This window comes from Lathamus discolor, chromosome 1, assembly GCF_037157495.1.
Source record: "Lathamus discolor isolate bLatDis1 chromosome 1, bLatDis1.hap1, whole genome shotgun sequence".
NCBI classification, from domain to species: Eukaryota; Metazoa; Chordata; class Aves; order Psittaciformes; family Psittacidae; genus Lathamus; species Lathamus discolor.
Genome location: NC_088884.1, coordinates 101,403,815 through 101,622,154, shown reverse-complemented (window position 1 = coordinate 101,622,154; position 218,340 = coordinate 101,403,815). Strand labels below are relative to the sequence as shown.

The following is a 218,340-nucleotide window of genomic DNA, read 5'->3' as shown; positions in this document are numbered from 1 at the left end:
GCTTGCAGAAACAACCACGCCTGCTTCCAGGCCAAAACAGCAAAGCCCTTTAACCAGCTTTCTCACAACTGATTCCCTGTCCTCCCTCCTGCCTCAAGTTAACAGTGTGTTACACTGCTTTTCCCAACCCTACCAAGTCATGGAACAGACAGACAAGAGGCATGCCCTAAAGCCCAGGTTCAGGAAAGCAAAAAACAATCCTGAAGGATGGGAAAGGGGCCTGACTTTTTAAATCGGATTTTTAACTTTCAGATTCCTTTAATCGCTACTTCCAACCAGGCAGTATGAGGGCATCATTTACAGCACTGTTCAGCAGCACAGATGAAGAATGAGAGGTGCCACAGCTACTCGGCTGCACAAGTCTATACTCACTCTCACTATGACCAAGCTGATATGGAAAGCCCTATGGAGGGCAGCAATTACCACAGCTAAATTCCTAAGAGGCAGTGCGGTCAGCCCAAAAGCCAGACCTGATCTGGCTCAGCTCACACCACTGCCTTCAGACAACATCTAGGACATGAGGAAGTTTGGATTACTATTACCTCTGTTCAGTGTATCACTGCTCAGTAGAGAAGTTTTCCTCTTTTCTGCTTGGCTCCAGAAGTAAAAAGGGAGTCTCCAAACATCTCACCTAAAGACAAAAAAGGTCACAGGACCGGATGGAAGAGACACCAAGTCTTTTATCCCTTCTCTATCTATCTGCCTTTTTAAACCACCTCAGTTGAAAAAAACAACCCCGGTGCCACAGCTGAGAAATACATTGGGAGTTTTGGAAGACAGCAGCCAGGACAAGATCAAACACGCATTGCAAGTTTAAAACAACAAAACAAAGCAACTTCAAAAGCTTGTAAGCTGCAAGTTACCACAGCTTTGCTGTGTGACAAGCCAGCATACCCCGCTGCTGTGCCCTCACTAGGCTCATACCAAAGATTTACATTCTCCCTCTGTCAACATTTTGCACAGAAAAATGAGTCTGGCCACACATCCCGGCCACACCATCCTGCCTCCAGAGGGACTCTTCAAGGACACAAATGAGCTGATTGAGCCATGGGCCAACGCGACACAATACACAGCCAGCATAATACCTTGCCATATGAACAAGTCTGAGTAAGGAAACTGCAATCTGTTGCTGTATGTACTGGTGCAACTATTCCGTTACTCCTGAGTCAAGGAGTAAATGGAAGAACGTGATCTTCAGAGAAGTCCAAAAGTCATCCTCAGTGCGTGGGTCACTCAGCCACTATGCCAGGACAAGAACTGCTTAAAAGCTGTATGGCAGAGAGACACTGCCCACATACCGGCAGAATACACCAAATGGAACTCCTCAAAGCTCTGAGGTTTAGTGCTGGAGAGCTGCACTGGCTTGGCGTACCATTCCTCCATCTGGAAGTGATTTGTGCATACTGCAATGGTCTGTGCAGTCTGGGCAAAGGAACAAAATAAGGGTATGGAGCTGAATCTACAGGGGGAAAAAAGCCATCTCAGCCTTAAGGCAGCATTAACCATTAACTGGGTTACTAATCACATTAGTTAGAAAAACTTGCAAGCTAAGTATATTTGCAGTAAATGACTCCAAATCCACAGAGTCCAATTTAAGAAATAAGCGAGCCTGTATAAGCATGTCATATTTTCCTGCATCCTCTCCACTGCCTCCCAGAGGGTCTTAACTTGAGGAAAAGAAAAATAGAAAGATTAATGATAAACTTCATGTAACTTGTTTCTTTCTTTTTAATCGCAAGACACAGATTTAAACACCACAAGATTTCTGGAAGCTTTTTCTAAGACCACAGATAACTCTCTTACTACTCATAGTTCTACAAATTACGAGGCAGTTACTTGAGGATTCTGATACTATGAAGCATCATTAGGATCTTACAATTGACAGCTACAGGGGAGGAAGAAAGGGGAGCTCGAGGAGGAGTTAGACAGACAGACAGACAGACAACAGATAAAACACAAGATGCCCCCAGGATTCACAAGGCCTACAGCCAGAGATTCACTTTTGGTTTTGGCTTGAGCTCGCAGAGTTGCCTATTTAAAGTAAGAAAAGTTCCCCATCCATTTTGGAACCTGTTTGAGGCTGACTACATAAAGCTGCCAACAATTATTTCACATCAAAACAGAACTAGAGCAAAATATCCTCCAACATAGGAATGACTTGGGTCAAAGAGCAAATAACATTTTATTTCATTTACAGTGATATTTTTGAGTAGCAAAGGAATCATGACATATAGGAGCCTGTAATAAAAGTTCATGTGCCTTATCTTTATAAAATAAATGAAATCATACACACAACATAAACGAATGTGTTCTTTGAAGACATTTGAAAAATGTCATGTCTTGGTACCTATTATTTTACTTACTGGTGTCTGTTCCATACCATCTATTCTGCTTTGAAATACAATCTGTCAGCATGATAGCTTTTTTTTTTTTTTCATCCAACAGTGTTTCCCAACCCCAAATAATATTATGTTAAAAGTGCTGATTTTTTATGAATATTTCCAGAAGACTCAGGGGAGACCTTACAGCAGCCTTCCAACACCTAAAGGAGGCCTACAAGAAAGCCAGAGAAGGGCTTTTTACAAGGCCATGTAGTGACAGGACAAGGGAGAATGGCTTTAAACTGACAGAGGGGAGATTTAGATTAGACATTAGGAAGAAATTCTTCACCATGAGTGTGGTGAGGCACTGGCACGGATTGTCCAGAGAAGCTGTGGCTGCCTCATCCCTGGCAGTGTTCAAGACCAGGTTGGATGGGTCTTTGAGCAACCTGGTCTAGTGGAAGGTGACCCTGCCTGTGGCAGGGGGTTGGAACTAGATGAGATTTAAAGTCCCTTTCAACCCAAACCAGTCTGTGATTGTATGATGACACTAAGTTTATAAAATCTCATACTGACAGTTGAGTCACGATCAACCAAATATTCAACTTACAATGCTAGGCATCTTGCAAACAAATGTACCACTACTGCTCTTTACAATGCAGAAAAAGCACCCTATTAGAAAATTAACCTATCCCTCCATCCCCCATTCTTGTGCCCCCACCCATTCCAACCCTTAAGGAGTCTTTTCTTGTAATTTATATTTGGCAACACTTAATGTCTTTATACAGATCAGGACCTTCAACCCCTAGTCAGGCTCTTCATTGATTAAAAGCAGTCACAAAAGTAGGGAGAAGTGACTATAACAAAAATCCATGGATACCATGTACACCTTCTTCTCGTTCAATGCACAAAGCTATAAAAACTGAACATAGTTTTGTGGAATAAGTCCTCTCTTGCCATTTAGCGTGCCTTCTAGCCATCCTGGTTCCCTGGAAAATTGCACTGCAAGAGAAAAGAAAAGAGAAAAGAATGACTGCATCTTTGTATGCTTGAATTGGTACTGCTAGGTTTAGCCCCACCACACCAGGCAAAGCATCCATAAAAACATCCCATCGTCTGCAATGACCAGTTTAAGAATCTGGATAGGGAAGAAGAGGATCATTAACTGAAATACTTGCATAATATAGGAGCTTGAACCATCTTGTGCAAAGCATACACAGTGAAATAGCTTTCAGGTGTAGGAGACTTCGTTAAGGAAACAGTTAATGTAACTTAGGACAGGTTTCTAAAATAGAAAATCTAGGTGTCTTTGGGGAAAAGTTAGAATTCATCTCAAATAGAGGGAAACAATTTCAGTAGCTGGGAGCAAAGCATGACTAGAAACCTGTCTTGAGCAGAGGTGATGAATCTGTAAGCTCAGAGCCACAGAAAAACTGCATAGGGCCTTATGCTGCATGAGAAGTAAGTGTGTAAAGATTGTAGTAACCACACAAGATTATAGGGGAAATAGAAATCAGCCAGATCTTTGTGAAATATCTTCTCTTCAGTGAGTAGAGCTGCTACTGGATGAGACCAATGGACAAACTGTGATCTTTCTTCTGGTTAAAACCTCTCTCTGAAATTAAAATATATAGTGCTATCCACAAGCTACCATGGAAAGCCTTGAACAATACACCTTTTTCCTTATTGCCATCCTAAGTGTTCACCACTCTGATCTCAAAGTTTATGCAAGAGTATCCGTGAATATAAAATGAGAAAAAATCAGCTTCTACTCTAAATGTCCCACAAGTTACCCTGTGAGCAAAAGGACTAATAAAACCTGGCTTCCTATATATACTTTGACCACATTTGTCAGGAAGTTAAAAAGAAGCATAAGCATCATTCCTTTGGAAAACAGACTAAAGAAGTCCTCCAATTCTGCTTTCAAATTTCTTGTAAGAATATGACACAGGTACCTACTTACCTACATAACTGTAAAATCCCACACTTTTAGTGACCCACGATATTCTGTACCATATTAATTTATCCTCACAGAGCTTCTGAGACAGACATTATTTAGGGAAGAGATCAGACAAATGCTGAAACATGCTGCCAGCCATGTCAGTGCTTTATTTAAAACACATTAACACATTGGGGAATGTGATATTTGTAGCCTTCTGCAAATCAGGGAAATAACAGTTAAGAGAAAGCAACATGTTAAGTCTCACTTTCCAAAGCATTGTAAGGCTCTAAATTTGAACACTTAAAACATACTTTCCCCTACATTTTTCCCTCCCGCCCTATTACTGTCAGGCAGCAAAGCTAGAAGCCGTGCTCAGAAACCATGCTTTAAACACCAGCTATACCTGTAAGGAATCCAGAAAACAGAACTGCTTTCAAATGATACTGAGAGTTTAGGTTCAGAACAAAAGTCTGCGCTTATATTTATAATGAATATGTTGAACAGAAAGATTCCAAAGGAAAAATACAGACAGAAAACTACCTTTAGGATCTCTGCGAACACAGTAACTTACATTGCTATTAGTAATTAGCAGGCCCTCCTCTCCCTTTGTCATTTTTATTCCACAATTACAGAGTGCACATGCATTTGAAGCTGCATCGCTGACACCACCACAAACCTCCCTCCAGCAGCTCCACCGCAGCGGCTGTAATTCTACTCTTTCCAGCAAACATGCCAGCAGCTCTAGTGGGCAGCCAAACCTCTCCCTGAAGTCTCCCATGCCTACGGAGCACACCTGTATTACAGGATACTAACTCTAAAAAAATGACAGATTAGGAAGAAAAACAACTAGAAAACCTGGAAGTAGGAAATTTCTACTTGTCCTCTGGAACTCAACCTAAATTCACTTTAGAGAGAGGACACATATTGCTGGCATTTGACTGCTTGTAAATCCAAGGCCTGTTCAAAATGGGGGTAGCCCTCATCAGAGGGGATCACAGTGAAATGTAAATTTACCAAAGATTTACCCAGGGGAGGAAATGCTCCAACTAGGTTGAATCCCTTGGCTCCACACAACAGCTAATTTCAAAAGAAGTATTTTCTAAACAAGTTTGATAACATAATACTGAACTCCACATACTGCAGCATGTTCAGAGACAACACACGAAGCACCTGGACTTAAGTGACAAACACCATTTTTAACCCAGAAGAATAGACATGGGTTGTGTCCCTGAGTTCTGTGCTTAGGAAACCAGATATCATACATATATGTTACGCAGTTCAGGGCCTTGTTATCTGTTAGCAGAAGTTCCTTGAAGACTCTTTGAGACTGAAGGAAGAAGGAGCACTCTGATTACAACCAAGATCGTTAATTCTAGAGATCAGTCCGTCTTTTAAAGAACACACTGAAAAGTAATTCTTAATATTCAGCAGCTGTACCGACTCTTATCCTGGGTAAGACTTTTGCCCCCATTCAAAGCACCTTACACAAGAAGGGTTAAAATACTTATGTATATCACTGACTACTTCTGCAGTCAAATGGTATTAAAGGGGAAGCTGTCCAGCTGCAAAGCTGCTTTAAGCTCCAATGATCCTGTTTTCCTTGCTAATTCATTTCCAAAGTACAGTGTACAATAGCACACATGTATTTGAAATCTAAAACACATTAGCACACAAAAACATTTTTCTATCATGCACAGCTTTTCTTAAGCCCAGGACACAGCCTATTACTAAAAAAACACCCTGCTCTAGAGAAGACTTTCCCTAGTGTCCCCTTTCTGTCATTTCTTCTCAGTCGAGAACGATTACAGCTCTTCACACTTTCTCAGGCCTGCCTCATTTAAAAATACCTTGCTGCAGAAACTAAACATTTGGCTTTAAGACTACAACTCATTATTGGACCAATCATCCCATAGGTCTGAGTCTTCCGTTGGCTAGGGAAACAAAGGGAAAATAAATATTTTCAGCAGGGTTTAATGAGTGTGTAGCAAGACCACAAGAAGACCAACCAAAGAACCACCACTAAGTCATCACCTCTTAGGACAACTAAAACAGCAGCAAAGTTGAACGCCCTGGGTAGGAACCCAGCTTCCTCCATACCTGCTGCAAGGCCATTTCAGCATTCTCACCACAGGGCAGGCAAAGTGCAGAGAAGGAGCAAGTCTGACCATTGGAACAGCAGCAAGTGCTATGGAATAATCACCCCAACTCAAATGGGCAGACAAAAATCAACTGATTTCAACCTGCAATGAGATCTCTAAGTAAAAGCTGTGCTGAGTTTATCTAATCAAGAAACACAGTAAAGCCAGCTTGGCATTTGCAGAAGTTCTTCTTACTTTTGTGTATTCTCCATAGGAAATAGCTTCAATATTGGCAATACTATGATTATCTAACTGCAAATACATAGAATTTGCAAGCAGCAATTTGCAGTGACCCAATGTTATAAGCAGACCTTGCTCTGCTTTGGCAGCTCAAAAGTTTCACGGGTCTTGACTACAAATGTCAGCAAGACTCCACAGTGGCATTAGTTCATTACCTAGGTGTTACTAATTTCAGCAGGACTGAATCAGACACCGATTTCCACACCTTTGTGGAAACTATCTGTTTTGGGAGGACACTGGAACAGGGCAGGAAATCTAATATACTGTACAGTGCCTGGCACAATAGGGCCTTCCTTTCTGATGGAAACTTTGCCAAAAAAAAGTAATGACCCCAAAAGCCTATGTGAAAGAGGATTGCATTTCAAGGGCAATGGAAATCTCACTGCTAAAACCACTACAACAGCAGAATATGCTTCCACAGAACTCAATCATGCTGGCCAATTTCTCACCAGGAAATCAAATTAAAGCAACAAAATGTGCTTGCAAGCCCACTGTGTTTAGAAATCCCTATGGGTTTTTGAAACAAGCCCTATGGGTAAAGCTGACCGCAGAAATACACAACCGTTTAGCATACTTAGGGTTAGAATGGAATCTGAAATTTAAAAACTTGCTGTTTGCCTTAAGGATGTTGTGAGAAGCAGAACTATCTTGTGGACAGGACACAGGGCTAGGAGTCAGGGGGTCGTCTTCCTGATTCTGCTGAAGATTTACTGTGTGACCACAAATAAAACAGTCTGACACACCATGACAAATTAGTGAAGGTAGAATCCAGCTTTCAGATTAAGACCTCCTGATATAGAAATGTCCAGGCTCCTATTACAGCTGGTGCAGATCCAGTCAGTACGATGAATAGAGAGGGCACCCAAAGAATAATTTGGCTCACTATAAAGTAGAGGCAGAGCAGAGGCAGCAGCAGAGCTGCTGTTGAGTTCCCTGCACTATAACTTAGTGACCTGTGTGTAAACATTGAGACTTGGGGTCTTTCTCCTGAGTTGATTCCCATCCCACCTAACAGCCAGACATCTCCAACAGTCTTGCACACGCAGCAGCTACAAGGTAAAACACATCAGTTTAAACATCTTCCATTTTAACATTTCTCTCCCAGAGACCACTGCTTCCTGTTGGCAGGAGCAAAGTCAGACTGGTTAAGCTCAAACTACCTTCAGTGACTTTTCAAAACTTCTAGCAAACTCAGTAGGAATTTGGTAGTGCTCATCTGGTACTTTTTACTGGTAAAGTGGCTGTAACCTTCAGCGGCAGTTTGAGGTAACTACCTCCAAATGGCACAGAGGCACCTGAAAAGGAGAACATCTGTCCACAGCCTGTACACTCAGTTTCTCCAGATGTAAAAATTTAGATAATTAATGCACATGAATGCTTCCAAGTGCTTTGAAATCCACAGGTGAAAGGTGCATGAAGAAGTACTTTTATCCTCATGTTTACTTCAACAAAAGAATTACTTGCACATACGATGCAATACAATATTTGGGGAGTACCAGTTCCCTTTGATGTAAATCCTTTATTTGTCAATACCATAAAGACAGCCAGTCCAGAAGCCACAGCATGACAAGGAGGGATGAGAGTGCCTCACAGTCAAAACAAGGGACATTGCCTAAGGTGGGCACTTTGTGACAGCACAACGACTGTCAGCCCCTCTTTTTGTTGCAAAAAGCACAGCTTTTTGTGTACCTTCCATGTTTGATAGGGATGATGCTGCCATACCTTTCCTGAGGAAAATTATTGTAACAAAACACTTTCTCAGTTTTCCTCATATTTTCTCGACCTTAAAACCTGATTTTAAAAACTGCAAAAAGCCTTGACAAGAGGTATCTTGACAAGTTTTCAGGAAGCCTTCCTGCTAGCAGTACTGCCAAGGAATTTTGTTGTGTAAACACTATTTACCCTATGTAAAACACTTCTTCCTTGTGAAATTCCCATTTACTGAATTCTAAGAAATCTCTTTTAAGATCCAGAGATTTAATAACACTTGGCTCCAGGGCTGGCAAGGTTTCAGTGCCGGGCAGCCTGATTATTCTTTCCATGATTATTGGGAATATCTGCTTCAACAACAACAACAACAAAAATACACAGCCAGCATATGTCTCTCAATCTCAGATCACTCTGCTTCTTCCCATATGTGCCCTTATCCAGCTGCAAACTCTTCAAGCTTTGCCTCTAACCACTTGAATTACATTGTTATGTGCTGTCAATAATATAGCCTGTAGCAACTGGGAAATGAACGTACTGGCACAGCTTAAGGTAAATTGAATTGAAGATTTAGAAATAAAAAAAAACAGTGGATATTGTTCAGATTACATTATTCACTTTCTTACACAATTCAATTAAATAGAAAACTTCGCCTTTTATTTTTTACTTACCAGATGGTACCTTACTGTTTATATTCTAGGATGCTTTATTGGTAAGTCTGTGGGATCTGGAGTAGCACCACATACATGCGATATTGAAAATATCTGAATATGCAAATGTTCAGATTCTACACAGGTCCCTACCAGGTGGTGTAAAGCTTAACTTAAAATATTAGTAAATCTAACCTTGCCAGCTTGAGACACAAAGAAGATTTTTCTTTTCCCCCATTAGAAACAGGAAATGGAGACAGGCGTAAAGGTTAAACTCTTACCTTCTTGCACCAATATTACATTTCACAGCTATGACAGGTGCAAGACTGTACCTTCACTAAATGCCATTATCCTGTCTCAGGCTAGAACAGCCAGAAAGATTCCTCCAGGATAATACCAGGTAAGAGAGAACTGCCGCAAGCAACCTCTATGGACCAAGAGAGATGAAACAGAACAACAGCGAAGGGAAAGGAAAAATGAGAAGGAAACAAAGCAGAAAGACAGAGGGAAGAGAACGTTAAAACCAAACAAACAGTGAGAGGTGAAACAGGAGTAGAGAAGCGAGGCACAGTGGAGAAAGTAGACAGATAAAACCTTCACTAACGGAAGCAGCACTTTCTAGTAGACATTAATTTAACAGTTACTTTAATGGTTGATACTAGCTGTATGTCAACTTGATTGATGCATTGTCACTTTGATAGTTAAGGTTATTGGTGGAGCTGAAGAATTGATGTATTATTACTTTAATTCTTCATTTGGGGACTTTATTAGGGCATATGGGAATTTAAATTGAGTATCTAAAGAACCCAAATTGATTCACTGGAATCTGATCCCAGCACAGACACACAGGTACCTAGCACAAAAAGAAAAGCCTGCGTGAAGGCATTTCAGAGGTTTCAAATACGGAGACTGGTCTGCACGTTCAATGAGAATACCTTTCTATATTGACAGAGCCATTCACGAGCCATGCACCTATTGGGAACCCTCACAGAATGACCATTAAGTTATTATATATGTCTAGCTACCGCCTCATTACTTGCAGGCTCCCCTCCTTCCTTCTGCTAATGCACAGCCTGCCTTAGGCTGAAAGGCCTGCAGGGCAAGGACAATGCCTATAAAATAACCAGGATATAGTGGAATAAATCAAAACAAATGTCTTTAATGAAATAGAATCATAGAATCATAGAATAGTTAGGGTTGGAAAGGACCTCAGGACCATCTAGTTCCAACCCCCCTGCCATGGACAGGGATCTTTCCCACTGGAAATGTGATCTTTCCCACTGGAAATCTGCAATTAGGTTTTCAAAATGCAATCCATGTAACCTTTTCCCAGTCTCCCAACCTTATTTTTATGATGATATGGAAAAAGTCTTACAGATGAAACATTTCTCCAGAGCTGCCAAAGAGTCAAATTCCGTACATGTTCTTGGACAATCCAACTCCCTAGCTGAAAAACTTGATTGAGGCTGTAATGCACCAAAACCACAGTAGCTTTGCTGTAACTTCAAGGGAGTTCTTTGCACAAGGAAAGAATCTTAACACTGCTTTCTCACAAATGCACAACACAGAAGCAACTGCTTCTTGAAAGACTTCCTTGTCCCACGCCAATACAACAGTGCAACCCTTGCCCTTCTGTGCCAGAGATGTCCCTCCTCTATGCATCAAATCTTTTCCTCCATGCACTAGATTTTTTCCCGTACAGTTTTCTGTCTGCTGATCCCCATCACTCATGTTTTAAAAAAATTAAAATAACTGGTGTTAGAGACTTTAAAAAGAGCAGTCATTTAGCTAATTCATCTTTAAAAGGTTTCCCACCTGACTTGATTCAGATGTGATCTGCTTGCAAGGCAGCTGTAATAGAAAACATCAAGTATGATTTTGTAAAGTGGGTGCTAGTAGGGAAGAACCTAGTGCACACCCCAGCCCACCTTACACTGCAAGAAAAATGGAACTGAAGCCTGGACCAGGCTCACTATTTATTTACTTGTTTGGGAGGAGGCAGAGGCCAGGAATGTCCCACGTTCTGTCTGCTTTAAAATAAGCATCACAAAGAAGGGGAAGGAGATGTCCATCTGTGCAATTTTGTTGTTGCTGTTGTACATGCTAAAAATAAAATAAAATAAGAATTCTGCTGAGCTTTCCATTTGTTTCAGCTCATTAAATGAATTAGGAACCTTCTACTGGGGTTGCGGAGGACGGGACGAAAAGATTTTCATTTGTGAGAAACACTGCCCACACACACTTTTGATCCAGTCCTAACAGAGTTAACAGGGTGCATTTTGGGAAATAAAAGACGTATTTAGTTAGCTTTTTAATGCCTGCAGGTTGATGTTTTCCAGCTGGTTTAAACTCCATACTTTTCTCTTTTTCCTGCTGGATGTAAACTGGGATTTTGGAATACTCCTTCCTTTATTGGACATCCAACGAAAGATTCTCACATGTGGTATTTGAATAACTGGGCAGTACATCCCCTAAGTGTGTTCGATTATGCAGAATTAAATACCACTTTCCCTTTGGAAAGCACATATCAGATTTCTGACCTGGTAGTAGCAAGATAAAAAGCTGACAGGGGATGAGAAGAAAACAGACTTGCCAGATTCTTTAGAAGCCAGTATGCTTCTTTCTATACCCCTGCCTCTAGACAGACTGAAAGACTGAATTATTTAGTCTCAGTACTCAAAAGTTTCTTAGGGATATAATTCTCAGATCAGTTTGTATCCCTCAGTCTGCTAAAAATTTGGATGAAGACTTCGCCAAAATTAAGAGTCTTCTGGGTTTTAGTATGAATGCAATTTTTTAGGAAGATCTTGTAACAAACAACAGTCTTACTGTGCTGCTGCTATGAATTAATTTCTGCTTAGAATCATTATTAAATCACATCCAACTAACAAGAATTGCTGAATTTGTCCAGGCCCTGCTGAACCATTCCATACCATCTCCTTCATATAACAGGCATTTCCTTGAGATAGGAATAAACTTCTGCATCTTCAGAGTTTGTATTACAGTAGTCATCACCGTAAGGTTTAAAACCTAAAACTGTTCCTATCAGCTTCAAGTCCCTGTGCAGCTGCTGAAGAGTAGGGCCACGAAAGCTCACTGAGAAGCAACATAGGCTTAAGCACAGGAATCACCTTCTGGATATTCATATGTAACACTACATTTGGGTCCATAGAAATCTTTAAACACAGGCCTTCATTCTGCACCTCGGTGAGTATTCCTTTTTCTACAAGTGCATGTACAAAGGCAACACTTGACTCAAAAAGTAAATACTCCCTTTTCTTCAGTGATCACCTGATTTACCTGGAGCTTTGCTTGCTTTCTTACACAGATTTCTTTTTTTCTTCAAATAAAAGCCCATACGTTATTTTACAATTATAGCAACCCTAACTATTCTATGATTCTACGATTTAAAAAAACACAGTTTCGCAGGCCAAGATGTTTTTCTCTATTGCTGAATAACCTTTTTTGGTACTAAACCACATTTAAAAACTGCTGAAAAATTAGACCAATTGAAAGTGCCTACTCACCAGAAATCAAAGGCATTGCCTCAAAGGGCTAAGTGTATGCTAAGTAGCTTCTGTGTACCAGAAATCTTCTACGTCACCAACTGTGTGCCATCAGCAACTTTGGCAGAATAGCAGTTAGGCTTGTATTTTTATCCAAAAACATTTTAGCAGTTTTGACAATTTGTTTTTCATTGCTGTATATTTACTCAAGCAGTACTTACCATCTTCAAATATTGCTCCTATCTGAAATGATAATTCAGAGCTATGTTCTGCTTCGCATGGATAAACTGCTCTTGCTTTTCGGTGGGCAACACTGAAAAATGGAATTATGAATTACAGTCATTTTTTACTATTATGAAGACACTCAACCATTCTCCCTTCATTCGCATTTGGAGATGACTAAAACTTTAAACACAATTTCACATGCATCATTACAGGCTTATAATTCATACACACAAATGCCAAAGCTGAAGCTTCACAGCTTACTGTTGGCATTTCTGAATAACATACTTCCAACTTTATGCACACTTATTTTTATGATAATTAAACTCAAGCTTCAACTACAGTTAAAATTTTGCCAAGTGCTAATCAGCAATGAAATCAATAGCAGACCAAGCATACTTTACTTAATTTATAGACTAATCATCATCATATCTTCTGAAATGTTTTTTTCATGAATCTTGAAATACAGAATTCACTCTGTTGTTCGAAACCAGGACACAATACAACCTGAAGATGCTGTCTTGCCCTAAACATAGTAAGATTTCTCATATTTTATGCAGTCTCTTAGAGGTGATCTCAGGATGCTCAGCAATAAGCTATCAATATGAATTTGTCCAAAGTACTCATTTCCCCAAGTACCATAAGCAGTGATCTTGGAATATATAAGTATTTTTGATGCATCTTTCTTAATCACGCCTTTGTGAACTGACAGTTTGTTGCTGCCCAACGATGCTTTGTTTAGACACAGCGCCCACACCACTAAATCATCTTTTGTTGAGCCCAGTCAACAGCAAATACATATAAAACATTGGGAAAGATGCTTCCTGACCCAAAGAGCTTGCAGTCAAACAGACAATGCAGTTCTGGTGCAAAATGTGACCAGTAGAGCGAAACAGAATTTTGTCACCAAGCGTTGTAAAGAATTTATGAATATATCCAACTACTTTAATTAGAAAATCAAGTATTACAAAACTTGAAGGAAAAAGCTAAGATGGTGAAGACCTTCAAAGGAAAAAGTGAAAATACTTCAAAACCTGAAAACATGGAATTAAGCAGAAACAAGATGGAAGGAAAGCAGGCCTAAAGAGTGAAAGAAAAGAATGAGACCACAGAAACTAGTAAAGACACAGGAAAGCCTGTCAGAGGCAAGAAGGCTAGGATGAGAAACTTGAATTTGACATGAGTGGCTACAGAGGAGAAATAATCTGTATTTTAGAAGGCACTGTAAGAGAATCACTGCAGCAGAGAAACACTATGAATTGACCATCCAAATTAAAGTCTGCTTGTATTAACCAACAAGCCACTGGCTCAATCTGGGTGTCTTCTACACAGAAGGTGTTCAAAGCAAAAATAAGACAAAGTAGACAGTTATTTTATTCTGCCAAAATTGCTAAGGTTGCATTTTTTTTAAATTTGTGATAATCATTCACATACTGAAGACATGAATTAGTTTTAAAGATACATAAAAAAAAGGCAAATAAATAACCAGCAAAAGTTGAAGTGCACACCATACCTTTCCACTGCTTTGTCACTCCCAGTGGCAGGGTTAGGGAAGAAGAAAGCGGATGGTGGAGTGTTTGTGGCAGCTGGGTTAGCAGACGGAGTATTCATCCATGATACCATCGATGGGCGGCTTTGACCAGGACTAAGAGGAAATATAGTCAAGGCAGAATTAACAAGGTGGATAAAATTTCTTTTCATACCGAAATGTCTGAGTCTTTATAACTAAATAACCAGTTAGATCCTGAAATTCAAACCTAATAATGTTGAGCTGATTTTGCAGACATGCTCATCATAGGATTCTGCCTTTCCTCCTTGGCAGTATTTCTCCTACATGCCCTGCATCCTAAGCTAAGCTGAATTACCTGAGATATATGACATAACCAATAAAAAATAAAATTCCACATTCCTTATCAAACAGAGACAGATACAATGAAACTGCATATAGCAGGCTATTATTTGAGCTGCCACTTTGCCTTCACAAGTTTTGATGAATCTATTTAAAAAGTCTTCTCAGTGCTGTACTAAAGCATGTGTGACTGGAAAGATTTCAAAGGAGGCTGCAGCTATTATGACATTGGGATCACAATGCTGGCTCTGGACTGAGATCTCAGTCACATAACTGTTTAGCTATTGCCTCAGTGACTGCCCTCATGAACACAGTGTTCAAATAGGTATTAAATTAATAACTGAACACATAGTTGACACACGCGGAGAAGAAATAGCAGCCGAAGTTAAAACTTGTATTAGTCATTGAAGAACATACAAAGTCCTTCGCAACATAAAGGATGTTCCTAATTTTACACCTTAAAGAACTAAAGCATTTCAGCACTAGGCTTGTTTTCACTGCAAAGACAAAATAACAAATAATCCAAACATCTAATGTCAGTAGCTCTTTGGAACAAAGAGCTGGACTTCAAGCACTTTCTAAACAGAAACAGAATTAAAATCATTTGTACACAACTTTCACTCAGGAATCGTCACTCAGAAGCACAGCCTTCACAATACAGCATTTATCAATTTGTCTTATTCCAAGATTAAACTCTCAGCATATATCTACAAAGTACCACCAAAATCTAGGAATCTAGTCAAAAAGGTACCTGTGGGAGTGTAACCACACATCTAATCAAGGTGGATTGACCACAAGCAAAGAGGACCATCAACTATCACCCCAGTTATAAGTGTAAATGAAGAAAAGAAAGCAGGGAACCTAGCTTGTATAGCCGATTCTAATCTTCTTGTTGACTAGGATATTTAATTTCTAGAAGAAGGGATCACTATTGTAGATTTGTATAACATAGTTTACAACCAAATTTAACTTCTACAAACTGATTTTCCTAGCCAATCTCTCTCATAGCGTCTGGTTAACTATATAATCGTTAGAATTACTTATTTTGAGTATTAATTTTTAAATTTAGTACATCATAAAATGGTGAATGGCACATTCCTTATTTAACAAGACAATAGTTTTTCCTTTGGATCTGTGTCAGGCAGCATTTGGATGAAAACTGGAATTCACAGTGTATGAAAAAAGCATTTTACAGATAATTCCACTAATAAAAATTAAACTTCAATGTGCTGTAATCATAACCAGAAGGGTTTATCAAAGCATGATCTGCTTTTAAAACTATCAGATTTACCAAGTAAAGGAAGGAATTGTAAGCAGTGAACTGAATGAAAAGCCAGGTTGTGCTGACCGAAAGCATATTTCATGCTTAACTTTGGGAACAAGGCATCTAGTTTTTTTCACCACTTCTGAATCTTCCACTACACAGTTATTTACGCCATCTAATAATTACGTACTCTTGAAGACCAGCATCTACACAATTTGGAGGTTTACTTTTACTTGAATTTGTCCTCTTCCTCCCATTGGTATCTAATCATTGAAGATTCTTCCTCAGGTAAAACAAAAACCTTCAGCTAAAAGTGAGCTCACTCAGAGAAGAAAAACAAAAAGCAAACACCAGCATTTGCATTATTTTCTCTACATACTAAGGATACAAAAATTCTCAATGGTCCTGGAAGTTTACGAGGCTTGCTAGAAAGTAAATTATTTCTCCCTCATTCTGCACATAATGTATATATGCAGAATTAATTTCAAGGTGAACCCAAGACAAAAGGTTTTCAGAAGCAAATTAAAAAAGTATCCCACTTGCAGATACTAAACTATTATAATTAAAGGAATCCTGATATTTAAAGAAAAAAAAAATTTTCTTTGTGCTCTTATTTGTTCAAATCAATTCCAACATTAAGATTGGTTCCAGGCTCACTTCTGAAAGCTGTAAAACTAAAGAAAGAAAATAATATTCCAAGTATAATGCCAGGATAATATTAAAATGTCTCTAATTCAAACTAATCACGATTCAAGGATATTCTACCAAGAGGTCTTCCCTAGTGTATACTTCAGATGTGTGTTGTTTGGTTTTCAACAAGTGAATAAAAATCTTCCATTTATTAAATATTTCATTGAAACATGCATCATATTAATCTATGCAACTTACTTGATTAGCTCCAGAACAACACACACACCACCTGCATGTAAGACACAGGATTTATGATTTCAAACTAATACTCAGAACAGGTAAGATACAAAAAGATACCCTCCAAGCCAGGAAAGCAATGGTCATTAGTAAGAATACTTGGAATAAATATCAGATGTATTCTTGATGAGACTTGTAAAGAGGAGAAAGGAGAAAGAAGGAGAAAGGAGAAGGAAGGAGAAAGGAGAAAGAAGGAGAAAGGAGAAAGGAAAAGGGGAAAAAAAGGGAAAAGGGAAAGGGAAAAGGGAAAAGGAAGGTGTGCAAATAGAGGAGCAGAATATGAAATAAAATGCTCAGATCCATGTCATGGCATGTTTATTTCTCAAGTTACAGACACTCCACAAGAAGGGTAATCTATCAGGAAGTAAGACTACACTGTCCTTTACCAGGCAACATTATATAAAAGCTTGTAAAAAACTGGCAGGTTGTCTATGAATTCTGAGCCACTCCAACAGTTGTAGTGGAAAAACACTCAGAAGTGCAGGCACGTGGAGCCTTGGGCTGTTCCCTCCCCCACTTTTTGAAGAATTCCCTTAATACATCCCAGCTGTAGCGAAAGCACTGCAGCACGACTCCTGAATGCGCCTGTCACCTTCACCTCCTGGTTACTGAGCAAGAGATCAGGCTTTAGGATCCAGCAGGGAGAAAAAAAACAAAACATTTTTCAATAATAATTGTTTCACCATGGTTTTATATATATTATAGCTTTATATATAATATCTATATATTATATATAAATTAATAGCTTTAAGTATTAATCACGTTCTAGAATTTCAGGTTTGTTTTGCTTTTAATTTACTATACTTAGCCATCTCAGGAACCACTTAATTTTATTATGAAAACAGAAGGTTTTACTTCATAAGAAAAATCAGTTCCAATGTTGGGGCGTGTAAGCAACTGCTGGATTTTCTTTTTTTTTCTTGAGAAGATTTTTGTGATAGCAAAGTTCCCTTGCTATAAAGCTTTGCATGCCTTGTTTATCAAGATGATGTTAGAAAGTATTGCATATCTTATCATAATAGCATCTCAATTTTAAGAAGGTATGTTGAAGAAATCCTTTCTCCTAAGGGCTGAAATGAAAGCAATGCATTTCCTGTGGGGAGTAGTAAAAAAATGCCGGACATGACCACCTTTGAGAAAAAAATGCAACTGTCCAGCATAGTAACACTGAGAAAAGGGAGGAGGGGGAAATGGCCTTACTGAAAATAAGCTCAAGATTTTGTACTGATATTCAGAAACAAACTCCTGAAAACAAGATTTTATTAGATGTTTATCTGGCTGGTTCCTAAGGTAACACAGCTAAAGAGCAGCCTCTTATCTTGAGAGCAAGAAAGAGACTCTGTGAAAAGAATCTACACTGCAACTCTTGAGAAAAAAAAGGACTGTTTCATAGATGAGGTTGGCAGCCCCATGGCTGTCGTATCACAGTGTCTGGCTGACAAACCTCAATGAAAGTGCTCTTAAAAGGTTTCATTGTAAAACAACACAATATTTCAAAAGGTGTCAGCTAGTTCTGCTTCGATATGCAACCCAATACTCTCCCCCCCACCAGACACTGACAGTCCTTCACAGCCTGGTGAGGCTGGGGAGCAGAAAAACACACAGAAAAAAAATCTAGAAACTGTCACAGTTGCAGCAAAGCTGGAGACAGAACAGAAGGGCAAGAATTTCCTCATCCCTGTTCTCTCTGAGAAGAAACTCCATCCCCAAAATTTAAAGCATGTAACATGCACATGACATTCCTGAAGCCTCCTTTACACAGGACACATCAGCCAGCACTGAGGTAGGGGGTTTGTTAAACATGGATTGTGAAGTCTCTGTGAAGCAGCTAACACATTAGTGAAATGATCTTTTACTCCAGTCTGGTAAATCTGAAGCTAGCATCTACAGCAGCTGTCCTAAGTTAAAGCATTTTTAAATGATAATTCAGACAAAGCAAAAATGAAGTATGTGTGACTATATGCTTTATAGCATACTGCTATTCCTTTTAGAAAGAAAATGAGGGGGCTGTATTCCCTGGAATCATGTAAAGAAAAGAAAAGAGAAGAAAAAGGACAAGAAACTTTTATCTCATCGCAGTGGTGGTATCCCGATTTCTTCCTGCTCTGAGCACACAAACCGCTTACCCTGTGCTCACACAGCAGTGCTGCTGTCAAGCCCAGCTGCCTGGCCAACTGGAAGACAAGGAGATAGCAAGGTCTATTTTGTATGAACCACATGACTAAGTTACATTATGCCCGTTTCAAAGGAGCTGCAAAATGAGGGCCATTGCTCTGCTTGCATAACAAGGGTACAAAAAGAAGTGCCTGCTCCACCAAACCCACTTTCAAACTGCTGAGTCACTGAAGAGGTGGCAGCTGAAACAAAAACAAGCTGTAAAATAAGCACAGTGACCGAACAGCTGTTAAAGCATCTTCTTTTAATAAAATAAGATGATGACATTAGACATTATAAAAAGTTTCCAAGACACTGAAACTGGAGTCACTCATTTATGTAAAACTGCAAATTCACACCACGCCAGAAAGTACAAAAATAAACTCTTCCAATTTTAAGGAGACTATAGATGCAGTCTACTGATGTAGATATAACAAGGCTGATGGGAATTCATTCAGTAGTCAAACAAAATTAGTAACTAACTTCAAGGTTTCTGTTATATGCAGAACACCACTATTTCTGCCCTCCCTTGCCATGTGATGGCTCTTTTAACATTAGTTTGTTCACTGGGAATTTGAACAGCTTGAGATTTCACAAAGAACAAGTAGCTTCTTCCCAGCCTGGTCACACAAAGACCCTGAAGGCACTCGGGAAGCTGCGCAGCACAGCTCTCATCACTATTTTGAAGGCCTCCGTGGATATGAAAAACCCCAAAATGATGCCCATAGCGTAGCACGTGTACACCATTGAGCTGGGTAAGAGAAGATTTTAGTGTCAGAAGAACCAATAAAGAAGAACTGCAAAATAAATTAAAGAAAGACTAGACTATTTCCTCTGCCACTGGTCCCTTACATATTCTTGAAAAGCCACTTACATTGGTGTTTCTATTTCTCCTCTGGGTAAGTACCTTCAGTATTTCAACTGTCAGTACTCTATCTTACATGATCCTACAACAGCATGCAAGATAGGTTTCAGTTTAAAAACTATGAATCTTACTATTCTGAGCCCATAAATGGAACTGCTCTAACAAACCAAGCACCTCCACTCATATACACGTTCACTGAAGAAGTTTGAGAGACAGGATGCTTTCTGTCCCCTTCAGCTGCAAAATCCCAAAGTCTTAGAGATGGAGAGAGAAAGAGGCAAAGTAAACAGATACTCAGATAGTACCACATTGAAAAAGGCTACCTGACATCCTGCACCATAACTCCAGCCAGAACAACCATCAGAAGTCATCATGGTCCAGCTCCTAGGAAACCCAGAAACCCTACACTCTTGATCCCAAAATTGAACTCTCCAGCTGAGGAACAAGACATTAGTTTTCATGATCTGAATGAAGAAGAGATTATGCATATAATGTAGTGGACTTCCAACCAAACAGGAAGAGACTGACCCAATTCTGAAAAGCCAGTACTGTGAGGGGTAAATCTTAGGCTTATCTGTAGATAAGCCCTAGCACAGGGCATTGTACTGTAAACACAAACGGATTTCATGACAACAATGGGCCAGTTACAGTAACAAATCTTTCCTTATCAGAAAAAAAAACCCTCAGAAAGATTAATTACAACACATTCCGAGTCTAGGGAATACCAAGGGTTCAGCTTTTTTGGTTCATTCTGAGTTCAAGTGAAAACAGACATAAGGCAGTCCACAGTGGTTTAGGACATGACTTGTAACTCACCTTTCAACAAATCAGTCAACTGCGATTCGAGAAACCTACACTAATCCATCGTGGGGAGCTGCCATTATAGCCAACACTCTGGGAAAGGCTGAATAAGACACACCTCATATCAATGAATGGTTCTGGTCCACTGGGAAGTCAGTGATGATCTTGATGAACACCATCATCCTGATTAGTGAAGGTCAAGACAGGTGAAACTAGTCCTTACTCTGAAATTCTGGAATTACTGCAGGTAGCCCGAGAGTTTGTGACAATTCAATATTCCCAAAACCAGAATTAAGCACAACCTCTTTCCCCTCCAAGATAACAGGAAGTAGCTGCCTTATGACCCTTCTGGCAGGATTAGAGGAAATAGGCTCTACAGCTTGTCAAAGCAGCACCTCAGAAAAAGAAAGAACAGTTAGTGATGTGAGCATGCAGACAGGTACAAAACCATGGGAGCAAGAGAGTCCTGTAACTAACCTGGATGTAAAAAGGTAACACTTAAGTTAGAAGAGTCGAAGGAGACGCAGAAATTAGGAGGAAGAGATGGAAACAGGACAAGCCCAAGGCTTACACAGATCAAGAGAGAATCAAAATGCATTGGGAACTGAGTGGGCACAGGCCACACAACCAAAACAGAATGAAGTAATATTTTCTCTGAAGAAAATCTGTTGCAGGACCTGGAACTTCAGATGGATTCAAATACAAGGTCTTAAGGTTTAAGACACTATATGCTTCTACCTCTCAAAGAAGAGACATTAGATACCATAATTACCTTTTTTGCCATAGAGTAGGTTAGTTATAAATATTAAAAAGTCCAAAATTATGCCCAAAAGTAGTAATTCCTAATGCATAATAAAACAGATTTGGGAAAAAAGTATTTTAATATTACCTAAACAATATAAAACAGGGTAAAGTTTGAAAACAATTTTCATATAAGTAACCAAAGCCACAAAGTATATTCTATAATCAAACCACAACAGCCACAAAAATGTTCCCCTTGCCCTTTTTTGATTGAATGATATCACTTCATATTTGATATTCAATCTTTTGCACTACCACCTACTTTGCTACAAAAGGACGTCAATGAAAAAAATCTGTTGTCTTTACAGACTCTGACTTACACTTTATCTGTATTTGTTTAAATATATTTATTAGACACAGATGTATATATCTAGATTGGCTGTCGCTGTACCTGTATAGTGTTTGCATGTGTAAAGCCCTGATATAATAGGGTGAAAGTCAAACCATGTATCACTGGCTTTCAACTGCATGTAAAAGGGAAGATCAAATTGTTCCACAGTTGAGTTGCCCTTTAAAAGCTATCCATAATCCCTTTTAGTACGTTATCTCCAAAACCAAGACCATCACTATTATTAAAAAAGCTTAGGGACTAGCTTAGAAAAGCTAGTCAGCTTCTTAATATCTGAAATCCTGGAAACTGAGCTTTGTACAACACAGGAATAAAAATCGGAGTGATTAAGGTGCATATTTTTCATTGCCGATCAGGAAGGCAGAAAGTAATGTTAGGGTTGCATTCTCCAGCAAAAAGCTATCTAATGTCTTGCAAAAGAGATGTGGCAGATTTATTAACTTTTTGGGCAAACACAATAGGAAAACCAGAAATTGTGTAGGACAGAGAAATTAAGCCAGTTCAAAAATTTCACTACATTACATGCCTCACACCAGCATTCTGTGTGGACAATTCCATGCCATGATGTGATACTACAACGTATTTCACAAACAGTGGCATAACTCTCTGTGTGGCTCAGCTAGGAGCCGGTTACAGGGAACTAATGAAGCTGGTTTACAGCATTCACCAAAAAACTGTTAGAAACAAACACCACCACCCCACAAACCACAAACTGGGGAAGTGAGAAAGAGGATCAAGTAGCAACATCGATACCTTAAGTAAAAATTGCCAGGCAATTTGCACCACCACTATAAAGCTCAAACTGCATTAACTGCATTCTTACTCAAAGGCTGAAGCTTCATCCACTTTTAAAGAAGACACAGCTCTAAGTATTCACACCAGGAGACTACAATGTCTTACACACTATAAACTTACCCTATAGCTTACTGAGCACCCACTTTCCTTTAAAGGCAAATCCTAATTCCCAACCTTTTATTCTTGTTAAGCCCTCTTCTCTCCAACTGCGTTATTTTTTTTCTTCTGCCATAAAATTTAGGAATAAATTCAAATATCTATTATTGCTACTACTATTGGCTACTGGCCACAATACGCTTGTATTTTTGTCCTCACTTCACTCTTGGAACAATTTTCTATGTCAACTTATTTTATTTCCTGTATTTCCAACACAGTGTTTTTCTTTACTCACCCTTCCCCTTTCTACTCTGTGCCTTCACCTCATCTATTGTCAGCATATTCCTGGTTTTTCTGGTGGCACCTTTATGTAAATAGTTTTCCTTATGAACACTGCCAACTGACTGCCTGTTGCGACAGAATCTACAGGGAGCAGCAAGCTGCAGCAGCTTCCAGGACAGAAGAAACAGCATAAATATTACTAGGAAAAATAGAAAGAAGAAGAAAACACAAATTCATTTGCCATGAGAGATTAGCAATAACCCTTCCTCAGACCAACTATGGATTGAAGCAACTCTGAAGGAAGGAGCAAAGAGTGGATTGTGGGATCTAAACTTCCCAGGTAATTGGCAGTTATGGGATAGACAACAATCTGGGGGAAACTGATGGATAAAAGTTGGTTGGAAGTTCACTTGGTTTGGGTTTTTTATTTTAATTCAGGTCAGAATATTATGGACAACTCACAAAATGGATCTATTCACAACATGGCAAATATCACTATATTAGTACATTCTACTTTAGAAACTTTTATAATGCCAAATTCCAGAGACAGGAAATACTGCCTATTGCCCTGTGTCTTAAATAGCAGAAGGATACAGACTGAAAAAGAACTGCTAAAGAATGCCTACACAGACAGTTGCATTTCATCTGGAAGACACTGGTTGCTTTCAGAACACCAGCTATGATGATAACCTGACTCAGAAGGAATGTGCAAAGAGGAGCATTTTGAGAATGTACCACTGGTGAAATTGTACCAACATCAGTCCCAAAACAGACTGAAGCATGCTCTACTTACAGACACAGTAACCACCTGCAGCCCTGTCAGAGCAAAGTGGACTTGGCTAGTGGTTCCAGTGGAACCTGAGGAAGATAGACAGCTGTACATTGTTAATTCTGTAGCTTGAGAGCAAGTGTGTTCAGATGCTTGAAGCAGAGCATAAGAAGAATCTAAATGCTTCGGTTAACATTAAACTGAGATTGCCATTACTGCTCTGCTTTAAAGGGGAAAAAAGCCTATACCAATAGACAGCACTACAAGCAAGGAATTAAAAGCTCACTACTGTAATTATCTATTTGTCTAAGATATGTGCTAAGCATCCTTGGATAGAAGGTATTTTCAAACAGTATATGTTTATGACACTGCTCCATCAAGTAGGAAAGGTAATTTGCCCATCCTGGGCTATTTGGAGCTTGAATCCTGTGTCTACACAAACTACTTTGTTACTTTGTGATTGACAGGGGGAAAAAAAGCGCTCTATGTTCTACTGTAGAGTGTAGGTAAAAATAAAATGTGTTTATTTTTAGTATTTGGCTCTAGATAGAAGTGTGAAGTAAAAATATCTTCAGGAAAGAGGTTGAAAGAAGTTTAGGTGCAAAATAACAACAAACTTGCATCTGCACTGCAAGCCACCCCTTGTTATGGGCAGTAAGAGCTAACCATTGCCCAACTCTCTACTCACCCCCACACCCCCCATACCATACATGACAACACAGGGCATATATCTGATTCACCCAGAGCTTTCAAATAAAATCTAGCATCAGGCAGACACACATAGACATGAAAATCAACAGCTTAGTGGGGCTTCAAAATAGCACATATGTGAAACATCACCTTCCAGTTACACCGTACGCGTAGTACGTCTTTAAATCCTGACATGACAGTTGAACAGTCAGAGCTTTGTAAGACTTCTCAGGTCAGTGATACAGGCCTTGTTCTCTTAGCTTCTTTCACCACTCTGGCCATACAGTCTCCTCCTAATACAAGCTAGCAGGTGAGGATGCTCCTCCCGCCATGCTGGAAGCTATAGCTCCTTTTGTTTTCATAGGTGGGACAAGGAAAAGGCATGCATCACAAAAAAACTCTGCAGGAAACATCACGGTAACAACGGCTATCATTAAGGAAAAAACAAGTTTTTCCTTTCTTGAAAGCAAATAGCACAAAACATATTCTTGCTATCCACCATGTGTTCTTGCTTGAAGCAAACTTCTGATATAAACCAGACTTGAATATCTGATATATCTCGACCCACAATGCAGCATCCCTCCCCCAGGAAAGAATGCAAGCAACTCTTCTATCACAAAAAAGTCACCATCAACTTGTTGACTACATAGCTCCACAGTGATCTATCTCTTACAAGTAACACCCATGTATCACAAACATCAGCAGAATCTTGTGAAACCGGATCCTCTTGGATCTCCATCTCTCCTAGACTCAGTATGGTATTTACTGTAGCTGAGTTAAGACCTGCAATACCATTTTAGAGAGGATACTGAGACTGAGAATTGGTTTTGTTCCAATTTGGCACAAAATGCAAAACATTTTGAAACCCTGTACAAACAAATATCTCTGCTATTAATATAGTGGTTCTGGTTTGGGTTTTGGTTAGGTTTTGGGTTTTTTTTTTTTTGTTTGTTAAGGCAAGGCCCTGTGAAGTCATCAGAACTAGAAGGGAAGAGAGACAGTTTGGGGCGAGAAAGTAGAGAAAAGAAAGCACGTACCGTTCACAGACTACTCTGTCACTGACTAGACTTGTTACAGAGGTAGCTCTTAAGCAAACTTCACAGATAGGTGAAAGAAACTGCTTTTGACAAATCTAGATCACATACCAGGCACCTTTTTTTCCCCCTTCCAAACAGAACTGTTTAAGCACTGTTTCCAACTGAGCACCAAACCTCAAGCCATCGGTTTCCGAAACAGCAGTACAGTACAATTTTTGATGCAAATTAACAAATGAAAAAAAAAAAAAAAAAGCAGCAATGTTCCTTGAAACATTTCATGTTCCTGAACCCCTCTAGATAAAAATCACTTTGTTCTTCCATTCTCTGAAGTGCCATTTTCAATGTTCTGCTAATCCCATGTTGCTTAATTAGCTATGCTTGCCTCTTTCACCAGTTTTAATACCATCTACAGCATGTTTTCCACACATGCCCCTCTGTTCATCAAACACAACTTATTGTTAATCTTACCCACTACTAGAGGACAGTACAAGAGAATAAGGAAAGAGTAACTTTAGTCCTTTACTGAAAAAGTACGTTTAAAATACCTAGAAATCTGGAATTCTTTCAATGCATATGAGAAAATACTGTTCTAGCTAGTAAGTACTCAGCAGTTAATTGTGTGTGCATATAAAATCTAAACCCATCATATGGCTATCTATATACTCATGTGTTACATACACCTACATACACATTTTACGTGCTTGCTTCATCAACAGAACAGACTCCTAAGATTCCCATTATGGAAAATATTTGTAACCAATCTTTTCTCCAGACATGCTCCTTCCATCTTCTTGGCACTAAAGGCTGGAAAACTGTGTCTTGATATGTTAAAGTTTGTATGAATAGCAAACCAGAGAATGCAAGGCAAGTTCAACTTCTGATTCAAAAAACAAGTGATGTCCAATGTTTTGTGTATAAAACCTGAATATGTACTACAGACATAGGTCTAACATTGTAATGTCAATTTTTGATAAAACAAAGTCTGATTCTGTGAAAAACTGAACATCGACTGAACTGAACAGAGTCTACTGAAAGTGACAGACTGCACTTCCATTAGAAAACAGACATTTAATTTGTTAAGAAGAAATTAATAACGATAATGTTCTCAGACAACAGCATCTGAGCACACGCTTATTACAGAGTATTTATCCATGCCCAAAATTTGGCTCTAAGTCTTATCAGCCCTGCATCTAACTGTAGCATAAAATGGTCTTGAAACAAAAGTAGGGTAATACATCACCTAGAGAATACATTACATATTCATTGCCTAAATAAAAAACATGAGATTTTATAACAAGGTTACATTAAAATGCACTAGGTTTCTGTAGAAAAATAACATTGTTTTTTCTTAGACATTCAAGTAGCTTATAAGCTCCAACACAACATATAAACACATACCTTTTTGTAGCAGAAGAAAACAAACACAATTAAATGTAATTTATAAAAATCACTTGCCACCAAGCTGAAAAGGGAATCGTTTCATGTGCACAATCACACTAGTGGAAAAATCATTACTTAATATTGAGGTTACTCACAGATTTGTTATCCAGCCGGCAAGGTCTCCGCTGTCCATAATAAGGTGATTTCCATCCAGGAGGCCGGGTGGACTACTAGAGAAAGCAGGTGTCGGAGACTGGGAAGAAAGAGAATCCATGCTCCCAGTTGGGGTGTCTTCTTTGGGAGAGCTGTGACTGTCAGCTGGAAAAGACAGAAAAGACAGCACAAGTAGAAGGATACTAAAAGAATCTCATGAGCCAAAGAAGCTGCTTTGGTAACAATTTCATGCACTAACTACGAGAAGAAACCGTACTGTCCCACTTTCACAGGATATTCTGGGGAACAAGCAGTTTCTCTGAGCATTTACCCAAAAGGTACCACTGCACAATTTCCCCCATCATTATCACCAGGCTATCTTCTCAACACAGCGTATTCTTGGTCCCCTTTTCAGCATGTGCTTTATGTGGACGAAATGCTAGATTTTGGGGGGCTATTTTTTAATTCAATGAGTCACTTCTGGCAACAGAATAGTTTAGGCCATACACATTTGTGTGTCTCTCTAAAAAGACAATCTATAAAAATAATTTAATACTCATTTTAGCAAATGATTGCCCTCAAGTACCATTAGCTCTATCCTATCAAACATAAAACAATGACATTTAGAAAGGTCAGGATAAGCAGCAGATCTCTAACAAATATGCAATACCCAAGAATGTTACTTTTATTTCTCCCTTTTAATGATGTTACTTTTGAGAGAATTCTGGTCTACTATTTGTTTTCATAGGCTACTCTTAGAATATCACTAAGGGAGCAATAGATTTAGATATGACTACTTAAGAAAACATCAAAGGAACACCATTCCTATCCCATGGACAGCAAGAAAAAGTTACCAAGGTGTCACAGCACTCACTGGAAGCCATGCTGACATGCCTAGCCAAACATCACATTCTTCACTGAATAGCTAAACTTCACCCACATAGCTTTTCCTTTTTAATTTTTTATTTAAACACCACCTGTACATGATATAAGTTCTAGAGGAGGTGTATGAAATGAGGACAACTGCAAACACTAAAGTGTACAGAACAGCTAAGACCACAATCGCAATTACATAAGTAATAAGGGTCATTTCAAGCCACCCTTTACAAGGCCCCTGGCATCTTTTCTTTTCCTCCCTCCTCTGTCCATCCTGCTCCCACTAGCACTCACGAGCATGGCCCACAGCCCTGCTAAATAACCGCATCACGAAAGCCCCTCCAGGGTGGACTAGATCCTATCAACCCTACCATCTTGGTAAAAGAGTTCTGCTCCTTCAGAGCCAAAAACTTTGGGTTAAAAATGAACAACCAAATCCTAACACAGTGTGCAAAAATTTGATCAAAAGCTGTTAAAATATTGTGCTTGCTTGACAAGCTTGTATCTCCTATATACAGTACTAGACAAGACAAAGTCCTGTACAATATTGCTAATTCTAAATGAAATAGCATCTGCAAACAACTGAGCTTAATTCTACTCCACCAAACTAAGCACTACTGTTCTGATGATTTCTTTCATTTTTTTCTTAATTTTTCTTACTTTTTTCTTAATTGATTAAAAATGCAACAGCAATGAAATATGGACAATGAAAAGCCACCTTCACTAGATAAAATCCTTCTCACAACTTGATTACTGACTCAACTAGTTCAATTCCTTCTTTCTGCTTCAAAAGCAGAAAGCTAACAAAGCACTCACCCGCTTCCCCAGCCATCTTGTCCTCACCTGCTCCCATAGAACTCTCAGAGAACAACTTCCCTAGAGAGTAAAATGACATACAACTGGAAAAAAAAAAAAGAAATGATAAAAAGTGATCATCTGGAAATTTCTCCCTAAAGCAGCTGCTAATTTAAGGATCTAAATTAGCCCGTAGTAACAAAGCATGATAAGCTCTGAGGAGGAGAATGTTAACCTGGGAAAGTAAGTCACCTGCACTGTGTCCCAATCCTGCTCACCTTGCACCTCCCTGCTGCACCCAGGCCACGACGCTGCTGCTCACATTTACATGACATGAGAACCGTAGGAGTTCCAGGTAAGAACTAATTAATTACATCTCATTTGCGGACGTATGTGTCACAGTGATAAACATCTTGGAGATTAGACAGTAATACTGCAATTTTACTTTATAAAAAGACTGAATTCCATAAAACTAAATAGAATTGTACAATAAATAGATTTAAGTCCTTTCAATTCATCACAATTTCTTTTCAAAGTAGTAGTGTTAGTGCAATCCAGATTATCAAACTACATACACCCTATTAGAAGGTCACTCAAACATTCACTTAGCGTTACTAAAACAGCAGAAAAAAAAAAAGATTACTCTGTTCTTTAGTATTACGACAATGACCAACTCACTGTATAGAAAGCAGAATATTTTCAGTTGAATCGTTTCTCAGAGCACATAGAAAAAGGAAAAAAAAAAATACTAAAGACTTCAGTCAGGCACAGTAGAGTATATGTAAGAGACTGCAATATACAGGCAATTGCATTGGACATTATCAGAAATGAAGCTGTGTGTTTAATCTTTCCTCAAATTTTACTTCTTCCTTCCCTTCCTTCCTGAGCTGCCATTTTCTCACGGTCAATACTGCCTTGCACTCTCAAGAATAAGACTGGGTTTTGAACACTAAAATCAAATCAGGTATTAAAACAGGAAAACACCTGCTGAATTCTACGGGATTAAGTGAACACCCTCTAAAAACACATTCAAAAGATACTTTAAATTTCTGATGTTTTCAATTAACTGCTTTTGTAAAGTAGAACAATACCTTTATTCAGGAACAGGCAATCCTGTATAAGCACAAAACCAGATGACTAATCGTCATCTAGCTCATTTTCATGATTAAAACCAATATATGCTCAAAACCTAAGTCTTTGAAATATAGTGTTACTGCTGTAATTTCAACAGTATAAAGATTTCAACCTGTATGTTGGTGACAAAAAGTTCTGCTAACTTTAGAAACTATAATTCCTGTACATGGCAGAGCCTGTAGAACTGTATCTAGTTATTTCTCCATAATGCTTAATAACCTGCTTTTCATTAACGCCCGTCTCAAGGGTCAAACTATATCTTCCAAAGAGTCTTTCTCTGAAGACAGCAGCAAATGATAAAGATATCAAGTGGCTACTAATTAACACACTCCCTGATTAACGGATGTACCTTTGCATTGTTAGGCTTTATTTTCAGGCATGACCTATGTAGTATGCATTGCTAATAATTCAAGTATATTTAATACCTGGGTTTTATGCTGCATGAAGGTATGTAAACAATCTCTGTTCTAAGTTTACCACTAAATCTCTTACTATAAGAGATTTTGCACTTTTGGAATCATGCACCTGTTTTATAAACCTGTTACTATTTCCCAGAGTTCTTTCTGAAGAGTCTGATCTGAATTTACTGATATGAGTTCATGACTTTCTGTTGTGGTCCACGAGTGCCATATTGAGCACTGATCCCAGCACTTTCTCCTACTCATCAATCTCCTGTTCGTACATCCAAGCCTGGCACTTTTTTGCCGTGGCTTTAAATTAAGAGTTTATGATGAGCTGATTGCCCACTGCAACTTTCTCACTTAGAGTCACTGATTCTAAGGATATAGTCCTCCATTCTGTAGCTACAGGCTACATTTTAACTCTAAAATCTGTAGATTTATTTCTCCATAAAACCAAGCTTATTTTGTTTGGGTGCAGCTTAGCACATGACCACAACTCCTACATGGCTGCCACTGTCATTATTTACAATTCCTTTTAACTTTCTCCTATATGCAAATATATCATATTTGCCTTTCTAAATACTGCTGCTACATTAGCATTCCTTCAGTTTCTTCAAGCTTCTTTAGCATGCTACAAGATGCTTTAAAAATTAATATTGCCAAGCCATACAAGCCCATGAGCAGAGAAATCTTTCAGGACACATTAGATGGTTTCACATCATTCAAAACATTTAACTTTCAACAGGCCTACCTATGAAGATTTCTGCTTGTTCCTGCTGATTATAAATCCACCATCAATTTTCACAGCTAAATTCTTTCTAAAAATTCTTCACAACTTGTAACATATATTGACAACTAGTTATTTTCTCTCCACCCCCCCACTTCCCCACCCCCCTTTTCCTGTATTTTGCTTTGTGGAGGCAGTGAAGATCCTAAACTACTGGAGATTAAAAGGTGTTTAAAGATTTAACACTGTTTGCTTGCTAAACAGTGTTAAGGACGTTGCTGGAATTGAGTCAGCTTCATGGTTTTCATTTTACCTCAGACTTCAGGGGCTCCCTGATATAGGTAGTCTAATATCTTTCCTGTTTCTCTCACTCCTCTTTACCCCCAGCATTGTTCTCCAGTGAGAGGTTTCCCAGTTCTATGAAAAGACTGACTGCCACATTGGACTGAGAGGTGCTTTCAACAATGAGCTTCGGAAACTTCCTATTCTTCTTCTCTACCACTTGAATTCTAATGAGCTCTTATACTATAAAATAGGGAAGATGTGATTTCTTTTAAAGCTCATTTACAGCATTTTTTTGAGCACACACAGTTTGGTGTTCATAGTGCCTTCATTTTCTCTCCCTAAAAATGTCAATCCCCCTTCTTTTTCTCTCCCATTACAGTCTTAGCTTTGGGTGCCAAATAGTGCCAGAACAGACAAAGGACATGAGGGTTCTTGATATAAAAGCAGTAAGTCTGTATGATGTCTCATGAATGTTTGTCAACACTCCAACCATCAACTTTTCACCTTCTTTTCCTTATGTTGTGGGAAGCCTCTGAGTGCCTTCAGCATTCAGCTTGGCCATCTTTCTAGAGTTGCAACCAAGCTGCTTCTATGATTTATCTCCTCATCCTACGCAAACAGGTGTAAGATCCAATTTTACTCCAAACAGGGTTAAAACTTGTTTCACATTCTCACCACCTTTTGCATACTATTTAAATTTTCTGACTGCTCAGATCCTTTTAAACTGTCATCTAAATTATCTTCTTGTTTCACTGTTCTAATCACAACACTCATCCAAACCTTAGAGCTTTCACTGTGCCTCTGCGACAAATACCCGTGCTTTGCCTTTATGATTGTTCACAGCTCAGAACAGCCCTATCTAGAAAATAAGACAGCTTAGGTTGATGCTAACCATTTACTGGTTCTGTCTAGCTGGTACTACTCGCAATTCAGTTTCTAACCCAGCTATTCTCCCTTCTTCCCTAAATCCCTGCCTTGTATCACCCCTTCTCATAATGAAAAATGCCCACAGGGTAAGAAAGAACATATATAAACTAAGACTTACCTCATCTAGCTTCTTTCTAGCAAATATGTAACCCTCCATTCCTTTTCCCTTTTGTCTGGATGAGCCTCAGATAGTAAAGACTCTCAGACCTTCCATACCAGAAATCTGAACTCAGCTTCCACTTTACTGAGCATGACATGCCTCCCAGTTGCCTTCTTTTCTCCTTTCCCATCTGGTTAGTCTAAGAATATTTTTTGTTGGCATCCAAAGTTGAAAAAAATGAAATACTTTGGCAGAGTCAATAATCAGATCCTAACTTTACTCCAAGAATTCTAAATAAGAAAAAAGCATTTGTAATAAAAACTATGAAAACCAGAGAGCTAACACTATCAGTTTCTTGAGTAACAAAGTTTTCTTCCAACTTCAGCTTATGTAAAGAGCTACATATTTCACTTCTAAATGAAAAATTAATCTTCAAGATAACAATGTCTATAGTTTAAGGGTAGCCAGAAGATAAAAACAGTTTAAAGTGAGTATTTCTGGAGTAAATGAGGAATATATAACAGTTTCTACTGAGATACACAGAACAGACAGAAGAGAACTGCCATATGTTTTAAGTGCCCATCAGATAAACAAATCGCGGCAAAATAAGAAAACAAAAAACATGTCTCATTGCACTTTGACACAATCACACAGGTCTAGCTGTAGACAAGGGGTGATGGGGAGGACTGCTGAGCAGGGTAAATTAGAGATGCTGCAAAATCCCTATTAGCACCTTCAAGTCTGACATTTTCTGCATCACAAGATTGGGAGGCAGCAGCTGCACTGCTGCGCAGCCAGCCATCCTTCCCTTTCAGCATCCCGCTCCGAGATAACATTCATTCACCGTAAGTAGCTACCTTCCCATAATAATACAGAAGTTCAACCAAGTAGAAAGTAGCTTTGCTCTTATGTTAATCTGTGGGTATGTACTATGTTTTAGTTTTAATAGGAATCTCATAGATCGGGAAGAGGAAAGAAATACAAGTATCAAATATCCTCTGCAAGTGAGAACTTAGTTCCATGTGCTAGAGCTTCAGCATATACAGAAAATAGGCATGAAAAACATAAACAAAGATAAGTTGTCTCACGCAGTTAATAAAACCTGAAGTGATCCTGTGATATGAAGTACCAATCACTCTGGAAAGCATTCAGACATTCCTGGAAAGCTAGAGGTAATTCTAGTGGAGAGAGGTTTCTGTGATAGCCAAAGTGACCAGAGGACTCTGCAGTCAAGAACAAAGAACAGCCTTTTCTAGATGCAAGGCTGCATCTTTTGTTCACTGTTTGCAGTACAGATCATCCTGCAGTAATCACATCAAGGACCAGGTGAACTCAGACCTACTTCTAGTTCACCACATTTTTATAGTTTTTTGAATTAATGAAGTCCAGTCATCTGTTTCTAAGTAAATACAGAAACTGTGTACTTTTGTTTATCACACCACTGAAACTCGTCAGCAGAACTGTTTATTACTCACCTTTAGACTACAGAAATCTTGCAATTTAAACATGTAAGATTCCAAACTAAGGCAAAATCACATAAAAACAAGCTAATAATGATCTATTATTTAGTTAAAAATAATCACAGAGAATGCTAAAACTAAACAAGAGAGTTATTGCACTGTTCCCAAATACTGGGCATTTGGAGGTCAGATTCCTGTAAACGCTCAGAAAACCAGCTTTGCATTTCATTGTCAAAAAGTATCCATTATCCTCATTGTGTAGCAAATCCTGTACACTGCAGCACTGCCTTAGTATGCAGATAGTTCTTACTTATATTCAGGCATCATAGTCTTATATACTCTAAAAGTGATAGAGCTTTCATGGAGCAAATGGACAGCAGACAACTCACATACCCATCAGTTTCATGCTGTCTTTCAAAACACATAGAGTAAGAATTAGATCTCTATGCTAGCTATTTTTTTCCTCTCAGACAAAATAATTAACACAACTACTACTGTTGACTACAGCTTTTTCCTAGATAAAGACCAACTTTGATGTATTTTTCAAATGTGTGCATGTACTAGCATGTGTACTTAGGCACAAAGTAGCTTTCCTGTAGAAAGATTGTTTTTCCCGACTCCATAATGATTCAGATACGTCAGGAAAGGGAGGAAGCTGCACCAGACAGAATTTGCCTCAAGACTGGCTGATGCAACTCGAGAACTGTAGCCAGAAAAGTGGGTGTCTAAGTTGGGGCTAGGAAAGGGAAAGAAATGCGCTCATCTGCAAGTTACTTAGGGGCAAGTGGGGCTCTGGGACTATACCTCTGCCCTCCTCCTTTTTCATACTTTTTTATTTCCAAAATACAAATTTCAGTTTTAAACAAACCTCTTTCTAGACATACACTTAACCTGTAACAGCAATTATTTCAATAATTATCTCCCTTACTGCAGGTCCTCTCTCAAAATTCAGGAAAAAAATTGCTTGGATTACTTCTTTATGTGAATAAAATCCCAAAGACATATAAAATTGCAGGCAAGCCTTTTGCTGAGCAAGCTAAATCTAAAACAAGTAAAAAATTCCAATTTATTCCTCAAACTGTGGAAAATCAGTTTGAGACAGAGTCATGAATACAAGGTTGTGACGTTAATTTATATCACATAATTAAATTTTGAAACACAACAGAAATCAGATACAGGCTTGCAGAGGGGTTCCTGTTTTGATTTGTGTATACCATGATAACAGGAACATTATCTAAACTCAAAGGTTACTCAATTTTTCACCAAAGCTTGCTTGGCAGGAAACCACACACAACCTTCAGCCTTACCAGGCTGGCCAGATGCCACACATTAAATTTATGTCTGAAAAATGAAATGATGAACTGAAGCTACTTCCTGAAAACTCTGATATATAATAAACCAAAGCTTTCATAATCTTTGGTAGCACTGAGTGTTTTGGGTTTCCTTAAGTCCAGGCAACATTTACCTATGGTCCAGATCCATACTGAAACCCACTAACACAAACCTCTAGTCTAATCAGTGAAACTGAGAACTGTGGAAAACTAAAGCAGATCAAAAAGGGCTATAATGCTGTAATCAGGGCTAAAAGTTCTCTAATTCAGCAGCACTTCTTAAATGGCATCCAAACCTCCAAAGTCCATGAAAATACTCTTCCACGTTTCCTTTTCTGTTGTGTTGGCAATTCAGCCACTGACCAGCTGGAAAAATGTCTCTGTAAGGGTCCTTTACCTCCAAAAGGTAAGGTGTTAAAAAACTCTTTTCCTGAGCTGTCAAACAGATACAGCATCATGCTGTTGTCTCCTATTCTCTTGCTATATAACTTACTTCACCTGCAATTACTTCCCATGGTTTATTAAAAGAAGTTCCTTGCAAGTAATTCCACAACCCATGATAGTACTTGGATAATGACAACGACTAACTGCTCTCACATTGTGTATGTGACAGATCTCTCACAAGAAAGCCACTCTGAAACATTTTTAGTATTGCTGCTGACACTTGGCTGTGCCTCCTTCCTCATTCTGTTAACTTCTTTTCTTTTGTCGTAATAGTCATTTCAACAGGACGACGCAGGATGCCTATGGCTTATCAAAAAGATGACCGAAAACAAGCTACGCAGCCCTTAAGGAAGTTTTATCAGCTGTTTTAGCTGAACAGCCAAGTAACACATTTATTGAGGAATCTCCCAGCTGATGATTAGGAAGACAGATTTTGCTACCTCCATGTAGTTATTCAATATTTTCTTCCATGCCTACATTGTTCTACCAGTACCCATGGCTCTGATACTCCCACTCTGGGGTTATATGTCTGCAAGTGCAACTTTTTTTTTTTTTTTTTTTTTTTTTTTTTTTTTTTAGTTTATTTTATACATCTGGTATGGAGCTCAGAGTTGGACTCAGCTCTACTGTGGAAGGGAGGCTGTGGAGATGGATCAAGAAGGGTGTGTAGCACATGGGCAGATCCAAGCAGTGTTAATGGCCAGGCAGACAGAAGAAGTGAACACACTCATCATTAGTGAATTTGTACCTGTTACAAAACAACTGAAATCCACTTGCTCAGTGCAATAACCAAACTTGCCAGGCATCAAGCATCTTGCTTGCATATGTCAACTAATATGGCCTCTGAGGCTAATTCCCTTGACCCAGTCAAATAGTCTTTGATGAAACTGCAACCCTAGCCAAGCAGTCCCACCACTATCACCTCTCCATGATATCCCCTGAGTACTTATTCAATCTCCTGCTGGCTCAGCATGTTAGAAGTACAGCTGAGAAGGAAAGAAAGGAATGTAATTCACCTTGCACTAAACACAACTTTCACAAGAAGAAAACAGGCAAAAAAGGGAAAAGAGAAATAGGACAAAGATCTTCAGAAGCTAATGGAAGAACAAGAACATGAGGTTTCTTTTCTGACTGAATATAAACACCAAGAGAGCAGGAGCAAAACAGGAAAAGAAATCATGTATTCTAACTTGCAAATCAGCCTTTTAGAAAGTTCACCACCTCCCCCTCCAAGACCTTCTCTCCTATCCTTATCATCAGTGAAGGGAAGCAAGAGCATCCCATGTGAGGAAACACCTCATTCAGCAAATGCACACTCTCATCTATAAAAAACTGACTGAAGAGCTGAACAGTTTCAAGGATTCATTCTACTTATACTCTCATGTGCTGGGTGAGAGTATTTACTTTCAACCAACAGAGGTTGGCCAGAGCACAGCTGGCATATAGCAAAGATACGTCAGTGACTTCCATGCCTGGGATTAATGACTTTTAGCATGCCAAACTGGCCTTCTTACAGTAATATGTGCCCTTGCATGTCTGTATGCAGAACGTAGAGAATTAAAAAGATGAAGGATTATTACAGGAGATCAGACATTTTTAATAATGTCTGGCCTCAAGGAAAGACTGACCCTATCTCCTGAACTGCCCATTCTTTTTTTAAATTCAGATTTTAGTTTTAGGGCTATTCAAGTTCCCTTTCCCTACAGCTCTGACTCCTGCTGTGTGCACATGTGGATGTGTTTACGCTGAACATTTCTACAGCCTCTGGATTTCATGTACTGAAAGCAGACAAGAACTGATGGTGATAAGACAGTTCTCATACCAACCATGAAGATTTGAAACATATCATTTGAAAATAAGTTAACAGATGTTTACTATATTATTACAGTTAAATGTGATTTCAGGTAACAGTGCAGTAAGTAGGCTGTAAAAAGTAGATTACTCACAGGTGTAACAGTGACCAGAATGTATAGCATATATGCAAAGCATAGCCCAAAATTATTACATAACTCCAAGAACATAAGTACCCTCTATGGACTCAAAGCTTTCCATCCAGAAGTTGATGACCTGATAGGAAACTGGGACTCTACACATACCCACTATTAGCTAAGAAAAAGCTTCACCTTCACTGGCAGTAACTCAGACTTACTTTGTACAGCACTCGTCCTACTCAGGGCCATCAGGTAGAAAGAGCTGTGAGAGATCACAAAGAATTGCACGAACTATTCTCACAGCAAGATTAAATATAAACTATCTTAAATTCTACACGGCAAACAGCAATCATCCTGATCTTCCCCTCACAACTAATATTGGTGCACCTATTTTGTAACAGCATAGCTGTGTGTTCTGCTCAGCTGTTAACAACAGCTTTGTAAGCAAGTGTTGCAAGGCCTTATAGCTTTTTGATATGCCTATGTAGCTGCTTTTCTTTCCATTTCCCCTACTATGTGCCAGGTTATAGAAAAACTTCCAAGCAGCAGATTCAGAAATAGAAAGAGTTCAAGGCCAGGTTTCACACCTGCAACCTTGCAGCTCTGGGCTGTTCCAGCTCTGAAGACCAGTCTCCTTATTATAAATCCAAGGCTTCCTCTAACATCCAGGTTTTATGTTCAGTAATTCTGAATGAAGTTTATGGGTTTTTTACTTATTTGTTTGGGGCGGGAAGGGATGGGAAGAGAAGGGAAAGGGAATACAGCAGCAGCAGAAGGCTATCATAAACATCCCATACGCCTCCTGAGTTCCAGAGGTAGGGGGGTGGGGAACAGGAGACAAACACCTTAAAAACAAAACAAGCCCCCACATGATACTAGTATGCTATGTCAATGTACGTGCCAATGGGAAATATTGACACTTAGGGGGTATTCAGATAGAAAAAGGCATCAGCAACCACTGTGCCTTAAGAAGCATATTTTGGTTTGTTTAGAACAAATCACCATGCAAGACACATTTTTTGATTCCAGGTGTGATTTATGCAACTCATGGTGACTCTCTGTTCATCTTGGATGGACTGTATTATACTGTATTATACGGGACTTTTCTTGCCTCAGTTGCTCTAGTAGCCCTGCAAAATAATTTAATTATCTCTAAGTGTCTGGCACAGGAAAAGATTAAACAAATCAAAAAACTGTCAATTTTGCTCCAAGACAAGGAAAGTATATAAAAAATGAAATAAAATTGGGAGGGAATAAAACTGTTAACTCTGCGTTGCCCTCTAGAAAAAATATAAACAGAGCTCTTTTCTGATATATACTGACTGTCCAAATGGAAAATAAAGACCCAGTGACATTTTTAGAAAAACAGAATAAACAACTCCCCATCCTAGCTAATAGTCTTTTTCTCCTTGCACAGAGCGACAGAGAGAGAATGTAAAGCTGTTTGTACATAGCTAAGACTGCAAGCCACAGGAGTTTCTGTATTGCTCCTTAATTCACTCTCAAATTCATTTGGGGGGGGGGGGGGGGGAAGAAGAGCTATTTCCAGAAAAAAAAATTAAAAAAAAAAAAAAAACAAAAACAGAAAAGAAAAGAAAATAAAAACCAAATGAATCCCATGTCTTCATTTCAAAAGGCAGGAAAACTCTGGAAATGATCCTAATGTAAATCTCAGACAAACTGCATTTTGCTGAAAGAAGAACTTTGGGTTTAGGGCAGGCATGAAAGCAGCTCAGAGTTCCCCATTAAACTGAGTTCTACTTGAGCCACTGAGATGTCAATAAAACTTCAGAGTGAAAATTTAGATACTGGTTTACCACAAAGGAAAGAAGTTGAAAGGCAAACAGACCGTATCATCTGTGACTGAAGTTTGTCTTTCAGGAAATGAAGATCCTTGCAGTAGTAAATAGAATACTTGAATTGTTTGCAAATAGGTTTAATCATCTAATTGCCACATAGAAGGAAAATCTATGCACCATCAGATTTCAGTACAGCTAATTACTAGAAGGCAAAATAAAGATTTTTATCAAACATAGTGTGCGTTCTTCAGCTATTATATCTATCAATATTTATGTCTCTTACAGCCCCTTCATGGGTGGTTGCTGCACACATTTTGTGTGCAGTCAAGAAGCTTCCCGACTGCAAACGTGCTTTTATAAAGAAAAGCTGGCCCGAACCCTGCATTTCCAATTCTAACAGTGATTCTGAAGCCTGTTAACTCCCTGGAGCAGCTGATAGTTAAAGACTTGTTTCCGCTTTTCTAACAATTTCCTGGTTTGCATAACAATCCTAAAAGAAACACGCTCAAGAAGTTTTCCAGCACAGAGAGATTTTTGTCTTCAGTATATGTCTAGTTTCAATGCACAGAATATTTGTATATAATTACAATAATTTTAGAGATACATTTGTCTACAAATATATTTACATATAAATACGTGTCAGCTACTTGGTTTAAAATAAGATTATGATAATTTTGCCATATCCAGGAAATACAAAACACTGGCTTATGCCTGGTGCTTAACTCATGCCATTGTGAATAAAGAGGGGGGAGGGAAAGGGTTTAATGTTTAATTTCCTGTTAAAAACACACACAGGATAAAATCTTCCAAAGAGCAGTTATAAAACATGCATTTGTTAGCCAAGAAACTAGGTAAATATGGAATGAAGCCCAGGCTCACTTTTATTCCTTCCCCCCCCTCCTCCAAAGAACAAAGTAACTGGAGGCCACGGTGCATATTTAGAGGCACTGAGCTCTATTTAGTGACTAGTTAATTAATCAGCCTGCCTGACTTACGCACCCTGTATCCACTGGGGTAGTTCCTCAGATAATGCAATGACGCAGTTGAGCTCATGGTACTGTATTGCCATGTATACTACACACGTGCCAAGCAACCATTGTTCCAACTACTAACTACCTTTCTGACACAACTACCTGGCTAAACACAATTAAAATAAGCATTAGCATGTAGTCAGTACCTACTAACAGCCAGTTTTCTAGCAACAAAAGACTGAGAATACCACTACATTCAGTAGCAGCTGGAGACACTACAAAAATGTGGTGGTTTTTTTTTTGTTTTGTTTTGTTTTTTTTTTTTTTTTTTTACAAGTTACAAGGGGGAAGTACTATTGTCAGATCCCACTGAAACTCAATGCCATCCACCCTGGAACTGTGACTTTACCTGCAGCAATTCAGCCTTCATCACAGTTCTACCATGCACAATGACATATTAGGTTATTCTGCAACCCACCACTAGATCCAGACAAGTACCATATTTCTATATGATATGTAACAGTAACAGCCTTTAACAATCCCATTTCTTCTCTTTGTTAAGATGCCCAAATTAGACAAAAATATGGACTGTGTTTACAAGAAGTTGAACATTTGTAACAGTTTTCAATGGTGATACTGTATTTTGAGATTTTACAATAAAAAAAAATCCATAAAATACTTTCTGTCTATTATGTTAGGGTCAAGGTCAGCTCCTCAGAGCGTACCTTGCAGGATGCAACTGGAGAAGTTGTGGTATTTCTTGTGACCTGCTGGGACTCACATTCCAAATTAGATGGAAACAGCTCTGTGAGTGGCTTCAATTTTGTTTTGTTTTTCAAATGAGGATAAATCTGTTATTGCAGGTATAGCTCACGAGCTTTTGTAGCTTTTGGAAGCATATTATTCAAATTAACACAACTTAAGCTTTTTAAGTAGATGAACCTTAAACACCTTCTAGTCAAGGCATTTAGTTTCATATTTGATGAAAGAAAAGAAAGGCACAGAGATTATGTATCTCCCTGGTGAATTTAATCTGATGGCAGACATGCTGAATTTTTTGCAGACTCTTTGCAAAACTGGCTTTGAGACAGTAAACATTCCTGAGTTTATTTCTAAACCTTACACTTAACAGCTATTGTAGGCATTTCTGCTCTTTTCTTAAATCAACCACTGCTGACCACTGATTTAAAGACAGTTCATCAGTGAATCTCCTGCTACTGCATGAGTTCAAAATCTTGCTGTTTATTTTCACTTGCTGGACTTCGTGCCCTGATCCAATATTTCTTCATGTGAAAAGGCAATTGACTAACAACATTATGAGGGAGGAAAAGGAATAGGGTGGAGAAAATCTGAAACACAAAATGAGCCCTGACTTGCCTTCTCAGTACTCTACGTACCCCCGAGCAGTGAAATTTCAGGAAAACAATTATGTTTCTGGCCAACAGTCAAAATATATAAGATGTTATACACCCTTTGCTTCACTCTATGTTGCTACTGCATGCAAAAGCAAGATATATTTTTTTTTAATTGCTTCTCAACAGTAAGGCAAGTTTACAAGTATTTACTGCTAGTTACATCAAGGTATTAAAGATTCAAGTGAAGTAGTAGTATTCCCTAGTGCAGTGGTGACCTGAGCTTTTAATCCAGATGAATTTGACTGTAGAGTGCATTAGCTCTTCTCATAAAAGATTTGCTTTAATTTTAGCTCTCTCTCCATTTATCTACGGCTGTGTGATCTTCAGTAGAGGTCAAAGAGATTTCCCCAAAGAAACAGGAGCTGCTTCTTTTTTAGAGGGGAAAAGCATATTTAAGACAGTTCGTCCTACTTTAAACATAAGTCACAGGATAGTTCTCTTTATGCTTTCCTTACTCTGTTGTTCTCCTTCCTTCGTTACATGTTCTGGAGCAATTAAACAAGCATGCAAGTGCAGGCACACACATACACAAATGAAACACGAAATGAAAACATCTGTGGAAGATAGGATACACAGCCCATCTAACGCAAAGACTCAAATTATTAGTAACATCTTACCATCATCCAACTCAAGACAGAGATTGTAAACAGCCAGAGGCCTCTTAATACGTTGTCCTTGTCTTCTTGACTGCCTTGGTGGGGCATTTGGAGGAGATACTGACATAGAGATTGGCTCAGGAAAAGTGGCATCAGGCAGGGTTTTGAAAATCTGCAATCAAGAACACAAAAGGTGTTAATTATTTATCGTGAAGAGCAACCTGCGTAATGCAACTGTAAACCATTATCAAACAACATTTGTTTTGGATTTCATTCAAAGCAGGCAGGAGCCAAAAATCCATTCCTTCAAGTTTGGGTGTATGCCGTGGGTTTTTAATGAGTGCTTTTAAAATAAATAAATAAATGCATGAATAAAATATGAAAATAAGCAAAAGCACTGTCTACACATTAACCAAGCTGAAAATCAGTTAATCCAAAGACAAAATATTTTCAGCCACAGTTGCCAGCTAGGATGGAGGGGAAGGGGAAAAGGGGGGATATTAACTTTATAAACCAGTAACTGAATAGATTTATAGCTTTAGCTAGGACCTATCATTTTGCCAGAATACCCATTTTAATTTTCAAATCTTTTGATGTCATTATAATATCAGCCATCTTAATTTAAAACAAAACAAAACCATACTCTTGAAGACAGCAGGAGGAAAATTTTGAGGGGAGGGGTTTTTAGGGAGAGATACCATGGTAACATACCATGCGAGAACTTTTTCAGTTAACTATTACATATTGAGTCACATTTATATTAAATGATATCCACAAATACACATATAAAAAGGATCGCATTTCTTGTCACCATTTTATCTTTTGAGTCATGACCATTAGCATACCACCGCTTCACACAAAATGACACGTCATTTCTTTCTGGATTAACCAGCAAAGCAGATTTGCTCAACCTGATACCATTTTTACTTTGAGTGTCATATGCAGGGTACAGTCTAATGATGCTGATTTACTTCTAAAAAACTATCAGTATGCTAACACAGAATTCAACACAATCCTTTTCCAAGTGATCACAGCAGATCCACATGAACAAGTTAGCTTAGTACGTACTTCAACAAAGACAAACCAGCAGATAAATACAAACAGCAGCTGAACAAGAAAAGCCCTGTGTCTGTACAGCACCTTACAGCAACTCAACACAGTAATATAACAAGATACAATGATACTATTCCTGTGCTCTGCAACTTCACATTGCCATGTCTCTGTATAGGAAATATTATAAAGAGGAGACTCATAATGAATCTTGAAGGAAAAACTTTTTATGAAGTAGAAATTCATGCAGAAAGTATGAAAAAATTGCCACAGATAACACATTTCTGGATTATTACAGCACGTCAGGTGTAGCATGAAACTGCAAGCCAGCCAGGCTACTCTAATAGGTGAGAAAAATGCTATAAGCATCCAGTGGTAAGGCACTCAAGACATCACGTTAGAAGCATAAGAAACTCCATATGCCATCATATCCTGGCCTGTAAACCCTGAATATTAACACATGTAGGAATAAGAGGACCCAAGAACCCATGCATACATTGTTTTATAGCTGCTTAATTATAGTTCTTGTATTGGCAGGTAGAAAACTGTGCTGTTACAAAATTATGAGAAACACCATTTTCCATGAAAACTGTGGAAGAATGATCGTATTTCCCAAAACTGGGCAGCAGTGGGCAGGAAGTCTATATATGGTGTGCAAAGGGAAGTTCCAGTGGAAAGATTATCTTCCTTCCCAATAACTGAATGTTGCTGTGGGGGAGGTTGAACGATGTCATTTGAACTTCCCCATACCAGTGCCGAGAAAACTGGCTCCCACTCCTTCACATGCCTATGAAGGATTATGAGAGAACCAAAATAGTACAAAAAACTCTAAGAACAAAATATTTATAAAGAAGAAAGGAAACAGTCCAACCTGGTTCTCCCCAGTATAGAGAGAGCAGCACTCTCAGACAGTGACAAAGCTCTAATTGTGCTCAGAGTGCTAAAGCCATCTCTTAAAACATGATGTAATATATAATAGTGAAATCTAATATGCACCTCCATGGCACTTGGCTAACAGTACCACACTGCCCCCTTATGTGTAAATGCAAGGCTAGATTGAGCAGTTCTAGGGATAAATATTTGCTTCTGAAAAATTTGAAAGTACCAAAACTTTAAATGCCATATTTTCCATGGACTAAGTGTTGTATTTGGGCTCCTTGGTAAATAACTCTCTGCCAAGAGGTTTCAGCATGTTGTTTACTATGTCACATTCCGCAGCTGTGTTTATTTGTACAGCCTTATCCACGCATCTTCACTGAAATTAATGATGGTAAGAAGAACAAGTATTCCCCAGGAGAACTTCGTAAGCCATGAGCTTCCTTGCATGCATTCAGGTGGCTTGCACAGGTTGCAGTAAAGTTCTTAAGTGTTTTTTTCTTACTAGTATTTCAATATACTCTTCTAAAATATAAGAAACTAAGAGAGCTACAAAAGGAAAACAATCAAGAAAACCACAAAGGCAATCCTTACTCAATGATACCCAGCACCAGACAGGCAACAGAATGATTAATTAGAAACAGGTAGGAATACAAGCCGATTTCTACCTGCAAGTATCTATGATGCAAAAAAGGTGACTGATGGTTTGTTCTGGTTTATGGGGGGGGAAAACCTTATACAAAGAACAGGAGAAATAATAAGCAAGCAGTGGCATCACACTTTAAACAGTGGCAGTCCTGCACATGCTAGCTAACTTCATATAGATACCAGTGGCAGGCAGTCATGAGCGGCTCATACTGCCAGGCCCATCCCCTATTTTACCTGACTCTGCTCCTGACTTCTTGTTATAACAGATTGGTAGAGAAGTTTCCTTTCTGGGATAAGGACAGTAAGTAGTATATTGCTTTCTAGGAAGCACGGGTCACATCGCAAGAGCTCCGGAGTAGCAAAAGGCCATGTGTTCTCCACTGGGACCAAGGCGAGGGTCCACACAAACTCCACCTCACTCCTACAATGCAATGCTACAAGCTGCAGGACTTATTTCCTTGCACTCACATTCAACATCTGTCTCCACAGAGAAGAAAAGGATTCCTGAAAGGCACATTTAGATATGTACTAGAGAACACCAACTCTTGACTATCTACAGAGAAAATTTACCCACGCAGAGCAAACTGAGACTAATTGTCACACTCAGCAATGAAATCACCAAGTATTACAGGTTGCCCTGCAGGATTCTGAGACACACAAAAACAAAGAAAGAGAAACCAGAATCCTCCCAAAAACATACACACAACCACCAGAATGATCATTAGGGTTTACTTTTTTTTTTTTTTTTTTTTACATAAGAAACAGGAAACATCCTGCCTTCATGTGTTGCATGAAAAAGTAGATTTGGATTAATTTTTGCTCTTTCAAGCAGTTCATGTTTATGTTCATCCCTACTTTGGTATTTTTTTTCTTTTCAGTAGGAAAATAAAAGCCAGTAGAGCCCATCCATAACTGGACCTGATTTCAGTTTTCTTTCTAGTGCAAACCAAAGCTACAGCTCATACCACAGTTTTGCAAAGGCGAGCATCTGAAAAGCAAGCAGAAGGTCAACCTCTGCCCTAAGAAGTGCACATACAGCATGCAGCTTCTCTTTTCTGCTTCACTTTCACTTAAACAGAAAAGTACTTTTCATCATGCCTTAATGGATATTTGTCTGCTACACTGACAGAAGCACTGTAACATTTACCTTAGAACACGGGGATGGAGGCATGTTTATTTCAGTTGTGGGGAGAAAAATGTTTTGGGTTTGGTTTCATTCAAATTTGCTTCTAGCCTTATTATTTAAATGCCATTCAAGTACAAATGTTTCACAGCTAATAAAAGATGCTGCTGCAAGAAGCACACTGTGTATGCACAGAAGATGAATTCAAAATCATAACACACACTATGTGAGCACCTGAATTGGTACTAACGTTGTGTTTGACTGACCTGCACAACAGAATGGGACCACACCTAAGTTGCAGAGTATTTTTTTGCACTGCAAGCTGTTGCTATCAGATGCATGGCTAAGCAACCACACATTCACAATCAGATGGAAATCCTCCCATGGAAGAGGAGGAGTGGAACATGCTATTTAACAGAAGATCTCTTTGCTACTCCGAAAAAAAGCCTCCCTTTAAGTAGAAGTCAGATCTACCACTATCACACATCTGGATTGCAGAAGTTACCACAGCTTAGACTAATGCCAATATAAAGATGAGAATGAAGTTTGGTCATTGAATTATCTCATTCAAAAAGCAATAAAAAGGTACTAAACCAACCTGAAAAATCAAATGACTTCACAGTCACATCCACTGTTACACAGTTTTTGAGACTTCAGCTAAACTGTATTAGATTATAAAATACCAGTTCTCTACAAGATAGTTCTCCAAAGCACTGGCATCATGCTATTAACCTATGGGGGCACACATTCAGAATCTAAGTGAAACTATTTACACATATAGCACTCCATTTTATCAAGCAACAAATCCAACTGTTACTCAGTCCCATCCAAGTCAGTCCTGTATTTTAAATAATTGTTTAGGTCTGATGTTCCATGAAAACCAAATTTAAAAGTGCACACTGACTTAAGAGGGCGATCAGTCTTCAAGCCTGCACTGTAAAAGTTACAACAGAAAAGATGAGACTCTTGTCACAAGCCATCTAAAGCCCGGGTATGCTTGACCTATTTCTCTCTATGCAACAGCACAAAATGAATTCCTTACAAGGTTAAACAAACCACAAGCCATCTTGGATGTACACTGCTAATAACAGCTCTGTCTAGAGCAGTGAGCACCATCCCTCCATAAAACCATTCCAGTTCCGAAACCTGTGTCCCACAAAGTCTAGGGAAGCATTTCGTAAGAGTAATGAGCCAAATTCAACATATCATACTGTATTCTACCAGCAGATCCACATGGCAGCAGCCCAAGGAATTTTGCCAGATTCCCTTTAATCTGCAACAACAGTGTTGGACTCTAGATCCTGAGCTCTTACTAGAGCTGATTTTAGAAATTCAAAAAACCCATGGCTGGGAAGATTTAACTTGGCCTATTCCACAAGTTTATGACTAGATGTATAGTTATACATGGAAATGTAGATTAGATTGTGCTGCTACAAGAGAATACTGATCTGTACTTTCTGGGCTCAAGCTGAACTAATTAATGAATTTCAGTATGTTTGCCAGGAATCACTTTAGGAAAAGACCCAGACATCAGGGCATCTCTGTCTGCTTTGTATCACCGGGGTAATTAAAATTTCCACTAAAAATCAGTGGGAGGCAAACAGCAAGGACAGGTTGGGATGAAAAAGAGAAGGAAAAAAAAAAAAAAAACAAAAAAAGGCTTACTAATAGAGCTAATTAGGATAAACTTATAAAAAGTCATTAACAGCTTAAAGCTGTGCCATGATTATGCTGCAAGACAAAACCTCCATTCACTCTCATAACACCTACCACACAGAACATGCATCTATTTCTTTTGAGCACATGAGCAAGAATCAGAGTACCAAAAATAGCTGTCTAATGTAAAAGAGGCTAGATCATGCAAGGTTATTCCAAATTCCTTGAAATTCAGGTAGTGTTATAGCCTCCACTACTACAATATTTTTTAAGAGGACAGTATTTCTCCAGACAAGAACATCAGTACAAGTTTTTATTTGGGTAATTTCCTTTCAATACATACTTGATTTGCAGTTGGTAAATAAAAGAAACACACACGGTCACTTCAACTGATGTTTATTGAACAGTATAAAACATCATCCATCCAGGCCACATATACTGCTCTATCCTTATATATTTTATGGCTATGGTACTCCTTGCATTTTCACGACAACTGGCTATAACATGCTGACCAAAGAATATTTTATAAATTAGTAGCTAATGGGATAGTGCATGAGAAACTTATCATCACCATGGTCTTTTCACAACTTAGCTTCCTTTCAATATAATGCAAACCCAGTTCATGTTAGATCCAGCAACCTGTACAAAACAGAAGAACATGTATTTCCATTAGAGGCAAAAATGCTCAAAACAAAAGAGGCCAACTATGTTTGCTGCCCACAGTGCGCTCTTACCTGCATTATAAGCTGTTTTTCCTCTTAAGATAACGAATGGCACTGGTTGTGCCATTCTTTTTGCCATTTCCTGAAAACATAAAGCACCAATGTCTTTTCTGTCAAGTTATAATTTTACTCTAGATATAAGCATTTCAGGAAATGCAAGGCGAAAATAAACATCTTGAAACACATTGTGGTAGCTCAGCCACTAATTGTAACCACTAGCTACTAATAGTAAACTAGCTGCAATTCATTTTTTAACAGTAAAATCCACACTCAATAAGATGAAGAGTTCTAGATTACTTTTTTTTTTTCCTTTTTTGAAGGGATTGCAGAAGCTAACTAGAGCTATTAAACATTTAATCATAATAGAAATTACAAAAGATAATTTCTGCAGAGCTAGGACAGAAATTTCAGTTCAAAACTGATTTCTGCACCAATTCTAACAATTTTTTAGGAAATTTCTAGTGTACTGAAATCTTTAGGAAATGATCCTATGTTACTGTAGTTTCTTATTTTTTTGCATTTTACTTTACTCTGGAAAAAGTTACATAACCCTGGTTTATTTCTGGTTTTAGTCAACATGATTTCCTCTTCTGTTTCTCAAACATGATTCAATAAATACAAAACATGTAGAATCACAGAACGGTTTGGGTTGAAAGGGACCTTAAAGCTCATCCAGTTCCAACCCCCCTGCCATGGGCAGGGACACCTTCCACTAGCCCAGGTTGCTTCAAAGCCCCATCCTACCTGGCCTTGAACACTGACAGGGATGGGGCAGCCACAGCTTCTCTGGGCAACCTGTGCCAGTGCCTCACCACACACACAGGGAAGAATTTTCTCTCTTTTTTTTTTTTAACATGCACTAGAAATTCTTGACATCTAAACAGAATCTGTACTCAGTGACCAAAATGTAATAACGCTCATTATGTCTAAAAATCATATTAAGTATTTTTGAAAAAGGTTTACAAAATCTTCAGTAAAAACTATTGAAGATTTTGGCAATTAACAAGTTAATTAGAACCCTTAAGCAACTTACCTCCCCAAGATTACCACTGTGTCCACTCCAATAGAGGTGTGCTTGCCTCCATGTAGTTATCTCAACTTTTGCACTTCAGCATTTATACACTGTAAAATCTGATTTGCTGTGCATTGGTTTCCATGAGATTGCACAGGATGCAGATTTTCTGAGGCTTTGGATTTTGCAGCTTGAATTCCGCTACAAACCATAAAATACCTTTATACAACATTCCCAGTCATTATACTGGTGATAGAGGGGATCAGATCAAGAGCTGAAAGACACCTGAAGCTAAGTCTCTAGAGGGCCACCAACCAGATAGCATCAATAATGCTCTTGATGGTGCCGGGCACACACTATTTAGTTAGAGTGCAACAGAGGATGCAGCCTGAAAAATAAACGGGTGTAAGTCAAAACCAGAAACAGGAAACATCCTTGGCTGTGAGCCAAACCACAAAGCTCTATAAATAAGCAAAAAATTAAATAAGTAAACCAATCCATCCATCCAAGGCAGCCTTTTTTTCATTGCAAAGATACCATTTGCTGAGACCATATGCCTAGCAGCCTGACTACCCATAGCCAAATGAAACACTGCTTTCAGGGATTTCTGGATACTGTGGATCTCAACTTCATACTTACACTGGAATATCTTCTACTTGCTCTTCTTAATACAAAAGGAACTAGAGCTCTGGAAAAACTGCCAATTACTAAGAATTTTCAGACAAACCTGATGTATCTGTAGACCCTAAAAGTCACTCATTTGTCCTCACTACCTCAAACCACGTAGTTCATGTTTGAGATTTAAAGAAGAAACTAAACATAGTCTGTAAAACATGACACTACAGTCTGGAAGACAGCTGTGAAAGGATGAAAGAAAAGAAATCATACCAAGGTCAAAACTGTGTGTCTTTTGATCGCTTGTGAATTATGAGTTTGTTGACTCAGCTTTTCTAAAAGTAGCACTCCTGATACAAAGACTGCAGCTTCTACTGGATCACATCTCGCTCCACCTTTTAACAATTCATGAGAAGAACGCTCCTAATAGCAGCCTGTTCACTGCTATCAATGAATCCATTCTATCCATTGAAGGAAACGAGAGAGTTAACCATATACCAGGCTTGCAATACCTACACATTTGTCCACTGCACCAGCAGAAACAGCAGATTCACCTTCTCTTCTGTGCTCACCTACTGCAACTCACACCAAGGACAGTATTTTAGAAAGGCTGTCTTTCCCTATTACGGCTACATATAATAGCTTTGTGTACCTTGTTTAGTCACTGGAAATACTTTAAAAAATAGCCTTCAAATTAAGAGAAATACTCTATCTAATTAGCTAGCTTTCTAAAATATGACATTCTCCTTCTGCATTATTTTGCATTTAGTAACTAGGAGTATGTTTGCATGTACTTTTTTCTTGAAAAGAGCATGCGAAGTCCTGAGAAGATAAAAGGCGGCACTTACAAACCTAAGTCAGGAGCCAGCAAAAGCAACAACCATGGCCAAACACACTACAGGTAAGTATGATCTACCATTCATTTTCAAAAAATATATATATATAAGCATTTATACACACAAATACAAATAAGTATGTTACACCTAGTTTTCTACAGAAATTATTAACAGAAATACAGTTATCTATTAAACTGTCACAAGACAGGTCAGTTTTACTCTACTGATGTGTTGCTGCAGTAGTAATCCTGCTCAGTATGAGAGGAACTGCAGGTTCAGACCCCTAGTGTGTGCGCTTAGCTGAGGAGCCACTGGCACGACGCTACCATATCCAGGCTTATGACTGGACAGCTCTAAGTCAGAATCCCACCCAGATGTAGCGATATTTTTTGGGGGACCTGAAGAAATCCATCCGCAGGTCCTGAAGGTGCTAAGCCACTGTCCATCACATTTGAAAAATCATGGCAGTCAGATGAAGTTCCTGATGACCGGAGAAAGGGTAATATAACTCCAATTTTCAAGAAGGGGAAAATGGATGACCCGGGGAATTACAGACCAGTCAGTCTCACCTCTGTGCCTGGCAAAATCTTGGAGCACATTCTCCTGGAAGGCATGCTAAGGCACATGAAAAACAACAAGGTGCTTGGTGACAGCCAGCATGGCTTCACTAAGGGGAAATCCTGCCTGACCAATTTGGTGGCCTTCTATGATGGGGCTACGGAACTGACGGACAAGGGTAGAGCAGTTGATGTCATCTACCTGGACTTGTGCAAAGCGTTCGACACTGTCCCACACAACATCCTTCTCTCTAAATTGGAGAGACATCAATTTGATAGGTGGACCACTCGGATAAAGAACTGGCTGGATGGCCACATGCAAAGAGTTCTGGTCAATGGCTCAGTGTCCAGTCGGAGACTAGTAACGAGTGGTGTCCCTCAGGGACCGGTGTTAGGACCTGTCTTGTTCAACATCTATGTCAGTGGCAGGGACAGTGGGATTGAGTGCATCCTCCGCAAGTTTGCCAATGACACCAAGATGTGTGGTTCGGTTGATACGCTAGAGGGAAGGAATGCCATCCAGAGGGACCTTGACACGCTTGTGAGGTGGACTGATGCCAACCTTATGAAGTTTAACCATGACAAGTACAAGGTCCTACACCTGCATCGGAGCAATCCCAGGCACAGCTACAGGTTGGACAGAGAAGAGATTCAGAGCAGCCCTGCAGAGAAGGACTTAGGGGTGCTGGTCAATGAGAAACTGAACATGAGCTGGCTTCAGTGTGCGCTCGCAGCCCAGAAAGCCAACTGTATCCTGGGCTGCATCAAAAGGAGCATGACCAGCAGGTTGAAGAAGGTGATCCTGCCCCTCTACTCTGCTCTTGTGAGACCTCACCTGGAGTATTGTGTGCAGTTCTGGTGTCCTCAACATAAAAAGGACATGGAACTGCTGGAACAAGTCCAGAGGAGGGCCACGAGGATGATCAAGGGACTGGAGCACCTCCCATATGAAGACAGGCTGAGGAAGTTGGGGCTGTTCAGCCTGGAGAAGAGAAGGCTGCGTGGAGACCTCATAGCAGACTTCCAGTATCTGAAGGGGGCTGTAGGGATGCTGGGGAGGGACTCTTCATTAGGGACTGTAGTGGTAGGAACAAGGGGTAATCGGTTATAACTTAAGCAGGAGAAGTTTAGATTGGATATAAGGAGAAAGTTCTTTACTGTTAGGGTGGTGAGGCACTGGAATGGGTTGCCCATGGAAGTTGTAAATGCTCCATCCCTGGTGGTGTTCAAGGCCAAGTTGGACAAAGCCTTGGGTGCGATGGTTTAGTGTGAGGTGTCCCTGCCCATGTCAGGGGGGTTGGTACTAGATGATCTTAGGGTTGGAAAGGACCTTAACTATTCTATGATTCTACTGAGAATATACCCCTACATTTCACCCCCATCACACTGTCATTGTACAGAGCATCAGAATGAAATGCTAAGATCTTTCCAAATGACACTGTTACAACTGTAGACATCCACAAAGCCTCATCAGTGTTTTCTTCTCCACAGATTTCCCTGTTGCCATTACAAGGATTTATATCATTATTGCCTTGCATAATATTTTCTGCTCTTTGTTTAAATACATTTTTTATCTTCCATTATGACTGCAGGGTCTTTAGAGGCACTCTCTGCAATGAAGTGTAAATGGCATGCACAAAAAAATTTGGAAATAAAGCATTATCAGCTGACCGACACATTTTGTTTATTCAAAAATCTGCTAAATGGTTTTAAATGCACCAACCCTCCTGGTGAGGCAAAGCTGACTAGAATTCTGAAGAGTATGTACTAAAACAGAAGCATATATTGCACTATTATGCATCAGCAATGATCTGTCAGGATGTCATTCATGTCAGTTTGGCCAGTATAAAGAAAACTTGTAAATACAATACTTCACTTACCACTGAATGTTACAATAAAACATAATTCTTATATTCTTCTGCATAAGAATTTACTTTTTAAACCCTTCAGTGGTGCAGCAGCCTTTCTCCTGTCCATGCCCCCTGCAGCATTTCACAGACTATTTCCTTTGACTAACAAAATTTTATTTAACAATGTCCATTTCAGCACTCTGCATAAGCACTTCTCCCCTGCCACCTCCTCCACACCTGCAAGCACAGCACCCTGACCATCAAAACTGAAGCAAATATTAGTCAAGTGAATTCCACTTCCTTATGATCATTTCTGTACTTAGGAACACTGCCTACAGCCAGTGGAAGATGAGATCTCTATCACTTGGAAATTTCATATAAAGTTGTGGGAAGTTGCCCAAAATTAACTGGAAGTAATGTAGGCAAGTCAAGAAGGCAGAAGGCTGTGTCATATTATTTGTACGTGCCATGTAACTGTAATCACAGCATCTCAGTTGACTGCTTCTATCCCCAAGAACATGACTTTTGATTTTCTTTTTTTAATCTAATATGGTTACTCACAGTACATATTTTGTTTCTTTTGGAGGAGTCTCACAGCATACCAATCCAGGTATTGATCCAGACTCAGTTCCTTTTAATGCCATCAACTGCAGTCACAAACGTGAGTGGAGATTTGATATACAGGCTTTTTATGCATAAATTACATTAAAATTTCAAAAACTGTAGTCTTTTAAACAAACAAACAAAATATTTGCAGTCAATTTACTGCACTGTGTGTGTGCGTCTCACATGGACGGGCTTTCTGCTATCCACAGGGCAGAGAAATGGTTTAAAGAGTTTGCACACACTACAGTGAAACGCAAGAATTGCTATGACTTCTACCAAAACCATGATGAATGTCTTTGTTGTGCCTGCTGCCCTTTCTGTGTTAGACTCAGCCTCTCATTAAGGCATGTAATTAGAATTAAGATCAGGAATAGTTTCAATGACACTACTAATTAGTTACATGCTTGAAGTTAAGCACATGCTGAATACCTTCCTGAACTGAAGCCTGTGTGTTTCTTCACAAGCTCTGCCCTAACGGAGATACCTTAATGCAATTTTTATCCCCTCCATGTCAAACACTTGTTAACTTGAGAAACATTCAGCTTGGAGAGGTTTTAAATTGCTACACCACAGCAAACCACCACAATTACAATGCATTGTTTCTTGGTCCTCTGCTGCAGCCAAAGGCAAAGCAGCATGAAAGCTGAAACAAGCACTCTTTAGTATTTTTTATATGTCCCTTTACCAAGGCTTCAGTAGATCTGCTGTGTTATCAAAAAGAGACTTAATATAGATGATGGCAGTGCCACTGTACCCTAAAGCATTTACCTGCAACAAAACTCATTTAAACATGCAGTGATTTCTAAGTGGAGACATGTACCACACCTGGTCGTGCTACTTCCTATTTTGACAAACAACTGATTTCACCTGATTCCATTTCTTTTGTCTCACAAATATTGCATGTACTATGCAGTACAATACTTTTTAAGAATAAAGATTTTCCATGTATTACTATATGATGTTGGCCGAAGAGTGCAGTAGCATTAAATTCTTCTCTTCCTTTTAGTTACATTAAAAAAAAAGAAAAATCATGTAAGTACCTAAAGTAAGAAAAATTAAAACAGATTTGATAAAAAAAACTTTTCTCCATAAAACTGTTTTGCACAAAACAAACTTAAAACAAAGACATATTTTGTCTAAAGTATGCAAAATTGCTGCCCTTTTTTTAAAAGGTTAATACCAAACACAAGTGAAAACAGTATCTGCCACATATAGGAACTACTGAGATTTTCAGAATGAATGTCTTTGAGATAATTTTGCGCATAGGTTGTCTGAATTCTAGAAAGGTTTCTTTTACCATGCCTATCCCTTTCAGCAGACTCTCTGGCTTCCCAGACTCCATAAGGGACTTCTGTCTAGCCCCTCCTTTTTCGTCTAATTTTCTTTCACTGTAATTTTAATCTTCTTTCTGTTTTTGCAATCTTGCTATTTGTACTCACTAGTCTTTCCTCCCCCATATGCTAGTTTAAATATTCCAGTCCCACTGAGATTTTTATTCCAACCTCCTCCCTCATCTTCTTTCATTTCTTAGACTTCTTTTTTTATCCTGGTGGGGTTTTTTTTCCCCCTCTTAAAATAATGTTCAGGGAATTGAGAAACCAAAATGGCTCACATTACCACTGAGGCATCTCTAAATGGCAAATAAATGAGTCCTTTGAATAGTGACATTCATTCCAGTGAGATGCCAAAACATTATAACAAATAGCAAGATGAACAAGTGCATGCTTTTCATGCTGCTGTGGAGTGGACTGCCCTTCTTCCACACCACAAGCCAGAAAGAAAAACCAGAAAAGATGAGATGCCCAAGATATCCAGTTTGTGAAACTCTTGGGATGAAAAATTCATTTATATCCCTGAAACTAATTTGGGGGAGGAGGATAAGAGAAAGCAAAACTTTTTTTTTGGGTGCAAGTTGACTACCACTTTTCATCAGAGGATTACCTAATGGCCAAGTAAATATTGTTCGAGGCATTGTACAAGCACAGCTGTAGCCAGCCTCTGAGTTTGTTGCCTCAAAGAAAGGAACACCAAAGAAAGATGCAGTTTCAAAGCAAAATCAAAACAATGAGGACACACGGATATGAGTTTCTTGATGCTTTTTTAGGGAAGAATATAGGACACTAAAATCAAGCGAGAAAAGACAGATATAGCAAGGGAGAAGGGGACAAGACAGCCAAGACCTTAAAGACCTGCAAAGCAAAGGGAAACGAGTGCTGGTGCACGCAGCCCAGTCAGCACAAAACATGGCAATTCCAGGCAAAACTAGAGAGTCTATTTAACATCAAACCTCAACATGCTCCTATTTTGCTCAGCATATCTGGCTGGCCTTTCTCTATAGCCATATGACAGAAGCAAGCAAGACAATTCACAGGTCCCATTTTCCTCTGGACTGACCTGCCTTCCACAGGATGTATGTCTGAGGGTCCTGGTAAAATATTGTCTCAGCTTTGGCCTAGTTTTTGGTTTTTTTTTCTTTCAAAGTAGAGATCTGCTTCTATAGCTCATCTTCTTACTGCACACAGAAATACTCTGCCTGGAAGAAACTTATCTGTAACTGACAAAACCAAAAGCTAAACAATTGTTTCTCTAATGCTCTTCTATCCCCCTTCTAGTCTTAATCACTGCACAATTCTAATGTGATTCTTAGCAACACATCAAGCTACACAGTCTAGTTCCAGCATTCAAGTCTCAGCATTGCTCTCATTTTGCAAAACATGCCTTCCTCAGCTTGGTTCATGTTTTGCAAGTAAGTATACAGCCTGTGAACAAGTTGAAAGTGGTACTGACTGGTTTCTAGCTAGCAGGAAGTAAATGCATATATCAACAAAGCTTAAAAAATAAAAGCCCAAAACAAACAGCTTATGCACTAAGTATGATATTCTTATCTCAGGGCAAGTCCCCATATCCAGGTTTCCACATACATATTTCATAGATATTCTCTAATTAGGACCCAGCAGAATGGTGACAACAGAATTAACTGCACCAGGATTTCAAAGCTAGTAACCCAGTTAATTACATTTCCTCCTAAAAAATGAATTGTGGATCTCCTTCAGTAAAGCTATCCACACAATACATAATAAATGTTGATGCAGTTTAAAAATATTTGAGGCTTTGTAACAATTTTTTACCATTTTGCCAGGCTAGTTACTGTATTTAAACTAGAAACATTGATGGCTATTGCTTCTACAGTTTGGACATTTGTCAGTCATTTCATTTGCTAGACAGGAAAAGAAGTGCCTTTCTGTAGTCTGCCAGAGCCATAAATCACATATGCATGAAGTGGGAAGTTTTGCTTCAAGTTTGTGTCAGTGTACCTCCATCTTGATTACATCATTTTTCAACAGTTCCAAACTCTGCCTCTATTAGCAGAAGCTGCTAAAAATTAGCTCTGGCAGAGTAGTGGCTAAATGAAATATTTGAAAGTATTTCAAGCCACAGCTGGTGACTTCTCCTAGAACTTCAACAAGGCTATCCATAAAAATACCTAATGCAAGACTATTAGAAAGTCCAAAATGCACAGAAATTCAAAACAATATAAAATGGAATATTATACTGATAATAAGCCTGCTTGCCACTGAAGTAGGTCCTTGGTCTACCCTAAATGAAGAAGGATCACTTGTAAAAGCAACATAAGTCAATGATAAGATTTTGTAATGCCTTAACACATACCTCTCCATTGCCTTTGCTATAAATACAAGAGGTCACACTTGGGGCCTCTGTGCATCTTGGAAAGCAGCTCTAGCGTGGGAGAGGTTGCTACAAGAAGACCACTGATGGCAAGTTCACTGTTAAAAATGACAGTGAAATGACACAAATCACTTAAAAAAAATTATAGCCTTCTAGTTCTAAAGAAGGTATAAAACCAAGGAATTATGGAAAACGATGCTTCTCTACATTTTCAGAGGATCAAGAAAGGCCACCACAAATATTTCAAACGTGAAATTCATGTCCAGCTTTTAAAGTCATGTGACTGAGCTGGTGTAAGAGTAAATGATGTTAATATGTGGTAATATAGTGATTTAAGTAAGCATTACTCAACCTCAACATCCATATGTTATTAAAACGCCCCAGTTCTGCTATCTCTCTCACTCTCTCCCATCACTTTCTTATATTTGTGTGGTCCTGCAATAGCTTCAAAATCATGAGCTTAGTGCAAGATTTACCTTCATTTATAAGGTCCAAAATGAATAGCATGGCTAACAGCTCTTAGAACACTTATTGCTCGGAACTTGATCCACATCTGCAGCAAAGTGTTTTTCCAACAGAACAATACCCTATCTGCCCAATGTGTGCGTGAGGGCAGCATTACACCTTGAGTCAACTAAGCACCCCACCATGTGGATACAGCTCTGCCAATAGAAGCTTTACTCAGACTGTATCATACAGGGAGGTAGAGTAATTACATTGTCAGAAAAACTTGAGACAGATATTATTTAGAGTAGATAAGGCTTGATTTATATTGCTAATTTCAACACTGTTAACCTTTAAAAGAAATAACTATTTCAACGCTCAGAGTGCTTAAGAAAAAAGACAGGAAAAAGCACATCCTGGAATTTAACCAACATGCTTTTTTTGACAATGAGAGTGAGGAAGATGCTGCCCATTCTCCCAGTACAAGAAAGGTACCTCAAACATCCAGTTCCAGAAGTCAGCTTAGATACAAGGGACTCCCAAAGGAGTAGCTAAACAAAGAAACCAGTAAAGGACTTCTTTCTTGTTATTACTATTTTTTATTTAATCCCAGATTACATACAGTGACATTCTGGACAGTACCTTGTCTATGTAAGGCACCTTAGTAACTGGCAGCTGGCACAGCAGCAACAACAACCTCTATTTTCAGTATTACCTAAATTGCAAAGGCTTAAAATAACTCACATTCAGCTGAAAACAAAGGAAATGTTAATACCTGGCTCTCTCATAATGCTTTTTACCCATAAAATTCAGAGTAAATACTTCTTTTTAGTCTGTCAACTTGGAGAAAAATAAAGACATAAAACAATTAATTCTACCCCTGGTCAAAGTACTCAACAGAAGACCTAAAACCTGAGCCTGGGCTTTCTCTTTTCCAGTCTTGTATCACTTTTGCTCAGAAAAAAACACATGCAAATATCATAACAAAAATCTGTTTGCATGCTATATACACAGAAGCACCACTATTGCCAAGAAATAACGATTCTGAAATGTCAGTTTACCCATGTACACGGATACTTAGAGTATAAATAACAAAAGCATAGAATGTATAAAGGGTATTCTTTAGAATTACTGTATTGATAACTTCATACTTAACTCCACATTAGCAATTAAGCCTAGCAGATCATTTTAGACAATGCTCAGAAACAAGAGATTTGTCCAAGCTTACCTTCTCATGATTTTCTATCAGGATTTCAACGACAATATTCTGAAACTTCAGGTCCATGATGGCTGCTACAGTTTCTTCCTGTGGCCTCATTAAGGTTGGTCCAAATACTACTCCTAGATTTGCCACTGTCATTAGATTTCTCTTGGCATGCTTTGAAACACTTTTTGAAAAGAATTGAAGGAAAAAACAGGAAATAGGTTATGAAAAATTTCCATCACTGTTGGAAACTGCAGTCTACAAATGAAAACATTACATTTCCTTAATCTATGTTTCAGAAGTTTGTTTTCTGCAAAGTTTCTTCAAATAAAGTTTACCAAATACTGCAAAACAGAAAAGCCATTCTTCCACTGGCAATTTAAAAACAAAAGCAGTCTCTTGCTGAAATTAAATATATAAAATGCACTTAGCCTTGGACCAGGGCGAGTGTGAAACCAACTTAAATTTGCTAACAGATCTCCACTATTCACTTTGCCAGAATTTGCGAAAGTATAATGTTCCCTTTCTCACTTCAATCAAACCCTCAACTGCTGGCAGGACTGCTAAAGTAAATACTTATATGGCTTCATTAACGGATTAAATTTCTGCCTTTCCCGCCAAAACATACACAGCATGAGTCAAACGTCTTGTCTGCTTTTGCACGTTTAGTTCTTGGTATTGTGTATGACAGCATCAAGATGGGCTCCAGCTCCAGCCATACTCAAACAAGGCCCTTTGTAGTTAAACAAAGGTAAAGACAAAAATTCTGACAAGGTAGGAGAGCAGTTCATAACACTTACTTTGCTAAATGTTTCACCAAAATTTCCAGCATCTCTTTGTTCTTTTCTGGGAGCTTATGGACCAAGAAGTGAATAGCATTAACTCGAGATTCAGGACTCCCACTTTCTATGGGACATAGAAATAAATAACTCAAAAAATAGAAATACAATAAAATGCACAGAAACACAAAGCTTCTTCCACCCCTGCATGGAAAAATACTGTGCACACCTTGCTTCACCATTTATTTATCTCCAAACATAGCAATACTGAACATATGTGCTTTGTTTTCACAAGTTATCTTGTTCTAGAATTATCAACTTTGTTGCTTATTTTGTGAACTCATCTTTCAATCCACCTGCAAAAGGATGCTTTTGTTCATCTATTTTTAAAAATAGCTGTAGTTATTGTTTTGCTGCATTGGACTCATCTGCTTACAAATATACTGCAAGGTGAGGAGTGATGTTACTGGGTGCCACCCGCTGAAACTGTACTACTTTACATTTTATCATCATTAACTGATTATCCTCATCATTAGAATGCAGTTTTGTTGGTACTGCGCAGCTAATGATACACAGTTTCCAATGCAAGGTAGCACAAATGCAATAAGACAACGCATGCAGAAGGTTCATATGCTCAGAACGGAAAATCTAATGATCTCTGAAGACACAGAGGAACAATCACACAAAAACCCTACTGACAGACACTACTATGATAAAAGACCCTGAGTAACTACAGCATCCCTCTCTAGCACAGTACAGAAATAAAGCAAAAATAAGCAAGGAGCTATTTTTGTGTGTTGCATGTTGAAGAACTTTGACCCTACAGGTTTCACTAGCACAGATGAAAACAGGCATCTGTAACACATTAAAATTATCCCTCTTACTATTTCTCAAAGTTGTATTAAATCGCAAAATGGTATCTCAGTAGTGCTTACAATGAGAAGAGTGGAAATATTTTTCTTGTATATAATACTACTTAGTACAAGGTACCTAAAGAGAAAAATTAACAGCCTACTCTGAATGCAACAAGTTTCAACACCAGGACCACTCATCAGATCCCATTTTATTCTAAGGCAACTTTGCTTGTTTAATTTATTTCATATAAAATACCACCATATTTCTTCAATGCACATTGCTACTTTTTTTCCTTTCCCCTTTGCATATTACTACAGATTTTAGGGTTGTTTTTTAATTCTTTTGCAGCGAACACCCCTGCACAGATTGCAAGAAAATAGACTACCAAAATGCAAAACGTTTAGCTTCTATTCAGCTAATCAAAATTCAGACAGCCAGAAAAACATAAGACTTCTTTAAAGGAAGGCTATTTTGCACAGATACAAAATCACAAACTCTAATTAAAGAATGGCTAAGCAACTTAATCACAAGATACAGTCAAGACTTAAATAGTTTCAATCCACACTAATACATATCAAGAAAATAGAAAGGAAAACCTTTTAATTTTGGCTTTTTTTTTTCCTCCTAATAGTTTCAGAGAAAAGGATATTCCTTACAATTCCCAGTGTTGTTGTTTTTTTATAGCCAGCATAGGAAACAACACTGACTGCCTATTTTTAAGTATACCGTAACTCAGATCCGCAATGTTGATTAAGTTTCCCTCCCTACTACATGGAATCAACCCCTCTATAAAACTGTTTACTACTTATGAACCCTGTACTATTTAAAACATGTAACTTAAACCGAGTTCCTTTATTGAAAAAGACTGGAAAATAGAGAAAAAAATAAAATGAGAAACTGCTCGCAAAACTTTGTAGGTCAAGAAATTATTTTAACACTTTCCAATACAAACGGGCATACTCACTGTCTAGGTAAGTATGTTGAATTTTGTTTAAGCACTTGGTCTTTCAGATGTGCTTTGGCAACGAAATTCATGGGCTAATTTTCATTTTGAATTAAAGACCACAAGTGAACACATTCTGCAGTCGTGGAAAGCTGTAACAGCAATCTGAAGAAGATACAGTAATTGTCTCAAAGTTTATTTTAATTTTGCTTACCACAGTTTGCCAGAAGTGCCACAGGCTGGAATGAAAATCACCTAATATCTGTTTGATACTTTACCAAAATTTTTCGTGCACAGTTTCCCTCTATCCTCTTCCAAAAAAATTCCATGTACATTAGGTACCATACAACTGAACTACAAATGCTGTTGTGTCTTCTCCAAGTCTGTATTTGAACTGCCAGAGCGCAATCTGGCCTGCTCTTGCCTTTCTTCTACTAATGTATGAGGAACATTCAAGCCAGCCTGGATACAGAGCTAACAAGGCACTGAAAATAAGGGTCAGGCAGTTGTGCTTTAAGGACCCAAGTGAGCCTGAATTAGTGCATTTTCCTTCACTAAGCTTTATACACTGTATAAATGAAAGCAAAAAAATATCACAATCTAAGTAGATGCTTATCATTACATAATTAAGGTAATAAGAATGAATGTTGACAATGTGAATCCAAAAGTTTCCCATAAAAGTCAAAATTGCACTATGTTAAGTCTGTCACAACCTTGTCTGTCAATAGATACGTCATATACGATACATGCTAGAACTAGGTTAAAACCTACGTATTTTTAAAACATTTATTATTCCTTATTCCTATGTTTTTATTGGGTTGAAGAATTTTTCTGAAATTGCATTTGCAGTGCACTCCTAAGGCCACAACAGTACTGTAAGAAAAGCTTTCTATAACTACAGTAATGTATTTACTGGCAGGAACGATGAATTCTCCATGCAACTCGTATGTCATCAGTGGCTCTGGAAGGCTTCTGTAAAACAAGGATGACATAATAAATTTAGCTGTATTCTGTTCCATCTGTATTTACCCTAAGCAGGAAACCTTTTTAACATTCAGTATAATCCTCGTACTGGAGGCAACCACTGTTACAGTGGCCTTTCAATGCAGTGATTTCCAGTGCAAATGTAAAACTTGGTATTACCAGAAAAACAAGACAAACTACATTCATTCATCTTCATCTGTGAGCTGAACTGGTGCCTCCAGTCTATCATGAGGCACCTTTCCAAACTACGACACTGACACTGTTTGTCGGATGAAGATTGTACACATACACTGTGTAATTAATTCTTCATTAATGTTTTTAAAATACAGAAATACTTTCCTACTTTTTTATTTATTCCATAATAAGAGACTCCATAAGAGAGACTCAGGTCCTCTGAAACCCAAACCATTCTATCTTGATAACAGTTCTTTGGCATTCTTTAATAATGGTTGCAGTAATACCATATTCAATAAAACCAGCAGATTAAAAATACTGTATTGGTATTACACTATGAGAGAGATACAGAAGTTCTGCAATCTATGTTCTTAGGCAATTTAGTAAAATATCTTGATCAGAAATCAGCCAAGTCATTTGAACAGAGAACACATTTAAAATTCTCACTTTCGACATTCAAATATTATCAGTATTGCACCTAGAATATCAGAACAAAACCTAGAAGGAAGAGAAAAAAATTATGACCTTTCCCCTTTTCATTCTACTACATCAGAACACAAAAAAGCAAAAACTCTTAACTGTCTTAGCCAACTGTCGGTAACACTCTCAGCAAGTTTACTAACAATTCAGCTTTTTGAACCATCAGTGAAATTCTTACATACCCAACACAAAAACGTTTTGGAGCTTGTCTCACAGAACACAAATATTAGGGTAGCTAAATTATTTTGCTTCCCTCAAGACAAATCACAAACGTTACCTGCTCAAAATGAACCTCTATTGCAAAATATAGGAAAAAATGTAAGTAATGTAGCTTAACACACTGTATAGGAGAATTAGATTATTATTCATAATCTAAAACATAAATAAATCAATGGGACAGGCTTACCGCAGATACTGCTTCATAGCACTAGTAATTGTCTTCACTTCCCAATCTATAGAGTTTTCCAGGTCAACTTCATTGCAGGTTTTTGCATCTAGAAAATAATCAGAATGAGAAGAAACACGTGAAAAAACAGATTTCTAAATAAGTATGCCCTACATGAACAGCAACAAAGTGAATTTGATCATTATATATTTGCTCACATGAATGCAGAAGTAGTACGTCCTTCTTACTGTTAGTTAATAAGAAGACAATATCGGAACCTCTTTATGAATTCTGTGTCTATGTTTTGTTTGAAAAAATATTTACTGCTGATTTATTTTAGTGAAGAATTAAAAATCACTTTCATGTAAAGAGATCTCTACAGCAACTGGTATTTTCACACCTTTAATTAAACAAAGATGCACACAAACACAGAAGGATGTACAAAAACAGTTCAGAAAACAGACCCATTAGGAGACTTTTTACCAGGTTAGTTGAAAGAGTCTTACAACAAAACAGATCAAACTGAACAGTCATATGTCTGAATCAGGTGAAAGACTTTTTGACAGAATACAGAAAACCACACAGCACACTGGAATGTTTTGCAATCAAAAAAAATCCTTTTGGCCTCAAAACAGGAGGTAATAGCTAGTTGACATAGGATCACATGTAGCCAAACTAGCCCAATGTATTTGGTAACTTCAAGTGTCTGAGCTTCTGTTATTACTGCCACATGTTTCCATCAGTCACTACTGTAAACTACAGCAGTAGCTGACACAGATTATGTGTTGACCAGTTCATACAATTCAAAATTCATTTGTTACTTTGCTTTTCAGACAAATGACAGACACATTAAAAAAATCAAATTAGGATCCCTGATTAAAGGTGCAGTCCTTTTACTGGGACCAAATAATTCTGTTCTAAAGGCTGTGCCAAGCAATTATTTCTGTAACTGAATATTCTCCCTCATTATATCAATTATTTAAATCTCATTTTAAAATACAAGTCAGACCACATTTTCTTCCAAATCGTTACTAGCCAACCACCATGCAAAATACTTAGGATTGTCTCAGGAAAGAGTTTATTTTTTCCCTCTGTTTAGCATGCTGGCTGTTTCAGTGTTCAAATTCTCTCTTTTTTAGAATCATAGAATAGTTAGGGTTGGAAAGGACCTCAAGATCATCTAGTTCCAAGCCCCCTGCCATGGTCAGGGATACCTCCCACTAAACCATGCCACCCAAGGCTTCGTCCAACCTGGCCTTGAACACTGCCAGGGATGGAGCATTCACAACTTCCCTGGGCAACCCATTCCAGTGCCTCACCACCCTAACAGGAAAGAATTTCTTCCTTATATCCTATCTTTTTTTTTTTTTTGTGAGAAGAAAGCCTTTCTACTGAATTAATTAATTAAAAAACTGCCATCACATCAGAAACTAGTGACATCTATGAGGATTTGGTTACTAAACCACTATGTTATATCTGTTTAAAATAAAAAAAAAATAAAAAATAAAAAATAAAATCACAGCTTCAAAATCATCAACCTCCTTTACAGCCAAAGTATGCACTCAGTTTTGTGAAATTTGTTGATGAATTTGAGGAAGAAAACAAGCATCTTAATTCAAAAACAAATCTCTTAAAAATAAAAAATAAAAAAATAGAAGGTACTGCTGAAATATTCCATCATCTCTTGGGGAAAACAAAACAAAACTTTGCTTCTGCCACGAACCCCAAACAATTGCTAGTTTGACTGTAGCAACCATTCCAACTTATAGTCTGTTTTTCATTTTTGGTTTACAGTTGTCCTACATCACTCTGTGCCTCACCACCCTATATATCTGACTGTTCCTGCTGCACTTTCCCCTCTGCTTCGAACACCCCAGGCCATTATACGAACTGGAACTTCAACTGGGATTTCAAATATGACAACTAGTTTTCATGCTACTTGTTCACATAGCAGCCACTGTGCGCTGAATGGCAACTTTAAGCTTATAAAAATAACTGTGCACATTTATGGAACAGCTTTTGACAGATCAGCTCTAAATTTTATGCAAATCTTTCTGACAATAAGGGAGCTAGAGTTTATAAAAACAGTCCAGTTCACTAAACTAGGTTAGGAGGAGACTCTCTGCTTTCACACGCAATATGCCCACTGTAGGAGTGTATGCATACTGTCATTTACTGCATATAAAATAATAAAAAATTCAGTATAGTTGTTTTGAAAGCTGCTCGTTCTGAAAATGCAGAAGTACCTGGAAGTTTTCTTCTCCAAAATGTTATGTCTGGCATTTTTCATGCCAGGCAGTATCAGAAATGAAACTCCAACTCCCAAGTCCTTAGCAGTCACTTCACCACAATCAAGGGTCAGTACTTAAGCTCACCTATGTAGTAGTTTGTATGAAATTTACGTAGGCAGCTATGAAAGCTTGTATGAAATAAGCCATATCAGATCTATAATGTAGATCACAGACAAAACATGAATTGGTCCCTGATGCATTTTAAGAACTGAGCCTCCTGATGGCTGACAATTGGCTGTATTGCCTATAACAGATACACACAACATGAAAAGTACTAACAGTATCCCTGTTCACAATGAGATATCAGATTAATTTAACATTTTCCCTTGAAAAGTAATGAGTATTTTCCTTTTCAAATGCCTTACTTGAATTTAGATGAGATTACTGCTGCAAAACAGATCACCATAGCACAATAGCAGTTACAAGTAACTTCAAGGAGTAAGTTAATTGCAAAATAAAGGTGGTTTGGTTTGGTTTTGGTTTATTTTTAAAGAATTGTACAACTTAATTGCTGAGTCATTTTATAGAAGACTAAGTTTTACTACATTTTTGCATTAGAAATTAAAACCTATGCATTCTTAGTATTAGAAAAGTATATATTGGTCTTCTCATACTATTGACTCTCAATGTACTTTCCCACATTTTATAGAAAATGTTCTGAAGGACAAAACTAGATGCTATTATGTCTCTGGTTACCATTTGGAAGATTTTTTTTTTTTTGCACTTTGGGCCTTTCAGACTGTGAACCTCATGGTCAATGACAGGTAGCCTAAAATACTTTGAAACCTTATCAAACATTTTAAAATACAGAAAGCTAATATGAGGGTTTGATGATTCTGAAAAGAGCTTTCATAAAAGGCTATCTAAGAGTATACGCAGAGACAAAGGATTAAAGATTAATCAGTCATTTTAAATTCTCTGTACCTCTGTATCTCAAAAAGAAGCCCTCTTTATTCTACTCTGAGAACAGACAGATAAAGAGCACAGATAGGATCACTTTCAACAAACCAGCAGAAAAAGAGCACCTGCTTGCACCCTAACTTTTTTCTGTTCAATATTTTGCCTCATCTTGATACCACTGTATTCTTCCAACTTCAAATAATATATGAATCTTGGGACTGACAGAAAATGTTTCTAATTTTGAAAAAGATAACTAAAAGCAGATGCTGGAATCCCCAGTAAACTCTTCCAGCTGCTACCGAACCACTGGCAACCTGAGCCTATTTAATTTGGATACCACTAATGGCAACGAGGAAAATTTGCCTGCCAGGCCTGCACGCCCAAGCTAAGCCAGTAAGTACAAAACTGAAAAACATCTTATGGTAACAAATGCATTTAATCGAGGAGCTCTGAGTGATAACTCATCATTCTTCCTATGGTCAATAGTTAAAGATGGTTATTGTTTATAGAAGCTAACTCCAACACAGATAAACAACCATAAGAATCTGTTATAGATCAGTCATTTTTATTAATCCCAGCTTGCATTTCCAGAAAAAGTCATTTGCTACAATACTTTAAAGATATAGGCAGGTTTACGAGCACTAATGGAGAACTTCAGGGTGCTGTTAATATTGATTAAAGTAAGATATCATAAATTAATATTTAGCAAGGTCATTGTGACAGATTGATATGACATGCAGGTCCTCAAGCCTGATGTCTTATAATTTCTGAAGAGACAGCCTGTTTGAAAAAATAAAGGAAGGAAAAGAAAAAGTTTTACAGGTGGCACTGAACTGACAGCAGCATATAATATAAAAGCGCTTTGTCATTCACATAATGTCTGGGGTAATGAAATGAATTCACTTTCTGGCTTCCTCCAGTTTGCAGTGCCAAAGAACACTGTGTTATCAGCACAGATGGAGCATGCATGGTTCTGGAGAAGAGCCTGGTGCAAACTGCAAACAAGCTTCTTTGCATACCAATGAATCCCTGAGAATCAGACCTTTGCTGTCAAGTGACAGGTTTGGAAGCTCTATAAAAATGAACTAATCCCAGTGGTCTTGTCTGACTGCATGTTCTGTCAGTGCTCAGGACAAGAAATTGGGAAACACGACACATCTTGCAGTCATGGCTACAACTTTGGTGAGAGATATCAGGCAGACGAGGGATTTCATCCAGGTGCCAATACTTCTATTTTCTTTCCTCCCTCCCCTGGGGACAGCAGAGTGGCAAGAGAACTACAGTCACTGGGATTAAAGATGCATCAAATTTTCCAGAAAGAAAAGGGAGAAAAAGTTTCTGAGAATAATTTTATGAATCGAAAAATCTAAATGCTAACTAGGTATAAGAGAGTCTAAGATGTTACCCACATATAAGAACTATACTACTAAGTTTATAAAAACAAATCCTTTCTCCATCTGTCTCCCGCCTTGGCACATAGTTATTATTAATACGTGTATCACATTCCTCCTCTTAAACCAAAGAGCTCTTTGCCAGCAGGCTTAAACTAAATGTCTTCTTTTGCTCAGTGATTAGCTAAAGACACACAGGGGCACATACAACTGTACGTCTTAGACGAGGGAGAAGAAAGGTGGCAACTTCAAGCAATGAAGCAATAATCTTCATACTTTCCTGAATTTGGTATTTTGGATTTTCTGATCAGACCTCTCAACTTAGGCTGCTTCAACCCCACTTATCAACCCCACTTATATCAACCTTGCACAAAGCCCATGGTTTGCTGCTACATGTCCCATAGCAGTTCTGTTAGTTTATTCCTACCAACTAATCTTGGTCTTGCTAACCCAGGGGAACTTACAGTGATATGGGGTTTATTTTCATGGACTAAAGCAAACTAGACTTGGCCCACATAAACAACAACTACAGGCAGATGCTTTTAAGACTAAGTATTGACAGTAAAACAACATAAAATACTGAAAAAATAATATTTGTAAAATAGAGGCATACCCATCAACAAACTCAGAAGTCTCTGGACCTTTGAACTCACCCCCACAACTCTGTACAATCCTTGGTCATTTATACCTATTACGCAAAAAGAGAAAAGAAAAAAAAAGACAGAAGATCAAGCAGCCAAATTCAGCATTAGAACATTTCCCCTGGCAACAAATGCCTCAAAGACAGACAGTTGTGAGAACAGCATTATAAATAAAGTATTGCAAGAATCCTTTTGTTCTGTGTTTTTAAAATAAGTTCATGTTGTGATTTGATAAAGGTTTTGTGTACCTCAATTCCACTTCAGAAACTGGGAATAGAAGCAAACAAGGACAAACCATTGCTTAGAAAGAAAAACAAACAGCCAAATACACACAAACAAACAAAAAAGAAAACAGATTTTTTAAATGACATTTTGGATACATCAGCATCTATATTCTAATAACACAAGAACTAAACCAATGACTGCTAAATTCAGATTTCTTTACTAAACTTAATTTTTCCTTCTTCCAAATATGTGGCTAACAAAAAGAGTTTGGATAAAATACAGAAAAACTTGAGCCTATTCTCAGTCCTCAAAACCAATGCTTTTTCAAGTTCATAAATGCTTTTCATTTAAGATACAAGACCTTATTCCAACCCACTGTGGTCCACACATACTAGTTATGTCCAGAAGCACCACAGGTTACTTAAATCAGTACTTCTCGGTGTGCTTAGGATCAGAGATGCCATAAACAGCACAATATCCTCAGTCCTCTACTCTAATTTCATGTGGACTCTGGACCACTTTTCTGTCATTCCTGTGCCCTTTCGTCCCACATATGCAGTCATTTTTCTCTTCTTCCACTGCTTTTGCCTTCCTTTACTACACCCAGTTTTATCCCCAGGTAAGTATAACTATGAATATAAATTAAAGGAAAATGGAAGGGAGAGAAGGAGAAGGCAAGGAAAAGGGCAAAATAAGGTATATGTCTTTGTCTTTCCTGCATTGTTTCAGAACCCATTTAGTGGGAGGTGAAATATTACAATCCTGAAGCCGACACAGACATTTGAGAGGCCCCATAATAAGTAGCCATCTACAAACACCACAATGCTCTACCTCTATATTCATACTGGCTTGGAAGAGTAGGAATGCCACAAAAAACCTGTGCTTCTACTCCAAGGAAATTTTTTCAAATAACAGATTATGTGGTATTCTTATTCAAAATATCCTTCAACAAAGGGAGACTTGTGGAGAGCTCCCAGTTTCGATACCAAACTGTTCCAACCACAGCAGGAAAATTAAAACCAGTCATATGAGAAAAAGTTTCTTCTAAAATAAGTATTAGATGAAGTATGTAAAAATCATTAGCCTTTTAATGAATTACTGTCAGACACAACCATAATACAAAGCAATAATTCTCAATACGGTGGAGGGAATTTTGCATTTTCTACCTCTTATTGCCAAGCCTAGCAACATCTTTTCCTTCTTCTTTCATCCCCTTCTCTTCCTCACATAATCTGCAGATTCCTCCCTGTTAGCACTGCTCCATCCTCAGTCTCAGTGGGAAGCTGACAGGCTATGAGAGCAGCTCTTAATCCTCTTGGTTGCTCAACCTGGGCAAAACTGGCCCTTTTCTTTCCCCAGGCTACAGGCACCACTGTAATGATGCCGAGTCTCAAGGTAGATGCCATGTTCAGAGCTTGCTCAAATTAACAGAAAAAGCCAGATCTCCATTATTTCATCTGTGATCATCAAAAACCACAATTCTAGAGTATGCTTGCAGTTCAGCTGTGCACAAAAGAAACAACCACAAAAAAGCAGCCATGTGGCCACAACACCATTTTTCTCAAAATAGGAGGTTATCAACCCAACCAAGTAAGTTTTCCAATGATCCCCTGACAACAGTGTCATAACGTGCAACAGACCACTTAAAGACTGCCAACACTAAAAAATAAAGCAAACCCAAATACCACCATAGTCCTTGATTCACTCCAAACAAGGATGCAGTAGGAATCTGTCCCGAGAGCAGCAATTATTATTTTACTTCCAATTTCTCAGAGATGTCCAGGAAAATTCTGGTACAAAAGTAACACCAAGCTTTTAAATGCTCTGCCAAAATGCATCACACTTTTTTTTCATACAATATCCTCTACTACTTTTAGTACCAGAGAAGAAGCCTTCTGCATCATATGCAAGAAGCTAAAAAGCTGAAGAAACACTGTCACAGTCAAATACAGCTCAGCTTTTGCTTATCTCAGAAGTTGTTTAGTAACTTTCCCTGCTTCTGACATTAAAACTACTGGGGAACCAAACTGTGCTGACCCCAAACATACATTTATGGGCTTAAAAGTAATTAAAGTCAAACCACAGAAACTACTACTCAATATTAAAACAGACCTGATATGCAAAGGTCTCTGAAATGATGGCAGTATTGAAACCAAAACAATCCTCCAGCCATAATCATGAGTCTGTGATAGCAATTATCAGATAATTGATCAGTTTCAAATTCATCAACCTGAAAAAAGCACAGCTAATTGCTAGCAGACATCAAGAAGTGCAAAGAGGAATTAATATTTCAACACAGTTGTAAATTATACCTTTAAATGTACCTTTAAGTGATGTTTAAAATATACAAACCTGGTTTGAGACAGTACCATTTCTGTTTTAATCTGCACATTTCAGATCTTTAGCACATCCAAGACTGATAATGCCTGGCATTTACAGAACACAATTGACAAGATGACTCATTGCAGGGAAGAGCTTACCACCGACTAAAACGTTTAGGGGTTCAGATGCTGTGTCTGCCGACTCAAGCAGTCACTATTAGCAACATTGAGCAGTAAAGCCCCACGGCATAATTTCCTTCAGATTTACATTATCTCAAGATGTTTGGCTGTCTGATACGGGAATTTGGCATAGGCACACGATTTGTGAAATATGCTTACAAAAATAAGGTACTGTAAATAAAACAGGAGTTTATACTATTGTAAGCAAGGTAGGGAAGTTTACTTTGCGGCTGGCACTGTACATGTGGCTGACACAGGCTAGTAGAATGGCTGCAAATACAACTTTTTATAATCAAAGTGCATAGTACAGAAACAGCTGTACAAGTGACACCCTAAATTCAAGGTACTGCCACTTTTTTTGGTATGTGAAAAGGTTTTCTACTTCCTCCTCACCATCTTTTTGTCTCATGAGCAGAATGGACAGACAGCTCAATACTGCCATCTCTCTCTGCAGCTCAAATTAGCAGCTCTGGTAGTTCTAAAATCAAGACAAACACCTACCACATGCTCACAGAAGGTACAACCAACTCCTTGCACACAAAAACATGCACAGTCTTTACTACCAGAACAAACAGCTCTTTTATGTTTTTATAAACTTTTATCCCATTGCATAAATTAAATACTAAAGAATAAGAATTAAAATAAAATAAAATGAAGAATCACTAAATATTCTCTGAAGAGACAAAACACAGGTGCACATCCAATCAGCATTGTGTTCAGCATGTGAGAGACAGGCTGCCTATCTTGATGCCTCAGCATCTCCTATCAGGTAAAGTATGGCCAATGTCTGATAAGACAATGCTGAATCAGAAGCTTACATGCATCTTAATCAAGACACTGCCTCCAATTCTTCTATTCATTCAGAGCAAATAATTTCCTTCTTGGCTTTGTAAAAGGGAACTTAACTGAGAAAAAATGATCCAGCCATTGACAAGTTTATGTTCAGTATCTCTGCTACACTCTTCTCTCTCTGAATACCAGACTTTTTCTGCTATGACATGACAAGACTATTCTCAGTTTCCACCCACACTAGACTGTCCTCTCTTCCTACCCACGCCAACCTCACACCCATTATGATTAAAAGAGATAAAAACATGGCACACAAGCACAGTCTCTGAAGAGGCATCTGTCCTGTTTTCTTCTGCCGAACATAACTTGCTTTGATGTGTTATCATTAAAGTAAAATAATCAAGTAAAAACTGATTTAAGAAGCAGCATAGGTATAAAATCTGCAACCTGAAAGATGGATTTATTTTCTTCATTGTACAATTAGCCAAACCTTTCTGAGGCAAACAACTGAACACCCTCCTAGCCCTCTGTACAGCTCAGCAGATGTCCTGCAGAGCACAGAAACTGATCCTTTAGGAATGCTTCAGTTAGACTCTTGGATGAAGTCAGGATTTTAGTTAGGCTTGTTTACTTAAGAACATTAAAAAAAAAACCCACAGTTGAGGTTAAGTTCAGCATTAGGTAAACAGAAAACCATCAACAACTGCTTGAAATACAATGGATGAATCAATTTCATTGAAACAGAGCTATGTGTATTGCTGAGTTCCTGGAAGGTAGCAGTACCTCACCTGAAGTCATTCTTGAAGCTCTAGGAAAATAAATATTTATTGAATACTGACTTTATTTTTCCAAGTCCTCCCCAAACCAAAACTAATAGAAAAAAAAGTCAATTTCATTTTTAATAATTACCACAAGGCACTATTGACTGTAGGTCTTACAAAGGCTGTGTGCAAGGAATAGTGAAGCTGCAAGGTCTCCAAAAGACAGAAAATACTGCAGCTAACTTTGGTAACTTTAATTCTCTTCCAAACTATGCTTCAGGGCAGATCCCACTACAGGGACGTATGCTTCTAGCCCATGAAAGGTTATCATCTGTTCCAAACAACAGTATTAGGCAAGCTTACACATATATTTTGCACTACCTTACATGCACCTAAATCACAGAATCATATAATGTTTTGGTTTGGAAGGGACCTTAAAGATCATCCAGTTCCAACCCCCTTGCCATGGGCAGAGACACCTTCCACTAGACCAGGTTACTCAAAGGCCCATCCAACCTGGCCTTGAACACTGACGGGGATGTGGCAGCCACAAATCAGACCTAAAGGACAGAGTGGACTTGAACCACCGCTCAGTTTAACCTACCCACCCACAGTGAGAAGAAATCACATATCTAACCCATTTTTCCTAATAGCCATTTCATGAAGAAAGTGTTCACAATTCTTCCACAATCATGTTCTTGTTTCACTTAGTTTCTGCAGATTATCAAAGAAAGAAAAGAGAGTTCTCTTAAAGAGAACTATTTGAACACACCCATAGATAATAAGCCAAAATATAGTAAACTCCACACTGCTTTCAGTAAGCATGACTCATAACGTATTGTAAGGTAGCTGGTCACTGTGCTATAGAACAAAACCAGCCTTTCACTACATGACCACATGCTACCCTTTTCATAAAATCTGCTACATCCACTGCAAAGAGAAGATCCAGTCTATTTCAAAGCAGGATTTTGCAGTGAAGGCAACTTATCTGTAGGATGCCAGCTTTATCTGCATTATTTCCCAGCTGAAATATTCAGATTGTAAATGCCAGTAACTGAAATTTTGAAGTGATGAGACAGGCAAACCCTATTTGAAAAATATTCAAAAGAACAGAATGAACAAAAATAACACCAGCTAGAATATGGTCTAATCTGGAATAACATCTTTAATGCATCACACAGGACTGATACAAAAAAGGCCAAGAGAAAAACGATTTCAGATAGTTCTTGCTGTTTAAATGCTAAGTTCTCAGTATCACAGAGGCTAATCGTTCTTACTAATAATATTGTATAGTAAGTAAATACGTGGAAGATATGACTTTTAAGTAAGATCCTACATTGACAGGAAGTGTGAACAACCCATTCTTCTTTTGATTTATCTTATTTAAGATGGACTGGGATATACAAAAAAGGATACAAATATTTTACCCTGTGCAGTGCTCAAATCTCTAGAAAAAAAAGATATAAATCCTAAAACATCATAAATCTCCCTCCCCTTTGGGAGAAGGGAAGGAAGGTCAACGATTTAGGAGAAAACCAAAATCTACACAGAGCACTTTCAATGTCTCTTTTAGCAAACTAAGAAATACACCATCAATGAGTACCTATTTTCATATCCATCTCTTTTTTTAGAAAAACAACAAATAACAAACAAACAAAAAATCTCAGCTAAGCAAGCAGGTTCTCCACACAATACCATATACAACACAGTGAGCCATAGTGTGGCTGGTCACCTCCCATTTCAGCATGCCTATTGTTTTCTCCTCGCACGGCAGCAATATCAAAAGCTAATCATACCCAGTGGCCAAGTTACGCAGTGTCTCTGACACAGCCTCTCCACAACCATAATCCCAACTACCTCTTGAATACTATCTGCATACTGACCTTTCTGTTCTGTCTCCAATTTTGGAGAAAACAATGAATACATGAAACAGTAAGTCTGATAGCGTCCTTGTGCCTGTTGTGAAATAAATACCACCAGAAGTGCTTCAGTACTTCCTGGTATTCACTTCCCTGCTCAGCTCTTATTCTTCTAAGTGACTAAACAGAAAACCTCCACTCAAAGTCCACGAATGAATTAGTAAATCAGTCTGTTTCAAAAGCAAAACAAAGGTACAGAAATCACCTACAGGACACAGGGATTTTTCTCAGCTGTTTTGCACAAACATTGGCTTCCTTTGTCAAGACAGTGCTATTACCCCTTCAAGCAGCTCTTGAAAACACATTTCTTGAGGGAAAGCCTGAAGAAATTGAAGAAATATTACAAATGACTGGAACTGGACAGAAGCAAACTCCTGTTGTGGTCAGTGTAATATCTACCAAGTTATGTCTTTCCAAGATATCTCCAGGAGACTAGATCACAGAGGGCTTCTTCAAAGAGCAGGCCAGCTGCTCCACCCTCTGCACAAACAGGTTGGATTGATCATTACCTCGTGTTTCAACAGCACTGATGCACTTTTTGATGATGGTGAACCCTATCTTATCCAACTGCGCACCTACAAGGGAAAAAAAAAAAAAAAAGCTTGAAAAGTTGTAAAGCACCAGTAGAATAACTGTCCTTCACTCAAAAATAAGGCTGGACTTAACCGCATAACTAGTGCTTCTCTAGCAAAACTGTAAATATTCTGAAATGGGAATACTTGATCACTTTTTCTGGAGAAAATTCATTCCCCTTTTCTCTTTCACAACTCTGCCTAGCCCAAGAAAAGGCTCAAACTGGTGGTAATGGCTTCACTGAATCTGTTCACAGCAGCACCCTTTGAAGAATGGGATCTCTGATTAGGTACATATGTTGGCAGATGCAAAATGGAATTTAACAGTACTTGCTGCAACATCAACAACATCTGAGAGAGTTAACCAAATGGAACAAGGAAGTACTTATGAAGAAAAAACTTAACTATCAACAGCAGGGCTTTTACCGAGTCCTACCCCAAGCCAAAAAATTCCCACACTAAAGATATGGGACACATGTATATCATTTCACAGCAGCTAATGATCGAACTACACAAAAGCAGATGTATTAACAGGACAACATCTGAGTTCCAGCATTCGTTTGTTGTTCCTATCTTATTCTTCTTCTTTTTCACATCAAAACTTCATTTAAAAGCTTATACTGCAAAACTGCCCTTCCCCCAGACATCTGGCCTTCTTGCTCCTGGGGAACTGGTCTTGCACCACAAAAATAAATATCGTTGGAAAAAACTTTTATTAATAACACCAGGATCCAGCTTCAAGCAATAATTTATAATAATAATAAAAAAAAAAAAGGCATAAATTCCCTGATAATGCAAGAAGGATAACTGTTTTCACACATACACTTTGCTAACAGAAGCAAGCTAGCATCATTTAAAGAAAGCCATCTTCTCTATTCCCATGTTATGGTTTACATTTTAAACACGTGCATTCAGGTTTTTTGCTGACCATTATGTTGTCAGCTGTGATTGCTTTTAAAACCATACTTATGTGTTCTAACAGATGTGTACACACAATCTGGATTAGGAAATGTGATGCATTTACATAAAATTAACTCTTTTTTGAGTCAATTTCCAGGATAAATTAGCAAAATCAACCAGACTGTTTCTGTAGCTTATGTCCACTGCTACAATTCTTATATACGTACTAAACTGAGTTATTGGAAAACTCATTAATTACAAAATCCACAAAGTATATTCAAAATTTGAGATTAAAAATATTTATTTATGTTAGATCCACAGAAAAAACATTTAGCCTTTCTCAACTGTAAAATGTTAACAAAAACCAGCTTTAATAGTAATTCAAATACTTACTTCCCTCTCGTTTTGCATTTGCTCTATTCATATTGATGAACAGCTAACATAAAAAGAGTAAAAAGACAAATTATTTTAAAGAATCTTAAGAAACCAGAAACCATACACCCCCAATCTTAATGCCCAGTCGGCACAAATACAGTTGTTTACAGTTAGAAAGTATCACCTCTAACAACAACAGCTCTAACAGCAGGACCAGAGGTCTGTGCCCCCTCAGAAAGCAGATAATTGCACTTTTTAAAGATGTAAATACAAAAAACAAAGAAAAATCTCAACAAATATAGCCCCTCAGGGAGCAGAACAATCTCAGTTGTTAGCATAGCCACAGAAATCAACTGTGATTTACACGCTCCATGTTCCTATGTTTCTCGGCAGGTTAGTTTACCACAGTTCAAGTTCAGTCAGTTGTGAATTGCTTTGACAAATCCTGGGAATTACATCCCAGCCCAGCATCCCAAAAGCTGTAAGAAGTTTTAAGTTGGCTGAGTGCACCTCAGACAACATCTGATGGTAATAAACAGATCTGCAGATGAAACAAGAATTTTACAACAATAATGTCAATAAAGCCTACTGCTAAAATCCCCAGCAGCCAACTACCAGCGACAAACACATGATATGATCCATTATTTTTGGCCTGCAAGACCAGTATTTATGATTGTAAGATTCATCTGTAGCATGTTTCAATTCTGCCGTTCAGACTAATTTCCTGATGTAAACTAGAAATTACGCAAATTCAAGTAAAACTTCATTCCCATTGACAAGGATTTTTCAGATTCAGCTTAAAAAAAAAAAAATACCATATAACGTATCTCATGCGAGTCTTGCCACTGAAATGTAGCATGTCAGCAGAAGGCTAAGTACAAATGGTTATATTAGACATTCTCTAGAATACCAATAACATCATTGTGATGGGAAACCATTTATAAAATCAATGCTGTCATTACAATGAAAAATTTCTCCTATTAGCATTAGCAGTTACCTACACCAAGCTTTACCAAGTTACTCATCTCTCCTGAATTTCACTTTTATTCTTTCTTCATTGAATCTACCATTTTGCAAACTACATAATCTCAGGTTACTAAAGTATAAATGGGATCAGGAAGCAGGGAGTAAGAGAATTTCTCCATTACACCATAGATAGATATAAAATAAAGACTCTTACAGCTTCTTTTCCATCCAAGGCTTCCATCCACAGCTTTCTGTCTTCCTCAGAAAATGCTTGCATGGTCACAGGAACTCCAGGCCTGCAAATGTACCAACCACACAGAGTAATTGCATTCACCAGTGACTACAAAGTCTACTTCCAACAAGCAAAAACCCATTACCCTAAAAGTCAGCATTGTTTTATTTGCTTTGTTACTGAACAATACTCACCTTTAAAACACAAGGTATAGAACTGATACATACAGTAGGACATAACAGAGGATAGAGAGGAAAAAGGAAAGTGAATGTAATCTGCAAAACTCATTGTTGATAGCTTGTTGACCCCAACACTTGCTGTGAGTTCCTGCATTTTCTGAATTCTAAACAAACTTGCTCTTGCGTTGCTGTTACAGAAAAAAATGGCTTTTGTCAACTTATCCCATGTGCGGTCTTCAGCTTTAGAGCAGTGACAATTATTATAGCTTTTTGGTAAATATCTTTAAAAAATAATCAATTCTTAATGCGGTACTTCGTTACAAAACTCTACTATCATAGCTTCCTAAAAAGCAGGGATGGACAACTGCGGGATGCAGGGATTAGCGAACAGAGATTAACACAAATCTACTTTTGTGTTTATGTAACAGGAAACTAAGAAGAGTGTGTGGTTCAGCATAGTGTACAAAGCAAGGAGAGTTAAAAGCAGAACAAGTTATTTGGGTAATTATTTTTCTGCCAATTAAAAAAATCATTGTACTCAGCCTGCCAATACTTTTGGCAAATTTGTAAATCTCATTATATAGAGATGGATAGAAACAGAGAACTAATTCGTAACATTCTCTCTCTCTCCGCCTCTCTTTTGTATTAAATCTATTTTCAAATACCAAAATAGCTGTAGAGGGAAATGTTATATCTAAAAGCAACAACACAGAAGAAACCAACACAAATCCCACTTTTACTTAAAACTGCAACAGTCTACACACCGTATTTTTATAACTAGAGAAATTTATAGTTGGTTTTCACCTTGCCATAAATTTTATCAAACCACACAACTTAACTGCAGTGTAAAACTCAGCAGGTACAAATACCTCCTGCTCAAAATCTCTTTTTGGATGCCATGTGAGGATGAGGCATATGCACACCCTCTAGGAAACCAACCTAAACTATAACTTCAGAAAATGGCAGCAGCCTAGCAAGTCATTCTCTTTTTATCAGGTAGAGAGAGGAAAATATTAAGCCATGAAAATGGTATCTCTTGCTACTCTCAGTGACAGACACTGAGCTCTTAGAGTGGGTGAGGGAAGCTTTGCCTTCATTTCTACAATTAATAGCCTTTATGACTAGAAGAAGCTAATACTGGCATTAGAAGTAAGAGTAAGCAAAGCAGTTTCTCATGCCATGCAAGCTTTTTCCAATGCAAAGTGGTCTGCTAGCAGTGCAGAGCAGCAATCATCATAAACATGCAAACTTAATCACTCAGTAGGGAAAAAATACCCTAAGTAATTAGCTAAATTAACAAAAAAAAAAAACTCGCATGCTGATTTTGTTTTTTTCTTGTCTGCTTTCTTTTACTAGTTAAAACTAAAATGAAACAAGTTGCTTTTATGAAGGGCAAACTTCCCTTTTTTTCCACCAAATTTGTAACTGTCAAGGTATCAGAGTATCACCTAGAGGCTGCATGAAACATTATTCGTCTTCAACTTAAAGTCAGAAGAGATAAAAAAAACCTTCTCTCCTCCTTGTCCTGTATTGGTAAAATTAAAATCCAAGTATTATTTCAGAAGGATAGTGCTCTTTATCAATAGAATATCTTTTTGCTATCCCAAAAGACATCTGCTGTCTCCTTAAGATTCAAATTTATCTCCATTTATCCTAGTCACCATCAACTAACCGTGATGAAGTACAAAAACCAGAAAAAAATATCTGTCTACAGAGATTTAGCCATGATCCTAGCACTCTCAGACCTTCTAGTCATAAGTATCAGAATTTTTTATTTTTTTTTTTTAAGAGTCTTGGCCTTCTTTTTAAAAGAAAAATCCATAAATTCTCAGCCAGCTCCAAACTATGCTGAAGTCACACACAAGGCTGAATACTGTCTACTGAAAAGGTCTTCCTACAATTTTACAATCTTGCCTCCTTTCACAGCAAAGGAACAAAGAAAACCCCTCAGCCAGCCGTCAATCTGTACATTATTTTTTAACTTGGACAAGCCGAGGGATAAGTATGCCCTGAGCTGATACCAAGGAAACAAGCTAATGGCCTGCAGCACACAGCTAATCTCCATGGGAACATCTCAGTACTACACACATATATTACTAAAAGAAAAATGTCTGATATCAAGGTCACTGTGGACCAGTTTGGTCTATTATAGATGGACAGAAAGATGGATTAGATTTTTCCCACTTTTACCAGAGAAGAGATTGAAAACAAATGTTTTGCAGGATCAAGGAAATGCTGCTCTCCATCCATCTCTTTTCAAACTCCAGATACCCTACTGAACAGAGATGACACACAGAGGGGGTTTGACTGATGTTCTCATGGTACTGTTTTAGCAACTTTACCAGACTTTGGTCAAAATCTGTTATTGACACTGACCAATCCACTGACCCAAGAGGAGCTCATGTCAAAAGTATAAATCTTCACTCCCTTTCTTACTGTTGGGACACAGTATTAGAATAGCTAAGCCACATCCTCCTCAAAACAAAAATGCAATTTCAAACCATGCTGTAGACTTGTGACAAATGCCACCCAAGTCATAAATGAGTATCTTGTCATCTGCCAAGAGAGCTGGAAGTTTCCAGATGCAACAGGAGTTTCATATTCCTTTGCCCATTGCATGTTAGAGAAACAGGCATGCCTTAGGCAGGCCAGTCTGACTGGCCATGCAAGCCAAGCATAGCCTCTGACCTAAGACAGTGCATGTGCATGTATGATCCTTATCACAGACATATTTGCAGACCACCAGCAATCACAGGACAGAGGGGCCTGACAGTATTGGCCGCACTGCATTAAAGTGAAGTGCACTATGAATTCGATTGGAAAAAACCCTAAATCCTACAAAACTTGAAGATCTACTGCATGATAAATTAGAATATAATTTAATGGTACATGTAAGGAGCAAATGTGTTTGTTTAAAATAGCTCAGAAGGGTTGGTTGCAACAACTCAGCCAACAGTCCACTAATTCATATCTAACATCTAATGCTAGATATGATCCTATTCTGCACAGATACAATCTGCATCGAAAGAACATAACTTTACTACAGTTGCATTTATTCACAGTAGCCTATTAAGTTGGATTCTCTCATCTTCATTAATGAAGGAAGACTACAACATTGACAAAACTGTAAGAAATTGTAAGATCCTCTTAGTGAAATAAACGAGCCATTCTTCTCTTTTTAAATAAGGCAACCAAAAAAAAAAAAACAGAAACAAAAAAAAAAAAGCAAAATCCCAATGCTCTTATTTGCAAGTCTGAGAATCCAGCACATAAACCTCCAGCAACATGCCATTTTGGAAAGCAGGCTGGTGATACAATATGGTCATGACTGCATGAATTATTAGTGTGATCAGTCTTCCACTACAGCTATGCATACTCCCATTTAAGCCATGTTTCTTCACTAGGATAGCTGATTTTTCCTATGCCTTTCTTTTATGTGAGTTCATAAAATGTAGACATTTCAGGTTAGACCCTCCCTAATTCTGCTACACACAACTGAGCTAAATCCAGTAAAATCCATGGCAGTGCTTGCCTCCTCCTCTAGCGACTACTTCCCATTGGCAGAGTGGCCCATTTGGCAATGGTCATTGGCAGAATGACCATTGAAAAAATAAGAACAAAGCACAACAGTAATACTACAGTAATGTTAACTACTACTTAGGAAGAGTCCTTTCCAGTGTGTTTCATGAGCTTACCTGTCTGAAGCTTCTAAGTCAAAACAGAATCGCCTGTCTATAGTATCTATATTTCTTTTGGTACAGTAAGTAAGGACAAAGAGTTCCACATCACCCTGTGAAAAGAAAGAGGTTTTTATATGTTTGACCCAGTAATTAAAAGTTTCAGTAAATCAGCTATACGAACCAAGTAAGATAAATTTACACTAAAATAATGGCAAAAGCTATACTGAAAACTGACACTTGCAAAGGAATTTGCTCACAGTTGCCATTCAGGTCTCTGCACAGTAGCATATAAATTCCATGGTCACTTATAGGACATAAATACAAAAATATTGAGCCCGTTTTACCTTGTACTTTACAGCATGACATATTACCACAGTCATTTAAACTAACAAAAATATTTTGCTACAAATATCTTGCATATGTTACAGTACATGCACACAATGAGTCCCATTTTATGGCAAAGAACAATCCTTTACTATCTTTTATCTGGCTTACAGAACCAGCCCTTTCTTCAAGATCAACCAACACTAGAATCATATTTTATCCGTAAGTATTCAGAAATCAAATAAACTCATCTGTGAACACAGCATGAGCTGTACCAGATTTAATCAGGATTCACTGTAGATTTTAATTATTTCTTGTCTTAGTCAACATCTCCAGATACGGGAAGTTGTCACTGAAGGAGTAATCACATTGTGTGGGTTTTAAAAAGGGAGATCTTTTAATACAGCAAAATGGCTTCATAAGCTTTTTAGAATGCCGAATGCTTAGACACATACTATATTAACTAAAATAGCTTATTATAATTAGAGTAAATCAGGATAAAAAAATCACAGAAGTACTGAAATGATTAAGGAAGCCAAATGCCACTAATTTTCAGTATGGCAGATTTTCCATAGCTTTTGAAAGATTCTTCCAAAACCAATATATTTGTAAATATACACAGCCCTCAAAACAATGAAAGACATCTCCCCTCTGCTCAAACTAATAGGATATAATACCCTGATAAAATTCCAACAACATGATTTTCTAACCGAATTTGAAGATAGGGCAGGGTGTACATTAACAGGAATATTGACTCAAGCATTATTTTCCATCTTTGGAGATCTTTTTTTCCTTGCAACAAAATGCATTTCATCCATATTAATGCACTTATTTAATACGTCATCTCTGAAGGTGTCGAGTGCCCTCAATTCCCGATTATTTCAACAGGAATTAAAGCCATTTAAAGATCAACAGTCTTGGGTCTTGAATATTTCAGATGCTATCAAAGATATCTGAAGTTACATTCAGTTGTCAGTACGAATTATATTCCTATTAAAATTCTCAATTCTAGCCCCCCTTCTAGTACTCAAACCTCTGGGAGAAAAAATTGATTGAAGCATGTAAGAAAGAAATTTCTAAGTCTCTTAAAATTTCCTGATTTATAGTTTAACAAGTTTAACGCCTCATGGGTAAACCAGAGCTCAAATGCGGAAACTCTGCATTTTATCTGCACCATGTTCTCTCGTCTTCTAAAAGGAAACAATTGAAAAATCTGCAGAATTCTTATCTATTCATCCATCCATTACTTCAAGTTAATGTCCTTAAATGGCAGACTGAATAGTATGGAGAAAAAAAGGGGTAAGGGAGGGAAAGTACTTGACACATCTTATCTGACACATCCTCTCATCTTGATAAAGGGCAAATATAAGAGTAGACTATAAAAATATACTTACAACTTTTCCTCCTGATCTGTGTTCAAATGGGATCATGGTGAACTTCTTTGTCTCTTTCCTATATGTGCAATAGTGCTTCACCCAACTGGAACCAAATGGAGCAGGCCCTACATAACACAGAAGCATTAAACAGTAGGTACTTTTTCCAGTTCCTGTGCTTTCTTCTCCTGCTTTCCAAAATGATATTTAAAAGTCCCATTTAATTCCTAATGCAGTATTTAAAACAAAGGTATGAATTAAGAACATAATAGAAAACAATACAAATGTTAACCAGTGCTTACTATTCTACAAAATGATACATGTATTTCGCGTTTATGCTTAATGACAAATGGAGCATATATTTGTCTCACTGCTATAGACAAAATAATTTTTCTCTACAAAATAAACATCCCTTGGAAATCTTATTTAGGCAGACCATGGAAACCTAGTTTTATACTTGGTAACTTGAGCTGTAGATTAACACAAGCTCTACATGACCTACTGATGAAGGTCTGATCCTATTTTCTGACACCACAACTCAGTCCAAACTATTCATCAGTGCACACACTACACCCACTTATGAGCCCAGCCCCCTTGATATAGATTTGCATCATAATGTTAACTGTTAAAATTTGTATTCTGATCCTCTGTATCTCCTCACTTCTATTAATTTATTTTTTCTAAAAAGGAAAGTCTGCTAAGGAATCTTCAGCTCTGAAGGACTTCGGAGAGCGTCAGAGAAGCCCTTCTACAAATGGCTCAAGCTAACAGAGGATTTCACTGCTCCTAATATGGACAGTTGGACAGCCTCACTGCCCTGCTCCTCCCCAACTCAGCTTCAGGTATGCCAATCTCTCCCACATCCTTTCAGCTGATTCCAAAGCTCATTATGACCAAGACCAGGGAACTGATCTCACAGAATAATGATTTTTTTCTCTTTTTTTTTTGCTAGCTCTCTTAAAACTTACTTCCGAATGATGTAATATGTAATACCAATGTTACCATCAAGAATGTAGTACAGACTTCAATTTGTGAGCATTTTACAGAAGTCTTTACTTAAACAATAATCAATTAAATATCATAAAAGTAAAATCTCTCATCGGAATAAGCAAACTTTCTGTAAGGGCACAACTGAAATACACAAATTTATGCAAAATGTTTAATTAACAAAAAGGAAAAAAAAACAAAAAACCACAAAAATAAATTACTCTGTGGCCATTCCTTGAGGGCTAAGAGCTCTACCCTTTATTTGGCTTTCTTACTAGAAAGAGGACGATTGACGCAAAGCATTGACAAGATATGATTTGTGTGACATGCACATTCCACAGCAAGATTTTCAACTCTTGCTTCCTAGTATATAGCCTGCTTTATTTGACCCCATGATCACAATTAGGTACTGAAAGCATGCCACTGAATCAAGGAAATGACAGTCAATTTCATCATACTAAGACTAGCCCAATTTTCAGAGGTTAATTTGACAACTCATGTTGTTGACTACAACAAATGTTTGACAGTCCTAGTGGAGGTCATTAGTAAGGGATTAAAAATAAAATTAAATACATCCTTTGGTCAAATAAAACTTCTCTTAATTCCATCACCTTTGCTAAGAACTGACACACAGCATCATGCTCTTTTTATGAGCCACAATAACACTGCCATTAAAGGCTTTGAACATCTATTTAGCTGACTGATAAACTGTAGATTCTTTACGTACTCATGTTACCTGTAGAAATAAGACTTGCCTATATGCACAATATGGGCACTACAGGAATACAAAAATACATCTTACTTTTTTCCTGTACATAGAGATAGCCTTCCATTGTGAAGTGATTTGCTCTCTTATGTTCCTGTGGATTTCTTCTGATCTTGTTCATGAGCTCCTCTACCTCTGACCTTGTTCCTTCAAAACGATTTCGTGTCTAAAACAAAGACAGCAAAAACCCTTTAGGAGAGAGAGTGAAAGAAAGACTTACTCTTCCTGACAGACAAGAGTTATAGTAACTTACTGGGTTTGTGTAGAAAGGTTTTGGTAGCAGGGGGACTACAGAAGGAGGCTTGTGTAAAAAGCGTCCCCTATTCCCAGAAGAGCCAATGCCAGCAAATTCCAAGACTGACCCCATCACTAGCCAAGGCCGAGCCCATCAGCAACAGTGGTTGCTCTCTGTTTTCCTCTGGGATAACAGAGTTAAAGCAGGGGGAATAAAACTGTGCAATTGCAGCCAGACAGGAGAGTGAGAACATGACAGGGAAACAGCTCTGCAGACACCATGGTCAGTGAAGGAGGACAAAGAGGTGCTCCAGGTGCTGTAGCAGAGGTTTCCCTGCAGTCCATGGTGAAGACCATGGTGAGGCAGGCTGTGCCCCTCAGGCCATGGAGGACCCCACACTTGAGCAGGATGCTGGAAGGAAGCTCTGGAGCGGGCTCCTGGCAGGACCTGTAGCCCTGTGGAGAAAGGAGCCAACACTGGATCAGGTTTGCTAGCTGGACTTGTGACCCATGCTGGAGCAGTTTGCTCCTGAAGGACTTCAGCCCATGGAAGAGACCCACACTGGAGCAGGTCATGAACAATCCATGTGAAGAAGAACCCACACTGGAGAAGTTCATGAAGGACTGCCTCCCTTGAGTGGGACCCCATGCTGGAGCAGGGAAAGAATGTGAGGAGTCCCCCCCTGGGCAGGAAGGAGCAGAGAGGACATGTGACAAACTGACTGCAGCACCCATTCCCCATCTACCTGTGCTGATGGAGGGGAGGAGGTAGAGACTCTGGGACTAAAGCCTAGGAAGAAACAAATGGTGGGAGAAAGATGTTTTTAAGATTTGATTTTATTTCTCATTATCATACTCTGATTTGATTGGTAATAAATTAATTATTGCCCCTGCCCAAGGCAGTCTGTTGCCAGAGTAGATTTCTAGACCAACGAGCTGGCCTGCTCTGAAAGAAGTGAAATACTGAGGGCAAAATTACTTTGGATTTGAATATTAAAGTTTCCTTATAAAATATTACTACTAATGTTGGCTTAGTTCATGAGATTCATATTAGTTGTCAGAGAGGAGAGGATTTTCTGTGGTTATTGAGAAAAAAGTGACAGGAAGCTCACCAATGACTACACATTGAGACTATATACATGTCAAAAGTTTTGATCACATACCAGCAGAAGCATAAAAACAAGCGAACAAAAATAAAGTCCAGTTTATTATTATTCCTGAATGTCACTCATCCCAAAGTTTGCAAACAACCACAGGAGAAATACTTACTAGAATATTAGGAAAAACAGAAAGTAATCACACCATCCACAACTTACACAACAGGACTACACAAAATCGCAGAGCGGCTCACACCTGACATAAGAAATTCTTGTTTGGTCTGAAAAGCACTAGCAATTGGCCAGTAAGCAAATACAAACCCCAAAACAATCACAGTAATACCTAGTTTTCTCCCCCATAACTGCTTGCCCAAATTCCATGAATTCAAAACACACATGTAAATTCTGAGCTAGTATTTTCCCCAGTTGATACATGTATTTTGAGGAAAGCACATCGTTCCAAGATGCATGTTGGTGTGTCCTGTTGATTTTTGAGAGCACCTTTACTTTTTCTGAAAATGGATGAGCTTCTTAAAATGCTGCCTCACCCGTTTTATTTTTTAACTCAGGACCAGCATAGAGTTGCATGCACTGACAAATACACCATGAGTATAAACAAGTGTCCATTCTTGTACACAGTTAACACTATGCTCCTGACTAGCCATCTGTACATTCAAATTCCACATTTATGCTTGAGTTTATTCATGGGCACAAACACAGTGTATGCAAGCTGGTCAGAGTAGCCACCCATACCCATATGTTTTATAAAGGAAAGCTGAAGATATTCTTTAGATGATGACTAAGAACAACTTTTGTCGTACCTCCAGGCAAAACCACTGTTGTGAACCCTCCCCATATCCATCATCTCAATTTCAGGTCACATCTGCTTGCAAATTCTGGAGTTAGGCCCTGCACATAAACCCATTACGAAGGCTCCAAGCAATTTTCTAAGCTCTTTTTCATAATTGCCTAGAAGAGCTGCATTAAAAAAAAAAATTATACTCTGCACTCAGGACAAAGGCAAAAAACTTATAGTGACAGAGTGCTCACATTTAAACCTTCCTATATGAGCACTGATCACTAAAGTTAGATGCTTTAAATGATCCTGCCAGGACTTTTGTCTTAGCTGTGCAGTGATCACAAACCTGAGTGTGTGACAGGTACCCTGGGAATGGCAGGATGGAGCACCACAGGTTCCAGAAACCTCAAGAAAATTTCTATCTGCCTTTGTGCTGTGACAAAAGCTGAGCTTAACCAGGGGTTAACCACAGCTGCTGCATCAGCATGGCTACACCTCCTCTTCCCAGGGAAGGCCAGGTTTGCTTGCAGGGCACAAGAGCATGGTCAAGTCTGCAAGGATCCTTGTGCAGGGCTGGGCACAAAAAGAGAGGAGTGAAGGGGAATCCAGCTGAAGATACAAGAGAAAAAGACTGTTGGAAGAATCAGTTTACTAGAGCTTGAGCTACAAGGCTGGGTTTTTTCTTTGTTTTTTAATTCTTTAGTTCGTTTTTTGGTGGGTGGGGGGGGTGTGTGTGGTGTGTGTGAGAAGGCAGGGTCTGGGGCAGGGTGTGGGGAGAAAAACCACAGCATAATTCTCAGAATAAAGACAACCTGAATGAAATGGGTGCAATTACTACAGCTGTACTGGCAACTCTCAAATCGCTTCCATATCCAGTGAGGCTCTGTTTACTGAAACTTGTACCCTTCAACTTCTAACCTGTCAATCCAGTGTCCTGCCAGCAGCTCAGCTGTACCACAGCCAAGCCTTAGTTTTAACTTTGAGGCATTCTGTTCATCTTCAACACAGAGGTGAATGTTTTATGTCCTCTCACGATCTTTTCAGATGCTTCCTTCTGTTCTTCTCTTACCTCAGATAATTGTTAAACTTTGCCTCCTTTCTCTCTACAGCTTTTTGAAATCTTTTCACCTATTCATAAACCTTGAGCTGTAATGCTCCATCTCTTTTGGATTTGATGGAGCACACTATAATGCCATTCAGGCAATTGAAAATGCAGCTGTTGAGATTAGCTTGCCTTGTTATTGCTCATCATTTCTTCAGACCACTTCACTGGCTCTTTTCCATCTCTAATCTGAAATCCAGCTATTCAAAACTGTACCACAGCTTCCCTCTCATGTTTCATTTCTTCTCATCTTTAATCAGATCTCCTCTATTCACTGCAGCTCCATGCTGCTTCTCTATGTTAAGCTAAGCACAAGGGAGAACCAAGCTGGTCCTGAAATTTCTTCCAGAAGCACTAACTTCTATGGAAGTCTGCTTATGAAGTTACCACTACTCAGTTCCCCCACCCAAACCAAACAACAGCTCAAAAGGAAACTTGAGACTAAAACGTATGAGAAAAAAATTAAAGGAATGGTATCATGACACATGAATCATGTCACTATGTAATACAAGAACCATAATCCTCTCTTCCGCCTTTCCACCTTCCCACCTCCTATTGCCTCCTAGTTAAGCCATTTCTAAAAATAGGCTGCAACCTCTGAGAAGCAATTCGAGTGTCTTAATTCCATGTGCCCTTAGAGGTCAACAGAACAGACACACCATCATGAATTCCTCATTCACACTAACATACATGGTTTGTTCCCTACCAACAGGCCTCTGGCACATCCAAGTTCCTCTGAGAGAGTTTTATTCTTCAACAAATCTCAAGAAAGCAAACAGACCATGACTAGTGACTGTCAGCCACATTGCTTCAGCCTGTCTGTCACCTTGCCTCCTGCTCTCCCAGTCCTGAGCATATCATACTGGGCAATTTGGTGGGAGGGTCTGCTAACCAGTGGCGGGCCCTGGTTAGCCTGCTCTTGGATGAACACACTGCTTTGTCAAGTACAATGTGGGTATGAACACAGAGTCGCCCTGCACCCCAAGCCAACAGGGATGTGTAAAGACATTCTTGCCCTAAGGGCTGCTTCTAGACAAACACCTAAAATACTGAGAACCTTGACCTTTCATCACCCATCTGAATTCTCCAGTGTTGTATGTTGTATTTTAACAGACTTAATTCACTGCTAAACTCTTTCATGATAATCCTTGTGTTACGTTTCCGTAAAAACTAGAAAAAGTAGCAGGTGCCTTTTATTTGGTGTTTGGTTTTTAGAGGAGTATTACAAATAACAAAAAACTCACTGGAATTAGCGATCATTTGTTCAGTGATGCGGTTGATTAGCCAGGAGATGGCACTATATACCCGAAGTTCACAGGCAACGCCCTAATCGATGAATGTATTGGCAATTACTGTACGTACAGTAACTGAAGTGTACGATTTTGCTTAAAATATTAGGAAGGCATAGATATCAATCTCAACTTACATTTTGTATATTTATCTGCAGGGCCATTTTGTAATGACTGAAGTCTTTAGCAAGTTCATATCCTTGATGATAGAAAGTGAACAAACCCTGGAAAAATGATAGCACCTGAAATACAAACAAGACTTGTTAGAATTAAAAACTCCATTTACCAGAATACAACTGACACACATAGCCTTTTTTGGCAAGATGAGAGATGACAAAATGATTCTTATAGAGCAAATCTCCACTAATACCTACCATTTATGAGTAACAACTTTGACCCAAATTATCAACTAGGTATATAGAGATGTTTGGATAGTCCTGTCTCTGGAATTTCGTAACTGATCTTGATAAATTTGACTATAAGCAATGTATATTTGCCTATCTCCCAAACTTTCCTATATAATGTTTTCCTGCAGATGCTCAGAGACCAATGATGTCTGGAATAAATATTTGTGCATAAGGGGTAATGATCATTCTGTCATTTAGTCACCTTTTCCCTGGTCAATCCCCTACCTAGCTAAAGACCATGTTGAGATAACTCTCATAAGAGTCATCTGGTTTGTTCAAAGAGAGAACCTTTTCCTCAGTAACTTTACCCATCACTACTTTTTGTATTCAGATGTGACCCTCTGTCAGAATCAGTAAATGATCCACATTACAGTTTCTGACTTCAGTGTTTCAATTTAAAAGAATAAAGGAGTTACACAATATTTGAAACAGGGTGAGGTACACTACTGTCTACCTCTCCTGTTTGGTTAGGTTGTTGGAAAGAAGTGAGTAACACAGGAAAGAACAACTCTTTAATAAAGTGAATAAACCAAAGAATGTATTTAATAAAGTCTGAAGTCATATTAAAAAAAAACAAATAAAAAATCCACATCAATTTAAAATATTATGAAAGAGAAAGAGGATAAGAATTTGGTACTAACTAGTTTCAGTTTATTACCCTAGTGTAAACTTCAAATACAAATTGAGCAACAAAGCTCAGCCCTATCCAGAGGGAGCACTCAGGAAAGGGAGAAACATGTTGCAAACACATAATTTGGCTGTCTCTGAGGAAACTTCAAATGCTTTGAAACACAAGAACTGAAGCCAAAGCTTTGTATTTATTAAAAAAATTCTCAATACTAATATATTTAAAGCAATTTATTCTCACTTTCATGCAGGAATAAACTAAGTTACGTTATATTAATACATTATTAATATATTATTAAAATACACAGGTTATTAACTCCATAATGACCGACTACTTTGATTAGGGTCATTTGGGACTATTTTCATTATTACATTAAAATAACCATATCGAAGTAAGAGGACAGACTTGGTCCAAAACCACAGACTTCAAAATACGAGTGAATGGAGATCACTTCTATAACCTATCCTCCCTTTAATTCACTACTGCTATTCTCTGTTTCACAAAATTTCATTTATACTTCAGATCTAATGCGCGCTTAGAAAACTTTAGAATAAGCTCTTCTCAGAGATTTAAATAAGCCAGCTCAGCACATAGAATCATGAAACAGTTAGTGTTGGAAAGGACCTTAAGATCAGCTAGCTCCAATCCCCTGCCATGGGCAGGGACACCTCACAGCAGACCATGTCACCAAAGGCCAATCACAAAGGTCCAAGCTGGCCTTGAATACTGCCAGGGATGGAGCATTCACAGCTTCCTAGGGCAACCCTTTCCAGGGCCTCACCACTCTCACAGTAAAGAACCTCTTCCTCATATCTAATCTAAACTTCCCCTGTGTAAGTTTGAACCCGTTACCCCTTGTCCTACCACTACAGTCCCTAATGAAGAGTCCCTCCCCCAGCATGGTAGATTTCCACTAAAATCCAGTAGAACCCTTTGATTTCTACACAGATTCAACTGCAATTGAAATCAACCTTATCAGACTACCTGATAATGAGGTTTTTAGCCAGCAGCACACTCTGATATATATCTGCCATTCTCCACTAGCAGGCCTCTAAGTGCAACCTTCATATTGAAGGCAAAATTCCTTACATTAGTCAGGAATAACACTTCAGTGGTTAAAAAAAGACAGAGATGCAAAAAGTCTAACCCTAACATCATCTTTGTGAATCCTCTATTCCATCTCATACCACAAATCATGTTTTTTGCATGTACTGCAGTGCAACATTTCACACATTTTCTGGAAACCAACAGTGTATTCAAATGAACTGTAACTACTGAGGTAAGCTTTGAGATGCCTGGTTAAGCATATCTGTACTAGCAATTTGCACAGATGTAACAAGAGCGCTTTGCATTCTGTTAAGTCACACAAGTGCATGTGTTTTCCCAGAAAACGGAGCTCCTTGGCTTTTGTCCAATTGCATTCCTTCTCCACCCCTTATGAATGACAGGACAGGCTGATTTCATTGATACTTACAGGTTCCACACACTCAAATTTCTTCCGCTCCTGTATCTCTTGCAACTTGCATACATACTCGAGGGATAGCTCATAGAAGTGTTTTCTATTCTGCTCCACTTGGTTATCTGCCTGCACACAGAATACACCTAATGAAGTTTCAAAGACATTTTGCAGACAGCTTCAAAATGACACATGTATAGCATACAAGTGGCAAATGATAAGATAATTTTCTCCAAGCTGGGATTTGTTCCGTTACACCATTCATGTACTCTCAAATGGCAGCAGCCATTTCTTTCTACTAGATAACATATGTTGTTCTGAATCATGAGGCTAATTTTTCAGAAGCATTCCAATAATACCTCTTCAAGCTTCTTTTCTACAAAATCCAAGTCAAATATATTAGAGCAGTTTCTTGTACACTGCTTTAACAGCACTGAAACGGTATCTGCCCAGAGAAAGGGAGCTAGCAGCGTCTTCCGTTAGAAAAGAGGGAAATCATCTTTCCAGTCAAATTGAAGAAGTTACTGTTGAAAACCACATTGCTGGTACTTCAGACTTTACTCTAGAACCCAAATAACTGCTGTAAATAGCAGAATGCTACTGTACCCATCCCACACCTATGTTCACTCTGGCAAGAGAAGTAATAAAAGAAAAAAAAAAAAAAGGCTCATTTGTGGTTAAGATACTTCCCAAGTTTCCACAGAGCACCAAATACTTAAAAATGCAGCCCTGCTAGCTGCAGCTGATTTTTAGCTCAGCTTTGCTGAAATGCCAACACCATACTGGCAGTGAACACTTATACTTCAGCTACCATTCATCTCTACATAAATATTTACCTTTCTAGCATATGTATTATTTTGTGAACTTGTTATTTAAGGTCCATGTGCCTCTTTAGTTATAAAACTTCAAGAACTCAGTAACAGAAAACTTTATTAAAATACATTTAAGAAATGCTACACTTGGATACTCTTAAGTGATTAACATTAAGTCTTTGCCCAAGACTTAGCAAATCTACACTAAATTACAAAGGGCAACAGAGAAAGGGGTAGGTGAAAGGACCAGACTTACTATCACAGATCTCTTAAATACTGAGACTATATCCTTCAGGCAGAACAGCGACTGCTATGCCTTAAGAGGATAAATCAGATTAGCTTTAAGACAGTTTTGCCTTAAGACATTCTTGACTGCTCTGTGCTAGAAGTCTGTCAGCAATTAAAGGGGCATGACAACAAATACCATTAAACAAATAAAGCACTGATATGCACAATAGTAAGAAAAGGTGTTTCAAAGAGCCAGGCTATTTTGATGCATCCTATAAACCACAAAACAGAGGATTTGTTTGAGAAGTTAGGAAAGCTTCTGATGATATACACATGTACTGAAGGATATCACGACACCATAGAAAGACTGTGAAGAGGGTCTACCAGGACACCTGGCTAATTGACAGTAAGAGCTATATACATCAAAGCCCCACGTAAGCCTGTTTCTAGCTGTCGTTTTTTTTGTTGTTGTTGTTTATTGTTTTGGTTGCCCCCTCCAAGAATGCAATACCCAACACAACCATTTTAATTCCTCTTAATTCCCCTGTGTACTGCCGAAGAAATACAGAAATAAGACACACACTGTACCTCAGTGAAATTTCAGGAATATTCCTCCACTAGGACAGTCAAAAGCTACATTAATGTAAGACACGCCACAATATGGCATGTTTTTCACCAAATTCTTGTCAAATTTATACCTGTATCCTTTATTTACTCCAGTCAGGAACTGACAGAACTAGCCACGTACAATACTAAATTAAGAAGCTCCCATGCAATTATATACACCTATTTTCTACGCATGTGCAAGACAGCTTTCCTATTTAGAACTATGACAACATGTTGCAAGTCCTTTTTTTTTTTTTAATTGCTTACACAATTGTACTTCAAAATCAGATGCACAAGGTAAAGAGCCTGACTGAAGAATTTCAGAATTTTGGCTCATGAAACTTTGAAGGACATTTAAAATAAACCTATTTGCTCATTCTAGTCTTCACAAATGCTTTCAAACATCAAAAGTATATTTGACACAGCTTCAAAATGAATCTCGCAAGCATTTTGTGTTTTTCCATTGAGGTTAGGTCTCGTTTCAGATTTGGAAATACGGTTCTTGATATCATCTCAAGTAAAAGATCATAATTAATACTTTTTTATTTTGTCTGCATCAGGTTCTTTAGCAGCTGACCAATTTGATTAAAGTACAGGTCCTGACACATGAGCAATGCCTGTTAACTTCACCAAGGCAACTCAGCTGCCCAAAAGAAACTTCTTTATGCCTATGAAGAAGTACACTGCAAATACCGTATGGAGAAGTAACATTCTAATGAAACTCAAGGACAATCAGAGCTCCTAAGCTACCAGCTAACTTGCCAGCTACATTAACCATTTTTAATGAGAAATGGGATAGATTATTTATGGTGGGTTAGAGGGCAGAGAATAAAGTTCTCTGAGGAAAACATTAAGTGTTTAATGATACAAGGTATTAATAGACAGAGCATTAATAATTCTGACATAATTACATTTCTCTGGGAAAAAACCCTGCTCAGAGCAAGTTTCTGCAAGATTTCTCTGCTGTCTTCTCACATACTACTTTGCTTTTGCTCCTGAAATAAAAGCTATTACAAATAAGGATGATGTATAATAAACCCACAGGGACAGAAAGAATGCCAGGCAAAACAGATCTGGTTTTAAATTGTAAATCGTCAACAAACTTTTTTGTAGCATTGATTGAGAAAAACAGATCTTCAAAACATAAGAAAAAGCACAAAACCAGTTCCTTCCAGAATTCACGTGTTGCTGAACTTTGCAAAAAGCATTAACAGAGGACACTTAGTTAATACATACAATGCAATGCAAATCACATAATATGGTAAAGCCTCATAAGAAATGGAGTTTTTCATAATATACTTGCACTTTACTATTAACTGTATAAAAAAATTAACATGATTTTCAGTGCTTCTTACACATACCAAGTAATGTCCTCGATTCACAAAACAGTAAGGGTAAACCACTAAGTTTACGAAATATCAACCTATGACAAATTTTTCTTTCACCACTACATACGCTGGTTTCATATTTGCATAAAATGTATTTACTTATTCAAAAGCTTTTAGCATGCATGAAAAAAGGCAACAATACCTCTTGTAATTGTAGCTCTTTCTTCTTAGCTGATAAGTTCAAATGCTTTTCTAACAAACTGTAGTTCTTCTCTGTCTCTTTATCAAACTTCTTCTTTTCCTCCTAGACACAGAAACAAAGTAACATTCATTTATACCTAAAAAATGTAAGAAATGCTTTTCTTTTTCAAAAATTCTACTTTATCAGAAACAAAGAGAAACAAACTGACACAGCTCCTAAACGAAAAGTATGTTTCCAACTCACTTCTCAAATTCATTTAAAGCCTAACTTGAAATGAAAATCCCATTGCATCATTACAGTGAAGCTTATCACACACACGCCTACATCTTCTAAGTTATAAAAGCCCCAGAAAACCACCTGCATGATTTACTGCATTTTTTTCAATATTGTTAGGAATCATCCACATCTTGTTTTTCAATATAGGACTTGAAGGGAAATATCAGTTTTACTGAAGAACACCCCCCCCCAAAAAAAAAAAACACCCCCAAAACCCAAAAAACTTTCCAGGGAAAAAGCTCCAACAGTTCCACAATTCAAAACCCAAAGGAAATACAGCTCCATATTCCATAGAATTTCTTGATTTTTAAAGCCATACGAAGATGTCTGTGCTGAATTTCTTCTTCTAGCAGACTGTTAACTGCACCCATGAAGAAAAACAACCAACACACTTTTTAAACTATAGAATAATCTCCATAAAACATAAAATCATGCTAGCAAAAGACAAACTCTCACAGACACATGAGTATCATTTACATGTGCAAACCCATTTTTCCAATCATTAAAAGCAACATACTGGAAGAGGGACAGCCACTAAATGCTTCTAGGAAATCTGAGCTCTTCGATCTACTTTAGGAGGAGAGATTGTAAAAAACCCCTTTCATTTCCTCAGTTCTAGTTTCCTGACTGTGGGGTAAGATAGAAATCAGTATTGATGAAACCAAACAACCAGTTTTGAAGCTATTTTTAATATAAGAAATTGCAGTTGAAAACTACCTATAATGAGTAAAATCAAGTATTTAATTACATATTAAAGAAGTGACAGATTTACTCCTCAGAAAGATACCAGTTCAATTCAAATACTTTCCATCAGCTGTCAATTTGATGTTCCATTTAACCATATTCTACCCACCATGCTAGTTAGACTGACAGATGTACTTTCTCTTATTTTTCTTTAAAACTTTTATTTTTAGTACTACAAGCGATACACATTTTTGTTCTCTGAACAACTGGATGTTGCAGATGGCATTCTACTGGAGAGGATCTAACCTGTTTAGGATGGCTTCTCAGCAAGGGCTTTTGCCAAAAATGATGGAGTTTTCTCCATTCTAAGTCTAAGAGCTTCCTTTAAAAAAGCAGCCACATCATACTTTACCAACCCAGAAACATCAAGATATGCATATGGTTTTAGTGCGATTACAGTTGCCGTATCAGCATATGGGAAATTAGGAAGAATGGGGAGTAGTGATCTGTGCTTATATTAGCAAAATTTCTGTTGATACATCAATCTTTGGGTGCTGCCAGGAAAAGTAAAAACAATAGCTCTATAGACTTCTACATAGGCAAAGCCAAAAACTTTACACATGTAGTTTGGGATTAGATCACAACACTTTTTACTAAGGGGTAATTCAGTAACGGTCTCAGCTTCCAGCACTGAGCAAACTCTTTTTCCTCTTAAGCCTAACTCAAGACCATTTCATCAGCAGGGGATGCAAAATACAGAAAATCTGAGACTGCAGATTCAACTTTAATTTTGTAATGGTAGAGTGTAAATTTTTCCTAATGCAAATACTACAAGTTGTTCCAGATATATTTCACTACTACATGCCATAACCTGGTTTTCAGAGCTAAGCAGTGTTGTATTTCCAGTGTTAGTACTTCAATTATATTCAATAAGCATGCAGTTAAGAATGTTCCAAGAGTTAAATATTTATTTAAAGGATTTTTATTTCAATGTTACATGATTATGCAAGACTGTTCTATTTTAAAGTCACTGAGAATTCTGTCCAAAAAAGAGAAAAATGGCTAAATCTAAAATAGGAGCTTCAACTTCACAAGAACAGCATGCAGGGACATAAGCTAAGAAACATTCACCCAAATAAAACGCGAGATGTAGACTGTGTGAATGTAACTTGTCATGTTGAAAACATCAGGGAGAGAATCCTGACTAGGAGATGAGTGAACATAATGAGGTAATTTAAAGTATTAGGAGTTCTCACTGCAAATCCAGCAATATTCTTTAACACTAAAAGTACTGTTGAAACAATCCATTCATTATAGCTGCTTTTATGACAATAGGTTACATTTAGAATGAATTCTCTCTTCCTTTGGAAGAATCCCTGTATTGCAGACCAAGTTCTTATTGTATGTTGGTTGGGATGTCTGATGTACTTAGGAGTCCATAAAACTACACAAAGCTCATTGGACTATTGAACTGTAATGATTTACAAACAGAGCACTTTCCACTCCTGAACACTGAAATCATATTCAGAACATATTAATCATTCCTGCCCAAGTCAGAATGTACAGTGCTCTTGTAACTGAAACACCATTTTGACTATCAAATATCACTGTTGATGAAGTCATAGAGTTGTAAAATAAAACAACTGCAGAGTGGTAGTTTAACAATGCATGAATTGAGTTTTCCAACAGAAAACTGCATTAAATTTCTTTTCTCTCTCCTGAACCCCCCTCCCCCATTTTTTTTTTTTTTTTTTTAAAGAGGATTTAAATTTCTCCCTGGAAGAAGGAAGGTAGGAAGACATCAAATTTGTCGCTGTTACTTTTATCCAAAGCTAGCCTGTATTTAAGACATTAAGTTTACTTTTGCCCCCTCCCTTTTTTCTTTTTTTTTTTTAATATACACAACATAGAGACTAAATAAAAAAATAAAAAAATTAAAAAATAAAAAAACAAAACCAAAAACAAAACCAGGACACTTTCAACATTCTCCATCCCTAATTTTAACCCACTCATACAGGAGCAACTCGAAGCAATAAAATACGGCAATTTTCACTTTGCAGGCTGCAAAAATATAATTAAAAGAATACAAATGAGCAAGCTCCTTTGGGTAATTAATATTCTTCAGCCTTTGTGCAACTGCAAGATACAAAGCAGAACAGAGTTACCCATGAAGAAGGTACTGCACAGAGTTACCCCTCTACTCTGCTCTTGTGAGACCTCACCTGGAATATTGTGTGCAGTTCTGGTGTCCTCAACATAAAAAGGACATGGAACTGTTGGAACAAGTCCAGAGGAGGGCCACGAGGATGATCAGGGGACTGGAGCACCTCCCATATGAAGACAGGCTGAGGAAGTTGGGGCTGTTCAGCCTGGAAAAGAGAAGGCTGCGTGGGGACCTCATAGCAGCCTTCCAGTACCTGAAGGGGGCCTATAGGGATGCTGGGGAGGGACTCTTCGCCAGGGACTGTAGTGACAGGATAAGGGGTAACAGGTTCAAACTTAAACAGGGGAAGTTTAGATTGGATATAAGGAGGAAATTCTTTCCTGTTAGGGTGGTGAGACACTGGAATGGGTTGCCCAGGGAGGTTGTGAGTGCTCCATCCCTGGCGGTGTTCAAGGCCAGGTTGGATGAAGCCTTGGGTGAGATGGTTTAGTGTGAGATGTCCCTGTCCATGGCAGGGGGGTTGGAACTAGATGATCTTGAGGTCCTTTCCAACCCTAACTATTCTATGATTCTAAGGGGAGCGCTGATAGCAGGATTGCTCCCATTCCAGATACGAAAGATAAGGGGAAATAGGACACATTCTTCTCAAAACATACTTTCCATTTGTTTCTGAAGCAAGTTCTCAAAGTGCATGAGGGGGGGAAGTGTGAATACATGCAATGTAAACAACAGTATCTCTCTGCCAATTACATGTCTTTCCTGCAATGTAATCCAAGCACAGAAGTTAAACAAACAACATAAAGGCAAGGCAGGACAAACCTTTACAGCTCCTAGCTGCTCTTTCCTAAATCTTTCCAAAGGTTTGATCAGAGTTTCAGTAACACTGAGTGCCTAAAGAAAAAAAAAGCATGGGTTAGGTTTCTGTAGCCAGACTGATGAGTCACTTTAGCACCAGCAATAAAAAGAAGGCAGCAAGCAAGCTCTGATGTAAACTAAAGGAGAAGCACACAAATCAGGAGACCTAAGTCCTAACTGGAAAAAAATAAAAAGAAATCGCATCTCTGAGCTCATTCAAGCTTTACAGTTTTCTATCCCTTATTTAAATCCACTCTCAAGAAAATTAACTCCAAAACAAATGCAGAAATTTCAGCCAAACTGCAACTGCTTTACTTGTGCAGTCTCACAGATCAGGTTGACATTCACAATGACCAAACACCAAAATGAGACACAGGACAAACGATTTTCATCTGGGGACATAGCAATTTCTGCAGCAACAAACACCACAAACAACTGCAGAATAGATACAGAGTAGCAAACAATCTTTCAATACACACTTAAAGCCATTAGACATTGATATCTAGGTATTTTAAAATATTTACATTTAAGTATTTTCAGAACACCTTAAATTAATCTAAGTTATAAAATCAAGAGGTGCAAAGTCAAGAAACAGAAAGTTTAGTTGATTGGGTAGGCATCCATTCACCAGTGCACTTACGATAAACAGCCTCAAAGCCATACTAACGAGAAAGAAAAATGACATAATATGCTCCTATAAGTAAAATTTTGTAGCTTATTAGATCTGGCCAGCAAACACGGTCCCTAGATCACATGAAATTTCACTGGAGATGCAGTAGGTTTGGTGCAAACAAGACTTAAAAGTTAAAAAAATGTTTGAAATTTCAGCAGAATTTGTAACTTCTTGAAAGCAACAGCAACACAGAAAAGAGGGCAAGTGTTGGAGGTGTGAAGGAACAGGTGGGATCCTTTTGGTCTCAGTCCTAAGGCAGACCCATACAGTAAATCATGCCCAGGACTGGACTTATACACAGCCATGGGCTTGAGCTGCCAGAAGTCCAGGCAGAGTTCCCTGATACAACAACATCCTAGACACAACAGAAGGCTTTCTCTCTTAATTCCGACACACACAACACACACACCCTCCAAAACACCCCCTTCATATGTGAAAAGTTCCATATAAAACAATACAGGCTTAAACCACCCTTCTGGAATACTTCTGAAAAGCTCTTATCATAAAACACAAGTGGGATGTATTAGAGATCTGGCACAACACAAATCTGAGCAGCACTGCAGGCTCCCACCCATCCCTGGAGCCATGAAGGGATTACAGGGAGAGTCATCCTGCCAGAGTCATCCTGCCAACTCACTGTAACCAGAGCAACCCAGACTTCAAAACACCCACGGCAGCACGCTAACCTATGTGGCTAACTGAAAACCCAAATACCGGGCAAGTCCGCGCTAAACTGCATGTTGCAGTCATCCGTGTAACAGATACTTCCTAACTTCAGAGCACTTGTTCCTGTGGCCCAAACTTTTTCTTTCTACATCCTGATTTTATCAACAAACACTTCAAGAACTCTTCAGTGCACCCTTGGTGGGACCAAAACAAAAACCAGGAAACCTGACAGTTTTGTCTTTCTAAAGGGTACAAGCAGCACCAAGCTAACCACACCACTGGAGAGCATTGTGTTGAGCTGGAGAATGGGAGAAGCACAACAGAGCAACTTCTGCCACATCTCCAGCCCAGCCAAGAGAGATCCTGAAGAGTTCATCCCACAGATGTAGGAATACTTCTGGTGGCTGGAGAGCCATTCATTCCCTGAGCTGCATCCACTCCCACCAGCAGAGAGGCAGGACAGCCAAACACACCAAACAGGAGCTGAGCTGTTCTACGAAGGAGTTAGCCCACCTGGCAATCAGGACACCTATATACTAACTATCTGAGCAGCTCCCAGGAGTCTCCAGGGCAGTTTTTAGGATACTCAGGTTTTTCAAACTTTCTCAGGCTCACAAAACTTTCCTGGAAATTCTTAGGAGCTGAAAGGAAAAAATAATTTGGATTTATAATCCGATCAAACACCAGAAAGTTTCCTGGACATAGCAGAAGTGCCTGAGGACTGACTTCAAGGATTCTCATAAGCCAGACTGAAGAATTGCATGTGGAAATCACAGAATAGTTCTTCTGTGCTGGAAAACTTGAAGAAGTTTAAATTATTTTCTCTATAATGACAAAGTGAGGAAGAAAGCCGTGAGGCCTCTGCAAGAGAGGATGACAGGAGCTGACAGGAGGTAAGAGCACCATGGTTAGTGGAACCATTTAAAAGCATTTAAAGGTAGAAATTGAACACTTAAATGGTCAGAAAGCAAAAAACTAATATCTAACAAGTTGCTTATTTGTTGTTTGAACATTTACAGAAAAAAAGTGAAACACAAGACAGTGAATGTATGCTGACCATGAAGTCTGAGCCAAAGAAAAACACGGCACCTTCATGTAACAGGAAGAAAAAGAAGAAAAGGAAGAAAAAGAAAAAGGGAAAAAAAAGGCTGTGGTTACTAAAACAGCAGGGCTCACTGCAAATCACTTAGTCTGCTAGACTCCTGCGCAGCATTAACCATGGGAACCACTAGAGGAATTTGTTTGTGGCAGAAAATAGTCTTTAAATCAAAATCGGATGTTCCCTCAGTGACTGCCAACAGATTCTACTGTTGCCAGTAACTTCTATCATTAAACAAAAAACCAAGCCTCCCCTTCTTCCAAAAAAAACACACATTTCTCTTTTTGCACAACTTTAAACTTTTGTTAACAGATGCTTCTCCAGCAGAATTTTGCCTGCAATACAGGTATTTATGACTTGTGACCTTTCTGTGTCTGGGTTAAACAACAGGGCTCGAGTGTTTCTTGGTGAAACGGGATTTTGTAGATCTTTGGTCATTCTCATGGAGCTTCATACCAGGCCCAGATATAAAAATGAGAGGAATACTTCCTCCTTACTGAAATGAGCATGTATGTGAGATGGTGTCCATAAACAGAAACTGTCAATCAAGACATGACTGGTGAACTTAACAATGGATTACAGAGCTGCTGTTCTGACTGGCAGAAACAAAAACAAAGTTCATAATTAAACTATGCAGAATACTGGATTAAATAGAGAGGCATTTACACTGCTCTGCAGTACTTAGATTCCAGTGCTTGTCATGAAAAGCTACAAAAAGATGCATACTTATTTATGGGACAAAAATATTACTTACACTGCTGTTCATTGTTAACTTCATTTATAACTTAGGAACTCAAAATGACACTTTTTATCTTTCCCACTAATGTTCAGATAACTAGGAAAAAAAGTAAAATTCTTCCAGTATAAGGAAATAAGCTAAGAATCACTTGAATACATTTGTCATTATCACTTCTGCCTTCCTTAAGAGCTAGGCCCGTGTTAAAATGTAAACTTTCCAAGAAAAGTTACACTAGACACTTAAGTTTAACATTCATTAATATAAAATTACATATTCCTTTCTCTTTCAAGTTCTATCTTGACTCTTAAATTTCATCCTTCTATTCCTCTAATCCTAGCAGATTATGATGATAGGAATATACTATTTAAAGGACACAAAAAAAATTCCTTCGTTTTTTCTACCTCACATCTATCCAAACCTATCTGAAAGGAATAAATACTCCATTTTAAAATCTGGCAGACAAACTACGGCAAGCGTAAGTCATAAATGAATCAATATGAAGAGGCCACGTCTCAGGTAACATTATCTTAACCAGCTTTACAAATGTCAAAGTCTCAGGAATGCTTTAAGAAATGTTTAACCTGATGAGAACACGTGCCTCAGGCAGACAGTCTGAAACCGCATGTGCTACACCCATACAACCATGGAAAGGTCAAAGAACTAACTTAACTTGAACATAAACCTGGCAATAACAGCAAAAAAAATTGTCATTGCTATCATCACCTCAGAAAATCACTGTATCCAACATTTCCAGCATGTTAAAGTAGGCTTTCAGCTTTGTGCACTCCCCCTAATTTCAGATGCCTTTATAAAACTGCACCTGCTCAGGCAGAGAAGTTGTACAGAATGGTGGTAAACCCCAACTTTTCCAGCTTTATATTCTTCAAAAGAAATAAGTAACAGACCCTAGATTAAAGGGGCCCAAACCAACATTTCCTAGAGCAGCCCACAAAGGCACAGGCTAAACCCATTAACAAGCACATTCACAGCTGTTTCCTACTTCATCAGTCAATTCAACAAGACCCAACAAGTACCTTACCAGTCAGTGTCAGTCCACAAAATGACTCCATTTAGTCTGTCACTCCTTCCCTTCTCAGAGAAGGTGGGAGTGTAGGTGCTTAGGGAGAAACTGCTTCCACAAACACCTCCTCCTTAGCACTGTAACCTGACAGACAGCTCCAGCCACTAGCATGGTCCTCATGCTTTCTCATCCTCCTGCAGCAGGCAAGGGCAGTCTTTAAGTTCCTGCTCCTCTCGCAGGTACAACCAGGCTTGTCTTGCAGAGGAGGAAGGCTGCTTGTGTGGGCTGTAAAGGCAGTATCCAACCCACAGGAGCTGTTTAGAAGTTGAGTCCGAGCTCTGTGGCTAAAAAGGCTAGATCAACCTAGGCTAAGCAAAATTTGTTTTGCTTATTAGAGAAACGCAACAGTGGCCCCCCAGCTTTCAGCCTAAAAACGTCCTTAGACCTCAGCCTTTACTGGAAGAGCTGAAAATTACACACTGCTCATCAACAACTCTGGGGGTGAGGTAAATACGTACACTGACTCTGCTCCATTCTGAATCTAAGCGTTCTCCCATAGAAGACAGGTTTACTAAGAAAAGAAAAAAAGAAGCCACAAACATACACCTTGCTACAGCCTGCACAGCAACACTGGAGTGCCAAGTTCCCAATTCTCACCCCAGAAACTGGAATGCAGATGAGATGCCAAACAGAAATGAGGGGTTTAAGTTTCCCAGTGTGCCAGCTGTAAATATATATTTGTAGACAGGGCCAGGATTGTTTGTCCCCTCAATAAATCCTAGAGGGAGGCCACCAGTCAGGAGGGCAGAGCTCATAAAACTGAACAAGTGTCAATGAAACTTGACCTGGAGAGGAAGTTTTGCCCTACTGAGTGCAACTGAGAATGTGGAAAGGAAGACATATCTAGCAGTGATTCAATAGCGAAGTAGTTAACACTGCTGCTAAATAAATTTACTTTCTAGTAAGGAAATTTACCACCTACAGCTGCGTTTCTGCTTCCAGAGGATACAGGTCTTGTGTTTTGCCTGAGAAATTGCAACATTCAGCCTAATAAAGCTGATTCTGATACCTCTAATGTTGGCAGAGAGAGGAGTATATAAAAACTGCTTTTTCATCCTAAAAATTTTCCTGCTTCACATAATGATTTGTTACTGATATTTCTCAAATCATTAAGATCTATGCCTCAAACCCTGTATTACATAACTCTGCAGATACAGTTCCACTACTTGAGGACATCAGAGGTTACTCGTGAAACCTCGATCTCTTCCTTTTCCCATGAGGACAACAGTTACAGGAATGCGCTTCCAGTTAGTTGCACAGCAAACTCTCCTGCCGGAATGCCCTGCAGGCAGAGTGGTGTATCTAACCACTTCTCAACACTGGTTTGATTTAACTGGAGCACTGACTGAAGTCATTGCAACCCACACCCAAAACACCTTTGTTTTCAAACCCAAGTTATCTTCTTGTAAGTGTCTGGATTTTCTCACTGCTCTAGACCTCTTCCTATAGCTATACAATATTAAATAATGAAACACCCTCAGCCATACATTGGGACTACAGACATGGGTGTTACAGACTACTGGATTTTTAGGGGAAGTCTCACTGCACATTAACACTTGGTGCATGTGTGCAGAAGCTATTAAAAAAAGTGATGCCCATTCCTCTGGATTCATCTGCTATGTAGGAAGCTATGCTGTAACAAGAGTCAGGCGGATAGATCAATCTGTCTTGGAGACAACCTATTTAGTACATTACCAAGATGCCAGGAGGCATCAACAAAACAAATTGCCTTCCTCTTAAGTGTTCCAGAAAACTGTCACCAGGGTTTAGTAATACGATGACAACTTCCTCAAATTGTTCCAGGGGAACTTCCTAGACCACTGGTCCACTGCCCCACAAGCCACGCTACAGGCACACCCCTGTCCTCCGTCCACACTTTCCAGCTCTTTTAAAAGCAGCAACCTTGACTTTAAGAGAATATAACAGCAGGAGTCCCGAGTCCCTCACTTCTAGCCAAAGGTCATTTCCCGTTCAGTGGAAGTTTATTACTGGTCTAAATGACAGACAGCTAAAAATGCCTCCTATGACCTAGCTGCTATGCTGTTTGCATTGATTCACTTGCCATCAACCTGTTGGCATCAAAAATTAAATTAGTTTCCTAAGCAAGCAATCCAAATTCTTTCACTTTTTAGAAAAAAGATAATTTAATTAAGACAATGGGGTTTAGTAAAGATTTCTTACTAAAAGCTATTTAATAGTCCTGGCTTTTGAATTAGTTTCTTCTTACAAAATACGTTACACTATAAAGAGAAAAATACAAAGCCATAAACATAACAAACAGGGAAAGAAATAGAGTTTCACAAGCAGCAACAAATCAGCTTTTCCCCATCTGCCACAGGGAAAAGCTGTGAATAACTCCTCCAAAGATGGACCTGCCTTTAGCAAACGGACTATGCAAGAGCAGAACAGTGCAAGAGAACATCGGTCTGGTTGTCAATAAAAGGAAGGAAGCACTTCCAGTCCATGCTTTGAAATCAGTGGTCGTATAATGATACTGACAATGCAAAAAGGCTGCTCAGGAAAGGAAATAGCATAAGCCTGTTTTCTTCATGCATGGCAAAGCTCATTGCTGAGCAAAAAGATGCCACTGAAAGGAAAGGAATCCAACAGTGAACAAGGGGTTCAGTGTTCAGTCAAGAATGAACTGCTCAATTATTGCTGGCGCTGACCGCCACAAGAAACAGTGATGTTATTAACAACCAGCAAAATCCAAACTGGTGACAGTTTTACAATGCAAATTCCAAACATTTCCCATTGATGAAATAACAGAATGAAAATGCTCCAGTGAATTATGTTGATGCATGTGAGACCACAGCATTGTCTGGAAGAGAAAAACTAGTGGTAACAGAACTTTTCATCCATGTTCACTCAGAGGTGGGAGGAATGCACCCAGAAGTGTCTTTGTAGTTTTTCTATTGTATAGAAAACAGCCATCTTTACTTTAGAAATTAACGTGCACAAGTTCATATGTAACTCACAAAACAAGTTCAAAAGTCTGTATATAACATTTAAAAAATTAAACAAACATTCAGTGTCAGGAACCACCACAACATAGAGATGTGCCTTAAGTAGTCATAGTTCCTCGTTAATGTTCCATACTGCGATCATTATATGATTGCCATCTGCCCTTGTGCCACACAGAGTGAAGGCTGGAAAATGAGATACAGCAGCAATTGTTCTCCTTGTTTCTAAAACTGGAAAATGTTTTATTAAATTGGACAATTTCATAAGGAAAAAAGGAATTTAGGTCATGTGATTAAGATAGTCAAATGCTATTTCAGTGCCTCTATTTCTTCACCCGAGAGTTTGAATATGCTGTTGGCAGCCTAATATTTCAGAAGTGCTCAATAATCATGCCTTTTCCAGCATCTCGGCAGATGTATTTGCAGTCTGTGCTGTCAGTGGACTTAAAAGGATCTGAATATAGAGAGTACTATCTAATGCCTTGAACTCTTATTGAATAGACCTTGAACACATCTTGCATCCAAAATTATTGATTTTTTTAACCCTAAATCAGTGAGTAAACTGATTGCTCTTTTGCACAGATTTCTTCAGATTACTGTGAAGATAGATTAAGACTTATGAACCTTTAAATACCCATAGGCAGAGGACCAAAGAAAAGCTTAGAAAAGTCAGTACCACCATCTCCACAGCAGAGGTAACTAGTGTAAGATAATACAAAGAGTCACTGAACAAAATTTAACAGTAAGCTATTCATAAATATTATCTGTTAAATGAGCACTTAACCTGTGAAATAAACACTCATGCACTTAAATACCTCATTGTAAAAGGTAAGCGTAAGTAAGTATAAATAAGCCTATGTACATATTTGCACGGATTATTGAAATTATATCTTTAGCCTTGTGAGTGTATGCCTTTGAACCTTAGCGACTTCTCTGAACTTGGGAAACCACAACTGGGAAACCTCTCCCCTCTTTTTTCTTTTAAGAGGAAGAACAGGAAGAAAGAATAAAATAGTAACTTCACCAATATATTTCTTTAAAAATCCATAGAGAGTTTCTCATGTTCTTGATACATGATGGAAATAATTCTGCTTTACAGAAAGATTCCATTTTGAATTTAATTCTGACAACCTGCTAAACTGACAAGAATGCAAAACGGTTTTTGAGAGTTGAGGACTGCAAAAATACTTACAGTGTAAGAACAGTAGTCTTGATTTTTTGGGAAAAAAAAAAAAAAAAAAGAGGGGAAAGTTCAAAAAAGAACGATGTAGCATCTTCTGAAGGTATCCAAAAGAATAAAACTGTGCCAAAACTGTAGCAGGAAACAGAAGAGACCATATCAAAGTAAGCTAGTGAGTTTATATGGCCTTGGGAAATGACAGGAAATACAGAAAGGTGAATATAATTGTATCTAAAGTCCCTGACAAAGAAAAACATGATGGAGTAGAAAGGAAATACAAAAGTACTTAGATTCAAATTTAGGAAGATTAAGGCAAAAACATGTTTTATTTGGCAAGAGACAAAGAAAACACTAAAGAAAAGGGGTTCTTCATACGTATGTCAGAAAACAGGAAGGAAGCTATAAAACTATTATTTAACTAGAGAGTTAAAACAAACCAACAATTGACTGTAAGACTACAGTAGGTTTTAATAATCTTCATAAAAGAGGAAAAAAAAAGGCAGTTAATTATAGCAAGCCATCTAACAAAATGAGAAAAAAACCTGGATGTTAAGGAGACTAAGGATTTCTTAAGAATCATTAGATGTATTCCTGTATTATACTACTGAAGAATTATTTGCATTCAAATCAGAGGAAGCTTTGCTTCAGAGTAGGTTAGGAACTCAGCAAAGCAAACTAAAGGGAGGGGCAGCAAGGTCTCAGAGCATGGCAGAAGAGCAAACACAGCAGCAACTTAAAAGTGAGAAAGGGAGGAGAAAGCAGGAACTAAGAATGTTACGGACCAGACACAGCAGCACTGATACTCGGAAGTGCCAAACAAACTATGTAGGGTTAAAAGCTACTTTAAATGTGTTAAGAACAGTATCTAGTTTCCTTTTTGGTATCAGCACAGTAGCCGATCACAACGAAGTCTTCGATGCAGACCCATATGACATCCGCAAAAGCGGTAACCTAGTCTTCACAAATAAACCACAGGAAGAATGAGAAAACAGCATTCTGATTGCAAAACTACCCCGAAAAATACCCGTTCAGCTAAGAGGACATTTCAAGCATCATATAGGAAACCGCAGCCATTTCTTGCATGATCCGATTTTTAGCAGTAATTACAGAGTGGCTTACCAATAACTCCACCACACTAACATACATGGTAAGTGGCATAAATCCAAGAGAAAATGTCAGTGCTTTCATAAGCAGGGTTAAAAGTAGTTTCGACATGAAAGAGAGATGGTCTAAAATCAGTGTGATTGAGCAAGGAAAAACACAGATGTAAAGCACCACTTTGAAAGGGTAACAGTGTAAGCACTACCATGAAGAAAAAGCAATCAGCTTTACAACATGACTACTGAAGAGAAGTTCCAAGGTTAACTTGCAGTAAATGAGACTTAAGATGAATATGAGGTTAAAAAAAAAACCAAACACTGCAGCAAAACTGGATAAATCCCTGTTCTTGGAAAATCCCTTTTTTAAGGAATAGGTTAGACCAGCACTTGTCAGTGATCATCTCAGTATACTTGATCCTGTCACATGTCACACCTCTGGCAGGGCTGCAGACAAATGATTGCTGGACATGGCCCACAACTGTGAGAAATGCTCAAAGCTACAATGCCATGAGGGCTGACTGAATTCCCAGTGTGGTTAAGGGAGAGTTTTGTGAGAAACAGGTGAACTCTAGAAGCAGCTCCAGGAGGGGAAGCATGAACAGCCAGCATATCTGGGTGACCGCACCAGTACTGCCAAGCACTGCTGAGATTACTGAGGGAACAGTACAAGCGCTATCAAATTTGATTATGATTTAGCAAGATTGGAATCAATGGGGAAAACTAATTAGGGATAGGGTGGTCATTTGGGAGAAGCCTGGTACAGAGGAAGGGAGGTATGAAGGTGGTAAAAAGGAAGGTGAAGAAGGAGGAAAGGGATAACAACCATAGGCAATCAGTACCTACCAGGTAGCTTTGTGCTGCTCATCACCATAGCTTTAAATGAGGGCAGCCAGAGAAGCCAGTGGTTCTGAGTCTATCACAAGAATCAAACCTGCTTCTGCTATCAGGAGAACTGGGCCTGGGAGGGAGGTTTAGGCTCTCCCCAGTCAGCAGGATAATGGCGAGGCAGTGGGACCAGCATCTTAGCATCGCCACACTGGTGCTTTTATGTCCCCAACCTTTTCCTACTAGCCTTGTGAAATTCCCTTTCACTCCTGCACTTCCACAACACTTTTGTAATGTCAAAGGAGCAGAATGCAAGTCCTACAACTTCATTAATCCTTAACACGTAAAAATAATTTCCAGTATATTTTCAAAGACAAAGTGACCTATTTCCTATCTGCCCTGGGGAATGTCACCAAGCTATGGTGCAATGGAAAAATGTAATCTGTCTTTGTCTTGGCCACTCCATAACAATTTCAGTTAAATGTCTGGATTAATACCATATTCCCTTTTGACAAGCAATAAGCCCTTTGACAGCTGGGACTTAATCTCAGCAGCCTTTGAAGGAGATGGAAGAAACAGTAAAACCATGATGTGCAAGACTCCAACATCTAAGTGAAATTACTAAAATAAAAGTTTTATGGACTCTGGATTCACCACAAACATTACTTTCAATTTTGTTTCATTTACAATATGGTTCTGGAAAAAAACAAACCCAACCTTTTCTCAAATATCTAGAACTTTAAATTGTCATATAGTTATTCACCGATTTCTTTAATTTCACTTTATGTGACTGACACTTATCTGCAATTCTGCACTGAAACTGAAGTGAGCATTCAGAAACCTTCTGGTCATCTTCAAAATAAGGGAAAAAAAATCCCAGTAAAAAGCACTCTTAACAAAGAAGTCTGAATGCTTCAGAAAAAAAAAAAAAAAAAAAAATCCTGCTATATACTTTGCATCTTAATGGAAACTCTTTGGTTCCTTGATCTGATTTCAAACATCTGTGAGTCCAGTATGCCCTAATAATATCCGTGGGAGTATCCCTAGAGCTCATGGCACTCAATGGGTGTTTTATGGCCATTGTTACATTAACTCTCTCTATAAATTATACATAACATTTGCTAGACTACATATGCAATGAAAAGGCCACGCATCTGGTAACTCAGAGAATACACTCTGTTTCTATTTGGAATTAAATAAGTGCCTCACATATTTTATACTCCCTTGATTTAATCAGTCACTGTCTAACAAATACTGCATTTCATCCTTTACTTATTGAGAAATTAATATTAATTAGCTTTTAGTATGATAATGTCTTCCATGTAAGATGATCATCCTAAAAAATAAATACTATTTTGTATCATTCAGTCAGAAAATGGAACAGTTTATTAGACAGACAGCACTGGATTCTGCACTGTCCACTGGGTTGGCAGCTATCACTGCTGAAGATGTATAGGGTCACTGAAACATGCCACATAATTCTGAAGGCCTGAAGCTGACATCTCTCAAAAAACTGAGTATAAAAATAGTATGGAAAAGTACGGAAAACTGACAGGCTACAAAGTATTTTTCATTGTAAGACTTTCCAAAGACTTTCACTAATTAGATGTACACAACTTCATGAAAATAATATACAGCTATGGATGATAGGAAAAAGCAGCATAAAGACTATACTTCAGAATCACAAAAAACAAAAGCAGCATGCAAACATACTGGAGGAGCAAATCCTTACAACTTGGCAAAACAAATCAAGATACCTAAAAATTGCCTGTACTGTGTAAAGAGAATTTTTTGGGAATGTGCAAGTAACCACATAGATCTTAATTCTGACTCAAATGTGGTTCCAGATCAGAACATACCAGGACATAACACAGCACACTTAAGGAACTATGACCCCCGACCACTACTGGACGTGGGACTGCCAGAGAAAGAAGTGTTGGAAAAAAGAATTCTTCACAAGTTCTTTTCTTACTTATCTACATACTCCTACACTGCAGGCACAGCTTCTGGCAGAGATGAGTGCAGAACACAGATTAGTCTCAGCTTCCTCTCAGGGATGCCAAGTGGTCAGTGACTTCCAGGAAGATAAAAATCACATGGCAAATACTGAAGAATGTAACTGCTATCTAGGTATATCTAAAAGCATTTCCTAGAGGGAGGGTCTGACCACACTCAGAAGAAAATTGGGTAGACATCATCTGCTCTATGACTCGTACCTCTAAAAGCTAGGCATGCAACTGGAGAGAAAGACCATGGTACCATCCAGAAAGAAACACCCCATATTCTGGACAACTTAGGAAATCAAGATAACAAGATGTATTGCAGAGCTTTCAGTGCACAGTTTATGTGCAGCTATCACAAGCACGTTAATGAAGAACACACCCTTCTACATAACAGAGTATCTAAGTGTTTGCAGATACAACCCTCCACCAGAAAGTTCACCTACAAAAAATAAAAAAATAAAAAAGGCTTGCAAGTCTGCTACTGCATCCAGCCAACAGACTGCATCCCAAATCCACCTAAGTGTTGAAGCTGCAGCCACACAGATCCTGGATCCAAATTTAGCCAACTTCCGAACCTTGGATGTCCTGTTGCAGTATTAAATCTTTCATCTTGCTTTTTACTATAAATGGTAAACAACCTTATGATGGTTTTTCCCATGCACCCCAGCTATAATTTATCAGGGCACTGCCATTTTGAACCAACTCATTGTTATCTATCCTTACCATAACAGCTTTCTTCTTTAATGGGAACTAGCTGCTGTCTGTAACCCTGGACTACAGAAGCAGGCTGCACAAGAGCTTTCACTGTTAAGTTACTGATATCAACATCTTGGTGGTTAACAAAGCAGTAAGCAACTGTAAAGCTTTCATCATAATTCTTTGCTATGTGTACAGCTTCTTAAAATTCTTCTTGCAACTCACCAAAATTTCTCTTTGTTCCTCCAGATTTTTTAAAAAGTTGGAAAACTCATGTAGTGATGCATCTGTAATATGAAACCAGAAAAACAAAAAGTAAGTTTAATCACACTGCAGGATGGCATGGCAACATATGGCCACTTTTAATCACTTCTTACCTACCTATGTATCTTTCATCATCTGTCTCTGCATCACCAATGAATTCAAATTTAAAGTCTCTCAGAGAATGGGCAAATTTTCTCTGGGCTGCTGAAAGGTCTGCAAGAAAAAAAAAAAAAAAAACAAAACAAGCACAGATTGAGATTGAAGGTTAGGAAATAATTTTAAGAACACTGGAAGATCTCCCAACCCCTAGAATAATCAACATTGACAAGAAACTCTTAACACCAGTTTGCCTAAGGACATCACAAGACAAGCAATATTGTCTAATATTCTTCTGATCTCATCTGGGAATCTGTTCCGTACGTTTCTTTATACAAGGCTGTATAGTAGAAAGCAAGTGTCATCACATGCAGTATTAGACCTATGCTTAAGCTTCTCTATACCACAATTTAGAGCACAGGCGACACAAACAGATTTGTAACTACAGAAGTTTTAAGTCACAACACCACTCAGAATAAGCTAAGCCAGTTGCCTTACTTTGCTAACCTCAATTCACTAGGATATTTACGAGCAAAAGTACACATCTTGGGGTTTTCTATGTATACATATATATATACTATATATACACTAGAATACTATGTATTCTATATATACATATATAGTTCAGCTAGCGAAACATTTATATTTAAACAAAATTTAAAAGAATTGTTGCACTGGAACTAGAAATTCCATGGAGTTAAACTATGCTTGAAGTTAAATTAAATGCACAGCATTTTTTGTATAATAATCATTTTGTAATATTCCTAAAATATTTTCTTCAACCCAATTTTTACTTACTACCATCTGACAACAGTCTTATTACTGTCTGGGTCAGAGGGCGGCACTCTTACATCCCTCAGGAAGTGATCTGACTATTATTACACACAATATCATCATTATAAACTCTTATTAAGATGTCTAAATCTGAAAATAAGCAGTGTGTACACACTTCCCTGTTCTGCTGATACATGCAGGTTGGGAGAGTCACGAGTTCCAGAAGGACAGAATGACCCAGTGGGAAAAAAAATGCATGTCCTGCTAGACTCCTACCCAGTAGTAAAGGTTTTACTCATATTTTTGTTCTTAGCCAAGGTTGAGGATAATTTTAAGTATTTAGTTAAACTATAACCTTTTTCTTACCATACACAGCTCTGAAGGGCTAACAACTCTTAAGAGCGAAGCATTTTGTTCTTTAATATTAACTGGAGCTAAAAGACTACAAACTTGGGCTTTTTTGTTGTTCTTGTTTTGTTTGATGTTGGTGGGGTTTTTTTTGTTTTGTTTTTTTCAAAGAACAACCATGCATCCTACAGATCATGTGTTTCATCATGTGTCATAATCAAGCACAACTTCTACATACAATGCTGCACTGGAAGTTGAGTTCAACCACTTAAAAGGGTAAGTCACAAATACTATATTAAGCAGCAATACACATCCTAAAATGAAAAAATGCTTTCTCTGCTTTGCCGTTCACATATTTCTTTCTTTTCACCCATTTCTCATTAGTCCTTTCCTCTCCTTCTGTGTAAAATGGCGGTGATGCCATGCTGCCAGGTACTTGTCTCCCTTTTGCAACTGCTTCTAAAGTCTGTACATGTACTCTTCAAGACATGAAGCAGCAGAATGCTGCACAAGGTTGAAGGAAGAAGGATGAGAAGGTTGAAGGGAAAGAAAAAAAGTAACAATTGCCATGGAAACATAGGTATTTTAATTCAAATGTCTTGTGGGCTAAATGGCTGTTCATGAAGCAGACAGCAAAAGATACAAGTTTTGCCAGCTGTGAAAGGCTTAAATATGGAAAATAACATGTTCCTTAAATGTTTATCTAATGTTATGCTTACTTGTGAGCCAGGTCACAACACAAGGCTGAAAATTTATGGGAAAATGAGACTGACAGTCTCTCAAAACTTATTTAATTTTCTTGAACCTGATAATCCCCTGCCAAAGCCCTATCACATGAGAGCTAGTCCCATGCTAGAGGAAGGAATTGTTTATTACATTCTCTCCCACATGTAGAGATGAAGTATTCAAATATTGCTGAGCAAGGTACATGTTAACAGAAAGCATGCAGCACCACATACACACACCTTTCCACGCATTTCTCTCCACTGAAATCTGCTAAGAGACTGGAAATTACTGCCCAAAGGCTAATTGAAGTAGGGTTGGAAGCAATGACCTTTTAACACACCAAAGGTAGATTTGAAAAGTTCCTGTACTAAAACCATGAAGACAATTTTTGCAACATCATCCACAAATGATCTCTGAAATGCTGAGGAACTGCTCCAGAAAATTTTGGAAAGCATCAGGGGGCGGGAGGAGGTTGGGGTTTAGGACATGAATGGTCTGATGAACCAAATAAAAACAAATACCTGGACACTGAACCAACACTTAGAAGGTAAGACAACAAAACAGGAAGAACTTTTCTGACAGATTTTAAGAACTTGGCACTTTCAACAAAGGTGAGAAGTCAATGGAGCAATGGAAGCTAATCATATGTTGCAAGATGTAACTGGAAAGAAAGAAACCTGACTGGGGGAAGAATAGCCATTTGGTTCAACAGAGTGCTGCTGAGATCAGAGTCTTAACTGTTGCCAAAATAGATTTTTAATCCTGTTTACTCAGCAGATGTTAACTACAAGATTCATCCTCCAATATTTATGTATCATCCACCAGTCTTGTCTTATTTAGATAAATTTACATTTAAGGTCACACACTGTTTCCATTCCCTATGTCAGAATAGCACCGGTCTAACACAAAACCAGAACCTTGCTCAGCAAAACCAGTGGTGCCCAGCTATTCACAGGAATGGAAGAGCCTCTGGTCTGCCTCCTGCTAAACTAAAAGAGGCTAAACTAAGTATTAAGTATACAATGGAGGAAAATTTTCCCCAAAGGTCAGAGCAGGAATACTGAACTCATTTTGTTATTGCACCAGAAAAATTATGAGGATGATGTCTGCGCTCAAAAAGATAATACAGCCCTGTGCTGGATTTTCTTGCCATCTGACAAACCATGGCCAAACCTGGAACGGTCTGCAGTCAAACTCTGCTGTGGGGAAACAGCGTGAAACTGCTCCAGCCTTTGCCCTGATAAATTCCACATATCCTAGAACACATACACAGACATTCACATAACTTTAAGTATTTATAAAACTCTACAAAAACAAACTAGATGCTGATGTCATCAGAAGTACTATCCTCTGCTACCTACTATGTTACAATTTAAATGCTGAGCATTGTTACTTAAGCTAGAAGTTTCGTAAGTGTTAACTTGGCTTTCTTCCATTCTGTGTCGGAAGAGCTTTATTACAGCAAAATTAGTCAGCTGGCACTGACAGGTACATCCCAATATTGTTCCGCATCAGCATTAGAGCTTGCAACACCAGTATGTGCTATATAACAGACTGTAAACATATATGGATTCCAGCTACATACATTACAGTAAGACAGTACATGAGTACAGTGTGCATCAAACAGCACAACCAGTTACACTGATTATCCAAATAATGTGGCAGCCTACTGAAAAAAAACCACAGTGAGAATTTAGGAGGCCTTAAAATAATTATTTTATTCTCTTTAATCTCCACATTCTACACAGTAACACCAAACAGAAAGGCAAAGGAAACAGTAACGGGGTTGTTGCTTGTTGAAAGCTGCTGCTATAACTTAGAGGGAGGAACAGGGCATTCAAGATCAAAGAACATCGAAGTATCAGCCAAACACTAACATTCTTTCCTGAATAATCCTGGCAAGCCCTTAAGGCAGAGTTATTTCAAAGACTCACTTTCTTAAGACAATAAAAGAAACTGAGCATCTGCTAAATATTTTGACCAAAAAAACTGAAGAGAAAGACAGGCAAATTTCCAAAGAGAGAAGGGAGGGTCATAAGGACACCAGGGCTTTTAGTTTTCTTCTTTGTTACTGTTCATATCAGTAAACTGTACTTTTTATGTTTGAATGTAACTACTTAAAAACCTCACCAGAAGAAACAGGAGCAGCCGCCAGCTCCCCCACTCTGCTCTGAAACACTTGGGTAACAAGGGCTCCTGTCAGTTCATCCTGTGCCAGATGCACAGCTGGTGCCCCACACAAATACCTCTATATTTTTCCATTTGGATTTGGAGGAAAATATTGTTATTCCTTATCTGAGTTTGAGCTGAGCCAACACAACACCATTAGTTGCTAGGTGGTGACCAGCCCTCACAACACCAGACTCCAATTGTTCTCTTCAAGATTAGTACTAACTTCACATTAGCTACGTAAACTAACACTTGCCCACGAAGCCTAGAACGCTTTTGCATGACAGAATTACCTGCTTGTAACAGCTTCTTGCATTACTGCTAATATTTTTCTACAGCAATATACAGATTCCTATACCAAGTCCCACACTTACTGTATTGTGATGACTGTCTAAGAACTGGAAATACATTCAGGGATCAGTGTTGGGACCGGTTTTGTTCAACATCTTTGTCAGTAACATAGACAGTGGGATTGAGTGCGTCCTCCGCAAGTTTGCCAATGACACCAAGATGTGTGGTTCGGTTGATACACTGGAGGGAAGGAATGCCATCCAGAGGGACCCTGACACACTTGTAAGGTGGGCTGATGCCAACCTTATGAAGTTCAACCATGACAAGTGCAAGGTCCTACACCTGGGTCAGAGAAATCCCAGGCACAGCTACAGGTTGGGCAGAGAAGAGATTCAGAGCGGCCCTGCGGAGAAGGACTTGGGGGTGCTGGTCGATGAGAAAATGAACATGAATCAGCAGCATGCGCTCGCAGCCCAGAAAGCCAGCCGTACCCTGGGCTACATCAAAAGACGCGTGACCAGCAGGTTGAAAGAGGTGATCCTGCCCCTCTACTCTGCTCTTGTGAGACCTCGCCTGGAGTATTGTGTGCAGTTCTGGGGTCCTCAACATAAAAAGGACATGGAACTGCTGGAACAAGTCCAGAGGAGGCCACGAGGATGATCAGGGGACTGGAGCACCTCCCGTATGAAGAGAGGCTGAGAAAGTTGGGGCTGTTCAGCCTGGAGAAGAGAAGGCTGCGTGGAGGCCTCATAGCAGCCTTCCAGTATCTGAAGGGGGGCTATAAGGATGCTGGGGAGGGACTCTTCATTAGGGACTGTAGTGATAGGACAAGGGGTAATGGGTTAAAACTTAAACAGGGGAAGTTTAGATTGGATATAAGGAGAAAGTTCTTTACTGTAAGGGTGGTGAGGCACTGGAATGGGTTGCCCAGGGAGGCTGCGAATGCTCCATCCCTCGTGGTGTTCAAGGCCAGGTTGGACAAAACCTTGGGTGGGATGGTTTAGTGTGAGGTGTCCCTGCCCATGGCAGGGAGGTTGAAACTAGATGAACTTTTCCAACCCTAACTATTCTATGATTCTACATTGCTATTCCCTACCCCTAACTACAAATCTTACTGACACTAACAGATACAGAATCACAGAATGGTTTGCATTCAAAAGGACTTTGAGATTGTTTAGTTCCAACCCCCTTCCCCTAGACCAGGTTGCTCAAGGCCCCGTCAAACCTGGCTTTGAACACTGTCAAGGATGAAGTGTTCACAAATTCTCTGGACAACCTATTCCAGTGCCTCACCTTCACAGTAAAGAATTTTCTTGTATCTAGCCTGAACTTCCCCTGTTTAAGTTTGAACCTATCACCCCTTCTCCTATCACTACAGTCCCTGATTAAGAGGCCCTCTCCAGCCTCTTTGTAGGCCCTCTTCATATACCGGAAGGCTGTTATGAGGTTTCCACACAACCTTCTGTTCTCGAGGTTTAACAGCCCCAGTTTTCTCCAACCTGCCTTCATATGGGAACACTCCAGTCACAGGAGCCATCCCACCATGTTTCTTTAATGCTGATAATATATCCCTGTAGATGTGCACACATCTCTAATTTCTCTTGTTTACTCCCCATACTACATTCATTTGTACAGAGGAAAATACACTCAAGGAATGACAGATTTCTAGCAGCTTCATTCAACATTGATTAAAATTGCTCTGGTATCATTCAACAACATTCTCCTCAAAAAGCCAAAAAGGTTAAAACAATACTTAGGTTTTAATACTAAGCTTGTCTTCAAGGATGTTACTACATTAAGGACTAATAAGTAGACTTCTTGATATATTTAACTCACAGCAGGCCAAGATCAGACAAGCCACACAGAGTCATGAAACAGGCAAGGACAAGCTGTGTGAGAGCCAGCCTCTCCCCTCTTCTTCCCAGCCATCAATCTCACTTTCTTGAAGTAATGAAGCAGCTTCAGAGCAAGAGTACCCAAAACAGTCTGTCCAAGAGATGCAGTATGGACTCATATGACACTTCATACAACACACCTATCACCTCAACACATACAAAAGCAATTCCCTGTTTCTCCTGTGTCCCCTTTAGCAAGGTAAACAATGAATCTAATATAATCCATGACACACAGAAAAGGATTTAATTATTACCTTAGTAAGGTGGATAAACAGTATTTATTTATCAACTTTGCAGATGCAAGCCATGTGGCAGATTCTCAAGAGCAGGGACATGTTCCAACTCCCTGAAACCAAAAAACCTTTTACTATTCATTTTTATCTGCTAAGTATATTGGGGGGTGTGGGGTGTGGGGGTGTGGAATAATCATCAGAACAGACAAAAATGACAAATAAAGCTAAAATAGTTATTCATTCCATTCCAAATAGACTTCAAAGACTACAAGGTTTCTGGACTCCTGTTTTGACAACATTAAGTTACCCATAGCAACTCATGAGTTTCTGAAAGCTTAGCAAATTCAGGTATAAGGATTAAAAATACACTCATTACTGACTTGTCAAGTTGCTCAATATCCCCCTTCGCCCCAGCATAACAAAGTGTAAGCATATTTTGATCACCCTATGCCCTTAAAACACGTAAGAAAACTCACCACCTCTTGCCATTTCAGTTAATTCAACTAGCAACACAGCATCCTGCTCCTACAGGCCCAAAAGCACCTTTCCAGCTGCAGCTCAAGAGCATCCAGCAGTTCACAGCTTCACACTCTCCACACTCCTACACTCAGGTCTCAGACAAATCTACACTAATTGTACCAAAGTTATAATGTATTTTACTATTTACTAAAAACCTTCAGAAATTTGGTGTCAACAATATTACTCTATATAGTTTACACATACGTGAAAACGCCAATGAGCGTTTAAATTTTCAACATACAATAAAAAAATAGGAACACCTAGCAAATAGCAGCAGCATTTTAGGAAATGTCTTCTGAATTTTAACATAGGGTTTTGTTTCCAAAACAAAAAAGCTTTGCATTCTTTGCATTTCAGCGTTACATAGAAAAAAGGAAATTGCAAGAATAAAATGAAAACTAAACAACCCTAAGGTAATTTATATGTAAATACAAGGAATGAATAACCACCTTAAGAACCTTAATTTCTAATGGAACTCTTCTTTTTAACTCATCACAGATAGGAATTGATTATGGTCTTCTGTTACACTAGAAGTCCAAATTTTGTCATGACTCTCCCAACTAACGGCAACAGGAAGTGAACATTTACAAGCCAAAAGAGAAAAGCATGTTTTTCTTGCCCAATCTAAGAAGAGAGAAAACTGAATATTGGGGCAGTACATTCTTCAGGACAGTGCCTCTGCTAGGAACTAACTGGGTGCATGCTAGGGTCATTAATTGTGGCATAATTACATGACAAGTAAGAACAGGCTATTTAGCCTGAACAAGCCACATGTAAATGGTACAAAGATATTCTAACCTCCTCCCCGCATCTTAAAAGAGAGAACTACCATATTTTTGCAAGATTTCCATTTCATAGACTTAGAAAGTATTTCATAGAAATACTTCATAGGTTACTTCTGTCATATTTTATGATTTTCCTTCTTTCAAATGCCTAATCCCATAGTCTAAATGCCACTATTTGCCACATCAATCAAACCAGGCAAGTTAAGAAAGCTCCCGAATTTTAACAGAGTACACTTACTTCCATAGATATGCAAAATGTTTTAGATGCGATAACCTCCAACCATTGTTTTCTCTTACAGAAAGCATGCATAAACAACAAACACACATTATATCTACCTTCTCCAGTGAAAACAGACTTCAGTCACGTCCCCACTTTCTACCCTTCAAGTAGAAGGGTACAAACTCCACATTCCCTCACATCAAGAAACAACTACTTAACATGCTCATTGCTATATAAGAAATGTCACAAAGTAGCATCTTATGCGACTATGGGCAAAGTGCCAAAACATGCTGGTATCTCCCCTCAGCTGCACCACACCTCCTTGAACTCAAGTTACTTGCCTTTTTAGCTGGGTTTTTGAAATCAGCAAGGCAACCCTACATGCTGCCAAGGGCATTTCCCTCTTTGCACCACAGACGAAACAGCACATTTAGTTTCTCAGTGGATATTAAGGCTCTCCTAGAGCATCTCTTAGCAAGAAGTGCACCCCTCTGCCAGCTCAGATGATGACTGAAACTTTCAGGTCTGCTCTTCAGAAACACAGTTACAATTCATGACACAAAAACACAAGCTGTATCCCTGACCCTACAACCCCGCCAATAAACTCACTGCTTCAGGGGGAGAAACATTCCTGCAACCACCCAGACCTAAGACCTGTATCCTACAGAGTCTGCTGAAAGATCAGGCAATCATGATGGAAGTGATTGTAGAGTGCACAAAGATAATTTTCTTCAAAGGAATCATAGCCATATTCCTGATCCTTACAATGTCCATGTCTCCAGCAACAAAATGGACCAAAAGTCTACTATAAAAGAGAAGTAGTAAATCAGAAAACAAGGACTAAGAAAACCAAATTTGCAATGCAGAAAACTATGACAGCATCCCATTAAATTCACATGGATCCCAAAGAAAAAACTAGCAGTTCTGCATTTGCTGCAAAGGTTTCACTCCATCATATTTCTCATCAAACAGCAGCAAGAGAGATACCAATGTTCTGCATATAATCTGTTCCCAAAAGAAAACCACAACAATCCAGAAGCAACAGTCTGAATACACAATATCAGAATAGTTGGTATCATCAAATGCCATCAGAGCTTTCACCAGTATAACTTTCTGCAACACCTTTGGCTCTGTAAGTAGCACAGACATGGGGCCTGTTTTCCGTAAGTGACTGAAATAGAAAACATCAAATGAAAATATTCCTTTTTAGAGATCAGGATTTTACTACTATTAATGTAGAAGTATATGGATTCAGAAGGTGAAATTACACTTCTAGTAGTGAATTTTCTAGCAGAAACTTAAAACTGACTTAAGTCTCTCATAAGACAACTCCAATTATTATGTGGAACATATAAATCCAGATGTTGTATCTGTCAATTGACATTCTTATCTAACACCACAGATTTGAAAGCCCTCCTGCATTTATTCATGGTTTCGCTTCTCATATTTATTCTGTAGGATGACTATGCTCCTGTTTCACAAACATTTATATCCTAAATGAAGCTATTGATGTCTCAAGGACAACTTGCAAACAAGCAAGGGTGTTCAGGAGCTAGCAAATCAGATGAACATACTGCTTAAGGATGAAAAACTGTGCTAGATAACTGAAAACATTCTCAACTCTGTAAAACAAATACAACAGTTACAGGAAAAAAAATGTGTTTATTGTACAGATACTTATCCAACACCAGCATTCTGAATGTTGTAATTCTGGAGTATTGTTTTCTTTCCCACACTTATTTCCCAGACAGTAACTGTAATGTTCACATAAAACAGAATATATTGTGTTGAAATATTATTTTGATTGCAACAGAAAAGACCAATTCACTGTTGAGCAGAAGCTCCGTTTTGCTACGATATTCTCCAACTCATGAGTTTTGTGGTGAGTAGCAACTCCACTTGATCAAATCTACACTGAATACGAACAAAGAAGCACTAACCTCTCACATCTCATCTTAAATGAGATTCTCTGAATTCAGAGCAATTTTCAAAGAGGACACGTCTACCTAATCTGTTCAAAATTCACTCAGGTAGTTACATCAACACAGCAGGAGGACCTGAGCCATCACAGGGACACAGAGATTTTCTCCTTCCAAGAAACAGGACTAACTTTGTTACTTGAAGCCTATTGTCTCAGGTAGCACATGTACAACTGCAGTTTCAGAGTTGAAAAAGCTGGAGGGGTAGCACAGCTCAGCCTGGATGGGAATGTCACAGCGAACATGCCAACTTCCAGGTCATTCACATGCTGCCATTCAGCATGAACATCATCTTAGAGTTAACAATAAATAGGTTCAGCAAGACTTTTTTTATTTCCACAGCAGCAAGCAAGGTGGAGCAAAAGAGGAAAAAAAAAAAAGCAAACCTCCTTTCCCCAGTTTGCAGCTAAACTGAACAGGATTTCACACACAATAAAGGCCTTTTTTTCCAGAAAGAGCTCTGCCTGCTCAGTTCCAGCCATCTGCAAGTGTTGGTGCTTTTCATAAGAAGCCAGAAGACAACTCCATAATGGGAAGTGGGCAGCCAAAACACAAGCAGAGCTGGTAGCCACCTCCCTAACAAACGACTAAAGCAAGTATTTTTATCATCTTTAAAAGCACATGCTGTTCAACTGATGGTTTGAAATATTTTATGAAGCTGTATATCAAGTCTGCAGAAACATCAACATTCAACATGAAAAGCTTTGGAAAAAAAATAAAAATAAAAGCATCATTCACAATGTTTTCCCTCTTCAAAATGGCAGATTTCTCAAAACACTGTTGCATGTGTGGAATTACTGCCTGTCTGAACATTCGCGTACATAGACAAAAACCCACACAGAGATCAAACTTTCAAGATACTGTAATTTCTCCACAATAAAACATGTCCAAACATGCACCCAGCACACATAATTAGAATGTTACGTGAAATGGCTACCGAATACTTTGTCATGGTTAAGACCATAAAAGGTTCATAAAATAGTTACATTTTTACCAGTTTGTCTGCCATGAGTCATGAAAATTAAGTTCTTCCAGTAGGCTGAGAAAGACCTTGGCTAGTACAGCTTTGTTTTCCCAAGTGCAACAGGATTCAAGTGGAAGAGGCTGGAGGAAAACACAATGAGAAACTGGACAAATGAGCAACTGAGACTTATAATCCAATAACTAATGGCCAGGTGCCCAGCTTTTGGGCTATTTGTTTATTAAAAGGTGAGAGTAGTAGCGCATTTTTTGGACAATACTTGCCAATTTAGTGCATTTATATACCAAAGAAAACCCTTAAAGGCAAATTCAAAATGCAGAAGGTAGGAATTCTGGCAAGATTTACAGTAAACTCCTTTTATGGAGGTATACTTTTGTTCACCATAGATGAGCCAGTATAAATCTTGAGCATCAAGAAGGATAGAATGACCACCACAAGCCCCTGAAGAGGTAAGAGTTCAAGAACAACTTTGCTGTAGCTAGACAAAAGTGAAATGAATCCAAGTTTTGACAAAGAAAACAGCTGGTAGCAGCTGTGGTGCAGAGAACAGCCAGTACATACATCATATGATTTCCAGAGAAAGTACAGGATAGCAGCGCAGTAGGTAGCTAAACTAAATGCTCAAAATTAAAAAAAAAAAAAAAAAAAAAAAAAAAAAAAAGGGGGGGGTGTTACTATATTTTTCCAAAACTGTTAATGGGGATTTTAGGTGTAAAGCAACACAACAGCTGTGTGTCAAAAGGAATTTTTCTGATAGCTCTATCTGGCCAAATCATATTAAAACTGAAGCTTCTAATTAGGTGAGACCAAAACCATATACATATACCACAGAATATTTCAGTGCCTGTATACTGAATACAGGACTCCTTTAAATAAATAAAAACAGCAGAAAGCACTGAAATACATGAAATGTCAAAGTAAAGGATGAAACTTAGAAATAAACTCACTGCTCTCACCATTACTTTTTTAAAGTTGTTGCTACAGGAAGCTCTGATGCTCCACCATCATTTCACCTGCCAGCTTCTCTGATTATTGCAATTTGTTAGGGCAGAAGAATAAAGTTACTGCTCATGCCATCAATAACTGCCAACAGAGCTTGCCAGGAAACATTTAACTATTCAACTATGTAGTATGTCATATGCCAAAAGAGAAACTACTCATCTCTGGTCTGGATAGTTGTGCAATATTTGAACTCAGTGTGCAAAGAAATCCTGTAATCCTTCTGACAGCTTTGGATTAGAAATTTGAGGCCAATGAATCAATTGAAGGATATTACTATGTATGGAGACACACAAACTTACTAACTGATTAGGAAAACACCTTTGACTTTAAAGTTATTGGCACACAAGCATGTGAAAGCCTCACTGCTCTGGGACTCAGTACATTTCTTCAAACTGAGTTTTCAGTCTGGAGAGCAGTGGCAATTGGTTTCTAAATCAAAGATCACTAAATGATCCCAAAACAATTCAGCAAAAGCAATTTAGGATAGTCAAGAGCAACCGCCATATCCTCATGAGAACCACAAGGCATGAAAGAAACATCTTGCAATCCCACATTGCTATACCAACATGACTTAGAAGCAAGAAGCAAAGCTGTTTTAGTCTGAAATGTGAAAGTTGCATTAGAATTCCATTTTCAAACAAAAGACTTACAGTATACAATACAGTAAGAATCTTTCCTAGATTACTTACATCCTTTATGCTTTCACACAAGAATTAGCTTAAATTTACTATCTCCATTTTAGAGAAAAGTCAAGCTGGTTTTGTTTCCAAACGAGTGGAATGTGTAACTTTTAAAATGAGTAAAAGCAACCGCCTACATAACATTTTTGGTTTTTCCATAACTTGTTTCAGCTACATTACTATGCACTCTGCATTTCTGACACAAGGTGCTCTCATGAGAGAGCAGTTTCTTGCATAAGTCAAGCAATACTACAGAAGTATTCGCAGCCTCCCTTATAAACTACTATGTATTTACTTCACCGACAGTGACTATCCTTACCACTTTGATGATATGAGGGACACTTTATATAATAGACTAGAAGTTCAATACTTGGTTTAGTAGTGTTTGAGATTCACTGACAGAACCTGAGCAAAAAAAGAGCAAGGCAGCATTTCCAAAGAGAAAGCTGCTTTATAAAACTACATTTGTATTTCATAGATTCATAGGATGGCTTGAGTTGGAAGGGACCTTAAAGCTCATCTAGTTCCAGCCCCCCTGCCCTGGGCAGGTACACCTACCACTACACTCCAAGCCCCATCCAACCTGGCTTTGAACATTGCCAGGGATAGGGAAGCCACAGCTTCTCTGGGCAACATGTATTTCGTAAGTTTCTATTACCATTTCTGGTGCTGACACATTACGAAGCTCTGGATAATTTGTTTTTAAACAGGAAGTATTGATTTTTGCTTTGCCTCTCTTCCCTGGACCCACCAACAACAGTTTATATTCAAGTACCATCTCTGCTTATCATCAGCCATAGGATGCAGAATTCTCTTGCTAGCCCAGACATAGTCAGCATACTCAGAGCTTTATCTGTGTGCGTCAGAGCAAGTGAGAAGTAGACAAAAAGGGAGCAGAAAACTAAAGCTGACCCACAATTGGCCACAAATGTTGTCGAATTAAAAATTTAAACATGGGTTCCCTTCTATAAAATGAGAAAAAAAAAAAAGAAATAAATCCATTCTACCAGTCTAATAGCCCAAATGAGGGCCTGCTTGGCCAGTGACAACCTATGTTATATACTCATTCAGGTTGAAAAAGACCTTTAAGGTCATCAAGTTGAACCACTAACCTAACACTGCCAAATCCACCACTAAACCATGTCCCTGAGCAACACATCTAAATGTTTTTTTAAATACCTCCCAGGACGGTGACTCCACTACTTTCTGAATGTTCCAATGGTCCACAACCCGTTTGGTGGAGAAATTTTTCCTATTACCCAACCTAAACCTCCCTTGGCACAACTTGAGGCCATTTCCTCTTGTCCTATTGCTCATTACTTGGGAATTGAGATCAACGCCAATCTCACTGCAACCTCCTTTCAGGTACCTGTGAGAGCCTCTCTTCTCCAGACTAAATAGCTCCGGTTCCCTCAGTCATTCCTCATAAGACTTGAGCTCTATATTCTTCACCAGCTTTGTTGTCCTTCTTTGAACATACTCCAGCACCTTAATGTCTCTCTTGTAGCGAGGGGCCCAAAGCTGAACACTAATTTGAGGTACAGCCTCATCCAGGACAAGTACAGGGGGATGATCATTTCCTTAGTCCTGCTGGCCGCACTAGTTCTCATACAAGCGAGAATACTATTGGCCTTCTTGGCCACCTGGGACCACTGTTATATGTACAATGCCCACAGAAGAATTCTAGATTTCAATGTTGTTTTCTGAAATCACTACAGTACAAATAAGGGGCGTTAAATTATTCACCAATCTGAAGGAAATGCTTTGGCTTCCACTAGTGAACATATGGTATCTGTTGAACACAGGAAGGGAGTTACACGCACATTTACACCTACATACACAGAATTGTTCTACAGAGGGGAAAAAAAAACAACCAAACCAAAACACTGTGTCCTGCACTCCAGCTGTACTGGCTTTATAGCTCAAGCTTTAGCACTCACTGGTACAAACTGTCCTGGCCGATCACAAAACTTCACATGTGCATGCCTTTCAAAACAGATTATTTATTCATACATCAAGCTTGGAAGTAAGCAGAAAACAACAAAGATGATGAAAGAAAGGAAAGTCATTAACTAACAGTCCCTCACACCAAACAAAACAAAAACTTGAAAAACAGCACCAAACCAGAAATATCGTGACAATTGTGAGCTCTGATTGCCTGACTACGCCTAAATTTTATCAGGCTGAAAGAGAAGACAAAGTAGTTGTCCTCTGTCCAAGCTTCTGCCTCGAAAAACACAAAAAAAAAGAGAAAATGTTATCAGTTAAAAATCATTATTTAGCTTACCCAACTGCCACGTGGTTGACCTCAGTTTATGCATTCAGAGTACAAATCAACAACAAAACTACTTGTTTGGCAGATATTTCACTGAAAAGGGCTCTTTTGTGAACTGTCTTAAAAATAATAGAATCATAGAATAGTTAGGGTCAGATAGGACCTTAAGATCACCTAGTTCCAACCCCCCTGCCATGGGCAGGGACACCTCACACTAAACCATGTCATGCAAGACTCCATCCACAGATTTAAACAGTTTTCTGTGGATCCCACTAAAGAGATGGTGCTTAAATACTCTCAAATCTCTGGTATGAGGCAAACGAACAATCTGGAGTGACCAAGCCTCTGTCTTTTGAAATGGAAATGGAGGTCACAAGACCGCTAATACAGAAACCACTGATCTCTGCAAAATAAAAATTCATAGGCTTTTAAGGAGAAATATGTACTCAAGTCTGTTACTAAAAAAGTTTGTGTTTATCACAGGTCTTCAGAAAAATAAACACTTAAGTTTCGAAAGCAAAGACACTGTGAGTCACAGATTCTCATGTCTCTAGAGAAAAAAGGATTAGCATGGTAAATTGATCATATACCAGGAACCTACAACCCACAAATCTAAGTATAACAGCAGTGGGCTCATGGTGTTCTGTGTACAAAACAGCCCAGCAGAAAATGCTAACCTAGTAAAGCCACACTTAAGACAAACTTCAGGACTTGAATCACAACAGCCATGCTGCAACACTCCAGTTACTGCATGCTTCAATAACGGTTTGCAGTCTCTCTATTTTAGGGAGATTTTCTTTTTTTTCCCCCTCTATTTTTAGCACATTCCTTCAAGGAGGAAGAAAATCAGATTAAAATAAACTAGTATGGTAAAAGAAGCCCCATTCTGCTTTTCTAAAGCTCTCCAATTAGCACGAGAGACAAGAATGGTCATAGAGGCAGATCAGGAGATATGTGCCTGAAAGAAGTAAGAAAGACTAGTTAACATTGCTAGAGTTACTTACAAACATCAAAAAGAACCTGATCTTATTGATGGGGGAGGAGGGGAATATTTATTCGTTTTAGTCTTCCCCTTCTCTTTGGCTTTTCCTTTAAATGGTAAGGGAGCAGGGAGGGGAAAACAAAACCCACAAATCCCACACCTGTGTCTTTCCCAATGCAATACCCATTGATTTCTCGTAAGTTTTATATTACATGGATTCCAGCTCTAAAACCAAAACCTTTAACAAATACTTATCAAAGTTCCTTATCAAAACACACAAATTAACTATGAGATGAGTCATTTGAGGAGTGAAGAGCACCATAAAATTTACCTGGGTATTAAAATTAAGCCCAGATTTCAACAGAAGCAGGAGTGGCAGAATTACTGAACAAGATAACATATGTATTTCCCTAAATCAGACCTTTCAGTCTGGCTCCTTCAGTAGCCTGTTCCTTCCCACACCTGAGGGAAGAAGGAAACCTACAACTCAGGCTAACATGAAAGAGGCACAGATTTTCCATATATTCAAAGTCATAAGCTGAAAGCAAGAGAACAAAAACAGATTGACTGCCAGTGCAGTGATTGCTCAGCTAAATCAAGTTACAGGACAGCACGGAGTTTAACTGCAGTGCAGTTATTTTCCCCCTTTTTTAAGTACCTAAGAGAGTATTAGAAAAGGTGCAATACCAGAAAGTTACTTTTCCAATGAGAAAGACATTTCTTGTCCTAGAGAACTGAAATAATGGTATTCTCCTCCTTTCCTCTCTCAGAAGGACAAAACCCAAGAGAAAGCATTGCTAGAACTCCTTGAACAAGTTCTGCAGCTGGAGAACCAGCAACCTAACACCAGGCATAAAACTGCTCCCCCAGGATTTGGTCTCCTGTTTCACCACAACCATGCCCAATCTCAGCAGATAACAGCTATCAAAGTGACAAACTGGGATGTAGAATACAAACTCGGGATTTAATCCCACCCCACCTTTCCAAGTGTCACTGTCACCTAAATGTCTTCATTTTGAATAAACACACACGTATGCACAGCTACATAGACAGTTACTCCTGGTCAAACATCATGTTACACTTTCTTTTTTTGTGTGTTTAAAACACAAAACCAAAATGAAACGTCAAAAAATGAAAAATCCACCAGGAGACTGCAAACATTTCACAGCTGCCATCCTTAACTCAAGAGAACCACCTATTAGCACACCTGAAAAGTCCATTTTTTAACCCTGAAGTACCACTACATCCTTGATCCAGCCACAACTCATGGCAGCCCCTGCACTTCAGCTGAAAAAAACCCATTCCCAAAATTCTGCTAGTATTACTCATAGGCAGCTTCAGACAGCTACCTGGAAGAATCTGTGAAGAACATTTTTTAGCTTCAGGAACAGCTTACTTTTTACTCCAGTGTGTCTGGAGCACCACCTTCATGAAAAAACTTCCAAGCTCTTGGAAGAGCAGCTATACATTGTTCTTCCAGAGCAGTAACAGAGATGCTCTGCCACATCAAGTTCAGTTCTGCAACAACAGCATGCCCAACTACTCAATGAGCATGTATCTAAAAACCAACCATAATTAGCAGAATATTGTGAAGTAGGTAACCCACAACAAGCTTCTGAAAAACTGGCAGCTGTTTTCTGATGAAAGAGAAGTACACTTTCACTTCCCCAAGCATATTTCAGATAATTCACATCTTTTTGCTATCCAAAGTGATACAGCCCAAAGGAAAGGAGTCAGGAATCTCAGTTTTGCAGCTTGTTTGTGCTGCATTGCTGCTTTGTAGTCGTGAGGCTATGCTGTCAATAAAATACCCAATAAAAACCATAAAAGTCAATAAAAAGTGCACAAAAAAAGGAGCTAGCCTCTTTTAATCTACCACAGATAGAAATAATGCAGCAAATATTGGAAATCCTGAAGAGTTCAGTGAATGTGTTAGCCAGTGATGGGTGGAAAAGATGTTTGTTGATTTCTGTAGGAAGCAGGAGCTTCTGACCTAGTCCTAATGCTGTAAATCAGAACAGCTACTGACAAATTGCCGTCCATGAACTGCTGGCAGACTGCAAAGCTAGAAATGATTTGCAGCTGGTCCTCCAAACCACAGCAAACAACCTAATGCACTGTACTGGCAACTATTCTACTATATGGTCACACCATCTAACGCTACATTTTATGTTAGGATGAAAGAGAGACACTCAAAAGTCACGCATGCTCAGCTCCCCTGAAGAAAAAAACCTTGAAATAAAAATTGCAGACAAGGTGGCAGTTCACAACTTCTTGCTTTTTTTTCTCCTCACAAAGAAAAGCTCTTTATGAATGTTGGAGAAGTTCACAACATATGTGAAAGATCCTATGGCAAATTAATACGTTTGCTTTAAAATTCCTTGTTTATCTCATTTTCTAGTCCCAGTTAGCACCAAAACATGATTACTACACTAAAAGTTCCCCAATGAATTTCTTCTTTAATTTGCTAATGTTTTGTTCATGAGCAAGCTTTATATTAAAATATAATGGGGAAGAAAACCCCATTTTAGCACATCAGCTGTGATATTCCAGATTAAATTGGATTCTTAAACAGCATTAGGCTCTACATTCTTTAGTCAAACTCAGACTACCATTTTCTACTCTGCCCATATAAACTGGTGCTTTTCTGTCATTTACAAGAACAAGACGCAATCCACACACACAATCTACCAACGCAACAAAATGAATAGCGCTTGTTCAAGGTCTAGGTTGTTCCCACCAGTTCCACTGCTCTGAGTACGCCCAGTACAAACCACTATCAAGAGTCACAGACCACAGCACCTTGGCTTCTTCATAGATTGTCTATGTACAGCACCTCTGCTTTTTTCCGGACGCTTTGCTGGGGAAAGGTTGCAGCCAGGCAGAAGAGAACCTCTTTGGCCAAGTGCGATAGTAGTCACACAAGGAGCACCTTCTGCACTCTGGGGAGGGAGATGAGAGGTGGATGACACCACTCAGCAGGGCTCAGCAGCACAGGCCAGGCCACTAATGTAGCTGTAGTACTTGCTCTTACTACTACCACGATGATTTAGGGTTACCTGCATTTTTGAAAAAATATACAAAATTGGGGCAGTATTATTTCTCACTGTCCTGCACAGATGAAGGCCTTGCTGGCAGGAAAATCTCTGTCAGGATCAGTTAGAAGCTACACCACAAAGAACATTAAGCTTTTAATGATGATTAGCTTCAGCAACTAAGGCTGCTTTACTTCAGAATTGCGCTTTCAGCCAGGATTCACACTTGATAAAGCTTTAGAGCAGTATGCCTACCCTAGGTTTGTGATTCTCCAACTGCAGTCCACTGGAACTTCAGTGACCTGCGAAACTTTAGGTGAGGTTCACTGTGACTCCATAAAATTATAAGCTTCCCTACATTTCTATCCAAAAGACGAAGGCCCGTGTGAAATTATGAGGGTTGACACCAGCCAAAAAAGAGGGGAGGGAGTAGCCGCATGTGGTACAAACTCCATGGAACAGAGCATGTGCAGCAGACCTTTAAGCACGACTTCATTTTATCTTATGACAGAGGTGTTTTACAATGCCATTTCAAGAACAGGAGAGTCCAACTAAGAAATGCGAAAACCCCTGTTCTACACAGATTCGCTGACTCCTATTTACCTTTGCTCTTACTTGTGTTGACTGACAGCAAGACGAGGAAATAGATAACTGCTGGAGACCAAGTATTGAGGAAATTTGCTGATCAATAATAAAACTCTCCATACCAGTATTACAACTCCAGCTGTCCAGAAACAATAGATCATTTCATTAAGCACTCTAGAGCATGGAGATGAGTTATACTTCATGTCACTATCACAGTATTATACTTTAGTCATAAACACACAGCCCAACAAAGTGCTCGTGGGCTAAGAAACTGAAATTTTTTCATTTTCTTTTGGTTACACTGGAAAGTTCCACCTAAACATCATCCAAACATAAGGAAAACTACTCACATAATACATTTGGAGAGATACTGCATATAAGCATTGCACTGAACAGCATCTTTAACTACATCTGCACCACAGAACATGAAAGAACATGTAGCTCCTCCCCTTCCTCCACCAATTCATTCAGGTGAAAGCAGGCTAGCAGCTCTGAAGAGCAGCACACAGAAGTCCAGCCAGCTCCCTTACTTCCACATTATGAAGTAACATAAAACAGATCTCCCTTTGCAAAGCCAGCTTCCACTTCAGAACCAAACACTGATGACCTGTACTTTCATTAACAGCTGTCTTGTTGATCCTGGAGCATTTGACACATTCGAAAGCCAGAACAAAGTTCAAACCAGGATGATAACCCCTGCACATGTGACTGCTGAGTATTTGAACTGGTGAAAGGCCTATACACAGGAAGAGAACCTCTCTGCCCCAGTTCACCAAGAATTTCCAAGAGTAGAACACAGAATTCACTTTTCAAAATGTACAACTGCAAGAAATACATGCACAAAAGCTGTTACTCTGTCCACAAATCAATATTTCATAAGCTATCTCTAAAAATCTTTGTATCAAGTACTCCCATCCCCACTAGTAATGTTCCAAGATGACATATTCAAAGAGATTCAAAATAAACACAAACATCCATCCCTGGTGGTGTTTTAGGCCAGGCTGGACAGAGCCTTGGGTGACTTGGTTTAGCTCGAGGTGTCCCTGCCCATGGCAGGGGGGTAGGAACTAGATGATCTTGAGGTCCTTTCCAACCCTAACTATTCTATGATTTTTCTTTCTTTAAACACTGAGAACTGAGACACTGGGACATAGAACGGAGAGAGAACCAAGACCCTGTGACATGAAGCATGTACAAGTAGCTTATTTCCAAGAAAGACTACCGGAAACAGTGAGTTGGTAATTTATGGAAAACATCATGTTCAGCAGACACACCTAAAATCCCTTGCCAATGAACAGCACTAACTTTATTTCAGCTAATGCCCTCGTGTGCAAATATAATGCTACAACTAAACATGGGATCAAGAAGCAAACTGCCACCCACAGGAACAGGCCTGCCAAGGAATTGCACCGCACATGGAGGAAGTGACCCACTGGCTGCATTCTTTTAAAAGCACAAGAGCAGACTGATGCAGAGGTACTGCAGGGAAAACTGGATTCAAACATGAAACAAACTTTTAACCTACAGCAGGTTAGACAAGTTATGAAGCCACAGCAAGACATACACAGAGGATGACTCTGATGACATCACAGCGGCTCAGCTGCTGGTAAATACTGCAATGTCAGTGTCCTCTGCACACACTACATGGCTGAGAGCCTCTTGGCTGGCCACAGTTTTGCTACAGCACTGCCATACCTTCTTCCCAAATCAAATCCCATGCTGCATGTCACAAAGGCCTCCTAGCAAACTCCTAGGTGCAAACTACCTGCCTAGTTTCCATACACATCACGGTTTGATAATCCCAAACCCAAAACAACTGGGAATTGAATTAGGAAAGCTGGCTTTGTACACACAAAGCAAAAGAACAGAACTAAAGAGATTTTGGTTTACAATCCAGCCCACATACAGCCTTTTTCAAAGTCACTGACCCACACTGTGCCCCAGCTATTACATGCAAAAGTACCTCAAACTCTAGGTTATCAGCATACTAAAATCTACTACCTAACAACATACTCAGCTATCAAAAGCAGTATGACCAGCAGGTTGAAGGAGGTGATCCTGCCCCTCTACTCTGCTCTCGTGAGACCTCACTTGGAGTATTGTGTGCAGTTCTGGTGTCCTCAGCATAAAAAGGACATGGAACTGTTGGAAGAAGTCCAGAGGAGGCCCACGAGGATGATCAGGGGACTGGAGCACCTCCCATATGAAGATAGGCTGAGAAAGTTGGGGCTGTTTAGCCTGGAGAAGAGAAGGCTGCATGGAGACCTCATAGCAGCCTTCCAGTATCTGAAGGGGGCCTACAGGGATGCTGGGGAAGGACTACAGGGGAAGTTTAGATTAGATATAAAGAAGTTCTTTACTGTAAGGGTGGTAAGGCACTGGAATGTGCTGCCAAAGGAAGTTGTGAATGCTCCATCCCTGGCAGTGTCCAAGGCTGGGCTGGACAGAGCCTTGGGTGACATGGTTTAGAGTGAGGTGTCCCTGCTCAGGGGCAGGGGGGTTAGAATTGGATGATATTAAGGTCCTTTACAACCCTAACTATTCTATGATTCTATTATTCATTTTACTAAGTGTTACTCTCACCAATTCTGCTACAAGTACATTGGTAATGAAATAGCATACACCTATTTCAGTAGATTACACCTATGAATCCTGAATACCTGTTTCTTAAAACAGTGGGTAGAACTTACACAGTTTATATGTTAAACAGAGCGTTAGTTATTCTTCTGGGGAAAAAAACAATACATAAAACTACAATTAAAACTTTTGAAAAAGACATCTATATTATAAAAATTAACATTTTCAGGATCGACAGATCTATCTGTCCAAGCAAATCAGTCCACAGGTACTGGCATAACCCCAATGAGTCCTGGAGGCAGAACTCCAACAAATATTTAAGCAGATCTTCTATTATAAGAAATATATAGCCCCTGTAAATCTTAACCTTGATGACTCAACACAGCAAGATTAAAGACACGGTGGCTTCAACTACATGTTAAGAAAATTAGTATCCTCATCACTGCTCTTCTTTCCATTCATTTTAAGTGTTGAGCAAACCAAACTTACAACATAACTTCATAGTAGGGCAAGTGCCTTCATGTATAATTTTCATTTCCTGGCTGTATTTCACAATGACTTTTAAAGAATTTTGTTAGAGTTTTTTTAATACTACAACAGAACAAAACCAGATGATGCTGCAACTCTATATTCACTTCTGCATAACGTTAGACAAATGCACTAAGCTGTAATTTACAGCAATGGTCTACCATGTAGCAACCACTAACAACTTTGGGGTTTATTATCCAGATCACCAAATTCATATCTGACCTAGATCAAATGCAACTAAGAAGATCCTCCAGCTGCCAAATTCTTCATCATACTATGAAGGCATGCCCATTAACTCACATTCACACTGAGCACATACGTGAGATTAGTAAACCCAATATTTATTACAGACTTTAAAAAGATGGCAATTAAGGGGCTTATGTTAGTACTCAGGACTCTTGAAAGCTGGAAACAGTTTCATTTGCTCATAGCCGCACCTGAAGTTCCTCCAGCATTTTCTGAGTATTAGCCTTTAATTAGAGAAAGAAGTTGTCTGTTTCCACTCCTGCATACCATGCTGTGGCACAAGCTCACAGTATTCACTTTGACAGTTAAATTACATATGGAACTTCTACAAGTGTTGATATCCTCTTCTGCAATACTGATATGATTCAACTAATTGAGGGGAGGGAAATTTCACTAGGCACCAGGCAACACGCTTCGCAGTCCATCTTGCTTGCCTTCTTTATGGTGCACAGATTAGATAGATATGAACTAGCAAACCAGAAGGGATTACAGCACTTTTCAGGATATCCAGCCATCTTTGGGGGGGGGGGGGGGAAGAGGGAAGTGTAGATGACTGTATAAATAATATTCTAACATATCTGTAGCACTAATTATCTCATGGATCATTTCTTCATTTCTGTACCTAGTATTCACACACTAGTAAGAAACAGCCTTTCCCTAACATTACCACAGAAATCAGAGGGAAACAAAAAGACAGCAAAAGGAGGAAGCAAAACAGTTAGCAATTCACTAGGGGGAAGAAAAATAAATCACAGTAACAATTCCTGTGATGCAACTTAACTAATATGCTGTGTTACAGCCAAACAGACCAAATATGAGTAAGATGCAAACATTTTTCCAGTTTATCATCTGTTTATTTGCAACAGCAATGGGGTCGATGACTCAATAAACCAGAACTAACAGGTCTTCAGTGAAGCTTGACTAACCTTCCTATCGGCTGGTCCAAGGGAACCTCTGGGTGCTCATAGCACAGCACTGCCCCAAAGCCATCTAGCAGCCAGGTTTGGATAATAAAGAATAGTGTGTGAGAGCGCCAGGTTATCAGCTGGAAATTGCTTTAGACAGCTGCAAACCTAGCTTTTCTTTGGCATTCTTTGTGCTTTCAAAAGGATTTCAGTCCCAGACATTCAAGTTCTCTTTGTGTCCAAGGCTTGAAAGATGGGGAAAACTGGAAATACCAAACGGAAAAAAGGAAACTACACATAAGTCACAAGCTCACCACTTTTGTGTGCATTTTCTATATTTAAAGTTACATTTGATTGCAGGAATTTTATAACCCATTCTGTGACTCCAAGTAAAACATTAACAGGCAAAGTTGTTTTGCTCAACTTTTGTGATTCCTGCTACCTGCGCAATTGGGTAACTCAGAAAAATGCCACAGACTGTTCCAATCCCTTCTTTCCTTGAATTTTAAACTTTTTGAGCTAGAAAAGATGACAAGACACACAGCCAATCAAATTAAAAAGTGGAAGAAGGACTCATAAAGACAATTAAGCAAATGGCCACATTTGGCTGAATGCAACCACAACTGTGTCCGACTATATCCATTTAGCTTTTTTACCACAGCAATGCACAAAGCTTTTTCTCTGATAGTGGGAAATTAAAATTAACAAAGTCTTAAAACGAGAAAGCAACAAAACACATGCATGCAATGCTCTTTTAAAGTAAAGGAGAAAAGACTCTTAACTCCAGACTGCACCAGGTACTTACCTTCCCAGTGTCTCTTAGGGATTTGTTTACAATATGAATATTTTCCATCTGAATTGCTTTAAAGTGTTTTATTATTTATTAGCAAGCTAAATAGGTTTTCATTTCTTAATCTAAATGAGAAAATTTTGATGTACAGAACACAGGAAGGCAGTAAAGAATTGAAAAATCATTCTTTCTGCCTTTTCTGAAACTTGAAAACCAGCATTTGCACATTGTACACTTCTACAGAAACGATGCCAGTAGGAGTCTCAGGTTGTTAGAGAATTCTTTTATCTAATGCAACAGTTAAATGATCCTGCTCATGTTCTTTGCAGTTCCAACAGGAACATTTCTGAACACTTATGTTTTAGTTGCTATCTTTTTCTAAATTGCTTCCCTTGCCATTAAAGAAAGCAACGGCAGTACCTAATACACTTAGTCTTGCGACTCTCTGATACTCAAAATCAACTTTCTTGCAGTATTTAACAATGTCTGTACATCTATGAATCTCTTATTAATAAGAACACTCTTGTACTCTAATAAATACATATAAGTAACCATTTAGCACAGAATAACTATAATCTTTCATTTTAGCACAGAATGCACAAAGTGCCTACAAAACTTTTCTAGATGTTCTTTATGTAAGGCTCCCTTCACAAAAACAACACAGGCAGCTCAACACAGACACATTCTCTGCTGATTTGGCCACATGACTGTCCAGCCTGTATTTCAGGTATTAGCTGTGTCAGACCTAATTATCAGGGGCAGCTTGACAAGGTCTTTCACATTAATCAAAAAAGGTGCACTTGCCAAAGTCCTGGTGGAGGCCACAGTTTGTAACAAATCTCACCCAGCTCAAATGAGGCTTGTAGTTTTGCTGACAGTTTTTCTCCATCAATTACTCAACATAAATAATTGCTGGCTAGCAAGCCTCTAACAGTACCATCAGGAGCTCAGTGACCCATGATGCTTAAAAAATACTGCCCATCATGTTTATAATCAAATGTATGAGGGTTTCTTTATGCGTGATGACTGTACCAACTGTGAAGGTTTTAGTCTGATAGAGTGCTTCAGTATCCTGCCCTCAACTTTAAATCCTGCAAGTAATAACCCTGTCTAGGAAAGGACAGTGTATCGAAGGTATATGGACTGAATTATAAGTTTCTCTGGTTAGTACATTTTTCATCCCTTTGTTTCCCATCAGTGATGAGGGGTGCATAAATACCAGGATGAAACACACACACACATTTAAAAATACCAGCAGGAGCTCATAGAATCATGTATGAACATTATTCGTATTACCATGGTTTTCAGGCAGAAATATCCACCCAAAGTGATTAAAAGTTCGGGCAATATTTCAAGTGTCTAACATAAGAGCACAAGGAAATAAATCAAGGGCTCGTAGAGGCATATCTGACTAAGCAAGAGTCCACTATAGTGGGTATGATAGATGCTGCAGCCTCATACATGCAAGACAGGGAAGCACAATACCCACTGTCTCCAGAGACCTTACAATAAAAGTTCTGCTACAATTTACGCTTCAACTCCTTTGCTTCAGTGCACAGAAAGGAGAGATTATACAAATAATTGTTTAAATAGAAACACGAGCTACATCTTCCAGAAGAGGCAGACGAGGCAGGGAAACCAAACATCCTTCACTGACACACCAGAGCAAACACTAGGAAGCATGGCTCTGCAGTCGTTAGTCACATAGAGGTCCTGAGACACCCCCACACCCAGGGTCTAACAGCCAACCTGTTTGTGCTAATGACAGGTGACATACTAATAGCATAGTAACACTAAAATTCAAATGTATACAGCATGAAAGCATTTAAACATACATTTAAGCATTATACACACAAGATACTATGTCACTAAGCCAGACAGAAGTCCTGAAAGCCAAGGGGAGGATGAGGAAGGAAATAAAGGTTGAAGAGAAGGAGGAAGGAGTTCCAGTGCCTGCCACTTTGAACCAAAACCTTCAGCACAGGACAAAGTCTTCAATGGACAGGCTCTGGCTCTTAACAAAGTTGTATTAACCGAGGACCAGAGAGTTTGCACTGACAGCAAGAAGTAACATCTAACCCCAGGCACAACACTGCAAAACATCATTAGCTCTTCCTCTAGACACTCCAGCAGAATTTTTCTACCTTCTACTATCATAGTTTTGCAGCTGGCACGTGCAAGGTTCAGAATACAAATGCACATCTAGATGAACACAGACCCTCAATACATCTCAAGTACTTCCTTTTTCAAAGCTGGAAGTGCAACTTGTATTAATATATGCTATTGACCACAAGAATGCTCAGAACAGTACTGCATGCCTGCAGGGTGATGCAAGAGAAGACATGCACTGCGATGTCAAAAAGAGACAGAAGTTTGAAGGGAAAAAAACCTTTGAAGAAAAATAGAAAGAAGGTCAGACTCGCTCCTTTGCAAAGACCTCTCTGTTCCTGTGGCTAAAACCCACAATACAACATTACAGCTTTTCTCAAGCATAGCCCACTATTTCAAAACAAGTGATTTGATCTCATATTTATTTAAAGTACAGGGTTAGTATCACAAGCTGATACCTTCTATTTTGATATCACAGTAACCTTTATCAAAACTAGGGGAAACATACTAAAGACCAGCGTGGGAAAAAAAGTTAGTAAGGTTAAGTGTTGAACAATGTTCACAGTTGCATAGTTTATATAGAACTGAGGGCAGAAAATTACAGTGTAATTACAGTCTGGTAAATTAACAGAGTTTTCCTCACAGAAATTAAGTTCTCTTGGTAAAAGACACTTAAATCCATTATCTACTGCTGTATTTAAAACTTTAAACAAAGTGCCATCAAGACAGATGAGACAATCGTTCACATACACTTAGGAATATAGATACAAAAAGAAAGGAAAAGCACTCATGTTTTCTTTCTCATATAAGGTTAGCAAGAGGAGGGTGGTATCTTCCCCAGCTATCTGTCTCAATTCAGAGACCAAATCCCAAAGTGGCATCTGCAAATTGGAACCTCTGCATAAACAGTCCTCTTGCGTTCTTGGTCTGATGTCAACTCACAGCACAACCATCCTCTTCCCCTTATTAGTAACAGGGATTAAAAAAAGTGCTTTATAAGGCAAGTGTCCTGGGTTCAGCAGTAGCAGTCATTTTTCTCCTTCTTAGTAGCTGGTGCAGGGCTGTGTTTTGACTTTCGGCCTGGGAACAGAGCTGATAACACAAATGTTTTAGTCTGACCAAGGACTTTCTGAGCCTCATGCTCTGCAAGGGAGGAAGGAAAGCCGTGAGGAAGCAGAGACAGGAGACCTGACCCAAACTGACCAAAGAGGTATTCCATACCACAGCACGTCATGTCCAGGATGTAATGGAGAGTTACCCGGAAGGGCTAGGGACTGCAGGGTTGGATGAGGTATCGGTCGGTGCTCGGTTGGGTGGGGCGGGGAGAGTTATCGGTCAGTGGGTGGTGAGGTGCTGTATTCTCTTCCCTTGTTATTTCCCTTATCATTATTATTATTGGTGGTAGCAGTAGTGATTTGTGTTATACCTTTGTTACTAAACTGTTCTTATCTCAACCCGTGGAAGTTGCATTCTTTTCGATTCTCCTCTCCATCCCTCCGGGAGTAGGGGGAGGGCAAGAAGGAGGGGGAGTGAGAGAGCAACTGTGTGATTTATGGCTGACTTTGTTTAAACCACGACAGCAAGTGAGCCTACTAATACCAAATCACCCTAAACATTACCAACTTTGTGAGTGTTAGTAACTTACAATTAAGCACCAGTCAGCAAGCATATGAAAAAGAAAAACTTTTTTTTTTTTTTTTTTTATCAGAATCACTTCTGATTCTCATTTTGTCATTTCTCTCCCATTGCTGTAAACAAAAGCCACACTGGTTTTACATACAATTTATAATCTTCACTCCTGGTTTCCAAAGTTTCATGTTACTCTAATTTAAGATGTTTTTCCATAATTAATCAATGTAAGAAACTGGAACTAAGCAAGTTAGATTTAAATTCTAGTTCAGTGGGAGTCACCTGCTTTGTGTTAGGGCAAGACTTCAGTCAGGATTCACTTGCAGCTTTTTCAGATAATTTTTATTTGTTATTTGTTACCATTGTCAAGATGCAGAAAGAGAAGGATCCAAAATTCAGTCAATTACTTTTAGGCCTGGGTAGCAGCCAGCAAGAATATGCATGGCTTCGTTCAGCGAGGGTTTGCCAAATGATGAGAGATGTTAGCATCAGCAGGAAAAATTTCCTTTCTTGGCTTGTAACTGCTAAAGGCTGCAGTCACCAAATTAGGACTAAGGACGGGTCCAGAAGGAGCAATTTAGGGCTAAATTTAGGACTGGTGTCAGTAGTAACCATCTGTTAGGACAGACACTAAGTTGATAGGATCACTGAGATAGGAAAAGGAGAAAAGTGAGCCAAAACTATCAGTAAGCTGGAAAGGGTGCAGCTGACTATGCCTGCACCCGAGGCATACTGAACAAACTAGGAGCGGGGAGGCAGAACTAAGCTGAGGACCACTGTCAGCACCAGCAGCAGGGTTGGCATGTGCACAGGGTGGGATAGGCACCTGCATCATTTGCCAGAAAGGACCGCGAGGCATAAGGCCAGATTTGCATAAGCCAAAACCAGTGTGCTATGTACAGCATCTGCAGATTATTGTCTGCCTAGATGTAGTACTGGAACTGAGTGCTGGATTTGGGGTACATTTCCAGCCAGCAGAAGCCCTTGTGCACTAAGGTAAGCAAACCCCAGGTCCTTCATATTTCAGACAGTACAAAGATCAAACAGATGCAGTCACTGCCTTGCCAGAATATTTAACATGACTTCATGCTAAAACTGAGCATTTAAAATCGAACATAGTATCTTTGAATCTCCAAGCACCTACACCAAAACAGTTCTGATCACTGCTTAAGGAATTGAACTGGTAGGCTGAAACTGCCATCAATTCACAATACAATCCCAACATCTGCAAGCTGTCTTACCAGACTATTCTAATGTACGGGTAATAAGGTTAAATGTCAGGGCCTCCTAACAACTAACTCTGTCTCCAATAAACACTTGATGTGCAATCTCATCTAATCACCCGGTCTTTCACTTCACCCATCTGTAAACAGAACTAGCAGCCCAACCTACTTTGCAGGAGGATGTTGAAAGGCTGGCATCGAAAAGGCTTTAAGTATGTTGGATCTCTTCCCCGCCCCGCCCCCCCCCGCCCCCCCCCCCAAGTGCTGTATAGGTTAAGAGGTTTGTTTGCTTATTTAAGAGTAATCTAGTGTTTATGCATTCTAAAGTGTACATACTTTACATAAAAATAATGCTACAAATACCAGAAACCATTACCAAGAATTCTCAATGAGTTATGATTTAGCTGATAATAAGTAAGCAACCTCACCTTAAATTTTCCTGTTGACATTTCCTGTACATATCTCCTTAATAAATTCATATCACTAACAGCACGCAGAAGGATATGATGATGATGATGACGATGGCTTGACTTCACGAACAAGGATTTGGGAAGGGCTTTATCCACACTTACTACAAGCATGCTGATCAGCAAAAAGCAGTTCATGGACAAGGTGCTCCACTGCCAGACAGACATGCTTCATTTTTTTTAGAGCAACAACTCTCAATTCTCCCCATCACATTCATTACCCACTTACAACGCTAACTATGGATCTTAACATAATCAAAACCATTCCAAAACACATTAACCAGCTCACAAACATTATCACAACTTCAGAAAACAAGCCAAAATTAGACTGTTTACTGATACCAAGGCATTCTCAACTCCCTTTACTGAACATACAACTAAAATGTTCCCGTGGGCTTTGATCCAGAAAGCATCAGAAGATAATTTGTGAAGTGACTGCCAGAGACCAAACCCAACAACAGGTTTAAGCAAACAAAAATCAGAGGGGAAAAGGAAAACAAATGCTCAAATTCACTCAGTAATGCTCAATACATGAAAGCTACCACAGCAGTATCACAATATTTTACAAAATAGTAGGGGTTTTTTGATTGTAGTTGTGTTTGGAGTTTTTTCCCTGGAAAAGATGAGAGAATTCTTCACCTGAAAAGGCTGAAGAAAACTGCACTAAAGAGCATTATAATGGGTCCTTCTCTGGAACAAAGCAACTGCAAGTAAGCAATTAACTTCAAAAAAAGAAAAACAGAACTGCAAGAAACACCAGCCCTCCTCAGAAGAGAGCTGACATGCTGTGTTTTGCTGACATTACTAATTATTAACATCAGCATATTCCATCTGCTATTTTAGTGAGCTAAGAAAGCCCCGTTTTCCCCTCTAATTGCTCTCCTGTGAGTAAAAATTCAACTGACATTGGCAGCACTGGAAGTTTTGTAAGGGAAGGGTGCAACTAGGAGGCACAGCAGTTAACTCTAGGGAAAAAAAAAAAAAAAAGAAGGAAGAAAAAAAGCCTAGGAACAACAGTCTTATTGGTTTTGTCATTAACCTGCCAGCAGATAACCCTCTCCTCTGTAATACCAGCAGCCTGTAGCAATGCCACCACCAGATAGCATTCATTCTGTTCTTAATCTTCGAGTAAATTGCTCCTACTCAATAAATTACTACTCAGTAGGAAGAGTATTTGCAGATGCATGGAAGCAAAGGAAAAATATTTTTAAGAAAACTAAGCTATATCTTTTTTCCAAAGCCTAGCAAGCTATTAGAGGTACATACTTCAAAGAGGACTTGATTCAGCCTTTATTCACATAGCTCTATCACAAGCATTCTTAGGTGCCCTGAGCATGTCCCCATGCTAGCATGTACTAAAGCCCATGCTATTGGGCCTTTCCTGCTCTTCTTTAATATTCAAACTAGAATGTTCACATAGGCTTGCTCTATAAATTTTCACCAGCACAGGCAGCTAAAGACATCACTTCAGGTGAAGGAGGCAGCCATCTCTGCAGGCTAGGCAAAAACAACCTAAAAAGTCACAGTACTAGGACCTTTCAGAAGGGAGATGGAGAAAAAAGAGACAGCAGTGCAAACCACTGAGCTAAGGTCAACTATTTTCCAAGCAAAATTCCTTCCTAGCATCCCTCAGTGCCTCTGCTTGTCACTCTGGGAATGCCACTCCAACCCACCCACCCAGGCACTCAGAATGAAACTCAGCAGCTGCTCATATCTCTCGCAGCTACTACACTAATAATAGTGCCCAGGAAGCAATGTTTCAATAAGGCCATTCAATAATGTCCTCATGAAACGTGAGATAACCTCCCAAGCACTATTAAAATCAAGGAATTTTCCATATTTAGAAGATAAACTGAAGGAGAGGGTGTCGGGGAGGGGGGGAGGGGAAGGGGATGCAGGGGACTGGGACGGACACACACCAAAACAAACATCTATTAAGAACAGCATCCTTATTCAAAAGGTAAAGATAAATGCTTTTCACAGGATTTACTTTCAAATCTGAGAAATCAAAAGCATACAACCCCTTCTGCCTGCTCACAAGCCTTCAAAATCCTAAATTTTGAAGCAAGCAAATCATAGCTATTATGACAGTCACAGAATAAACATAGAGAAAGCTTTATTTATAAAAGGATTGAAATTGAAACAAATGCTGATAGAATTATTTGAATTTTGTTTGATGCTTTTAGGGCATCAGAGGTTTGAGTTTCAGGGGAGGCTTTGCTTGTTTGTTTTTATTACATGCTGCTTACAAACACTGTCAAGTTCCATTTAAAGGAATTTTTCTCTGTACCAGAGAGAAAAGGGAAGGGAGGAGCTAACATTAATTGCTACCGTGGTCCAGTTGCTTGCTCCATCCAAACAAGACTGCTACTTTTCTTGACTGACATCTGAATTACTAATTTTTAATTTTAAATGGATTGATAGTAACAATGCCAAACTAATTCTCAATAAGGTATCAAAGCCATCTTCCTTATGAACACTTAGAACTACAAACAAAAGGTACAATGAAGAGAGAAAAAAACCTCCTCAATGAAGCAAGCTTTACAATAACTTTACAAATCTGAAGTGGATTTCAGTATGTCCCGGAGCACAACAACAAGGCTGACATACTTAAGCTTTTCCTCACATATGGATACTTTCTATTAAAAAAGTGAGTGACGATATGCTCCAAAACCTTAGAAAAGCCAAACTGCTGACTTGAATTTCCACTTGAATAATCTGCATGGCAAAGGCAGAACAGCTGCTTTCTGAGTTCATAGTGCCATGTCTGCCGTATACTGAGATGTCTAAAACACGACTGCAGGAAAATATGGCACATTCTCCTATCAGATTCTATATTAAGCTAATTCACTGGAAGAGTATTAAAGAAAAGTTTGTAACTACTGCTCAAATCAAGTAACAACTACAGAAAAAGAGCAGTAAGCACAGTTTTGCATAACGCAGAAGGGACCAATATACAGCCCTTCTCTATAACATTTCAGTATTTGTGAAATGCTTTATAGATACATGTCCCAAGTTTGATGTAATAGCCTGAATAATGACATAAAGAAAGGCAAAAAGGTGAAGGGCTTGCCTAAAGTTGTTCACAAAGTCACTTCTCTAGACACAGATTTCTATTGTCCATACCACAAAATTATCCATTTAGATGAAAGGCTAAAACTTCTTTTGGCTTGGGATGAAGGGATGAAGACATGTCAAATTTCCATTAATTTAATTTACTTGTTTGCTGCTTAGTGTCTAGTCAGAGCCTTGTAAATAAAAAGCTCTATTACTACATGTTCTTTTATTTTTCATGTTCTACTACAAACCACTCAAGTGAGTTACCAGAAGAGTAAGTAGTGATCTATAGAATCAGGACATGGAGGGGGAATGCAAACTGTACTGTGCTTGCTTCCAGATAAATTTTTAGTTGCATAAAAGATGAAATTTCACCCCTCTAGTTTCACTAACCTTGCAGAACCATGTCCCCTATAGAAAGATCTTCAGGGCTGACAACAACCTGTAGCAGCAATTAAAAAAAAAAATTGCCCTATATAAAATATATTAGGTTGTACCAAAATACAAGGTATTTTTGTAACTAAACTAGACAAATTCATACCTAAGACACATTTGCAGACACAAAAGTAGTTCATGGAGGCAGGAAAGGAAAAAATGGAAGTAAAATTTCCAGATAAGTGTACACAAAGAATCATTTCTGTTGAGTTTCAAAGCTACATTTTCAAAATAACATTTGCATCTCACACAGTAGCTTGAAGGACCTCTGTTTCTTAAATTCCTTTTGTCCATCACGATTAGTAGGCCAGGAGGGCATTTCCTCCTCTCAGAGGAGGTTACGCTGCTTGAGCCCTACCTAAAGGTAACAGCCACCAGTCCTCAGGTGCTTGGGCACTGCAACAGATGGATGAGTCCTTCCAAGACAGAGAACACATTTCAGCTGTTCAGAAACCATAGTATCCTGTCTTATCTAGATTCACATCTCCTTTGGTTTTGCTCAAGGCCCTCAGCAAAGTTCATCTGAACAAAGGACCAAGTTCCTACACATGAGATTCAAGGCTGTAACACAGACATTTCCTTAGTTCATTATATTAATATGCAAAAGCTTGAGCTGAATATCTGGAACGTAGCTCCATCCCTCCACAAAACATAGCAAAAGAGTGTAGTAAAGTGAAGCAGATGCCAACAATAAACTCTCATGCTTCACCAGCTAGTGTCCTACCCCCCAAAAAGGGCAGCCCTTCCTCTCAGGTGCAACCTACAGAACTCCACACAAAGAACAATAGGGGTGTTGGTAGACACAGATGTGTTTTGTTAAACAAAAAACAACTGGCTGTTGGAGGGATGAGTGTTTGCAGATTGTTCTTAGCATTAGATCCAGGTAGGTTTATTTCTTTCAGAAAAGGTGCTGAATCTGCTGAGACAGAGGAACAGTTAGGCAAAAGGCACAAAAGAAATTTGAAACTGTGTGTTTTGAAATGACTGAAATCATAAAGGAAAATGAGTCACAACAGATGTACAGTAATATTGCCACCAAGCAAGTGGTTTAGAGCAGACTGGAAGAAAGTCAGCTGTGTTCCAGAAAAGCTTTCAGGCTGAAGCACTGAACAGACAGAAGCTTTGGAGAAACAGTTATCCACCTTGTAACTGAGCTTGACAATTGGAACAGGCCTTTTCAACAGAGAGAGCATGCAACCTGATCTTTTAACAGGAAAAAAATTGACAATGTAAACTACACTGTTTTGTTCTCAGAGCTCTGATGTACTTCAGAGGCTAAAACACAGTGTTCACAGTCCACTAATCCACATAAACTACAAAATCAGCCGCATGACGGATTTCTAAGAACAGTGACCTGCTTCCAAAATGAGATTTTGAAAGGGTTTTTTTGTGTCTTGAGAGACCTGGCAGCATGCTCCCTACACCTGTGTATGAGACAGACAGCTTTTTTTGAAGAAGAATTTTCTAAGCAATCATATTTTTGTTTAAATCAGCTACAAGTCTTCTTTATCAAAATTTTTCACCATCGTAAGTACATTCAAATGTTATTTACATTTTTCAAAGCATGCGGCTCTTTCTAATGACTAGGAAAATCACAGATTAAGACAAACAAGCAAAACCAAGGTGTTCTCCATCTGCTTGGGAAGCGGCAGCAAATTTTGAGATTTGACACATTACAACTTCATTCTTCTTAAGTCTGCAACACTGCAAGCGTGCAATACAAACTTCAGACTCTTCACCATGAATTCATTCATCACTTCTAAGTCTACACGCATCAGCCTAATGGAGGAAACGGACAAATTTCATAGCTCAAAACAACTACTCACCAGCAACAAGGTGGCTGAGAACCTACTGGACAGCACACAGGCTACAACGTCCTCCAAGGCCCAGGTCTGACACACACAGTCCAGCTCAGTTTCTACCCTGGGTACTCGATTTTCCTTGCCAAATTAAACAAAGCATTTTTTTTATTCCTCTTCAAGGACAAGCAGTCCCAACCAGCCAGGTATATATACAACAGCTGCAGAGAACTAAGGGAATCTGTAACAACCAGATCTATTAAGAAGCAAAGCCTTCTCTGTGACCTAATGAGCTGGTAACCTCCACCTGCCCAGTCCTCCCAACTAAACAGGCAACAACAGGATATTATTCAAAGGGCAGTAGAGAAACTGTGATCTGGGTAATAATCCTTCAACTTTCCATCTTTTTTTTTTTTTTTTTTGACCCTCCCACTGCTCCTTTCCCACAGAGGACAACCCCAGCATGAATGATTTACAGAAACTTCTGATTTGGCCTTGGCCTGTGATGGCCACATTGCTTGTGAAAGCTGGGATGTTTTCTTTCTATTTTTATCCTGAAAGATGAACACACACACAGAAGGGGAAAGAACAACAAGGGAAGGAAACAAAAACAGAGTAAAAGGCATTCACAAATAACAGGGTGGCTGTGAGAAGCTCCATCCCTAGATGCAGGTAGGTATGGAAAAGTGGCACCCTGACATTGAGACTGTCTGCCAAAAACACCTGTTTAGAAAAAGAATTTGAGGTTAGCATAAACCCAGCCACAGATTTCCCTTTCCAGTACCTTCTTCCCAGTGAGATACCCAAGCATGCATGTTGGATATCAGGGATACACCTATCACAGATGGATAACATAGGGCATTTTAAATTGCAGCCACTGCAACCGCCCTCTCTTCTATCAGCGTTACACCCAGAAGGCACAAGCTCCACAGGAGCTGCTGGGATAACACTCATGCGCCTACCTCAACTCATTGCAAAATGTGATGGCTTACTTTAAACCTGGAAAAGAAGAAGAGTTTTGACTTAGCAACAAGACAGATTTTGGGTGCTGATTAAAGCAGACAACTACAGTGGGTGGCAGCAACTACCAGCAGAGATGTTAAATTCTTTGAACAGCAGTTTCTTAAACTATTCTGCGGATATGTGCCCAAGCTCATTTGATCATATATTATTATACATTCAGTAGATAATCCAGAAGGCATTCAACTGCTTAAAATAACTTAATCTGCCAACTCAATAGCATGAAGACTTTTAAAAGATAATCAAAACACTGAGCATCTTGTAACATCTCAAGAACAACTGTCACAGAACAGCAAACATAGTCTAGAAACTCAGAAAAATGGCATTTGACACATAAGAAAACCCCATCAAATATAAACAAGTCAAAAATTATCTCAAAAGCCACAACCCACACTATCAAAACATGAAACATTTTAGACTGAATTGAGAACTGGTACCAGTGTTCTAAGTTGTGCTTGTTAAAATGTACAGTATTCTTGCAATACAGAGCTGGCAAGCATAGGATAAGGTTAGGGACAGTGCACACCTGCAGTCTTAGCAGTATGCCGATTTTTCTTTATTTAATTTCAAGCAGCTGTTCGCATTTCACAGGCTGTAGGGCAAATCCATCCTTTTTTCCAGCTCCTTAAGATGGATTCAGACTCTGCTCAGATTTACAATATTCTAAAAGGGCTGTCATTAAAAAAAGAAAAATATCAGGAAAAACCTTTCAACCTGCTTTACCAGACAACTTCTCTAAAAACTACAAACCACTCCCACTTATTTCTATCGGTTTTCTCCTGAAGACTGACAATGACGCTAATCACTGATGTCCTCTTTAATGACCACTTGCACCATCTATCTAAAACTGAAATATGATGTATTCCCCCAAGTGATTAAGGCAGAATCATTTCATTCAACAGCCTGTCACATCTCTTAGCACTCAGAAAACCCATGTAAATTCATGAAAATTCTTTTTTTCTGAAGTCACATTTTTTAGCTCACTAGCACAATGTCCTACTTCTACTACAGAAAAAACAACAGTGGAACATCTACAGGACAAAGAAGGTAACGGAGCTAGTTAGTAATCCAAGCTGAAAAGACATGATTCAAGATGACAAACTGGCATCCTCCACAGAATGAGCTTGACACTTTTTATAGCTACTGACACAGTAATGAATGCTCTACTTTGGGTGGAGCCAAACACAATGTTCTGCCCAGTATTTCTTAAACAAAAGCACTTTGCTGAGCCTTTTACAGAAGCAACTTTACCTACAAAAAGAAAAAAAACAAACAAAAAAAAACACAACAAAAAAAAACCCCTACTTAGTTAATTTCACCCTAGCTGTGGCAATTACCTCGAAGGGAAAGGAAAAGCAACATTATATTATTGTAAGCAGTTCTTTCTTCAGGGAAACCTGTATTAGATGGTCCCCAAAGTACCCATCTGCCTTAGTTTTCTAATATTTCCATTTTTGAGCTGAATTCCAATAGAAATGGGGTATTTATTAAAGTTATATACTGCTAATAGCCTCTGGGACACAGGATCTAGAACTGCCCTAGCAGTAATGTTTACCTAAGCGGAGTCTATTTCAAATTTCAATCTCAGAGTATTCAATTAGAGCGCTTTTTTTTTTTCTTGCTTACTGTTATCACACCTAAAGCACACCTTATAACAGAAATAAAGCTCATTTTTGAGGTACTAACTGAAAGCTAAAACAGCCTACTAAAACTCTGCATGTGAAGATTTATTAATTTACAGCTCTCACTGTATTCAAGGTGAATTAAGCAAAGATAGTGTCCTAACTATACACCGTTGGTTTAGTAAACCCTGCACACAAGTTAAACTAAGGCACTCTCACAGTGTGAGAGTTCCCTTCTCCTCCCTCCCCCCCTCCTTCTTAAGTAAGAATGACAGCTTTTACTCTGTCTTCGGTTTCTTTCTAAATCTAGTGAAAATCCATTTCTTTCCTAGAAGTTATTAAAAAGTCCTATATTAACTGTTTTACCTTGCTTCTGTGACATGTACTGGAGTGTCAGTAGAACGTTTTTGTTGCAGCAAATTCCTAAGACTTTAAGAGCTGGCGCATTACATGTTCAGCTAAGTGGTTTCATAAGTGCAGATTATACTAAGGAAAGCTTAAAAAAAAAAAATGGACAATCAGTGTTTAAGATTTTAAAAAAAAGGCACTGTGGCTCAAGTGATTTGAGTGGGTTTTATGCTGTGCTATTATGTGGATTACAGCAGCTTTTACATTTACATAACATCCATACCATGTCAGGCAAAAAACCTATCTAGACCAGTACCTGAGAGCTCAACCACCAACCACCACATGCTAAGAGAACTGGCCAAGAAAGAGACTAAGTGTTTGGCCAACTCAGACATCTGAGTCTTGTGTTTGGATTAGGCTCTTCAGTCAACATCATTAAAAGAAAGACTCAGCCTTATTCTCCTAGGTCAGAGATCGGATTTGGGAATGGCTTTATTCCTGTTGCTGACAAGATTTCCTGTCTGCTTAACTTCTTGATGGCAACTTGTAAATGACCAGTGACTAGTAACACCTCCCCCTTCACAAATGCAGAAATACTCCCTGGAGCTGACCAACATTCTTCAGTAACAATTATCCATAACTCTTCATATTCCAACAAATTCTTTCTACGGATAAAAGAAATATGGTTCTTGTTTTGCATTCTGCCTAGAAGAGTGCAATGAATAACTCGACTGTAAAAAAATATAAAGCAAAAATAGCAATTAAAAATAATCACCAGAAGCCTGAGCACACTCCGCTGCCTGCAGAGCCCAGCACTGAGTCTGTTTTCCTCCTCTGCTGCACCAATGCAATGGCCAAGACCTCATAGAACTGAGCTAACAACTCAAAACCTGGGAGCACAGGAGCTGCTATCCTGCTCTCAGCTGAAACAGAGATAGCAACACCATGAGGGACAGGCCTTCCTCCATTAAAACTATGCAATGGGGCTGCCGGGTAGCAAGTTTCTAAGGGTGCAATTAGAGGAAGGTGGCTACTCTGCATTCTAGCACAAGTGGTAAGAACATTTGAATACTGTGGTGCCCACATGGCAGTATATAGTGTTGACTTAATGAAAGGCTATTTGATGCATTTTAGACAAAAGGCCCATATGGGGCATCCTCTCCTACCAGACTTTGGCTAGGCTTTCCTTAGATGTGCACTGCATACAGATCACCCCTTGAAAGCTTCTTAAGGAACTCAATTCTTCTCTTTCAATGGTTTCTCCATTTCCTATCATCATCAACTCATTACAAAGTCAATACCACCAATCCAAACATAATCCTGCTCTGATCTGAGCCTAAATCCAAATATGGGGAGGGGATCTCTGCTTCCAGGCACACGGAATAGCTATGAACATGCACTCAAGTATACTTTGCCAACCAGCCATGTGATGCCCAGGATCAAAACCAGCACTGACTCTTCCTACTCCACCCTGAGGTCTCATAGGAAGTGGCAGTTCCTGCTATACCTTTATACACAAGTCTTGCCTCCAAATAAATATCCTCAAAAGCCTCAAACAAATCTCACATTCATATCAAGAGACCAAGCGTTGGTACAACATAGGGAGAAGAATTTGAAAGCAAATAGGCAGTGTTTATTCACTGTATTCTTTAGCTTTCAAGAATTTACATCTGAGAGATTTTTTTAAGCGCTCAGAACTAAACCCCTCAAGTTCCTTTCACATTTCAGAATAAGGATTCACCAACCAGGCACCTTTAAATTCAGTTTCTCTCAACAGAAGAACAACTAACTCTAACCAGAAGTTCTTTATAAACTAACTTGATCTTTGCTTGCTTAACTGAACTGGAATCCCCTGAGAAATACTGTATTTCTATTTTAAAAGGTGTATGTGTATTCTGCTTGTATTTACTCATCACTAACAGTGGAAAAAAATTGTCTTTCTGTACTCCTTTTAAACATATTTAACCATCATAAGAAAAGAGATACCTATTGTTTACTCATTCTTCCAGTATTTAGCTTGAACTAGACAACTCAGTGACTCAAACCCTTACACAGGAAACAGACAGCTTTGAGCCAGTCTTGTTTATCTTTCTATCAGATTCTTGAAACAACTGAAACGTAAAAGTGTGAAGATACATTTGAAGTTCGCTTCATACTGGAAACTCAACAATTTAAAAATGGAGAAGACACTTCTTTTTCCCTTTCAAAAGTTAAAAAAAAAAGGGGGGGAGGGCAAAAAAAAAAAAAAAAAGCAGTATAAACCTTGTACTAACAAAAAAAAAATAATTCTTCTGAGTTTCAGGTGGAAAACACACTCCCATACAGCTCAGGAGACAAATGGGAAAGAGCCAACAAGAGGATCCACATCATGTTACTGGTTTGTCCTGCAAGGCACTGACAACTCATATGATTAGAGGGATTGGCAGCAGCCTCTGCTTCCCAGCTCTCAAAATGTAACCTCCTGCAGGCAGCAGCAAAGTCATTTACAAGGCTGTCTGTCAAGCTGGAAGTGGGATCTACTAAATCACATCAGTTATTCACACCTAAAGAATTCTCAGGACATTTGTTTTAAGCTGCTACTTTACAAGTGAATTAAGGAAAGTGCCAATGGAGGGAAATGCACATTCTCTACTGCAGTCCCTTCATTTACCACATATTTAAGAACAACAGGGCACCTGCTACATTCTGTATTTTATAGGCCATTCAGAAAAGCTTGATGGTCACAAATCAATTCAAACTGATGTAAATTTTGTAATTTACCTGGTTCTAGAAACAGAGAAATACTTTAGTTATTATTAAAATAACATTTTTTGTTCAAAATACTACAACAATTTTCAAAAAAAATGGTATTCAACTGTTACCTAAGAGGCAGTCACCTATTTTATTACATTCCTTATTACATTCAGTAGATTTTGGCAAGCCTGTCTTTGTGCAGAAGATGCAGCTTTGACAGAGGTGAGTAGCTAGCTCTGCACGTAGACCACTTCTTTAGTTTGTTTTTTTGGAACAAATATGAATCCCATTTTTTCTTCCTGGGAGTAAATGAATCAGGCTCCGCAAAGAATTTAGATACTGGTGTTTTCAGAAGAAAACACAAGAAGGACCAATAACCTGACCACTGTGGGTTTAATGTGTTTTAACACCTCCTTATGTTCCCTCTGGTTCAATTTGTCTTCTAATGTCTGCTGAACAGCGGCAGTGCTTCACAAGTGGCACAGGAAGACCACCCAGCTTCAAATCTGTTATCCAGGGCACTCTAAAGCTGAAAGACAACTGCAGAATGGAATGTGTAAGGAAGGATCTAACCCTGTTTCCACTTCTCAAACAAATACGCTGAAGCATAGATGTTTGTTAGAATAAGGTACAGCACCTAAACTCAAGAGGAAAATTTCTTACTGTCCTCTCAGAAAGGAAGGAATCGCTTAGACCTGAACACTGGCCAGGATCTCAGATAGCTTCTCTAAGTATTTCTTGTGGGCTAGCCCCAAGAATTTCAATCAAGAACTCTTAAGCCAGGTGGCTGTGCTTGGCATGCTGACTCCCTTGGCTCCACTGCACACAGCTAAGCATGTCGAGCGCTGCACACCAAGCCAAACTCATCAGCACAGGATCACGCTGTGGACAGGAGGCTCAAACGCGCGAGGGTTTCCCTCTTGATCATCGGTTCCACACTTTCAAATTAAGTTCTGCATATGTAACTGAACATGAGAAACCAAGGGTTTGGGCCAGTGGCCAAAATCCTGCCTAGATGCTCAAGGAACAGACTTGAAGAAGCAGAATGATTTTCCTCTACCATTCTTATCCAAGTTTAGGGACACTTCTTACTTTGCACTTCAAGATGATTTATACTGACACTTCCTATCACAGATTTCAAATAATCCTCAAGGAACACAATTTGCAGTAACTGAGTATCACCTGTCCAAAGATTAAGAGTTACAAACAAGTCAAAAGTGATATGGCATTTTCTACCTTTTTTTTTTTTTTACCCTGGCACATCTGAAACAAATCCAGGAAAGAATGCTTCTTTATCGGCACAAAATGAGTTCTCTCAGTTTTTAATACCCTCACCATATCCTGGCAGCTACACCACTCGAACCATTGGCCTAATCCCTCTCAGTTTACTTTCAGGAAAACATCTTAAAAGCATGGCTCCTTGCCTTCAGAAGTTTTCCACGATACCAAAGATGCAATACGCTTTTGAGAACACAGTGCCAGAGAGCTGCACTAGTGTTTTATCTGAGTGATTGGTATAGTTAATCACCCTACTAGTTATTTAGGGGGCTACACTACTAGATCTTCAGTTAAATGGAAGAAATTATATTATCAAAGTACTACATTACGAACATGTGTTAACGCAGTTGTTCAAGGAAAATAACGATTTCCGCATAAATCACAGCATACCTAACCACATATATACCACAGCATACACTCAACAATCAACACGAAAATTAAAAAACACCACCACATTTTAAGAGGCCAAAGAGACAGAACTGGTAACCAGCTCTGTCACCACAGAGCTGCAAGTCTGGTTAATTCCTGAACATACTTGAAATTTTGACAAAAGAGTATTTTCAGCAGCCTCTTCACAGACCACAAATGCCCATACACGTACATCGCCATGTTCAGATATGCAATTCACTGAAGCTCGGCTTGCAAAGCGCCAGTATAACGTGAAGTCGAGCCTTCTTTGCGAATTTAACACTGTAGCTTACTTTGGACTCGGCGCCGCCGAACACATAAGCCAGGCCCGCCCAAGAGACCGGGCAGATGCAACAGGCGCTACAAGAAGTTACCCGGGGCTGCAGCCGGCACTACCGCCGCTATATCCCTTGTCTTCTCTCCACAGCGAAGGGCTGGACAGGACCCACGTCCCCGGAGCGGCTGCTGGGGAACCCAAGGGAACGGCTGCAGACACCCGCTGCAACACTCACCGCAACAAAAGCGAGCGCCGCCGGCTCCAGGCGAAGCCCCAGGACGACGGGCCCCTGCCCGCCCCGCAGCACCCAGCGTCTCCCCCCGCGCCCCCCACTCACTTTTGGTGGCGGCGATCAGGTTTTTCCCGTCCTTGAGCAACTCCTTGATGAATTTATTAGTCTTCTCCAGCTCGGCCTCATGAGCTCTAACCCGCTCCCTAAACCAGGGGCTGTCCAGGTAGCAGTCGCTGAACTCCAGCGGCTGCAGCCCCATGGCTGCGCCGCGCCGGGGCTCGCCTCCCTGCGAACCTCCCCCAGCAGCGACCTCCTCAGCAGCCAAGACACAGGAGACGTCCCCGCGGCGGTGAAGCGCCTGCCGCGGCCACAAAGAGAGCAGCGGCGGCGGCGACTCCCCCCGCGTAGGGCTGGGCACGGGCGAAGGCGAACCGAGCTGCACCGCCCTCTCGCCTGTAAAGGGCGGAGCGGCGCAGCAAGGGAACACCCAGCTCCCGGCAGCTCCACCGGCACCCGCCCGCCCCGAGGTGGCTGTACAAGGCTATGCGGCGGGGGCCTAGTCCCTAGGAGAGCCGCTGTTAGCGCCGCCACACTTAGGCGCTACGGGCGTCCCCGTGTGAGAGGTGCGGCAGGTGCTCCCCCACGAGTCTCCGCGTCCCCCTCGGCGAGGTTCTGCTCGTTCGGCGTTGCTCGGCAGGCCCTGGCCAGGCGCAGTGCCATATGGTTGGGTGGAAAAGCCGCAGCGGCTTGCAGCAGCAGGCCGCGGGTTGCCTGTCCCTATTTGGCAGGGTGGGGAGGCCGCCGGGGTTGAGATGCCGCGGGTGGATGAGTCACCCCACGGAAACGGTGCAGGAAGGGGTAGAGCCCGCCTGCAGCGGAGGGGAGTACTGAGCAGCTTCATTCAGAGCCAGCCGTGGCGGTCTGCTGGTAGAGAAGGTGGCGTTGCTCACTTCTGCTCTAGTGCTTGGCTGGGAAGTACTAAGTAGGTACAACCTTGCCTCTGTATCTTCATTTAAGAAGCTAACACAAACGGTTCTCATGAACAAGTACTGCTGCAAGAGCAAGACTTTCAGAATCAGAACAGTTTGGGCTAGAACACCTTCCACTAGACCAGGCTGCTTAAAGAGAAGACTCTTGCTGAATTGTTCTGGTTAAGAACAGTGGGAAACTCGGAGGGAGGGCCGAGGAAAGCATATAATTATACTTCTGTATATATAAGTATATATATCTTAGCTATAATTTTGTGGGTTTAATAGTAGTGCAATTCTCAGTGATTTGGTAGATAGTGATAGACTTTTGTAGATCATTTGAGCTATATATTTCAGTCATTAATGTATGTCTGGATGTTTCCTTCAGGATTAACTTTATTTCATTTTCTGTGTTTTGGCAAGTTCAATGTTAGTTCCTGCTCCTTTTGAATCAAAAAGCTTTGTGTTAATTTAAATGTATTATTGTTATGCCCATAGTTAAGCCTAGTATGCACTGGCCAGAGAAACAAAATACAGCTATCTTTTCAAGCTATCTTTTAAAAAGCAGTACCTAAAATTTTCAGAAGTTGCTCGACACAAAGATAACTAGCACTGTTACTATCTACTGCCCTCTGTATGACCCCAGGTGCTGACCTGCAGAAGTTATGTTTGAAAATAGGTAGGGATTTTGGGAATCTCACTTAAAGTCACTCCTGTTTGTAGAATCAGTGCATCAGGTAGGATTTAATTTTGCCAACATTTAGGGTTTTTTTTAATAACTATCCACTAGAGAGTCTGCTTCAGAAACCAGACCAAGTGTTACCCACCTGACTGCCGTCACTGAGCTCAAGAACAGGATTTTGTGATCAAAGGCAAAGGTAGTGCTTTCATTGCTCACGTGGATGAGAAAAGTAAGGAAGCACAATTATGTAAAGAAAAGGACAGGCAGAGTGGAGCTGACCTGACATGCATGCCTGTAAGTAATTACTGTTCCTGAAAGTAGTCTTGAATGTGAGTGTGGCCTCTGACCAGCCGCTGCTTACAGGTGCAGATGACTTGTCTGAAATCATGGCAGGCCAGGAGGTGCTGTTGAGAGCAGATCCCAATTGTGCAGCTTTACTGATAGATCATGTTATCTGCTGTGATACTTATGTTCTGATATTATTTAACTGAGAAGCTACTATGCTACTCAAAACGCCTTTCAAAAAGAATTTTTTAAAACCCACCTTAAATAACAAACAATCCTTGTCTCTGTTTGGATTACTGGAGCGGCATTGCAAGAGTAAGTATGCCTTTCATGAATAGTTTGCTTGCTTTGTCCTGTAGTTGTCTTCAGGATTCAGATTGAATAATATTTTTCATGCTTGTTTATGGTTACTGCAATTTCCCTATCATAGTTGCACTGAAGTAAAGTAATTGGGTTGCATGCATTGTGTGGAGTGGCTTACATTCAAATTTAAAAAGAAATAAAATAAAAATTGAATGTTTAGGTTTGCCCTGAGTTTTTTAAATGGAAAAAAAACACCAGGTCTAAAATTTAGATTTGTCCTACCATGAGAGGCCTGTTAAGGAAATTGGCACACCTACTTCTATCGTGTGAAATGAAAATGTATTCCATTCTATCTGCAGCTAAAAGGAGCTATGATAGTCTAACAAGTACACGTGTACACATAACACTTTTCCCAGAATAAAAAGATTTAACTTGTATTTAAATAATAAAGCAAGGAAGCAAATTACTATTATGTTGTTATTCTACACTGTTTATCCAGTACTGGTATTCAGATAACATAGTGGTTGCCTACCACCAAAATTATTAAGTATATCTTTTCCTAAACCTGACCCTGAAATAAATTGTGATTTAAAAAAAAAAATAAATTAAAAACTGGGCAGAAATAACTACCCATTAATTTAAATAGACAAAAATTATGAGCAATAAAAGGAGTTATACTTCACTAATTAAGGCTAGAGGTGTTTTTTTATATCGGCAGTTCAGAAAATTATCTTTTCTGCCTTTCCTTGCTCAAGGTCATCAGATTTTACAGCCTCCTTGTAGCTTCTTTTGTAGACTATGGTAAAGGTTGACTGTGTGAAGCTCTGGCAACAGTCTGTGCATGTATTGTCTATTTATCTTTGCTTTTCCCTCAACATTCATTGCAGGCATGGTTTCAGAAAATGTGAAATGACTCTTCGTGTCATTTTATACAATAGGCACGCACCAGCATAGCACGTGTTTTGCTTCCTTATGTTCTTGTCTGGTCACCTCGACATCCTGATTTTCAGAAAATACTGTTCTGATCCATGGCTGATTGTATGTTATAGAAAGATGGGTTAGGAATTAGTAAATTTAGTTTTATTGACACTTTATTACAGAGCATTGATACCGGCTCCCACCATTTGTAGCAAGCAGCTGTGTTGATTTGCTAGCAACATCATTAGCAACAGCATCTCTCCCAAGGTATGGTAGTTTCTTCTCTTGTCTAAGCACTTTTATCTCCGTGAGGATAGAAGTCCTGTCATAGGTTTGTAGAAGCAAACTCAATAAACCTTCTAACTCCCATCTTGTGTGTGACTTGGCTTGCTTAATGTTAGGGTCTTATGTTCACGTGAGGTACTGCTAAGCTGCATGCTCTTCCTGCTCTCCCACGTCAAGGGTGCAAATAGAAACAAACTAATCTCTGACCACTTATGATGCAGACCAACATTATTTATTTATTCTACTGTAAATCAATTTGATGATTATTATGGCAATCATGTAGATCATTGGGTAAAATAGTCATTCCTTTCTGGTGCTCCTTTACAGCACAAGCTTTACCCAACAAACTGCTATAGTATGCAGCTGTATGCTCTTTCAATGTTACAAAGTTTAGGTTCTGTGACTGTTTTTTGGTGTTGTTTTGTTTTGTTTTTTTTTTTTTCCATGTGAAGCATCTATTTAAAAAGTTGTATGAGATTAACAAATACTCTTGCCAATTCCGAAGATTTTGAACTCACTTTTTACCAATCTTCTCCCACAAATGGGTCAAATTAGCACACCGTACTACTTCATTTATGATTGAAAATAGACACTATAAAGCGTTTAGGCTATCCATCTGGCATTTGCTCTAACAAAAAAAGTATACAGTTGAACAAGTTTGCTGAATCATGGTATTGGAAATAGTGGTTCATTACAGTGTTTGATACACTGCAGCTCACAGTCACAGGTGATAACTGCCTGTATGTTTGGGGTTTTCTCCCTCTCCGTAAGCCATAGGTGCTAATATTTTTCCCCACGCTATCGCCCTTTAGTTGGGCAGCATCGTTAAGCTAAATCCAGGGAATCTCGCTCCCTATCTGTAACCACCGCGAGGTCTCTGGGATACTGGCCGGGCTGCGGGCACACCCCTCAGCGGTCGCCTGCCAACTGCGGTAGCCGCCGGGGCGCATGCGCGATAATCTCTGCCCGGCTCTAAAATGGCGGCGTCGGCGGCGGCCGGGAGTGTGTGGCTGGTGTGTTCGGGAGCCCTGTTCCGTGCCGAGCAGGTGATGGCCCTGGGAGCTCTCGGCGCCCCGGTCTGGCCGCATGGGAAGACCCCCACCCTACCCTGCTGTTTTCCCTGAGCCGTGGCAGGGCGCTGGGGCTCGTCCTGTGAGTGGGGCAGTGTCTGCAGGGAGTGCGGCCTGGCAGGCTTTACCGCGGCCCCCTCGTTCTCCCTGTCCCGGGGCCCCTAAATCTGTACGGCAGGCGAGTTTGCGCTGCAGTCCCTGGTTTTGCATGCCCTTGAGTATGTTACTGGTGCTTGCTTGAGACGTGGCCGATGTCTGTTTGTTTTAAGGAAAATAAAAAGCCTAGTTGTGATGCCGCTGTGTTTCTTGCAGCCTTTCTCCATGTAACAGCTGAAGACGCGCGCAGTCTTCAGCTTTAGGATACATCTGAAAACCCGAAAGGCGATATTAGGCACTCCTATGTAAGTAAACGTTAAAAGTTGTAAAAATGTGCTTATTAATTCTCATAGCTCTTTCATGTTTTCTTAAGGGAAAAAGTAGTCATGTTGCCTTGTGTGAAATAAAATGTGAGCTCATCAGCTCTTTCTCTGGGAGGCTTTGATTTATGAAAACGCTGTTGTTGGAGTTTTGGCCTGCACATTTTGTGGTCGATCATAAAACTGTGTGCATGATGAGTGCATGAACTTCTGGTGTTCGTCCAGTATTTAGTCAGGGATGTGCTAAAATATGTATTATACAAATTAATTTTAAGTGAAGAAGTGCAAGCTTGCCCGGATTACCCTGGTCTAACATAAACATGATGCGTGCTTGACTTTTGAATGGTGGATGCTCATTTTGAAGGTGATGGAATTGTCAGTGGCATAGAGATTACCATGGTTTTGAATGCTTAGTACTTGGTCTAGAGGGAGGGTGATGTCTTTACTAATGTTAGTGAAAATTAAAATGTGTGCAACGTTTTTGGCCTACAGGATACACAACTATTTTTATTTTATTTTATTCTATTTAGGAAGAGCGAGTATTTGCAACTTTCATGATGCCCAACTCTAACTCTAAAATTCACAGAGGTGGTCAGGAAGCTGGCAGGCGGGAGCTGGTTTCCAGGTCTTTGCAGAGTGCTCAGCATTGCTTGGAGGACCAGGATTTTGGGACTGCATATGCTCACTATCTCCTGGTACTAAATCTAGCTCCCGAGTTAAAAACTAGTGTAAAAGTAAGTGTGCTTTGAATTGCTTTAAACACTTTCATTTACTGTATTCCTCTTGAGGCTTTCTGACACCTTTTGTGTTTTTTGATTTGTTGCATGTAACTGATTCTCCTGTTTAGTCTTCAAAATAGAAGTAGAAGGCATTAAAAATATAGTCAATAACTTGTTTAATAGGCTTTGTATGCCTGTGGGAAGGGAAGTGATACAGTTTTACTCTGTGTGTGTCAACTAAGTTTAATAAAAACAAGGCCTTATTAGTATTGGCTTGTAGTATAGTCTGCAGGCTCTTAATATACATATGCTGCTGGGTGGTGATATTTGAGAGCTTATTTCTGCTTCTTCAAGTGAGCCAGCTAATTTGGGATGATAGCAAACAATTCTATGCTGCTGCTTAGGGAAATGAGAGTGTTCAGGTGCATGTCAGGATACCTCTGGATGTTTTCAGGGCTTGGTTCCCTATTTCTGGTAACTACCAACAACTCAATGGTATGTGTTTTATTTTCTAGGAAACATTTCAGTTTACTCTTTTTAAATGGGCAGAAGAGCTAGATTCTCTGGCACGGATTCAAGATCTGTTTAACTGTTATGAGCAAGCACTTGAACTGTACCCAGATGATGAAGTGATATGTAATAGTATGGGAGAACATCTTTTCAGGTTTGTAGTAATGTATATGCAGTTTCTGTAAGGTTCACACTTAATATTGCATATTAACAAGGCCCAATTTAGCGGAGCAGATAAAAAGTGTTTAAAAGAAAATGCAAACATATGCTGTGTAGCGTGTACTGTTGGACTTCAAAACTGTCAGCTTAAAAGAGTAGCCAGTGTTCAAATGCATGTCATAGTCAGAGCATAAATGGGGAAAAAAAATTATCTATCTTTCCTGTTAGATCCCTGAGCACTGCTGCCTGTTAATACTGTTTTTTTAATGCTGGTTCTTCCTGAGGTCACATATAACAGACCCTTGAAATGAAGAAGCTGATCATGTGTATCCTGTGTAGGCTGTTCTTAAATGTTTGGAGCTTATGCTTTTATTTATTAATGTAAAGCATTCTTTTCCTGCTTTCTCTAAACATCCAAAGCATGGTGATTTATTGTTGCTCAGGGTTCCAAAATCTTCTGAGGTTGGAATTTAAGATTGAGATCGTAGGTCATGGATCCAGATAGTTTTAATTAGGTTCTCTTTTTTGTGATTACTTTGTTTTAAGGAACAATTCTCCCAGCATTGTACTAAAACATACATGTTTCTTGTATTTTATAGATTTCTGTTTTGTTCTTTCAGTGCCACCCGATTTGAGACTATCCTATAAGTATTATAAAAACTTGCTTCAGGTTCACAATTCAATTTTAAAAATTGCTACTTAATGCAAGCACTGACAAGTCAGAATTTGCTTGCTTTGAAGTATATCCAGTTAAATAGAATAAAACAGTTTGGGGGTTTGTAGCATTCTCTTGACTTGAAAATCTGTGAGACTGGATTGCAACTTGCTGATGTCTGTTGTTGCAGTAAGTTCTTGTAAAACCTGTTCTAATTTGTTGAAGGATATAGAGGAAGGCTGGTGCACATGATGGTATTTTTGGACTACCTTTGCATTTTAAAGTGATTTGATGTAGAGCTGTAATTCATTCTTTTTCAAAAGTTAGTATCAGTGTTTCTGAAGATAATCTAACTAAAGCAAAATATTTCCATTGTCTTTTAACTGATGTAAGACCTCTTTACAGACCCACAGATATTTACAAATATGTGACAGTTGAATGCATACTTTCTATTTGTCATTTTGACTATTAGAATGGGCTTTCGAGATGAAGCAGCTGGATATTTTCATAAAGCAGTGAAGCTTAATCCAGACTTCGCTGATGCAAAGGAGAATTTTTATCGTGTTGCAAACTGGCTTGTAGAACGCTGGCACTTCATCATGCTCAACGATACCAGGAGGAACCTTACTTACCTAAAAGCAATTGAGAATGCTGTCCACTCAGGGTGCAAATCTGTCCTTGATATTGGAACAGGAACAGGTATTTTGAGGTGTGTCAGAAGTGCATATTTAACATGAACTTAATAGAAGCATATTGTCTCTCAAAATCTGGTTGTTAGTGGGGGGAAAAAAAATACTTTCATGCCTTTTACTGAGACAGAACTTAAAGAAAACAAAGCTTTCAGATGTCAGTCTGGAGGTTAGTGTCTAGCAGTATTTTTTGAACCCCTGTTTTAAAATTGTTGCAGAAGATTTTTTGGCAATAGCTGCTGTATAATTACTGGTGTTGGTTTTGCAGTTGTAATGCTGTGTGTCCTATCTTTAAGTATTGAGTCTGGTATAAAGAGTGAATTTAGCATAGCTGGGGGAGTATCATTATGCTACCTCAATTTATTTATTTTTTTATGATAGCATATCAAGAGGATACTCATTTGTGCAGTATCAGTATTCACACAAGAGATACTAGTTCACTTAATGGTGATTTATAAACTTGAACTGTTTTCTCAGAATGTGAAGCAGATGCAGAAATAGGACTTAATAAAATTCAGTATATTGTCATGCTTTCCCCTCCAGTTTGAATCATTTTAAGTAAAAGCCTGGATTCTTGTTTTTTTTTCAGTATGTTTGCAAAAAAGGCAGGAGCATCCCTTGTCTATGCCTGTGAGTTGTCAAAGACGATGTATGAACTAGCCCGTGATGTGGTGGCAGCAAATAATATGGAAAGAAAGATCAAACTTCTGCATTTGAAGTCACTCGATATAGAAATTCCAAAGCACATACCTGAAAGGTACATTGTAACTTACTATTGTGATTTTTATTTGCTCTTGATTTCAAGAAGATAGAAAATACCCTGTGATCTAAACAAGAAGTAACTTTGCCTATTGCTCATAGTGTGAGAAGCTTCTCTGTATGTTTTAGATTTTTATAGAGCATGATAACATGTTCTTTAGATCATACTAATTTCTGTTGTAGATCAACAGTGTCAGAAATTAAGGAGTTAAATTCTGTGATGTTGGAAGCTTTGGGGCAAATGCATTTGCAATTATATTGCAGCAATAGGAAGAGAAAAATTAGATTAATACATTGTAAAAATAATTTTAACACTCTTTTATACTTAGCAACTTTGGCTTCTGCAGCCCATGAATAGGGTGGAGGTATGTAACGGCCTGCAAAGTAAGACTGTTTCTGGGGCATTCCACATCCTGCAACTCCATCTCAACTTCTGTGTGTGTCAGGGAGATCTGAAGTTGCAGATTGTTTCCCTCTTCTGATCAGGCATTGAGGGAAAACCTCCCCTTTCCAGTATCCCATAAGGAGAGTGCTACTTCAGAGGTGAGGAAGTGCCACATGATGTATGTAGTTTGCATCTGGAAGGCTGGTCATGGCTGGGCTGACTCGAACTGTGAATGTCAGCACCCTACCACATTGCAATTTGTCCTGTGAGAATAGGTTTGTGTTTCTATATACGTATCTGTGCATCTGTCTGCATAGCAGATACCCATGTGCTTTGGAAAACAAAGTAGCTGATTTTTCCAATGTTGAATAGTGTCTTCTAAAGCACAGTAATGCATACTGGGTCAAATGAGCAGCTTGGAATTGCTCTTGGCAAATTAGAATTTGATCAGTGTAACAGCTGTCAGCATACATGATCCAGGCTTTCTATGCTACCCTGCTCCTCGTTGCTCACTGTTCAGTTCAGCAGGAGTTCTTCAGGAGGATCTGTAAATTTCTAGCAGGTAGAGATCTGAGGGTTTTTCGACTTGGTTTGGTACATGTGAAGACTGGTTTATCATTTCAGCTTGCCACCACAAGGTATGCAGATTAAATGAGGGAAGGAAACAATCAATTTTATTTCTAATTGCTAACACAGTGTCTGGTGATGGTACAGGCTCATAATCTGATATGATGAAGCTCCATTGGTTTAGCGTGCTAGTCAAGCCTTGTCTCAATTATGTCAGCTGAAGTAATTGGTTTCTTAGTGTATAGGATGAGTTACTGGATTTCACCTGTCAGGAGTAAATTGTTCAGGAAATGCCTTGCCATGCTACATGTGTTTTAGTTTAAATCCAAAGGGTATAGGACAGTAGCGTCTGGTAGTCTGTGTAATAATTTGTGATTTTAATTACAGTTTGTGTTTGGGGTTTTTTTAAATTCTTTTTTAACATGCATGCTTGGATGTATATTCTTGCACAAGATGTAGACAAAATATGTGTTCTGCAGTATCACTGGCTGTGTGCCCAGGCTGCAACATCTTCCTGTTTTGGCTAGATTCTTCCCACACAATTTATTTAGAAATGTTGAACAAAAACCTGTATGGTAAACCCTTGCACAGTATTTATTCTCTTGTATCAGCATCTTGAGTAACTTCTAACAAATCAAAGCATGTCATTTGTTGGAAGAATTAAGTTGCCTATCTGTATTGAAACTTCAGAACACTGGTAGAAGTTTTGCTCTGAGTTCACGTTGATGCGATAGGGGTTTTTTTCTTTAAAAGAATAATTGTTAACAGGAATGTGTGTTACACAGTGTATTTTGTGGTGCTCTTTTTCTTATCTAGAGTTTCACTGGTTGTCACAGAAACAGTTGATGCTGGTTTATTTGGAGAAGGAATTGTGGAGAGCTTGATACATGCTTGGGAACATTTGCTTTTACAACCAAAGGTGGGTGATGTGGGTATATACATATAAATAGGATTCCTGTTTTGTTTGGTAGATATTAGTGTGTGTGCATGTGCCTGCATTCACAGAAATACATGAATGAGGAACAATTGTCCTGTAAATATTTTATGCATATTGGTATTTTAAAAATGGGTGGTCTGGGTTTGTTCAGTGAATTTGATTTTGATGAACGCAGTGAGGCAACTCCATGCGTTTTACTTCTGTGAGCTTGTCTTCTGGGCAGGCAGGTAGTCGCAGTGCATGTTTCCCTAGTAAAACCTTCTATCATGCAGACATGTGTCACTCCTGATCACTGTTCATTCCTTCCCCATCAGCCCCCATCTTCGCCATCCTCCTGCTAGCAAATAACACCAAAGGGGTTTGTGTGTATTTTAAAGGCACTGTTTTCATGAAATCATGATTACAACCTGGTCATTTTGAGATATCAACTAGTAACCAAAAGTTGTCGGTCTAAGCAGAAAATGGTACATTACAGTAGAATTATTCTCATCGTAACACTAGGGAACAGTCAGTTATAATATACTAAATATACCGTATGTTTATGCTCTTTATTTTTGCTAACTTTGAACTTTTTTTGGAAGACTGAACAATTCTGCTGGGTCTTGGATTTTGCTTTGTGTTTGGCATTTTAACTAGCATATGTTAAGCAACCTCTGTTAGGCCTTACGAAATAGAAGGACTTACCTTTTGTTTTGATGTTGCCTTGATTCCAACTAATTTTTAAGTCTTAGCTGGCTGAAACCTTTCGTGTTCTATCGAACTGCAACTTATGACCTCTAGTGTTAAGTGTAGGAATGACGCATTAAGGAAGGGTCCTCAAATGTTTCAATATATTCTAGCAGGATACTAATTAAAAAACACTTCTAGAATTACACAGAGGAAGTAGAGACTGAAAAGTATCTGATGCATAGATATATTAAAACACCGTATTTAAGAAACTCCTTAAATGGTCAGCTGGAATGACAAAGACCAGAAACTTTACTAGTCACCAATAACTTTCTGATGTTTTAACTGTAATCTTGAATGGCTTATTAATTATTTTTAATTAATTAATTAACCTAGGGTTTGCAGTAATGGTAGAAATTGATCTGTCTCATTGCATGTTGTTGCTTATGTTTCACAGCCTAAAAATCAAGATTTCAGTACTGGAGACTATGGCAGAGTTATTCCTGCAAGTGCTACAATATTTGGGATGGCAGTAGAATGCAAAGAGATACGTAGACATCACAGGTATATTTAAACTCCAGCACAGTTTGAACCCATAATTGTTACCTGGGAAGAAAGACCAGTGGTTTCTATTGAGGATTTTTTGTGTATTGTTCTCTTTATTGTTTGAATGGCTGTTTATCTGTTTCACTAAAAAGATTTCTGTTCTCACACTCCTTCCCCCATCCTAGCCCCCTTGTGGTTCGGACTTTCTGGATACTTAATCAGAAATACTTGATTTTCAGTTATGCCGGCATACATGCTGTTAACGTATACTAAAGACATTTAATTCTTTAAAAATAAAATTACTTCTTAATTTCTGTATTGGAGATTCTTGGATTATCACTTGGCCTTTATCCTCATTTTACTTTCTTTATAATCCTGCTCTATACCTTGCTGCTGGATGTAACCCTTTCAGAAGATGAGGATAGGGTTTTGTAAAGCTAAAGTGTTAACCCCACCTAGCATTATCTTTCTGAATGTGTGCCTTGCCTAATTCTCAGCTAGCATACAGTAGGGTTTCTTTGCCTGGACTGTTCTGACTGTGTATCAGTTATTTTGATAGTAATTTTTATTCTCATCTTCTAACACAGTATCACTGCATGGAGGCAGTCTCTGCCTGAGAGGCTAGCACTTGATGTATTTTGTTCAGGATTTATTGGAGATCAAAGAAAACAGTAACTTTTGCAAGAGCTTCAGAGTACTGAATGGAAAGTAGCCAGGCTGCATCAGTGCTATTTCTAATGCAGTAGATCTGGACAATAGCCAGAAAGAGACTGAAGTTCCCATAGTTGATGAGCATAGAAGAGCCTCCTTTTAGAAGTTAATTATTCATCAGTCGTAAGGTAGGATTTTGCCTTAAAACATGGCATGATTTTTCAGGGTGAAAATTAATGTGCTGTAAAGTTTGGATTGTTGAATTAACAGTCTGTTCTAATAGTATAGCTTAAGGTCAGGTGGCTGGTAGGACTGAAATGATTCCCACAAGTTAATTATATACTATAGGAAGAAAAATGTCACTTAGTTTTTCTGCCTTTATAGTTTTGAGATCCCTTTTTTGCTCCAGTAAGAATGCTTGCCTTAAGTGTATTTTAACAAGTGCTATTAAGCTTTATGGAAAACACGTGGCTATTCTCAGATTTATGCTATACAGATCTCTGCATTATTCAAGTGTGCATGTCTCCACATTTCCTTAAGTGTGTTCATGATCTGCAGCAAAACTTTAGAATTTGGGTGTTGGTTTCTTCTTTGAACAGGATGCCTAGCGAAGCACTGATTCACTTTATTGAGGGAGGGAATCCCCTTTCACTCCAGTTGTTGATAATCTTGCATATTATCTATCTGTGGCTGAAACTATCATCTGTCCTTTTGTTTTAGTAATTTAAAGTTATACTGCATTTCCTGTGTGCTCTTTTTTTTTTTTTTTTTTTAATCCTAGGATATAGTGAAATTCTAGATAAACCATACCAGTTTTCTTGTAATTCTGTGTGCCAACTTTACAGCAAGTTTTGTGCTGGTTTGCTTCTTACTGTGGCTTCATTACCTGATGGTTTAGGGATAACTGTAATGTTTCTTTACTAGAGCTGGTGCTGCTTGTACTCATTGCTTGCATCTCCAAGAATGACTGTAGGGCCCAGCTCTGCTGTGGTGTTGTGTAATTTTTTTACTTCATTTTATTTTAGCTGTAATTTTCCTGGAATCATCCTGAATTTTCCTGAATCTCCTGAAGTCATTGCTCCCTCTTTGAGGCAGTTGTTTCACATCCATGTGAAATGTGTTTACTTTCAGAAGAATAAATCAACTGAAAAACTTGTGAGAAGATCTGAATTCTAGTAAGGATAAGTTTAGACTTCCACTGAAGTTTTAAGATACCAGAGTGTACTATATGTTGGTTTTCAAGTTGGAAATAGGTATCTTTTGAGAGTCGTATGCCACAGTAGAACAAAGTTCTAAGAGATCATAGGTGTGCTACATTAGTGCGTCTACATTTAGTAATTTTGAACAAAAATGCCAGAATATGGGTTCATTTACTAATTCAAGTTACTGTGAGAATTACAGTTTCAGGGTTTTTTAATGTTTAACTTTTAGTCAATTAGGTCCTGGAGAGAGGGGCAATGAAATGGCTCTACTTTTGTGCTGTATGTTGAAGCCAGGAGGGTTCATAAAAATATAATTGCTGACCTTTTCCACAATACAGTTCTTGTGCAGCAGCTGTTCTGTTTGGTTGTATTTCTTCTAAAATAATACATGGATTGAATTTCAAATGAAGGAGAAAAGTCTCATCCTTGTTGTTAGAATATCTAAGTTACTTCACTGAGCAGGTGAGAAGACTCGAATTACCGTATTTTTTAGTATGTTGTGAAGTACTTGCTAATTCATGCTTTCTATATGCCATATATGCTTTAATTGCTAGGGAATTGGCTCCGAAGATGGAACCTGGTATATTTTTGTATTTTAGCTATGCATAATTGACAGAATACATTTGCCTAAGAAGCCAGGATATGATAAGGGGCAACTTACTTGATTCTGCAGTTGGGAGCTTCAAGATGAGCATACCTGAGAACATTATCAGAGAGCCTGCCTGATCATACTTTGTTGTAGGGAGAGCTTTTGCAGGGAGAGAAGGTTCCTGTGAAAGGAATTCAGAATTTGAAGTAGCTCTAGAAATCGAATTTTAACTAGTTGTCATTTCAACTGCTGAGTGATAGATTTCACTGTAAGAATGCAGATGTGCTTGATAGCTGTCATTGAAATGGGAAGCGTGAAGTCCTTCACAGGCAGATACACTTTTTTCAGGATAATCTGAAGTGTGGCTTGTGCAAGACTTGTGTAACTTCCTGACCCATACTTTGAAAATAAGAATATACCTTAAGTCCTCAAACCTAAGAGACTGGCAGTGTATGTAATTGATTTAAAGCAGTTACAGCATTCTTTGAAGTTTTTTGGCTCTTTCTAGAAATGTAACTGATCTTCTGTCTTAGAAGAGAGGATGCATGTATTCTGAGTTGTCAAAGCCTTTTGCCTAGAAATCTATGCTGGGACATTCTTTGCAGCTCTGTAATTATGAGAAATACCTTACTCTGCATAGATTGTGTTTGAAAAATATATAGAAGTAATGCAAAATGAAAGTCAGAGACTCAAAAAATGCATTGTCCTATTGTATATCTGTCTTTGTTCTGACTATTCTGCTCATCTGAAAGAAACACCCTTGTTACCTTTCTAATGCAGCAGCAGAAGAAAAGCTTTATTTGTTCTTATTATCACAGGGTATATTCTCTCTCATTCTCTGTGAAGACCCAGTGAATTGTACTTAAGGAAACAAAAGTCTGTGGCCTTTGACAAAGGACACACAGCACTTTTTTTTCAGTTCCTACTGACAGCATTCAGTTCTGATTCTTGAAAGTGTTGTGCATTTTCTGTGCTGTAAAGCTTTTCTGAACATAATAAAAACCCCACAGAATTGTTTTATTAAATCTTTTATTATCTCTTCTATTCTTACACTCTGTGTTTAGAAATACTTATGAAGCCTGGGAAGATTTTTATTATTTTGTTTTTTAAAGTATTTGAAGTTTTGTTTCTTCCTTTTTTCCCTTTTACACCCAGGGTGGGGATGCAAGAAATTGCTGGTGTGCGCTTGTCAAATTCAGTGCAGTTCTTTAGTCCAACATACGCTTCTGCTGGTTCAGAGGAGACTGTCGAACCTTACACCACTGAGAAGCTCAGTCGTATTCCTGGAGGCTACGTACCTCTGACAGAACCCTGTCAGGTAATGACAGTGGATTTCAACAATCTTCAGGTGATGATTCTTTTTCTATGTCCTTTAAGTAATCTATTTACGAATGACAGACCCATATGTTATGTAGTTTCTGGGTTCAGTTTCAGAACAGTTTGCAAGTGCGAAGTTGGCAGATCTGCAGTGAAATCCTCTGCTGATTTTGGTATTTGTCTGGTCATGTGGTGATGTGAGTCACCAGATGACAGTCTCTGAGGTCTTGAAGGTGGAGTTTTTTGTTTGTTCGTCATCGTTTAGTTCCCTAAACTAGCTCACCCTAGGATCAAACAACTGCCAGCCTTGCTACAGAGAGGGGAAGGAAGGATGCAGTAGACCCATCTTTAATGATTTATGCAGTTGTGAAGCTGACTTAATTTATTCCTCCAGAGTATTCAATAAGCTCTTGAAGACAAAAGTAAGGATGTCATTTACATCTGGCATAAAAATGTTTGCAAGTGTGGATGGATAAAGGTACAAGAGAGGGGAGATGAAGAAATTATCCTGTTCAGCCAGCTTGATTCTGCCTTTCAGCTCCTTTGACATCTTACAGTATTTCTGTAATATCGCATTTTAAAATATGGTGGCATTATTTTGTGTATTTTTCACAAAATATGTTTGTATGGGTGTATTGAACAGGCCTGAACTGTAAGGCAGGTACCTCAGCCACTTTCAGCTGAGCATGCTAAAAATATGGTACATTGATCTGTGGTGTGTTTCTTTCTCATTGACCTGTGGTGAGGAGTTAGCATTGAGTCAGAGCTTAAAATAGATTCTGTTATATAAATGAAATTATTCTTGGCTTCTGCTTGGCCAGGAATTGCAGTCTTTCTGAATCAATAGCTTTTCCTAGTTGGCTTGTCTGACATTCTGAGATTAAAAATGAAATAAGACAAGGCTCTTCAGTACACTACTGGGAGCAATATCTCTGTGACCTAATGTTGCTTCTGCTTCTAGCATCAATAAGAAACTGTTACTGTTATATGAGATGCCTACTCTTAAGCATCTGCAGGCTGGCAGACAACTAAAGGTAATTTTAAGGAGTAAAGAACGGTGTTACTTTTCAAACCATCTTTCAGAAATGCTCCTTTGAAGTTTCAGTTAGACTAATGGAGTGTTCCTGTCATGAAATTGCAAGATACCAGTAAAGGGAAGAAATGCAGTTAATTTATTTGGAATCATTGGTTACTGTTTGTAGTGACTTTTTCAGTGAGCAAATACGGCAGTTTGAAACACAGGTAAGTTACTTTCAACCTGGGGATGTTTGATCTTTTTAGTTTTGTCATGGCTACACCTGGATTTTCAGTTGGTGCACATAAAAAATAGAAAACTTGTGCTGTTATTAGAATAATAATAATAAAAAAAACCCCAACAACCTGCTGTATTTACAAAAAGTAATAGAATTACCTACTAAAGATTGAAATTGAGATCAGAAATCACTTAGTACTAGGAAGGTAGTTTCAAATACCCTTTTTCTATGCTTGTATTTCAAAGAATTAGAGGGATGTGGCATTTATTCTGCTTGTACTAACTATCCAGACCTAAATTGACAAAACTGAAAAGAAGACTTAAAATACAGTACAATGGTATCTCTCAAACCAAGTTGTTGGAGGCTTCAGAGGCATTAACATAGATCAAAGAAACAATAAGTTGAAATTCAAAAGGCAGCCTGAGTTATGCTGAGTACTTTATTAGTGCTATTATTAGCAGCAGCAGCTCGGTTTCTCCCAGGCAGGGGAATGAGATGTGGCTGTAATTACAGACACTCACACCTAGTCAGGTACTACCTGTGTGCGTGTTTGCTGGCAGCAGATTGGTGCTGCTGGGAGTGGAAGTGAGTGTTTACCTCAGCAGCTGGTAATTAAAGCTCAGTCTCACTTTCAGGCCCTAAAGAAACCGTGCTCTTGCCAAGAATTACAGATACTGGCTGTTTCTGATTTTCATGAGAAGTTACTGTGTGGAGTATTTGAGAAACTGTGGTTCAAGACATAGGAAATTTGGTAATTGCTTTTTTCCTGTAATTTTTCCTTCTGTTTGTAGTACCATTAATTTTTTTATTTTTTTTTAATACAAACTATCTTTTTCTATATTCAGAAGGCATATGTGGCATAGCATCATTATGGGGTTTTTACTGCCTGTTCCTGCATCATAGCTTTATTTTCTTTTGCTGTCTCTTAAACTACACCCGACAAATTGGCATCATGATGTGCTAGAGCTGTTTGAGTCTGTAATTGTCATAAATAGTAGAAAAACTTTTATGTGGTGGACAAATGTGAGGAGTCAAAATGAGATAAGCAGCATGGTAGAGAGGAGGAAAGCTGAAATAACTGCACTCAAGTGGGCTTTTTAAGTCTCGTGTATGACTTAATGGGATAGGGATATAGCACTACAGTTACTAGGACAGGTGGATGAGAACCTTGCACCTACTGCTTTTGAGGAATAATCAAGAAGAGTATTTTTTGATATCAAATACACTTCTAAACAGCTATAACTCCCCAGAAACTGAGAAACAGATGCATGTTTGTGCTTGTGCTGTCTTGCTTCAAGAGGCTTACTACCAGTAAAGCTTCAACTTACTATTCCACCTCTCCAGATGAAGATGTACAGGAAAAAATGACAGAAGGAAAGCACTTTTATTGAAGAACTTTCTTGCTATGAACTTTATTAGCATTCAGTAATTTTAACATGTGCATTGTTCAGCTATTTGTCAATTGTGAGAAGAGTGGTAGCCCAACTCTTGGAGAACACAGAATGTGAATAAAGGGCAGGGGAGATAAAAACTGCATCATGTGAGAGCTACTCATGTTCTTAGATTGGAACTTCTCTTTTGTCCTGTGTATTTTAGGATTGAAACTTAGAGAGGACATAAGCAGATCAGAAAGCTGATGAATGTTTAGGAAAGGCTGTTACGAAGCAGAAGGTTGTGACTCAGAGAATCTTTGGTCCCTTGTGCATGACCTCCTGTTCATTAGTTTATGCCAAAACCATCTGAGACATTAAAGCTGGGCCTTTTGTGTGGTTCATGGTGGTAGCAGAAGACAATTACTGAGGAGCATAAATTTTACCTGGAAGAAGACATAATTCCTGGTACGTATTCAAAACTTTTTTAGGAGCACTGGAGAGCTGATAACCTGATCCCGCTGGGGAAGATCGTGGCTCTTCCCAGTAGTGAAATTGTACGTGCCCGAGCTTCTCCATAAAGCCTGTAGGCCCTGATAGAGCAAATACCCTCAGACTCAGTGTTTTTATAATGATTTTGCTGAGCCTCTGTTCGAGTGAATTCAGTGCTTGTTCTTACATTATTTCTAGAACTGACTGAACACAGGTTCTAAGTGAAGCATGTGCCTAAGCATTGGCACATTGAATCCAGCCCAAAAGACTGGCTCTAGTTTTATTACTTCTCATAAGGCAAGCCTTGCCAGGCTGAAGCCTTTCTTGCAGTTTTCAGTGTTTTTAAATACATACGTTCTTGGATGTAGGCATGTTTGCTTTAATAGCTGATGGATGTGGGTTAGTCATGTGGGTAATTGCACTTGTGTTTGGGAAGAGAGTTCCTATACTATTGACTAATGATAATAATTGGTATTGTAGTGGCTTGTTAACAACATTTTTCTTAGGTGCCCTCATGGATTGGTGTAGAAACTTACATGATCCAGTGTAAGAAAAGACTCTCTTCTGTTTACAGAAAGAAACTGACGCTTTTTCTCTCTTTCCGCTTTGGTCAGGAGCTGAAAAGCCTTGCGGCTAGAAAGCCCTGGAAGCTCAGCCTGCCAGTCACTAAAGGAGGAATACTAGATGCTGTTGTGGTGTGGTTTGTGCTACAGCTTGATGATGAGCATGCTCTATCTACAAGTCCCAGTGAGGAAACTTGCTGGGAGCAGGCAGTCTATCCTGTGCAAGGCCTCCCTGGTATGTCCACTGTTGTGGTACATTAACTTGGTTTCATTTTGGTTTTGAGATAGTTACCTCAGAGGTTAGGTAGTGGCAGCAAATAGGTTTTGGAGAAGTTCAAGAGCAAGTAGCTGTGAGGTGGTTCCTTATCATGTTTGTGGGCTGTAATGCACAGTCCCTGCATCAGGGCTTATTTGCTTCACAGCAGAGCCCCACAAATAAGGGGCCTGCTTAAGATCTATGAGAGAGGTTTTCATTAAGTTGTTTTCATTTCTATACTAAATGAAATGCATTGTGGAGTAACTCCAAAAAGTGGGGCTACTGACTGTCTCTACTTGGGAAGATGTGAAAGGGAGGTGAGGTAGGAATTGCTCCCTGCTCCTGCCCTTCCAAGCCAAGCCAATGTGATACAGGAAGTATTAAAATGTAAATGTTTAGTTTCTTTCATTTTAAAGCAGAAGGAATTTATTTCCCAGTTCTTGTTCCACTCTGCTGTTGATAGAACACTTGAAGTAGTACCTGTTTGTCATAGAAAGGCTTATTTTGAGAGTAAATGGATTTTTGCCTAGTGTGGGACAGTTTAAGGCAAATTTTAACACACAGTTGCATATCTTGGCTTGTAGGCTACAGACTAGAAAAGTTCTTTCATACACACTGGTAATATCTAATCAATGAATGAGGGAATACTCTTGTTTGTTTTTGTTAATTTAAGCACTGTATGGCTGCATCCCTGCTATTTGCTGTTAAGTAACTGACACAACTTCTTTGTGCTGTTTTGCCAAGATTATTCTGTGAAGACTGGAGATACAGTGCTGATGGAAGTGTGCTGCCAAGACTGCTACTTGAAGATCCAAAAGATTTCTTCTTTGTCTTCCGAGTGTGGAATGGACTTCAGTGACAGGGACGACACACTGAGTTTGGGCAATGAGGCTGAGCTGTGTGATGCCCTGGCTGGCCTTCAGACAACCAGTAAACAGGATGGCAATGCTCAAGTGTGTGTGCTGGAATCCACAGAAATAGCCCTGCTGAACAATGTACTGTACCACAAGTGCTTTAAAGCTGCCATGGACAAAGTGCTGTCGGCATTAAATCCCAGTAAGGATTCACAGTCCATGGATGTTGATGGACATGGCAGTGGGATGAACCTCCAAGAGAATCAAAACAAGAGCTTTCTAGATGCGGCTCCTGATCCTTTGTATGTTTTAGATGTATCTGAAGGCTTCTCCATCCTGCCGATTATAGCTGGCAAACTTGGACCAGTTAGAGCCTACAGCTCTGTTGAGAAAGAACAGCATCAGGCAGCACTTAATGTAATTTCAGAAGCTAACCATTTTCCTAAGGAAACATTAGAGTTTTGGCTCAGCCACTTGGAAGATGAAAGTGTGGTGCTACAGAGACCCAAATCGGACAAATTGTGGAGTATTATTATCTTGGATGTTATAGAGACATCAGGTTTAATCCAGCAGGAGGTGATGGAAAAGGCTGCAATATCCAGGTACAGTATAAATGGACAGAAGTATTCCTAGGAACACTATCTATTAACTACTATCTAGTTAATATTAGTACTATCTAGTAGCTATGTGAAAACTTTTAAAAACAGTAATTTTAACTGTGAAATTACTGCTGTGTTGGTTCTATAGAGCAGGAAAAGCTTTTGTTCTGAAGGGATTGAACTTCCCAGAGTGTCTCTGGTGTGACTATTGCATACATGTATCTTTTACAAAAAGTGTCAAGATCTCACTTTCATATTGTGTATGCAGGAATATGAATGGAAAAGCTTATTCCCAAGAGAAGTTCCCAGGATAGACAGCACCTTAGTAATAACTGAGGTAGCATTTAGTATAAAGTTAGAAAAGCCCAGACCAATGTACATGTTAAGGTGGTCTTGGAACAGTGTGCAAGAATATAAGCACATGGTGTTAGAACAGCCAGGGAAGCAGCAGGAGAGTTGCTAGCTGTGGTAGGGGAGGGTGGGAAGGAGTGCAGAGCAAGAGGAATGAAGTAATGGAAATGGGTAGCAAAAGAAGTAAATGAGAAACAGGTTTATCCCCTTTTGTGGTGCCAGGGAATCTTCTCTGCTTGTCTTCTTGCTTAGTGATGGCAGAGTATTCCAGATGATTAATGTTCATTATCTTTTCAAAATTTTTGATGAATCTTTGGATTATTTGATTTTTTTCTTTGCTATAAGAACACATGGTAAACTGCTGACCTTTGTCATACACAAATCCGTGGGCGTGAAAATACATTCATTCAATAGCACATTACTGAGCTATCTGATTCCTATGAAGAGGTATGCTGTAGGAAAAGAAAACCTAAACCAACATCTTTTGAACTGGAGGTGTTTGATACTGTGCTGAAAGAAAGCTGCTGTCAGCAGTGTGATATTCTGCAGTAAGAGATCAAGCAAGGCTCAGCTGTTTTCTCAGGAAAAAGTGCTGTCTCCCATATTGCTGTCCATTTTAGTTCAACGCTTACAGAAGGGTGACTTAAATTCTCAGCAGGTTTTGTTTCCCTATGGTTATGCTATGCTGCCTCCTTATCCAGGGCCTCCCAACCTGATGTACTTCCTGACTTCCAGTTTTATTAGGCATTCCTGCCAGTTCTTCAGTATTAGATGCTGCTGCTATGAATAAATCTCACTGTCTTTATATTCAGATATCATAGAACCAGAGAAAGGCTTGGGTTGGAAGAAACCTTAAAGCTCATCCAGTTCCAATCCCCCTGCCATGGGCAGGGTCACCTTCTACCAGACCAGGTTGCTCAGGGCCCCCTCCAACCTGGTCTTGAACACTGCCAGGGATGGGGCAGCCACAGCTTCTCTGGGCAACCTGTGCCAGGGCCTCACCACATTCACAAGGAAGAATTATTCCTAAAATCTCATCTCAGTCTCCCCTTTGTCAGTTTAAAGCTATTTCCCTGTGTCCTGTCACTACGCAGTCTTGTAGAAAGTCCCTCTCCAGCTTTTGTGTAGGCCCCCTACAGGTACTGGACTATCACTGTTTCCAGTATGGGCACTGACAACAAATTACTTAGGTTCCATAGCTTAGCATTACATGACAAGTTTTCCTTTGATATGATATAGCTGTCTGGTCAAATGGGATCAAACTGAAATGCCTGTGAGTGCTTGACTTCAGAGGAAGGAGGAGTGTGCTTTCTTAAGTGTAGTTAATGTTTTAATTCCTTTTGATTGATGTGCTTTAGAGGTGAAATCTCTCTCTTTACAGGTGTTTACTTCACAGTGGAGGGAAGATTTTCCCACAGTATGTGTTGGTGTATGGGATGCTCGTAGAATCAGAGTCTCTGTTACTGGAGAGTGCTGTTCAAGGAACAGAACCGACTCTTGGGTTTAACATAGCCCCGTTCATCAACCAGTTCAAGGTATGAAGTTGGTGGGTGTCTTACAAACACAGTTTCAAAGCCTGCAGGTATCCAGCTTTTTAGTTTGGGTATCAACTACAAGAGAACTGAAGAGCTGAAACTCTTTTTTACTGTTGAAGTTGTGTTGTGTGACCAGACAGGACCTTGAGATAAACTAAATTGGGTAGCATTTGTTTTAGAACTGGCGTGGGAGAAGCTTTGAGTAATGAAAGATGCGGAAGAGTGACTGTGCTGTTACAATCTCTTTCACCACCTTGTGTCCTAACAGTCATGTTTCAAAAGGGATTAAAAGGGTGTGGTTTGCATTTGGACTGTCTCCTACAGGGATTACAGTAATTCCTAGAAACTTCTGCATTCTGATAATTTTTGCACATTTTAATGGCTGATGCCTAATGTTATGGTCTGTACTTTTAGGTACCCGTTCGTGTGTATTTGGATCTCTCCACATTACCATGTGTACCCTTGAGCAAGCCAGCAGAGCTGTTAAGGCTCGATCTCATGAACCCTCTGTTAAACAACTCCAGCAGAGAGGTCAAGGTGAGTTGTTCATATATGAAGTTAGAAGTGCTTGTAATTGTTGTCCTGCAGAGCTGCTCATTCATTGCTCACCTTGGCTGAAAAATGTCAATACAGAATTTACTTGGCTGCAAGTATCTCTGAAATGGACTGAAATGGTTTGAACTACTTTATTTTCTTACTTCTTTGAAAAAGGGGTAAATGATTAAATTAATACTTTAAATATTTTCAGGTACAAATTTGTAAGTCTGGCCAAGTCACTGCAATTCCCTTCTGGTATCACATATATCTTGATGAAGACCATAGCTTGAATACATCTGATGAGTCCTCACACTGGAAACAAGCTGCAGTTGTTCTTGATGAGCCACTAGAAGTTCAGGTTGGAGATGAACTTATGCTTGATGTTCAACACCATAAGAGCAATATTTGTATTACAGTTAAAAGGTGAAGAATGTAAATCAACTTGTGGTTAATTACCTATGCAGAAATAGAGTGTTCCTAACATCACTGATGTTAATTTATATTAAATTTTATTCTGATCAAAAAGGTTCTTGTGTTGCTTTCATAGATATTTTGCTATCCTTATGGTGCAAGCTGAAGTCTACCAATGGTATCTTAGCGTGCTCACTATTGCAGTGAGTACAGCTTGCTCCCGCATGATCTGTATTCAGGAAAAAAAGCACCAGATGCCTGTACCAGAAATAAACAGCTGTGATTGTTCAGGATGGAATCCTTGCTTCTCAAACTGTAGTTACATTTCTTGGTTGCCAAAGCATCCTACTTAAGTGTACTGAGATTTTATCAGCCTTGTAGTAAGGACTGCAATGCCATTCCACTTGCAATATTGCAAGTTAGGGTTGTGCATAGAGAGTAGTAAGAAGTTGTAAAGGATTGCTGTTTAATAACTGAAGTTGTATAGTGGAAGGTAAAGCTCACACAATTTTTTGATTCTCTGAATGAGTCTTTGCTGGTAGTAAAAGGGGCCTGGATATGAAAGTATAAAATATTACATCAGTCACCACAGTACTCCTGCATCTCTTGTATAGCACTGCATTTTGGTATAATGCAGGTAACAAGTCCCTTCTATTAAATTTATATCCAAATGGAAGACTAACAAAAGCTGCTCCCTCAGCATTGTTTGTTTCTGCCTCTATGGAGACATGAGGAAGACTCTTAGCAAGCTATTTTTGTAACCAGTTTCCTTATACCGTGCTGCCTATTTAATGTACAGGAGTCTGTGTAATTTGCTATCCACAAAGCATTTTTCTAGAATCCCATTGCATGCAAGATTCATGTGTGCTCTTCATCAGGTCAAATGTTTCAGTTGAACTTCAGGGATGATTGGAGCTGTGTTGTACCGGCCTGTACCTGACACATTGCTGTAATAAAGCTCCTACTGTAAGGATGGAGGAGAGGTCTCCAATTTAGTTGGTTTTGGGGTTTGGCTATTTTTTTTTTTTCCCCTAAACAGAGAGTAGTGACTTCCAAGTCAAGTTTTCTGAAGACAAGAAACTGGATACCATTCTTTATCCAGAGGGCACAGTGCATAACAAAATGTAAGTGAATTAGAGTAGAAGAGGCTTTTCTTACTACATAGAAAACAGCTTTTCCAAGAAAAAGCAGAGCACCCCCCAAAAAACAACAAAATAATAAGAAAAAGACCCCCAAAACACAAAACCAAAACCATGATCCATAACATCTAAGTTACTGTCTGACACAACTAAACTTAGTAGGTGCAGGGTATTTTTAACGAAGTGCAGTTTTACTTAGTGTTTAGGCTTCTCATGCTGGAAGACATGTAACAAAAGCAAAACCATGAAATAGGAGTTAGGTTTTTCAGTAACCACTAAGACAGCAAAATGAGTTAAAAATTAAGGACATACTCTACACCCTTACTCAAGTGAGATTAAGTAAAGGGCTGAAAGTGACCCTTACTGAGTTTTCAAGCCATGTATTTAATAAGTAAGGCAAACATAACCTTTAAGCCTTAATGAAGGAACAAATATGGTTAATGTAAGGATGGAGTATTTGCAAATGCACTTTATATATAAATTTGATTGGTCATGCTGTGGAATACACGTGTAGTAGTTTTCAGAAGACAGGGTGTCACTGACAGATTTCTGTTTATTTTGGAAATTCAGTAGCAATCCTTCATAGAAAGGTGTGTTCCTGTAAGCTACTGCAGTGAAAAAAAATAACTTTTCTCCCAGAAAGAACAAAGTAGAAATAGTGTGCACATGGAATAACTGCTCAGTAGTAAAATAACTCTGTAGCTTTCCAGAAATGCTGTGACAGAAGTAACCAAGATGCTTAACTAGCTGTTTTCCTACTAAAGTCCCTTCTGCACCATACCAAAGTTTTACACCAAATGCACCTAACTTCAGGTATTAAACCAGTTCCTTCAGTGTGAGGTTACTGAAAAGCTACTTGGCTTCCAGCAGCTCTGATCCTTCAGCTACTTCTACTACTACCTTGTATACATGCAGTGACTGAAGTGGAAGCCTACAGGCATTGTGAGCCTTTGGAAGCTGTTTCAGTTTAGAACTTGTCTATTACATGGATTAAAAGATACCTGGACTCAAGCATAGCTCAGCAGATTCTGATTCTGCAGAAGCTCAGTGAATTCCCTTTTCAGTGCAATCCTTAAAGTACTGAAAGCACACTCTTGTATTATTTACATTGCAGATACCCCTCTTCCATGAAGAGGGCAGCTGTATTCATGTGTCATTCCCACTCTATAGATTACTGCAACAGCAAGTCAAATTGCAAGAAAGTGAAGAGTTTAAATAAAATCTTTAATTGCTTATTTACAACAAAGGCAATGACTTGGCAAATTGAAAATTATGATTTGCACTTTCCCACTAAGTTCAGATACAGCAAATACAGTCACCTATAAAATATGCAGCCTAGTGAGTAAGGCGCGATATTTACATCACACTAGTACTGCAAAAAAAAAAAAACAAACCAACAAAACCCAAAGAAACCAAAAAGCACTTAGATGAATTTACTGGGACAGCCAGAAGTTAAACATTTATCCTGTAAATGCTAACAATGCTGGAAAAGAAACTTCAGGTGTCATTTAAAAGGTCAGTGTTGTAGTTTTTTGTCAAATTGCAAACATGCAACAGGAGTAAAAATCTGATAATGGGATAAAAACAACAGTCCTCTGATTCTGTCAGTTTTGCAAAATAACGTTTTCATACAAGCATACTTTGTCAGACATCTAATGCTGGTAACTCCAGTACTAGACTAGCTACTTATTTTTACCTTAGCAAAGGTCTTCTTTCTGGGGGTTGGTAGGAAAAATCACCTCTTACATTTGGATCCAGGCTATACTAGAAGCATAATACAGTAATCACACATACACACAAATTTATGAATACAAATTACTACAGACACATTGTCAAGGTATCCTGCTTTAACAGTTTAAAAAAAGAACAAACTTAAGTGTTAAATAATTTAATGCACAGCCCATTATTAAGAAAGCGGTTTTGGTTTGTAATTCCTTTTTGACATCCTTTATTCCCTCCCCCCATATTTTAAGGTAGTAACCATTACTCTTATTTTAGCAGGATAGGAAAAAAAGTCAAGTGTAAGGTATTAATCCAGAACCTATCATCTCAGCTGTCGCTGTTGAATGCAAAAGACAAATTATGAGCTACAAGGACAACAGATAACGCCAACCGTATGTGCTGGGCATGGAATTCCATAGCAAGGCCTGAAGGGAATGCTTGTATAGATGCTTCGCTGATGCTCTTTAATAATTAATCTTCATGAAGGGGTTTTACTTAGCTATGGGAAGGGGAAGGTGATGGCATCTGTACAGAAGTTTCCATTTCACCCACACTCCACTCAACATTGGAGCATGGAAGTTACCACTGTTAAGAGGACAACCAAAGCTAATACAAACACTTTTTGCTACTGCCCTCCTTAAATTACATTCTTGAAATTAAGTTTTTCTGTGACTAGCAGCACTTACACTTCATCTTTAGAAGACCAGAGTATTTGTTCAAATATTTATCTCGTATTAAGAAAAGTCAGCATAATTTTGACACGTTGTGTAAGCGTTTAGCAGTTTAAGGAGTTGATTCTTAAATGTATGCAGAAACGGTTCCAGTGTGCGTGGTTTATACTCATGGGGTACTCACAGGTACATCCATTATTGGTTCTGAATTCAGCTGTCAGTTGCAGCCATATCCTCTTCTGTCCGCACAGCAGCTTTTCCAAGCTTTTCAAACTTCCATCACTACGAGTATATGTTAACAGAATATGTGTGGCAAGTATCTAACAGACTCCTTCACACATTCAAAGAAAAGGCGAGTCTAACTTTTATCCAAAGCTTTCTCTGATAAATTGTGCTCTAGTTCAGGTGACTCCTCAGCATCTTGAACAGCATTAGTGTTATAAATACCATCAACTGCAGGGGCTGTCGTCGGTGTTGTGAGAGGTGTCACAGTGTGTCCAAACCCCTGGTAGTGGCCCATGGGGGAAGATGGCATTGAAGAAGCATCTGAAATTGGGTCTTGAGTAGATGAAGACAGTAAACTCGTATGCTCATTTTGTTCATGATCCTCAGCAAAAAACATTTTCCTTGGCTGGCCCAAAACTGTCCTTCCTAGAATTATGCCAAATGAAAATACTTTTTAATACTTTCAGCACTATACCAAGGTCTTTGAACACATCAACTCTAAAACAGGCATGTTAAATTAGAAGATGAGGCTTTGTCTTGTAAGAGTTTTATATGGACATAGTTAGCTTTAATAAATAAAAGGATGTCTTTCCAATAAAAAAACAAAAAAATTAAGCTGAAAATACACCTGCTGTTAACAGATCATTCAGATCAGCCTGTAACTTACCAACATTTCGAACCTGTTCTGATATATCTGCCCTTATATCAGAAATATCCCACATTGCAAGGAAAGAGTCAAAGCACGACCCTTCTTCTGCTTCTTGAACGTAAGGTTTGTAGGAAAAACTGTAGTGATGTGCAATAGCTGCCAGGAACATCTCAACACAAATGATAAAATCCTGCAATGAGAGGGAGATACTGATTTAATCATTCGTAACTGCAGAAAAATAGTTCTGGGTTTCTTCGGTAACTGAAAGACTGCAATTGGCTTGGGATACTGGCATCAGCTATTTTTCCACCGGAGGCAGGATATTCTTGGCAGGCTTTGGAGAGCCACATGTACTATATACATACAGGAATCAGTTCTTGCCTGAGGGACTGACTTGCTGGAAGCAAATACTCAACAAGCAGCAGCTCTGCAATGAATTCTTGCAAGAAGAAATGCAAGAAGTATTTAACTGGGGTACATTCCTTCTGCCCAACACATGGAAATAAAAAGTGTTGAGCGTAAAACTCACTTGGGGTGACTGGCTGAAACTCAGTCTAAGTTACACTAAATTAAAGTACAAATCTATCCTGTGTTAATTAAAGTGAGCATGACAATATTTGCTTGAGATCAGCTATGTCACCCTATATACAGCCATTCATAAGAAGTCATTGTCTGCTCCTACCTGTAGGCCCGTGGCTACAGCTTCCACACTTTGCCATTCCCAGGTGTGTTTCTCAGAAATAACGCCAACTTTCACCAACAATGCAATAAGCACAGCTTGCCTACAAAGATTATTTTAATATATTATTATTGTTGCTGTTGTAACAGTAGTGCCAAAACCCCTGCAAATAAAGCTGGTAAATGAGGCCTGTTTGTATGCACACACAGGAAGAACCTTACAAAACCCACACTGTTTATGTATTTAGATTTTAAGAGGAAGAAAACTGACTTAAAAGAGATGTCATTCATCTGTGGTCCTAACGATCACCTGAGAACATAACCAAAGAAGAGTCTGTTGTTTCAGTTAGTTATTAGAACAAGTTGCTTCTCTTTCAGGGTGTAACTGCAGCCCACAGTGTAATGTTCAGATCAAATGCACTTATTCATTAGCAGCCAATTGTGAGCTATGCTTAAACAGTAATTCATTGTTAACTGACAGTCACTTTGAAAACCAGTTGGCTTTTTCTTTTTTTACTTCAAAAAAATTATTCTTTTCTTTTGAAATAACTGCAAGTGAAAATTCTAAAACAAACTATGTTCTTGAGCATCACCTTACAAAATACCAAGTCTGAAAAATAATCTCAAGTGAACAAGACTGCTGTGTCCAATGTATAAGCACCCTTTCCCCCCCTCACAACACTTTCCTAGTATTATGGGTAGATTTTTTGAGGGCTCTAAACTCAGTAACAATACAGCTTTTTTTTAGCTCTTTTATGATCCACCCTGAGAGCAAGAAGTAATGAGTAAATAATTCACTTACCAGAAAGAAACAAAAACTACCATCTTCACACAGAGGAACTTGCCAACAGGTTGGATAGGGTTCAGTTCGTCACGTAGCACTTTATAAAACAGCACCAGGCAATACATAGCAAACTAACAAGACAATGAAAAAAAGCTTTCAAAATCCTTGTCTATTTTGTGAGGGAGTTGTTTTACAGCATCTCTTCAGTTAAAGAATATATCACAGCACAACACAAAAAGCTATCTATTTTAGACAAGAGGCTCTGAATGTATGCAATCTTTGCCTTGCTGTTTTAAAGCAGACCTCTTTTTTTTCCTGGAATTGTATTTCTGAAATTCATGGTATTGGCAGACAAAGGTCATCTGTCTACACACTCAAGCAAAGCATAGGAAGGTCCCATAAAATCTTCTCAATGCCAAGCTAGGGAAATGGAACAAAAAGTACATGTTCTTTCAGCCTTCTGTTAGGAACACCTCAAATGTTGCCTCTTTATGAGAGATGAGGCAATGAAAGCAATCTTCACTGCAAATCTGAACGTGTTTTCTATTAATGACAACTGCAAGCAACTAAACTGATGTATAGCCAAACCTAAGGAATCTATCTGCCCTTTTCACACATATTCTCCTAGCGTCTTACTATCAAGTTTCTTCAAGCAATCATGTCAACCAGTACATATAGAAGTACGCGCAGCTGCTGGGGGTGTTGTCACAGCAGAAAGAAATTAGAACACCTTCTGTGACAGCCACACATCAAACACAGGGGTGGCAGTAGGAGGAGAATGCCCTTTCTAGATGGGATGTTACGCTGTTCTGAGTCCTGCTGCTATGGCCAGGAGAAGGAAGAAGTTTAGTGACTAGAAGGCTACTAAGTAGCAAGGAGCCAGAGCTGCTGCTCTTCTTGGAATAGCTCATGTATAACATGCCCCAGGTCAAGCAGAAAATTATACCTCTGCATTCCCAGCAAGCCACTAAATGCAATCCCTGACCTCCAGAAATGAAATTTTCAAGTCCAGGGGCTGACATCTTACTCTTACCCTGACATCATCTGGCAGCTGAACCAACACCACAAGGTGTCAGGCGGGCCAGAATCTCCACACTGAATACACAGTTCCTTTTCTTTTTTCTCTGTCAATATTGTTACCACCAGCTTTTAACACAGTATTTTTAAGGCAGCCAGTGCTGTGTGCTGGGAGGAAGCTACATGAGTGGGTGAAGTTACCTCTTCTGCAGAGACAAGTCTGCAGCTCTAACATGCCTAGGCCACAACAGTTCACTCATCAAACAGTTCAGGGTAGAGAGGTGGGACACTACTGCTTTATAGAACTTCATAGTTAAAAATAAGAAAGGATTTAGATTATCTGTTTTCCTAATATTTTGCATATATAATATTTAACAGATAGTAACTTTGATTTACAGTGAGAAATAGCCTACCCATAAGAACTGCCAGGCATTAACAAAATTCCTGTCAACAGTTCACACAGAAGACTCACGTAACACTAATACAATAGGTTAAAAGAGCAGAAAGATGCGCTCTTGATACTCACTAGCTGTGACATGTTGTTAAGTATAACCAAGTAAGTCCAGGCATTGTTGAAGCTGAAATTTCCTTCATCGTACACTCCCACTAGTTCACAAATTCTGAAAGAATTTTTAGAGTTAAAAACTACACAGTAAAAGATCGGTTTCTTTAAGTGCTGTATCTTCATTACACCCATCAACTGTCAGAATCCAAAATCTCTTTTGGAACTCAAATATAGGCATTGGGGGATATGCACAATAAATCACTCTCCAGCAGCATATGGCATAGGAAATGCATACTGTATTTTCCATAGACAAAACAGCATTTCAACGCGATTCAATTAAGTCAACAATTAAACATTATGGGTTTTTAACTTTTTTGCTTTTAACTGTTAGAGAACACCTACAGCCAATATTTATATGGATATTCTTTGGGAGTAGCAATTTTTTCCACAGTCCCACAGAATTACAGAATTAACAATAATGACCATCAATACGGAGTTCATGATATTAAGCTTTCAGCACCAACATGCATTAGCTGCCTGCTATTCCTTTATAACAACAGGTTATACAACACGTATGATGGCACAGTCAGGTCTGTCACACACAAAGTTTAATTAAATTTAAAAAGTTCCATGAGCCTGACTTTAAAAATACCAACTGTTGAAGTCAGGGAGAAAAGGGAGAAGTAAAAAAAAAACAAAACAAAAAACCTCTAAAAATTGAGAGATCATTAAAATGTTTTTTCCTACACCAACAGCACTTAACATTCTCTCCCACTGCTATCAGCAGCAGGCATTAAGTATTTATTTCAATTCTGCAAATAGTCATTTGCTATAGGGAAGTCATAAAGAAATCATAGATTGATTCAAATTGTTGGGACACATTAAGCATGTAACACAATGAGTCTGCTTTCAAACTGCCTCAGTTCAATAAAAAGGGCATGAAAATTCTTTCCAGCATAACTGAAAATTGTATCCTGAAGATCAATATTAATTATTTATGAGCGTACTTACAAAGCAATAATGGTAGTAAATGGTCTGACAACAGTGTACTGCAAAACACCCAGTTTGCATCTAAATAATAAAACTCTGCAAGAGAAAAACAAAATTCATTGTACAAGAATTTAAGAACAATTCATTTATGGAAGTGTCCTGCTCTCAGCAGTTAAACTGAATTTTTATTTCATGGTACTTTCAACTTCTGCTTCCAGGACTTCAGGTACTACAGTTACAGTGTGTATATGCACATTACAAAAAACCCTAGACTTTTATAGATACCTAACAGGAAATATTCAATGATTCACCTTTTAGGCATGGAAAACTTCTTTCTGGGCTAAACAAAAAAGAAAGCAATTTTCACTGTGCTTGAAGGCATTTAAGAATGACTTACTTTCATGGTTTTTCTTTAATATTTTAAAGAGCTTTATCAAAATCTCTTAAGAGATGCTTATCAGATTAAGCATGCAGAAACAAACAGTTCAGGGGCATATGGCCTTCTGTCCTTCACCTGGGGAAGTAAAAGCAATAGGCTATCTGGTCTACATAAAGGTTTTGGCAAACATTATACTGATGGCAAAGGAAGCAAATTCAAGGGGACCTTTTTCCAATACTTTTCAAAAACCGGAAGTTTCCTTCAGCACCACCTGAGTTAATGCATGTTAGAAATAAGTGTGATTAATACAGTGTTTTACAGCTAAACGAAACATGTTTACAGCTGCTTTCAGTAGGCAATCATAGTTGATAAACTCTGCCAAGCAACAAAATTTATACTACTAAATATGAAACAAAACATTTGTATCTGATTACACAGGTTAAAATGGTAAGATGTCATCATATACTCACTCTCCCATAGCCCACGACGGACAACAACATAGAGGTGGCAAATGTCTCTGCTGATCTTTTGCTTCTATTATTAATACGAGGTTTGGATACCGGTTGGTTAGATAATTTGAAAGAAAAACCATAAAGTTATAGATGACATAAGCTTCATAGCATTCTCGACATGTATCCACATATATTGCAATGTTGGGGTATTTCAAAGCTATCCACTGTAAGAAGAGAGGTACATAAAAGATTACACGCAAGAAAGACCAAAGTGATTCCAATGACAACATTGGCTGGCTAGTTCAGCAAGCAATACTTCATCAGGCAGCAGGCACTAATTAAACAGGGCTTGAAGCATTTGGCTGATGAGAGTGTGATGCTACAGCTAAAAAAATAATGTTCTGTAGAAATACTAGTACATTTTCAGGTTTTATCTCTGCTGCTTCAAATGCTTACAGCACTGTGCAGGAGATGCTCTGTATCTTTGACCACACAATTCAGTCGTTCATTTAAAAAGTAACTAAGGAGATGGCTCTTACACATAACCTTCTCCTGTCAAGAGACAAGATAGAACTGTTTCCCCAGATTCACATATTTGTTGTCAATATGGGTTTGAAAACTACGTTTTTAGTCTGACAGTACAGAGCTGATTTATTTTGGTTTCTAACATGTAAATGTTTGTTCTGGCATATTTGCAAAATATAGAAGAGTGTAACAGATTAGCCTTAAAGTGGCAGTCATTCCTCCAAACCAGAATGTCAGACAGAAAAGTGATTTGGGGTCATTTGTCTATTCTTTTTTCTCAGGTTGTTTTTTCTTTCTTCAGAACTGTGATTATGCATCAGCTGTCAGAGCATCCAATTTTGAGTATCACACTGAAACTGTTCAGTGCAACCTGTCCTACTGGTTTTGATTTTTGTTTGGTTGGGGGGGTGTGGTGTGTGCATGTTAAAGAGGCAGGTATTTGAGTTTACGTTGCTTCCCTAGGTTGTAACAGAGCAAATGTGACTTCTCTGACCGTCTTAACAGAACTACAAAGAAGATGCTACACATCCTTATCACGGTTAAGAAATACTAGAGATGACAGATGGTGCAAAACCTTTGTGGAAGTTGCAATACTGCAATCAGTAAACTGAGAATACAGCATTTGAATCCAGGAATTTTATGTTCAGCTCAGATTAAGCACTCTAGGAGGACACCACATATGCAGCAAAGGTCATAAGATCCAGCAGCCTGAAGAAAGATTTCAGTATGTCAGAAATGTCCCTGAATGCCTGGCTAGAGCTCATATACTTAGCAGGTAATTTTCTTCCAAAGGAAAATTCTGTACTTCAGACTGAAATATCAGCCTGAGGTACTTGATATTCCCCATAGGAAACAGGTAAAGTTTTGTTCCCCACTCTCCTTCACTCTGAAGATTTCTCTAAATCCCAGTCTTTCAAACATAAAAAATAGCATACATAGGATGACACTTCAGAAACACTCAGGAGATTGGGGGGGGGGGGTGGGGGGGTGTTGGAGGGGGAATAAAAACAAAAAACAAAACAAAACTATCAAAGGAAAAGTTCCTGGAAAGCTGTCTTTTATGGAGGAGACAAGTATTTGCAATGTCAGGAGGTGATGACAACCTGTAAACACACATCCTGCACAGTCCGCAGGTTTAGTATGTTGCTTAGCCCAGGCTGAAATCATCTCCACAGGTGACATATTTACATGAACCATATCTGCTATGCCCAATTCTATGGCATAAAATACCAAGAATGAATTTTTTTGTGGGACCTTATCCTTTGCCTCCTGAAGCAAAAAGGAAGAATTTTAGCAATAAGCACAATTTGGGAAAGAAAAGTAAGGCACTGAGTTTTGAGACAGTACTTGGATCACTCTGTTTTCCGGTTCAGCTGTGACTGAAGATGGAAGGACCAAAAGCAGGCTCTTGTCATGCCCCTTTCCACAACTGGCATAAATGATACTCAAGGGCCAGGTTTAAAAGGGGTTAGCAAAAGCAATCCCACAAACTCCACAAGAAGAATGTAGTATCACTAGAACGAGACTTCTGACATACTCCATAAATAAGAATGCCCAGACATTTCTAGGACTACAACTCTCCATGCAGCATAGCTTCTGCTAACTGCGACATTGTTTTCCCCTCACTGCCCCAGCAAACAGAATTTTATTAAGCTGTTAACAGTAAGAGAACACTTACACTGTCTAAACTGTAAATCGGCACCATCCATAGAATCCTGTTGCAACAAAAGAACATTTAATATTACTAGAAGTATTTTTAGTCTGAATTAAATTCAACATTTGTAGCAAAGGTAAAATGGGAGCTGTTACCTTATTATTGGTTTCTGTAATTCAGGTTGAGTATAATGGACTAAGTGTTGCAGTATTCCCCAGAGAGATATTGGTATAGTCATTAGTAGAAATATCCCAGCAATAAACCATGCCTTGGTATGAATTCCAACCTTACAAAGAAAAAGAACAATGCAACATCAAAGTTTTAGTACTAAAAAGTTTTACTAGTATGACAAGAAAAATAATTTATCTTTTTTTATGTCAATAAAGTTTTAAGATGTCCATTAAGTACATATCCCCAATATTAAGTTTAGTTTTTCTAACAAAAAACAAGTCTCCCTTGCAATTTGTGGTTGTGGCTTAGAAAAGATAAGAAATCTTGCAGAACCAAACAAAACCATCACCAATAAACACAAAACATTCTACAGAAGCACAGTGATGCTCAGTATTTATTTTTGCTGAAAGCCACAACCGATTCCTTGCTTCAGGTCTGGAACTTGTCTCAGCTCAGTGCTTCATTACAAAGTTCCTGAAAGCTTGTGGATTTAAAGTATTTTTAGCTTTAAAATCAAGTTCCAAGTAGCAAACAGTTTTGACTAGTTACATTTAACAATCCGAAATAGACATGTGTGCATACATATGTATATGTCTGCTAAAACACAGGGCTACAATTGGAAACCAACACTCTGAAAAAGTAACTATATTAATAATCCTAAGTACCAAAACCTGAGAAACATAGTAGATTCTTCTCAAACACTTTTTTTTTTTGGTTGAGAATTTCTTCTCCGATTCCCTACTGCACGTCAACGTCCCAAGTCTTCTGTCGATTTCTGGTTCCAAGATCACTTCTGAGTAGTTTCGCTACCAGTATCAGATGTAATGATTTTGAAATCTCAGACAGCACTTCAATACACATATCCATTATGTTCAACATACAAAAGCATCAGAACAGGGTTTCAAAATCAGAAATTTAACACACACTCAAGACAGATTTTACTGTCAAGTGATTAAAATCATACAATGAAAGAGCTCACCTCCTGCAGAACAAGCCTGTATTGAACTGGACAATGCATATTTTTTAAGGTTAAAATTTTACTTTCTGTTAGAAAAGTAATCCTATCATATGTGTGAATCATACACTACCTATTATGCCATACTACGGTACCACCAGCATGGAAACGGGGCTTCTGTATCTACCACCTCAGTTCTCCCTGATCAGACAGAGCTACCCAAGATACTAGGTTGCGACTGCCCGCGTTACTACTACCAAGTGTTAAAACCTAAGTTCTGGGCAGGGCAAAGCTCCAGCCGGTCTCCTGTATCGACCGACTCCAGCTTCTTCAACATCATACCAACTGTTTAAACACTATTATTGAACCGGAAGGAGAACGAATTCCCGTCCCGTTCCATCTTGCTTCGTTCGTGCTTTACCAGCACTGCAAGCGCACATACTGGCGCCCCGCACTTCTCCAAGCCACCCTCTTCCTCGCTGGGTCGGCACCCGGCTCTGAAGCGCGCTGCCAGCGGAGCCCCGGAGCTGCCCGCCGGCCCCGGCCCTCACCTCCAGCTTCTGCAGCTCCCACACGCAGAGCGGCACGACCACCAGCAGCCCCACGATGTACAGCAGCACCACCAGCGGGCGGATCCACCGCCGCCAGTTCCCGCAGGTGCACGGCATGGCCGCGGCGACGCTGCCCCGCCGGACCAGGCGGCTCCTCGCACCCAAACGGCGCTCGCGGCGCCTCAGCGGGCCGGCGCCGGGCCCGGCAGCCCCCGCGGGGCGCGCATCACGAGCGGGGCCACCCACACACGCCGCGGGCTGGCATCGGCTGCCAGCTCCGCTCCGCACCCCACCGCCGCTCAGCCCAACCCGGCCCTGCCCCGGCCCGCCTCAGCGCGGCCCCGCCCCGCGGCGCTTCCGCCCGGCAGCACTTCCTGCTGCCCCGCCCAGCCTCAGCGGCCGCGCCGATTGCCCGCTCGCCCTGCCTATTGCGGGCACCCCGCCCACCGCTGGCCGCGCCGGGGGCAGCGGCCGGTAACGGCGCGCCCGTGCCCTCCCCGGAAGGATGGGCGAATGGTCTCTTCCGGTCGGTGCGTGCGTGTGTGCCGTCCTGGTCTCCCCTCCCTCTTCCCTTCCAGCAATGGTCTCGCCCGCGGGGGGGGGGGGGTCGGTCGCTGGCTGGCGCGGGGCGGGAGGGCAGGTGCTCTCGGGTGCGACCGTTGTTATGGCTGAGGTAGTGCGCGCCATCGCGGTTGTTTCTTCGCGAGCTGTGCCTGGCTGACGGCAGATGAGCTGACATCCCCCTCACGCACACACACCGTTCCTTCCTCTTTCGCGGCAAAAGCCATTAAGTGACGACCCCCTCAGGGAGGAAGCAAGTGGTCTTTCCTGGCGGACCGCAGCAAGCTTGCCGCCTGCGCCGGCAGTGGGTAGAGTGGGAAACGCCAGGCTTGTGGACTTTAAGGCGAGCCGGAGCTAGTAGTGACATTTGTGTTGGGAAGTGTGTGAACAGGCAGAGGTTCCAGGAATTTGAGTTAACAGAGACAGCTACTGTAACTATACTCGTCAATAAAGCCTCTGTGAAACAGCTTAATCGATGCTCACCTTTGGACAAAATGGGTACTGACATTGGGCAAAGTGAACAATTATAAAACTGGGTGTCAGGTAGTGGTATGAACCTGGCACGAGTACTGCATTCATCTCTGGGGCTCCCAACACATAGAGGGATGTGGAGCTGCTTGAGCAAGTCTAAAGGAGGCCATGAAGGTGATGGAGGGCTGGAGCACATCCGCTACGGAAGCAGGCTGAGAGAGTTGGGCTCGTTCAGCCTGAAGAGAAGGCTGCAGGGAGATCTTACAAGCTGCTTCCATTGCCTAAGGGGGACCCACAAGAAATCTGGAGAGGGACATTTTACAAGAGCGTGTAGGCATAGAACAAGGGGAAATGGCTTTAAACTGAAAGAGGGGAGATTGAGATTAGACGTTAGGAACAAATTCTTCTCTGTGAATATGGTGAGGCCCTGGCACGGGTTGCCTAGAGAGGCTGTAGCTGCCCCATCCCTGGCAGTGTTCAGGGCCAGGCTGGACAGCACTTGGAGCAACCTGGTCTAGTGGAAGGTGTCCCTGCCCATGGCAGGGGGTTGGAACTAGATGATCTTTAAGGTCCCTTCCAGCCCAAACAATTGTATGGCTTTATGAAGACTCCAGCAGATATATGAATGATGCAAAATATATACTGCTTTTGAAGTGGCTTGTAAAAACTGTTACAGTAAGGTGCTGGCTAATTCCATGGTAGTCACTGAGAAAACACAGGACCTCATGTGCTGAAAGAAATAAGTACCATTGGCGATACTCGCCAAATGTTCAAGGAACTGCAGCTGTAAATTCTTGGAAGGAGGCAAATGCAGGTTGTAGTTTGAGGTGTGGCTGGGAAGAGTATGCTGGAAGAAACCGTATGGAGTATAAGGTACTAAGGAACAGCGACTGGAGTCTCTCTTTTTTTCTCTTTCTAGCTAAATTCCTGACTATTTTCCTCCTTTTTTCCCCTTGCATTGCAATTGTTTTCCCAGGGTTTCCACTATTAAGTTGCCAGTGGTGCAGACTGTTACTCCAATAATGGAGCTACATGGCTTTTTGAATAGTTGCTACCTCTGTATTGTGGAAATAACTGGAAACATATTTTCATTGGATCTGTGCATGGTGAAGGTTTCCTATTTGTTGAATTGTAGAACCCCAAAACTTGTCAGACTGCTTATCTTGGTGTTGACATAATTAGCAGAAGGTGGACAGATTCCTATTCGTAAGATCTGTTTGGCCCTTCACGTGCTGCATTCATATGACATCTAATAGTTCACATGACTGCGTGCATGGGTGAGGTAGCAGCTCCTCTTGGAAGGAAGTGTTCAGTTGTTTGGCTGCTATGAACTGCCAAAGTAACTCTTCCCCATCTGCTTCCAGGAAATGTTAGTAAAGCTGAACTCAGCACACCAGCCAACAGTTGAGCTATGCTGGCTAAACCTGAAATGGAGATTATGATCATGGGCTGTTCAATTTTCTTTCTTCATGTTTTAGGAGGAAAAATTGTTACTGATCTCTTCAGTAACTGGTAGCTCTCTCTACAAGTGATGGCAAGTTATGAAGTCCTTTTCCACCTGGATAATCACCTGTTTAATTTGGTCTAGCACTTCTCTTTTCCACCATTAACTAGAGCTAAGACTGGTCTGCATTACTATCTCAGCAGCAGCCCTGACCACCTTAAGTAGTAAGTCTGATACCCTGATTGCCTTTTCTACCATTTTCTTAGTGAGTTAACTATAAATTGAATTTTGAAGTTTAGGGATAAGAAACATTTTAAGTGAGCCGAGAGTTCATCCTTGTGTTACAGATAAATAAAAATTCAGGTGATTTGCTCAAGGTTCACTCATGCTGGCACTGAAGAACAGGTCTTACACTCTTTTGAGCTGAAATACTACATTTCTGTGTTGTATTATCAAATCAGTATCAAGGTGCTTATTCTGTTGTCCTTTGTTAGAATCATAGAATCATAGAATAATTAGGGTTGGAAAGGACCTCAAGATCATCTAGTTCTTTCTATGTAACCCATTCTTGGCAAGATGGTACAAGTAGGTCTATTAGAAGCTAACGAGCTTCCAGAAAACCAGACAACACAAATGCATGAGTACTAGAAATAAGAATGCTGGTAATTTATCAATAATTAATATATCAAAAATGTTAGAAAACATTTACATCATTAATGAATAAGCATAATTTTTTAAAAAGTTGAGGATTTTTTTTTTTTTAATTCCCCCTGTACTTTGGTTTGTTGAAGAACAAGCACTAGTTTGGTTTTTAGGTGTTGAGGGTTTTTTTTTTTTTCACTTCCCTAAGAATATCAAGATGAGAGCTGATTCTTAATGATGTTTTTTATGTAAGTTCTTGCATCGTTTGTAGTACCCTTAGGGTTTCTTCAGCATTTACTGCCCCCAAAAAATCCTTGGGGAGAGCTTAAAAGCTTCACAGACTTCAAGTCATTATTTTGAGGTTTTCCAATCTTTTTCTATCTACTGGTGTTTTGTGTGCTTGCCTCATGTTCCAAAGTAGGCATCTTTGCCAAAACAAGTCTGCTCTTTATAGTTAGATTTCTTATAAAGCAAAGCTTGACACAGTTGTGTCATACCATTACCAGCCTGACCTACCCCTGCAGTGAACTTGAATCTTTCTGCCAGTTTCAGCCCAATGTGAGTCAAGAGTCAAAGTCCCAAACTCCAATGTAATGTTCCTTTAAGTTTTGTGGAGGCTGTTAAAAGGGAAAAAGCCAAACTAATGCTTATAATAGAATGCTTATAGATATAATGCTTATATCTACCCTCCTGAAGGAAGGGAACCTCACTTTACTCATACTGCTTATCACAAGCATACTCACTGGCCAGTCACTGTAGCTTGCTTTTAATTAGTATTTTATTAAGATAAGGTTGGACTAGAAAACCTAGTAAGTCTTTCCAACCGTGATGTCTTTGATTTCTGTGATGCTGCAGGGGATTGGTACACTAGTCTGAATCTATGCAAGAAAGGTAATAAAGTTACTAAATTGCCTACCCTTCTCCCATGGCAGTTGTTATGTAAAGCCATATTGTAAATATGTGTGTAAATATAAATCCCCAAAAAAGGTTAAAGGAATGCTGCAAGTAGATTGTTTGGAATATTTTGCAGGTTTTTCTACAAAACAAATCAAAAGTAGATTTTATTTTTTATCATAAAACCAAGGATTTAGAGTATTCTAACAGTCTAGAAGGAAATGAGGTTTTCCACCATTTCACATCAAAATGTGTGAGCAAGTAATGCTCAAACAACTTTGAAAAATGCCAGAACTATACAAAAATATGTAAATAAAAGTATCTTTCACAGGAAAGACAGAGCAATCACTCTGTTCTGCTTACACTGGTAAGGGCTTAACTGGAAAATTGTTCATGATTTAAGAAAAAAAACAAAGGAAATATGTGTCTGCTGAGAAGCAACCAGCATGATCAGAAGTTAAAAATTCAGACACTTTCAGGAAAGACTAAAATAATTGTATTTAGAGAAGACTTAAAGAAAACATGATAAATATGTAAGTATACGATAATGTATGGTATTCTGTTCTTTTTAATGGAGATAGTACAAGTGTGCTGAAACTGTGGTAAGAGAAATTGCGTATACTTAAGCACTGGAGTAGGGTTGTTTCAGTGATCTCCACTATTGAAGGTTCTTATTAGAAATCTTTCACTTCCCAGAAATTATCCTGGGTTTTTATCATAACATGAACTGGTTTGATCTGTAAGTTTCTAATCTTTTGTTAGGGAATCTTTTGTTAGCAAATCCCCTTTTTCACTAGTCTTTTAAAACAGCAGAGGGCATGTTCTGTCTTTATTGTGCCAGCTTCCATTGTGAAGAACCAGTTCTGCTTCTAAAATAATTTCATAGACCAAAATAATTTTATAACAGAAATTAATACAAGTTAATAAAAATACGGCCCTCAAAGTGAAGCATTCTTGTAATCTGATATTTATAAATATTCTTGTTCCTTAGTTGTTTTTCATTAATATAGGTAGCAACTGTATGAAATCTGATCCTCACACATAGATTCATGTTCATGAATTTATAATTTTTTTAAAAGTATTGTGCAGTGGAAAAGTTGTAGTTGACACATAAGAGAAAGGATCACTTTTCTAGGTGTCGTATGGGTTGCAGGTGAACTAGTACCACTATGTGGGACTAATTCTCTCTGGAACATACACAAGCTTCCTTGTTTTCTGAAAGGGGCTACATGTGAAATATTGCTAAAAACCAAGCAGACCACATCTTCACTAACCATTAAGGCTTCTAATAGTACAGAAAAGAGTAACAAAGCTACTCACCAGAACTTGAAGATGACAGCTGTACTAGCATCATTCTTCTCTACTGGAAAGACTGATGCAAATTATTGTTGATGTCAATCATTATGTACATGCAGCTCTTATGAATTTCAAATTTATTTAAAAGAGAGTTATGTCAAAACATAATAAACTGGGATTATTCCTTAGTATATGGAATGCTATAAATAATTTACTAAATTAAAATGGAAAAAAACCTAGACTATTTTACAATTGCAGTTGGAAAACTATGTGCTATTTATTATTCATGAATTATATTTTTATTTATATGCCATTGGTTTCAAAGGTTTCCTCATTTTTCCTGCTTACTTTCTGCAGGTGCAGACCCTTAGTGATAACTGGGCTGTCCATCTTGCCTGATCAGAATTTTACTGTGGGGTGGACAGTAGGGATTGAACTCAAATCCTCAGGTGGTGAAAATCACAGATCTCCCTGTTGTGTTATGGTCATATTACTGGTAGCTCCTTGAGGTGCTCATCCAGTAGCATACAGTTGATTAGTTCACATTGCACTCTGGTGCTTACTCACACCGGCACCATTTCTAGTGCATGTTTATTGCATTTTATTAAAACTTAATGAGAGTTAAAAACTCAATTTAATTTCTTTTTTTCTCTCTGTTATTAATTTTCCATGAGAGGGCTGTCATCAGTTCTAAGAAATTAATCTTCGTTATGGAAATGCTGCCATCACATTCTGATTACTTCCTTGTTTCTTTTGTGAATGATCATTGGAGGGAATGGCTGTTGTTCAGATCCAGAGGCATCTGTAACCAGCAACTTGAGTGGTGACTTAAGATGCAGTTTCTTTCAATTCAGGATTACTCAGATTTTTCAGACTTGTTAGCTACCTACTATCTCACTAAGCTGTTAGGCATTTTAAAACATGAGCTCCTGTTGTGGAGTTGATAGAGATCTGTCTTTGCTTGGCAAAGCACTGACTAAGTTTTGTTCATTTATTTTAAGTATAATGCCTCAAAATATATTAAGCAATATAACAGTAGGGGCTGTGTAAAAGGAAGTAGTGAGCGTGAAATAGTAAAGTGTAACTAACCCTCATACACAGCTCCTCAGAAGGGGACATCTATCATTCCTGTGAAGGAATGGAAAGAATGCATACCAAATGTTTGGAAATTCAGCAAGATTATTTGAAGTGTTCTTGCCACTTGGTTCTCAAAGGAAGGATTTCACTGTAGAATTCTGTAATACAGAAACTTTTCCAAAGTTTTATCAGATATGAACTGCAGTAAAGAACAAACATTAAGTTCAAACTGAGCCAGTATACCTCTTTGCTGAAAGTCCGTGCTCCAGATGAAGGAAAAATTAAAATTCACAGATTTTGGGATGTTTTCTGTAACAAAGCGAACTGTTTAGTATGATGTGTTAAGGAAGCACTTATTTAATGTGAAGTGGCTGAGCACTGGAAGAGGTTGTGGATTTTCCATCCAGAGAGATTGTGGAGTTTCCATCTTCGGAGATACTCCAACACCTAACTGGATATGGTCCCAGGCAAGTGGGTTTAGGTAACCCTCTTGAGAAGGGTTGGACAAGATGACCCCTATAGGTCCCTTCCAACCTCAACCATTCTGTTTATGGAATTCATAGGAATAAAATCTATGCTAGAATGATATGGTGGTGTAATATAGTGGAAAAGATGCTGCTCAATAACTTCTCTACAACAAAATTCTTCAATTCGGACAAAGATCTTATAAACAAATTCCTCTCATACTCTCTTACCTGTGAAGAAAGAAAACTGTCATGTGGACCATGACTAGAGGTCCAACAACAGCTTTTTTCATAAGGTCATTTTTCATAAGTACATTAATTTATAGAAAATAGCATTACCTGTAAATAACTTGTACTCCCATTTTTTTTTCTTTGTGGCTTTCTGTTGAGAAGTTAGCAGATTTTTGTTGAGAACTCCCTTTTGTTACTGTTAAGTGTTTTTTTACAACAAGGATTCCCAAACCCTGGTACATAAATTATTCCAGGAAATGATCTGGTCTGGTTGAGAAGCAGGCAGTGCTGTTGTTTAGGTTGTACCTGCTGTTACAGGCTCTGTCAGTGTTCATTCTGAAAATGTTTGTGAACTGTGATCAAAAAACTCTTTAACATGCAGTCACAGCTTTAAAACACAGTATACATACTCTTCTGGGGTTTTTAACAGAGTTTCAGCTGCTGGAACCTCTCTCTTTCACTCACCTTTTAGGAGAGAGGATGTGGGGCCTGCATATGTTCCTCAGCATTATAGGGAAGGATGGACTCGCCTGTAGGTGAGGCACAGGGACTACTTTGTGGCAAGTTTTTATCTCAGCTGAATTAAGGTATTAAAATTGGCAGCAACATCTTGAACTTGAGTCAGGCAGCAGAAGACTGTGAAGTTGAACTGAAAACTGGGGATCCTTTGAACAGAGTTTTGATTTTTGAGCCTTTGGAAAACCCATGTATTAATAGCAGAAAAAGTGTTTCGCTCAGGTAAGATTATTTTAAACATATTGATTATGAACACAATACCAAAAATATATCAGACAATAAAATTACTGTAGAATAACTGAAACTGATTCAAGAAGGGGAAGGAAATATGTGAGCCCATATATTAAGGAAGAACAATACAAAAGGTTCAAGTCCATGTTTACTGCCTACCCTCCTTTATGGTATTAGCTTCTGCTGCAAAATTGTGCTTCTTTCTGACTAATACTGCCACAGCCAAGAAGCAGGCAAGGAAGGGAAGGGGAGGGGAGGGAAAGGAGCAGAGAATGGAATAGAATATTTCAATTGGAAGGGACTACAATGATTATTTAGTCCAACTGTCCGACCACTTCAGGCCTGACCAAAAGTTAAATCCTGTTATTAATGGCATTGTTCAAATGCTTCTTAAACACTGACAGGTTAGGCGCATCGACCACCTACCTCTCTAGGAAGCCTGTTTCCGTATTTGATCATCCTCTCGGTAAAGAAATGATTCTTAATGTCCAGTCTAAACCTCCTCTGACGCAGCTTTGAACAATTTCCACATATCCTATCACCAGATACCAGGAAGATCAGCGCCTCCCTTTCCACTTCCCTTCCTCAGAAAGCTGTAGAGAGCAATGAGATCACCCCTCAGCCTACTTTTCTCCAAATTAGACAAATGCAAAGTTCTCAGCTACTCTCACAGGACATGCCTTCCAGCTGTTTCACCAGCAATCCAGCCTATATATCTTGTCAGGGATATAGTACTCTGTTTACAGGTCTGTTCTTTTAAGAGACGAACATGTTACCTGGTATCTCCTACTGAGAGGATTTACATTGTAAATATGATATTATCAGAGGGTGAGAAATAGGTTGAAAGGTTTTGCTTCCCATATTTCACAGCCCTTCACCTGAGAAGTAATTTAAAAATCTCTAAATGGGGCAGTTACAAAATATTGTTTTAACTGTTAAAAAGCATTTTCTTTTCACTTTCTCTTGATTGCTGCCTGCTTCGTCAGACAGCTGTCTGATTGTGCTGTGTACCTGACTGGCAAAAACACAACAAATTAAAATGCTGTATTAGGTGCATTTTTTATGACTAATTTTATAGTTTTGTTGACCAGCTAAGTATTTAGTAACATATATAGCCCTTTCTTTACTCATATTTCCCAGGTAAACCTGTGCAGGTGAAATTGAAGTAAAACCAGAAATGTTGATGTTTCCTGTTGGAAAATGAGTACAGAAGAACAAATGGCACTACTGCTCATTGTATGTTCTGTGTAAAAAGAGTTAAAATAGTACATATTTAGAAGCAGGTTTTGCTTAAAAGATGCATAGAACCAATTTTAAAATATCCCCTGTTCCTGAATTATCGCAGTTTTATTGTCACTTCTTTCCAAAATCTCACCTTCATTCTTAGTTGAAAGAAGAAAAGCGCATGCACTGAAGGATACTAGAAGAGTATTTATGTAGCTATGGCAGGTATTGTGTAAACCAAATATCATAGAACAGTGTGAGTCACCACTAGGATGTGCTGTCTGCCTAAAATTGAAGCCCTGCTATTTAAGATACAAGTTTCAAAATTCTTAAGTGTGATGTAAACGTAAACCCTTAGTATTCTCATTTGAAGATTTCAGAAAAGAAATACAAAATATACATTTTTGTAAGGAAAGGAGTTTGAATGATAGGAAATTTTCCTGTCACAGGAAAATACACACACAAATATCCTTAGCAGGCACACTCAGACAGTTTACTAAAGGAATGTAACAGCTCTGACCATATTCAATTCATTGACTAACATTAGAACCTTTATTGCTGGAAATTGTTGCCAGGTGTAGTCTCTGTGGTAAGACCTCACATGAATATCATATGTGCAATATGTGCAACGCAAAACAAATTAAATACGTTCTATAACAAAATATGTGTGCTCTTGGTCTTCTGTTGCTTGTTGCAAATGTAGATAAGTATAAAACTGCTCAGCTAAGATCTGTGGGTTTAGACTGGTGTACAGAATTACTGGTTGTAGAACAATGTATGTTTATCAAGACACAGAGTTCTGAAAATTAAGAGGGAAACATTTGAAGCATGGCTGTTACTGTTTTCAGCTTGTCATTTCAGTAATACTGAAGTGTTTTGTCAGTTTTGATACTTCAGTCTAGAAATTTTTTCATGTGTTAGGATTTTCCAGCACTTCCCACTTTATAGTGACTAACATACTCTTAAGTTGTGTATGTAGAAAGTAGATTGGTAAGTCATGCACAGAACTCACGGAAGGATCTGTTTTAACTGTGCAAGCCAAGAATATGATATGAATGGGTTGGTAGCTGGCAATCCTTTTAAGCTAGCTGTAATTCCTGCAGGAATACAGAATTACAAAATTCCGTCAGCAAGGAGGGGAGAAAGCAAGCTACTTTGGGTTTTTTTTTTTTTGTCAGTTTTTTGTTGTGGGTTGTGTTTTTTTCCTGCTGGATTTTCCATCTTAAACATAGCAGGAGTGTAAAATGTTAAAGATTCTTAAAATATATCAATGTTTATGTAGTATAGACAATGCTGTTACTGGTAGTGATTACATGATCTAATAAGCCTTTTCTTTGAGTGATTAGCTAGCTGATGTATCAAGATTCCATAATATTAGATATATTTTCAACCATTCCTTCTAACACCACTCAAAACCTGAGGTTTACTAAAGCTTTGATAATGCTTTAGTTATTTGCCTATCAGTGTTGTTAATTGTTTACCAGAATTGAAAGGCAGCACTGCAAAGTTTTGTGTATTCTTGGTGAAAACAAACAAACAAACCAAACACAAACCACTTTAAAATAAAAAATCCTTGGTCAATTAAAGCATACCAGCATAACAACTCTTCCTTCTGAAGAGTGAGATGTTCCCTTTTTCCTTTGTTCTGAGGGGCATGAACTGAGTTCTAGCCTCCGAGTCAAGAATTCCTCCATTCTAATTCTGATACTGACTCAGTTGTAGCCTATGGCAATTTATCACAGTTTTTTAATATATGTAAAATGGATATATTTGTCCAGGGGCAATATGAAAATTAATTACTTAATATTTATAAATCATTCTGAAAGTCATCATTATGCAGATATTATGATTATTTCTGAGCAGTTGTTTCTAACCTGGGATGAGGCCCAGCAAAGGACATAAACATCTGATGTTCAAGTCAGGTGGAATTTAAATGCCCTGGGTCAATATTGCAGTCCTAAACATGTTTACATGTCAGCCATGTAACCCTGGAGGTTCCTAAGTTTGATTAGAAGCTTAGGCATTTTTTAGTATGAGTTGCATTAACTACTCCAGCGGTGCTCATTCATGTTCTCAAATGTAGCACCCTAGTAATTAACTCAGGCTGAGGCCCCGTATATGTCCAGAAATGATGCATTCCTCTGCATGTCTACCTGGAGAGTTTAGTCTGGTAGGTGAGGTCTGAAGACACGTAGTAGGCCAGGACCCTGCAGCGACAGCTGGCCCCACAGTGGAAAAATCTGTTTCCCTTCAGACTGTAGCTCATTGCTTAGAACAGACAGAAATGTGGATGAGATCCAGGTTCAATTCCCTTGCCTGTCTGAAAGGTCTCAACCCCTCCTTGGACCATGCTTTAGTCAGCAGACAGCAGACTTTTCAGAATGTAGGAAGGATTCTTCCATCTTCAATTTCACTTTCCAAAGAAGATATTCATTATTCACCATCAGTATTTAAGTCTTGCAGTTCTGGCATATTGGTGAGAAAGAGGAACTGTTGTCAAATGTTACAGAAAATAGAAACATATTCAGTTCTGGAGAAGTACAATATAGTTGCAGGAGTTTGGACTAGAACGTAGGTTAGAGTGCCCTTTAGTGAGTACCTGCTTACCTTAGTCTGCTTCCTACACAGCAGGATGACTTTTGTGGGTGAACCAAGTGCAAAATCTTTTTGTCATGCACAGTATATTCCCTGAATTCTGGATTCAGATATGCAGGCCAGGAAGATGAAAATCAGGTGGTATGATATCTAGGAGTGCAGTGCTTTGTCTTTTTCTTGATTTGTCCTAGGTTCAGCAATAGGGATCTGTCAGATAAAATAGAACAAACAGAATCTCTCTCCCCTTCTCTCTTGCTTGCTTTTTCTATTTTTCCCCATGCTTGTGGTCAGTTCTTAAAACCACCAGATTAGAAACACAGTCTGACCTGAAGTTTGACTTCTTCAGAAGTCAAAGGGAAGAATCCTTGTGAGGTTAATGAAATGAGAGTTGGGCTCTGAGAATTAATGGAAGAAGAAAATTCTTTGAGAAGTTTCTTGTGTAGTACCCATTATACCTAAAACTCATTAATTTCTGCTGTGATTTGTTAAAGCTACTATTCCTGCCAAGTCAGTACCTGTCTCAATACTTTAAAAGAAACTAATTAAGAGGAATTTAATAGTGATTTAAATTCAAACGCTCTGAGATGTGGTCTATTAAGTGGCTGAAAAGACTGTTAAAAAGGAGAAAAAGAAAAGTGAATAGGTTTTTCTTTCCAGAATACATGCATGATTTTGCTTTTATTCTTCCATGGACATATTTAGGTAAAATATTTGTGACAGCTTGTGCATGTAACTAGGCAGTCATCATGGTACAAATCTGTAAAGACAAAATTTTTACTTTTTGAGGGGTGTTGGTACAAAGAAACATGAAGAGTTGTGAAGATGAAAATACACTTTGATCCCTGCCAACATGTAAATCTTCACACTAAATACATCTCTACGTATCTACAAATCAATAGCTATTAGCTATTGGTGGGAGAAAAAGAGTTTTTCAATAACTGTGAAAAACCATAAAACCCAAACCCTTCCTTCTAAAGCAGCACTATTGTTTAAGCATGATAATACAGATAGGCTTTTTGGGTGCCTGTAACAGATTGCTTGCTTTTGTGATGTAGCTTAGAAAAATCCATGGAAAAGACTGAAACCCCCTGAACTGAGCCTCTGGAAAAAAAAAAAAAAAAAGCTTTTCCATATTTTAAAGTGGCTTTTTAGGCCTCCCGAGTCTTTCTGGCACATCATTCTCAGACCCTTATGGATTGGGATGCTGCCAAACAGCTTTTTTCCCACAAAATTTAATAAACTTTGAGTGCTGGACTGAAAAGTAGTGCAATTCCCAAAGAGAGATTTCACTACAGGATTCCAAAATACCTAAAATATAGAACCTAGCCTCTGAATGAACCCAGCAACATTTTTTCCTTGGATTTCTTACAAATACAAGAAATTCAGTTCTTTGTCTTACACTGGGTTAGCACTTTGCTGTTCTCTGTTTAAGTAGTTGTTTTCTTTTACCAGTGATATGATTCCTATTATTGTTTTAGAAATTAGATATCCTTATTCTCATGAAAATTTACTTTGATTTTGCTAGACATTAAACCATACTTGCGTTTACATACACCTGTGCTGCTTGGACTTTGGCATAAGCTTATTTCATATTTCTTCTGTGTGTGCTTGAAGCAGTTCAAAGCTAAAGTAACAGGAAATTTCTTCTGATGTATTTTGAAGGAAGTCCCTAGGAAATGGAAAAGAGAGAACTAGAGCAAAAAGGTTCACAGTAGTCATCTCCAACACCTAGTCAGTGTGTTACAGCTGGTATTGCAGACATGGGACAGAAATACTGAACTTGATTGTCTCAATTAATTTGTAGAGTGATTATGCATCAATTAATATAGAACATTTATACATCAGGGGATCATTATCACAAGAAGGTTAGTCCTGTCCTCTGAGCCAGCACTCCCAAGTGCATGTGAGCGCTTCAGTGGATTTTGCTGGGAGTTACTTTCACACAGTTCAGAACAAAATTGTGAGTCAAGTGTTTAATTCCGTTCTGAGAGGCAGTCAGACAATATCTGAAAGAAGAAATTGCTCACCTCTTAAGTATCTGGTCCTTACCCTGCTTACTCAGGCAAAGCTTCCACTTACTTCCAAGAATCCAGCTCAGCGTAAACTAGCAGTTTAGTCCATTTCAGTGTGAGTTTTGCTAAAACAAAGAGTGCACAATAATTGTCTTCAAAATTGCATTCTTCCCTTGCAAAACCCTATTTTTATTTATTTCTATGATTCTGCAATAATATATTTTGTAGACAAGACTTTTCATGCTTTGTCATCCCCAAGCTGTTGGATTTCTGTTGGAAAACTTAAAGAAAAATTTATTCACCTACAGTTAAAGTATATAATCAACTTAAAAAATGTGCACTTTTATGGGTTTGCAGTATACAGAAATGAGGTGCACTTAACACATCTAAATATACTTCATAAATTGAATTAATCAAGGAGAAATATCTTTGTTATTTGTGAGAAAGATGCAAAGTCCCAAATAAGTACAATTTATGTGAATCCATGTACAGTTGTGGAGTGTATAGGGGCAGTTGTGAATACTGCACATATACGTTCAAGTACATACATACTGTAATACATTTGAAGCAGTATAGCATGATAAATAGGACTGGACCACTGATGATACTACTATCTGGAGAATGCAATCGTTCACTGAGCGACTACAAAGTAGACAGATTTAGCCTTGCTGATTGTGAACAAATCCTATAAAACATAACTGCCCATAGAAAACATAAAGTAACAGATGCCTATTGCTCTGTCATCTGTGAATAAGAACCCCAAATACAGCAATTTAAAAAGGAGTGGCAGTGAAAAGAATCCCCAGAATAAACAGGGAAAAATTAATTAAAATTAGTTAAGCCAGAAAATTTAATTTTTAAAGAAAATTTTAAAAAAGAAATCTGTAAGAGATTCAATGAAAATGATGTCTTGGGGATTCTGGCCCCTAAAACCAAGGACATTACTAGTGACTTATATTGATGATTTTCCAGGTAATGTTACTTTGACCTGCTTTGGAATTCCACAAGGCAATGAAAGTTGCATCCTAGAGACATCATGCTACTTTTAAATACCTACCCCTAAGTATCTCAGCGAGAACATTTCAGGTGAAAGCCTGATAGGATTTGTAGACTTGTTTTTGTAAGGGAATGAGTGATTATTGACATTTTCTTGTAAGAAAACACATCTTTGGCATAAGGAAGATGTCCAACATGAAAAATTTTCATCCAAACGATTAATCTGCAAGTTTCAAGCAATGAAAACTTAAGTCTTAAAATAACTGAACGTAAGAATAGTAAAATCATAATATCATTTATGTTGGAAAAGACCTTTAAGATCTTTGAATCCGACTGTAAACCTAAGACTGCTAAGTTCACCACTAAACCATGTCCGTAAGTGCCACATCTACATGAAAAGAAACACAAGAAAACACTTCCCATAACAAAACTGTCTTGATAGCGGTTCTAAAGATCTGATTTAACCAAGAAAGAGCTTACAGGTCAAATCAACAAAACCATAACAGTTCACCAGTCAAAATAGTGTTTATATAAGTATTCCAAAGAAATTCATATCAGCTTTTAGCTGTAGCTGAAGCTATGCATAGCAAACATATGCTTGGGGCAGGGAAGAGAGAGAGATTTCTGCGTGAAACTACAGATGAGTAAGCTAAAACATGTATTCAGAAAACCAGAGGAATCTATAATGAAGAATACAATTAATACAATTGAATACAATACGGCTGCAGTGATTAACTTTACATATTTGGAAGAATGAACATGAAAAGGGAACTTATGGCTCACAAAATCATGTTCTCTGAGAGTGTCACTGAACATGTTCACAAAGGTTGTCACTTTGATATAATCTGTCTGGATTTGCAGACAACTTTTTACAAGACCCATCTTCAGAGGCTTAAGCAAAATACAAAGTTGATGTACCATCAGCTAAGTTTTGATGGCACAAATACAGTGTTTGGATTACTACAGAGGGATAAACAACAAAACAGATCATGATTATGCTGCTGCACCTTAGTCACATTGGTCTTTCATCCATTGTGTCTTGAAAACAGCATGGTAGAACTCAGGAAAATACAGAAAAGGGTAAAAGATGATCAATGGTATAGAACAGCTTTTATACATCATATGAGTAAATCCACTAGTCAGTCTCTAAAAGACATCTGAGTCTATAAACTCGTGAATAGCAAGGTAAACAACAGTTGTTTACTGTTTCTTAATACAAGAACTAGGGGATATTGAATGAAATTATCAATGGCAAGTTCATTGTATAGCTTCACACAATGTAAGTTAAATCTGGATTCATTGCCTCCAGATGCTATGAATAATGAAGGATTATGTGGGGTCAAAAAGGTAATTTCATGGAGAAATATCCATCATTTATCTCAAATGTACTGATTCTCTCTGCAGATTGATGAAGACTTGGACAGTCAGCCAGTGAAGTGTTACTGCACGTTTATATCATCCTTATCCCCTTCACTAGGTGTCTGCTGTGTCTGCTATTGATCATCATGGGTGACAGGAAGGCCTGACTCAGTATAACTGCCTTAAGTTTTTTGATTCTTATGATCATTAATACATACACAAGGTGGAGCTGACTCTTGTGCTGGACAGGAATGTGTTAAATTTACATAGAGAATGCTAAACTAATGTGAGTTTATAGCATTAATCTTTTCTTGACCCATTTAAAAAAAAAAAAAAACAACTTTTACTTTTGAAGGACCTCTCAAAAAATTGGCTTGTCCACCTGATTAAACTATGTTCTACCAAACCTGGATGTTTTAAGTCACCACTGTATATTATGAATGCAATTCTTCCACATATAATCATATTACAGTCACATATTAAATCCTTACCTTATCACACTTAATGTCTCTATGCATTCATCCCAAACTGCAGCTCTCATTTTTACTTGCTTATTTCAATTGCAAACTTGATGATCACAGTCATGTAGAGCTCTTTTTCTGTGATTCTATCTTCCCATTAGAGAGCAGCTCTGATTATCTTGTTTAGATGTGTTCCTTTGGTTTTCCACAAATTAATACCATTTATCTTCTGTCTGTATTAATCTCCTTTTAGAGTTTAATCTGTTTTATGATATTGTTATAAAATTAAATTTATTAACTTCCTTATTTATATGAGGTCCTTCATCTTCTAAATCCTTTTTCTTCTTTAAAGTAATACTTGAAAGGTGTTGGGCTGATTGTCCTAAAATGTAAATTTTCTAGCTATGCCGGGGTCATGAACATACAGCAAGAGCTGTAAACTCCCACACTGTTAAATCCGCACATTGCTGTGTTAATGCACTTCAACTCCCACACAACATCTTTCTCTCTAAATTGGAGAGATATCAATTTGATGGATGGACCACTCGGTGGATAAAGAACTGGCTGGACAGCCGCACACAAAGAGTTGTGGTCAATGGCTCGATGTCTGGCTGGAGACCGGTAACGAGTGGTGTCCCTCAGGGATCGGTGTTGGGACCGGTCTTGTTTAACATCTTTGTCAGTGACATGGACAGTGGGATTGAGTGCGCCCTCAGCAAGTTTGCCGATGACACCAAGCTGTGTGGTTCGGTTGATACGCTGGAGGGAAGGGATGCCATCCAGAGGGACCTTGACACGCTTGCGAGGTGGGCTGATGCCAACCTTATGAAGTTCAACCATGCCAGATGCAAGGTCCTACACCTGCGTTGGAGCAATCCCAGGCACAGCTACAGGTTGGGCAGAGAAGAGATTCAGAGCAGCCCTGCAGAGAAGGACTTGGGGGTGCTGGTCGATGAGAAAATGAACATGAGCCGGCTTCAGTGTGCGCTCGCAGCCCAGAAAGCCAGCTGTATCCTGGGCTGCATCAAAAGGAGCGTGACCAGCAGGTCGAAGCAGGTGATCCTGCCCCTCTACTCTGCTCTTGTGAGACCTCACCTGGAGTATTGTGTGCAGTTCTGGTGTCCTTAACATAAAAAGGACATGGAACTGCTGGAACAAGTCCAGAGGAGGGCCACGAGGATGATCAGGGGACTGGAGCACCTCCCGTATGAAGATAGGCTGAGGAAGTTGGGGCTGTTCAGCCTGGAGAAGAGAAGGCTGCATGGGGACCTAATAGCAGCCTTCCAGTATCTGAAGGGGGCCTATAGGGATGCTGGGGAGGGACTCTTCATTAGGGACTGTAGTGACAGGACAAAGGGTAACGGGTTAAAACTTAAACAGGGGAAGTTTAAATTGGATATAAGGAGTAAGTTTTTTCCTGTTAGGGTGGTGAGACACTGGAATGGGCTGCCCAGGGAGGTTGTGAGTGCTCCATCCCTGGCGGTGTTCAAGGCCAGGTTGGATGAAGCCTTGTGTGGGATGGTTTAGTGTGAGGTGTCCCTGTCCATGGCAGGGGGGTTGGAACTAGATGATCTTGAGGTCCTTTCCAACCCTAACTATTCTATGATTCTAAGTGTGACCTGAAAGGGCTTTTTCTGAGCAGTGTTTTTATCAGTGACATTTCTAATGCAGCACTCCTGAAACTCCATAGATAAAAAGAAGAGTTGGAGGTGGTGGTGGTGGTTAGTGTTGGTTTGGTTTTCTTTGGTTTGTTTGGTTGGTTGGTTTTGGGGGTTTTTGTTTGTTTGTTTCTTTGTTTGCTTCTTTGTTTGCTTGTAAACACATGATTTTGAGACAAGATTTTGGGTTCTGGACCTTTATTTCTTTCCTAAAATTCATAGCAAAGATAATGGCTGCCAAAGCTATGCTTGATCTAGTTCTGAATTAATTCATTTAGATGCCTGTAGCCATTAGTAGCAGTAGCATGTTATATCATTTGCTGTGTTGCTGCGAACAGTTTAGGCTGTCTGAGCTGACCTTTTTGTCTGTGTATTTTGATTAAAAATACCAAATCTAGATTAAAGTTAGTTTGACTGTATCCATTTATATCTGTAGTTTGATAGCTCTGGAACTGTTTGCAATAAAAATATTAATCCATTGCTAATTAGATTTCAGGATTTTCTATACTCTATCTGAAAGTTAAAAATTTTATTACTTTTAGCTTATTATAAGGATTGCATAAACCCCTCTGTTTCCTTGATGTGAGAAAAAGCATTAATTTTTCTTTATATTGATTGTGATTCTGAAGAGGATTTGAGAGAAAAGGTGTAGAAAATTAGTAGAAAGCCTTTCCTAAAGATGGAAAACTCATTTCAATACTAATATTTAATTGCTTTTTTTCCCATTAATTTTATTTTGTTTCCTATACTCATCTGCCCTATGTCTGTTACATTTTAATTACTTTATCTTCAGGAACTACCCTGATGGTTCAAGGAATGTTCACACTGGAATAGGTCAGTAATACCTAAGGTCAGTGTTAACATTTAAAGGAGTGGAAACAGTCAAGAGTTCCACATTCATGAATTCATCCTGCTTATTGGTAGTGATAAGTGAAGGATAAAGACGGACCTCAGAGAGAAGGATAAGATAACAAGAGAGATGTCAAAGACAAACTTCAGCACCGAGTAAGAGAAATTTGAATTCAACACACAGCTTCCAATTTCTCTGACTTGTGTATTAGACAATCCAGAGAAAGTTTCTGTCATCTTTTGAATTTGCAGAGTTCTCAGGGTTCTGCACGGTTTGGATAATGGCAAATAGCATTCACAATTTCTTGCAGATCACTACGCATCATCAAACTTTTAGTATTAAACATTATAAAGTTTCATTTTTAATGCTTTATAAAGTTGTTATGCAGCTGTATTGTCATGGGCTTGCAGAGCATAGTTTCGTTAAAAGAATTATTAGAGTATTTATTCAACATATAGTTGAAGCAGCATTTGGAATAGATATCCAGCTCCCTAGTGAGATCAAAATTGTTCTTGAATTGCATTGCTTGTTTATTTGGGTTGGTCAAGTTATTTCCATTTTCAGTCTTGGTGCCAACTGTAACAAAGTGTTGCTAACACGTCTGGAACTGTTAACCAGTTCTGGGCACAGCATGGCAATTTTGGTTACAAAGTAGTGGTGAAGTAACCTTACTTGAACTATGACATAAACAGTATATTAAATTCATTGTCTGTATTCAATTCAGAGACTCAGCAGGGAAGAAGTTAACCAGTTAGCCAATAAATTAAGCATTGTGTGGCATTCTTATTTTCAATTCAAGGGAAGGATGATTGAAATTTACTTGCAGATTAAATAAAAAGTAATCTACTATTAACAAGTGGAGCTTGATAAGAAAGTATGTCAGGTTGGCTTAGTTACAGGGAGCTCCTTTTCTTGTGACATCTAATTCTTTTTTTATGTAATACATTTTTCTGTATTATTTTACTTGATTATTTTATTTGCATACAGAACAATGTTTATGAAATCACATACCCGTGGCAAAACTGCCAAGTGGGAGTGACTGTACATGACACCTCATGCAGTGTTTCATTAGTGCAAACTGTGTTTTCCCAAAGCCTAGAAAAAACATCCTTAGAACAGCTAAATATGGAATCAGCTACAGAAGATGTATTTATCTGAAAGGAGGCAGACCCCAGAGGTCTGTACATCAGGAAAATTGTAAGGGTTTTCAGTTTGACTTAGCAGCATAAACCCCCACAGAGATACTTTTCTCTTGTATATATCAACTTCTTCAGGCATAGAGCATACTACATCCCCTTCAGTAGTGAATATTGATCCTGTGTTTCCTCTGACATAAGATTGCTACATTTGTGAGAGGTATGTGCTCACGCTATAATATGTCCACACTGACTTCAGTGTAGACCAGACTTGTTTCAGTAAAACTGATCTGCATAATTGCAGTAGGCATGTAAAGGATATGTAACATTCAGATATTCCAGCCAACTGTTTATTTCCAGTACCTGCCCAAACAGTGAAGAAGACATATGCAGTAAGTGCATTGACATAGATCGTTCTATTGATATCTGTGCAAGAACTTGAATAAGTACGAGTAACATCTTGAAGTGAGGCCAGGATGAGGACAAAAATCTGGATTTTCAGAATATCATTATCTTATAGTGAAGATTGTTCCTTGCAAGCAGACCATCTTCCTATTCTCCTATCCTGGCCACCTGTCTCTCCTGGTGGAGTGGTGTGAAAGTAGAACCCTGTTACTGCTGACTTGTTTTACTAAGCTGATCTTATGGGAGAGAAAATGTGCCATAGCTTCTTTTCCCACCTGAGATGATAATTTTGCAATTATTCATGCAAGCCCCACAGAATCTTTCTCTTCTTCTGTTCTGCTTAGCTGTAATGGGCTTAGTCACCTTGCCATAGTTACCATGCTGATGGGGATCCACCACAGATTCTGACTGCAATCCCATGTGTACTGAAGTCACTGGCAACTTCACCATTTATTTCAGTAGGTTCAGCATTTTATCCTAGGTTACTACTTGAAACTCAAAATTACTTTAGTGGCTGGTTTTAACTTTGATGGAGATGATACTTCAGCTGGCAAATAAAATAACATCCTTCTTGATTTTTTTATTATTTCAATCAGCATAGGTGCATTCAATTCTTGTGTGATCAAATTATAATCTCAGGCAAATAAATCTAGACTGGCTAAATCCTGATGCCATTTTCATACTTTCCATGCAGATTATAAAAAATAAACCAAAATTGATAAAATGTGTAAAAGTCCTTCACTGGAAGCATAAATAACAAAACACAGAATTGGGATACAGTTCATATACAAGACCACTTCTAGTCTGAAAATTTGGAAATCTTAGAAAGGAATTTGATCTTTCTCTCGCTGTTTTTTCATACCGAAGTTGTAGCCAATATTTTTCTTTGTAGGTTAACCTCATGTCTTTATCCCAGTGGTATTTCAAACATAAGCTTGGAAAAATTTTTATGTCCAGGCCAAATTTTTGTATTTGTCATCAAGCGAATTTACCTAATTTTAAAATTTACTGCTGTTTTAGGTTATTTTCTAGAATATTGAAGCAAATTTTGATGTTTGTATTCTTTCTTTTCTGTTTCTCAACAAGCGCTTTTATGTTAAAGCATTTCAGTATTTGATTACCCAATGGACTATTCACATCTTTGGTTATCATAGTATACAGTCAGTGGTATGGAAGTCTTCATAGTTAAATACACAGTATTTTCATTCTGCTTTCTCTCTAAATGGCACAGATTTTTTATGTAAATGAAAAAGAAGATCAGGGTTTTGTTTTGTATACAAATACACTTTATATGGAAGAACAACCAGTGTTTTAAGTTTTGTGCAAGCAACATCTCATATATACAAATGATCCTAAAAAGGAAATAATTCAACATTTTATACTTTGATTTTAGAGAAGTCCTTGGCATTGGAGTTGTTGCAACACATTTGTGATACAGAAAACCCAGAGGATCCTGGATATTACAAAAAATATTAGCCAAAGCCTTTTTGCAGTGCAAGGGGGCAATGTTAATGCTCAAAAAGGCATCTCCCTTTCTTTATAATTACCTCTGAGGCTGAGATGTCTCTTGGTGCTACGACTTCAGAGAAATATTGCAGAAAAATCAAGTAATCTTGCATTGGAGACTTACGTCTTCCTAAACCCCAGAATTTAGACCTACTTTATATACTGTAGCGTAAAGATTTATGGACCTTACAGTGTTTTATTCCAACTCACGGAACTGTGGATATTCTCATTATTCATGTAAACATCTACTCTTTTAATTATTACTTTAAGTCTGGTTGAATTAGCAAAAGTGATATAGGTTCTGGTTTGATTTTGTTTGGTTTGGAGGGTTTTTTTTCTGTAAAAAAAATCAATATATTTTCCACTAGTAGTAGTACTGAACTGTAGTATTCATTTGTCCCAAGAGGACTATGTGAATTTACTGTTTAAAATTTGACCCTGAAATGTTTTCTGGTAGTAAGATTTAATTGTGCTTCTGCATTGGAGTATGCTGCGTATCTGGAGATGATTGCTTTGTTAATACTGCGTGGATATTTGAAAGCAAGCTAATCCGGATGTATACTTTATTCAGAGACAATACCAAAGAGGCCACTGTACAACAGTTTTTCAGAGGAAAAGACAAAACCTTTAGACACAGAATTTTCAATAAATCTAAAGTGCAGCTACAGGACAGCACAGTGGTGTCTAGCAACGATGGGTTTCTAATCTTCCACTATTTTTAAAATATATAGCAGAATGCATGTTCTCTTGGAAAGCTTAGGAATGCTTCTCATTAATCTTTTTGGATGCTTGATTCAGTAACTTGTGAATTTAGTCTTTTTACTCCCAAGGACTGGGACAGCATGAGACTAAAGAAAAGGCCTTATTCTGAGATGCACCAAGTACTTCCAAATCATTGATTTCAGAGCAGTCTGCAGCTGCTCAGTTACTCTGAGAAATGTGGGCAGAATGCTGCTGAAGAATTAAATAAATTCTTTTTTCTTATCAGTTGTAACACTTATGTTGAGCTTCATTGTAATAATCTACTGTAACTAATGATACTGGAAAACTGATTCAACAGCTCATTTCAAGAAGCCATGGTGTCTGTACAGGGAAAAAGCTGATTCTAGATGAGACACTAGAGGTCATTTCATCTTCCTTTAGAAAAACTGGAGATGACCTACATTTTTTTATTTAGTTCCTTATTTCCCACAGCTTGGATAAGCTTTGTTTCTTTTAGAACTACATTTTAAACACGCCTGGTTTTGCTTGGTTGGTTTGTTTTGGTTTTTTTCCTATGGAACTTGGGAATTGTTTCTGTTCTGTAAACTTTTTATGTGTCTTGTTTTACTCTGGTTTTGGAGCTAATTGCCTTTATTTGGTCTTTGAAAGGGTGAGGAGTGCAGATTAGTAATACTTCACCGAGCCAAGCTTTGTACAACTGATTGTCTGGAAGAAATTTTGAAGGTGATGTTAGCATGCAGTCCAGGTGTTTCTTCTAATGAAAATGCATGCTTTGTCTCAAGGACATTCATACAAATGCAGCAGCATTTGAATTTGTAGCATGCTTTCTCACAAACTGAAACCCATAAGGGCTTAATGGAATCAAATGGTATGGTAACAAGATTGTGGTAAATATGTAAATGATGAAAGAGAAACAGCAAAAAAGCAAGTAATTCCACAAGCAATGGAACTTACAAATCCTGGTTTCCAAGAATTTGTGTGTTGTGGTTTGATTCTCAGATGTCTTACAAGTTGCAAGCTCAGATCAAAGCTTTTTCTGCATTTGTAATATTCATGCATCTATCGCATGAATTTGTGGAGTACATATAAACTCCATTTCAGCAATTCGCTACATCAAGCACAAGTTGGATCTTGTTCTTTACCTATCCTGCAATTTTTGTGAAATTCTCTAGAACTTTATAATGATGATAACTCTGTTCTGTATAATTTATTGAAATTGGGTAGGGGGTTTACAGTTGTTTTTGAAATATGAAGGGACAGACAGGTAAACACCTGAAACTGACTGTATTAAAAGCAAGAATAAATATACTCAGACACAAGGGTGGTGTAAGCCTCATTTCACAGAACCAAGCTAACAATTCTATCAGGTGAGATTTATAAGGGATGACTGCATAGGTACTTCTTCCTATAGCACAGGAGCTGGCTAGTTCAGATCTCAAGCACAGAGTTTCATATGTAAATAAATAAATACGAATGTAAGTGAAAAGTATGTATCTTTGAAGTACATAAGTATAAAATATACCAAAAAGGAAATGTTTTGTAAGGTAGTTTGAAATAAAATGCATAATGAAAACAAGGTGAATAACTGGATTTTAAAATAAATGAAAACTCTGCAAAGTGTTTGAAGTAGAGATGTGAGACTGGATGGAAAAGCAAAAAGTCAATGAAATTTTACACTGACTGGCCTGGAAATAATTCGTAATTATGAAGTCCACAAAAAAGATGATTGTGATAGTTAAATGGATTTTGAATATGAACAGATGTTACAGAAAATCTTAAGAAATTAATCTGAATCTTGTGGAAGAGAGATCCTGTCAGCTGCAGACAAAATCTAGGCTTGCTTCAGCTGAGAGGAATGCAAAGAGCAGACGTACAAGCATATATAAGAGGAGGATGGAAGGGTATTTGTTTTGGAAAGTTGTTCTCATATAAAAGAGAAAGCAGCTTCTGTGCAATAGCAGGGGAAAATCCCAGCTAAACCTACACTAGTTTTAATGCATAAATTGAAATACCAAAGAACTTGGCAGGAAAAGATACTGTTAAAATTAAAACCAGTTGAATTTCAGAATTGTGGAAGACTTTTGTTGGTTCATTTGGAAAGGCAGCTTTTTCAGAATTGAGGGTAGATACAATACTGGGAGGAATATGTACCATCATCAGTGGGAAGAATAGGACAGAATTTTAGAATTACCTTCGTAAGTTTTACAGGAACAGTTTTCCCCTCACCATAACTGTCATATCATTACAGCCTTTGTCCTTATGATTGGTTTCTGAGTTGCAGCAGCAGCCACCAGTGAATATACAAAAAAGCATGAGCAAAATAGAGCCTGAGACCTCCCAAGACCTCATGTGTCACGTTGTTTAGGTCCTGTCTCTTTCCACTGGCTGGAGGAGATGGACCAAGGATCACCAATGAGTTTTGCAGGCTTTGATTCCTAAGTAAGCTTCCAAAAAACATTCTAAAGCATTCTAAAAAAACCACCTTTCACATCTGTTAGATACTTCATCCATTTTTTTTTTCTTTAGTTAAAAAGTTTCATATTTTATAATGTTGCCTCTAAGGTCAGTCAGCTCTCTGGGGAGGAGGAAGATATTTTTTCCATCTGGGCTGAACTGGCTTAAAGTATGCTTTGTGTGTGCACGTGCATATATCTTCGACACATAACAGAACCAACTACTGGATTGAAAGCAATAGATATTTGAAGTGTTAATGCTGGAAAGAAAACTGTTAGCTTCTCATGGCTTGTGGTTGGCATCAGTGCTGATAAAGCCTGAAACTGGTCTGTTTCAGGATCTGAAACTTTTGCAGGTAGAGGCTTCTTCTTGTAGAAGTTGAAAGTCCTAAATTTTCTGGCTAAGATTGTCTCTACTGCTCACTGTCTTATGTAGACAGGCAGAAAAGATATCTCTGAACAATCC

The 218,340-nt window shown here is 38.9% G+C and overlaps 3 protein-coding genes and 1 long non-coding RNA gene across 8 annotated transcripts; 1 reads left to right on the top strand and 3 right to left on the bottom strand.

Moving 5' to 3' along the window:
• Positions 1–2,158: 2,158 nt before the first annotated feature.
• Positions 2,159–156,550, bottom strand: ARHGAP10 (Rho GTPase activating protein 10). 2 transcript variants are annotated; one of them, XM_065688430.1, is made up of 23 exons: positions 156,209–156,550; positions 112,962–113,057; positions 112,806–112,867; positions 99,520–99,591; positions 95,577–95,678; positions 92,419–92,529; positions 90,047–90,151; positions 85,425–85,554; positions 83,657–83,763; positions 81,954–82,048; positions 78,062–78,143; positions 76,900–76,942; positions 75,544–75,609; positions 68,812–68,886; positions 63,638–63,725; positions 62,507–62,565; positions 59,817–59,922; positions 59,041–59,200; positions 42,152–42,302; positions 26,941–27,103; positions 14,240–14,371; positions 12,726–12,817; positions 2,159–3,323 (listed from the first exon to the last, which is right to left on the bottom strand). In XM_065688430.1, exons 1-23 carry the CDS (start codon positions 156,360–156,362, stop codon positions 3,235–3,237), a joined length of 2,340 nt encoding a protein of 779 aa, XP_065544502.1. In that variant the 5' UTR covers positions 156,363–156,550; the 3' UTR covers positions 2,159–3,234. The 2 variants fall into 2 exon arrangements, with proteins under 2 accessions (XP_065544502.1, XP_065544508.1); XM_065688436.1 differs by lacking the exon at positions 68,812–68,886.
• LOC136018834 (uncharacterized) lies at positions 47,869–51,077 on the bottom strand. Its single transcript, XR_010614605.1, has 3 exons — positions 49,239–51,077; positions 48,218–48,287; positions 47,869–48,122 (listed from the first exon to the last, which is right to left on the bottom strand). It is a non-coding gene; the product is annotated as an uncharacterized LOC136018834 (long non-coding RNA).
• Positions 156,551–156,789: 239 nt separating the features above from the next.
• Positions 156,790–179,716, top strand: PRMT9 (protein arginine methyltransferase 9). Of its 4 annotated transcripts, none has more exons than XM_065688418.1 (14): positions 156,790–156,811; positions 160,927–161,015; positions 161,561–161,764; positions 162,265–162,413; positions 163,546–163,782; positions 164,352–164,519; positions 166,290–166,392; positions 167,534–167,640; positions 171,220–171,412; positions 175,111–175,294; positions 176,060–176,771; positions 178,501–178,654; positions 179,069–179,191; positions 179,403–179,716. In XM_065688418.1, exons 3-14 carry the CDS (start codon positions 161,585–161,587, stop codon positions 179,616–179,618), a joined length of 2,526 nt encoding a protein of 841 aa, XP_065544490.1. In that variant the 5' UTR covers positions 156,790–156,811; positions 160,927–161,015; positions 161,561–161,584; the 3' UTR covers positions 179,619–179,716. The 4 variants fall into 4 exon arrangements, with proteins under 4 accessions (XP_065544490.1, XP_065544476.1, XP_065544468.1 ...); XM_065688404.1 differs by lacking the exon at positions 156,790–156,811 and adding an exon at positions 159,431–159,526; XM_065688396.1 differs by lacking the exon at positions 156,790–156,811 and adding an exon at positions 160,483–160,590.
• A 2,228-nt stretch (positions 179,717–181,944) lies between these two features.
• Positions 181,945–193,024, bottom strand: TMEM184C (transmembrane protein 184C). The gene is made up of 10 exons (XM_065688311.1): positions 192,670–193,024; positions 191,148–191,278; positions 191,017–191,053; positions 188,832–189,037; positions 188,004–188,078; positions 187,014–187,107; positions 185,489–185,601; positions 184,691–184,790; positions 184,027–184,198; positions 181,945–183,785 (listed from the first exon to the last, which is right to left on the bottom strand). Exons 1-10 carry the CDS (start codon positions 192,784–192,786, stop codon positions 183,493–183,495), a joined length of 1,338 nt encoding a protein of 445 aa, XP_065544383.1. The 5' UTR covers positions 192,787–193,024; the 3' UTR covers positions 181,945–183,492.
• Positions 193,025–218,340: the final 25,316 nt, after the last annotated feature.

Bases quoted from the DNA above. Each gene is read 5' to 3' on its own strand.
- ARHGAP10 (XM_065688430.1), bottom strand. From the start codon at position 156,362: ATGGGGCTGCAGCCGCTGGAGTTCAGCGACTGCTACCTGGACAGCCCC. The intron at 76,943-78,061 runs GTAAGAGTCTTT...TTTTTATGTTAG, and splicing joins CCTTGGATGGAAAAGAAGCT to CTGTTCATCAATATGAATAG. The intron at 27,104-42,151 runs GTAAGATGTTAC...TGTCTTTTCCAG, and splicing joins CTGTCTTGAGTTGGATGATG to CTGACAGTCACAGCTCTCCC.
- PRMT9 (XM_065688418.1), top strand. From the start codon at position 161,585: ATGATGCCCAACTCTAACTCTAAAATTCACAGAGGTGGTCAGGAAGCT. The intron at 171,413-175,110 runs GTGATGATTCTT...CGCTTTGGTCAG, and splicing joins TGGATTTCAACAATCTTCAG to GAGCTGAAAAGCCTTGCGGC. The intron at 176,772-178,500 runs GTACAGTATAAA...CTCTCTTTACAG, and splicing joins GAAAAGGCTGCAATATCCAG to GTGTTTACTTCACAGTGGAG.
- TMEM184C (XM_065688311.1), bottom strand. From the start codon at position 192,786: ATGCCGTGCACCTGCGGGAACTGGCGGCGGTGGATCCGCCCGCTGGTG. The intron at 187,108-188,003 runs GTAAGTACGCTC...AAATTCTTTCAG, and splicing joins TTTACTACCATTATTGCTTT to AATTTGTGAACTAGTGGGAG. The intron at 184,791-185,488 runs GTAAGTGAATTA...TAATCTTTGTAG, and splicing joins GTAGTTTTTGTTTCTTTCTG to GCAAGCTGTGCTTATTGCAT.